The sequence below is a fragment of the Rattus rattus genome, chromosome 2 (genome assembly GCF_011064425.1).
Source record: "Rattus rattus isolate New Zealand chromosome 2, Rrattus_CSIRO_v1, whole genome shotgun sequence".
Classification (NCBI taxonomy): Eukaryota; Metazoa; Chordata; class Mammalia; order Rodentia; family Muridae; genus Rattus; species Rattus rattus.
Window position 1 is genome coordinate 30067035 of NC_046155.1, and position 228474 is coordinate 30295508.

The 228474-nt window shown below is 43.4% G+C and overlaps 4 protein-coding genes, 1 long non-coding RNA gene and 1 other non-coding gene across 6 annotated transcripts; 4 read left to right on the top strand and 2 right to left on the bottom strand.

The window, feature by feature from the left end:
- Positions 1-25756: 25756 nt before the first annotated feature.
- LOC116895022 lies at positions 25757-25918 on the top strand. Its single transcript, XR_004387208.1, has one exon. It is a non-coding gene; the product is annotated as a U1 spliceosomal RNA (small nuclear RNA).
- A 6796-nt stretch (positions 25919-32714) lies between these two features.
- On the bottom strand, positions 32715-34480 carry LOC116893770. The gene is made up of 3 exons (XR_004387005.1): positions 34438-34480; positions 34263-34311; positions 32715-32779 (listed from the first exon to the last, which is right to left on the bottom strand). It is a non-coding gene; the product is annotated as an uncharacterized LOC116893770 (long non-coding RNA).
- Positions 34481-39328: 4848 nt separating this feature from the next.
- Tpd52l3 (TPD52 like 3) lies at positions 39329-41604 on the top strand. The gene has a single exon (XM_032895471.1). The coding sequence runs from the start codon at positions 39401-39403 to the stop codon at positions 40094-40096; it is 696 nt and encodes a 231-aa protein (XP_032751362.1). The 5' UTR covers positions 39329-39400; the 3' UTR covers positions 40097-41604.
- A 15136-nt stretch (positions 41605-56740) lies between these two features.
- LOC116893771 (elongation factor 1-beta-like) lies at positions 56741-57481 on the top strand. The gene is given in 2 exon segments (XM_032895472.1): positions 56741-56809; positions 56811-57481. Coding segments are annotated over 2 exon segments (684 nt in total). The 5' UTR covers positions 56741-56755; the 3' UTR covers positions 57441-57481.
- Positions 57482-69347: 11866 nt separating this feature from the next.
- Uhrf2 (ubiquitin like with PHD and ring finger domains 2) lies at positions 69348-132760 on the top strand. The gene is made up of 16 exons (XM_032891795.1): positions 69348-70143; positions 78669-78902; positions 95688-95947; positions 110276-110494; positions 112286-112395; positions 113321-113507; positions 116188-116311; positions 116550-116657; positions 118182-118286; positions 121282-121388; positions 124773-124935; positions 125702-125842; positions 126931-127027; positions 127640-127797; positions 130733-130831; positions 131787-132760. Exons 1-16 carry the CDS (start codon positions 69991-69993, stop codon positions 131931-131933), a joined length of 2412 nt encoding a protein of 803 aa, XP_032747686.1. The 5' UTR covers positions 69348-69990; the 3' UTR covers positions 131934-132760.
- Positions 132761-138014: 5254 nt separating this feature from the next.
- Gldc (glycine decarboxylase) lies at positions 138015-217506 on the bottom strand. Its single transcript, XM_032891796.1, has 25 exons — positions 217050-217506; positions 216499-216577; positions 198065-198200; positions 190976-191140; positions 187085-187162; positions 185613-185760; positions 185093-185289; positions 183262-183358; positions 178350-178455; positions 176209-176348; positions 175634-175714; positions 171836-171933; positions 171324-171408; positions 171111-171152; positions 169264-169406; positions 161994-162069; positions 156049-156174; positions 153859-154008; positions 153475-153587; positions 152113-152254; positions 149342-149453; positions 142292-142387; positions 140235-140407; positions 139340-139420; positions 138015-138678 (listed from the first exon to the last, which is right to left on the bottom strand). Exons 1-25 carry the CDS (start codon positions 217314-217316, stop codon positions 138535-138537), a joined length of 3075 nt encoding a protein of 1024 aa, XP_032747687.1. The 5' UTR covers positions 217317-217506; the 3' UTR covers positions 138015-138534.
- Between the last annotated feature and the right edge of the window lie 10968 nt (positions 217507-228474).

The window sequence follows — 228474 nt, forward strand, 5'->3', positions numbered from 1 at the left end:
AGTATTATTTTATTTAAATATTCTGGCATTTGGTCTTACACGTGTATTATGAGCTTTGATGGCTCCCAATAAATGTGACTGGAAATAATCTGATCATTCAATTATATCAGAAATGATAATTTTATATAATATCTAAAAATTTTAGTCATGTAATTTTGTTTATTAGGTCTTGGTGTATTGGGGGGATTTTTAAAAATTCTTATTTAAAAATGTTATACAATGTATTTGATAGTATTCTTTTCCCTCTCCCAATTCCTTTCAGATTTTCCCCAGCTCCCTACATGTACTTTCTAGTCTTTTTTTTCCCCTCTCTCTAAAAAAAAAAAAAAACCATGAAAATCAAAACAGACAAACTAAAAAAGAGAAGATAGATAAGACAAAAATCATCAAAACAAAACAAAACAAAAAAACCCACACAAAACCATGGTGTCTGTCTTGTGTTGCTCAACTACTCCTGGGTTGAAGCTGTGCAGGTCTCCTTGGTGCTGGCACAGTCTCTGTGGGCTCATTTGTTTATCAGTACTGTTGTGTCTGGAAGTCAGTTTCCTTGGAGTCGTCCACTGTTGCAGTAAATAATAAAATTTAATAATGAGACACCAACTCATGCTATTACCGGCACTGCAGGGCCATATGGCATCTGCGGGGTATTTTCATCTCAATCAGCAAAAAACGTCTCAACCCGACTTGACCCGCTTTGTTTCCAATTTTCATCCCATGCTGTTGCTGGCTACTTTCTGGCCCTGGCAGCCGCTGCCCTCTCCACCTCCATTGCTAGCACCAGCAGCCGCTGTCTACCTCGAGGCTCTCTGATGCGAACTCTGTTCACAGTCCCAAGCATCTGCCCCCTGTGGTTATAGTCACAACTCTCAGTACCCCGTTAAAATCAAAACTCAATAAGCTCATAATTTATCGATCAGATTTATATCAGTAAATTCTCACTCTACAAAATGTCCACACAATAAACTCAGAGCCAATTAGCATTGATAAATACTGCCCGCCTAGAGAAGACAAATTGTCCAGTAATAATCCATCCCTTATAAGATATTCATGGCTACCAGTGGCCCTTTAAGGTCACACAGATCTGGGTTGTCCTTTGCCTCCATCTTGGTCTCTCTCTCTCCCTCTCTTCTCCCCTCTCCCCTCTCCCTCCCCCCTCTCCTCTCTCTCTCTCTCTCTCTCTCTCTCTCTCTCTCTCTCTCTCTCTCGCCTCTCAAAAACTCTGTCCCCGTCTTTCTTTTTCACTGTCCAATCACAGGCCTTGCCTTATCTTGTGCCTGCCCTCACCTGCATACAGACATCAATCCAGAACCCACTGCCTCTGGCTTTTACAATCTGCTTCCTCTTCTGAATGGATCTCTGAGTCTCGATGGAAGAGGATTTATGAAGACATCCCATTTAGGGCCGAATGCTCCAAACTCTCCCCCTGCCCCCCACACACCTTGTCCTGTTGTGGATCTCTGTTAATTCCCATCTACTATAAGAAGAGCCTTCTCTGGGGTTGGGGATTTAGCTCAGTGGTAGAGTGCTTGCCTAGGGCGCAAGGCCCTGGGTTCGGGTCCCCAGCTCCAAAAAGGAAAAAAAAAAAAAAAAAAAAAAAAAGAAGAGCCTTCTCTAATGAGGGTTAAGCGACACTCCGCTCTATGCGGACAGCCATATGTCCCGAATAATCATTTTCTTGGTCTGTTCCTGTAACAGAAAAATGGTTTTCCCCTAGGCCCATGACCTCTCTAGTCCAAGGTTCTTGGCCACTTCAGCAGTGTCAGGTACGGGCTCCATCTCCTGAATCCATTTTTGTAGAAATGGTTGGTTATTCCGGTAACGTCTCTGCCACTTTTGCACAGGTGTGTCACGCAGGCAGGGAGATCGCTGGGCGAAACTTGACAATTACTTTTCTCCTCCAGTAGACTGCAAAGTCCCTTTCAGAGCTATCAGCACTTGTCAGTAGGGGCGAAACTTTCAGTTGGGCACCAGCTCAATGTCTTATGTTCAGTGACATAGAGAAGCTGTGTCTTCAGTGGTCGGGCCTTTACCATCAGGTTGTGGAGAGTAACCAACTGCCTTAAGCAACAGTTTGTGATGTTGTGGGGAGGGGGACAGCATATGGGACCCCTTTGACCAACAGCTCACCAAGATTTAACCCAAGCCATTCTAGGCACAGGAGGTTTTATGAGGTGGCAGAAGATGTCTTGTTGTCCCCTACATTCTATGGTGACTCCATTTAAGTTCCTTTCATATGCACATATATTTTAGAAAGCTTCTGTGGTATTAGGTGTGTATCTGGATTTTTAAAAGTTCGTTAATGTGAGTTGTCTGTCTCCATTGTCTCTCCTTTCTCTGCCCTCTCATCCCCTTTTCCATGTGCTCTTCCCCTGTTATCTCTTTATAACATGACACTCTATCCCCCCCCCAAGGTCCTCCCCTCCCCACTGGTCCCTTACACGCTACCTAACTTCTGCTGTTATTTATCTTGAAACGTACGTATAAAAGACTTTATCTCCAAAACTAGGTTGGGTGACTCTTAAAGTGCAATGGCTGAGGTTAACCTCTGACCTCCTTGAGCAATGCACACCCATGTACACCACATGCACAAATATGTGCACACACCTACACAGAAGAAAAACTCATAAAAGGCTCACTGTTGCCAGCGGTGGTGACGCACACCCTTTGATCCTAGCACTCGTGAGGCAAAGGCAAGCAGATCTCCCAATTCAAGCCAGCCTGATCTACAGGCTGAGTTCCAAGACAGGGCTACACAGAGAAACCCTATGTTGAGAGGAGAAAAAAAAAAAGCAAATCTCATTATTTTTTATGCTTACTAAAAATTAATGAATAAAAAAATCTGTGTTAAAATAAAAATATGCTGTTATTTTTAAAACCTTCTAAGACATTTAGCCTTAATCTTAGATTGTTGTTGCTAAACTACGGTGTTTTTTTTTCAACTGTTTACCATGTAAATGTGAAGATAATAAACCAAGGCTAGTATTTACTTTATTTCTGCCATTCATAAAACTATCTAGCAGGCACTCCCTTTTCCTCTATGTGGTACTTGGAGGAAACTAACTTGGCAAGCTTTAAATATTTGTCAAGATACACTGGGCCCAACCCTTAACACAAAGCTAAAAACTTAGCTTGCCTGTGACTCTGCAGAACTGCTACCTTGCCACCCAAGTCAGTGCCTTGACTTCTGGAGAAATTAGGCAAGAAATTCTTGCCAAACCACAACTAGTGGAGGTCAACTTTAAAGATCTTATTTGCCACTGATCCTTTAAAAATAGTAAATCAAAAAATGTATCATGTCTTTAAGAATTACCAGAAAAGCCATGAACCCTGGTCACCTTGCCGCCTCTCTCCTTTCTAACCTTGACTGTGTACTTCTCTTATCTGTCTCCGTGGCACCAGCACCCTCTTTTACACCACATGGCTTTTCTCTGTGGCACTGAGGCAACCACATTTGCCATTTTCTCTTGAGTACTCAGCAGAAGGGAAGACTTCAGCAGACAGTCCACACTCACCTGCTTAAGTAATAGTAATAGATAAACAAAGTAAGTCTAGCCTCAGTGTACTTAGCAGCAATTCTTGGAAACAATATTTTCTGTACATAAGAATCTAGTTTAAGTGTCTATTGCAAAACCATAGCCCAGTTCCAGTTTAGAATGCTTTCCTGAAGGTCATCCTGATCTGAGGGTACACAACCAAATTTCTAATTCCCTGAGGTATTAAACTGTGCCCTTACTATTGTTATCACGACCGTCATTACCATCATCACTTCTATTATTAATTATCTTTTCCAAGAACACAAGGACAGCATTAACAGCTTGGTTATGTTCTGAGGTGAAAATGGTCCAGCTCTGGAATAAAGTGTCTCAGAGCCCTGGTTGACATTTGGGTCACTATTGCACGTGGAGGTCAGAGGTCACTGTGAGATGTCGGGTCGCTTACTGAGCCTGGGACTCATTGGTTGGGTAGGTTGACTGGCCAATGAACTCCATGGTTCACTTGTCTCTCTACCCTGAACCTCAAGGTAACAGTTAGACTATCAGGTTGGCTTTTTATGTAGCCATTGAGGATCCAAACCCAGGTCCTCATGCTTGTGACAGCATGACTGACAGGTGATTTAATGACAGGTAACCCCCTGCCCCACCTCCGGTTTTCTCTCTTTATCTTTAAGGAGCCTCTAAGCTCACACAATCTGACTAAGACCCACTGCCCTGCAATTAGACCTGGAAGATTCCTTTGAGTCTTTCAGCGAGCTTCTCCTTGAAGAAGAATCCACTTGAGGTAACTTTTAAGACACCCCCTACTCAGGCGGACAACAGAAACATCTACACATGTCAGGCAAGGGGTGACACACATGGCCCCTTGCTCACTCCATCTCTGACCTCCAGTCCATCTTCCCTCTGGAAGAGAATCTGAGTGTTTTCATATTCTTTTTTCGGATTTAATTTTTTTTATATAGATAGGTGTTCTGCCAGTATGTGTATCAATACCGTGTTCACACCTGGTGCCTGTGAAGGCCAGAAAACTGGGCTGGATTTCCTGAAATCGGAGTTACAGATGGTTGTGAGCCACTGTGTGGGTGACAGAAACAAATCCAGGGCCTCTGCAAGAGCAGCGAGTGCTCTTGGTGGTTGGGCCATTGCTCCAGCCCTCCTGGGTGTTTCTTAACCACTGTCCTTATCTTTCAGGATTGTGATATCAAGGCCCCATAGGCTATAAATATAGGACTTGAATATAAATATTTGTTCGTGTTTTCCATAGAGGAAAGAGAATGTTCCATAACGAATTCGAGTAGCTCCCAGTTTTCAACGTCTGACATTTTAACATTCAAGCTTCTTTTCCTTATGGTTTCCCATCAGTATTGAGAGTTTTTAACCTTATAGGAAGACTGTCTGCCAGCTGCAGAAAGGAGGTCTAAATGAGACCAGGGTTCTAGGTCCAGGTTCTGTGTAAACCACAGGATTTCCCTCTGACCCACGAGCACAAACAGCATCTCAAACTGTTTCTACCCACGACACTTTTATTGTGGCTGCTAATATCGTCTTCTCTCACCACCCCTTCCTTAATTCTCCAGATACCAAGTGTGCATTCTGCAATTCAATTCTGCCACAAAGCTCAGTGGTACAGAACTACCCTACCTCAGATTCTAGATACCACCCTGAGTTGGCACTGCTACTCTGCCTCAACTCTCTCCACCTCGAGTACTGAAGATGGAACCCAGGGTCTTGTATACACCAGGGAAGTGGTCCACCAACAGCTGTGCTCTCTTAAGCCCCATCCTCAGCCCTTCTGACTAACTTCAGGAGTTCCTGAAACACCCTGAGATAATTTGCTATAGTGATCTACAGAACTCAAGAAAACCCTTCTGCCTGCTATTGTCATTTTATTACAAAGGACACTACCCAGAAGCAGGAAGAAGGAAGAGAGAATGAGGGCAAGGTATGAACAGGGCTATGGGTGTAACATTCCTTCTCGGCTCTGCCCCCACAGTTACCTGGCAACAGCCAGGTATGCCTGACTCACTACAAAAGGGGTTGCTTGCCCCCTCCTCGCTTTCTTACTCTCTTGTCCTCTCTGTCCCTTCTCCCTCCATGACCTCTCTCTCTTCATGTGTTCCTAGCTGGCCTCTACTCTCTCCCTCTTCTCTTCTCTCTGTCTCTGTCTCTCTCCGTCTCTCTGTCTCTACTCCATTTTCAACTCCCCTTCCCACCTTCCCATGCCCTAAACAAACTCTATTCTACACTACACCTGTCTTATGCCTTGTACCTCAGGGGAAGGGGTGCCTTAGTAGGGGCCCACAGTGACACCCCCTTCCATCTCACCATACCACGGCTCTATGAGACATATTCCAGTTCTTTCTTTTTTTTTTTATAAAATACAACTGGTTCTTTCTTTCTTTTTTATAAAACACAACATTGGTGCTGAGACCTGCTCTCTGGGAGTATTGATTTTCATGTGTTTGCCCAACAGGAAGCTCTTTGAAGTTCCTCTTTCAGAGGTTTGCAGGCCAATGCCATTAAAGAGATATGACAGAGTCAATATTTGCTGGTGATTGACCCTACTTCAGTCGTATGGCCTCTCCTGGAGACAAGGCACATGGTGAGGTGGGAGTCTGACTTTTTGGCTAATCTAATGCTCTCTATGGGCTCTTTGAGGGACCAAATATTTTGTTAACACATAGGAGATACCCTCATCAAGAGTTTAAGGAGTTATGCAAAATAATCATAGTAGTAGCCCAGATATTTTATTTTTATGCTATAGCACCTTACCTCCTATTTCACAGTAACTCTTGATCTCAGGGTATAGATAAATTTCAGATTATTTCATCATAATATTTATAAACAATAAATAATAGCCTATTATTGCTAGGTCAGTGGCATCCACACTTGCCTAAGAGGTGAACAGCAGTTTGTCATGTGGGTCCCACCCAGGAGCAGATCATTAACTACCCTCAACCTCGATTCCCTTGCCTGGTGTGTAAATGGAAGACAGCTCATTTTAGCCTACATAGACCTTCTGTAAATCCTGGATAAGACCGTGTATGTAAAGGCACTTGGCTAACTGGGTGAAGCACTTTATAAAAATAATGTACAAGCTGGATGTAGCATTGCCCACATTCAATAAATCTCAGCACCCAGGATACAGAGACAGGCCGATCTCTGTAAGTTCGAGACTAGTCTAGTCTAGATAACAAGTGTAGAGAGCCAGAGCCATAGAGTGAGAGGTGTGTGTGTGTGTGTGTGTGTGTGTGTGTGTGTGTGTGTGTTATGCATGTGTGCAGGTGTGTGTGTGGAATAGGTATATAGAAGTATATAACATGGGAAGGACAGAGGTTCATCTTGGTTTGCAGTATTTGTTCAAGTTTGGTCAGGATTACATTAGGAAGAATCTCTTTCATTATGCTTGTTGACAACCTTTAAACTCACTTGTTTCTTCTTCCCATTTATCTCACTTCTGTTTTTAAAGTAAGACTTGCTGAAAGGTTTGAAACACCCCTTGGCTGTAAACGCCCTTCTGAAAAGCCAGTGGGCTTTGGAGGGCTGAGAAGCAGATTCTTGAATTATTAAAGTATTTAAAAGCATGATTTCATTTCAGAATACATGAACAGAGATGGGAGATTCAGTTGGCCTTTATCCACAGTTCTGGGGAACTGTGTTCCAAATTCTTAGAAATTCCTAAGTGCTATACCAGGTTAACAAGTGATGGACGGGAGGTTCCGACGGGCAGTAGGACTTGTTCATGCTGCTCCTAGATCTAGCCACTGCCTGCACAGCCCAGACCCCAAGCCGGGAAAACCCACCATCGGCATCTTGTACAGAAAGGACTTTCCTCTCAACTGAAAATCCAGCATCAGATAGGTAGAGATGGCAGAACAGAAAATACTGTATGACAAATAAACAAAAGGATGTTTAATGTAGCTGTAGTTTAATGAAGGAGCCATCCAATAACTGCTTCTGAGAGATGATTTCACAAAGAATGGCCTAATGTTCATGTATAGAGCCATATTGGGAACTAAAACATAAAACAAAGAGAAGAAATCCTAAGAAAATGAATTAGAATGGAAGAAAAAGGAGCTTCTCCCAAATGGCAAGGTGACATGGAAATCTGAGATTGTCACTTTCTTGTTCAGGGTCAAGTCGTGAAGCTCATTCCTGTCCCAGATGGAGTCACGTGGCAATGCTCTGTCCTCTGTATTCGATGCGTCTTCCGTAACCAGTGGTGGTTTGGGGCTTCCCAGGCTGATCAAGGAGATGAGAAACAGTGGGCTTGCCCTGAATTGAGGTGTACAAACGGCTCGTTACGGGAGGATGTTAGAACTCAGGGTAAAGAGGGCCCACCTGGCTGAACTCTGAAAGTCACCAACAACCAGACCCCACCTCCCCCAAAAAAATCTCATGAAATTGGATACAATTGGCAAGAAAAGAAAAGAAAAGAAAAGAAAAGAAAAGAAAGGAGATGGGAGGGGAGGGAGGAGAGGAAGGAGAGGGAGAGGAAGGGGAGGGAAAGGGGACAGGAAGGGGAAGAGCAGCGGGAAAAAAAAGAAGGAAAAGAAAAGTTTGCAGAAAAGCATAACTCACAAACACAAAACTCATAAAAGCAAACCCTTCTTGACTCCATTCTGCCATCTCTGTACTGAGACATCAGGAAGCACCAGTAACAGTAAAATCTCAGAAAATACAGAACAGAAGAGAGGGGAAAGAACCCCTTGGAAAGAAAGAAACCTTCACGAAGAACTTTCTAGCACTAAGGAAAAATTTTCTCTCCTTCCCTACATCCCTCCCCCCTGCCTTTTCTTTTTCCTTCTTAGTACCCAGGTGTTGTAGTAAAAACAAAAAATGGATTGGCGGCTACGGGTACCCGCGAGTTCTCACTCCACGCGGAGGTTCCGTGGGAGCCGCGTGCTCTGGCTGATTCTCTGACAGCGGCTCTCACACACTATCCCCTTGGCCGGTTGTGACCCCACGTGACACACACATTGCTTCTGGCGTAGCACCACGCCACGCTAGCCCCAGGCATTCTATAGCCTAGCATGGCTTCCAGAACTGAGACAGGTTGTCTCTCTGTCCGAATGGAACCTGCTCACATCCCCTGTAGCCCAGTAAAATCAAAGCTCTAGAAACTTGTAGGTTAACAATTAGATTTCTATGTTAAATTCTCAGTCTACAATACATCCACAGAATAAGGTCACTGACGACTAATAAACGTAGAAACCGCCCATCTAGACAAGATAAAATTGACCTAGACCATCTGGATCGGAATCATCCTCCTCCTCTGCCTCCATTTTCCTTTTCGCTCCTCCTCTTCCTCCTCCTCTTCCCTTCCTAGACTTTTCCCCGCCTACCCTTCCTTCTCATCCAACGATAGGCTTTGCCTTATCCTGGCCCCGCCTCGCTTCATAATGACATCACCCTATAACCGGTGCTCAATGCAAGGCCTTGAGTGTGCTAGGGAAGTGGTCTACTGCTAAAGCACACCGCATCGCTCCTGGGTTTTCTAAAACCAAGATAGTTCTAGGAGGACTAAAAAATGGAGCCATTCTTATTATGACTGTAAGAGAGGAAGCCATCAACAGAGCACAGAGAAGAGAGAACCTGAAAGAAGAGAGGGGAGTAGGAGCTTTATTATGATGTAAAGAGGCCAAAGCAGTGGTCACAGGACTGCTAGGCAAAGGGAAAGGAGTCCCAGTGGAGAGCAGAATAGAAGAAATGACCCGAAGCCATGGCACAGGCACATACAGGGGAGGAAGAACTTACAGGACCTCACAGGAGAGAGACTCATTAGGTGATACGCGGAACAAAGCAAGAGAAAGCAAGACCAGGTGAGAGAGTCACCTGGAAATAAAGTTATCTTCATTCCTGAATATCTTTAGCAAGGACTGCACGACGCACCATCGACTTTCCAATATGAAACACTATTCTCAAAAGGGATGACTCTAGGGATGTTTCTGCTTGTAGGAGATGGCAGTCTTGGTTCTTACCTGGTCATCATCCAAAGACTAAAACCCCGGAGAGCTCAACCCTGAATAGGATTTACACATCACACCTTCCACCCAAGCTCAAGGATCTTCAAGGAAGAAGGGTGGAAAGATTGCAACAACCAGAGGTAATGGATGACTTCCAGGAAAGTATTTTTGGGGATAGCAGGGCAGTTGTACATAAAAACACACAATGCTGAGAGCATACATACAACCTAACTCAGAAGCCACACAAAATACCACCATGGGAGGGGTTGAGATCCCACCACTAACAGAGGGACTACTGGCATTCGATTCTTGCTAGGATAATGAGAGACAATTTTCTTAAATGGTGTCATCCATAATTAAGTGGACCACATCCTAGGGCAGGCCCCACTCCCAAGAGTGTAGTTATGTAATACAAACTGGTCTTGGGAGTTTCAAAGAAAAAGAAAACAAAAAACAAAAAGAAGAAAACTTGAAATTCGGTGAATAGAGATGTAAGAATGGGTCTAGGAAGAATTGGGGGATGGGCACATTAGGTCAAAATACATTGTTAGAGATTCTCAAACAATTGAAAAAAAAAAAAACATGACTCTTTAAAAGGAACAAAGTGACTTGGAGAGGATTTTTAGATTTCTGGCTCGAGCAACTGGATGACCAAAAACATAGTTCTCAGAATGGGAAAGAACAAACTCATTGATGGAAGAGCTCCAGTTTGGATGAACTGTATTAGGAAGGCCTAGCATACCCACCCCTGGTGTCAGACAAGTTCCTCTGTATAGGATGCTGGAGATCAGAGGTGTCATTCACAGAGACACTGTGGATGGGCTGCTACCTAACCCATTTCTAGTGGTCGACTCACCTCGTCACTGTCCCTTTCAGACAATCATGAACTTGTGGTTTACACATGGAACAAGAACTTGGCAGTGTAATGGCTCCTTAAGAGACACTTTTAAAGCAACTGTTGATAAATGAAACAAGTCACTCAACTCAGAGCCCAGAAGCCCCTCCTAAGGTCATCATGCACCTTCCAGGGAAGAGGCTAAAAGTGACATGGGCATTAAAATATTCTTGGAACTCTGAAAGGCAGCCCTACTATTTTGCCTAGTCTACAAGAGCCAAGGCATAACATTTTAAGCATTTCTCAAGACTATGCAGCATTAGAATTTGGCTAGTTAGCAACACTAGTACCAGGGACCAGATGTGTCTGACCCCTCTAACTTTTTCACTATTTGCTTTGGGAGTATTGTTTTGCATAATAAGATAGTCTAAGAAGCTAACGATGTTTTCTTGCCCTAAAGTGTCAACCGAGTCTCTTCTTTCCCAAGAGGTCCTTCTTTTCTTCCTCCTTCCATCCTTTCTGTTCCACAGAGGTGAAGAGAGATAGGATTCAATTTTTAACCTGAGGTTGCTTTTCTTGAGAACACATTTGGTATTCTCATAACTGGGCTTCGTTGGGTAAACAGTCTCCTTGGCATGGTTGCCTTCACCGAGAGAGCCATTCTCATCCACTGATTGGGAGGGAACAAGTCCTCAGACAGCTGCTGTTTTCATCAGTGCCTCAACTATGAGGAAAGGGTAGCTCTCAAGCATTAGCTCATTACTATTGCAAAAGGAACTGACCACACCCTCCCCGTGGCTCCTCTGGTTCATTTTATGAGGGTGTAAGCAGGTTTGAAAATGAAGACAACGTCAGTGTCCAAGTCAAAGACTACTGAACATGTTTCAAATTGATCATGAAGTTGTTTTTAAAGTGTTTTCTTGTATCCCCCACTCTAGACTTTCTGAAGTCAGAGTTTCCATTCAGCAAATGATCTCTCTTTTACAGCCATTCTCCCTACTGTATGTTTTTTGTTTGTTTGTTTTGTTTTTTGTTTGTCTGTAGACCAAAACACTCACTATGTTACCTTCTCTATGTAGACCAGGTTGGCCTGGAACTCACAGCCTTTGTCTGCCTCCCAAGCTCAGGGATTACAGCCACTACACCTGGTTTAGAAATTATCTTGAAAGTGGAGGCAGAAAGAAGGGACATGATGAAGCACATTTCTTGGGTTTAAGAAATCATTTATTCTACAATTTCTGGTTGGACAGTGTAGAACACATTGTTCAGTTCAGGGACTATATACATTGTCAGACCATCCTTCCTCTTTTGCTCATCAACAGTGAGACTTGCATCTGTCATTAAGTCTCCAATCAAGTCTCCATTTCTTTCTATTATACACTGTATATATGTATTATATACTGAAATTCCATTCCACATATCACTGCTCCAAACATTCCCATGCTTTTCTCACGTTCCCCACCATAGATGTGCAAGGGCTTCTCTGTGAATATGTTATGGATTAGAGGAAAATGTCCTCCATGGCCCCATGTATCTGAATACTTGGTCCCCATCTGGTTTTGTTTTGGGAGGTTGTGGAACCTTTTGGATGTCAGACTCAGATGCCGGTGTACGAGCTGAACACTCTGCTTCTTGGCTTCTACCATGCAACTAGCCACCTCTGCTTCAACTGTGCAGCCCTGTGCCATGTAGACAAGTGTACAGTGAGCCAAAACAAAGTCTTTCTCCCTTACTTTGTTCCTGTCAGGTACTGAGTCACAGGAGCCAAGAGAATGGGACTCTAGAATCCTGACGGGGAAGAGTGTTTAGGATACATTGTTTTCTAAAGTGGTTACACCAACTTACACTCCCATGCATAATGTACACATTCTTTTTTACTTCACCTCTTACCCATCCTTTATTGTTAAAGGACAAACCTTTTGGGAGCCTCATTGGTTGGGTGTCATTCTGTCCTTGTTTTAATGAAGCACATTTTTTTGATTATGAATGAGGTAATTTAACGAGTTACTCAGCTGATTAGCTTTCCTGTGTTGTGAAATTCCTAACCACATTTTTATCTTTCTATTGAACTTTCTTAAGAGGGGGTGTGAGCTCCTGAGCAGATCTTGGATACTGACCTTTCACCAAGTGTAAGGATTGTGGAAGTTGCCTCTGAGTTTATACTTTGTATTTTCTTTTCTTTTTGGGTGGTGTGGTGGTGGCTTTTCTTTTTAGATAGTCTCAAAGTTACTATGTGGACCAAGTTGGCAACAAGTGGTAAGCTCCCTTGTTCTGTTTCATATGGGCCACTCTACCTGAATGTTTTTTTTTAATTTCTCTATTTTTATTCATGTGTATGTCCGTGTGTGCATCACACATGTGCAGGTACTCACAGAAGCCAAAAGCCTGGAGCTGGAATGACAGGAGGTGATGAGGAAGCGAACTAAGGTCCTCTGCACTGCTTACAGCTGATCCACCTCTCCAGCTCCACGCTCTGTCATCCTTTATGCTGAGGTTTAGTGAGTGTGTGTGTGTGTGTGTGTGTGTGTGTGTGTGTGTGTGTATCTCCAAATTTGCTGTCGTGATTTTTTTTCTTTCTAAGAAATCTTCCCACAACTATTACATTAAATTTAAAATTAAAGGAATGTTAATGGACAGGCAATGGTGTGGCATGCTTTTAATCCCAGCACTTTGGAGGCAGAGGCAGGCAGATCTCTGAGTTCAAGGCCAGCCTGGTCCACAGGGCGAGTTTGAGGAGAGTCAAGCTACACAAAGAAACAATGTCTGGAAAAAAGCAAAAACAAAACAGAAGAAGAAGAGGAGGAGAAGGAGGAGGAGGGGGAGGAGAAGGGGGGAGGAGGTGGAGGAGGAGGAGGAGGAGGGAGGGGGAGAAAGAAAAGTTAATGGAACTTAAAGAGAAAAAGAAGTGTTTTCCCATTCCATGCTAGTAAGACACACTTCCGTCTTGTTTCTAACCAGTTTACCCCTTTTTAAAGATGTCTTTATTTTTGTTTTACATCCATGGGCATTTTGCCTTCCTATATGCATGTATACACACCATGTACATGCAGTGTCTCTGGAAGCCAGAAGAGGCTGTCAAATCCCCAGGAACTAGTCACAGATGACTGTTAGCTGCTCTGTAGGTGCTGGGAATTGAACCTTGATCCTCTGCAAGAACTCTGGGAGCTCTTTAACCTCCGGTTCATTTTAACCTTCAGCTTACCATTTTACAAATTTGCCTTTTACATGGAAGTTTGGCTGCACCCAGAATTTGTTTTTATGACACGAATGAGGCTGATCAGTTTTCCCAACAGCATTCAAACATCCCCTCCTCCTGTGCTCAGTCGCCATACACAAGCATGGCTTTCTTTCTTGTCTCGATATTGTCCTCCATCAGTACATCTTTGGGTAGGCAGCAGTATAAACACTATAAATCTTCATATTCAATAGAGTGGGTCCCAAGCTTTGTGCCTTTTTTTTCAGTAAGTGCCTTGTCTATTCCTAATGTTTTGCATTTCCACATGAATCTTTAAATGGATCTCTCTGTTGAAATACACAATGAACATTCTCATCAGAACTGCAGGGAATCTGAAGGGGGATTGGTGGGAAGTGAAATTTGTACAGGATTGCCTTTAACCCACGAACACGGTGTGCTCCTTTATTAATTTGGGTTTCATTTCCTGTCTCTCAGTAGTTCTAGAACTTCTAGGACATTCATTGTGTTAGGTTTTTTTTTTTTTTTTTTTTTTGGTTCTTTTTTTTCGGAGCTGGGGACCGAACCCAGGGCCTTGCGCTTCCTAGGTAAGCGCTCTACCACTGAGCTAAATCCCCAGCCCCAGGTTTCTTGCAACTTAGTATTTCCTGGTGCCATCAAATTTTATTACATTGTATTTTCTTTTGGTATCTTAGAGAAGCACAGTGAGTTATGTTAATACTGTGTCCAATAGCCTTGATACACTTAAAACTTTGTTGTTAACTAATAATGTACTCGGTGACTAGTTGCTCAGTCTTTACATGTTTTTGCTTCTTCTGCTTGCCCTACCCTAGTGGCCGAGAGCAACAATGACCCCCCCCCCTTCATTCTCCATACTAGAGCAAAGCCGTCCTTGTGTCAACACCGATAGTTAAAGCCGCTGAGAAATAAATAAGGTGCTGGAGATGAAAAGAGGTCTAACCAGTGGGGCCATGACTGGACCTTGGTTTTAATCTGTATCCATGTATCAAAAATAGGGGATAAATTCTGATTTAAAATTCACTCAGGCCCATGATAAACATAAAAGCTTTTAAATTCTACAATAACTTGAGAAAGTCCTGGGATTTACTTCAAAGGACACGGATCTAATCCTTCTGGGGACCACCTGCCAGCTCCCTGCTGCTCACAGGTTAAGTCCCCAAAACTCAGCAGCCTGCATTGCCATGTTAGGGGTTAACTGTTCTAACCCCAAATGCTTTCAATCCTGAGGTCCTCACTGTTTCCCAAACTTGTCATAATATTTTTCCTGATCCTGAACTAACACTAAGTGTTCCTCTTTTCTTCTGTTTGCAAGATTTCGAAACAGTTCATTAATTCAGCTGAAAAATTTATTAAGTTCTTATGATGTGTCACAAGTTGTGGCCAGCATTAGGGACACAGAGCAGAGAGTAGATAAGTACCTCCTTTCTCAAGGCGTCAGAGAAGGGCAACTAGGATGGGGGAAGATAGTAGTGCTCTCGAGTTATCTTTCCATTTGCACGAAATTTCTTTTTTTGTATGCTACGCTGATCATTTCAACTATCTCTATTAACTATCCCCTTACTGTATTTATCAAGGTTCTCCAAAGAAAAAGAGCTTCTGGAGTTAACTTTCCTGGAGAAGGAGAGAGGAAGGGGCAAGTAGAAGGGAGGAAGAGAACAAAAAAGTGAGAGAGAGAAATAGAGAAAGAGAGAGATCACTAACTAGTGGTACAGCTAAGAAAAAATATCGTGCAAAGCCGAAACTTTCTTTTTTTTTTTATTCTTTAAATAAAAATTTAATTGAGAAAAATTTTCAGCCACTCTATTCTGACCAGGCTTTGAGTTTGGTTTGTGTTAAGCATCTAGGGCCTAACCTGAAATGCGGTTGATAGACCCAGTGAGATTCCATTGGAGAAAACGAATTTTTCCTTTGCAAATGAGCATCAGTTGCAGGTAGCTTCTTGGTTAGGGATGGGAGCCCATGTCCACCTCCCCACTGTCAGTGCTGGGAGCCCATGTCCACCTCCCCACTGTCAGTGCTGGGACCCCATGTCCACCTCCCCACTGTCAGTGCTGGGACCCCTTGTGACTTGAACCTGTGCAGTCCCTGTGTGTGCCGCCACAGTCTCTGTGAGATCATACGCTCATCAGCCCCGTAGCTCCAGGAAGATGCTGTTCCTTTGTCCTCCATCCTCTTTGGCTCTTAAAATCTTTTCACCTTCTCTGCAGAGTTCCCTGAGCCTGAGGTGAGGATTTGATGAAAACATCCCATTTTTGGACTGAATACTCCAAAATCTCTCACTGTCTGTGTATCATCAACCAGTTGTGGGTCTCTGTGTTAGTTCCCACTGGCCACAAGAAGCTTCTCTGATAATGGCTGAGTGAGACTTTGGTCTATGGGTATAATAGAATATCACTGGGAGTCATCCCGTTGGCTGTGTTCCTTTAGCAGAACAGTAGTATTTGGTTTTCTCCTAGGACCATGGCTTATTCGGCCTCAAGTTCTTGGCCACTTAAGCAGTGTCATGGATGGGCTCCACCTTATGGAATGGGCCTCAAACCTACTCAGAGAGTAGTTGGTAACTCCCACTGTGCCACCAGCCGGCAGGTCATCACTGTAATCTCAGGGTTGAAAGCTAGATTCATGGGTACCTCTCTCCTCTAACTGTGTACAGAGTACAGTACTGTGAACAAGCCAGTAGAGGCAACGCCCCTCGCTAAGCCCCAGCATGACTTCTCTGCTCTCTCTGTTCAGTGAGTTATGTAAATGTTGTCTTCAGCAAGAGCATCACCATCAGTAGTCAACAACCTTGGCAATCGCCTGAGGGGTCTGGGGTTTCCCTGGCACCCTTTTATCACACGACTCAACTAGATATAACTTATTCCCAGAACTGGAGAGTTTCACTTGTGCATAAGATGTTTAGTGGAACATTGTCTCAGCCACTGTTTGTCGACTCCATTTAAGTTTTTTTTTTTATATGTGTTTATATTGTAGGAAGTTTCTACAGTAGTAGGCTACCATATGGCCTTCAGGTAACCCTCAGTCTTACTTGTCCCTCCCTTATTCCCTCCTTTACCCTCTCCCGTCTTAGTTACTGTTGCTGTGAAGAGACACCATAACCAAGGCAACTCTTATTTTTAAAAAGCGTTTACCTGGAGACTTGCTTACAATTTCTGAGGGCTAGCTAGTCCAAGATCATCATGGCAGAAAACAGACAGGCATGGCTGATCTGCAGGATGAGAAATAGAGACTGGGCTTGGCATGGGTTTTTGAAATGTCAAAGCCCACTCCCCAGAAACACATCTCTCCCAACGAGTCTGCACCTTCTTCAACAAGGCCACACCTCCTCCAACAAGGCCACACCTCTTAATCCTTCCCAAATAGTTCCACTAACTGTAAAACCAAGCATTCAAACCTATGGGGGTCATTCTCATCTAAACCACCAAATCTTCTTTTCATTAACTTTCCCATTAAATCCTCCCACTGCAGCCCCTACCCTGTCTCTTCATAACAATATATTGGTTTTTTTTTTCCTTCCTTGAAGGATCCTCTTCTCCCTCACCCCACCAGTTCCTTAGTCAATATCTAACTCCTGCGGTAATATAAATCCTAGCATGCATATCAAAGGGTTAAGAGCCTACATCTACATATAGGAGAAAACCTGCAGTATTTGGCTTTCTAGGCCTGCCTGGGTTCACTTCACTCAGGATGATTTTTTTCCTAACTCCATCTGGTCACCTACAAATTTCATACTTTCTTTTTTTAAACATCTGAGTAATATTCCATTTTGTAAATGTCCCACATGTTCATTATCCACCAGTTACCCAACACCCACATGTCATCAGTTGGTGGAGATCTAGGCTGTTTCCAAGTTCTGGCTATTATAATAAACTAGCGAAAAAAAAATGTGGATGGACAAGTGTCGCTGAAGTGGGATGTAGAGTCCTTTGGGTATTTGCCCAAGTAGATCTAGTCCCAATTTCCCAAGGACCACCACACTGATTGCACAGGGGCTGTACAAGTCTATGCTCCCAGCACCAGTGGATGAGTGTTCCCCTTCCTCACACCCTCTCCAGCATGAGCCGTCATTCGTGTTAGTGATCTTAGCCATTCTGACAGGTGTTATGGAATCTCAGAGTCTTCTTCATTTGCATTTCCCTGATTAAGGATTTGAATATTTCTTTAAGCCTCTCTCTCTCTCTCTCTCTCTCTCTCTCTCTCTCTCTCTCTCTGTCTGTCTCTCTCTCTGTTTCATCTTTTGAGACCTCTCTGATTAATTCTGTATCCCGTTTCAAAAGTTGGGTTATTTTACAAAGCAGATTATTTCTTTTGAAAATGATAAAGTCACTACATAATAGTTTCTCCAGGGTGAGACTAATTCTCAGCTTTCCTACAAAGCAATACCAGTTTGGAAAGTTACAGGACAGAGGTGCAGATGCCAATGGCAAATGTGAACTCATCTCAGTTAAACTCGAGGGACTCAGTGTCAGAAGAGTTTACACTGCCACCTAGTGGAGTGTTCGGGGAAAAGGCATTTGTGCCCTTCAATATATTTTGACTAAGCAAACAATGTAGTTAATACAAATAGATGCCTCTGTTCTGGGGGAAAACTGGCTGGGATCTATGAAACACTTTGCTGAACAGTGGGCCACAGTGGATATACCATTGAATTAGAAGTCTAGTGTATAAGTGCTAACTTTGAGGTCCACTATGTCTAGCTACATTTTTTTTTTTTTGGTTCTTTTTTTTTCGGAGCTGGGGACCGAACCCAGGGCCTTGCGCTTCCTAGGCAAGCGCTCTACCACTGAGCTAAATCCCCAACCCCACATTTTTTAAATTTAATCTTTTTCTTTTTTTACACTCTAGATTTGATTCCCCTCCCAGTCCACCCTCCAACTGTTCCACATCCCATACCTCCTTCCTGCCTCTCTGTCTCCACGAGCATATTCCCACCTCCTCACCCCCTCCCTACTCCCTGGGGCCTCCAGTCCCTTGAGGGTTAGGTGCATCTTCTCTGACTGAACCCAGACCCTGCAGTCCTCTGCTGTATGTGTTGTGTTGGGGGCCTCATCTCAGCTGGTGTATGGTGCCTGCTTGGTGATCCAGTGTCTGAGAGATCCCAGGGGTCCAGGTTAATTGAGACTGCTGGTCCTCCTACAGGGTCACCCTCCTTCTCAGCTTCCTCCAACTTTTCCCTAATTCAACCAGAGGGGCCAGCAGCTTCTGTTCATTGGTTGGGTGCACATATCTGCATCTTTCAGCTGCTTGTTGGGCCTTTCGGAGGGCAGTCATGGTAGGTCCCTTTTAGTGAGCTCTCCACAGCCTCAGTAATGGTGTCAGGCCTTGGGCCTTCCCTTGAACTGGATCCCCCTTTGGGCCTGTCGCTGGACCTTCTTTTCCTCAGGTTCTTCTCCATTTCCATCCCTGCAGTTCTTTCAGACAGGAACAATTATGGGTCAGAGATTTGACTATGGGATAGCAACCCCACCCCCCACTTGATGCCCTGTCTTTCTCCTGGAGGTGAGTTCAATAAGTTCTCTCTCCCCACTGTAGAGCCTTTCATCTAGGGTCCCCCTGTGAGTCCCTCACCTCCCAGGTCTCTGGTACACTCTAGAGTGTTCCTCCAACCTCCTTCCTCCCAAGGTTGCTGTTTCCAATTTTTCTGCTGGCCCTCAGGGCTTCAGTCCTTTTCCCCCACCCAATACCAGATCATGTTCCCTCTCCCATGTCCTGTCCCATTTCCCTCCCAGGTCCCTCCCTCCCTCCCCTCTTGTGATTGCTTTCTTCTCCCTCCCAAGTGAGACTGAGGTGTCCTCACTTGGACCTTCAGCTTTTAAACTTTTTGAGTTCTGTGGACTGTATCTTGGGTATTCTGTACTTTTTTTGTTTGGCTTATATCCACTTATTACTGAGAACATACCATGCATGTCCTTTCAGGTCTCACTCAAGATGACATTTTCTAGTTCCATCCATTTGCCTGCAAAACTCATGATGTCCTCGATCTTTATACTTGAGTAGTATTTTATTGTGTAAATGAACCACATTTTATGTATCCGTTCTTCTGTCGTGGGACATCTGGGTTGTTTTCAGCTTTTGGCTATCACAAGCAAGGCTGTTATGAACATTGTGGATCATGTGTCCCTGTGGCATGGTGAGGCATCTTTTGGGAATATGCCCAAGAGTGGTATAGCTGGGTCTTCAGGTAGATCTATTTCCAATTTTCTGAGGAACCTCCCCAGTGATTTCCAGCAAACACTTTGCTATATAGTGGGCCACAGTGGATATACCATTGAATTAGAAGTCTAATGTATACTACACTTGATCTTAGTCAAAAGGCCGAGAAGCGAGAGGTCTGGTGTGTGAGTGCTAACTGTGAGGTCTACTCTTCCTGGCCACATGATTTTTAGATGAGTGCTGTTCTCACTCTAAGCTTGTGAACATTTGTGAAGTGAAGCAGCTTCACTACATTAGTGTGTCTGAATCAAAAGGTTTAGTGCTAACCCTAGCACCATGGGTTGTTTCCAGACTTTGAAATATTTAATTATAACAACAGCAAAATTGAGTATTACAAGTTCTGATGAAACCTTTGTTTTACTAAAATGTACGTACGAGTGTGCACATGTGTGCGAGTGCATTGCATGTGCATGTGTATGTGCCCTCATGAGTACGCAGTGTGTGTGCGTGAGTGTATGTGCGCACAGGCATGCATGTGTGCGCGTGTGTGCTTCCTGGGACACCATGTAAATGTGCTCATTTCCGTGGGAGCTGTAGAAATGAGGGAGTAGACAAACACTCCCAGGCTACAGTTCTACAATCCCAGGATTCTCTGAATTTTGGGTAATGCCAATTTGTGTTTTCCAGATTTACAGAGAGATGGCTGGCAGGCCATGCGCTGGTGGATGGGTGCTATCTTTTATTTTTCTCTTACTAAAATTCAAAAGGCTTCAGATGAACAGATGGTAACATTTACCCATTTTCTTTTACTTGTCCAGAGGTGATTGCCCATCTGGAAATTCAGTATTTCTCAAAACAGTATCAGGGGGAGGTGCTGATACTAAAGTCTGGTTCCCTAATTGGGTCTTGATTTGATCAATAAAGGAGACCGAGATCAATTGCTAGGCAGAAAGGACATGTGGAACTTCCGGGTCCCGGGAGATAAAAGAGATGCAGGGAAAGAGAAGGCGCTTTTCAGGCAGGCTTTGGAAGAAGCACGGAACAAGCACGTAAGCTCTCAGGGAAGCTAGAACCAGCGGCACCCGAGATGGAGGCTCGCTGATACAGGCTAGCTGATAAGTTTAGTGCAGGGGATTCTGTGCACAGCGATTGTGCTGTCTGACCAGTTCTAAAGTAAAGCTGTCTGAGTGTTTTTCATCCACGGAACAAAGGGATAGAGACCCTCCTGGTGGCTTAGGGAAGCTAAGCCCGAAGGGAACAAGAAGACGCTGGGAGGGGCCAGAGCAGGGTCCCAGGCGAAGGATATAAATTATCTTCATTATACGAACATTGCTCCCAAGCTAATTACATGTACGTTAAAGTTTAGGAGACATCACTCGCCAACTGCTTTACAAATGTTAGTCATGAAATAATTGGCCAGCGGCTAGAGCTAGGATTTCTATGGATCTTAGGGTACACAAAGACTTCTAGGAGGTCCCCAATTTCTAAGTTGAAAGCCTGGTTTGCGAGGCAGAGCCTTAAGGGGATCAGTTTTACGGTTTTCATGGAGGTGGTGTTGTCTCAGTAGGAAATGTCTGCCACATGCTCATCGTGTGTTTGAGGCTTAGTCCCCAGCTCCGGTACGCTATTGTCGGAAGTGTTAGCAAACCTGGGAGGTAGGGTATAGTAAGAGGAAGTGAGTTCCTGGTGCTATACCCTCGAACTACATAGCTTGACCTTGCTCCCTCCCTGGCCCTTTCCTTTCTGTAAGGTGGCAGCCTCCTGTACCACGTTCCCACATCCCTTGCCTCAGGTTCCCCCAGGTTTGCTCACTGTGTTGAAGTCTGACTTTCCTGACGCCACGAAAAGGCACCAGAGGACTACGGCCATAGGAGGACAAACCAGGAGAGACGTCTTCAGCATGAAGAGGAAGCACAGAATAGATGTGGATTTGCATAGCGTTTTCTCAAGAAGGAATAAAAACACCTAAGAAATACCTTTTGAAAAATACCTTTTAAAAGTGTTTGTTCTTCTGTGCAATTGGGGTAATGCAAATTTAAAAGACTTTGGGGGGTTTCATCTGACCCCAGTCAGAAGACCACGACAAGATATGCTGACAAGGAGGCTGAGAGGGGATCCTCACTCTCACTCATTCTTGGTTTGGCTGCAAACTGGTGTGGTGGTATGTGGCAGTCAGTGTGGAGAATTCACAAAAAGCTCAAGAGTAGACCTTCCATTGTGTCCCAACAATACCACTCCTTGGCATAAGCCTTAAGGAGTCAGCCTCCTAATACAAACAAAAATGCAAGATCATAATTGTCTTTTGTAGGGGAATAGGGTAGATACATGTATGAAGGTTTGCATATGTGTGGGATGTCCATACATATATGTATGCTTGTGGGAGCCCACAGATCACCTTGTTTTTGTTTGTTTTTGAGACAGGATCTTTCACTGGGGGATGGACAGTTATGGTAGGCTGAGTGGCCAGGGACCCCAGGAATGGCCTGCCGCTGCCTCTTCAATGAAATTTCAGGGATTTCATTCATGCCTGGGTGCTGAGACAACGCGAGTCCTCACACCTGCACACTGACCAAGTGAACGATCATCTGCCCAGGCCCACACTGTTTGTTATCTCCAAATTATTTTAATTTTCCATGTATTTATTCGCTAGGGATGGGCACGAGTGGAGGTCAGAGGTCAGCTTCCAGGAACCAACTGGCTCCTTCCCCGTATGGTTTCCAAGGATCACACGCAGGTCATTGAACTTGGTGACAAGACCCACTTACGCACATTTCCAACCTGCAAAATTACTTTTAAAAAATTTTTCATTTTAGTCTAACTGTCCAGGCCCCAATGAAAGACTCCATCTCTAAAGAAACAAAAAAAGGATTAAAAACAAGGCTCTTCAAGAACAATACCCAAGGGGCTGGGGATTTAGCTCAATGGTAGAGCGCTTACCTAGGAAGCTCAAGGCCCTGGGTTCGGTCCCCAGCTCCGAAAAAAAGAACCAAAAAAAAAAAAAGAACAATATCCAAGGTTGACTCCTGGCACACACACACACACACAACACACACACACATGCACACACACACACGCACGCACACACACAAACCTTCATACATGTATCCAACCCATTCCCTTACAAAAGACAATTATAATCTTGTGTGTGTGTTTTGTCATGTTTCTCTCCGTGTGGCTTTCCTCAAATATCTGATTGTCTTTGCTCGCCTGCCCTATGTTAAATCGAGACTCCAGGGCAGTAACCAAAGCTCTGAGCTGTGAGCTTCACCAGTAGACATTAGGAGACCCTTTTTGGCTGGGGAGCTCCAGGGTCATATGTGATGCTGTGTGACAAGAACAACTTGTCTTGTAATTTTAACTAGAAACCAAAGACATACCAATCGAAACAGGAAGACATAATTCTCCTCTATTAAATGGCAAAGATTGGTGATAATGGCTACAGTTAACGAAGACACAGACAGACAAGATGGTTGGCATGCAGCATGTGCTAGCTTCCTGGAGGTTGTATCAGCCATGCTTGTGGAAATTAAAATAGGCATGAAAATATTTAGTTTAATGCTTAATAATAAGTAAAAGATATATGGAAAACAAACTAGCTACATGACAAATGCCACATTGAACATAGATGTGATTCTATAGTGATTGAACATGCATGTAGTTTCACAGCGACTGAATGTGTATGCAGTCCCACAATGACTGAACATGCATGCAATCCCCCAGTGACTGAACATGCATGCAGTCCCCCAGTGACTGAACATGCATGCAGTCCCCCAGTGACTGAACATGCATACAGTCCCCCAGTGACTGAACATGCATGCAGTCCCCCAGTGACTGAACATGCATGCAGTCCCACAATGACTGAACATGCATGCAGTCCCACAGTGATTGAGCATGTATGCAGCCCCTCAGTGATTGAACATGCATGTAGTTCCACAGTGATTGAGCATGCATGTAGTCCCATGGTGATTGAACATGCATGTAGTCCCATGGTGATTGAACATGTATGCAGTCCCTCAGTGATTGAACATGCATGTAGTTCCACAGTGACTGAACATGTATGCAGTCCTACAGTGACTGAACATGCATGCAGTCATGCAGTGATTGAGCATGCATGTAGTCATGCAGTAACTGAACATGCATGTAATCCCGCACCACAGTGAAGGTGCTGAGCTGGACATTTGGTTTGCCTTCCCGATTCAACCTTCTCTTCTTCCTCCACTCCTCACGACCGACTCCATCACAGACACATCAAACAGGTCTCCTTGGCCCTCTGGCTTCACTCGGGTGAGGCAGATAAAAAGCACTAGCAAAAGACAGATGGTTTCTTCAATGTGTCCCTCCTTTGGGGACTTGCAGCTCAGGCACCTTGCTGGACTGTAGTTTGGAAGTTTTATTCAGCTACTGAACAGCACCTCCTTCAAGGAGAGGCTCTCCCATGCTTTCCCATGCTCAGTCAGATCTAGGGACAGTAATGGCTTCCGATTTGCTATCCCTGCTGCCACCACATTCCTTAAAGCCTACACTCTCTTCAATCATTAATTTCAAGGAAATCATCTATTTCCAACGATTCTATCTCCTGATCATGCTGCCACAAGAATCAGGTTTCTCCGCTATCTTGTAAAACATTGTGTGGGTTTCCCATAAATAGTGCATACCCTGGTGAGGAAGATTTAAATAGTTTCTTAGTGAGGAGGTTGACCTCTGCCCAAAACCCTGTGTGTGATCTCTCAGGCCTGACCACAAGCAATTACAGAACACATGGGGAAAAAAATCTGCCCTCCCACACCAGACTTGGGGCGCAGACAAGGTACAGAAATCTCAGACAGGAGTCACGGGAAGGTCAAGTCAGACTGGCTAGCATCTACCTTTTGCATCTACCTTCTTTACTCAGGCTCCTCTTTGGAGAGGCAGGGCAGCTCTGCTCACAGAGGCCTGTCCCAGTTACCTGAACACGCGTGCCTGGAGATCCCCGTCTCCACTCTAACGCAGCACCCAGCTTTTCCTGCCTGCATCTTCTTTCCCGCCTCAAGATCTTAAAAACCACCAGAACTTCTAGTTCCAGCTGGACCAGCTGAACCGCAACCCGGCACTGTTTGGTGGTGAAATGGGACCCTGGGAAATCTGAGCTTTCTCTTGGTCTGTATCTTGCTTATGCCACAGGAGGAATTTTAGGACTGCTACTTTTACTGGGCAGCTTACCTCTCTTCATTGACATTTAGCTTTTAAATAATCTGTTACAGGCGTTAGTAGGTACACACCTGTGTACAGAACAGCTTCGAATTACTGAAACACTCATGTTCGGGAAAGTTTTACCTCAGTCGGTTACAAAGATGCCCGGAGAAGGCAGAAGACTTTGAGGCAGATGCAGACTACGCCTTGACAAAAAGAGTGGGTTATTTAATAATCCACTTTACCTCACTGTGCCAGAAGAATTTGTCACAGTCTCTAGATTTTTTTCATAGTTGGTGTATGTATGTGTGTATGGTGTGCACACATGTGTGTCTAGGTGTGAACCCATGATTATGCATGCAGAAAACAGAGGAGAGCAGTTCTAGCTCTCGCCACCCTCTTCCTTAGAGACAGCCTCTCCCCCTGAATCTGGAGCTAGGCTGATAGCAGTAAGCCTGAACCATCACTGTCCCTGACAGGATCACAACTATGTCTGGATTTCAAACTCAGTTCCTCACACTTCAACAGCAAACGATCTTACTAGCTCAGCCATTGTCATCACCATCAGCATCATCACCATCATCAGATTTTATCTGTTTACCTGGAGGAGGGGTATGTGTGCATGTGTGGGTCAGAGGACAACTTGACAGAGTCTGTTCTCTCCTTCCTTCAGGGGGGCTCAGGGATCAAACTCAGGTCTTCAGACTGGGAAGCTACTGTTCTTACCTGCTGAGCCATTGGGCCACCTGCCTTGATTTTTTTTTTAAATGATGTTTGTTTCTAGCAGTGTTCACAAAAGGTATAAACATTCCTTCTTTGGCAATGTTATACTTGTAACTTTCAGGCCATGGGAAATATTTTATAATAGTTCTTGAGGTTTAAAAGTCTGTTAACCAGCGTTTCTCTAGTAAGACACTGAAGTTCTGTCCTTACCTGGCGAGAGAGGTACTGTGATCCTCACGGTGGTCTTCCCACTCTGATGCTCATCTCATTGTACTCCAAGTCTGATACGTCTGCAATTTCCCCCAACTTAGGCATTGTGACTACCTCATTTGTGGTACCAAGGACGGTATTCACACCTTCCTTCCTCTGTGTATTTTGTTGTTCACATTGGAAATTTTTGTATGTTGTACTTTGTTGCTTTTCAAAATAAGATGTTGAGCATTGCAGCACATGTCTGTCATCCCAACTCCCAGGGAAAGGGAAGATTGCCAGTCATCTCAAAAATATCAGAGGAAAAAAAACACTCGCTTTGACTTCTTAGGCAAATAGATGGAACCTGAAAATATCATCCTGAATGAGGTAAACCAATCACAAAAGAACACACATGGTATGCACTCACTGATAAGCAGATATTAGCCCAAAAGCTCAAATTACCCAAGATACAATCCACAGACCTCGTGAAGCGCAAGAAAAAGGAAGACCAAAGTGTGGATGCTTCAGACCTTCTTAGGAGGAGGAACAAAAATACTCACAGGAGGAAATACAGAGACAAAGTGTGGAGCAGAGACTGAAAGGCCATCTAGAGACTGCCCCACCTGGGGATGCAACCCACATGCAGCCACCAAACCCAGATAATATTGCAGATGCCAAGAAGTGTTTGCTGACAGGAGCCTGATACGTATGTCTGCTGAGAGGATCTGCTAGAGCCTTACAAATACAGAGGTGGATGTTCGCAGCCAACCATTGGACTGAGAACAGGGTCCCCAATGGAAGAGTTAGAGACAGGACTGAAGGAGCTGAAGGGGTTTGCAGCCCCATAGGAAGAACAACAATATCAACCAACCAGACTCCCCAGAGCTCTCAAGGACTAAACATCCCAAAAGTACACAGGGATGGACCTATGGCCCCATCCGCATATATAGCAGAGGATGGCCTTGTCAAGCATCAATGCGAGGAGAGGCCCTTGGTCCTGTCAAGGCTCGGTGCCCCAGTGTAGGGGAATGTCAGGGAGGGGAAGTGGGAAGGAGTGGATAGGTGGGTGAGGGAGCACCCTTATAGAAGCAGGGGTGGGGTTGGGGGGAGTGGGATAGAGGGTTTCTAGAGGGGAAACCAGGAAATTGGATAACATTTAAAATGTAAACTAAAATGCAATTAAGATAAAAAAAAGAAAGAAATGCATGTATGCACTGAGCAAGGCTTTGGGCACTTATGATTTAATATTTCTAAGGAAAACAAAAGCAACAAAACCCATGTGTGTACCCCATGTTACATGTGGGGGTAGTGCATAGGGAATAAAGTCCTAGACATGGAGATGCTGGTCAGGGCTCATGAACGCTTTGATAAGCGCTGCCTGACTTCTCTCTGCAGAGGTAAGAGCAGCCTGTCACCCTCTGTCATGTGAGCTCTGTCACTGATGAGGCAGAACAGCATTTTGGTTTTGCCGATCAGATGAAAAATGGCCTCCCAGTGTAGCTGCACTCTGTACTCTTGCAAGCATTGAATCATATGATTAAAAAAAGCAAGCTCTTTAAATACTAATACAAAGCATTCTCCCAGAAACCTCAGGCAAAGGAAGCGGAGGGCAAAATTAGCTCAGTGTGCTGACATTTGTGCGTAAGGAAGAGAAAACATCTTGTCCCCATATCTATTTATATCTGCACAGAATAGCCTCAGAGTAACACACTGGAAGGGAAGGCCCCGATCGCTGAGGAGCCTGGAGCTGGGAGGGAGACAAGGTTTCTGTCATGCCGGTCTGTGTCTTGTGACTGCTTTATGTATGTCCCTACAATCAGCATTTTAAAAAAGGAATAATCTTGAAAATAAAAGCACTTAAAATATTCGTAAATCATTACAAAAGAATGGATATTGGATGGCATGAGGAATGGTGATATGAACTACTGGGAGAAAATAACAGCTTATTTTTCAAAAAGCGTCCCTATAATCCCAAGCTAGCAATCACACAGTCCTAGAGAAGCACACTGTGAGGGTATACTGAGAGCTTTAATGGTTACCTCCTGGTAGCAGAATTCCGTTGTGAGCTCTCCTCACTTTCCCAACGTTCTGCTTTAAAAACATTACTTCCGAAGCCAAAAGGGAGTGCCAAATTGGAGAAGCTATCCCAAGTCACCGGGGAGGTGGCTCGGCAGGAAGGTGCTTGCTTGGGATGCCCAAGGTTCTGGGTTCAATCCTCAACACTGAACGATAGTACAGAAGAGACATGTCCTTGTGTTTCCAAACACACAGGAGAGCCCCCAGAAGAGCAGTATAGATAATCTCCACAGCAATCGTTTCAAGTAAAAGCAGCAGGGCTGGTGAGAACGCTCAGCGGGTGATGTCACTTTGCCACTATGCTTGACAACCTGCGGGTCCCACGTGGCTAAGGAGAGACTCGCATCTTAGAAGTTGTACGCGCACACACACACACACACACATACACACACATATACATACACACACATACACTCATATACACACACATATACACACATATACATACACACATATACATACACACATATACATACACACATATACACACCCATACACACACATACACACACATATACAAACACACACACATATACATACACACACACATACCCCAAGAAGAAAGACACATACACACATATAAATAATGTAATAAAAAATTTCAAAAGAAGCCACAGAGGAGTGTTTATTGCCAATTCCGCGCACACTCTCGAAATGGAAAAGCTGTGTGCTGCTATGAAGCCAGAGAAGCTGCTAGTTTGGTGTGCACGGGGGCAGGCGATGATTGGAAAGAGGCATTGGACAGTGTTCTGACTGCTAGAGATCCTTGTGCCTTGGTCTGGGAATGATGGCATGAACGTGTACACATCTCCAAGCTCCTCGTTGTCTAGGCAGGCAGGCACTTTACATGCATCTTTCTTTTCATAGTACTTCTTGAAGGAGTTTTGCCCACACGCATGCACAGAAAGGTATGGTGAGAGTCATACAAGTATCCCGAGTATCCCACTGAGATCAGGCAACGGCGAGGAGACGGCTCTGGGCTCGGATAGGACTGGGTTTGGATTCCAATCCTGTCCCTTCTTAGCGCTGTGAGGAAGCTGTTTAACCTCCCTGCCTCTGCTTCCTTATCTGTGAAAATGGAAGCAGCAACAGTCCTCCCTCACAGGAATATGGTGAAGAATGGCGTGCGCTATGCTTCCGAGTATCTGTGGGTTGCAGTAAGTGTTCAGTTCAAGTTCCTTCTGCCAAAGGAAAGCACAGAGATTCTCTTCGCTGACTCAGCACATGGAATGCTCACCTGTGGGCACCCACTTGCACACACATGTGCACATGTAGAGTACCTGGGAGTCTTCACAGATGCCTCCATTGTAGTCACTGGCCTGGTTCACCAAGAAACAGACAAAAAGGACTGTAAAAGCCAGAATTACAAAGTATATTAACATATGCATGTTTTTCTCAAGCATAGTGAGTCATGCCTGTGATCCTGGGATCTGGGAGTCTGAGGCAGGAGGATCATCTTGAGTCTGTAGTCGGCTTGGGATATATAGTGAGGTCAAGGGCTGCCTTGGTTAGACAGCGAGACTTCCATCTTTTTTAATATCCAAAAGTCATGCACATTTGGATTTTCACGAATATTTTTACAAAGTTTCTAGTGGAGTTTTCAGAAACCCAAACAGCTGAGGAATGTTTTTACACTGGGAACCAGCGTTTCACACTTAGAATCACAGATGGAAAACCCAGAAAGCACATTGGAAAACACTGGTTTACAGATGCAACCGTCTCCCCTCTGTGGGGTGACCACACCAACCAGTACAATCAGTGAACAATCTTAACTCTGTTTGCAACACTAGTCAGTCCTGGGGATTCTTATGCTTAGGCCAAAGGGAAAAAAGTAGTAATAATTTGATCGTAGATTATTAGTCAGAGACGATCTCCTGTCCTAGGCAACCAAAGCATGTCACCGGATCAATGGCTGAAAATGGCTAAAAGAGCCAGCATTCTAAAGTGAGTCTGTAAGTGACAATGTGTGAACTGTCCGGAGTGTCAGTAAAAATCCACAAGGCAGCCTCTGCAGAAGCACCCAGGGGTACATGGTACAGACTTCCAAAGACTGTGTGTGTGTGTGTGTGTGTGTGTGTGTGTGTGTGTGTGTGTGTGTGTGTGTGTCTATCTGTCTGTCTGTCTGTGTGAGTGCCTGTGTGTGTCTGTCTGTCTGTGTGAGTGTCTGTGTGTCTCTGTGTGTCTATCTGTCTGTCTGTCTGTGTGAGTGTCTGTGTGTCTGTGTGTGTCTGTCTGTCTGTCTGTGTGAGTGTCTGTGTGTCTCTGTGTGTCTATCTGTCTGTCTGTGTGAGTGTCTGTGTGTCTCTGTGTGTCTATCTGTCTGTGTGAGTGTCTGTGTGTCTCTGTGTGTCTGTCTGTGTGAGTGTCTGTGTATCTATGTGTGTGTGTCTGTGTGTTTGTGTGTCTGTCTGTCTGTGTGAGTGTCTGTGTATCTATGTGTGTGTGTCTGTGTGTTTGTGTGTCTGTCTGTCTGTGTGAGTGTCTATGTGTCTGTGTGTGTCTATCTGTCTGTCTGTGTGAGTGTCTGTGTGTCTGTGTGTGTGTCTGTGTGTCTATGTGTCTGTCTGTGTGTCTATGTGTCTGTCTGTGTGTGTGTGTGGTATATTTGTGAATGTACACACATTTATGGAGGGAGCCATGCCTGTGAGCATATGGAAGTGAGAAGAGAACATCAGCTCCCTCAGAGTTGGAGTTCTGGGTGTTTGCAGAATGCCTGGCTTGTGACATGAGTCCTGGATCCAAACCCCAGTCCTCATGATTGCCCAAAAAGCATTCACAGCTACTGAGGTGTTTTTCTAGTCCTGATAGCACAATTTGTAAGGAAAACTGTTTGAGGGAAAATTCAAAATTCTCAGAAAGAGCAAGACAAAGACCTTTCACATTGTTTACAATTTTGCATCACTAAATAGAAACAGCTTACTTCTCTGGAGTAAAGAGAGCTGGTGGCTGTACATAATAGAATCTTGTCAGTCTCATGCCAGTCGGGAACATTAATGACGAAGGGTTTCTATTGCTGTGACAAAAAACCATGACCCAAATGAAAGTTCGGGGGAGAGGGTTTTTATTTGATTTTTGCTTCCATATTGCCGTTCATTGTTGAAGGAAGTCAGGGCAGAAACCCAATCAGGGCAGGAACCAGGAGGTAGGAGCTGATGCAGAAGCCATGGAGGGGTGCTGCTCACGTGTTCACTCACCATGGCTTGCTCAGCCTGTGGGCTGGGCCCTCTCCCATCAATCATTAACTAAGAAAATGCCCTAGGGGCTTGCCTACAGTGGGATCTTATGGAGGCATTTTCTCAATTGAGGTTCTCTCCTTCGGGGTAACTCTGGATTGTGTGTCAGGTTGACATAAGACTAGCCAACACAATTAACAAGGGGATGTGTGCCCACACACACACACACACACACACACACACACACACACACACACACACACACGAAGCACTATTCTAAGTGCCTTTTCTACATTGAACAACATAATGAATTACTTACTTACTGACTCCGCTTTATAGATCTGAACCAAAGAACAGAGAGATGGAGTAACTTCCTGAAGTGGTACAGATGATAAATGGCCCAGCTCCTGCTTGAATCTGGCCTGCGGGTTCCTGTAGGCTCTCACCACCAGGCTTGTCACCCAAGACAACAACCGAAGTAACCCTGGTGCAAACAGTGCTAACATACCTCTCTGATCATCTCCAAAACCCAGCACCCCTGTCTTCACATGGGGGCATTACGTAGCTTCGAATTGACAGACGTCCTACAAAAATACCTGATGTGAATTCCTCAACACTCCATGGACAGCAAAGGTGAGAGAAGCATGAGAAGTGGTCACACAGTAGAAGAGGACACACTAAGAGTGAATCCGTTGAAGTGTGGAGGATCGGAGGGCCCAAGTGGTGAGTCTGGAGCTCGGTGAACCACAGTATCTGAACTGTTTTTTTTTTTAGCTCTGACAAATGCCCCTGGGAGATAAGGCATCAACGAAGTGAGAAGCTAAAAGGATTCTCTGCACTCTGAGCTCTCCTGTAAGCTTTAAACTTGAGCATGGCTCTTGCAGGAGAATCTATCTATACCCACTACTTAACTAAACCGGCATAATCCCTCAGTGCACTCTTACTATTAGGCAGCATTTAAAAAAATAAAACCTAATTTGGTTTTGCTGTCTGTCTCCACCTCTCCTTAGTCCTTCTTAGAGAGATGTCCTGCAGATGAACAGCCGGCATAGGATAAGCGCACAGGAAGCCAAGTACGAGATTTCCTTTCTAAGGCAATCAAACTAACGACTACACAAAGGTTGGATTTACCTTGTTGTAGGTTGACGTCAGGCAGGTGAAGGCGGGTACAGGGTAGAACGAGGCTTGTCATTGGACAAGAAGGAAGGATGGCGGGAGAAAAGTTTTAGAGAGGCTGAGGAGGCTGGAGCGAGGAGAGGGAGCCAGGAGAACATGGTAGTGAACGTTAAGATTCCTCTCTGCACGTATTACAGGTTGTTACGAATATTCTTAAGGGACGGATGCATACAGGATTTTGTGTTGTCTAGATGGGCAAATTATATCTTATCAATTAGATCAGAGGATATTGTGTGATGTGTTCTTTCATGTGGCGACATAATTGAGTTCAAGAGAGTGTATGGTGGCCGGATGCGCTGGGCCCTCCATGGAATTGGAATTGGGGTGTGTATGCCTGGCATGGCGGAAACCAGCCAAGAGAGCCGTGAGTGAGGGCAAGGCAGCCTGACAGGGTGCTGTGTTGGAACGGCTCAAGGACAGAGGGTCAGAAAATAGATGGGGGCAGCGTGAAACTGCTAAGATAAATTAGCACAAGTTCCAATGGCCCGCTGGAGCCAGAACTAGCGAGAGCGTGACCCACCCGCGTAATCATGGGAATCGTTCCGCCATTTCTTATTTTTACTGCAACACCTTGTTATTTGAAGAAAGTTTCCTGGGAGCTCCTTGTCCTGAAAGGAAGTACAAATAACAAGTGATTTGTCTAGCTCCTTTTAAAATAAAACACTTTTTTGAGATTAGCATATAATTTTATCAGTTTCCTCTTCTCTTCCCTCTCCCACCCCTCCCAAGTATTCCCTAAGCCTTGTTCATCACCTCTTTTTCCTTCATTGTTGTTGTGTGGGCATATTCTTTTTTTTTTCTCCATCTTTATTAAATTGGGTATTTCCTATTTACATTTCAATTGTTATTCCCTTTCCCGGTTTCCAGGCCAACATCCTCCTAGCCCCTCCCCCTCCCCTTCTATATGGGTGTTCCCCTCCCCACCCTCCCCCCATTACTGCCCTCCCCCCTACAATCACATTCACTGGGGGTTCAGTCTTAGCAGGACCCAGGGCTTCCCCTTCCACTGGTGCTCTTACTAGGCCATTCATTGCTACCTATGAGGATGGAGCCCAGGGTCAGTCCATGTATAGTCTTTGGGTAGTGGCTTAGTTTGTGGGCATATTCTTAAGTATAAAAATACATCCTGTTCAGTCTGTGTAATGCTTCTGGTACATATGTCTTCGGAACTGACTCTTTGGTCTTATATAACCAGTAATTGTATAGGGTTGAAGTCTCTTGAGTTTTTCCCACTTCTACTGTACCGTCCTCCTTGTCTGACACATGTATAAGGCAGCCATTTTGGTGAGACACGGATCTAGCTTCTTCTAACATTTCTAGGAGATACAACCTCACAGCAAACTTCTTGTTCCTCTGGTTCTTAAAATATCTCCACCCCCTTTTCCAAAATGATCCCAGAGCCTTGGGAGCAGGAGACGTGTGTAGATGTATCAGTTGGGACTGGGCTGTACGACTCTGCGTCTTGATTGACTGCGGTTTTCTGCAATGGTTTCCATTTGTTGAAAAGAGAAGGATAAATATTTAGAATGTAGTCAGGGATTACGTTGGCTTAGTAAAGTGGTGGTTGTAGGTTCTCCTCCAAGATCCATGACTTCACCAGCTCTGGGTAGCTGGCTAGGTTCCTAGTACAAGCCATGATTTTCCTATTGTTGAGAGGGCCTTAAGCCCAAATAAAGGGGTGTCTACTTTTTCACTGACGAGAATGCAATTGGTGTCCTTACTCTGCTTACCCTAACCAACAGAGTTTGCAAAGATAGGTATAGACAAGGCTCCATGGCACTTCCACAGTTCCTGCCCATTACATTTATAACCACACAAAGCAGAGCTGCCTCGTTTTTTTCCAGGCACTGAGGACAGCTGTAGGGGTTCATCTCCTGAGATAGCTGACTCTTCTGAAAGCCAAATGAATATGGTTTGAGATGCCAGCAGCAGGAACTTAGCTTGGTCAAGGAACACCCCAAACTAGAAAAAGCCTTCGCTATCCAGGAGACCTCGGTAGTGGGGAAAAGGTGGGAGAGCCATGGACCTTCCAGGCAGAGCAAGCAAACGTCACAGGCAAAAGCTTTGAGGCAGGAGAGTGAATGAACTTACAGTTTTGTACACATGCAGTCAGCCGTAGGCCAGAAGTACAGAATGAGTCCTGGGAAGGGATGTCTTAAATGAGCATCAGGACAAAGTTCAGGAGAGGGAGTCTAATTGTGAATAAATCACTTATGCACTAAAAACTCTAAGTGTATGCATGAGGATGTACTGTAGATGGACCCACCTCAGGGTGACACATTGCAGATGAGATGCTGACCTTTGAGGCACTCAATGTCTCAGTAAGCCTGTATCAATGATAAAGACATACATATATTGAGATTGAAGCACATCATACAATACCATACATCAAGGGAAGGGAATACCATGCAATAACACTATCAACATGGATGGATCTTAACAACAGTGGGCAAGTCGGGGAAGAATACATCGGTATGATTCAAACTGTCTCAGGTTCAAAAGCAGACACAAATAAATAACACATTTTCTATTGGTACATGGGTAATAAAATCTGATAAGGACAAAAAGAAATGGGTGATCTAAAATTTTGGTGGCAGTTAACTGAAGAGAAAGAAAGACAAGAAAAGAACTGTGACATCGGGGCTGGAGAGATGGCTCAGCGGTTAAGAGCACCGACTGCTCTTCCAGAGGTCCTGAGTTCAATTCCCAGCAACCACATGGTGGCTCACAACCATCTGTAATGGGAATCTGATGCCCTCTTCTGGTGTGTCTGAAGGCTGAAGTGGACAGAGTACTCAAATACATGAAATAAATAAATAAATCTTAAAAAAACTATTAAATCATTGAAATACACCGTTTCCTTAGGCAAACAGCAGCTAATTGCTTGGTGATGACTATCAAAGGAGTGTGCACATGGGGTGTGTATGAATACATTTCAGAAAGTTTACAGATTTTTTTTTTGAAAATGAAGGGTTTTTTTTTTTTTTCCTTTTTAAAAGAAATCTAGTTTAGGGGATTAATATCCTGAGACTGCCAACTGTCACCTCGGACACTTGTTCTGGAGGCAATGCTCCATCATGACCTATAAAACTGGCAAGACTCAGCCTCACAGAAGTTAAACAGCTCTGTGTATGTTTGCAAGGCTGGACTTCAATACCGGAGCCAGGGCTTAACCCGCATAATGTTCATTTCCTATTCTTATCTCTCCAAGTGCCCCCCCAATTGTGTGTGTGTTACCTGATTAACCTTGTCAACTTGGCATTATCTAGAATTATCTGGAAAGAGAATCTAAACGGATGCTTTGTCGAGATCAGATTGGCTTGTAGATATGTCTGTGAGGGATTGTCTTGACTGTTAGTTGATGTAGGAAGACTCAGTCCACTGTGGGCAACCCCATGCCCTAGGCAGGTGGTCCTGGATTGTATATAAATGCTAGCCCAGCAGAAACCTGCCTGTTAGCTGGCCAGCAGCACCTTCCATGCTTCCTGATCTGCTTCCTTTGTTATAAAGTAAGTTTCTTCGTCAGTGGTAATGTGTGAAGTCATTTGAGTTCTTTGAGTGCCTTCAAATTCTGCTTTAACTTACTTTAATAATGCACTGGGGCCTGGAGTTGTAGGCCAAATAAGCCCTTTCTCCCACAAAGTAACTTTTAGTCATGGCGTTTGTCACTGAAATAAATGAAACTAGAAAAGTAGATAACCTTTATGTGTGCAACTGAGTATAATGTATTGTGTATATGTGTGATGTGTGGTATATGGATATATGTATGTAGTGTGTGTGTTTGTGTGCACATTAATGTGAGTATAGGTGTGTGCATGCCAAGACACATGTGGCAGTCACAAGGCCACCTTGTAAGTCTTTGCCTTCCTCCTTTTGAATCAGGGTACCTTCGTTTTGCTCATTATTGAATGTGCCCAGTTAGGTTTCGCTGTAGGAGATCTGAGCTCAGCTTTTACATGGGTTCTGGGGATTCGAATCAGGTCTTCAAATTTGTTCAGCAAGTACTTTATCCGTTGAGCCATCTCCCTGGATGCCTAATGTTTCTGTACTTCCCTCTCAAGAACATTGAGGTTGAAGTAATGTGAAAATATTAATGATTCCTGGGACACGGTTGGAAAACACTAGCTGTCTCCGTTCGCTGTTGTTTTCTTTTTAAAGTTGGATTTCATGGTGGCTTCTCCATACAGAAATACCGATGTATTCTGTTCTTCATCCATTAGTTTTATTATCCGAGCAGATATAAACAAAAAGTCAGTTCCTGATCTGTTTTTTTTTCTTAGAATAGGAAGAAAAATAAAAGTCTCATCTACATTGTAGTAGGACCCAAACAAAGGTGTTGATGTCCCCATGACTGCAGATGGCTGCATCACTACCGTGTTTCGCCATTTTAAAAATACACATTTTGTGACATTTTAGTGTTCCTAAAATTAGAATTTCATCTTTAAAAAAAAATCAACGTACAACTTAAAATTGTTGGGTTTTCCTTCTAGAAACCTCTTTTTAAAACGAAGCTGTGTCTTGTAACTGGTTGTGCCCCAGGATTGAGGAAGTAAAATAATTATTATGCTGCTGTCATCGCACGCACGACTGTTCTGAGACAGGAGTGGCTTAAGCTGCCAGGGACTGCAGTCCAGGATGCAGTGCGTTTTTGTCTTTGTCTTTTGGTATTCCAGCAAACCTGCCACAATGATCACAACCGTTGAAAGGTTTGGAAATTCCATTAATAACCTTTATATCTTCTTGCCCCTGCAGCCTTGGATGCATGGAAGTTAGATTGCTTTGGCCCCAATTTGCTGGCTCTAACCCCTCCATGCAGAGCCTCGGGACTTTAGCATACGGGCATAATATAAATGCTGTTCACGCGTGCACGCACACAACCCCCACTCCAGTCTCCTAGTTACTTCTGGGAGTCCTCCTCACTCAGGATTAACCCTTCCATGTCCATTAACCCTTTCAGTTCTCTTCTGTAGGCAGATAAACACCCTGTACCCAGCCACTTAAAGATACCTCCTGCTGCCACTCCGGACCCTCCCCTAACAGAACCCGGGCCTCCCGGTATTCATAGCCTCTAGACAAAGTTTTTTCTTTAACTAATGGGTCACACATACGGAAAATTGCCACTAGCTCCCTTGATTGCCTCTGGCCCCCTGTATGCATTCCAATAGGGTGTCGGCAAAGCGTAGGTTAGAGAGGACAGTGAGAACCCAATAGCGATTCAACATGGCCAACCCCCTGCTCCCTTCTAAGTCGTCCTGTGATTTTCAAGATCCTAAGTAGAGAAATGTGTCATGCTTGGTTCTTTCCTGGGCAGAGGCTGACCACCTCTATCTACCTGCATCTCATAAAGCAAGTCTTCTCTGACACACAGGACAGCTTTATTCACCGCCTCCTTGTATTGGCCTGAGAGCTTCTTTTCAGCAATACTGTCTGTCCTATCCCAGTCCGTAAAGAGGAAACTCGGGTCAAAACATGTGGGCAGGCAGGATCTCTAGTTGAGGATACTGCTTTCCATTTATAGTCGAGAATGTTTATTAATAAAATGTAGAGGTTTCTACACGTGACAGGATTTTTTTTTCTTTAGAGTTTCATTTCCTTTTTACGTTTGGAGGGACTTTTTATGAACCCATCCTTCTTACTGGGTAAGTAACTTCAAAGTTTTTTCTTTAGTAAATGTAGGTCAAGAGCAGCTTCAGCACCATCACCAACAAAAGATAGGAAAACCACAGGTGCCGGAACTGATTTCTGTCGCTGTCGCTGAAACAGAATCAGAAAGCTTGCAGTTTCTTTTCTTTTTATGTCACTTCGCTGTTGGGCATTTTCAAACCTTAAAAGAATAGATTTTGGAAACAACCGATTGGGTCCCTGTAAACTACATGAAGTTTTGTTTAATGGAGCTATTTCAAAACGTAAATGTTTTCAATGCGGTTAAACGTAAGCCTAATAAGACAAACTGTTCCAGGACAGCACTGATCAATAAGGTGAGAACGCTCCAACGAGGAGTCCTCCTTTGAGACGCCATGTCTTGATATGGGGTCTGGAAAGCAAGGTTTAGAAATGGGCCAACTCGGTTTTGATCTGCAGGGGGAAAATTACTGCGTCAAATAGAATCAAAGCTAACAAAGAATTCATGTTTTTGATTGAAGAGCCAGGGAACATATATACAAGGAGATAGACAGCCAGGGAGGGGTCAGAACAATCCAAAGAAGGAATATCGAATGGCAGTTTAGAGCCAGTAATTTGAACTATCCATTCTAAAGGATCAATGTGTGATCCACGCTAGCTACTTAATCCAGGGGATTTAAAAAAAAACAAACAAACAAAAAAAAAACCTGTTAATTACCAGTTGAGAATAAGCAGAGTGTGGTCAGAGTCTGGACATATTCTTGAAACCACCGGAGTTTGAACAGGCAAAAAGGAGGGAAAGTCTATCCAGGAACAAAATGGCATTTGGGAAGGTGTTGCTTTTCATTTTCACACCTTCATACCTGCAGCCAAATCCCACACCAGCCTTCATGCTCCCAATAGGAACAATTATGATTTTTAATTTATTATTTATTTTATAATTATATAATATATAAACTATAATTTATAATTACCTCTGAGCTAATACAACAATAAGCACTACTGGGTTGTGAGAAAGGGTTATTGACTACACACTTGAAAGAGGGCTGAAGTTGCCTTAGATGCAGACACACAGACGTGAGTATAGCAAGTTCCTGAGGTGTGTGGAGGGTTGTGTTGTATTCCACAATGTAAAGCTTGCAAGGACGACTAGAATATCCAAGAAGATCACTGAGTCTAAGAGTTCACCAAGGGTACTCCCTGGGAACAGGCAGACGAACAAGGCTCTATATGACACCTGACACAGGCCCTCCCCGGGTTAACATCCTGATTGTCTGGGGCGCCAGATAATCTGGTGCGAACACTTGGCCTGGGTCATTGCTGCTAGAGGAAAAGAAGTGTCTCTCAGTAATAATCCGGACTCTGCTTGCCTCACAAGGTCCTTGTGATACAGAAACAATCTCCTGGAACACATCCATAGAGCAGTCAGAAATGGAGATAGGTGTCAATGACCGCCAGCCCTGCGGGCCGGAAGTCCCACCCCTGAGGCTTGCATCTCGCCCACATCCAACCCCTACAACCCGGAAGTGGATCCCCATCAAAAGCGTCCACTCCTCTCGACAGGACGTAGACTCATCAACCAGTGCCTGACTTTTGCTGCCCAAGATATGGACCCGTCTCACCTCGAGTCCCATCCCTCTGGCCAGAAGTCTGAGCCTGCAGGCCTAGACGTTAGCTCCACCAGCCCTAACTGCTTCTCCTCAAACCAAGGACTGGATTCTGTCTATCAAGAACTGGACCTGGACTCCCTGAACGAAGATCTTTCTTTGTCTGTTTCAGATGCCATGACAGAGACCTCTGCGTCCACAAATGAATTCCACCTAGCTTCAGAACCAGATCTGACGGAGGCTGAGCAAATGGAGCTCAGATCTGAGCTTACTAAATTGGAGGAAGAGATCTTAAGCTTGCGTGACCTGCTCGCAGCCAAAGAGAAGCGGTGTGGCGAACTCAAGAGGAAGTTAGGCTGCGTGGCCTTGGTGGGACTGAGGCAGAATCTGTCCAAGAGCTGGCATGATGTTCAGGCCTCCAACACCTACATGAAGCAGAAGACTTCAACTGCCCTGGCCTCGATGGGTTCTGCCATCTGCAGGAAGCTTGGAGACATGAAGAAGTCGTCCACGTTCAAATCTCTTGAAGAGCTGGTGGGGACAGTCAAGTCAAGAGTCGCGGGTGGCAGAGAGCTCGGCAGTGGCCTTCTTCCTTCACCAGCGAGTGGCAGCGATCCACACTCGGTTCTGGGGAGTGGATATGAAACTGTTTCAGGGCTTGATGATCAACTGTTTTCTCTCCTGAAGCCAGAGTAAGCCCTTTGTTAGCCTTGCTTAGCTGCCAAACCTGTATATATAGCCCTTCTTCCGTCATCATACTTGCCAAACAAAAACAAGCAAACAATGAACAATGGTAAAGCTATTATAATTCTGGACATAGATACAGTCCAGTTTTGATAACAAGAATACCCATTTTGCATAGATATTTGCTGCTCTTAAATGGGAAAGAAGCCCAAGTTTGAACTAGTTATTAATACTGAAGTTTGTAGAAGAAACATATCTCTATGTTAGCTTTTCTGTGGTTACTTTTAATGGACTCAGTAATGGCTCCCAGGGATCTTAGACCAGATCCTAAACTCTTTGAAAGATTAGTCGATTAGAAGGCCAACGAAATTTCTATCTGGGATTGGGAAAAGGTGGGAAGTAACCTGGCTAGATATTCTGCAAGCACCATTTTCTACAAGCACCACTTGACCTACAACCTTTATTGTAGTGCAGTGTTGGGGATGCAGTCCAATGATTCACATATCCTGTACAAAGTCTCCTGAGCTACCTCCCTGTCACCACAGCTTTTATTTTTTTAAAACAATCAAGAAAACTGACCATCTTAAAGCTGCCGGGAAAGAGAAAACATATTAGCCACTAATCGTTACTCTAAAACTATACATTTTATAAAACTTTCATTTTTTTCAAAGTGGCCAATTCAGCAAATCGACTTAGCTTTAATTCGGGAGATCACGATTTTGGACTCAAAGTGAAAACGCTAATTTACATTACCTGTACATTTTCTCTATTTGAATATTAAAGTTGTGCTTTAAAGTTTCACCCTTGAGGCGGCGTGTCTCTACCACCAGCTGCATCTCATTCTGCAGCAGTTGCCAATTAGTAACCACCTTCCGCTAAGGGACAGGAGGGATACAATGTGTCCAGATTTAAGAACTATAAGCCTCCACCCACCTCCTCTTAAACCTTTTGAAAAGAATACCAGTCCCCTGTAATGCTGACTGCTATGACTTTGAACTAGCCTTATGGAATACACATCACTCTTCTGGTTGGCTCTAAACCTGCCTGTTTTTAACCTCAACTCGGAAGGAAGAACCCAACCCCCCCAAGATCAATAGGAATCTGTAGGAACTCAGTTTGAGTTTGTTCAAGCTTTCTTATGTCCCACTTCCACAGGAACTGTGTTTTGTTTTTGTTCTATGTTTGTGTTTTGTTCCTTATTTTCGTCTTTTAAAATCCCCATCCCAGCAGCTTCCTTCTTTCCTCCCACCACACTGTCTGAAATAGGAGCTGGTATAGCCTTGAATGGCAGCCGTCCACTGTTAGCTTGGGTACATTTCAATAACCTGTCATTGCCTACAAGTGCTAGTACCCGATCCTGTGTTGCTATTTCTTGAATGTTTTTCTTACATTCCTTTTGTTCTCTATAGTGAAACTAAATACTGCTGTCAATATAGAAGATCTCGGTAAACTGTAAAGCCATTGAAAAATCCCAGCCCTCGACTGAGTCCCAAAGGCCATGTCTTGCTTGGATTAAAACAAATTATATAAGTCTTTTGCAAGTTTATTTCTTTGTTTATTATAATTATAATAGTGCTGGAGGATAAAAAACAAATCAACAACAAGAAAAAGTGAAAATTGGCCAATGGGCAGGGACCTATAGGTCAGAAAGGTTGTGAAGTCTTTTTTTTCTTTTCTTTTCTTTTCTTTTCTTTTTTTCGGAGCTGGGGACCGAACCCAGGGCCTTGTGCTTGCTAGGCAAGCGCTCTACCACTGAGCTAAATCCCCAACCCCGAGTTGTGAACAATCTTAATGATACCGTGGGCCAAACCTGAAATACATTCTCTTTTATTTAATAACTCATAAGAATGATAGGATTTTTTTCAAATAATTTTTTTTGAAATGGAGTCTCACTATATAGCAACCCATGTGATTTACCTGCCCTAGACTTCTAAGTACTGGGACTACAGACAAGTACCTGATGTTCAGGCTTCCCCTCAGCCTGATTAGCTGTGGATTCTGAGAGGGGAAGCAAGGCAGAAGCTCAGGTAGGACCTCAGGCAGAGGGTGAATGCGGTGAGGACAGAATCTCGGGAAGCAGCTTCAGTGAGACAGCTCATTTTAGTAGGGGGACAAAGGCTATTTATTAAACCCTTGTAGGATGAGTAGAGGCTTTAGGGTGAATGTGCATCATTGGCCAGGGCCAGGGTGCTTCGGATGCCTCATTTGCATAGGGAGGACCTTGGGATGCCTCATTTGCATAGGGAGGACCTCCAGGTGCTGCAGCACATGACTTTAGACTGGGAGAGGATGTTTAACTTGACTATCCAGCTTTGTGACCTTCTCTGGTGGGCAAAGGCCGGGGCGAACTGCTACTGGTTCTAGGACACACAGGCCAGAGGCAGGGGCGTAGCAATCCTACTCCTGCTGATCTCAGGACAGGATTTCTGGAGTTTGTACACGCCTCCACCCCACTCGTGCTCCAGGCCCGCTCCCCTGAGTCCCACAGCTCCCAGCCCCACGTGGAACGCTTTGCCTGAACACCTTCAAGAAATTCTCAATTCTCTGAAAACAGTGGAGCATATTTCTGATGTTGTTGGTGAGTCATTATCCTACATGTTTAAGTTAAAGTAAATCTTCAACAAATTCTTATTAAAATAATGGAAGAATATCACAAATTTAGATATCAAATCTTGGATCCAAGAGATTATTAACAACTAACTGGCTGACAGGATCCTTTTTTTTTTTAAATTTTTTGAGGCACTTTAGGTATTTGAAGACAAATGGGCTTTCTTATATGTTAGGAGCTATGCCAGGCCCTGGGGATAGAGGTTAAGTAGACATTGTCCTCCTTCTTTAGAAACACTCAGCTTCTCGAATCATTGGCTTGAGGTTGTTGGGCTCACACCCTGGTAAGTGCCTACACAGACACGTGTGCCACAGATGAAGGGAAACCTCTGGAAGGTTGTGTTCGATTCTATCTTGGAAGGTCAGTAAAGATTATATAGAGGCATCCGTGATGGCTACTGTACTTGGGACTCTGAGGCAGGGGATTAAGAACTTGAAGCCAGCCTGGACTATGCCTGGTGTCTGGAGGGAAATGAACACACCTCACAGGAGCGTAAAATCTTAAAAAGACTAGAAGTTTGCCAGACAAGTGTAAGTAGAGTATCTATGCGGTGGGCAGAACTGAGCCATGACGGAATGCACCAGTAGACGTATTCCAGGAAATACCTGTACACGGTCATCGAGGCCAGAAAGGAGGGGCTGGTGAGCAGTGAGGGTAGGGAAGCAGGCACAGAATCATCAGTACGTAGTCCTCTACAGCGGGAGCTTCAGGCAGCAGGACTTAACTCTGAAGGAAATAAGGCAGGAGCGTAGCACTTCAGTTAGAAGGGAACGGTCACAGAGAAGTACTTTGAGAAATGTTGTAGAGAAGCCAACATCCTGGAAGAGATAGATGAATACATTTGCAAGATAAAAAGAATGTCTAATTATGAAATGGAAGTGGTATATTCATTTTGCTTCTTGTTTTAAATGGATTCCAGCATATCTGAAACAGTGTGTGTGTGTGTGTGTGTGTGTGTGTGTGTGTGGTGGGGGAGGCGGTCATGGTATAAAATGCCTCTTCACAAACATGGGTTCCATTTACAAAGGTTTTTCTCCATTTCCATTTTTTCCCATCTGCTTCTACCACATGTGCTGGGTCCCCTCCGCTCTTTGTCTCATACACCTTCATAAGCCCCTCTTAGGCCTTTGGATTTTGTGGTTTAACCTAAATTGATACTTCTAAGATGCAATTTCCAACAATTTCTGGAATATATGTACACTCAAAGATTCCTATTCCTAAATTTGCTCAACCCTGAAAAGCACTGGCTGCAGGATATTAAACCAAATCCCCAGGGCTTTCTACTCTCTGACCTTGCATCACCCATACAAGCAGGAGGATTAGAAAATAGAGATTAGAAGACACCCTAAACGGCCATGGCCTCCCCCATCCTATGTTGAAACCCTAACTGACATGGTGATAATACTGTAGAGAGGTGATTAACTCTCATATCTTGTAAGTGGGATCAAGGACACATCTTTCCACTGTGAGAAAACACAATAAAAAGTCACCATCTATGGATCAAGAAACAGTTTGTCTTCTGCCTTAGTCTTGGGCTTCTTGACCTCCAAAACAATGAGAAATATAGTTCTGTAGTTTAGAAGCCAGTTTACAACGTTTTATTATCACAGCTTGAATAAACCAAGACACAAGAGTTGAATGTTTTGTCTCACAGGGTCACATGTCCCATGGCCATGGCAAAGACAGGGCTAGATGACCATGCCTTGCAAGAAGAGTGGTAAAGCTATGGAAAACCTAAAAGACAAGAAATCTAGAGCTGAACTGTTCTGTCAACGGACTGAAAATGAATTGCAGAGACTCAAAGGAAGATCTGCCATGAAAAAAATTTACCTGAAGAATGAAATTATTACTGACTCTGGAAAGAAGTGAACAAAGACCAAGGGTGGTGGGATGTTGTCAGGTAAACCAACATACACACTACGGGAATTCCACAAGAAGAAATGATGGAAAAGGAGCAGGAGAAAGAGGAAAAACGGAGGAAGAAATGCCACATTGAGGCAAAAATCCTCAACAGAATATTTGAAAAAATTCTAGAGAACATTGAAAATCATGATAAAGTTGGTGTTGTAATCCAGGGATTCAAAGATATTCAACATAAAAATTAACAAACATGAAACAGCATGTAAATAGAATCAAGTGTAAGATCACAGATCATCTCAATGCATAAAAAAAAATTAGAAGGAGAAGGAACAGAAAGGAGTGGGCAGAGAGAAGACAACAGTCAGATAATAATGAGAAGCACAAACATATGTGCCCGAGATCAACAAGCTTCAAGTAGGTGAATTCTAAGAAGTTCACCCCAAAACACATTATCCTCACACTTTTCAAAACCCCAGAGACTGTCAAAAACAGGAAGTAGGCAGCTTGTTTCGTAAAGGGGATAGAAACAAAATCATCAGAGATTTCTGTTCAACTCTGGAAGTCAGAAAGCCCCTGCTGTAAAAATACTATTAAGGGCTGATGAGACAGTTCAGTGGGTAGCAGGGCTTGCTTTCCAAGCCTGATGACCTAAGTTTGATTCCCAGAATCCACATGGTGGAAGGAAAGAACACACTCCCACAGGTTTGAACTCTGCGTGCTTGCCACAGAGACTCGTTCACTTACACACACACACACACACACACACACACACACACACACACACACACACACACGAAACAAACTGCAGACCAATATCTTTGTTGACATTGACGTAAATATCCTCAACAAATTCATGGCAGGATGAATTAAATAGTATGTTAAAGGATTGTGTACTATGATCAAGCGGGACTTATTTCTGAACTACAAGGATTTGGTTCAATATTTAAAATTTTGTCAATAATCACCTCAACTAATGCCAAAAAAAATACATGTGACAAAATTCAATGTCTTTTGTGGTTTAAGAAAACACCTCAAAAATTAGGAATAAAATCAAATTACCCAACAGAGTAAAACCATATTTGAAAAACCAACAGCAACAATGTGGAAGACTGAGCACTTTTCCTCGAATCCTGTAGCAGAGCTTGAGGGAGTTATGGACCCTCTGAAGGTAGCTTTTCACCATCACTGAGGAGTGGGGGAGGGGAGAGGGGAGGGAGGGGGAAGGGAGAAGGGAGGTAGAGAGGTAGAGGGAGAGGGGGAGAGGAAGAGGGGGGAAGGAGAGGGGAGGGGAGAGGGAGGGGGGGAGAGGGAGGGGGGAGAGGGAGGGGGAGGGAGAGAGGAAGAGGGAGGAGGAGGAGAGCTAGATATTGAGCACCATGGTCAAGTTGATGTTATATTCCAGGGATTTAGAGATGTTTAACAGAAAACTTAATAAGCAGGAAGAAGGGCCAGTAAATAGAATCAAGTATACGAACCCAAATTATCTCAATGCATCCAGGAAAAGACAAAAACAAAGAAAAAAACATTAGAAAGAGAAGCAGAGGGGGGTGGGCAGAGAGAATAGAGTGCCCTGTAGTTTGTACTTAGAATAGAGCTGCGTGATGATAACAAATACCATTTCAACAAGAGTCCAAGGTCACCAGATCCAAACTTAGGAGGCATCTGGAGTCCCGTCAGACACAAGAGCCGTAGGTGGAGGAGGTCCGAGCAGCTGCAGAGCTGGCTGGTAAGCGCTGTGACATCGACTGTTGGCTCCATTTATGTGTTTAAGGCTTCCTCCAGTTCTAGCATGCTTTTGTCCTTCTCACACAGGACTGGTGGGGACTGGAGTTTGATAACTAAGCCTACTCAGCACCATCAGAAATTCCCCTCCCTCTTAGGCCTGGGAACCCTAGAAAATAATTCTATGCAGCCCTCTCCCATCACCAGCGCCTCCTCAAAGCAGCTCAAGGAATCTCGCTATGCTGTGCCTCACACATGCTTTGAATGAACTTCTCGCTGTCATCAATCTCATTGTCTGCCACTTGATTTTCGCCAGTGTCCCCTGTCTCTTTTGGTGGTGTGTTTTGGGAGGTTGAGGTGAGGGAAGGTCTCATATGTGGCCCTGGGGCATGGCTTAAACACACAGACATCCACCCCCACCTCCCACCCCCCAGTGCTGGGACTAAAGGTACCACAGCAGACTTTTAATGGTGTCTTCACTGTGGACAGTGCCTCTCAGGATCTTTTAAGTTCTTCCCTTAGAAGTTTTAAGCAGCTGTCCCCCAGCCCTGTAATTCCCTCGGGGAGGGTGTTTGGAGCAAAAGGGAGCCTAGAAAAATCTGTAACACTTTTTCTAGTACTGCCTCAGCTCAAGGTCATCACCCTAGGGGAGGTGATACTCCATGAACTCCTACCCCATCATGTTCTTACCCCAAACCTTTCTCTATCAGTCAACATCTTGAAGAAATGTTTTTGAGAGCCCAAAATCTAGGTTCCTCTGAAGTGTGGACAAACCAAGCTTGGGTTACCGTTAACTAGAGTTGACTTTAGTCTATAGACCATACTTGTAATATGAGGGACTAGGGCCTTAATGCTGTAGATTATGGAGAAATATTTCACTTCAAAGGTCAGGGAACTATGGATGTGTTGCGGTAAAAATTAAAATACGGCGGAACTGGTTTCCTCATGTTCTCACTCTGCGCAGATCTGTCTGCCACTTTTTTAATTTTTACCACAACATGGATGACTTTGTTCTAGTCTAAAATTAAAAGACAGAAACTCCTCTCTGACGGAAGAGGTTGTGGCCAGGTTAGTGAATACAAAGAAGGAGTTTCTAAAAACTGAGCAAGAAAAAAAAATTGTCATAGCTTCTCAGAGCGCTTCCCACCCCAGTTTTAAACTCTGAGCCTTCACTCCCAGTGGCCCCCACCTTCTTTCCAGTTACTACTTTTTGGGGGGAATGAGGTGTGCCTGCATGACACAAGCTTAAGGAAGACAGAGAACTGAAGGGTCTCCCACATCTAGCATCACTGGCTGGATTACTCAAATGCATTTTTCTGTTTAAATATCCTTCATTGGGTGGCTAGGTCCTGTAGTTGAGTTGTGAATCTGCTACAGGACACAACAGGCTACACCTAGCTAGGCCAGCCACCAAGTGTGATTGGGTTGAAAAAAGTTTCTAGAATCTTGCCATTCTGACATGGGTCCAGATGATGAAGCTCTCAAGTAAAAGAGAAAGATACACCGAATATTGTTTTTGTTAGCACTGTTAGGTCTTTGGGACAAGGAAAGTTTGGATGTCCTTTTTGCTTGAGAGTTTTCTCATATTATCTTTTTATTATTCTGCAGATCAGGAAATGTGTTCCAAGCCTTTTGGGGAAAATCTAAAAGGACTCTGAGGACTCTGGTCAGCGCACCCATTGGTTTCCAATGAGTTAAAGAAAAGGTTTATCATAGTAAACTAGAAACTTAAGTGTATAAGTTTGAGTTGAAAGGAAGGTTCCTTTGTTTTGGTTTGGTTTGATTTTTCAAGACAGGTTCTTGCTGTCAGCATCAGGTGTATCCCTGGACAGCTAGAAACGTCTTTATAGCTAGCTCTCAGACCCAGCAACGAGACATGTCCTCTCTAGGCGACAGCAGAACTTCTGCGTCCATTGCTGTGGCACTAGCCACACATCCCTTTGTGCATGTGTCACATATGTCAAGGCTCAGATGAAAGACTGGTCCCTACGACCAGTAGCCCCTTCCTCCTCCTCCTCCTCTTCCTCTTCCTCTTCCTCTTCCTCCTCCTCTTCCTCCTCCTCCTGCCCCCTCCTGCCAATAAAACCTCCCATGTGAGCTGGGTGGCTGTTGTGATTTGTCCAGGATTGGGCGGCGTATGCTAACACTGGTGCAGAGACTTGGGTTTAGAAATTCGCAGGTTCACATCTCCTGCCACCACATGGAATTCCAGCCACATCGGATCACTCCCTAGACCTAGCCACCCACTTGTCAGCGTAGACCTCCCCTGGTCCCAAGGGAGGGCTGTTGAGCTCCCAGCCACCCTGTAGTGCCCTTGAGGATGGAGGCATTCACAGTTATGTGACCCCTCCCTTCTGGCCTTCACTGACCTCCTCCTTCTAGGTCTTCTACCCTTCTCTCTCTCTCTCTCTCTCCAGCCTTGGGGTGGTTTTGGTTTTTTCTTTTTTCTTTTTCTTTTTCTTATCTCTAGGCTACTCTCTAGTGAGCTGCTGAAAAACAAAATCCTAAGCTGAGCCTAGGTAAACCCTTCTCTCTTGGACTCTGAGTAACACAGCTCCGGAGCTGGTCCCGCAGCTCAGAGGCTACTCCACCACGTGACAACCTGGTGAACTGTCCTGGCTATTGCTTCTAGTTATCATATTTGTGCCCAGAACACCAGAACGGGCAAGTCCATAGCTTCTACCCTCACCCAGAAGGAATGCCTTCGCTGCCATGCCTCCCAGTCTAATTCACAGGCTAAATTTGGCCCCATTATCCACAAACCAATAGCTTTGCATGGCCGCTTAAAGGTGCTTTACAACTTGCCAGTGATCATAGACTTTCCCCCTCCCTCCATTCTCTCATGGCTTGCTCTCGGCTCCTGATTCCCAACCCCTGACTCTGCTACTGTTGCGGATGTTGCTGCTGCTGCTGCTGCCCTCGCCGCCGCGCTTTCGCCCCGCCCCATGCTCTCGCTCCCTGCCCGGCACCCTGCTCTGCCGAGCCTACATTTCCTTGCTCCTGCACCACTGCCCACCAACAAACCGCACTCTTCCCTCAGTGCTTGTGCAGGGGGTGAGCTGCCAGGCATTGGGACAGAGGCTCTGAGCTAAACGTGCAGAGAGCCCTGAGTCTCAGAGCCCCAGACTCTGGTCTCTCCTCACCTCAGGGATCTGGCAGCCGCCTCCGTCTGCCTCCTTCATCCAGGGCTACTTGTTGATTCTGAGGAACTCCTTACATCAGGGACTGACATCAGGAGAGGCTTCCCTGGGCTACCACCGGCCCCCAAGCCGCCTCTCACACCCCTTGCACCACACTGCTTAAATTTCTCTATATGTTTGTCTCTGCCCCTCCATTCTAAGTTATAACAGGTGACTCTCAGCACCGTCTTGTTTGGGGTCAGTTCTGTGACTGTCAGCTATCTTTGTTGTAAGCAGATAAGGTTTTTCTATGCAATTGCTTCAGTGCCATCTTAGCTGAATGCAGTCACATGGCTAGCTATAGCTTCAGCACCACCTTAACTGAAAGTAATCCCAGGACCATCCGCCATCTTTGTTATGGGCAGTTCCTATCTCACTGCCTTAAGACAGCCTGGTGTAACACCTCCAGATACTTTCCAAGTAAGATAATCTTTTTGTTCTATCCTGCCTTGGTAAATAACTGCCTTGGTGAATAATGATTTCAATATTAATTTAAAGATTTACAACAGTAAAAGGTTAAAGACCATTGCCTTAAAGTGTTGTTTGTTTGTTTGTTTTTTGTTTTTTGTTTTTTGTTTTTTGTTTTTTTTTTTTTTTGCTACTGCCGTTAAGTTACAATGTGCTCTCTTTATTTGCCAGGTACATTCTAGAACAAATAATGAAACAAACACAGATTGTCTAACTCAGAATATGCTTAATAGATACTAGTTCTCAAGCTTGTCAGAAGTCTGCTAAATGTAACCTTAAATGTTTAAGCTTATTGTGATAGACAGAGACTTCCAACTCTTGACAGTTAACCCTCTAAAGTCTCTGAGAAGATATGGGCACAGCAATGATATTCTACCTGGATTGTGGTATGATAAACACTGAGAAACACTGCTCCATTGTCTTGCCCACTACGAGGGCTTGGCCTTCACTGTGGACAAACTGAGGATACCCAGAGAGCTAAATGTCTCATAGCCTAAGTCAAGGTGGGTCATTTCTCCCACATTCCTACTCCACAGGAAGAGGCTTCTCATCTTCTAGGCCTGAGGGCCAGAATGACTCTGCCCAAGTTGCAATGGGGACCAGAGGGACCTAGGGACTGTATAGGTAGTGGACCATATATACCAACCTCTGTCATTGTAATTAATACATAAACCTAGATTATAATTTATTCTTCCCAGATTTCTGACTACATTGGCAGCTAAGCTAACTGTAGTTTGATAGCTAGATACAGACCTGGCTCCTTACCCCAAGGTAACCCACCACGATATTAGCTCGTAAGTCATTTGGTTAACTAGTTAAGACTGCCAGATCTCATATCAAAAAGGCAGACCCTTGCTCCCAGGCTTCTTGTTAAAGGATACACAAGTTCAGATGAACTGTAGTGTGACGAGTTGTGTTCCGCAATTTCACAGATGTAGTCTTCTGTTACTTCCTTATCTAAATTCAGTTTCCAGTGGCTAAGTGCTTCCTATTTCCTCTCCTTCCTATGTCACTGTCCTAGCATTAACCAATCAAGTTCTTATAATTTAGCCTAACCCTAATAAATCATCCCACTATACGATCCAACTTTTATAACCACAAGTTCAAATTTTAAGTTTCTTTTGGTTGCCTTTTAAATATAGACTTAAAGTGTTTCTAGTGCTGAATCTACAGTCAGATATCATACTCAAATATATATTCCCTTTGGTTGTCTTTAACTTTAGACTTAAGGTGTTTCTCATGCTAAATCTATATGATCAACTATCATAGTCACCAAGTCAAGGTTTTGAGTTTCCTTTAATTGTCTTTTAAATGTAAACATTAAATTTTCTCGCCATTCATATATATATATGTTCAGTCTCCTAGATAGAAGAAAAAAGTCTTTCTTGCTGCTTCTGCTTCACAAAAGGTTTTTGTCTTCCCTAAGCTCATCTTAAAGACTGTTCACATTGTTAACAAATGTATCTCTTTTGTAAACTTTACAAGCTACAGGAAACCCACTCAATTCTACCTCCTGTGGACCTAATAGACTCCATCCAGATAGTATCCCTGCCAATCAGTAACCTAAATCCACACTTGCTCCCTCTCACAGAGGGTGGGATTCCTCTCCTGTTCCCCGGGATTAAGACTCCCCTCACCCCAGCCACCAAGACCTAAGGGTTTCAAATGTACACCTTTTTTTCTCCCAAACATACTTGTGTGTGTGTGTGTGTGTGTGTGTTTGTTTGTTTGTTTCAGCATCTTGCCAAGTCCAGCATTTACTCAAAATCTCCATCCAGAGAAGCAACCCACAGATGCTCCAATCTGCTCTCACAGACAGACACCTCTACTTGATCTGCTCCGTCCTGTCCACGGATGGTCCCACAGAGCTAAAGATCACCACGACCCTATTCCTGCTTCACCATCACCTCTTTCTAGTTTTTCCTTTTTTAATTTAAACAAAAAAGGAGGAATGTTAGCATTCCTTCTAGGCTCCTACCTCACCATACCGTGCCTCTACCAAAACATATCCTGGCCTCTTTTCTTTTTTTTTAAAACACAGCATTGGTGCTGAGACTCTGGTTTAGAAACAACACAGGGAAACCAGGCATACTTGGTTGTTCCCGGTAACTATAGGGCAGAGCCTAGAAAGAATGCAGTATTTGCTATGTAGACGGGTGTCTTCAAACTCATAATCCTCCTCCCTTGGCCTCCTAAGGGCTACAATCACAGATGTATAATCCCTGGCAACATGGAAGTTTGATATTATCTTATTCAACACACACACACACACACACTATTAAAATGTATCTAATAAAAACACATGATTTTACTAGGCATAGTGGCTCATGTCAGTAATTTCAGCACTCAGGAGGGAGGCAGGAGGATCTTTATGAGTGAGCTACACTGCGAAACTCTCATAATGGCTGGAAAGATGGCTCAGCCATTAAAAGCACTTGCTGTTCTTGCAGAGGGTGTGAGTTCAGTCTGAGGAGTCCCCTAAGAAATAAAAACCCTGGAATGGAAAAAATTTCAGTTTCCTAGGGAGGCAGATTGGGGAAATGGGCTGTTAATCGTTGATGGTTCTGTAAGCTCTGAGCTGAGCCAGTCCCTGGAATTTCCTCAAGGCCTCACCAGATGTAGTAAAATGAACATAGCAGCCAATCGGAAACTGACCTATGCAATTTTCCTGGCATCTACCAATCAAGTTTTAGAGTACCTAACCCTCAGTAAAGTTGCCTTAGTTTTCTATAAAAGGCTTGAACACCTCTGCCTGGAGTCACCACTTCGATGAATGGTTGACCTCCGCATGCTGGTCATTTCTGCAGAATAGATGCTCTTTGCCTTTGCATGCTATTGGAGTCTATGTCTTCCTTCAGGTTTCTTCTTAGACGCTAACAGGTTCCGAGCACCCACATCAGGTGGCTCACAACTGCCCGTAACTGCAGTTCTAGGGGACCACACACCTTCTGGCATCCACAGGGACCTGCACTCACGTACACACGCCCTTAGTACACATACTAATTAAAAGCAAAATAAACCTTAAAAGGAAAAAAGTAAACACAAATTCATTTTAGTGAACTAAGACTTATTAAACTCAGATTACAAAATTCATTTTAGCACCTTTAATATTCTGTCCACATGGAAGAGACAGAGACAGACAGGGTCACGGACACAGCAGAAGGTCCAGTTGATTCTGGAAAAAGGTCACTGTTAAGTAAGCTTTAGTCACTGTTTCCACACAGGTTAACAGCGTGCCATACTTGTGATATCTTGGGGTAATCTTTTGTGCACTGTGTAAAGATTGCCTTTGGATTATTCAAGTGCTGATTTCTGGCAAAGAGTTGAGTGCAGGCTGGACTTTGGTATTGTTATTTCTTTCTGGGGAAAAAGAGAAAAGAAAGAGAGGCCACAATTTGAAAACAGCAAGAGAGGAAACATGTTTTCCCGTGTGATACTTCTGTAACATTTTTATGTCCTGAAGACATCTAAAAATTATTAAGAACAGTAATAAAGCTCAATATATTTGCTGTGTGTCAAGGAGTTCACATATACTACTGTCTTCAATCTTCAATAATGCCCCTTGAGAATAAATTAATATTCCCATTTTACAAATCATAAAATTGAAGCTGAAAGATGAAGGGCTTCATTCGCGTCTTCACAGCATATCCAAGGTAGTGAGAACATTTGAATCTAAGACCATGTGACTCAGAGCCATGCTGATGCTGTTACTATTAAACATTAGGCACTATTACCAAGGACTACCCAGGGCCATCCCTGTAGTACAATACGGCTTTCTCTATAGGACAGTCACTTACTAGATGATAACATTCTTGAACATCATTGTCAACGCAGAAACAAACCTTAAACTTAACAATGCATGTTGTACAACAGATTTTATGAAAGTAGCTTTTAGAAGCAAAGGAAGAACAATGCAGTCTTCATAAAAGACTGGTCTCACGGGGAGCTAGGTATCATAGGTGATGTTGACAAATACAGACAGAAGAGGCAGGACATACACACGAACCCTTCTGCACACATAGTCACCACTCTAGTTCCAGGCAAGAAAGACAGAAGAGGCTGGGTTCTGTGTGAACCTCACCTCTGTTCTTGTACAGAGGCTCGGTAGTGTTGGGAGACTCAGGCTTGCTGACCTGAGCAGGTTGTCACAAACTCCTCTTTTGAGGCTGAGTCTCAGGCATGGACTTGCTCAAAAAACAAACAAAAAACAAACAAACAAACAAAAAAACAAAAACAGAAAACAAAAAACAAAAAACAAAACAAAAAAAAAAACAAAACAACAACAAGGGAGAATCATTCAGGGAATCTCCTACCTCAAGTGGCGCCCTTAGTTCCTGTTTGGTTGAAAATCCAGGACTTTGATGTTGGGGTTAGACTCACATGCTGTGTATTCAGAAGCTGACCTCTGTGCCAAAGTCCAGTCTGCAGTTTGGTCTTGGGACAATGTACTATAAAGAATGCTCCCCAGTCATCCCTGATTTGTCAACGAATGGGTGAGCAGAAAAGAAAGGAATCAAGTTAGGCGTCTCAAGAGAGACCATGAGGAGCAGGAGAGAGAAGACAGGAGAGGTTGTCGTTAGATGGGATGGACCAAGAGAAGTGCACCCTGAGGAACAGAGCTAGCCCGGAGAGACTCAAACAGCAAGTAACGTGAGGCTTATGGCTGAGATGCAGATTAGAATAACTCAGAACCTGCCCAGCATAATGCGAACATTATTTTATTGTAAAAATAATACCAAGTTCCCGTGTCTCTTATTGGGAGTTATACGGGATAGAGTAGGGGCACAATCCACCCCATTAACTAACCCTTTAATTAACTTTAATTGTAAGATTCAGGAAAATGAAGAGGTGGAAAGAAGAAAGCTGATATCAGAGTTGCGTTGGGGACACAACCTAGTTTCAAGAGCTAGACCAAGTCACACACCGAGAGTCTACTGACCAAGTGAGAGCACAAAATTCCCTTGAGAAGACTCTTGATGCTTCCCAAGTAAGTACTCTGAGCTGTTCCTAAACAGACTCTGGGCACGTGGTCACTTTGTCACGCTGACTCCTTTTCCCTGCTCTCTTCCTCTTTCTTCCTTCTTGCTTCCTTCCCCACCATTCAAATTACCACAGATGATTTGCCACGGTTTGGTGGCAGCAGTGGGAGAAACTCAAGTTAAGAAAATGGATTCGGGAATTAGCCCTAAAAAGCAGACTTTCTGGTTGGGATTTCTATGGTTGGAACCCTAGAGCTCCTGCCATAGAGAACCCTAGGATTCAGGGAGCTATGTGCATGTATGAAGGTATAAGAGCTAGGTTTGGTATGGCTATTAAACCAAATGGGAAGATGGCGTTATCTCTATTACAGCTGTGCAAATTTGGTGGCAAGCCAAATTAAATAACTTTGATCCAGGACTTAATAACATTCCCATCCCCTCAGAAGTTTGAAGATTAAACACAGGATTTCACAAGTTGGCTGTTAAACTAATTTGACAACATAAACTTCGCCATTGTAGGTTGAATGAGAATGGCACTCATATGCTTATAATTTCGAATGTTTGCTCCCCCCCCCATTGGTGGAACTGTATGGGAAGGATTAGGAGGTGTGTCCTTTTTGGAGAATGTGTCACTGGGGTGGGCTTTGGGGTTTCAAAAGTCCATGTCAGATCCAAGATCCAATATCTCTCTCTGTCTCTGTCTCTGTCTCTCTGCCTCCCCCCCGACCCCCTCTCTGACTGTCTGCCTCCTGCCTGGGGATCAGGATGTCAGGATGTAAGCTCTCAGCCACATGCTTCCTCCCATGATGACCATAGACTAACCCTGTGAGTTAAATGCTTTCTTTTGTAATAGTTGACAAACACAATAACTAAGAGGATGGTCTCCTTCCTTAAACTATTTACAAGTTGAAAGATTAACTATAATTATAAGTCAATTCTGGTGTAGTGAGTTGAATATTTACTACTTGTTACTTTTTTTTATTGTTTTTACTTAGCTTGTTTTTTTTTTCTCCATCTTTATTAACTTGGGTATTTCTTATTTACATTTCAATTGTTATTCCCTTTGTTACCTTGAAAAGAATGTTCATGTTCAAATACTGGTTTGCTGATGATTACTTAAGATAAATTGAAATCACTAGCTGTGCAAGTTACAACTAGATTGCTAGGTACTTAAAATGTCTATCGCTCCAGGCAACTTTCAACACTATCTACTTGGTTTCTCCTTGGTTTTATTAACATTTATATAAACAGTGGAGAAAAGCTGTCTCCCCAAACTGATTTCTGCTTACCTACACATTTACGTTCCCTTTCCACATCTGTTTAGTTGGATAAAAGGGATGTGAAGACCATTTTTTAAGCTGAGATTGCCAAGAAAACAGAGCACAAAGCGATCTTGCTGCTAGTTCATGGGAGATTCTGTACAAGCAGTCAAGACTGAAGGGTTAATGACATTAAGCTCCCAAAGAGGAAAATCGTAAGATTGTATTCGCAGACATGCTCACAGATTTTAAAGGGAAGATGTGACCCGTCTTCACAGACTCGGGTGTTTTGAACACTTGATTCCCCAAATGGTGGCATTGTTTTGGGAAGTTGTGGAACTTTAGAGTATGGGGCCATGATTATTTCATCAAGAAGGTAGCTGAAATCCTTTCTTGGAAGTTTGCTTTTTAGGACTAGTTCCTGAAGCCACATTCTTAGCCTCAACTTCCCATTGCTGCTACCAAACAGAAACCTCGATCCGTACATCTCCTATCTCAAAGAACTCTAAACACCCTTTTTCTCCCTCAGCGCTGGCCGCGGGCTTCTAGCGCTCTTTTCCTCTGCTCTTGTTCAGATCCCGATTACAGCCGACGCCATGGGTTTCAGAGACCTGAAAACCCCCGCCGGCCTCCAGGTGCTCAACGATTACCTGGCACCTGGCGGACAAGAGCTACATTGAGGGGTACCTGCCATCACAAGCCGATGTGGCAGTATTTGAAGCAATCTCTGATCCACCACCCGCTGACCTGTGTCATGCTCTGCGTTGGTTTAATCATATCAAATCTTACGAAAAAGAAAAGGTCAGCTTGCCGGGAGTGAAGAAATCTTTGGGCAAGTATGGCCCTGCCAGTGTGGCAGATACCACAGGAAGTGGAGCAGCAGATGCTAAAGACGATGATGACATTGATCTCTTTGGATCTGATGTTGAGGAGGAAAGTGAAGACGCAAAGAGGCTACTAGAAGAACGCCTTGCTCAGTATGAATCAAAGAAAGCTAAAAAGCCTGCAGTTGTTGCGAAGTCTTCCATCTTGTTGGATGTGAAGCCTTGGGACGATGAGACAGACATGACGAAGCTTGAGGAGTGTGTCCAAAGCATTCAAGCGGATGGCTTGGTGTGGGGCTCCTCTAAATTGGTTCCAGTGGGATACGGAGTTAAAAAGCTTCAAATACAGTGTGTAGTTGAAGATGATAAGGTTGGAACAGATATGCTGGAAGAGCAGATTACTGCTTTTGAGGACTACGTACAGTCCATGGATGTGGCTGCTTTTAACAAAATCTAAATCATCCTTAAGTCTGTGCACTTAAATAAAGCTTGAAAGATTAAAAAAAAAAAGAACTCTAGAACAACCCAGCTCAGTTATTCTTGCAAATGCCCAGAGTCTGTTTAGGAACAGTTCAGAGTACTTACTTGGGAAGCATCAAGAGTCTTCTCAAGGGAATTTTGTGCTCTCACTTGGTCAGTAGACTCTCGGTGTGTGACTTGGTCTAGCTCTTGAAACTAGGTTGTGTCCCCAATGCAACTCTGATATCAGCTTTCTTCTTTCCACTTCTTCATTTTCTTTCATCTAACAAATTAAGTGATATACTGTTTTCTTCCTGCCCTTTCCCTAAAATAGCCATAAATCCATGTAGATTAAAACACTCTAGTTGCTACTCTGGTATTGACGCCTGTTATAATAATTACAGCTGTTTTGCCTATCAAAATTAAGTACTGACACTGGTCTGTGCCATTCGGGACCCTGTCATCCTGTTGATATTAGGCAGTCCAATCCCATGGCCACATGTACAAGCCTCGCTTGCAAAAAACAGGTATCCCTAGTGTTTGAAAAAAATTGATGTACCTGGCACTAGACTATTTTCCATTGCCTTAGGGATGAAAATGGCCCTCTGTTCCTTCCGAGGGAACATAGTAATGAGCTTCCAGGCAGATCCATTCTGATATTGTTATTTCCCTGATCCAGGTCCCCTTTGCTCAGTGTTGTGTCAAGATGTCTGGTAATCTTAGTTCGCAGACTCTAAGCCACTGTCACATTCGTGTGTCAATAACTAGAAACTAGAAACACATTTAAAGAACCTCTAGGTTCTAGATCACTGAGTCCTTAGTCATGAAGACCATTCTCACCAGGGAACTCTCCCTTTTCCAGTGCTGTGGTCATCCCCCAACCTGGCATCCTCAAAATCCACTTCATGTTTCTGCCTCCCATCATGCATAACTACCAGATTCATTACTTGTTTTATAGGTGAGCTATTTATTTCTCAGGCAGAGCCTGTACCGTCCCTCTCAGGCTGTACTGTACCAGTCCAGGTTATTAGCCTGGAAAGAATAAGATTTGGAGCCAAGCAGTGGTGAAACACATGCTAGTCCCAGCACTCAGGAAGCAGAGGCAGGGGGAATCTCGGAGTCAAAGGCCAGCCTGGTCTACAGAGTTTTGGGATAGCCAGCACTATGCTAAGAATTCTAGTCTCAAAAACACAAAACAACAGCAAAAGAAAAAAAAACAGATTTAGTGGGGGCAGTTTTTTAATAAGTACAGTTATCATCCTGTTGAGTGCCTGCCTTAGTTGGGGTTCACAGTCTCAAGACAAGGGGGCTCTACTCTGCATTAATGAGAGGGAGCAGAGAAAATCCAGTAGCCCAGAAACATTCGAGAACATTTCAGTTCACCATTCTTAGTTCTGTTCGTTCAGATATCCTCACCCCAGCTACAAAGGCCCTCCTCACCAAGCTGATGTTAGCTTCCGTGTGGTATATTTATTCAAGGTACAATGTATTTTATACATCACTACTATCTTCAGAATTAAATTTGGATATCATTTTCTAGCCCTTCTACTCTGGGACCTGACTGCTATTAATATTTAGTTTCCAGAGGTTATTTAAAGCAGGCAGTTAACCGTGCTCAGTGTACTGTTTTCTTTTTATAAGACTTACAAATGTCACCCATCTCATAAGCCTTATGATTAGTATTTCCCATTCACGGATCTCCTCATTCCTTGACTCTCTTTCCCAGATAACCACAGGCTAATCAGTTGTGGTCGCCCTGTGGGGTTATAAAGGGCTCACTGTCAACAGGGAACCTATTGCCTTCTGTCAAGAAGGTAACCGAAACCCCAACCAGAAAGTCTGCTTTTTAGGGCTAATTCCTGAACCCAGTTCCTTAACTGGAGTTTCTCCCACTGCTGCCACCAAACAGTGGCAAATCATCTGTGGTGATTTGAATGGTGGGGGAAGGAAGCAAGAAGGACGTAAAGGAAGGGAGCAGGGAAAAGGAGTAGGCGTGACAAAGTGACCACTAAGCTGAGCAAAGTGTACAGCTGCCCAGTGCTGTGGCCCTCCCTCTCTAGGGCACACAACTCAGCCTATGTCAGGGAAATGAAGGATAGGAAATGACGTGCTGGTTCCCTCCTGTTGTCCATCTCTCCTTCGTCATCCTTGCCTCCTATACAATGGTACTGCTGTACTTCCTTAGCCACTAGATCCAGATGAGTCAGGATCCTAGAGTTCCTGCCATGGGCATATGAGAACCCTGGGATTCAGGGAGCTATGTGCATGTATGTGCAAATTCCTGATCACTGGCAGGTAGGTGATGACATACCTGAGTGCCACAAAGGATTGATGTGTTTTGGACTGCAGGGCCTTGTGGCAGGAATGGGGCATCAAGGATTGTGGTTCTATTGCAGTCTAGGGAGCCTAGCATTCCTGCAGAGTGTGTCCCGAATGTCTTCAAACAGTTTGCCACAGCAAAAAGAAGGATAGAGGAAAGGCGTGAGGTCATGGCGACATCAGAGTCAGGGCGGTTGACAAAAGGTGAGGTTAGGTTATTGGGTGAGTTAGTTCCCGGGGGTACACATAGTCAGCAATCTTTAAAGTGACCAGGTCGGGTGACATTAAGGAGTTGATACACCGGTGTCAGGGTTTGAAGCAAAAAAGGTGAAAAGACAAGTTAGTGCTGTTTTGTGTATAAGGGGGAAATGTCAAAGACGACATAAGGACCCCGGAGGAGTGTTTGATTACCTCCCCTACTTTTCCAGTATCTAGAGGTTGGGCAATTGAGACATATTTTCTCTGGGTGCGGATAGTACTTACTGGGGACCCGGCTTGATGTTTACGGTAGAGCTTACCAAGAATTCCTGTCTCCCACCTAGGATTCCATGGGTCTTGTATGTAGAAAAAGAGTGTCTTGCGTTGTGGATAAAAGAAGCGATTGGTCTGTGATCCTAGCATATGTATCTGACAAGACCAATATGGGCAGGTCCCATATTCGTCTGGCCATTTTTTACAATGTCTTTTGTCTGGTCAAAGAGAAAACAAGCAAAAAGATCACAATACTTAGATGGGATAGTCAACATAGGGATGACAGCAATGTGGATCGGTTCCTGGCATCCGGCCATGGAGCAGTTTCCAGACCCTATTTGGAAAGACCGTTTGTTTAGTAACAGAGGGGTTCTGGACCTCCCAGACTCATGTCAGTATGAGTAGGTTGACTGGCTAGAACGGGGAGCAGAGGGGCTGCTGGCGAGCTTGGGTTTAGGTGAATAGGGGAGCAAAGGAAATAGAGGCTCCCAATTTAGCTAGAAGATCCCTTCCCAATAAGGGCACTGGCCACGTTGGCACTACCAAGAAGGAATGGGTGAGAGGTACACCCCTAAAAATGCAATAAGTGGTGGGGTTTGGTAAGGGAGGTAAGGTTGTCCCTGACAATGGGGAAACGGAAGAGAGAAGTGGGTCCCCAAAACTCCAGTAGGACTGAGTAGGTGTCCGCAGTGTCCAAGAGGAAGGAGATGGGCTGCCTACATACCATGATGACTACCTGGGGCTCCCTGCTGGTGATGGCAGCGGTCAGGTCCAGGGAACTCAAGCCTCTTAAGTCGTCCATAGCCAAGTCAAGGAGATTCCCTGTAGGGTTATCTGGACGTGATGCCCCCCTGACCTGCACAACATGAGGGCAATGGACAGTCCAATGTCCCTCTTGATGGCACCTAGAACATGGTCCCTCTGACTTGCGGGAGTTAGGGCAAGCCCTCGCCCAGTGACCTTGTTGACCACATTTATAGCAGGAGCCTGGTGGTCCCTTATCCTTAGAAGACCAGGAGTCCAGGACAGTAGCTGGGGCTGGTTGGACAACCTTTGCCAGCATATGGTATTTTGGTCTGCAAGCCTTCTCATCCTTTCCATGGTACACTTTAAAGACCAGTACCAAAACTTCTGCCTGGGGAGTTAGGGGCCCCCTCTCCAGCTTTTTAAATCTGTCTTTTATGTCGGGTAGCTCTGGGAAAAGAAATAGGTCATCAGAAATTGTTTACCTCCTGGGTTTTCAGGGTCCAGGTTAGTGTATTGCAATAAAGCTTTGTTAAGCTGTTCTAAAAATTGGGATGGGTTTTTCTGTTTGTCCTGGAGTTTTTAAAAATTCACTGTTTTTAAGACTGCCCTGCAAAGACCGGCCAGGAGGCAGGTTATGAATCTATCTCTGACTAAAACACCACCTATAGAGTTATAGTTCCATCAGGGATCTTGGTCAGGTACTGCCTCAGATCCAACTGGGTATGTTCCATTTGTTTGATGTATCTTGTCCGCATGTGTTCTCGCCTACTCCCAAACTCGCCCATGTTCCGCAGGAAGTAGATTATTAGTAGGGATCATATGTACATCGTGGAAAGTCAAGCTTTGAGATTGGGTGATGTGCTGAAACTCTTTAATAGAGGCAGGTGAGTTAGGGGTGTAGGAACCCAGTCTGATTTCTACCTGAGAAAGTTCATCCAGTGAAAAAGGAACATGTCCCCTGACAAGGTCATCTACCCCAGCAACTTGCCTTAAAGGAAGGACTGGCGCTGGGTCAGGCGTCCCTGGTGGTGAAGGACTTGGGGGAATGTCTGGGAAGGGAAGCTTATTGCTAAGCCTCTAGGCACTTCGTTAGCATGGAGAATTCTGTTTTGGACTATGTGACCATAGGTCATGTTTTCCTATGTGAGAAGCATGGCGTGTGTTCCAAGTCAGGAGCTGGGAGTCACCTAAGCCTCAGGCGTGTGCCCGCCGAGTCTCCAGGTCTCGACCTGCTCTAACTCACCAAGCTTCTTGTCATGGTTTTATGTACCACAATTTATGTCCCATAGTATATATCGAAATTCATGTTTTGAAACCTAGCTCCTGGCATGACTGTGTATGGAGATAGAGACTTTAATGAGACAAGTAAGGTTACATAAGGTTATTAGGATGCGGTCCTAATTTGATATGTCTGCTCTCTATGTTAGAAGAGGGCAAGATCTGGGGACCATGTTGTTTTGAACACAACTAATCTGTCACAGAAAGGCAGACATGTGGGTGGGTGTCTCTTAAAAAAAAGGTTTATTGTTCTCACATAAAATGAGAGGGGTAACAACTTGAAAAAAAGTAACGATCCAACATCTAGCTCTAAGTGACACCACTGATATCTGGAGAGTGACTTTGCAGACAGCAGGCAGAGTGACACAAGTGGGTGTTATAGTTAAGTCCTGGTTCTACCTCCTGATCTCTCTGCAAGTGGGCCATAAGCCTGCCCATGTACCGCAAGCCACACATTCATATCCACTGGGCAGGGAGGGACAATGGGTGGGTGCTGGCTTTGATGCTCCTTGAGAGCAACAGAGGATAGCTGGTCATAGCTTCAGTTGTGTTTAGCCAAGCCAACCATGGTGTCAGACTTTCAATGCAACGAGGTTAGAGGCAGTCCAGAAACAGAAGATCTTAGTAGAAGACATGGTCATCAGAAGGGTCGGTCCCTTGTTGCTAGTGTATGACTTGTGTGCTTTGATGTACCTTGGAGACCTGCTGAGCTGCTTGGAGCCTGGGTTTTTATGGCCCTTCAGAGACTTATCTTGTCCTTGCAGACTTTGTAGTCCCTGATAGTAATTGGTGTATAGGTACCTACTTCAGGGTGATATTGGTCACACCAGCTGCTTGCTTCTGATGTCAGTACATTCTGATGTCCAGACCATGAGTGTAGTCCCTCCATCTTGTTTCTTAGTTTTGTTCTAAGTGTTCATTACCGTGGGGTAGTGGACCATGCCAGGAAATTTGGTAAGGTCGAGTGGGTTCAGAAAATCCCACACTCTCAGACCTAAGGATGGTTGGCGTTTCACCTACTCCTGGCCCGGTTCCTGTCATGTGCCCGTGGCACCCCATGGGGAGGACCTTGACAACCAGTCACATAGGGGCAATGCCCTGAAGCCCCTCCACATGCACATGAGGCATCCCTAACATCTCAGACCAAGCCAATAGAAAGCAACTGCTTTTAGGGCCCAACCAACCCCAAAATGTATATAAGACCCTGTTTACAAGGAATAGTGCATGGGAGTTACTTCAAGGATCGTCTGTGAGTGTCTGTCAGATAAGAGCTGTAACACTTTTGGGGAAGAGAGTTCTCCCCCAAAGCTTTCACTGCTGGGAACTGCTTCAGTCTACTTCAGTCACTTCCTGACCTTGGCTCCTAGCCACTGCGCCCCACTGGCTAGCTGAGCCACCTCCCCAGCCCAGCCCTTGTGGCATCCAGATGCTTGCTCTGACTCTAGAGCAGCATCAGAGGCCACTGAAGAGACCTGACAGATCACCCAGCTCTGACTCCCTCTCTCTGCTGGGGCCAGCCTGCAGCATAGCGTCTTGGAGCAGCAGCCTTGGAAGAGCGGCTCCAGCTGGGCCAGAGCTCCACAGATCTCCACAGATAGTGTCCGGTACACAGACAGGCACATTGCAGAAGCACAGGAAGTGAACGAATGAGCTGGTCAAGATGGCTTAGCTAGTAAAGGTGCTGCAGGAATGATGCAGGCCGGAGGGCTAGAGTTGGATCCCCAGAGCCCACTCGAAATGAGGAAGGAGGGAACCACAGAGTTGTCCTCTAACCTTTATGCACACACACACACACACACACACACACACACACACACACACACCCCACAATGATAAAAGGACACGGAATTGGGCAAGGGATGTGTTGGGGGATAGTGTCTCAGGGGAGCTGGAGAAAGAAATGGAAATGTATATGATCAAAACTCACAGTATATATCAATGAAATTATCAGAATAAGATTAATTTAAAATACATAATGAGGGGCTAGAGAGATGGTTCGGTGGTTTAAATATTTGCTCTCTGGACTCAGGCTTGATTCCCTGCACCTCTGTGGTAGCGTACAACTGTCTTAATGCCAGTTCCAAGGGAGCTGACACTCTCTATTGATCTCCCAGGGCACCAGGCACTCATCTGGTGAGCGTACATGCGTGAGACCAAGATGCTCATAGACATAAATACATTAAAAACAGACATTTTTGAAAAAATAATTGTAGGTTGATGTCATGGTGCAGTAAAAGAATAAGGTGCGGACAAAGCTTTTGTAAGGAGGGAGAGAAGGAGGGGGGGAATCAAGATGGAGACTGAGAAGAGTGGCCCAGATTTGGGTTAGGGCTAGGGTTAGGTTTAGGGCTAGGGCTAGGGCTAGGGCTAGGGTTAGGGTTAGGGTTAGGGTTAGGGTTAGGGTTAGGGTTAGGGTTAGGGTTAGGGTTAGGAGTTAGGGCTAGGGTTAGGGTTAGGTTTAGGGTGGCCCTGAACTGCCAAAGTAGCTGGGATGGATTTCTGTAGGATTTCATTGGATTAGATATCAAATGGATTTCTTATCTAGGTGGGCGGTTTATATATATATCCTTATCAATCGGTTGTAAGGTTATTGTGTGGATGTATTGTAGATTGAGAATTTAACATATGAATCTAATTGTTAAACTACAAGTTTTTAGAGCTTTGATTTACCAGGCTACAGGGGATGTGAACGAAGTTCCCAGCAGGAGGAGAGACAACCTGTCTCAGTTCTGGAGGCTGTGCATTCTATAGAATGCCTGGGGCTAGCATGGCGTGTTGACGTTAGAACAGCCTGCAGAAGGCTGTGTGTGTGTCATGCATGGTTACAACCCGCCAAGGGGACAGTGTGTGAAAGTGGCTCCTGCAGATCCTCTCGGAATGAGAACACGAGGGAACCGGTAGCCGCTGATATATTTTTTTTAATTTTTACTGCAACATAAAGTAATAAAAAAGAAAGAATTTGGTGGTTGTGGTGGCACACACCTTTAATCCTAGCAGAGGCAGGCAGATCTCTGAGGCCAGCCTGGTTGGTCTACAGAGTAAGTTCCAGGGCAGGCAGGGATAAGTGTGTCTGAAAAAAAAAAAAATCTCAAAAAGATGCGACTATACCATAAAGTCTAATGTAACTAACAGTTTGCTATTGACTTATTTATAAAAAGGTGGAAATATTGAAATTATATTTTAGTAAGGTAAACACATTAAACATTTAAAATGAAAAAAGAAAGAAATGAATGCCCAGGTGTGGATGTCTTAATGATAAAGCTGGGTTGAATGAACAGACTGCTTCAAGGCTAGTCCCTGTTGCGGTAAAATTAAAAACGTCCCTCAACCCTGTTCCTCGAGTTCCCACTCTGAGCGGGATCTGCTTGTTCTAGGTTTCTCTGTTGCTTTCACACACTGTCCCCTCAGTTGTTACCACTCCTAACTCACACCATGTTCCCAAGGCTAGCCCCAAGCATTCTATAGCCTAGCACGGCTTCCTGTCACAGACTCTGTTCACATTCCCAACTACCAGGGAAATAATTACTCAGAAAACTGGGACCCAAGAAACAGATTTATGTGTTAAATGCTCAATGTGCAATACATCCACACGATTAACTTCCAACCAATTGATAAGGATATAAACCGCCCACCTAGATAAGATATAGTTTGTTCATCTAGACACACAAATCCTGTACACATCCCTCCCTTAAGAAAAGTCATAACAACCTGTAAATGTGCAGAGAGAAATCTTAACATCCGCCTCCATGTTCTCTTGGCTGCTACTTCCCCCCGCCCCGTCTCCTCTCTAAAACTTTTCTCCTGCCCATCCTTCCTTCTCTGTACCTGCCTTCACCTGCATAATGACACCAACCTACAAGTCCCTGTGCGGTTACCACCTCACATCTCTGTGTCAGGACTGGGTCTGACGCTGGAAAAGAGAACAAGACCGCACTTCCTCTATACCTCGCCATTTCCAGTGCTGGCCTGGCTAGACTTCCTGCTTCAAAGGAAACAGTGTGGGTGGAAGGGCAGGGCTCTCTTCTGTTTACTTACAGACCAAACCTATCAAAACCTTTTATTAAAATTCTGATAGAGAAAGCTGCTGAGTTGAGATGGTGGAACGCAGTATCTCACAGGGGCAAGCTCTCCGCACCACACTCACCCTCTCCCAATTTACTCTGCAGGTAAAATTCTTCCGGCCTATTTGCTGGTTTTATATAAGATGTGTATCAATTTCAACCACACTTTATTCTGCCAGTGGTGTTGGGGGAGACTCCCAGTCCTCAGGATAGACCAGGACTCCACTCTCAGACTACATCCTGAGTGCCTGGACTACGCACATTCCCTTTGCAACCCACTGCTTTTTTCCCCGTGAGTCCGTGAGTAATTGAGAATAACTGCAGCCCTCAAGGACTGCATTTTTTAAAAATTCTGTCTTTTGTGTCTGGAAAGGTGTCTCGTTGGGTCAACTCACTTTCCACCAAGCCTGATAACTGAGTTTGATCCCCAGAATCCAATCATGGAAGGAGAGAATTGACTTCTGCAAGTTGTCATCCCACCTCCACTGAGTGCTGTGACATTCACGTGTCAAAACACACACACACACACACACACACACACACACACACACACACACACACACTATGGAAGGCATTTAAAAAAATTGCCCTACCCAGTGATGATAGTGTACACCTTTAATTCCAGCACTCCGGAGGTAGAGGGAGGAGGATCTCTGAGTTTGAAGTCAGCATGGTCTACACATGAGTTCCAGGACAGCCAAGGCTACACAGAGAGACCCATCTCTAAAAACAAACTTCTTGACACTGAACATTTCTCCAGACCTCATTGTTCTAGCCAGTCCAAGAGAATACAGAAACTCCAGCATAACAGTTCCATTTTGTGACAAAGCTTTACCATTTTATGAAACCTTTGCTGATTTAAAGTCCCCTGTGTTGAACGCACACACACACACACACACACACACACACACACACACAGTACACATGGACACCCTCAGGTACAAGTGTACATGCATACCTTTTATACATACACATATGAACACGTTTGTGCAAGTGACAGGTAGAAGTATCTGTGTATTCCTATACACACGAGCAAACGCAAGCACAAGGGCACCCTCCCAAAGCCACTAATGTTTTGTCAGTCAGTACTAATTGTATAACTCATAGACTTTAAATTGAACTTTCCAAACAGAGTAAGATACTGGGTACAATCCCAGCATGACACAATGAGTTTGAGGACTGTCAGGGCCACGTGAGATTTTCAAATAAGCAAAAAAGAATGAAAAACAAAGACAATACCAACAATGAGAGCCTTTAACCAGATCAAAGTCTTACATTGAGCTCTCTTCCTAATAAATCTCTAAGAGAGCAGAAGAAACTTCCTTTGTGGTACCTCTGTACAGATCAGCCCTACAAAACAGAGATGAGATTTATACCATCAATAGGCAGAAAATAAACCCTTAAAGGATTTTCAATACATTTTTACATATACCCCCTCAGCTGATGAGGTCAACTCTGTGGGTTATAACATTCCCACTGAATATAACATCCTCTTATTCTCTTCCCTATCCGTACCACCTATTTATCCATTTGTCAAAATGTAGGCATCTCTATCAAGCCAAAAGACTGGCCCTCTTCTCAGAACCTCTGTTTCCCCTCCATCCCTTAGACCGTTATTTTCAGCTATCAGACAACGCCATCTTAGGTACATTTGGGATATATTTTAAATGCAACATAACTCAAATGGAGCTCATTCCTTTGTCTTCCCTTTTCACATTCACAAATTCTACAAGTTTCAGGAGTTCGGTTTCCCACAACACTCAAGAATATATTCTTCTCACTGTCTCTAAATTTTCCAAAATGGAAGACAGTTACTTCTTGGCTAAATTTCAGCCTCTTACCTTCCGGCGGCTTGCTTTTTCCCTAAGGCCCCCATCTACACTTTTTCTGCCATTCTAAATACTTAAACACATCAAGGCACAGTTCAAAAAGCCCAGGTTTCCCCCTGAGGCCTACAAAAGTCTTCTTTGAATGCTAATACTCACACATTGCCCTTTCTTATTTAAGTCAACCTCTCTCTGATACTGTCTTCTGATGTGTGAAAATGCATACTCCCAGTCTTTTTTTTTTTTTTTTTTTTTGGTTCTTTTTCGAGCTGGGGACCGAACTCCAGGGTCTTTGCTTCCTAGGTAGCGCTCTACCACTGAGCTAAATCCCAGCCCCTCCCAGTCTTTCTTAAGCACCCTAATCTTCATTGAATATTCCCAGTTTATCTAAATTTTCTTAATGATGCTCTAAAATACCTTACTGTGTACTACTAAGGGAACGGCAGGAAGCTAACATTCACTAAGTGTTTATGTACATTATTTTACCCGGAGGAAATTGAGGCAATCTGTTCAAGATCAGTTAAACAGGGAAAAAAATTACAATTCTTGCGCATCCCAACCCTCGAGCCCAAGATTCAAGGCGGGCTTCAGGCTGCGGCACACCATTGGCAGTACACCACGAATACTTTAACATCCTAGCTAGCATTAACTGTTTAACAAGTAGTTGGTCCCTTCCTGGGTCAGATTAGATGTTCTCAGGTGTATCTGTCCCGTCATCTACTAAATGTAATGAGGAAGCAGGCAAGGTGACTTAGAGGCTCCAGGCGAATATCTATATTCAGCAAGACAACGCAATATGTAAGCACATTTCATTTTTCCTATCGGGCCGTCTTGACTAATTTGGTTGTTACAAAGTTGCGCCTCTTCACGGGAATGATTAGTACTGGGCTCAATATCTACATTCCGGGTACTAGAGAATGTAAGATACGCGTTTGTGTCTCTTTCTCTCATAAGCTTTCCATTTTTAGATGATCCTCATATGTGGGGAGCCATATCCCTGCCCTGGGATCTTCTTTTAGATCGGAGATGTATAGTTCTGCAAACCCAGGATCCCTGCTAAAGAGCCAAAGGCGCCCTTAGCGCACAAGGCCCACTCCGTCACGTCCAGTTCCTGCTCCATGGTTGGGAAGCGTAGCTGCGAGGCCTCTGTCCTGGGGCCTCCCGGAAGCGGCTTTCCGAGGGAGGGACGCGCGGGAAGCGTGTCCATGAAGCCGACGCCCCCCGGGAGAGGTCCGGCCAGGCCGCGTGGCGGGCGCATATCCTTGGGTTAAGTCTCGGGAATATAGGGTGCGCCCCCATTTCTCGCTCACGCCAGCGCGCAGCAGGGGTGGCTATTGTTAGTGTCGTTTTGAGACCAAAGAGCCTCGGCCTTAGAGACTGCGCGGTGGCACACGAGGGCAGAGGGCGAGCGAGACCCTGCAAGCCTGCCGTGCCCCGCCCTCCTCCAAGTAACGGCTCTGGAGGCCCCGCCCTTTCCTATATTAGCGCCCTGGGCCGTGCGTGGGGCGGAGCCCCGCGTGGATCTCGCGAGATCCGGGTTGGCGCCGTGACCTCCATGTGGGAGCTGCATCTCTATAAGTAAACACTCCGCGCCGCCGAGACATGGCTTCTTCCTATTTGTGAGGCGCAGGCTGCGCTAGCACCTCGGGCGGGTTCCGGTTTCCTTCCACCTCGGAGGGAGTGGGCGGTCGAACGGTCTAGAGCGTCAGTCTTCGCCCGCGCCCGCGTTCGCCGAGCCGCCGCAGAGAACCGGATCCTTCAGAGGAGGCGGCAGGGGCCGGGCGGGGCGCGGCGGCCCGAGCGCAGGGGTAGACAAAGGGGGTCGGTCCCCTATCCCGGTGCCGCGATGTGGATCCAGGTCCGCACCATCGACGGCTCCCAGACGCGCACCATCGAGGACGTTTCTCGCAAAGCCACCATCGAGGAGCTGCGCGAGAGGGTGTGGGCGCTGTTCGACGTAAGGCCCGAGTGCCAGCGCCTGTTCTACCGGGGCAAGCAGGTGAGGCGCCCCGCGGGAAACGCGGGCTCGAGTAGCCGGCGACCCGGGACGAGCCTAGCTGTCCAGGGCTGCACTCGGGATGGGCTGCTTGCGGGGCTTGGGATGCGGGGCCCGGGCCTCCGGCCGTGGGGCCCCCACCTACAAATGCGCCTAGCGGATCGGAAGCCCCGGCGCGGTGCAGGGCGCGGTGTGTAGCGGGGCACAGCCTCCGAGGGTCCTGGGGGCCTTTCTTCCCGCCTTTAGGGGGAATCGGAGCCTGGAAAGGCAACAGGCTCCGGCAGCCATGCCGGGTCGCCGGAGGGACGATCTGGCTTTATTCGCAGCGCTGCGTCGCTATGAGGACTTGCCTCTCTTCCTTGCCCCAGGCTCTTAGATCCGGTATGGAAAATGAGGCACCTTAACCCTGTTCCCTCCCTAGAAGGATTTGAGCACACTGAAGATCCGAACGGTGGCAGAATGCGTGCCCCTTCTTCCTCGTCGTCAGTCTCAGATAGGGAATTTGTTCTGTAGAAGATTTTAGACCTTAATTTAAGGATCGATGGTTATAACCTGAGGTCGGGTTTAAGTCTGTTGAGTCTAGGGACAGATTTTTCTCCTATAGACTTTACCTCTCATCTTTGTGTGTTCCCTAAGTTCGGGCTTTCAACTCAGGTCCTTCAGCATAGTCATTCAAAAAAAGCCAGAAAGTAGTTTGGGGCCACAAGGGTGCTTCTGGGCATCTCCGTTAATTTTAACTATGGCCCTGCCTGATGAGGCTAAGGCTTTTCCTGTCCAGTAAGTCTATGACAAGACACCCAGACCCATATTGTTTTTCTTGTCTTTGTCTTTAGACCACTGAAAAAGTTGGCATCCTGTAGTCCATAGACCACAGATTGGCCCTAGTCCTGAGTTTTGAATTAAATGCAGTTCTCTCTGATTCGATGGAAGTAGCCTATAAGCCACAAAGGGTTTGGAAGGAATATTTTTGTTCCCTTCACAGATTTACAACCTCTATGACTGGCCAAATTTTCTAAGATTATTTGATGGGAAAGGAAAAAACCAGAGTTTTGTTATGTTAAAGTGTTTGGAAGACCTCTTTCTCAGAGAAAACCTATAGCACTTTCTGCTCCTGTTGTAGCCAGCTTTGTATTGATTCTAAAGTGCTTGACTAATAAAGCGCTCACTTGACTGGAAGGTTTGTTTTTAAACAGTCATATCTGTAGTCAGTACTGCGTAGCACCGTGTTGCTGTGCCTCAAGTGGCTGATAGCTTTTCCTTTGGCTATCAGTGAACGCCATGCAAATAGTAATACTGTGCACTGATTCCTAGAATACTTGGGTGACTCCAGTACAAGAGGTAGAAATGAAAGATGAAAATGTATTAGTGGACAACAGTCCAAATAACATTGCTTTAAATTCAGGATTTACAAAATAGACTTACGCTAATAATCAGAAAATGGTTCCTGGTTGAGGGGAGAGAACTCTAGTGGCCTGCTCCTCCCCCCATTGTTAGTAGTTCACTACTCTCTCCCCAACCCAATAATGAACCATTAAGGGTAAAAATAGAATTCCAGTGCCAGCCGTTGACTTGAACACCAGAAAAGGAAAATTGTTTATTTATTTATTTTTTTATGAATGATACCTAGCTGGGGCAGCAGTTATTAATCTCCTTTTGTCTCTGATGTTTTCCAGATGATGGAGATAGCAAAGCATGTCTTTAGCAGGCATAGAATTCAGGTGGTTCCACAGGGCTAGCCATTGCCTTTGAAGTGAGTTTACGTTTAATAGAAAAAAAGGTGTCTTTCTCATATGCTTTGTTATAACGTTATAAGTAATAACAGTGAAGTTTGAAAAACAGTGAAAGGAGCTCTAATTTTTCTTTCAGTGTGTATGGTTGTTTTGCACACATGTCTTCGCACCATATGCATGCCTGGTTGCTACAAAGGCTGGAAGAGGACTTTAGGGCATCAGATCTCCTGGAACTGGAGTTAGAGATGGCTGTGAGCTACTCTGTGGGTGCTGGGAATCAACCCTTGTCTTCTGGAAAAGCAACCAGTGCTCTTAACCACTGAGCCATCTCCTTAGCTAGACATGGTCTTTGATAAGATTTGCATTGTCGGATCTTACGTACCGCACACTGGACTTTGATCTTTCAGTCTCAGAATATGGAGCTCCTGAGACTTATAAAAGAATTCCAGTTTCCCTGCCTTCTCTTGTCAACAGTTTGGGGTAGCCTTAAATAAATAGATTGTAGATGTGGAATATGAACTATATTGGAAGAAAAACTAAACAATTGACACCCGCCTCCAGATTCTTTGTTTTCACATGGGGTTAAAAAAAATAAAAGTATCTTCTATTTTAAAAAAATGTGTTTATGTATCTATCACTATTATACTACTGATAAATGACAGCTTTAGTGCCTCCATCCAGTTGATCCCTGAGTTCTGTCAGTGATTTCCCCTGGCTTTTTTTGACTTCTGCCACTTCATTTGTTTCCCCCTTGGTTTTCTTTGCATCGTTGATGCAGCCCTTTCTACTTCTGGAATTTCTTATATTTTTGGTTGTGAGCCTAGCCTTTAACGGCTGAGCCATCTCTCCAGCCCTGGAATTTCTTAATGCAATAAATATTCACTAGTATATTCTGACAACATCCCAACCATTTCTCTTTCTTCACAATTGAAAATCTTGTACCTTGAATTTCTAATATGGCACCTCTCAACTATTTACTTCTATGAGACATTGATGGCCTATAGTTACATACTTTAAATCCACGGGTATTTGTAATTTTTAGATCAGGTCTTTTAAAACTTTTCCTACTTGTAGCTTCTTTGGGCCCAAGAACTTTTTATGCAACTCTGGGTATATTAGTATAGAAAATAGGTATGTCAGTCAAATGTACTGGTAATAAGCCACAATTTATTTTGAAATTATTTGGTATTCATATAAATTTATCATTTTAATACATTTATTGGCTTATAAAGTTTATTTTATGCATATGAGTGCTCTGTTTTCATGCACACCAGAAGAGGGAATCCAATTCTATTACAGATGGTTGTGAGCCACCATGCAGGGGCTGAGAATTGAACTCAGGGCCTCTGGAAGAGCAGCCAGTGCTCTTTTTTTTTTTTTCTCTTTTTCGGGGCTGGGGACCCAACCCAGGACCTTGCGCTTCCTAGGCAAGCGCTCTACCACTGAGCCAAATCCCCAACCCCCCAGCCAGTGCTCTTAACCACTGAGCCATCTTTCTAGTTCCCTAAACTTATGATTTGTTAAAGACAACAGCAAATTTTGCAAAATGATTTGTGCTTATTTTTATATAAAGATTAAATCTTGGGGGGTTGGGGATTTAGCTCAGTGGTAGAGCGCTTGCCTAGGAAGCGCAAGGCCCTGGGTTCGGTCCCCAGCTCCGAAAAAAAGAAGAAAAAAAAAAAAGATTAAATCTTGGCTGAATATTTGGTACTTCAGGAAATAGAACAAGATTCAACATTTTTTAGAATTGATCAGTAATTTTGATGTTATGATCAGTAAGGATGATGGTGCTCTGCATAAGTATGCAGTACAAAATGGCAGGTATGTTTAGGGCCTCTTTAGAAAATGTTGGGAATCCTGTGTTAATCATAAATCCATTCAATACTTTAAAATGAAACTCAGGTCAGTAAAATTCAGATAGTCTTCAAAATCAAACATTTAAAATAGCAGCGTAAAGATACTCTAATTTGATACTCATTTGCTGAAGAATGAGGGCAGGAAAATACTGAAAGTCATTTGTCTACAGTTAAGCCATTATGTTTCTAGGAAAGCAGAAAACTTGATTGGTATAATAAACATGTAACTCCTGACCTGGCTTTGAATCTGAGTGAGGGTGTTCTGGGTGACGTGTTTATTGGCAGTTGGCTGTTGTGATGCATGCAAGGTGCACATTGTGTGGGTTGTGGTTTTGGTGTCGAGGCTGCAGTGGAGTCCCTGCTGTGTAGCATGGGCTCTTGCCAGAGGCAACACAAGTGTTGTCATCACATTTTTTATTTTGAATTAACTTTTGGAAATCACACATTTAAAACTTGTCTAGTTTTTGTTCAGGGTTCCATAATCAGTTATGGGGCCCCATGTGGATTCACAATCAACAGTTTGAGAAGCTGGGTTCTAGATGACCTCATCCCTTTCTCCCTCTCCCAGAGAATAATTTGAATAGCAGATAACTTTGGATCTGTATTTTGATTAAATATGGAGGCACTTCAGTGGTCTAGGTGATTTATTTTACTATTATTAATGACTTCACAGAATGTGAGGCCTTCTGAGTAAAACTGGCTCTTTTCAGCGAATAACAGTGACTGTTGTAAAGGGATTGGAAGGTTTTCTGTGAAGTAGGAAGTGAGCGTCTAATGGGAGGGTATCAGAGCCAGCATGCAGAAAGATGACTTTCTCTAGGTCTCATGCCGTGATGCACTCAGTGTTCTGCTCTAGCTTTATGTGTTACTTTTCCTATCAAACCAAGTTCACAAAGCACCATGGAAAGCAGGATAACTGTCGTCATCCTTTATGTTTCGTAGGAATGCTCTAAGGTCTCTCTGACTTTTGCGCCTCAAGCATCAATAAAAAAAAGTAATGGCAACATCTTCAATTCATAACTGTTTATACCGCCACCCGCCAAGCCTTTAGTCTAGTCTCAGTATGTAGTCTAAGCTAACCTTAAGCTTGGGATTCCCCTGCCTCATCCTGCTTATCTGTATTTGCTATACTCCTTAATTTTATTTCTATGTCTTGTCTGCCTTTATTTTGGGAAATGGATTACTAGCTTATTTGCATATTTTATGCTATTTTACTTTTGATTTCCTACTTTAAACACTTAGAATTTTAAAGTAAGTGGCATAATGGTTATTACATTGTTTAGGCTCTTTCAGAATTAGGGTGTTTCTTTTGGCTATTGAAGAATGTCAAAATAAATGCACATCTTATTCTTTGGGTGCTTCCCTTCCTTCTTAGGGAAGGTTTAGGACAGGAAGAGTACCTTCTTGCTGTTGTAATTCTGTTCACATTTACTTGTTTGTGTACATGTGCTGTAGCGTGTTTGGAGGTGAGAGAGCTACTTTCAGGAATCAGTTCACCATGTGGATCCTAGGGATGAAACTCAGGTCCTCAGGCTTGGCAGCCAAACTGTTGCTCTCTAATCTATCTCAAAGCCCTGCCCCCTTTATTTGAAACAAGTTTTTAAAGTTTAAATATCTTTTGATCATAGTCTTCTCCTCTTCCAAGTCCATCCAGATCCTGTCCCCCTCCTTACCCACCCAACTTTAAGTTTTCTCAAAAACCTAATACAACCTAATACAAACCCTTCAGAAATCAAGAAAACAAAACACACACCACCCAAAAAAACCAAAAACACATAAAACAAATAAAAAACCCAAAAGCACATAAAAACCCTGCTGAGCCCGTCATGTTTGTTTAACCACTTCTGAACATGCGGCCTGCCCTTCAGTGCCTGTTATACCTAGTGTTAATCTCCGAGAAAACTGATTTTCCCTCTCACAGCAGTTATAATTGACAGTCTGTTGTTAACCTTTACTCTAATGGCTGGATTTTCATTCATTCATTGATTAAATAAAACAACAAAATAAAATATAGAAAAGATAAGGCAAAACTATCACATCAAAGTCAGACAAGACAGATCAACAGAGGGGTGAGTCTGAGAGGTGGCAGGAGTTAGAGACCCACTCATTCCTACACTCAGGAATCCTAAAAGAACACTAACTGGAAGCCATAATATATGCTGCAGGCTCTGTGAATGCTGCTTTGATCATGTTGACTTGTTTTCTTAGTGTCCTCCCTCAGTCTTTCTGCCCTCTTCCACAGGGTTCCCTGAGCACTTAGGGGAGGGATTTGGTGGAGACATCCCATTTAGGGCTGGGTGTTCCAAGATTTCTTACTCTGAGTAATGTCTGTCTATGGGACTATATTCGTTCCATTTGCTACAGGACAAAACTTCTCTTGTAATAATTAAACAGGTACTGATCTTTCATTATTGAAGAATATCATTTGTATATGTATACTGCATTTCCCCCCCCTATTTTAGACTAGTATTATTTGTTTTTACCTTAAGTCTCCGGGCTTTCTGGTCTTAGGTTCTTGGTCACCAAGCAGTGTTGGATATTGGTTCTGTATATGGAGTGGACTTTAAATCAAATCAGACATTGGTAGGTTACTCCCAAGAGCTTTGTGCCTCCATTGCCCTAGCATATCTTGCAGGCAGTCTATCATTACTGTTAAAGGGATTGTGGCTGGGTTGGTATTTATGTTTTTAATATGTTAATATTCCTATTTACATGAAGGTTTATTTGCTTACTGGTTTGGGGTACTGAATATGGTGTGTCTGTTCTTGATGATTGAACCCAGGACTGTCTGCAAGCTACTTTTACCCCCTCAAGCAGTGAGATCTAACTGTGGGCTTTTCTACTTGGCCTCTTTGTTCCCAGAAATAACGACTTTGAGACTTTATATTTCATGAATAAATGCCTAAGCCAAAAGCTTTGGCTTATTCCCTAACTAGCTCATACCTTAATTACCCATGTATTCTATTCTAAGGCTCACCATGTCTTTGGTTACCTCTCCTCAGTTTTTCATGCCTACCATCTCTGACTTCAGGGGCAAATCTCTAATGCCTGACTATTTCCCAGAATCCTATCTCTCTGCTAAATGTCCCACCTTCTAATCCTTCCTCAGCTCGTTGGCCATAGGCTTTTTATTGACAGATGATGCTTCCACACAATACATAAAGATTCTCTCTACAGTCAGAGAGTACCTAATTTAATTCCTCAATTTCTTTACTGGGAAGCTTGTAAAATTCCTGGTCCCTTGTTCTGTTTGACAAGCATGAATACTTATAATCTGTGGAATTGTGTTAGTTATGGTCTTGGGTCCACCTAATAGGTCTCACATTAATGAGTTCATTAAAGGACAGATGTTTTTCTTTACCCTTTCTCTGGTTCTTAAATGTGTTCCTGCATCACACAGTTGTGAATGGTGGTGGATAGAAGGTAGAACGATCAGTGCAATGCTTAAACTAATATTTCTGAAGAAATGGTAGTTTTGATCTTGAAGGAGTTGAATACTGTTATCAGTGAAATAGTCAACTGTTAATATACTTTATGAAGAAACAAAATAGATTGATTTCCTAGGGCTGCTGTAACAGTATCAAATGGTATGGCTTAAACCCACAGAAATTTGTAGCAGTTGTAAAGGTTAGAATTCAAGGTGTCATCAGTAGAACATGCTCTCTGATAGCTCAAGGGGAGCTGACTTGAGGCTTCTGTTTAGGGGAAGTGGTGTTTATTAGTTTGAAGTTGTTTTAGCTCCAGTTGCATGACTTTCTCTTCCATGTGTCTCTTTCCATTGTCCTCCTGCCCTTTCTGTCTCTGTTCACGTTTGTTTTTATCAAGACACCAATCAGACTGGACTAGAGGTTCACCTAATGAACTCATTTTAAATTTGTTACTTAATTTAAAGACCCTGTGTTTAAACTGGACCATATTCTGGGGCATTAGAGGTTAGGACTTTAGCATTTAAAGTTTAGAAGACCCAAGTTAATCCATAATGATAAGTCTTGAATTGCATCTAAAGACCCTATTTCTAGATAAATTTAGGTCCTGAGGTAACCCATTCCCTTGGTGTTAGAAATGGAATCCCTGGGTCTTATGTATCTCAGGTAGGGTCTCTACTACTGAGCTATACTCTCAGCCCTTTGAGGTGTGAGTAGTGGTGGTGGTGGTGGGCACAGTTAATTAGTCTATAACCTGGAAATGTGGATGGATTGCAAGATAGTTGATGTGCTATTTATCCTAGGTGACTTTTTGACAAAACATGCTAATATTTGTAGATGGATAGAATTAGAGAACCTTAGAAATGGAATATCATAATTGGAATAAATTTCTGATTGTTTTTCAAAATCTTGCTTTACTTTAAAAGAATTATTAATAGTGCTTCAGAAAGATAAGTGCTTGATAACCATTATTACATATGAATTGTGAAAAAGTTAATAAAAACTCCTTGCTTTTAAAATTCATCTTACACTTGTTGTGAATTTAGGTACTGTTGACTAAAATAAAATTTGTTGAAATAGCCTTGGTGTCATATACTTGGAATCCCAGCTCTTGGAAGGCTGAGACAGGATCGTGGGTTTGAGGCCAGCCTGGGCTGTATAGAGAGATTCTCAAAAGACTAGGAAACAGCAACAAAAATTAGAGGTCTGATATAGTTTAGAGGGGTTATTTTGGGGGGTGGGGTGGGTAACTACAGCATGAGATTGCAGCAGCTATGATATGGTTTTTATTTTAATAGCAGGTAGTGTTACCTTAGTTTGGAGTGGTTCTTAAAATTCATTGGGGTCCAGAGAGGATGCTGATATTAAAAGCCATAAAACATTTAGAACCATTTAAAGGTCATTAAGTTGTAATGTTTCCAATTTTAATAGTTTATCTAGGATATTTGGACAAACTAAACATGTCAAAATATATGTTTTGAGATAAGTACTTCAATATATTTCTATTCTTTTTGTAGTTGGAAAATGGATATACATTATTTGACTACGACGTTGGACTGAACGACATCATTCAGCTGCTAGTCCGTCCTGACTCCAGTCTTCCTAGCACATCTAAGCAGAGTGATGTTCAGGTTAAACCCTCTTCTAATAGTCCGCCTAAAGTAAAGAAAACAGCAAGAGGGGGATCCTCCAGTCAGCCAGCTACATCAGCTCGCACTTGTCTTATTGACCCTGGCTTTGGACTATATAAGGTATGTTGTCTTCAGACTTACTAGTTGTGAGAATACAAATGTTCTGTTTTCTGTGAGATGCTGTGAGTAAGCACTGATTTCCATTAAGTAGAGATTGCAGCTGTTCACATTCTGTCAGAAGTAGTCTTTAAGTTTTCCCTGGGGCTGGGGATAGCTTAGGTGGTGAGTGCTTTCCTTACAAATATGAGACTCTTGATTTGATCCTCAGTGCTGCCAGCAAAAAAAAAGTGTTGCGGTAGAAAAATGAAAACTCTGTCTGTTCAGTTCAAAGAATAATAAAACAAAAACATATTTGTGTAATTCTACCTAGGTGAGGAAGTGGAGTGACGCGAGCTAGCTCTTCCTAAGGGTATTGCTTGCCTTCCCCACCTCCAAGGAAACTGCTTACAGTGACTTTGTAATGCAAGTTTTTTCATACTTTGTATATTTTTGTCTAAAACGTGTTATTTTATGTATAGCTAGATCTCTTCATAATGAAGCTCTTCTTTTCCTCAACATTGATGGTTTGGTGTTTATAGTTGTATTTTATTCTTCACATTATTACATTCTACTTTATTCACATGCTATCAATCGTCTAGTGTGTATGTATTAGATGCCTGGGCAGTGTTCCACCTTTAGTTTTTAACAGTGCCGCTTAACCAGTATATACCCTGGTACACATATTCTAGAGTTTTAGGAATTTCTATTTTAATAAAAGGTACTGATTGCTCACTCAAAGTATGCTGTGAAGATTTTCTGTGGTTTCATAGGTCTGTCTGTCTGTCCCACACTGTTCTCAGTACTGTAGCTCTACAGGATTTTTTCCCTTCTCCGTGTTCCCAAAGGTAACTCCTGGTTTTTGCTTTTTGTTTTTGGCTTTATGGCTTTCTATATACTTGCAATAAAAATTGCTAGAATTATTCTGTATAAAACTACAAATGACTACTGAGATTTTAATGAGATTATCCCTAGAGATCAGTTTATAGAATTAATGCGTTTATGACTTTTAAATTCATGGACCCAGCTCTCTCCATTAGTTTATGTCTTTGACAGTTGTTTAATGAATATTTGACTTCTATCTGACAATTATATTTTTGGTGCTATTTAAATGATCATTACTGACAGGTACATGAAAGCTCAGTTGGCTTATTTATTGAATTGTATCCAGGGTTTTTCAAATTCTGTTAGTAAATGGAAGGACAGGTTTGTTTTATCCTTTCTGGTCCTTATGACTCATTTTCTTGTGGGTAAATGGATACCTAGACTTAGCATTTTCAAAATAAGAAATTGGTTGGTAAAACCAATAAAGAAAATGTGAGCAAAAATAATTTAGACTTTCTGGGGAAAATGCAAACATCCATGAGAATAGAAGTCATCAAGATGTTAGTAAGGAGCTTTACCACCAAGTGTGGGACTTGTATATGGGCAGCTGGACTGGTAAATCATTTCAGACATTTAAGGAATAGATAATTCTGATGGTACATGAATTGGCCCACAGCATAAGGAAAGAAGGAAACTTTCTTGCTCCTTAAATGAAATGAAACACTATTACTAAAACATGACCAGAAGTAATTTGGTAAAAACAAATCTTTGGTTTAAGCAAATCTTCCCCCACCCCCTCTGGAGCAAGGGACCGAACTCAGGGCCTTCTACAACTGAGCTAAATCCCCAACCCCTGGTTTAAGCAAATCTTAATACTATTTGAAACACATTATATTTAACAAGTAGAATTATGATTATGTATTAAGTGATATCTTAGCAAAATATAGATTATCAGAGGGTGGAGATAGTTAATTATTAGAAAATATTTTAATATGAATTCAGTATTGTAATAAACTGAAGAAAATTTACCCAATATAAAATGGTCATGATTGTGAGTAAATAAAATAGATGACTGTCTTAAGCCATCCTTGACGTCCTTTTCAATGATGGGGAAAAGCTAGAAGCAGCCACTCAGAAAGCCAGTACTGGGTTGGCATGGTAGTGTATTCTTATAGTCCCAGCACACGGGAGGTGGATGCAGGAAGTCCAAGGTCTTTCTGGGCTACGTGAGACAGGCTCACGGGGGTACAGAGAAAGCACAGAGAGGAAAGCTAACCAATGCTGCTCTTAATTGACATCACTCCAGAAATGCTAGATAACATAATAAAGCAGGAAAACAAAATCGGCATGATTTTGGTAAAGATGGAGAAAATAATTGTTTTAAAACATGAGCTACCAATAAGGCAGTCATTTCCAAAGCTAATATTGTAAAACAAGTAGATTTCTTCTCTATACTTTTATTAGTAAGGGAATATAGTGCTGTGTATTATCTTCTCTCTTTTTCTATCCTTCCTTCTTCCTTGTATTCTCTTTAACAAATATTTCTCTTAGGGCATACAGTATAAATTTGCTACTCCAGGTGCTGCAGTTACAAAGGCAAACAACTGAGTTGTTGAGTTTATGGGGATTTCAAAAGAACTACCTCAGTCGTATTCCAAGCACTAGTAACCAACTCGCCGCTCGTCTACACTACCCTTTCATTTCATCTCTTGTAGACACCTTAGTTTGCTTTCTTTGCTAAAAAGGTAGAACAGGTAATGTACAGAGAGGCCTATTCTGGTTGGTGGCTGTGGTCAAAGGTTGTGATGCCTTTCCTGCTAGTGGTCCCCATGCAACACAGAAAGAGACAGTTTATGTGTAGCCTTTCTCGCTCTTATAAATTAAGCATCCACAATTATTTATGATTGATGAGTCTTGCTATGTTGCCCAAGCTGTCCAGGAACTCTTGGGCTCAATTAATCCTTTTGTTTCAGCCGGAGTAGCTTAGACGTAGACATACCCTGCTTGATTAAGTTTCTGCACTCTTCACCTTTCACCTTGGTGAGGCTTGAACTCTAATACCAGCTTTGGAGGGGCAGACCATACTCAGACCACAGCAGTATGATGCTCTGAATGGTTTCATACTGTTGCTTTTAAAGTGGACTTACTTTAGAACAGGCATTAGTTATGTTTTACTGCGTGGCCCGATGCCTCACAAACAGTTTAAAGGAAGAAGATTTAGTTTAATCTATAGTTCAGCTGTTCAGTCCATGGTTATTTGGCTCTGTGCACCTTGACAGAGTGTCATTGCTGTGTGAAGACATTTCTGCATTAGTGTTAAGACAGGGACCAGAGAAAGGTGGGAAATGTGGACCTGATATATGTTAAACTATTTATCTATATCATATATATATGTATATATATATAAAATCACACACCCCACGTGATTTACTGATTTAAAATCTGCTCCAACCCCTAAAGTTTTATAGTTTAAAAGTTTTTAGTAAAATTACAAAGAATGTACAGGCAGTTCCTATATACCATACTCACAGTCTCTCCGATTGATGTCTCACAGTATGGCACATTTGTTATAACAAATGAACATTTCTTTAGGTTTATTTAATATCTTTTTTTCTCATTCCAGAACATGAATGAACACACACACACGCACACACACGCACACACACGCACACACACACACACACCCTACTACCACTGCCACCTATCAAGGATGTGGCATCACATCTCCTGTATTTATTATTTACTTACTAATTTGAGACTGTTTATTTCTGTAGCCATTGCTGACCTGAACTTGCCATGTAGCCAGGAACTCATTCATCTGCCTCTGCTTCCCAATGAGTTAGAGGCTGTGCACCACCATGTCCTGCTAGAATGCTAGAATTCCCTCTTTTTTAAAAAAAAAATTACTTTGAAAGCTGTAAGGCCTGGTCAAAAGCATTTTTTATAGTTTGTCTCCTTCAGGATTTATCTCACTTTTCTTATCAATGGACTGCATTTGTTTTTGAGACAGACTACAAAGATGAAAAATGGTGCTTTCATAGCTCATTTAGGATGGGCATTGTGAACATGCTATTAAATATAACTTGCATTTTGCACAGTAGAAGTTTAATTTTGCTAATGCTGTTGGTGAACTTTAATCACCTGGCCAAGGTACTGTTCCTCAAGTTTTCCTACTGTTAATTTTCTGTCCCCTCTTTTTCCACCCTCTGCTTTTCGAGAAGTCACTATGTATAGCCTATGTTGAAGATAGAAGTATATTTCATTCCATTTGAGGACAGAATATAAAGAAAAAACCCTAAACATGGGAGATTTGTCTTTTTTCACCAACTTATGTATTTTTATTTATAGCATTGTGTACTGATTCTTAAGATTGTTCTAGATTTGGCCAGTGGAAGCTTGGAAGGTGGTTTGTTTTTTTTTAAACATGACCCTTGTGTTTCCTTACTATACCATTATTGTGATATTTCTTTCTGTTTCTGATATTTTAAGATGTTTCAAAGTCACCTTGCTTATTTCCTGCTCCAATACTGTAACGAGTCATTCTCCATGGGTCATTGGCTTCTCTCTTTTGCTTTCCTCCTCCTCAGGGTGTATATATGAGATTTTGTGGTCATGCCTGTATATATGTGCGTTTGTACATTGAGGCCAGAAGCAGTGTTGGATATGTTTTTCATTTACTTTCGACCTTATTCAAGACAGAACCTCTCACTTAGCCTAGAGCCCAGTGATTGGACAGGCTGCTCACTGTAAACATACAAGATCTGCCAGTTGCTGCCCTACCCTAACCTAAGTACTGTAGTTACAAATGCCTGCCACCATGCCCTGCTCCTAATGAGTACTGGGGAGCTGACCCAGGTCTTCATGCTTATATGGCTGGCACTTTGCTAACTGAGCCATATCTCCAACCCCATACTGGTTTATTTGATTAGAGAATGCTATTAGAAACAACAGTCTGTGCCCTGGGTGTGTGTGTGTGTGTGTGTGTGTGTGTGTGTGTGTGTGTGTGTGTGTGTGTGTGTGTGTGTGTGTCTGCATCTGCGTCTATGTATAGACCAAAGGTTGAGGTAGGAGATTGTATCAGTCATGATCTGTCTTTCTTTTTAATTCACTGAATCAGTCTGGGATCCAATTGTCTCCATGCTATCTCACCTCTCACTTCCCTACCAGTGTTGGGGTTACACGCATTTATCATTTGCCTGGATTTTTACATAGGTTTTAGGGGGTCTCAATGTAGGTTCTCATGCTCAAGTACTTTGCCAAATAAGCCATTTTCTCAGTCCCTGTAGGTGTACTTGTTCCCGGATTATCAAAGGCCCTGAACTGAGCAAGAAAATTTTTTAAAAGAATATTTTGCATATATATAGTCACACATAGGAATTTGTGTGTGTGTGTATCTGAATATATATCACTAGTGATGTCTATATTAAACTTCCATTATTGTTTATCTTTTGAAAAACATTTTTATTATTTCTATTTTATGAGTAAGGGTGTTTACCTTGCATGTATGTGTGCCATGTGCATGCAGTGTCCCACAAAGGCCAGAAGAGGGTATCAGAAACCCTGGCACTGGAGTTAACACACCGTGTTACACCATCATATGCGTATTAGGAGCCAAAGCATGGTCCTCTGCAGGAGCAGGGGTGCTCTTAACTGCCGAACCATGTCTTCCGCTCCTTTCTCACTTGTTTTTGGACGGATGGGAGATAGAGACACTGTAGGCTTTTCTGTTCATTTGTTTTTCTGTTTGGGTTGAAACAGGTTGTAGTTGAGGCTGGCCTTGAGTCCAGATCCTCCTGCTTCCCTCCCTCCCTAATGCTGGTGTTGGAGATGTGCATCGTCACACTTGGTCAGAAGCTGCTACTGTTGAAGGCAATGAAGGAATAACTTATTTTCGATTTCTCTTTTCCAAACTATCCCAGAAGAACTTCACAGAAAACTAGTTTTTCGGCATGTTATTTTCCATGTTATGGCTGTCAACTATTTTGTTTAGAGATAGTCTTCACAATTGAATCTAGATTGGCCTTGAACTTGTTATCCTCTTGTTTTAGCACATCCAAGTTGTGGTGTTACAGGCTCGTTGTACTACCTGGCCTGGCTTTATTTAATAGTTTATATATTCTTGTTAATATATAGATGCTAGTTTTCTTAAGTTCGTTACTGCATGGTCTGGCTATTTGGTACAAAAAAGACTTCACTGTCAAAGTTGATTTCAGATTCTAGTTAAATTGTTAGTTGTGTAAACTTGCAAGAGAATTTACTCTATTTTTCAACAAGGAACATTGTATCTACTGCACTATTCACTCCCTAATTTTTAAAATTGTATTTAATTAACTTTATTTGCTGCAGAGGCTAACATGGGTTTGTTTCCATTTTCAGTTTAAAATGAAGTTACTGTTAATGAATTTTTGAAATTATACCTAAAGCTTTAAAGTGTTTGTTTCTGGATGGTTAGTTCATTCTGTAAATGTGTATTTAGTGCACATTCACTTAGGAATTAGCATTCGGGACAGAGAAGTAAACATGGCATCCTTTCCTGCCTCCTTAGAACTTGTAAGTGCTCATTTTGAAGGTAAACTCAACATATTTGTAACTGCTACTAGTTTGGTTTAGAGGGAGGCTTAGCAGATGAGAGCACTTGCTGTTTTTGCAGTGGACCGGGTTTGGTTCCTAGCATCTACGTGGTGGCTCCAATTCCAGGAGCTTGGTGTCTTCCTCTGGCCTTCATGAGAGCTGTATGTACACAGTGCACACAACAGACAGGCAAACCACTCACACACACGAAGATAAACTGGGCAAAAAGCTATTGTTTCATTTCTGAATTTCTTTCTTGTGATGAAATTTGATTAGTTAGCATGTAAAAATGTGAAAACCTGGGCTTGCTGGTCTGTACTTTTAATCCCACAGGCAGAGGGGCAGAGAGGCAGTGGCAAAGGCAGGTGGATCTCCATAAGTTCAAAGTCAGCCTGGTCTACATATGTTTTTGGATAGCAAGGGTTATATAATGAGACCCTGTCTCCAAAAACAAACAAACAATTTAGACTCTTTTCTTTATTTTGAGTTTTGGAGGAATCTATGTCATTTTCTTTTGTAAGGATTTCTTTAAAGGGGAGAAGGTGACAGTAAGTATCAGGAATGTAACCTAAGACCTTGTGGAGCTTTAGGACTTGATCTCCTACTTTGTGGCTCAGAAACACATCTTTGTTTTTTCCCTTCTTTTTGACTAAAATATTGTTTGGACAGCAAAAGAGCAGGTGACGTTTTAAACTAGTTTTAAAGCTGGCATAAAGGTGAGAGGTGTGTTATTAGCGTTTCAGCGTGCTGCATAGCATTTGAAGAGCTCGTTACTACCAATCCTGTTTGAAGAGCTGGGGACGCTTGAGCAGGAGCCATTTCATCCATTCCCATGGTTCATTGCAAATGTATCAAATCACTGAAGCTAGGTTATGAAGTAACTTTTGATACGTAAATCCATGTCTTAGTTTGGGTTTCTGCTGTGAAGAGACACCATAACCAAGGAAACTCTTATAAGGACAACACTTAATTGGGGCTGGCTTACAGGTTCAGAGGTTCAGTCCATTATCATCAAGGCAGGAACATGGCAGCATCCAGGTAGGCACGGTGCAGGAGGAGCTAAGAGTTCTACATCTTCATTCCAAAGGCAAACAAGAAAAGATTGGTTTCCAGGCAACTAGGAAAAGGGTCTTAAAGCCCACACCCACAGTGACACATCTACTTTAAGGCGACACCTCCAAATAGTGCCACTCTCTGAGCCAAACATATTCAAACCACTACAATCAGTTCATTTTAGTTTGTGAATAAGGAAACTTTCTGTGATTCAAGTATGTTTTAAGAGTTGTCATCTAGTCCAACTGAGATGTTTAAAATGCTAAGCATTTACATTTAGCTGAATATATAGCAGTTAATTTTTTGCATGTCATTTTATGTTCACTGGGGAATACAGGAAAAAGAAGTGATCAATACCCCATGTGACGGGGTTGGGGATTTAGCTCAGTGGTAGAGCGCTTGCCTAGCAAGCGCAAGGCCCTGGGTTCGGTCCTCAGCTCCGAAAAAAAAAAAAAATACCCCATGTGACATGTTGATATTTTAGTATGTCCTGTCTCCCTTGTTTTTAGTACAATAAAGCTTAATAATGACATGAAGAAAACAGCTTAGTGATGTGCTACAAAGTAAATATTTCTAAACATCACCAAATTTTCAAACAGAATAGCAAACCTCCAGGAATTCTCCATGTTCTTCTTCCTGATTTATATGCGTGTGTGTGTGTCTGTGTGTCTGTGTGTCTTTGTCTGTGTGTGTGAATGAGAGAGAGAGTGTGTGTGTGTGTCTTGTGTCTGTGTGTCTGTGTGTGTGAATGAGAGAGTGTGTGTGTCTCTTGTGTGTGTGTCTGTGTGTCTGTGTGTGTCTGTGTGTGAATGAGAGAGAGAGAGAGAGAGAGAGAGAGTGTGTGTGTGTGTGTGTGTGTGTGTGTGTGTGTGTGTGTGTTTGTATGCTTGTGTTTGAAGTGAGATAGCTTGTGTCCTTGGGAAGAACAGTGAATGCTTTTTAATTGCTGGAGTCGTTTCTCTAGCCCCTAACTCCATATTCTTTACTTGAAACTATTACCTAAACTTCTATAGTAATATTTTCTGTGGCCTATATACAATTTTTTTCATTTATTTGTATATTGACCTTACATCTTTATTGCAGCCCCCTACAGTACCCTCCCACATTCCCCCTCCCCTTTTCCTCTGAGAAGGAAGAGCTCCACCCACCCCTATCACCCCACCCTGGCACATCAAGTCACTGCAGGACTAGGAGCATCCTCTCCTATTGAGGCCAGACACAGTGGTCCAGTTAGGGAATGGGAACTGATTTAGAGACAGTTCCTGCTCCAGTTGTTGTGGGATCACATGGGAGACTAAGCTGCACATCTACCTAGGTGTAGGGACCTAAATCCAGCCCATGGTTGCTCTTTGGTTGGTGATTCAGTTTCTATTGACTGTTGTGTGGAGCCTCTCAGAGGACAGTTGTGCTAGGCTACTGGCTGCAAACATAACAGAGTATTGGTTTTTTTTTTTTTTTTCGGAGCTGGGGACCGAACCCAGGGCCTTGCGCTTGCTAGGCAAGTGCTCTACCACTGAGCTAAATCCCCAACACCGTAACAGAATATTGTTAATAGTGTCAGGGATTGGTTCTTGACCATGGGATGGGTCTCAAGTTGGGCCCGTCGTTGGTTGGCTATCTTTATACAATTTTTAACAATTTACAAACATCTAATCTGTTTATGCAACCCTAATTTAGCTGTTTCTGAGTTTTATGTAAATAGAAGCATATTGCATTTTTAAAATTTGTATTTACCATGAAATACAAAATAAAATGAGTCATATTTAGAGTTGGAGAAACCCATGTTCTGAGTTTCACTCTACATTTTAGCTATATGTGTTTTTTGTGTTGTACAGGATGGCAGTTGTGTATGTACCTGTATGTTCATGTACCTGTGTGCAGGTGCCATGGCACAAGTATGCATGTGTGGAGGCCAGAGGACAGCTTCAGGTGTTGGTCTTTTCTTTCTGTCTTGTTTGCTGTTGTATACCCATGCTGGCTGGCTCACAAGCTCCTAGGAATTCTCTTGTCTGTTTCCCCTGTTACCAGAGGAGCATTGGGATTACAGACCTGTGCTACAGTGACCAGCTTTTATATGGACTCTTGATACTCAAGTTCAGGTCCTCATGCTGGTTCACCAAGTTATCTCCCCAGTCCTTTACTATACGTCTTGAGGACAGATTTGTTTCATGTCTTTATTTATTTTTTTTTTTGGAAGAATGGGAATGATTTTGTATTATAATTATTAAAGGAAGTGATTATATAATCAAAACCTGCTAATATTTACTAAGCAGATGATGGAAAATAAGATTGCGCCATTAAATGAGTCAGCATTAGATAGATACGCTGATGCTTGGTGAAAAGAAACAGTTTTCAGTTTCTGCACATTGCATGTCTCCTGGGTTGGATTTACTCAGATGCATTGGTAGGTATGTTTTAAACCGTAAAAGTACGAGGCTGGGACAAGATAACTTTTTAAGATTATACATATGAAACGTTTGAATGCCGAATTATCCACAGAGCTGTGTTTTCCACAGAACAAAGGACATGTTTAGAAACATGTTTGATGATTGGAGCTACTTGGGAGGCAAAGACAAGAGGAAGGAGGCAAAAGGCCAGTCTAAATTTTACATCACAGGTTTCAGGCAGCCTGGACAACATAGTGAGTTGTGTTCCCCACCTTTACCCTCAAAGACAAAGAAGAAAGGAAAACAAAGAGTAAGACCTGGTGGTTCCAGTCTGTAACCTCAGGTACTCAGGGCTGAGGCTAGGAAATTGGAAGTTCAGGGCCTGGGCTGAAAGTAAAAAGTTTTAAAAATGTTTATAGTTTAGTAGTCAGTAGTTGCCTAGCGTATGTGAGATATGTGAGGCCATATATTCCAAACCTAGTATTGGAGAGCGATGGATCCAGACGTGCGTGACGAGCAATAGTCCTAGCGTGTGCTCTTTGGTACTGTCTAAGTTTTAGTTACCTTGCTTCTCATGCTTTAGATTTTCTACATTTCTAAATGTGCATGCCCTTTTTTACATGTGAAGATTATATATATGTATATGTGTACATATATATATATTTATGTACATGTATGCTTTTGCTTGCTTGTTTTCTACTTTTTTAGACAAAAACTCAATTTGTAACCCAGGCTGCCTTGCATATTTTGTACCTCAGTATTGAGAGTACTTGTTATAAAATATAAACCACACTCATGCCGAGTTTACATGTGGCTTTTGTATATTTTCTTTTAAAAGGCAGTTTATTAGTGACCCTTTTATTAACATACATGCTCACACTGGCTTTGGTTATATGAGCAAAAACTATAAGTTTTTTTGTTTGTTTGTTTGTTTTAATTAAGCCTTTTAAGTCTTTGTCTTGCAAGGTGCAAGTGAATATGTGTGCTTTTTTGATTTTCTTAATTTTTTTCGGAGCTGGGGACCGAACCCAGGGCATTGTGCTTGCTAGGCAAGTGCTCTACCACTGAACTAAATCCCCAACCCCATATGTGTGCTTTTTTTAAACCTCATGAGATTACAGTGTGCACTACTATACTTGTGCTTATAGCTATTTTGTTTTTAAATAAAAATTAAGGTCAGATTTAATTACAGGCTCATGTGACTTATCTACTGCATCACAAAATCTAGCTCCAAACCATGCTGCTTATTTTCATATACAAATTTATATATTTTTTAAATATATGAAGTATGTATATTCTTTGATATTTTGACATCTGTAAAGAAACCTTACTGGCTGGGAGAGACTAGACTGCCTTTCCTAATAACTGGTGAATTTTTTTTTTGTTTTGTTTTGTGAATTCCTAGAAATAATATGCTGTCAGAGAGCATGTCTTTACTATACAACAACAGATCAATTTCGAGTCCATACCCTAGTCACATCTCTTATTTCTGTCTCACACACTAGGACAGTATTCTGATCATCCATGGCAAGGATGTCATGTCAGACAACTAGAGAGCTCCAAGTAGCCTGAAACCCATTGTTACACATTGAAACTAACTAATCTTAGATTGCCTGTCCTGTCCTGAGAGTAAAGGCTTTTAGCCTATGATTTTCCTTAGTTTCTTCTGCCTCCTTTTGTTTGTTTGTTTGTTTGCTTTGTTTTTCTCTGTGTATCCCTGGCTGATTTGGAACTTACTCTGTAGACCAGGCTGACCTCAAGCTAAGAGATCCACCTGCCTCTCCCTCTTGAGTACTGGAATTAAAGGTGTGCATCACCACTGCCTAACTCTTTCACCTCTTGACCAAATCCATTGCTTTGCTGTGTGAATTAAATTTTTCTTTAAATAACATTAACATCTCCTTTCAGCATTTTAATTGTATAAATTAAAATTATGTGGATATGTATGATTTGAACACTTCTAATATATTATCTTCTTTTTGTCATACTGTATCTTCACATTAACTTTTTTGAAACAGGGTCTTACTATGTAACTCAGACTGGTATCAAACTCTTTTTTTTTTTTTTTTTTTTTTTTTTTTTTTTTCTTTTTTTTTTCCGGAGCTGGGGACCAACCCAGGGCCTTTGCGCTTCCTAGGCAAGCGCTCACCACTGAGCTAAATCCCCAACCCCATTTTTTTAAATCCCCAACCCCCAAACTCTTAAAATTGTTCTATCGTAGCCTTTCTTGGACTGGGATTACAAGAACATGCTACCAGATGTCCACTCTTCTGACAGATTCTTTCTGTTCTTAATTTCTCCTGAGTTACTTAGAAGAGTACCATGACAGTATCCTGTTTTTATATTAATTTTATGGTATAATATTTTTGTTATTGTTGTTGTTCTGAGCTGCCATCAAAACCCAGCCTCTACAAAAGAGTTTATCTTTTACACGAAATTTAACCTATTTAAATGTTTCCTTAGCATGTTTATGTAGCTGGACTTTTAGTACTTTGTGGGATATAAATCTTTCTCCTACCCTTATCCCACTCTTTCAAACTTCTGACACCAGATAAGAGAGAAAAAAGTATAGAGGGGATAGGAAATATCCCTGTGTGAAGTCAGCAGTCACAAAGAGGAGGAAGTCATTGATAGGATACTTCCTGCTGATGGAGGGCATTGAGTTCCTTTGAGTAAGTTTGATCTTTGCTGTTAGGATATCTAATTTCTTCTTGTTTCTTCTTTGGTCAAGACTGCTTAACAAACAGCAACCAATAACCAAAAACCTCTTAGGGCCCTAGCATTTATATTCCTTCTGAAAAGTCCCCAGTGTACGGTGTAATATCATAGAATTGCAGAAATGTATCTGCAGCTGGCAACATCACACCCCTGCTAGAGCACGAGGCAAATCATAGTCAGCTGCTGTGGATGATCTGAAGCAGCCCCACATCCCACACCTGAGATTAAAGTGAAAACATATTCTTATTTCTGTATTTTTTTAAAGAAACCAAAACTTGAAAATATATACTGCATATCTATTTATTTTACAACGTATTTAGAGTTTAAAAGCACCACCAGCCACCTTTTTATTTGCGTTATTATAAATGGTATGCTAATAAAACAATAGGCTAATAAAACTTGAGTTTTATATTTACTGTACTCCAATGACAATCCCTACTTTTATGAACTAATAAATTTTATTTAAGGTTAATCTAAATAGTAGCCCTACATGCTGGCTTCTTGCAGATTTCAGTATTTCATTTTTACTGCTTACTGATCCATACTAGAGTTTACATTTGGGTAGGATTTTTTTGTTTTGTTTTTTACTTTTTGTTTTTGAGACAGGCTGCTGTTTTCTTCCTATAGCCTAGGCTGGCTTTGAACTTGTGATTCTCTAGCCTGAATTTCCAGAGTGCTGGGATTACAGATTACACTACCCCACCCCACCCTTCAGGCTACAACCATAGATTGCATTCCCTGTTACAATACACAGGTGGAATACTAAATGAAATACTATGTTTTGGCGTTCTGTGAGTAAATAGTAACAAGTTTATTCTTATCTTTAGCAGTAAATACTTTAGTTTGTTTTACTTTTTTGCTTACAATAAATTGTCTTTAAATTTACTTTTTACTATAGTGGAAGAAATAAGCCTGCATTCATTTAATATGTAAATCAATTTATATAGTAGATAGCATGTTTGTTTATAATTGTATAAACGTATATAACGTATTATTACTTTATTATTAGTAGAAGTAGTAGTTGTTCTCTTTCTCTTTCCCTTCCTCCCATCCTTCTGTTTCCCCTCTTCTAGGTGCTTTGTTCTTATGTTGTACTAAAGCTTTTCTTTGAAGCTATATCATTCCTATGGTGGCATTCAGTTTGCATACTGCCTGTGCGGTTGAATGTTGCACCAAGATGAAAGTTAATGTTTTTGACTTATTTGTGCTTTCTCCTTATTTTGGTGATTTGAAACTTCAAAAAGAAGAAAGAAAGAAAGAAACCAAGTTAAAATAGATTTCTGAGCTTGTCACTTAAAGTCTGTGCTTACCTCTCCTGTCAGGTCTAACAGGCTTCTTAGTGTAACGGCAAACCCCACACAGTTGTTCAGGGCCAGGATGTTTCAGCTCTCTAGATTACATCCTGATTAGCCTTTGCCTACACAAGCTAGCAATGCCTTTGTTTCTTCATAGAGGAATGAATAGGCTCACTGTAATTAGGCAAACTAAGTAAAGAACATTGCATGCTATCTGGCACACGTGGGTATAAGTGGTTTAGAACATCTTCATGCTATACCATCTGTGTTCTAGTTTGATTTCTGTTGCTGTGACTAAAAACCCTCTGATCAAAGCAACTTGGAGAGGAAAGAGCTGACTTGGCTCAACTTCCAGGTCACAGTACCTCACTGAGGGAAGACGGGGCAGGAACTGAGGGGAAAGATTGCTTAGCCTCATCTCTGGCTTCTCCGTTAGCTAGCTAGCTAGCTAGCTTTCTTTCTTTCTTTCTTTCTTTCCTTCTTTTTTCTAACTTTATTTTTTTTATTTAATTTTTAAATTTTATTTACTCACTTTACATCTTGCTCACTGCCCCCTCCCAGTAACCCCCTCCCACAGTCCTTTTCCCATCCCCTCCCCTTTTCCTCTGAGCAGGTGGGTCCCCCTAGGTTTTCCCTCTGACTCTGGCACTTCAAGTCTCTGTGAGGCTAGGTGCTTCCTCTCCCACTGAGGCTAGACAGGGCAGCCAAACTAGAAGAACGTATCCGACATATAGGCAACAGCTTTTGGGATAGCCCCTCTTTTAGTTGTTTGGGACCCACATGAAGGCCAAGCTGCACATCTGCTACATATAAGCAGTACATGCCATATGGGGAGGCCTAGGTCCAGCCCATGCATGTTCTTTGGTTGGTGGTCCAGACTGAGAGCCCCAAGGGTCCAGGTTAGTTGTTTCTGTTGGTCTTCCTGTGGAGTTCCTGTCCCCTTCGGGCCCACAATCCTTCCTGCTGTTCTTCCATAAGAGTCCTCAAGCTCCATCCACTGTTTGGCTGTGGGTGTCTGCACCTGTCTGAGTCAGCTGCTGGGTGGAGCCTCGCAGAGGACAACATGCTCCTGTCTGTAGCATAACAGTATCGTTAATAGTGTTAGGAATTGGTGCTTGCCCATGGGATGGGTCTCAGGTTAGACCCGTTATCGGTCGGCTGTTCTGCCCCCTCCCCTGTGCCTGCGTTGATTGTAGACCGGATAAATTTTAGGGGAAAGCTTTGTGAGTGGGTTGCTGTCTCTATCACTACAAAGGAGTTCCTATCTGGCTATAGGAGGAGGCCTCTTCAGGTTCCATATCCTCAACGTGGTGAGTCACAGCTAAGGTCACCCCCATTGATTGTTCGGACTCTCCTTTATCCTACATCGTCCTGGAGATGCCCTGTACCTCCTCACCCCTGTCAGTTATAGATTTCCATTCATTTTCATGGCCATCTATCCATCTCTCTTGTAATACTGAATCCCCCATTCCCCTCCCTCCCCATTTCCCCTCCATCTGCCTCTTAGGGCTGTTTTAATCCCCCTTCTAAGCGAGATTCAAGCTTCCAGGCTTGAGCCTTCTTGTTTAGCTTCTTTGGGTCTGTGGGTATATCATGGGTATCCTGTACTTTTTGGCTAACATCCACTTATCAGTAAGTACACACTATGCATGTCCTTTTGGGACTGGATTATCTCACTCAGGATATTTTCAAGTTCCATCCATTTGCCTGCAAAATTCATGTTGTCTTGGTTTTTGATGGCTGAATAGTATTCCATTGTGTAGATGTATCACATTTTCTTATCTATTCTTCAGTTGAGGGACATATAAGTTGTTTCCAGTTTCTAGCTATTAGGAATAAAGCTGCTGTGAACATAGTTGACCAAGTGTTTTTTGAGATGTTGGAGTATCTTATAAATCCAGGACCTACCTACCTAGGGATAGTGTCTCCCACAGTGGGCTCCCTCCCACATTGTCATCACAAACATTCTGCAGGCCAATATGATTGAAACAATTCTTGCATTGAGTTTCCCTCTTCCTGGGTGACTCTAAAGTTGTATCAAGTTTACAACAAAAATTAGCCAACATCAGCTGTAAGCCTTATATTTATTAAGTACATTAAATGGTCTCCTTTGTCTTCAAGGGAACACTTCAAGATTGAAAAGGTGATCATGTGCAGATTTTCTTTGTAAGGGCGTGGGGGAAAAAGGTTCAAGAGATTTCTCTCTATCCCTGGGTAAAAAACAAAAACTGTCTTACTGATGTCCTCACATTTTTTAGAAGAATTTTTAGAAACTTACCTGTTGTTTAATTCTGATCTACCTATGTTCTAATCACTGTTTTCTGTTTCTAAAAGTGGCTAGGTCTGGATCATTACTGGGCTTCTGTTCTGTGTCTTAGCCTCTCTCCTTGTTTTATCTTTGTTCTCTGAAGTGGTAAATGAGTGTGTTTGCCTATTGAGTTCCTGACCCATGGCAGAGTGCTTCCCAGTGTGTGCACATTAGTTTACTGACTGTTTCAGTTGTTCTTTGTGAATAATTCCTTCATTTTCAAGTTTTATTTTCAAGTAGCATTTTTGTTAGACTGATTGTATAAATTATTCTTAGGGTTATTAAAAAATTAATAGAACAAATTGTCTCAATTATTCACAGTGTTGGTTTGTCATGGCAGCATTCTTAACATGATTCCTGCATATGTAATCATTGTTTTTATAAGTAGAGTGTAGACATGGGTGAGGAAGAATTAAAACATCTACTTCATTGAAGGAAATTGGGACGGAGTTTAATTATATTAGTAAATACCATGATTAAAATAGTACAATATAATCTAAAAGGATAATTATGATTTAATCTGTAATCATTTCAAACATGAATAGCAACAAATATTGTTTAATAATAACTCTCACACAATATGAGTTATATTAAAGTTTTTGAAGCAATAGATGAAATTAAGCTTCATTAACTAATTTTAAACTTTTTTTAGGTAAATGAATTGGTGGATGCCAGAGATGCCGGCCTTGGTGCTTGGTTTGAAGCACATATACATAGTGTTACTAGAGCTTCTGATGGACATTCACGTGGCAAAACTCCACTGAAGAATGGCAATTCTTATAAAAGGACTAATGGAAATGTAAATCATAATTCCAAAGAGAACACAAATAAATTGGACAATGTGCCCTCTACGTCTAATTCAGACTCAGTTGCTGCTGATGAAGACGTTATTTATCATATCGAGTATGATGAGTAAGTGCTCATATCATTGAGGACTTCGTGTTTTCCTGTATAGAAGCAAAGCTTTGCGTTTCAGGATTATTCTGAATAGTCTTTCTGAAGAAATCATTTAGCGGTCATGTTCGGTCTTTGTTTCTGCTTGTTTAGATATTGTTATCCAACAGTAAGGGCCCTTTACCTGTCAGTCATCTCTGACTTAGATGTGGCTTGTTCTTAATCATCCTACTATTGGCTTGTTTTAGCATGTTCAGATTTCTATTTGTCTGTTAGGTTTTGGTTATATTTAATATTTTAGGAAACATTGTAATAGCTATAAGAATAAGGCAACAAATACTGAAAACTGTTTTTAATTGAGATAATTTACATACATCTTAACCATTTGAAGAAAATAATTCATTGACTTTTAATATGTCCAAAGATTATGCATTGTCACAAAGTTTAGAACTTTTCCATCTTTCTCACCCCAAATAAGAAATCTCATATGAATTGACAGCCATGCTCCTGTCTCTGTTTCTAGATAAAGTTATGTTCTAAAATATTATGAGGGATATTGGCCTTAAGAGCCTAGATTCTAGCACTAAATTTTGTTATTAAAATTGTGGATCAAAAGTTATTGGCACACACTTAAATATTTTAAGCACACAGAAACTTTTTGCCATGTGCTGTGAGCTCAAATCTTAGAATGGGCTGTGCATTTTTATAGTACAAGATGGTTAGAACAAAACTTAGAGGGTCTGGAAGATGATTCAGGTTAGGAGAATTTACTGCTCATCCACAGGGCCTAGCTCCAGTTCCCACATAGTCACAACTGTCTATAACTATAGTTCCAAGAACACCCAGTGCCCTCTTCTGGCCTCTGTGGGAACCAGGAACGCATGTGATGCACAGACGTACATGTAGCCAAACATCCATATACATACAATCGTAATGATAACAGTAATGGTAGTAATAAAGAAAATTTTAAAGGAGAAAGCAACAACAAACAGTTGGTAGAAACTCACTTTCAGGATAACTGGAAGCAACAGTAGACACCTTTAATCGTCACTTTTCTAATCCTTGTGGTTTGGGCTAGCTTATCAATACTACTTACCTCAAATGAGTCATCAGTCTACTTTAATCATAGCTCTTGGTAATGGAACCAACAGTCAGAATGCATATTATAGTAATGGGCTTGGCCGGGACTAGTAATATTGGTGAGATGGTGTTAGTGTAGGAGGGTCTGGGGTCAGGGGTCATGATGATGGTGAGTAGTCTCTGGATTTAATGAATGCTGGGGCTGAGAGCATGAAGACAAGTTACTAGAGTGGTAGACTTAGCTTGGCTACTGCCAACACATAATGTTTTAAGTTTTTGAAAGAGTTTTATCTTAATAAACAGGCATGTGTATGGATGTTTTGCCTATAGTATGTGTGCAAACCACTTGTGTGCCTAGTGCCCACAGAGGCCAAAAGAGGGTATCCTTGGAAATGGAGTTATAGATGTTGTGAGCTGCAGTGTTGGTGCTGGGAATCAAACCCAGATTCCTAGAAGAGCAGCAAATGCTCTTAATCACTGAGTCACCCCTCCAGCATCAAGGTTTATCTTTTGATAAACTGGAAAAATAGCTAGGAAAACTGCTACCTGAGGTTTTATTCTGTCTAAGAAGTATTATAATTTGGCAAAAAGTATGATACAAGATAGCACAGATAGGAATTGAACCTGAAGCTTTAAGCACAGTGAGCCGGTGCCAATTAATCTTATAGTTTGGGAAGTCTTTGACGATGGATGATTTAGGACTAACACTACCAAAGGGTAGGCCTGTACTTTGAGTGTTAGAACACAAGACAGAACTTTCATGTTTACTTAACTGAGTTTTTTTTTTTTAATGCTGAAAATTTTCTTGATTAGAATCAATGCTAGAAACGAGTTAAACCCTGTGAACAATCTTTTCACAGGGTTTGCCTAAAATCATCGGGAAGTACAAATGTTTACATTATGAATCATAACTGTAGCAAAATTATAGTTATGAAATAGCAACAAAAGTAATTTTATGGTTGGGGTCACCACCATATGAGGAACTGTTAGGAAGGTCGAGAACTACCAGTCTAAATCAACATGTATAAGAAATCTACAATAAATTTTACATGATGGAATTAAATGCCTCACCTCTGGCAACTTAAAGATAATTATTTATATAGCTGGACTTTTTTGTGAAATAAAAGATACCAGAAACTTAGTAGAAGATGTCATAACATCTTTTACAAAGAGAAAACAATTCTTTTATAAATTCCCTTTACAACATATAAAGTATGGTATATGCTGTATAAAATAGTTGAGCTCCTGTAACAAAATCCTTGGTAACAGAAGGCTGGTAGAAACATGTAAGATGAATCATGACATAACATGGAGGGGTCATACATTTTCTTAAAGCGTTGTAGCCTGTAGAAGAATGAATTTTAAAGTAGATTAACTACCTGTTGACTTTAATACATCACCAGACAAGTCTGTCTTTGGTGGAGAATGCATTGAAACGAATTGCTGTAGTGGAGTGGCACAAATTTACTTATCCCTTCCCCACTTTCCATTTAGTCAGCCGGCTATGGGAGCACACATGAATGTCAGTACTCGGAAAGCATGGGTTTAGGGTCACCCTGAGCCACAAATCAAGTCCTTATTTTATTTTATTTTTATTTGTTTTGTTTTGTTTTGTTTTCTGAGATAGCATTTCTCTATATAATAGCCTTGCCTGTCCTGGACTCGATTTGTAGACCAGCCAGCCCTTGAATTCACAGAGATCTGCCTGCTTCTGCCTCCCGAGTGCTGATGATATTAAAGACATGTGCCACCACACTTGGCTTCAAGATCCTGCTTCTAAAATAAACAGAACATAACCAGTGAAGCAAAGGAAAATAAATAGGATCCTTCTTTGTTGCTCAGTTAAGCCCAAATTTCTGGTCCTTTTTTTCAGCCTCCAGAGTACCTAGGGGTACTGACTTGTACCACTATACAAGCTGTACTAAATCATTTTTGCTGGCTTGCAAGATTCAAGGGAGGCAATAGGAGGCAACATGGCTGTCAAGAGGATGATGACAGTAATTGTACTGGACTGGATGTTCCCTGTGGGGAATATTGTCTTCCAGCTCCAGTGTCTTAAAACAGCACCTACATGACTAGGTGTATATTCAGAGTAGAACCTAAATGCAAGACTGTCATGAAGAACAGTGGAGAACCACATCTTTAACTTGGAGAACCTGAATTATGATAAGCCCTTACTGTAAAAGCTCCATCTAGGAGGTCCTGTACAATAATACAGAAATACCCAAACTTCACATCTTTAAAGAGAAAGAATAGTTTGACTTGAGACATGGTGGTTGAATAAACCGTGGTCGGTTTTTCAGCTCTAGACTGGGATACATACAGAAGATATATTGTAAAGAAAATTAGTAAAATTACTAGTTAGACTAAATGACTTTAGTCTTCACTATAATTTTTATTTTCAGAGCACATAGGATGTTGTAAATAGGCTATTAACCATCCTATGTCTGATACTATCACTACAGTTTCTTCAGTGACTGGTGTTTTTGTTTATTACATTAAGCTTTTAATTGCGTTTTTAACTTCAAAGTGGTGCAGTGTAGATTGGTTAAGTGCAATAGCTTAATAGCCCGTGCTTATCACTTTAAAATGGAATTGCTCAAAAGTTGCTTTCATTTTAATCAATTAGTAATTACTTTTGAGGCAGTTTTCAAACTCCTGGATTTGTGATTCTCCAGACAGTTTTCAGAGTGTTAGGGTAGCAGTACCTGGATGAACGACTCCTCACTCCCCAGGAGTTGGAGATTGGGGTTTGAACTCAGGGATATAGCAAACTAGGCAACTGCTCTAAGTAAACCCCTAGACCTTTGAAAAGCTATTTTATAATAAAAATCATATCTTACATATTTTTAAACCATATGAATTCTCAGTCTGAGAAGGGAAACTCATTGGGGAACAGAATGACTTGAGAATCAGATCAAGATACATAGGCATTTTTTGCATCAATTCCTTTCTATTTACAGCAGAGATGACAGTTTTTAATCTATATGAAAAAGGTAAATGTTCCATATTTTCTTTTAAAGATAGAAAGATTTTAAAAACAAACCAAGAAATCTTGAACTAGGAGTCATTGACACTTTCTCTATCAAATTATAGATACATGCCAGATGTGGTAGCGCACGCCTTTGATCCCAGCACTTGGGAGGCAGAGGCAGGTGGATCTCTGAGTTCAAGACTCGCTTGGTCTACATAGTAAGTGCTAAGACAGCCAGGGCAATATAGAGACTCTATTTTTAAAACTCAAAGGTGTGTGTGTGTGTGTGTGTGTGTGTGTGTGTGTGTGTGTGTGTGTGTGTGTGTGTGTGTTTTAGAGAGAGAAAATGTGTTCATGTAAAAGTTAATGTTGACATGTTTTTAAGATGTTATATTTTTCTGATGTTTATATATATAATATATATATATGAGGAATATATATATTCCTCAGTGAATATAGACTCAATTGCTAAAGGCTTCTTGTGAAGAATGTGTAGCTTGTCAGTATTATAACATGGGTTAGGCCATTATTAATGATTTACGTCTTATGGCAGCTAATGTAAATAAAGTGGATATGTGGTTAACAAAGTGTCTGACACAAAAGTAGTTGTTTTTTACCTCCCCTCTAATATTACCTCTTAATTTATTAGAATCTTACTAACATGGTATTTGAAGAGAAATTTATTATCTGGAGATTTAGATTTTAATGAATTCTTTTTTCTTTTCTTTTTTTTTTTTTTTTTTTGGAGCTGGAGACCGAACCCAGGGCCTTGCGCTTGCTAGGCATGCGCTCTACCACTGAGCTAAATCCCCAACCCCTAGATTTTAATGAATTCTTAAGGTGTTTTTAAAAACACCTTAGAGGCCGTACACAATTTACCTGTGAGGAAAGTTGTCTCCCTTTCTTCACAGTAAAATCCTGAGTCCTAGGGAAACATGAGGGCTAGGAAAAGTCCTGACTAAGAGACATGCTGCCATGCTGGTTTATGTAGTACTGTGAATCAAATACAAGACTTCGTATCCTTTAGACAACAACTCTACCAACTGAACTCTGTCTTCAACCCTGAAAACAAACTCTCTTGATGGTGTATACAAAGAAAGTAAAATGGAGAAGGATTAAAAGTAATGATATGCCAAAGGAATATAAGCAATTTCAAATCATTAAGTGTTAAAGAAAAGGAAATGAACAAGTTTTTCCTTATTTCATTTTGGTAAGATTATCCCCATTTACTTTTATGGCATCCTGAATATTATTTATTCCTGTCATATATCCTTTAAATAGCCAAGATGTTAAAAAATTCAAATGGCATTTTAAAGGTCATCTAACAGGTTATTACAAAGCTGGGACAGTAATCTTGGGTAAGTAGAAGTCCTCAGAGACTGATGATACCTGTAACACTGACTAAGGGGAGAGAATTCTGAGGACAGCCATTTTTTCTCTGTTTTTAATAAGTTATATGTATGGGATAGAATATGGTCTCATGGTGTCCCCTTTGTGGGTTGGAGGGGTAGAGGGTCAGTATATCTCTAACCCTATCTGGAAGTCACTCTGCTCATTATGTATCCTGAACTGGCTTCAAACTCCTTCTCGGGAGGCATCCTATCTCTGCATGTGGTTGCTGGGACTCTAGGCTTGCAAACCTTCCATTCCTTGTTAGATAATGGCAAGTCTTTTTTTTTTTTTTTTAAATACATGTGAATGTTTATGTGTATGGGGTACCTGGGGTTGGTTCAGAGGCCAACCTTGGGTATCATCCTTAAAAACACTATGCACCTCCTTTGAGACAGGATTTCTTACTGGTTTTGAGCTCACCATTTAGGGTAGACTGGCTGGCCATTGAGCCCCAGGGATCTCCTAGTTTCTGCTTCCCTGGTGTTGGGATTACAACTGTGAACCATCATACCCAATTTTTTCGTGCGTACTGGGGCTTGAATTTATGTTCTCATGTTTGTATGGCAAACACTTTACCACCTGAACTTTTTCTCCATCCTTTGATAATGTTAAAATTTATGTACCAAACTCTAAGATAATTTCTTACATGGATACTCACATAATTTATAGCATAGTGGTAGTTACATGAACTCCTGAGGAAGCCAACTCCATTGCATAATTTTTCAAAGGTTCCATTCATGAAATTGTATGGCTCCAGAGCCAAAGAGTTTTCCAAAGGTCAGAAGGTCAGATCCTCTGCAGTTGGAGTTAGAGGTAGTTGTGACCCACCCAAAAGGGGTGCTGGAAACTGAACTTGGGTCCTCTGGAAGAAGAGAGAGTGCTCTTAACCACTGATTGATGTCTTCAGCCTGTTTTATTGAGTTAGGGTCTCATGTAGCTCAGGCTGGCCTTGAACTTGCTTTGTAGCTGAGACAGACTTAACATTCCCAATCTGTCCCCCAAGTGCTGGGGTTATAAACATGTATCACACCGAGGTTTCAAGTTCTTTATCTTTAGAATAATGTTTAATGCCTCATGTCTGTTTACCAAAATAATTGACATCAGGCATTCTTTTCTTTGTGGGACATGGTAATGGATATAAAATATATCATATGTATATATGTCATGTTGCTTTTGTGTTGAGATTTTTTCATAATATGTAAGTGGTCATATTGAAATTGGGGGTTGGATACTTGGATCCATAGAAATGTTGCAGTCAGTAGAGGGTTGGTCACTGTAGCCCGTGTGTTTTGGGAACTTAGAAGTCCACTGCTCAAGCCTCATGAGTCCTGGTATCACAGATATGGGCCTTGACTTAAGGCAAACATGCTATGGGTAAGAAGGATTGGATGAATTAGTGTTGGAGGTTAACTGTAAACATGTTAAGAGGAATTGAAGTGGTGCTTGTACTTGCTGTCACTGTTACTGTATTTGAAGCTATTCTTAGCCTGTGGTACATGTCTTTGAGTAGTCTTAGTTAGGACTACTGCAAATAGAATCTAGAGAGGCAATTGAGAATAAACCATTAATGTTTTTTGATGGAAGTAACTTTTCTATAAAGTAGCAAAATGTGGGGTGTTTTGAGAATATTGATGTGTTGTGATCTTTTTAAAAATTCAATCTTGTCAAATATAATGATTTCTAGATTTTGATAGAAAAGTTTTTCTTAAGTAATGTCTGTCATGTTGATCTTGAGTAGAGTCAGTCTTGCTGCAGTGACTAATTGTGCTATTTCTTGTTTGTGACTAATGTGTTAACCAAAGATTGCCAAGTCTATTTTTCTAGTGTTCTATGGATTACAAGGTTCTGAGACGTTAGTTGTACATGTGACATCATTATTGCTTTGAGTTGTGAGAACTTTGTTTTCAAAAAGAAGCTTTACACATATGAGTTGGGTTTGATTTTTTAAATATATATCATTTCTTTACATGAGCGTGTTTTGTAAGGTGGTCAGAAATAATTGTAGATTTTATCCAAATAAGTTGTTTAGGATGCATATTCCTGAGGTGCTCCTTCCTCATACCTGTACTAGGTAACCTTAGGAAAACACGGAAGTCTGTTCTTCAAATAGAGATCCCAAAGCCTATTAAATAATATAAGGAACAATATATATTATATTATGTAATAAACTGAGTATTTTGTTTGAGTTGCAGTCTTTAGTTTATTAGTAAGATTTTTAATTAATTGAAACTCCTGTACATGCATGTGTCTTGATACAATCCACATTCCATTTCATTCCATTCAACTTTTTTCCTACTTGCCACATTTCCCTCCTAACTTCATGTGTGTTCCCCCATCTCCCCGAAAGCTCTGAGTCCAGTGCTGCCTATATATGCATCGGTATAGAAGCATCTGCTGGAGAATAAATAGCTTCTCAGGGGTCAGGGGCTACATCCCTAAAGAAAAAATTTCTTTTCTCTCCCAGCATCCATCAGTTGCCAGTAGTCCTCCCTCATTCAGGGGTGGCACTTCATGTCCCCCTCTGTATCCACCGTTGGGCTCTTTGCCGGGTTGATCTCGTGCGAGTGTTACATGAGCATTCGCAGCTGCTCTGAGTTTAGTTGTGTGTGTGATGGGCCTGTCGTGTTCAGTCTGCATATACTGTTTGCTGTGGGTGTCTTTTACTGTAGCTCTTGCTATCATCTTTCCACCCTCTCTTCTGTGATGATCCCTGTGCCTTGGGATGAGGTTTTGGTAGGGACATCCATTTAGAACTGGGTGGTGGGACAGTCTAGCTCTTTACCACTCCCAACAGCTGTGAGTCTCTGTATTGATCACCATGTGCCAGAAGATGCTTCTCTGATGAGAGGTGAGAACACGTTTATGGGTATAAAAAGGAGAACTTGGGGTAGTTTAATTTTGTGTGTGAGATTTGCTTGTTTTAAACTTAAGCTTTTCTGATTTAATTTCTTCCTGTGAACATCTACTTGAGATGTGTTCCGTTTTCTTATAACATTGAAAAAATACCTAACAGTGGAATACCCTGCCTTTTAAAACTGTTGAGTAAACTCAGGTTACTTTGGTAAGTATTTTTAAAGTGCTATATTTTGGGCTTAGATATTTTTAACCCAGTTGTGTTTCTGTGTTTACAAAAACAGTAATTCATCATTGCTAATGTGTTTGGAAATGAGATGTAATTTCATAGAATTTGTAAACCCCCATATAAGCAGTTCTGCGTAACCTGTTTGTAAGCTCTACATTTTAGGTTTCTTAGAATGTCATAACATTTTCTGTTAGAATATGAAATGTTTTCTTTTTGCATGCAGCTTGACATTAAAGATTTTCTAAACTAGAACATGCCTACAGATGAATGGTGTCCTTATTTAAACATATTTCTTCCAGGAAGCAATGTTTTGGAAATATTGTATTTCTGCATTTGAACAATTTTATTACATTTGGGGCAATGCAACCTTTATTGGGAAAACTTAAGCTTTTGACTTAATTTAAGCCTTATTGAGAATCTAAGTCTCACCAAAGTGGGATCAAGTCCAGGGTGCTCTAGCTTGGATCTGTGGAGTAATGCCTTGACTTCCAGGTTCTGAGATCAAGTCCAGGATGCTCTAGCTTGGATCTGTGGGGTAATGCCTTGACTTCCACGTTCTGAGAAACAGTACTTAGATTCTTCTTCCTGTAGGAATAGAGACTGGACTCTGGGTACAGTAGGAAAGAAGGTGACCTTCATCCACGCTCCAGCTTCTTATGAATACTTTAAGCTTTGTTTTAGAAGTTGTTCAAGCTTCCATCTTCCAAAGAATATCTGGTATAGTCGGAAGTTTTCCTCAGTGAAATGCTGGAAGACATGGCCACCTGAACCATTCTGTAGTAACTTCAGCTGTACTTTAAGCTTCATGGGAAAGGGAGGATTATATTAGTAATTGCTTATACTTGAATAGGCTTTATCAAATTATGATATAATTAAAAGTCTAGCGACGTATGGATATTTTACTTGCTATTTTAAGAGCACTGAGGGCAAAATTTCAAGTTGAGTATATTTGTTGTTAACTCTATGGAATTTTGGCCCTACTGATAATTTGAATGTAGCTTAAGTGTGTTACCTAGGGGAACCTGTGGTTGAAGCTTATCTACTGTGATGGAGTGAGAGCTATTTTGATGTCTTTAAAGATAGAACCTACTTTTAAGTCTTTAGCTCAATTGCAGAACTGCCCTTGGTCTTTTGACTGTATATTTCAAGATAGGCTCACTTCCTTCCATACATGCTCCCACACTGTAATACTTCATATGCTAAATCCACTTACCAGAAGGAAATCAGTGGGGCCCACCTGGTTTAGGATTGTGAATCACCAGAACACAAACTAGAAATAATTTCAAACAAACAAAACCCTTCTTCTCTTATAAAGGTATGCAGCCTCAGTTGTTTTGTTTCAGTGATGCAAGATAGACTAATGTATTTGCCTCTAAAAAAATTCATATTCCATGGATTTTTAAGAAGAGACATAGCACAATCAAAATCGATTTCAAATGTAGTGGTTTCAATATATAATGGTTAATGAGAGCCCTTGGGCTGGAGAAGTGGCTAAGGTCAGAGCACTAAACTGCCCTTGCCTAGGGCATCTGCCCAGCACGCATACGGTGGCTCACAACCATGCAGGCCCGGGTTCCAGCCACACTTGCTCTGTCAGCCTCTGTTTGCACACAGTCCTTATACATACACACTGGCAAAACCACTCTACCCAGAAAATAGGGCTTTTAAAGAGCTTTAATTCTATAAAAGCAGATCTTTTACTTAATGAGCTGAGCATACTTCCAAATATTCTTTAGTGTTATAACTCATACATCCTAAAGGTCACACAGGCTGTCTCAGTGAAAACTTGTCATTTTACCAGGTGAGTGCTGTGATAAAGTATTAACAATTTCATGTAACAGTACAGGGTGACAGGACGTGTTTCTGTGATCTTGAAGAGGAACAGTGGAAGAAGCAGAAAATGGCCTTGAGTAGACATGTTACTCTATTGTCAAGTGTAATAAGAGGAACGAACTCTAAAGAGGAAAAGACTCAGTGGTAGATTGCTTGCCTAGCACACCTGTGCCTAAGGCCCTGGGTTTGGTTTTGTTTTTGTCATTTTGCATGTTCTTCTTTACCTCCTACAAAAAATTAGCTAAAAGCAGTTGCCTCTGGGAAATACTTACAAGTCAGGTGTGGTGGGCTGGAGCAGAAGACGGCTTGTTATAAGCCTTGAATTTCAGCATGAATTTTCTGCAGATAGAATGGGGAAGTTAAAAAATGTGGAGAGGCTTTTATGTTTAGATTTTTAACTTGTACTTTTGATTTTGTTAAATCTGTAAACAGGTTGGCAAGTTGAGAGAACAGCATAATTGTTTAACTTCAATCACTGTCAACTCATGGGGAGTTTAGACCTGCATGCTTAATTATCAGAGGGTTATTTTGAAGGGAGTCACAGAGTTTAAACCATTTGAGGAGTAAATGGCTTTATATGTGGCTTTAGTATCTATCCCTGGTGGGTATGCTGTACAGAGGTCCAAGAAAATTCTACCATCAGCTTCAGGAAGTTGAGTTAGCTGATAAGCACAGCATTTGAGCCAAGGTCATAACTCTTTCTGACCAAAACCAAACACAGCAAGACTTGTTGGGCTTGCTTGTCAGTTTCTGTCCAGTGAGGCACTCTGGTTAATTTCTGTACAAGACTTACCCAGACGGCTGAGTCCTATACCCCCACCTCACCTTTCAGCACAGTTGGCCATCATCATGGGTTGAGGGCCTTTGTCACCTAGTTAAGATCCTTTGCCATATCTTTATAACTGTCAACCTTCATCTTAATGCCTGCTTCCCAGAACATAAGCCCACAAGTATGTAAAATGTTTCTTTTTAGCATTTCTAAGAAAGAGCTAACATCTGATCTTAGACTGCCTTCTTTTAAAGGGTCTGTTTATATAGCTGGCTTTGGCTGATATCTGGGTATTTAGGTTTTAGGGTAATCTTTTTAGTATAACTTGGGTTGAATATCTGCTTTGGGGGGTCTGGAATTTTGGTATGTACTGTGTATGAATACCTATGTGGCCAGCCTTTCATGACTGTACACTTTAATATGCTGATAAGGTAAAATGTGTTTTGCATGTTACACTTTGGTTGGAGGAAGCATGTCTCTGTGGAACAGAACCCTCAAAGCTTGAGTTTAGTGTGTCTAGTTTCTTCTGGTCAGTCTTTTTTTTATTATTATTAATATTTTGGCTGAAGATCATAGCCATAGATAGCTGTGTTCTAATGAGTTCTGGGTGTTAATGAATTACTTGGATTATGGATGGGCTTAAGAACTCTTAACACATTAAGTATAATCACAAAACCTAATAATCTTAATAGCAATAATTTGTCAGTGTTTAGAATTCACTCATGCTTCATGTCTATGTAAAATAGAAGTCTAGTGGGGTGGCATTACCTAAATAAGTTGAAAACACTTATCTCCGGCCCTCTATCAGATCTGTGTCAGGATAAGGCTTTCCCTCCATCCTTTACTGTCTGAGCAGAGGCTAATTATTTGAAGTGTTGCCAAAGGGACTGGCACTGAGGATAAATGACTAAATGACTCTGAGGCCCCTTGCCAATAGTGGAATTTCCTTTACCCAGTTAACTGAAGTGTAGAGACTTGATTGAAATGGGTGATTACAGAGTTCACAGTGTTGGTTCTCATTGATGGTGAGTTAGTATGTTGTGAGAGTCATGGGCTTACATGGTCCTTGTTTGATTCCGAAGATCCAGGACCAGGTGCTGGAGCAGCTTCTAGTTTCAAACCAGCTTGATCCTGAACATGGTACTCGTACTTGGCTAAGGGTCAGTTTTCTTCTGGTAGTTTTTGCCTTATTAATGCTGCTGATTCCCAAGCTTATAACGAATATGTTTGTATTCCTATAGCATGAAGTTAACCTGACTGAAAGGATTTGTGAAAGTTCAATGTTGAGTCTTATTTCCAGAATTCCTTAATTGGGCCTGAAGTGCAGCCCGAGAACGTGATTTTCAGTTAGTCGTTAGTCTGTATATGTGGTGATAGCCTGGTTTGTACTCCACACTTTGAAGGGCCATAGCAGTGTGGCTCACCTCAGTTATTGAATAGTTTAGATGTGGAAACAGGTGCTAATTACTTCTTTATAACTAATAATACACAAAGGCAGTAGGTCCTAGTTTTATAGAGACCAATGTAGTGTTTGCTTGCTGTCTTTGGCTGGATGATGTCAACAAGTTGGGCCTAAAATCAGTCTTTTTCTTTTCTTGTATTGTTGTTGTTTTGGTTTTTTGTTTTGTTGTTTTTTTTTTTCTTTTCTAGACAGTTTCTATGTCTACCCTTGGCTATCTTGGAACTTCCTCTGTAAACCATGCTGTCCTTGATCTTGCCTTGATGTACCTGCCTCTGCCTTCTCAAGACGGATTAAAAATGTGCACTGACCCCATCACCTTTAAAACAAATTCTTAAGGAATTAAGACCAAGGTTCTGTTAAGTGTTTGGTTTGGTTTTTGGTCTTAAGCATTACTAGGGAGCACTACTACATTGAAGAACAATAGTTTTATCAAGAATATTTGCCTGGGGAAATGGAACCTGTTGGGACATGCTAGCTTGGTTCATAAATTAAGTAAATCATGAAACTTGAACTAGCTCTAAGGTGTGGGAGAAGCTGACATCTAGGCCTGCTAAAATGATGGTGATGATGATTAACATCGTTTTACATTTATTTTTATTTCATGTGTTTGGGCATTTTGCTTGCACCTTATACGTCTGTGCACCACGTGTGCATCTTGTGCCCACATTCTCAGAAGAGGGTGTCAGTCAGGTCCCTTGGGACTGGAGTTAGAGGCAGTTGTGAAGGGCCATGTGGGTGTTGGGACCTGAACTCTGGTCCTGGCAGCAAGTGCTTTAATAGAGCAGTAAGTGTCCTTTGCAGCTGAACCGCCTCTCCAGTCCCACGCATGCCCCTGCCCCATGTGTACACTAGGTACCTGCAGACGCCAGAAGAAGGTGTGGGATCCCATGGGACTAGAGTTACAGATGGTCATGAGCTGCCATGTGGGTACTGGACATTGAACCCAGGTCCTCCACTTCCTTTAACTGACGAGCCATCTCCCTAGCCCCTATTGAAATAATTCTTAAGTATGAAGCAAGGATTTTTGTTTTTTCCATCTTCCTCAGCTATTACTATGTTAGTTAAAATCATTACTACATATCATCAAAACCACACAGTCTCATTTAGGATATTATAACAGCAATATTTGGCAGAATAAATTGATTACATAAAGAGAAACAAACAACAAAGCCCAGGCTTTGGCTGTGGCTCAGCATTAAGAGCACTTCCCGTTTTTACAGAGACTCTGAGTCTGACTTCCAGCACCCACACTGTGAATAGTCAGAATCGCCTTCACTTCAGCTCCAGGCGATGTGGTGGCCTCAGCCCGCAGGGTACATAGTCACATGTGCTCAGACACACACTGAACAATGCGTCTGGGAAGATCACAGCTCTGTAGGATGATGTATACAGAACATGGAATGTACTTGCCTAACACTGTAAGCCATGAAAGTACCTGTGTAGGGCTGTGGGGGAGAGAGTTCATTCGTGTTCACCTGTGAGTTGCAGTACAAGTGAGAAATATACCCAGTAATAAGAGATGTTGCTACCTGTTTATGTGTATGTACGTGTGAATACAGGTGATCTAGGCTGACTCTAGTTCTCCTCCCCACACCTCTTCAGCACATCTTACCAGCATGTGCTGCCTCCACCAGTGGGAATTCTATTTTTCCTTCAGTTCTGTAAATCAGATCTGTGTATGCAGTGCATACAAATTCAGTCTTCTGTGGAAATAATCCTAAGCTCTGTTGTGTGGATTTTTCCTGTTCCTTCAGATATCCAGAGAGTGGTACACTAGAAATGAATGCTAAGGAACTTCGACCACGAGCACGGACCATTTTAAAATGGAACGAACTAAATGTCGGTGATGTGGTAATGGTTAATTACAATGTAGAAAATCCAGGCAAAAGAGGATTTTGGTATGATGCCGAAATTACCACATTGAAGACAATATCAAGGACCAAAAAGGAAGTTCGTGTGAAAGTTTTCCTGGGGTAAGGTTCTTGTCACTAACGCTATTTATCTACTCAATTAGGAGTGTGATTCTCAGATAGGAAGCACATATTCTCATTAAAGAAGATGGGGTGAGAGAGGAATTTTCATCCTAGAGGGGAATATTTTTATAAACTGAGAATTTTTATTACAACTGAATATATCTTCATCTCTAAGGTCAAAGATAATTTTTGGAGAATCTGATATAAAAGCATCTTACTAGAGAAATCTGTGCTTCGTTGAGTTCTTAGAGATGAAACAGTGACACACAAAGCTAACATTAATGTATTAAACAGTAATACACAAAGCTAACATTAATGTATGAAACAGTGACACACAAAGCTAACATATTAATGTATCACTGTAAGTGATAGCTTCACCTTTGTCCTCTAGCCTGGGACGTCTCAGGATTTTCCTCAAGTGATAGCTAGTGAGTGTTTTATCATCATCTATTATTATTATTATTATTATTATTATTATTATTATTATTATTATTATATTATTATTTTATGGTTGGTGGTCATCAACATGAGGAACTGTACTAAAGGGTTGCAGCTCTACGTGTGTTTGGTTCTCTACACCACATGGGCATCTCATAATCACTGTAACCGTAACTCCAGTTCTAGGGAATCTGCCCACTTCCGGCCTCTGTGGGCTCCTGTACACGTGTGGAGTGTTAGAATCTAATAGGGCGTCTTTAAATTAACCTCAGTTAAGTATCACCATTCCCTGGAAATACAAATGTCAAAACCCAAGACTGAGAAGCTTTTGGACAAGTGACTTATGTTCTTAGGCAAATTGCAAGGAAGGAAGAGATAGTACGAAATTTATACATTATAGACTTAATGTACAGTGGAATTTCCTATATGCTTAGGGAGTCAGACAAGCAATACAATTTAAGAAAATTAAGTTAGCTTTGAGAAGACGTGAAGAGGGGTTACTTCTAAGGTAGCATGACAGCTCTGTCTGCTGTCGTGACTGATGATAACGAAAGGTCCCTACCTCACAGCTGCTTGAGTTACAGGTACCTGTGCTGTTTCTGTATTATATTTGATAGGAAATTTTTAATAGGAAATTTATAAGAGCCAAAAGCAAATATGTAAAACTCTTAAATCCATGTGTTTCAAATGTTTTCTAAATACCAGGCAAAAGCTATGCTTCACAAAGATTAACATGGCTGCAGAAGTAGCGTAAGCGCTGTTGCTCTTGTGAAAGACCCAGGTCAGGCTGGTCACAGCCCACAGGGCAGTCCCGGCATCTGACTCCTGCACAGGCCTGTATTCAGGCGAGGACCTCGCACAGACCATATACATTCACACAGTTGATGATAGTAGCTTTTAAAGGGGGGAACAAGTTCACAGTCACATTGGGAAATGGAAGGACATGCAAATGAATATAGATTGAAGTAAATGTGCTTCATATTTGAGAAGATACCTAGTAAGAGGCCATCTTGTTTTTGTCTAGAAGTATTAGAAATATGTTTGAATCTTATTTTAATTAATAGGATGCATTTTCTAGTCTTTATGCTAAATATATAAGACAACTATTTTTTTATCAGATAATCTAAGTAATAAAGTTTCTGAATTTTTTGTTTCTGATTATTACTCTGAAGTTATATCTGACTTTGAGGATTAACTGCTACTGAAAACAGTAGACCAGAGTAATTGTAATAGCTATAAGCTCAATCAGTTTATAAGTAAGAAAAATATAGTAGATTTCTACAATGATTTATTATTTTCACCTAATTTAAATGTTCCTTATAGAAGCTAATGTTTCTTCCTCTTTTTAAGCAGGGGTTCTGAAGGAACATTAAATGACTGCCGAGTAATGTTCGTAGATGAAATCTTCAAGATTGAGAAGCCTGGAGCCCATCCTCTTTCCTTTGCGGATGGAAAGTTTTTAAGTATGAATTTTTCTCTTAGGCTTAGACTCGAGGTGCTATGCGATCAAATTTAGCTTTATTGACCATTGAAAACTTTTGGAATAGTTAGGAAATAGACTGTACAAATTCACTTTCTAGGATAAGTGAAAAGTAAGCTATTTGTAAAATAGTCTTTCAAGTGCTTCTCCATGTATGTTCTTTTTAAAAAATATATTTTTAAAAAATTATTTATATACATGTGTCCCAGTGTATAATAAGTTGATGCCAGAGGACTACATTGGGAGATCTCTTCTACCGTGTGAATCCTGGGATTTGAACTCAGGTTGTCAGACTTGGTGACAAGTGCTTTTGCCCTCTGAGCCTGAATTGGCCTCTTTTTGTTTCTGCCAACAAGTTTTCTATGTCCTTTTCCATTCCTTAACATCAATATGTGTATAATGCAATTTGGGGCAACAATATCCACTATCCCTGTGTTTATTACTATCTGCACGTGCGTGTGCGCGCGCGCACACACACACACACACACACACACACACACGTATACTCATTTCATAAATCTGGGGTGAAGCATTTGTTCTTTCTTGTCTTTCTTTTTAGGGCGTGTGTGTTTGTGTGTGTGTGTGTGTGTGTGTGTGTGTGTGTGTGTGTGCGCGCGCGTGCGCGCACCACTCTCTCCTCACACCATGTAGGTTATAGGCATTGAACATAGGTCACCAGGCTTGGCAGCAGTGCCTTTACCTACCAAGCCGTCTCTCTAGTCCTGAGACGGTTATAATAAAGCTTCACCCTAGATGATTTTGTGGCACCTGTTTATTTTTCCATTTACAAAAGTTGTATACTGCTTCAGCGGACTTTATGTAAATAGCTGGAGAGATGGCTTAGTGGTTAGGAGCACTGTCTGTGTGACTAGTAGATATAAAAAGTAACATTTCGTTGTTCTTTATAGGGAAAAATGACCCTGAATGTGACCTGTGTGGTGGAGACCCAGATAAGACATGCCACATGTGTTCTTGTCATAAGTGTGGAGAGAAGCGGGATCCCAACATGCAGCTTCTGTGTGACGAGTGCAATATGGCCTATCACATTTACTGCTTGAGCCCGCCTTTGGATAAGGTCCCGGAAGAGGAGTACTGGTATTTCACCAGGGCGTTGTCGTCCTCTGCTTTGTTTTTCTGCAAATAATCAAAATGGATCTTCAAAGAGTGGATTTTTTGTCCTTCCTTCCTTCCTTCCTTCCTTCCTTCCTTCCTTCCTTCCTTCCTTCCATCCATCCATCCATCCATCTGTCTATCCATCCACCCATCCTTCTGTCCTTCCATCTTTTCTTCCTTCCTCTTTCTCTTTTTCTTCAGATAGCTTCTTACTATGTAGCCCTGGCTGGCCTAGAACTTGTATGTAGACCAGGGTAGCCTCAAACCGATAGAAATCTGCCTGCCTCTGCCTCCCAAGTGCTGGAATTACAGGAGTCCTGGCCAAACAGGGATTTCTAAAGATACATGGTACATTAAACTATTTAAAATGCCATAGCTGGTGGCCACTTGGCACTGCTGTCTTCATTCATTTGCTGTACAACTCTGAACTGGGTTCTAAATTTATAGGTTTGGATTTTTGGTCATGCTCAAGTATGAGTCATTCAGAAGTGCAGACGTGGTTGCTAGGCCTTTGCTTTAGTGACCTTAAGTTCCCTTAAAGGACCTGCAATGACACCACTTAGTTGTTTTTCCATCTCTCTATCATACTATTTTTCCCTTATTTCCCTAAATGCTCTACATTCTATCCAGATTCAGTGGCTTTGATCTCTTTAAGTCATATTCTTGTCTCTGTTTTCAAACTCGATTCTTCTTGGAAGTATTACGCTTACCTTCACTGTAATATACATCCCTCAGTTTTTCACTTAGATATGTCTAGTCAGCCTTTATAATGGCATTCAACCCTCCAGTATGTTGTACTTCCTGTTAGGTTCTTAGTAATTGAAACCTTAATGTGCACCAGCAGTGTTTTATATGGATATTGTATCTAATTTTAGGAAGTTTTTAAGTAGTACAAGGCTCCAGGATTGAGTATGCTTGCCACAATCTAAACTTACTTGTATAGTGATAGTTAGAAACAAAGCACTTATGAACGATTAGGGGAAAGTACCTAGTCAAATTTATAATAAACTTTTAAATAATCACATTAAGGGATCTTTTAAAGTATTTTTTAAAATTATGCACATGCATGTAGGATTCCTTGGAGTTGGAGTTCTGGGCAGTGGAGGGCCTTGGGATGAGAGTACTAGGAGTCAAACTCTGGCCTTCTGACAGAGCAGTGTGTGCTTTTAGCAACTGAGCTGTTTGTGCAGGGCCACCCCCTGCCTCTGAAGTGGCTAGCTAGTCTCAAGTGAAGAACAGACAGCTCTTCTTTCCTGTAGTCTTTTTGTAGGCTCATCGAAAACGTAATGGCTGTGTTATTACAGAAACTACAGGGGTATAAGGAAGAAGGGAAGGGGCTGGTGACATAGTAAGTGGATAAAGATGTCAGGGGTAACCTGAGTTCAGTCCCTGGGACCCACACAGTAGGAGAGAACCAACTCTCTTAAGTTGTGTTCTGATCTCCCTGTGTGCCATGCATGTACACAACACACACACACACACACACACACACACACACACACACACACACACACATCCCACTTTTAAAAATTAAAACAACGAAATGGAAAAGGGCTATGACTCCTTTCTGTTTCCTCCTACACTGACTTGGATGATCACATGGCTAGTGACTGTTTCCTCTGAAGTCTCATATCTCATACTTATTTCTTGTTTTGGAGGAAATGTGTATAGTAGGAAAAAGATTTAGTATATTTGGTGACTTTTCAGACATACTGTTTTTCAAGTTGAGGGAACTAAAATATTTTTCCCCAATAGTGCAGATAACTCTCATAATTAGGAGTGACTAGTAGGCATAGATATATTCTTTTTTTTTTTTTTTTTTTTTGGGGCTGGAGATTGAACCCAGGACCTTGCACTTCCTAGGCAAGAGCTCTACCACTGAGCCAAATCCCCAACCCCTAGATATATTCTTAAATGAAAGAAAAGATACAAATTTTTTGCAGTGAATTGTATTTTTGTTGGTATGCTTACAAGTTTCCCAGTTGTTGATAAGAGAATAACCCTATTTCATCCTCTAGACAAGGTTTTAGAAAGTCTTAAATCAGCTTATGAGCAAGGACAGACAAGTACAGAAAACTAAGGCAGATCTAGAGATGCTGTCTTGTGCTTTTACTATGGTGGACTACACTTGGTGATGCTGAGACTTGAACCCAGGGCTTTGCTCATAGCTCTGCCGAAAAGCTATACCATTTACACATACACACTCACATATATCCAGTTATATTGCATTTCAGTTATTTATTGTGTGTTGATGTAATGCGGTGTAAGTATGAAGTTTAGAGAAAACTTGAGGAAGTCATTTCTCTCCTCCCACCATGTGGGTCCTGAGGACTGATCTCAGGTTAGCCTTCTTGATGGCGGGGAGACTTTACTTAGAGTTGGTAATAAGATTTAAGCATTATGTCCCTCCTACACACACTTTGGGCTTTTGAATTGAATTTCAATGTGTATAATACAAAATCTTGAAGTACTTTAGAAGGAAAACAAGAATTTTCTTTACTGTGTTTTTATCCTGTGAAATTTTTGAAAAGTTAAGATGTTAGTGACAGTTGGTACTCTGTAATCTAACCCAGTCTATCTTAATACTTGTCCTGATGTAGCCATTTTCCTATCAGTGGTCTTAGTTACCAAATAGTCTTTGTCTTTTTTTTATTCCTTTAAGGTATTGTCCTTCCTGTAAAACTGACTCCAGCGAGGTGGTAAAGGCTGGGGAGAAACTCAAGCTGAGTAAGAAGAAGGCGAAGATGCCCTCAGCCAGTACGGAGAGCCGGAGAGACTGGGGCAGGGTGAGAGCGAGCCTCCTCTCCTCTCCTTCTCCTGTTAACAGTCGATAGTAAATAGTGTTTCGGTATTGCTAGTAGTAGTATGGAAGATTAAACAATGTAATTGTTAGTATCAGTGATAATTGTGTAAATAACACTTTGATTTACTAGCTATTTCATTCACACTTTATGGGAATTGGAAATCTTGGCGGCACCATTGTACATAATTGATTTCTCAAACAGCTTCTTTGGTGACTTGCAGGGCATGGCTTGTGTTGGTCGTACAAAAGAATGTACTATTGTCCCGTCCAATCACTATGGACCTATCCCTGGTATTCCTGTGGGGTCAACTTGGAGATTCAGGGTTCAGGTATGCTTTGAGTTGGCTTAGTCGGAAGGGCATGATCCGCATAATTGAAATTCAAGTGATGTTTACTTTTGATTTTCATTATAAATGGGTCCCAACTAAGTAGCATACGCCATTCATGTGTTAGAATAAAAGATCTTCTTTGGAATGAGTATCTTTTCCCAGACATGAGCAGACAGAAGCACACCCTCAGAGGGACACATCTGTTATCTTTGCTCTCTCTTTGCTATATGGTTCTGTGCTACATGGTATTGGTAAGTTTTCTCAGGAATTTTTTTTGTTGTTATTTTTTTCTAGACAGGGTTTCTCTGTGTATAGTCCTGGTGAGTCTGGAATTCACTTTGTAGACCAGGCTGGCCTTGAACTCAGAACGGCCTGCCTCTGCCTCCCTAGTGCTTTGATTAAAGGAGTGAACCACTATCACCCAACTTCTCAGGAAAATTAATATTAGACATAATTTTAAGTTATATGGTAAATTCTTAATCTGTTGTCATTAAGCTTTGGACTTCCTTTTAAACATTTTCTCTGAGACTTTTCTTGAGTGAATTCTGAGATACTGAGCCACTTGGTGCCAGTTACTGCAGTACTAAAATTCTTTGCCTTTTCCCCCCTGGCTCTCCTGTTCTTTACGCCCCTTCTCTGGCACTGTTCCCAGAGTCTTGGAGTGGGTTATGCAGATGTCCCACTTACGATAGACATTTAACAGTCATTTATTCTCAGTACTTGGCCATTAAGAGTGTGCAGGGAAAAGCCAACAGCAGCAATAGTCTGCAGGCATAATATTTAGAAGGCAGTTTGGTGAGTACATTGTATTTATGAAGCAAATCAACAGCAGCTTCTCCTATAGGACCTTTGACCTCTCCAACCACAGGCTTTTAAGCAGTTTTATAATACCAAGAGTTACTGTTTTCTAGTGAAACCTAGGGCTTGCCTATGCTACTAGTCTTGCTAGCCGTCTTGCTCCAGGGATTCCCTGTCTACCTTCTAAAGCAGGAATTACAGGTAGGCCACTATACGTACAAAAACACTGGCCATCTCCTCAGCCCAGTCAAAAATGATCTGTATAAAGACCATTCTGTGCCCTGCATGGTGCCCATGCCTGTGACTCCAGCACTTGGAAGGCAAAGGGGAAAGAGTGACTTAAGTTCCGGTCAGCCTGATCCACATGGTGAATAGGATGCCAGTCAGGGCTGCTTGCCAGAAATAAGCAGATTAAAAGATCATTCTGTTTATGATAGGATGGATTTGAAAGGAACAAAATAAGGCAGTGCAGAAGGGTTTATCAGTGTGCAGGTCTCAAAGCAAGATCAAGGGCTAGAACTGGAGGGAAAAAACTCAGCACTTTCAGGGTTTTATTTGGGAAAATTAAACTGAGAAAGTGAACTCTAGGTAAAACGTGATTGGGCTGTAAAGTTTATTAATGCATACGAAAGTGTTTTGTGGGTCTGATTCCGTTCTCTTAATTATACTTATTTTTCACAGTTTCATGTGTACAGAATATACTTCACCTGCTCCTTTTACCTTTAGGTGAGCGAAGCCGGGGTTCACAGGCCTCATGTTGGTGGAATCCATGGTCGCAGCAATGACGGGGCTTATTCTCTTGTGCTGGCTGGAGGATTCGAAGACGAAGTTGTAAGTAATGATATGACTTTATTCTTTAGGATCATTGATCATTTGATCATTCTAACCATGCTAACGCTATGCCCAAAGTACATCACATATTACTGTCTCTTTTTTAGTCTAGTTTTGTTGAAGTGATTGGTTCTATTTAAGCTATAAGATTTAGCAGTGTCTGTTTTTTACATATGATAGTTTAGCTTATACAGTTGATAACTAATAAGAAAATATATTCTCTGGAATTTTCTTTTAAATTAAGCCTATTTTGCAGTAGGTGGTTTCACAGTAGCATTAAAAGTGATGTGGATAAAGCTGCAGTCCACAATTATATATAGTGCTTATATCAGGAAGTATGACTTTGGGTCATACTTATACTATGTGTGTTTTACAGGCAAAGTGGAGAGTGTTGTGGGATAAATTAAAGTGTATCCAGACAGCCCTGGTCTAATCATTAGCTGGGGAATCTGAGATGAAGATCCTGGTCTGTGGGATTGGTTGATGGCAGGAGTTGGTACAACCGTCTTATCTTTGTATCTTGTTAGCAGCTTGTGAGGGAGAATAGAGGCTAGAGAATGGTAGATTAGGAATGTAACTCGGGCTACATGCAGGCCCAGCATACACACATGTACCGGTTTAATACCAGCCTGGGGTTATGGAGCATTCTGTCTTGTGTACTTCTCTCTTTTCTTTCTTTCCTTGGAAGCAGAGCTGCATGTCCTTGACAGGTATAGCATCTTTGTATGGCGTCTCCTCTTAGGCAGCAGCAGCAACATAACCTTCCTCATGGAGTACAAAACACAACAAGTCAGGCCGATCTTTATTTTTTTTAAGATTTATTTATTTATTTTATGTATAAGTACACTGTAGCTGTTTTCAGACACACCAGAAGAAGGCATCAGATCTCATTACAGATGGTTGTGAGCCACCATGTGGTTGCTGGGAATTGAACTCAGGACCTCTGGAAGAGCAGTCAGTGCTCTTAACCACTGAACCATCTCTCCAGCGCACCCCCCACCCCCACCCCCACCCCAGGCCGATCATTTTTCCTCTGTGATGATAGAAAGCTTTTGTTGGCACAATGATTGAAGTCCAAATGTGTTACTGGTATGCTATAGAATTTTAATCATAATTTGGTTGTTTGCTACTTGAAAAACATTCAAAATTATTTTTCCTTTAACATTTAAAGCACTGTTTAGGTTGGACCATGCCTGTTCTTTTCAGGTTAGACCATGCCTATTCCGTTTAGCATAGCCCATGCCTGTTCTGTTCTGTCTAGGGTAGCCCATGCCTGTTCTATCAGATCTCACTACTCTTTGTTTATGGCACTGCTAGGATTATAACTTGAAAACTTGGTGATTTTGATTTTGAGTATTCTGGAGTCAATTCAGATATGGTGTAAAGGCTGTTTCTCATCAAGTAAGGGAATGTTTTAGTAGGGCATGGTGGCACGGGCCTATTATCCCAGCACTTGGGAGGTGGGGGAAGAAGGACTGGGAGGTCAAGGTTATCTTCAGCTACACAGTAAGTTTGAAACCAGCCTGAGCTGTGTCTCAAAACAAACACAAGACAGAAAAAAAAGGAAGAAAAGGAATGAGGGAGGGAAGGAAGGAAAGAAAGAAAAGAGAGAAGTACACGAGACAGACAGACAAAGGGGTAGATGCTTTGGATCATTATTGTGTATGTTTCTTAGAGTTCCTTCAAATGGAATACACACTAGAGATTAAATTTACTCCTTTTAAAAAACAGTGACCTTAAATATTTGATTATCAAATGTGAATTGAAGGTTTGAGGGCTAATAGAAACACTAATTCATTCATTCATTTATTCATTTGTTCATTCATTCATAGACAGCATTCCTCATGGTGTAGCCCAAGACGGTCCCGTACCTGAACTCTAATCTTTCTTCTTAGCCTTTGAGAGTGCTGGGGTTATAGTGTACACCACCATGCCTGCCTCATAAAAATACTTAGAACACAAGTTTAGTTAGGCTGTAATCCAAGGAACGGGAACAAGCAACCTTCAAAGAAATAAGAACTTAGTAGAAAATTTAGTGATTTCAACATTTAAAAGGAGTGCTGGGCCAGTGGGTAGAGGCACTCACTAGCAGAGGGAAACAGCTGACTCCTGAGAGTTGTCCTCTGACCTCTGTACGTGGGCTGTGGCATGTGTATGCCCTATCACCAAGTAAATTAATTAAAATATAAATAAATAAAATATAGTGTAGAAACCCAAATCATTAACCAGCTAGTATCGGTAAATTATGTCGTGGTGATTTCTTGAGTTATCTTGTTTCGAGTCAGTTAAGATTTACTAATGCCTGTGTACGTTTGTAGCAGCCCCAGAAGTGGTTCTGCTGTCTTGCAACTCCTTCGGGCTTGTTTGTCACAGTGGATAGAGGCCAGCACTGCATTTAATTCCCAGTTTATTTTCCAGATTCTTTTTAATAGTAACAATGCTTATTTTTTAACCTTAGTGTACCATAGATAAATTCAAAATACGGAATATGGAAAACTTAGTTTGCAATTAGAACTGTACAGTGAAGCTTTTAGGTAAATTTACTTTATATAAAGTATTCAATTTCCATGTCAAATTTTGAGTATCAGAAAATTCTATATTGTGTAAACAAGAGGTAAGAGTCCCATAGTGAAATGTGTATGAGAGACATAATGTCCATAAAGAGCCTGCGGGCCAGTGTGGCTGTGTCAGTTACCACGGAACTAAAAGATTCCACTCCGTGAGTCCTGGTAAAATGCTGTGGGTTACTTGGACACGTCACAGCATGAGAATAACTGCGTTTGAAGACATTGTAAACAATAACTGGAAGCACAATCTTTAGGTCAAGTGATGAGACTTGAGGTACATTGCACACACCGTTAGGTCTGCTTTATTTTGGCAAATGCTTTGAGAAACATGTCAATAACATTTTAACCTAATGCTCTGACTCTAAAGTGAGAATTGGTGAATTATACTCAGGTTTAAGTATCTTACTGTAAAAAATCTTTCCCTGTAGGACCGAGGTGATGAGTTCACATATACTGGAAGCGGTGGTAAAAATCTTGCTGGTAATAAAAGAATTGGTGCACCGTCGGCTGACCAGACGCTGACAAACATGAACAGGTGCTGATCTCAAGCCTGCAATCTGGAGGCTCCCTCAGACTTGATCCTAGCTTAGAACCTGTTATTTAAGCTCTAGGGAAGAATCTCCAACTAGGAGTTAGATGAAATTAACATTCCATTGTTTACTTTTTGTATTATTACTTGATAACTGCTGTACATTGGAAGCCTGTTGCCACTTTGAAGGAAAGGAATCTTATGATTTAAGTGGAATTGAAGATAGGGTGACATGGTTAGTGCACTCTAAGTCACAACTGAAGGGTGCGTCCCTCAGCACATTAGCTTCTGCATGACAAGTTTGCTTTAGAGCTGACTCACTAATGTGAAGTGGCCTTATGTGAACGGTAAGTGAAATAGCAGTCTCTACTCCATGCACTTTAAAAATTGTATTATAAATTAACTTCCAAATTATAAAAGTGCTCTTTCGAACTTAATTGCCCCAATACATTACAAAAGACCAACCTCACAGTGCCTTAACAGAGACATTCTTATTACCATAGAATATAAAATTAAGTTTCCAAATACATTATTTTATAAATACTTGCCGATGTAAACAATAAAGAGCTTAAACCCCAGATAGCAAAATGACTTTATAACTTGTCGTAGTGAGATCTTGTGCACTATATAAAAGTTAAGATTTTATGTCCTATAAGGAGCAGTTTAGCATTGAGTGAAAATGATTATTTTTCCCCACTGAGCCACTTTAATTTCTTATTACCATGTCAAAAAATATATACCAGTATTATTTCAAAACTTTATTACATACCCGGTTATGCAGACTCTTGTTTTCATATCTTGTATATTATTTCTGACAATAGGATTATTTTACTGAACTAGCAGAGAAGACAAGTCAGATTTCCTGGCGATACCCCATCCCCCGGGTAGAAGTACAGTCTCTTGCTATCCTTGTCCTACAAAGAAGGCAGTTTAAGAGAAATGACCTTAGAACTTAGAAATAGCCTGACCAGTTTTTTCAGTGAATATGCATCTTAAATAGCAATGGCTTTTTAAGTTATCAAGTATGAAAATTATATTTTTCTGTGATAAGACTATTTTAGTTTACTGAAATTTCTTTCCTAACTATGCACATTTAGAATAGATATATTGTATCTCTTTTACATTTTGTGTAGTCCAATAAGTAATGTTACAAACTCCTTAGAAAATAATCGGCAACAATGAAATGTTTGTGGTGAAAAGGAGGGTATGAAAATGAAGTGGACTGAAAGCCACTTCGATTTCACTTGTCTTGTAGACCCAGCCATCCAGTTGGTTATTCTAGGCACAGAGCTGTGTGTATACCTTGCAGTTTTACACCTTAAAGAACCATGTTATCTGATGACCATGAAAACCTAAGTAGAAGGCCGTCAGCTTGGTCCCACACACACTCTTTACCATGTAGTCTCTTGCCTCTCTGACAAGAGGAAGTGTGAGGCCTTCTTGCTTCTGAGCAGAGTCCATTTCTCAGCAGCTCCTCCCCTTCAGAAAGTGAAGTGCACATGAAGGTGTCTCAGCTGTCTTTTCTGTCAGTGCCCTCAGAGGCCACTGGTGCCGGAGTGACAGAGACAGTGAGAAAAAGCTGCATTGCCTGTCTTTTGGCTTGTTTCGTCCTTCAGACTCCTTTCATAGTTTTCAAAAGTCTGTGACCTCACGAAGCCAAAACTTAAGTTGACAGTGCCATTTAGTGACGGCAGTAATCATGATTAATGGCGCCCGTGAACTTGAGAGCATGTCATTCAGTGATGTGAAGGTAGTAGTTATTCCACTCTTTAAAAACATGGGTGATAAAAGATACATAGTCCTAGTTAGACGGCTATATTTTAATGTCTAAAGACTTTTATTTGATATGTATGGATGTTTTTCCTGCATCCTTTTTCAACCATGTGTGTGCCTTGTGATTGAGGAAGTCAGACAAGGACATCAGAGGGTTGTGGGCCATGATGGCTCTATTTTATCCTACCTCTTGGTGTTTTAAAATATTTCCCCTTTAGGTAAAAGGTAACTTTAACAAGCTGAATTTTGTGCACAGCTGGAAAAGTTATACCCCATTTACTTTAAGAAGGTGATTGTTTAAGAGATTCCTTGTTATAGGTCAGTCAGTCTATAAAAAAGAAATATACCCAAAAAGAGATTTTTTATCATATCTGACTTTATAAAATGGGCTATTAATGTGCATATGTATTTGTGTGTGTGTCTCTCTCTTACTGGCCTGGATGAAAGTCACCAAGTAGGCTAGGTTGGCTGATGTTCAAACCCCAGGGAGCCACATAATCCCATGTAACAGTACTAGAATTATAAGCACACATTATTACACTAGTAATTTTTAAAATACAGCATTTTTTATAAAATCTTTGAGAATTTTCTACATGCACACAATGTTTGATTGTATTCACTCCCACTCTTCCTATCAACTCCTCTCAGTTTCCCCACATCTCCTCCACTGTGTGGAGTCCACTTGTGCTGTCCCTGGAGTTTTATATGGACGTTCAAGGAATCAAACTTAGGTCTTCCTGCTTACGTGGCAGCTGTTTACTTACTGAGCCCATTCAGTTTAACTCTCATGTGTTAGTGATGTTTTCTTTTACTGAGGTGAGGAAGTTAATAGGTTTCTTAAATAATGTCCCAACTTGGGTAGACTGCTATTTTTAGAACTAGAGACTCCTCAAAAGTTCTTATACCATCTAAATATGCTCACTGACATGACTACATGCTAAGGGGTTGCTCCCGCCAGAATGTGTTCTCCTTCCAGCATAGCGGTCCTCCTTGGCCGTGTGTCATCACTAAACCATAGTGCTCTACTAAAAAATTAATTCCCTCATTCTCGTGATTTCCCTGGCATTTTGATTCACTTAAATTTATCATTTTGTAGAGGTCTTTAAAGAATATTCTCATGTCATACTTATTCCTAATATTCTTTGGACACAAGTTCTGTGTCTGAGATGTGGAAAGCCATTCGTACCTTGCTTGATGCATTTTTCTGGATTTCTTTTCTACATTATTCCAGCAATTTACCTCACTTCATCAAAAATTAACTATTAAAACAAGCAGTAGCCTTAGTTTTCCAACATCTCCCTCTTCTCGACAAACATTATTTTAAGCAAATGCCATGAATTTCTAGTTGTTTTCTACTACACATGGCACAGATGTTATTACTTTCAGAAGAACCCTACAGGCTCTTTGAGAACCAGTCCTTTGGCTTGGGGTGACATCAGAAAACTGATGTGTCTTCTCTGCTGGTGGGGGAAGCATAATCTTATGTATGGAATAATAAAGAATCATAGAGTCTTAATCTTCAGGTAAGGCATAATTTACCTTTTAATTGAGCAAAGACTTGATTATATACTTGGAGAAAGATTGCTTGGTATAAAGACTTTGTTTTGTCTTTTTTAGGGCATTGGCCCTAAACTGCGATGCTCCATTGGATGATAAAATTGGAGCAGAGTCTCGGAATTGGAGAGCTGGTAAGCCAGTCAGAGTGATACGCAGTTTTAAAGGGAGGAAGATCAGCAAATATGCACCAGAAGAAGGCAACAGATATGATGGCATTTATAAGGTGCTCTATCTGGCATGACATCTCCTTGGTCATTCTGGGGCTTTTAAGATATGATTACCACAGGGAACTACTCTGGGTGGGCTAGAGAAAGGATAGGCTAGTTCATTGGCATTTCTACTTTTTTCTACAAATGTAAAAGATACATGAACTGAACTTTTAATTTCAATATTTTGAAAAAAAAAAAAGGCTTTGAAGTTCCTAAGGCAGAGTCATATGTAATTTAGGTGCAGGTGGTTTCCCTTTTGATTGTTTTGTTTGGCATTGATAGAGCTCTAAACAGGGCTCATATACTCTAGACAATCACTCCACCCTACTCCCAAGGCTTGCTTTTTTAAGTACATAGTCTCTGTGATAAAACTATGTAACTAATGTGATCGCTCTATATCTTGGCTACTATGTATCTTTTAAGAATGCTTTTAATGTTAATAATTACAATAGAGTTTTTCAAGGCAGAATACATATAGTATTAAAAATGAATTGGTGCCCTTGGATAAAAAATAAGCAAGTCATCTACCACCATTTTTCCTGCAAAATAAAATCTGTTAATTTGTTGTTAAATTTATAATGTTATATCATTATATGAGAACTGTCTTAATAGGAAATAAGCTCATAACAATGTTCATAATCTTGATTTATTTACTGTTGTTTACAGCAAAGCAAATATCTTTTGAGGTTGCATTTCATTATGGCAGATTTATTTAAACCTTATGTTTGGTTAGTCTAAACCTTACATTTCAATGTAATACTGAAATATTTTATGATATAGGTAGTGAAATATTGGCCAGAGATTTCATCCAGCCATGGCTTCTTGGTTTGGCGTTATCTTTTAAGAAGAGATGATGTCGAACCTGCTCCTTGGACCTCAGAAGGAATCGAACGATCAAGGAGACTGTGTCTGCGATTGCAGGTTAGAGCCCCTTGGTCTGTACTGCTCATGTGGTATAAGAGTGTACAACCATCTCCATGCCTCATCTGTATACAGCATAGCAGCTGCAGCAGGCTGAGAGACAGAGTATACAAGGATGCAGAAAGAAACAGACAACGGGTGGTTTCCTGTGTACCATGCTGGGAAAAAGCTGGACTTGTCAGTGAAAAGCAAAATGTTTAGTTGTTTGGAACTTGGTTGAAGGAATTTTGGTAGGTAGAGTGGTGACTTCTAGAGGTGCTCATCTGCCATTGTCCCCATCAGTTCTTCCAGTGAAGCCAGTCGGCTTGTCCCGATGCATGTGGGGACTGAACTGTGGGCAGTGTCTGACCACTCATGCAGGGGAAAGTGTACTTCCGAGTGTTTTTCTTGTTTTTAAACTCCTAGAAATGGTTCTTTAAATGAGATTCATCATCTAGAAACTGAGCAGAAGCATAAGAGCATATCTACTGTTATGGGTTAATAGTAATGTGTTGAGGCCAGAAATACGTGGAGCTTTAAACACGAGCATTATCACGAAGTCGTGCCTTCCTCTAATGTAGCTGTCAGGGAGGGTGAAGAGGGAGTGTATCCTTGAAATCTAACTTTTAGGTAATGGAACACTAAGTTCCATTTAGTTTTCTAAAAATCTTCTATTCCATAATTTTGGGGGATAAGAAATTTGGCTCTCAGTTTTTTGTTTTGAGACTGAAGGTACAATTTTCATCATCTATTTGAATATCAGTTTCCATGTTCCATATTTGATCCTTACTCCGTGCCTTGTTTCACTTTTTCTTAAAATTTTTTAACCCACCAGCAAAACATGTGAAGATTTTCTTCCCTTAGATCTGGAACTGAAATAGTTAAATTATAAAGTGGAGCATTGTAACAGTTAAGGGTGTAAGGCTTTAAGTAGAATCTGAGGTTTCAATTATCTTTTGCCCTTTGAATTCTGAAAGTATGTTTGCTTTATGTAAATTAAGTGCAGAGGAAGCTTAAACAACCCTTCCCCTCCTTTCTAAACTTTCCTCTAGATCTAGAGTCTCACCCTGTGAAATTTAAACCAACACTATCTCTTTTCCCCCAACCAGTATCCAGCAGGCTACCCCTCAGATAAGGAAGGGAAGAAAACCAAGGGACAGTCAAAGAAGCATACGAGTGAAGGCACCAAAAGGCCAGCTTCCGATGGCAAGTAGCAACTGCAGAGCATCTTTACTAATAATACATTTTCATAAAGAGAAACAGAGAATAAATTGAGGAATTCATAAGCAATTATAGTAAAGGGATGGGGGGGTTGTCTCTTTAATAGAGTTAGAGTCATATCAGCAGCAAGTATTTTAAGTATCTGTCTTGGTTAGGGTTTACTGCTGTGAGCACACACTGTGACCAAGGCCACTCTTATAAGGACAACATTTAATTGGGGCTGGCTTACAGGTTCAGAGGTTCAGTCCATTATCATCAAGGCAGGAACATGGCAGCATCCAGGCAGACATGGTGCAGGAGGAGCTGAGAGTTCTACATCTTCATCTGAAGGCTGCTGGGAGGAGACTGGCTTCCAGAGAGCTAGGATGAGGGTCTGATAGCCCAAACCCACAGTGACACACATACTCCAACAAGGCCACACCTTCTAATAGAACTTTCCTGGTCCAAGCATATACAAACTGTCGTAGTAGCCTAGCTTGGTGGGGAGGGGAGGGGGGATGTAGGCATCTTCCTTTGGAACATTGCTAGCAGCAATGAACCTTCGTGTAGTTTCTAAGAACTGTGAAGGTCCACTGACTATTTTATAAATTAACCTAGATGAGTGTCCAAGTGATTCCAAAGTGCAGAAGACAGCAGATTCCACAGAAGCCGTAGAGGCTTTCCAGCTCACGCCTCAGCAGCAACGGCTGATCAAGGAAGACTGTCAGAACCAGAAGCTGTGGGATGAAGTGCTGGCGTCTCTTGTAGAAGGACCGGTACACAACGCTTCTCTTAAATATGATGCTCTGATACTAAACATGGAAACTGATTCTCATAAGTCCACACTTTATTTTATGTAGTTTTAAAACCTTATTTCCTTAACCTTTCAGAAATAGTAGGAGTCAATAAATTTAAACAGCTATAAGTTTATTTTAAACTTCTTAGTTGTTGATTTTAATCCTAAATTAATTAACTTATACTTAGATGCTCTTTTTAGGAAGATTTTTCAGTTGTAAAACTCAGTCAACTAAATCTAAAACTCAACAGAAAGGTTTTGTTGTATTATAGTTAAGAGATGAGATAATCTGACCGTGTAAGTTTTAAATAGTTTGTATGATTTTCAAAACTTGTATGTTCAGCTTTGAAGTAAAGTAAACTAGTCATTATATGTTTAAGTATTTGACACTTAAATACTTAAGTGGCAGAGAGATTGCTCTGTGGTTTAGAGCTTGTAGCACTCTAGCAGAAGACCAAGTTTGATTCTTCGCACCCAGTTTGGGCAGCTTACAAGCACCTGTAATTCCATCTCTGAGGGACCCCATCACGTATATCCCCAACACCTCACCCCACACACATACACAAATATGCACATAATCTTAATTTTTAAAGTTTTTTTCTCTTTTAAAATGTAGATTTTTTAAACTTTGGTTTTATAATCATTAAATGTTAGAGTAAAGCTGGGCCTGGTGGCACACGCCTTGAGTCCCACACTCCAGGAGCAGAGGCCGCTGAGTTTGAGGACAGTCTGGTCTACAACATACTGAGTTCCAGGACAGCCAGGACTACATAGAGGGACTTGTCTGATGAGGAGGATGGTGGTGGAGGAAGAGGATGTTGCTGCTGTTGATGATGATGATGGTGGCGATGATTTTGCTGTTGTTAATGTGTGGATTTCATGTTAAGCTGTGCTCACCAGATGAAAAAGCTTCAAATGGGAACTGATAGCTCATTTTATTTACTGTGTCTCCTATTTTATTGTTAACTTGATCTCTTGTGTGTAATATTTTTATTCCTTTCCTCCTAAAATAGTACGATGCACAGTTACTGGGAGTCATCTGTATATAAATTATATTTGTTCATCTCATTCTTTTTCCTTCCGCTGTTGCCTTTATTTCCTCTCATTGCAACAGCTAAAACTTCTCACATGTTTGAGTGAGTAATGTAAGGGGTATCCACCTCCCATATAATGTGTTTAGCATTTTTGGTTGCGATAGTTAAAATTACTGAATTAAGTTACTTATTGGTAACTATTATCGAATACCGTTTAGCTATATCCAAAATTACTGAAAAAATTACTATTTAAGAAAAGCATTGACTTTGGTAAACTGAGGTGAGGCTTTGATTTTTTCTTTTTTAATGGCCTAAGTGTAGTGGTTTTGTTCTATGAGGGTATTACTTGCTTATTAGACAAGTGACCCTGGATGGATGGATGGATGGATGGATGGATGGATGGATGGATGGATGGATGGATGGATGGATGGATGGATGGGGATAAAGAGCATCTGTTAGGTCAGACTCTTCACGTAGGCTACACTAAGACATATCAGTTGTTATCTATAATTTAGGTGAACAGTTAGACTTGTGGGGAAGGATACAGTTGGTTAGTGGTAGATAACTTCACTGGGTTTCAGATCGGGATGGGCATGGGATATAAAAGCCACTTGAGTGCACACGCGTGTGTGGGTGTTGATTGTCCTGCCCTTAACTAGACCTGAGTGCTACATCCAGCTATTCTGACCCGACAGTTGTGATTACTGTGAGCATGTGCCCACATGGAAGATCATGCTTAGTACTGTTTGAAACCCACCCTTTGTTTAGTTTCAGAGACATGAATAAGCCATGGGATAGTGCATGTGTTTAATCCCAGCACACAAGCAGAGGCAGGCTAACATGGGCTATGGTGAGACCTTTTCTTAAAAAGAAAGGAAGGCTGCACACAGCCAGGGTAACTGGAACCACTGTGGCTGTTGATGACACAGAGCATCCATTCGATAATGTTTGCACTGTCCATTCTAAATAAGTCTTACTTCCTGGAATTGTGACTTGGAAATTGAGGCAGAATAGTGCATAGCATCTTGGGAAGATGAACAGGTTTCTTGGGATACTGGATCTAGAGGTATTTATTACCTTATGCTTCTTTAGTTTCAAAAAACATTGTAGTTTGTAACAGGAAAAGACTGACTACTTCATTATTTCATTTGCTGCTATTTGTGGTTTCTGTTGTATTTACAGTGCTGGGCCAGTGACCTACCACTGCACTGGATCCTTCCTTGGGGTGTGTGTGTGTGTGTGCGTGTGTCTGTGTGTGTGTGTCTGTGTCTGCGTGTCTGCATGTGTCTGTGTGTGTTCATTCCTGCATACACACGTACATCAGTGTCTGCACCTCTGGCCTCTGGAGGTCAGAAAACAACTCTTGGGAGCTGGTTCTCTCTCTCTACCACATGGTTCTCTGTGGAGAGTCTCTCAAGTTGTTTGACTCCATACCAAGTTCCTTTTCTGCTGAGCCATCCCATTGCCCCCAACTCTTCCAACCCCATCTTTTTAATTAAAAAATATCTGCTCATGGTAGCCCATTCCTGTCACCCCAGTGCTCAAGAGGCAGAAGCTGCGAGTATGCAAAAACGGAGATTAGTTTGAGGCCTGATCGATGGCAGGAAAGACACTCTTTCCCCCTCTTAAGCACAGCATCCAAAATAAAGATGAGAAAACAAAATAGTTACTAGCACTAGACTGGAAATTTTTGGGAGACTAATGAAATTTCCTTGGTTTCCTTCATTTAAAGTATTTCCTTTAGGAAGTCACTACTTGATTTTCTTAGTAGAGAACATCTTACATGTGGCTAAGACAAATTTTCTGTCATCATGTAGAATTCATTAGTATATTTTGAGCTGCTAATCTTTTCTTCTTTCCTCCTCTTGGGCCCCATTTTAGAATTTTCTGAAGAAATTGGAACAATCTTTTATGTGTGTGTGCTGCCAAGAACTAGTTTACCAGCCTGTCACAACAGAATGCTTTCACAACGTCTGTAAGGTAAGTTCAGATCCACTTTCCATGCTAGGTCTGACAGCACAGTGAGTGCCCCCGTCTTAAGCATACAGTGAACCATTTTTCCCTGAAGAATAGATATGGGAACTTATCTTGTTAGAAAACTTTTTAATTACATCGTGATGTTAAGATAACCACGGTGTAAAATTGCATAATAGCAGTTCTCATGCATACAGTTGGAGGTATTCTGCTGTCCTTGGGAGGGAGGGAGGGACGGCGAGGAGGGAATAAGAAGCCACAGCGTTGCCGTTCTCTCTGTGGTAGCGAGCATGTGTTTTACTTGCTGCACCGCACACTGAAAGGTTACATGCACTAACTAAAAGGTCAGGATGCCCAGGTAAACTGAGTGTTATGCTGTGGCTGCAGCGGAAGAGGAAACTGGAGCTTTAGCTAAGCCAGAGGAAGAAGCTCGCTGTACCAAGCGTGAGTTTGTGTACTCCTCTCACTTCATCCTGTGGTTTCCTCTGAAGTAGACACATTGTCTACGTCCGTGGTCATGCCTGACCATGTCAGTGGTTCTAGATTTAGCACAAGTAAACGTGCCTCAGAGGACCCGTACGGTTAGTGATTTGATAAAATGTGTTTTAATTTGAGCAGCAGCGTCATAATGTTTTCTTTAGAGTTCTTTCAGGACTCTGACACGCACTTTACTAGATGAGGGAATCAAGGCCCAAGCTACTTCACTCATTTACCTGCAGTCTCACAGTATTCGTGAGTAAAGCTGTACCTGTACACAGTTCAGTACAGAATCAGGCCTTCGTGACTGTTCCTCTTAGACCTTTCTCTTGTAAGGAGTAGTAAGTGTCTACTTTTTATTAAGGACATGATTTGTTGAGTGATTTTCCGTATAATTGAAATTGTTTTTCTCCCTCTTTCCTGCTTTCTCCTGTCTTCCTACCTCCATCCCCTCCCCTGTGTGTTTTGTTTGTTTTTTCCTTAGGATTGCTTACAGCGCTCCTTTAAGGCCCAGGTTTTCTCCTGCCCTGCTTGCCGGCATGACCTCGGGCAGAATTACATCATGACTCTAAATGAGACCCTCCAAACCGTCCTTGACCTTTTCTTCCCTGGCTACAGCAAAGGCCGGTGATCTGCGCGCTTCTGTGTCGTTCCTGGTGGATTTTTGGACAATAACAAGTCTAAAATGAGGGGAGGGTTAAAGCAACGCTGGACCGTGTCTCTCCCACAGCCGCCCTCCCGTGTGTGTAGTAAGAGGCCCATTCTCAACTGTCTTTTAGATAGCAAAAGGTAGTTCTCAGTAACAACTAATTTCCATGAATGAAGAGTTGCAGCCTCCACTGTAGTTGATTACCCAGTTTATGATTTATTTTGCAACTACCTCAGGACAGAAAAGATTTACGGGGATTTTAAAAATCATTGACTTATTAGTTAAATGAGATTTTAGCTACACACTGCCTCCCGAGTATTAGTTGTGCCTGTTCCTTGTACTTCGCTTTTCCAGGAAAGAAGGCAGAGGGGCTTGTTGGGACGCGTGCAGCTCCTGTAATGTGCACACTCCTTTCCATGTCTAGCCCATCACAGTGCGTGCTTTGCAAGAGCAGGTCCATTTCTAACTCACTTGTGATCTCCATGGTGATTGTTTTCTGGTGTTTTATGCAAATTGACTACTAATGACTAATGAGAACAATATGAATGCATTGTTGCTGCGTTAGTGTAGTGTGGTGTGGTCTTGCAATGACAGAGGTGTCCGAAGCTCCAGTAGTAACCGTTCCTGAAAAGCCGCTCTGTCCTCCTCCTCCGGCCCGCAGTAATTCCTCCTAGTGGTCTCCATCTGCAGCTTAGGAGGGCTGTGCTGGCTTTTGAGCAGATTCAAATTGCTTCACATTGTGATCCTACATTTTATATTCACTATATTCCTTAAGAGTATACCTTAATAAATATTTTATGATCAGAAAACAATGTGTTCAGCTTTACTCGTTTACATCCTTCTGACTTCTGTGTAGTTTTGTAAATTTTGGTTTTCATTGTATCTTATTGAAACATCTTTACTCTGGTTTTGATAAGAAAACTAGATCCACTCTGACACAGTAAGGACACATTTCACCTTTGGCTTAATTATAAATGAAGGACTTGCTGGCTGCCCTGTGACGCTCTACTGCTTTTAAAAGGGCTTCGTTAATTCTTGTGTGTGTTTATGGATGTGGTCTTGCATATCTGTATGCATACTATGTGCCTGCATGCAGATACCCATAGAGACCAGAAAAGGGCATCAGATGCCCTGGGACTGAAGGAACAGGTGGTCGTGTGCCACCCAGGTGGGAGCTGGGCACTGAAGAGCAAGTGCTCGACCTGCTGAGCCTCTCTCCACCCTGTTATGTGCAGCTTTTACCTCCCAGTTTTTCTTTGCTACTTCATATTTCACAAGTGAGAGTATTTCGGAAAGTGGGACAAATACACATAGAGGTGCACACATATCTGTTGCCAATAATTTATCAAATTTAGATATTATCAAATATTGTTATGGAATATTCAGCATGAATATTGAAAGTTTGTATTATCCATTTGGTTTTGGGTTTTTTGTTTGTTTTTGTTTTATTGAGGCAACGTAGCCCTGGCCAGCCTGGGACTCAGAGATCTGTCTGCCTCTGCCTCCTTCGTACTGGGATGTGTGTGGTGGTGGTGTGTGTGTTAACATAATCCTTCCAACCATTAAGAGGCAGATATCATCAAGCCCATTCCTGTCTGTTATATGGATTCCAGTGGAAACCAGCAAATACTGGTTTACTCTTATTCCAGATATCCATAAGAATAAGAAGGCTCATCTGTGTTGTTTTCACATTCTCTTTAATTCAGAAGAATTAAAGCATTATTAAGAATTAAAGAATTACTAAGCATTCTCCAATTCCATTCACTTATTCTTGTTTGCATGCTTTGTTCAATGGTGCTGTCGAATGAACCCATGTTCTTATTTAATGCCAGATAAAGAAAGGCTCTGACGCTGAGCTCCAAGCCCACCTCTCATTTAAAGATTTATTTATTTATTATGTATGTGAGTACACTGTTGCTGTCTTCAGACACCCCAGAAGAGGGCATCAGACCCCATTACAGATGGTTGTGGGCTACCATGTGCTTGCTGGGATTTGAACTCAGGACCTCTGGAAGATCAGTCAGTTGTTCTCTTTTTTTGGGGGGGGGACTGAAAATAAGGCATCTTTGACTAGGGGAATGAATTGAAATAATGCTTTATGGATTTGTACAAATATTCTCCTTAGGAACAGTGATGTTGAGGAAAGCTGGGTTACCAGTTTATGTATCAAAACCCATCACAGCATCATATAAACATTGCTTTTATGAAAATCTTTTGCCAGGTTTTAGCATCAGTCCTGCCTCCTGCCACATTTTCTGATTTCTCGTCCTCCCCGAGTTGTGGGAGAGGCTCCAGGAGACATGTTTGTGAAGTTCTAGCTTGGCAGCATGTGGCAACAGCTGGGGCTCTTGAATAGGGACTAACGATGTATCAGGGTCCTCAGGAGGAACAGACAGAATTATGAACAGGGATCTATTACGTCTGCTTAGACAGGAGGGCTGGGTAGTCTTGACAGACTGTACACTCCAGAGGCCCAGAGCACAGTTGCTGCTGGATGCCTCTGCAGTTTTAGTCTGTCCACAGCCTAGAGGATCCTGGAGAACCACCGTCTCCCATCCACCTTGGAAGGCTGAAAGAAATGCTGGGTGGTTGTCAGCCATCACCACAGAGCAGAGTCACAAGCAAAGCACAAAGGTAGAGGTGCTTCACACGGCTGCTAATGGAGGGAGGTGTTGCCCTTACCCCTTCCTGGAAATGCCCTTCATACCTGCCAGGGACAAGCCTCCGAGTTGAGTTTCAGATCCAGTCAAGATTAACCATCATGAGGAATGGTAGAGAAAGGGTGAGATGGAGCAGTCAGTGAAGTTGAATGGAAATCACATAAACGAGTAAGGACACCAGGGAAGGGGGAAAAAAAATCACATGATCATGAATTATCCTGTACTCTAGTACTGCACACTGGGTTTCCATGACAATCCTGCCTTCCCTACCACCAACCCTGCTCTCAGGGATCACTGTTCTCTGGAATTAGTTTTCAACTTCAAGCCCCTGAGACATTCACTCCCCTGCCATGGGCATACTTAGCCTTGGCCTCAGATTTGGACTTGTGCATGGTGCCCTTCCATTTGCATTGCACCTTGGCTAGGAGTGAACTGGTGGAGGGAGGGGCAGGGAGCCATGTTTTCTTGACTTGCTTCAGGAAGGATTGAGCCTAGCAGATATAAGTGCACAGTATGAGCACCTCATTTGGAGCAGCAGTGGAATAGACCCAAGAGAGTATTCTCAGTAAGATTAGCCTTGGAGGGCTGGGGCTGCACTTAAGTTAGAGAGGGCTTGCCTTGAAGGTTCAAGGGAAGCCTGCAGCTAGATCTGCAGGACTTTCCTGCCCCACCCCACAAATTGAGACAACGCTAACAAAAATTCAGCCTCTGAAGACCCATCCATCAAAGAGCTAGTGTAGTTGGGGATTTAGCTCAGTGGTAGAGCGCTTGCTAGACCCTGGGTTCGGTCCCCAGCTCTGAAAAAAAATAAAAAATAAAAAAAAAATTTAAAGCAAAGAGCTAGTGTTCCAGAAAGTTCTCTAAAGTATGAGGGGAAAAGATAAAAAGTCTTTTACCCAGAAAGAGGCATTGATATAATCAATGACAATATGGTTTCTGGCCAGGTACAGAATTAAAAGTGTCCCTTTCTAGGTGTAAAACGACCTGACAAGCAGTTTGAAAACTGACACGTCACCCTTTGGGTGCTCTACAGAGCACAGGGCCAGATAACAGATCAGGGATGTTTCCAAGGCATATGGATTTCATAGTTTTCATTGCGAGCCAGAGTCCTTGTATCTTGTCAGATTAAGAGTTCCAGAAAGGGCCCGGAGCCCAGGGCACCAGGAGCGAGAGAGAGCCTAGTGCATAGGACACAGGCTTTCTCAAAGTCCTAGTCTAAAAATCATTCAAAGACTCGTCTACACAGCTTTGTACTTAATGCAACTCCATTGTACGGCTAAGGATAGCTCAAGGACCATACTTTAGGGTTATGTGTTTAGCCAGAATAAGCAAAACCGTTCTTAATTAGTAGCACATTCTATGCGAAGCCGGGGGCCATCTTCAAGGCTGGGTGGTTTTGTGCATAACTTAGAAAGAGCTGTTCACCGCAGACCTTGCAAGTTCCCATGCAGGATGACTCAGGATCACGCTCCTTTATTCACATGATGTTCTAATTGAACACAGCATAGGAAGCCCTTACTCTGCTGGGAATCCAGTGATCACTGAGATACGGTCTTGTTCTCAGGGCACTGAGTCTGAAGCAGAAAAACAGAAAACTGAATACTTAGCTAAACTTGATTTTTAAAAGGAAGAAACAAACATTGGGGAGATCGAAAAAATTGTCACCCATTTCTCAGGGATCCAAGAAAGATCGGTACGAGGTACTGAAATCCATTGAGGGGCGAGAGGCAGTACTCCACATGGAAAATCCCTACAGGCCAAAACCCAGAGGTGGGAGAGGATCAACAGAGCATGCGGTAAACACAGGAGAGGTGCCATAGTCCAGGACAAGCAGTTACCTATGTCACTCACATCCTGAAGGCAGAGCTGGCCAGCTGGAGAAACGACCTTAGCAAGCAGCTGCACCTTAATGAAGAAGCCCAGCACTGTAGTGGGTTCTATTCTGCACATACTGGTGCTTCCAGAGAAAGGATTACTGCCTACATTTCCTGCTCTTGCAGTTTGCTGTTGCCATGGTAACCTGGTCTCCTGTTTGACTGTTAGGCCCTGGAGCTAGGTTCAAATACCTACCAAGCACGTGACCTCCGGAATCTCTACCATATTTTGTGGCAGGCACATAGTACCTGAAAAGTGCTCAATAGCTATTAATTTAATTATTAGTGGAGGGAACAAAACAAAAAGCCAGGGACCCCGTTGGTACCACTTTTGTTAGGCTGAACCAAGTTGTTCTATGCTTTTTCTGTGTATGTGGATGGTAGTGGAGAATTTCACAAGAGCTCACAACCTGCTCAGGTAGCTATCGTGAGGTTTAGTGATTGCATAATTGTTGGGGTGCCCTGCAAGGAAGCAGGGAAAAGCCTCACAGCACCGCTTAGAACTGTCGGTAAGAAGATGGCAAGTGGTTGCTACTTTCAAGGTAACTTCTTTGTGGCAGGCGGGCCAGCTGCCCACCACAAACTCATCCTTTCCCGGTTACATTAACAAACATTTTATCTTGGGCACAGCATGCCTGAGAAGTTTCCATACCCCTTTGTAGCCAGGAGTGAGGGTCTTGCTAAAAAGCAAGCAGAGGTTGTTAGGTGGACCTGCTTGGAAAGGAACTGAAGAGAAGATGGAACCTGCCTTTGGCTTTTTGTTTTTTCCCCCTTTTCTTGACTAGCGGGCGAGCAGCCATCTTGAGGTCATAGGTGTGGACCATGCAAAAGATGTACAAGGGTGTGATTGAAGGATTGCCTGCTCCTGAAAACCTGACTGCAGTGACAAGGGAAAGAAGAAAGGGCAGATAGACAGACAGAGAGACAGACAAGTCATGCTTGTTCTGATGAAGTGGCACCAACTATGTAAAACCCTGGAATTTCAGCGACTTTGTTATTTTTGTTTGGCGTGAGGAGGAGTAAGGTTGTCTCAGTAGGAGGGCTGTGTGTGTAGGGAACAATCTCGTTGCTGTCATCCAGACAGAAGGAGCTGTGGTTGCTTGTTTCTGCACACACTGCTGACATCTGCACACGGACCAGGAACTCTGTCAATTTCCTTAGTTGTACAGCTTTGCCTGTTCCCGGGGTCTGAGGCACTGGTCCTTGTCATTAGCACATTTCCTTAGGACCTCAAACGATCCCTTCCGTGTTCATTCAAGGCTGCTGCCTCTCCCCACAAAGGACCCTCAGTCCTTGGATGGTTAAGAAACGGCTATTTGAACTTCTGTAAGTTGAGGTTAAATTACATATGGCCCGTGATGAAAAGGGCCAGAGTGGCTTTCTCTGGTAAACAGGCTATATGGACTGTCCTTGGCCAGTCAAAAGCAAGGGTGACAATCAGTGTAAATGTAGCTGTCGGACTGAGTGCTGTCACTGCCCTGCAGCTTCCTGAGTCTTGTGCGTCATGGGTGTAAAATCACATGGGAAGGCATTATTCAAACTCAGTTTTATTAGAATGCTAATAAAAGCAGATAAAAAAAATCCACACAGTGAAAGGAAGACACTTGAATGCTGTGACAGATCAGGCACATTAGTGAGGAAGAACTCTTCAGTGTATACAAAATGTAAACATTCGCCCTGGGGTTTCCCACAGAGGCCACAGTCCACAAGGACTTATTTGGAACAAAAAAGAATGTCTATTGAATTCCCAGCATAGGCTCTGACCTCTGCAGATTCTTGAATTAAAAGGTTAAGATGGCTAGCGCACCCCAAATTTTCTATTCCGTAAACTAAATGGCTCCCAATCAAGGCAATAGGAAGCTCGGCCGCCTCGCCGTACAGCAGGCAGCCGCCACTCACCATGCCAACCGTGTTTACATTACCTTGAAAGATTATAAAAATAGACAGCGTATAAAACTCGTGTGAGCCACGTGAAGGAGAAATGTCCTTGCTTGTCAAATGCCGCAGCAGGAGACGTCCAGTCAGTCCTTTGAACCTGGGGAGGAAGGACTAAGAAGAGGCCCTTTTCTGTTCAGAAAATGGAGACTCGTAGACCTCCATGGGTGGGCAGGTGCACACGAGGTGCTGATCTCCGTAGATGTCGTCGATCCGAGCAATGGTTGGCCAGAATTTGTTCTCTGGTTTCACAAAGGGCTGAAAAGGAAAAAATGGATATTTTGGGATGTTCCCAGTCCTTTGGGGGAAATTGAGATGTAGTGGTTTTCGGGTGTTCCCGCAGCCCAAGGCACCAGTGCCAAAGGCTGTACTTTTCACAATTTCAACTTCGGAGTCTCGTCCGTATGCCTCTGGGATCAGACGATGCCTTCCCAATGAAAAGGAAGTGCGCGGGGCTGGAGAGACGGCTGTGGTTAAGAGCGCTGACTGCTCTGGCAGAGGACCTGGATTTAGTTCACAGTACCCACAAGGCAGCTCACGAACCACTTGAAATTCAGGTTCCTGCTTCTGCACACAGGGTTCATACACACATAACCTCCACCCACTGCACCCCCCTCCACACAAATAATAAATAAACCTCCAGCTCCCGCCAGATGCTGGTGGAGAACACGTTGAGCCCCCCGACCAGGACTGCTGTTCAGTGTTGATCTTTGACCCTGTGGGTTCCTACGCTTGTGACTGATGCCCTCAGTGAGCTCAGATGACCCTTAAGGGCCAAGTCTTCCCCCTTGGTTCCTCATCGCAATCCACACTTCACCAGCCATTTCAGATACACTTTACATAGCGAGGCTGGATGGGAAACCTCAGGGCCAACGGGGGCTATAATAGCACGGCAGTTGGCAGAGTTCAGAGAACTTACCAGAGGAAATGCCGCCACCTCTCTGGAATATGGGCGATCCCAGCGGGAGGCTGTGACACAGGTCAAGGAGTGTGGAGACATCTGGACAGAGAAATGGTGGCAGATGGTCTGTTCAGAACACTGTGCTGCTTTCTCCCACACCTCGCCCCAGCAGCTAACCCTGAACCTGGTGACTACTGTTTCCACCGCACACATGGTAACGCCGAGAGAAGTCTCCACACCCTGACAATGCAGCTTCGCACTGTGGGGAAGATCCTCCCTTTGCTGCAGTATTTCAAGCAAGGTTCTCTCGCCTTCCAGCATCTCCACAACGAACCTTCAGGCAGGCAGTTCTGAACCTGTTACTGCATCACCTCACGCTCTGGCCTATAGCTCTGTCCACAGAGCGTTCTCAAGCCATCTCCTCATTAACGTTTACACTGAACCGGAAAAGTAGGATTCTAAAAGCAACGTGTTTTGGAGGAGATTGGGGACATGTTGGACTTTCCTCTACACGGGCCATAAGCACTGCTAAACTCCCAGGGTGAATCAAACACCAATTAAGCTGGTCTCAGATTGCTATGGCAGCACAAGGGCTGGATTTAGAGAGAGTTCATGAAGGAAGTAAACGAACGCTGTGACACAGAGTGGTAAGAACTCTCCAACTGGGGAGCCTCCTCTCCCCACTCCCTCCTTCACAATCAGATGGGTACAGGTGGCATCCACAGCTCCTACAACCAAGGGCCACCCAAGTGACCACTCCACCCAAGTAACAGCACTGCCATTCAAGAAGACAGCAGCCTCTATGATTCTCATAACTCTCTCATTCTGGGCAAGAGTCTAATCACTGCAGAGGGCTCAGGGAGGGTCAGCGCACTCCCCAGACACCACTTTCAACTCCGAGGATGCTGTGTACCTTCAGGGGGTTGACCCGAGGGTCGATGCGGCCCTCCTCTATGTCCGCGATTTCCTGCCGGATGCTGATCATGGCATCACAGAATCTGTCCAGCTCGGCCTTGTCTTCTGACTCAGTGGGCTCAATCATGAGGGTCCCTGCCACAGGCCAGGACATGGTAGGAGCATGGAATCCTGCAAAGGGAGACCAGAGAAGTATAAGTCAAAAGTACACAAATTTATTATAATTAATAACATGGCTTTTACAAGCACCATAAGGTATAGATGTGTATTAGCAGGTAAGCATGACAAAATTAGTTTAGAGTGGACTTTCCATTTCGCCTCGTGTTTTAGAATCTTTCTAGACTGAAGTTGACCCTCAGCTTCAGACCATATGCTTGGCATCCCTGAGGCCTCAGACTCATGAGTGCAACAACAGCCAAAAACAACGGTGACAACCACCACCAGAAAACAAACAAAAAACCCCAAAACTCTCTGTGATGGTGCTGTAACGACAAGAAACAGCCAATCAGAAATTCAAGAGAAAGCAAGCAAACCTCAGCGTCCTCGTGCCGTGTGAAGAACCTAGGGCGGGTCAGCATGTGTGAAGCCTTTGCCTGAACACAGTGTGCGTTAAGAAACAAAGACGTGGTCAAAAGAGGTTTTTCTGGGCAGAGGCAAGCAGAGCTTCGCCTCCTTCATTCTTAGCGGGATCTGAGCTGCTTTGGGTTTGCAGTGTGAGCTCCAACCCAGGCCCCATTCATGCTCATGTAGATTTCCACCGGACTCTGCCCATCCCATCTCTGAGACCATGTTAAGACTTAGCACAATCTCCCAGATTGACGGCCCTTCCAGCTAACGCTGCTGCAGAGACCAGAGGTTCCCGACGTCGGGCAGACCTCACCATTGGCCTTAATGGACTAGTTTCCCAACATTATTTTAATAAAAATGTTCAAGTCCATGGGTAATTTGAAAGCACTGTAGCAAGGTGCTACAGATCTGCCAAAGATTCTTCAATGACGCCATCCATGCTATTCTTTAATTTGTGTATTTAGCACATGTATGTGTGTTTGGGTATTGGGAGCCTTTGAGGAGTTAGCGCTCATTCCACGTGGGTCTCAGGGGTAGAGCTCAGGCCACCAAACTTGGCAGCACTTACCACTGAGCCATATTGCTGGCCCCAACTTATTTTTTATGTAATTCATAGAATGCTGTAACTATCAGAATGCTTTATTTTGTAAGTAGTTTAGAATGCCCACCAGTAACAAGAACTCAATATTCTTGTACTTCGTCATAAACCTCAGAGTGAAATACACGGGTTTCAGCTAAACCATTTAATGGGCTTTAACAAAAGCATTCATCTGTGTCAGATGTTAGCCCCAGCAAGGAGTTGTTTTGGTCTTTAAAGCACAAACCGATTTCATTACGAATTAGAGTGTGTCCTCAATTCCTTGTGTGAGCAAATTCTATTCATATTCTGCTTTAGTGGCTCCGACATCTGGACCCGTCTACATCTGGAACCATCCATGTCTAGAAACAGATTCCTGGGTCTTGACCCTATCTCAGGAAGGGAGGCACCCAGATGTGGTTGGTTGCAGCTACCATGGGTGCTGCATGCTGGGAATAGAACCCAGGTCCTCTGCAAGGGCAGAGAGTGCTTTTAACCACTGAGCGCCCCCCAGCTTCTTAATTACTTGTTTTAAGAAGAAATGTATATCAGACATTTCTAAAGTCTTACTGACACATCTTAATAGGAGGCCCACACACGACTCCCTGTGAACGGGTGACCTATTGTGCAGAATTACACACAATAAATGGAGAATGTCAGAAAACCTGGTTACTAGTGAATTAACAACCAGTTCCTCACTGCCCCTTCTTGGAATCCCCGTCAGCTGACAGCAACGTCCCTCCCTCCCTCCCTTGTGGCTCACCTCCTGGCCAGGGGCTGAGTAATAGCCACTTGTGACCAGGGCGTGCAGTTCCTGGATCTGTTGTCTAGTCATGCACCGAGTGCACGTGCCTCTAGGAAATGGTCCACAGCCTATAGGTTCCGTTGTGCGAATATCAAAAGCCGCTTACCGTAATCCTGGAGCCTCTTGGCGACATCCACAGCCTCGACGTTGGCAGACTTTTTGAAGGGTCGTGTGTCCAAAATGAATTCATGAGCCACGAACCCTGTTCAAGAACACAGTGTCCGCTGAAGACGGGTACTGGTTTACTGTTTCACTCAAGTGCACAGTAATCAACTCAGCTCTTTACACCGGACCATGGGGACCAAGGGGCTGAGTGAACTCGATACGGTTAGAGTTGGCAGGAAAGACTTCATTTACCCTATCATACACTCTATGACATCTTAGACCTGTACATCTTACAGCCCGGCAGTGGATGAAGGGAAGGGTGTGTGTTTGGGGGCGAGGTGGGGAGAAGGGGGAGTGTTACTAAAACAATCAGCAGGAGATCTGTGAAATTTCTATTCTAAAGACCTAAAATCTCCTTGAAACAGTTAAATACAACCCCGATCTTCTTTTTTTTTTTTTTCTTTTTTCTTTTTTTTGGAGCTGGGGACCGAACCCAGGGTCTTGTGCTTGTTAGGCAAGCGCTCTACCACTGAGCTAAATCCCCAACCCCAACCCCAATCTTTTTATACAAATTGTTTCTAAAAGATTCACTGGTGAGTTCAGCATCCTCAACTTTCAAGGTTAAATAGCTTCATCCCGGGCATCTGTGAGTACATATCAATAAACACGTATTCACAGGACACATGCAGAATTTAATATGATGCTTCAAAGGGTGGCCAAGGTTTTTAATATCAGGCTGCAGACCAAGAATTAGAAATAAGCGCTGTCAGTGGGATGAAGTGGTACCCTCCAGTGATCCTAGCACCAAGCAGAGGCCGGAGAATTACAGATCAAGACTTTGTCTCAAAACAAAATCCAAAAAAGGAAGAATAGAAACAACAGGAAGAAAAGAAAGAGGGGGGCAGGAGGGAACTGTCAAATAACCACAGAATCGGTGAGACTGGAATGCGTGTGGGTCAGTTCACTTAGACCTAGTTCATAAGCCGACTGCCTTCCTAGATCCATCAGGAGCTACCATCAAGAATAAACTAGTGGTGGGGCTAGAGAGGTGGCTAAGCCGTTGAGAACACTTCCTATTCTTCCAGAGGACCTGTGTCTGGTGCACAGCACTCTTGCCCTGCAACACACAGCCACCTGTGACTCCAGGGGACCTGTGACCCTCTTCTGGCCTCCGAATGAGGCCTTTCTCATTTCTAACAATGAGAAATGAGACTCTAGAAAGGTCTATGTCTAGGTGAGTGATCTCAGAAAAACGTGTCCAATGGAATAACCCTTCTAAGATTTGAGGAGCAAATTAAAAAAAAAAAAAAAATCACAAAAATCCTTATGACCTTATCAGCTTCGACTTTTAGGAAACTTAGAGTCCAGCGTCAGCCTCTGCCCTTTCTCCTCTGAGCTTTGGGCTGCTACCCTGGGCTACAACCCCAGCAGGAAGATGACTAGTGATGTTTACTGTTCTGCAGGGCATGCGGCTAGCCTGAGGCTGGAAATGTATGTCAGCAGGAGAGGAGTCATTTGTTGGCAGGCGTAGAGGACAGTCCTGCAAGCAGGGGATCAGTGGCAGCGGACTGAAGTTCATCTAACCAGGTCACCCCAACGCTGCTAAACCCAAGACTCCATCTGCACGGGCACCGCCACAGACGAGTGGTTTGGGAAAAGGTTCACTCCCAAATATGAGGCTCAGATGTTATTTTCTAAGTGCGCACGCTCATCCTAAAGGGCCCCCCTTGCTCTAAGAGCCCTCTAAGGGATAGCATTTAAATTTGGCGGCCATGAGAGGCCAGAGCCCAAGAAGCTCTTCTCTGTCTACAGCTTTTGGGAGAGAGGTGTACAAACCCGCTCTGCCTGTGGCAAACTGGGGCCATCTAAGACAACAGCTGTTTCCTCCAGCCCTAACCAGGACTGCAGCTAAGAGTGACACCACGTCAGAGGAGCCTGAAACAGCAGGAAGGGGCGGGAGGAGTCGCTGGTCACGGAGGGGTGTGGAACAGCGGTGTCTTCTCAACACAGCAGTGCCACCGTGAACAGCTCTCAGCAGCTGTGGATGTCTGCCTAAAAGGTGAGGAGGTGGGACAAGAGAAAAACAAAATGAAGGCCTGGCACTTCAACAGCACGATGAAAATAGGCTCTTAGGGAGTGGCAGTATCAGGACTTGTGGCCTTGTTGGAGTAGGTGTGGCCTTGCTGGAGGAGTGTGTCACTGGGGGTGGGCTTTGAGGTTTCAGATGCTCAAGCCAGGCCCCACGTCTCTCCCTTCCTGCTGCCTGCAGATCAGGATGTAGAACTCTCTGCTCCTTCTCCAGCACCGTGTCTGCCAGCTCGCTGCCATATTTCCCACCATGACTATAATGGACTAAACCTCCGAAACCATAAGCCAGTTCCAATTAAACGTTGTCCTGACTAAGAGTCGCCTTGGTCGTGGTGTCCCTTCATAGAAATAGAAACCCTAACTAAGACGATGGGATTCTCCACGCTCCCCTGGAGAGCACAGACTGGAGACACGTCTGCAACATTCTCACAGAGACTGCCTCAGAACGCTAGAAGTGAGCGACTTGCGTAAAGCTTGGGCAGGCCAGCAAAGGGCCCTCTGGCTCTGTGGTAGCCTGAGACAAAAAGAGAAGACTCCCAGCATTTTCCTGGGCATGAGGTCTGGCTCTCTGTGCCCTAGGTCAGCATGGACCAGCCAGCCTATGGGGCCACTGCTCACTTTCAGAGGAAGGGCCCCACCTGCAAAGGCCTTCGGGAACAGGAGTTTAACCCAACACTGGCCTTGTCCAAGATGAGAGGCAGATAGAAACGTTAACAAAACCATGCTGCCAGAGTCTAAATCCAGGAGCCGCCCAAAAGGTGAGGGACCTGATAAGTTACAAAATCCCTTCTCTTACAAAGCTACCATCCTTTCTGGGTACAGCAAGAAGCCATGCATAATCCCAGCACTGAGGAACGTTAAGACAGGTCAATCACAAATTAAAGTCAGCTTCAGCTAAGCAGTGAGATGCTACTTCAAAAGAAAAAAAAAGAACCTCCCCCAGGAACATCTACAAGAGAGACTGACCAAGACCACCAACAGAATAGTTATTTTAATTAAAGTCATTCCTTTTATCTTCATTGCAACAGAATAAAATATTTCTCCAGCTTCTCCAACTGCCTCTCGCCTGCTGTACCCTCATTTGCTTTAAAAGCCCACTAGCCTAGACAGCTTAGTTACTATTCAAATCTCAGAGGAGCAGCTCACACTGGGAAGCCTGGAGTTCATTAAAATGATTGCCTCACAGGCATCTGAAATTCCGACGTCTGATTTAGTGCTGGTAAACATGGTTAAGATGAGCACTGGTTCTCTAATAGTGCGACCGGGCACGTTAGAGTCCACCGTGATTATTAAAAACATTCCTATTTTGAGTCCCCAAAGAACAACAGTGCCGGGCTCCCAGGCCCCAGAATATGAGACTTGAAATTGTGTAATGTATGTGTTTAGCATGAGTCAATGTTTGGTTTGACTAACTCTGGGATTGGGTAATAAAGTGTGCAATCAGCAATCTATTTCAGTCCAGGACGAGAACTGCTACTTGCAATTTAATTTGGGGGGAAAATGTCAGAAACCAATGGAAATTCCATCCATCTTTCTGTCCTCTTCAGTCCCACAGAATGGAGTTGGGCTCTATGCCCAAAGCCACGACTTAAATGCTAAGTGCATGGTGACATCTGACCTTCTCACATGGGTGCCAACCAGCCCCATTCAATTGAAGTCACATTATTTCCTGCTTTTAAAACCTAAACTTTGCAATCAGCAAACACGTTAAAAAATCGCTGAATTATGCAGCTTAAATGAGCAGATTTTATGAGAAGGTATGTTAATTCTCGGTATTGTTGCCCAAAGTAAAACACAATATACGACGACGTTAAAGGCTGCGACAGCTCGAGTTAGAGCACGTGCCTAGCAAGAGTGGAGCCCTAGATTAAAAAACAATTACTGCCACCAATCACTAACTAACGAGAGCAAAGAAACACTTAAGGATTATAAATTAAAACAAAATGTCTTCCAGTCATGAAACTGGCAAGTGCTTGTTTTTTAAACTTTTGTTGTTTTTTTGGCCTGTTCTTCTCATATGCCTTGGTGTGACGGGCACTCTCAGTGCCAATACCATAAAATAACGGACCCAGTGTCTTTGAGAAAATAATTGAAGGAACATGTATGTACAAAAAGCTCAAAGCCTCCATACCCTCTTTTATAAGTTATCTAAAGAAATAGAAATCTTTCTTAAAAAAGAAAACAAAAAACAAAAAAACCAAAACCACAGTACTGGAGGGGTTTTTCTTATAGCAAAGACATAAAGCAAATAACTGAGAATTTAACTATCGCCTCCCAGGGCACCCGCACTATTTACTCACATGGGACAAAGCTCACGGAAACAGGATAGGCAGTATTTGTGGCACTGTGGGGAAAATGCTTGCTGTAGAGCCTCTTAAAAAGACATTAGATGACAGTGCATGCATATGAGAGAGAGAGAGAGAGAGAGAGAGAGAGAGAGAGAGAGAGAGAGAGAGAGAGAAAGAGAGAGAGAGAGAGGAGCATCCAAGTAGCCACTTGAAATAAAAGACACTGGGTGATGGGGCGGGGTGGTGTGTAACCAGGAGAAGAGAGGCCTGCTGGTCAGCCAACCTCACTGATAGCTGAAATGGTGACCGTCAGGTTCAGTGAGAGACCCGGTCTAAAAAAACAAAATAAGGGGGCTGGAGAGATGGCTCAGCGGTTAGGAGCACTGACTGCTCTTCCAGAGGTCCTGAGTTCAATTCCCAGCAACCACATGGTGGCTCACAACCATCTGTAATGGGATCTGATTCCCTCTTCTGGTGTCTGAAGACAGCTGCAGTGTACTCGCATACATAAAATAAAAAAATAAATAGATCTTTAAAAAAAATAGAAAAAAAATTAAAGAAAAATTAAAATTTAAAGTTAATTAATTAAATTAATTAAAATTAAAGAGCTATTAAAGAAGGCATTCCTGGGCTGGAGAGGTGGGTCACTGGTTAAGTAGACTGGCTGCTCTCCTAAAGGCTCTGAATTCAATTCCCAGCACCCACATGGTGGCTTGCGACCACTTATAGTGAGATTGCTGCCCTCTTCTGGCCTGCAGGTGTACACACGGAGAGAGTACTGCTCATATGCATAAAATAATAAATGAATCTTAAAAAATAAAAGGCATTCCTATGTCAACCTCTGGCTTCGGCCTGCACCCATTAATAAGGGAGAGCATGCCCTTCCTTACATACCCTCCCACACAGATGCAAAAAAATCCTTCAAACTGCATCTGTGATGTTAGCTTAATTATCCCGGAGAAATAAGAAAGGGAATACATTAAAATATTCAGTGTTAGCTTTATCTGGCTGACGGGTGCAAGCACCATTTAGATTTTCCCTCTTGTGTTTTTTTTTTTTTTTTTAATTTCCCCAAACTTCTGAATCAAACAATATACTTCATTTATGTAACCAGACAACATAAATATTCAAGCCCCTCATTAAAGCAAATGCACATGAAGCTAGGTCTCACAGTACGGGAGCTACATCTGAATCCATTAGGAACTGCAGAAGCACTCTGCTGGCCTGGCTTGGAGACCGACTCCTCACAACCCACTCTGCTCTCTGGAGAGCATCCTCCCCAGGGCTCTCGGTTATTCACTTCTTTATTTCCAAGCTCGCAAAGTATTCCTTTGTATCCACACTTATAAGATCAGAAGAGCCTTTAAAGTAAGGACTATAAACAATGCAGATGCAGGGTCTGCCTGGGCTGGAGGAACCAAGAGGGGGCCACTGGCCGTCCTTCCTACTGCCAGCATCTGCTGGGGGCTTCACTCATTCCTCAGTGTCCTATCCTTGTTTCTCCTTCCACAACTGGAGCAGTCAGGCATCTAAGTGTCTACCTGGTTCCTTTTATTTGTATGCACATTTATATACTGTGTGTGTGTGTGTGTGTGTGTGTGTGTGTGTGTGTGTGTGTGTCTATGTGACACACACATCTATGCAGGTGCCTTCAGAGAACAGAAGAGGGCACGGGATCACCTGGAACAGGTGGTTGTAAGCTGCCTATGTAGGTGCTGGGAACCTATCTCAGGTCCTCGGGAACAGCACTAACTGCCAAGCCATCTTTCCAGCCCCTCCCTGTTTCTGACTTCCATCACGTCCCATCACTTCTGGGATGACTTTGTTCTCCTACCCATTAGTATCTCCTAAACATTTACCTAGCACACTGCACTAAGGAGTCACTCTGTCCAGCTGGCTGTACTTCCAAGAACCCATCCATTTCACCGCCTTGACAATTCTCCGCCTTTTCATGACCCTAATCTTGTTACTCCTCAAGCTGGGAAACCTTTACTGGATGCAACTGGCTCAGGAGTTAAGGCTAGGCTCTTCCAAGACCTTCAAGGTACCAAGCTGTCCTTTCGACCTCATCTCATTGGCCCTCTCACTTCCTATCCCACTTCAAGCAACCCTTCAGGCAGCTCCTGCTTACCAGGCCGCTCATAAGAAATAAGTGCTTCCTTTGTCAGACTACCCCATCCTGACTCTGCCTGCTCTAAGTGGTCCACTCTTTCAGACAACTCTACAACATCCTGTGCAGGATCGGCTCGTGGTGTTTATGTGAAAATCTCTCTCTCTCTCTGTAGTGTGTGTGTGTGTGTGTGTGTGTGTAGGCTATGTAGACAAGGGTGGGGTAGCTCTGTACATCATAGTGAGTAAGTTGGTCATGCTTCCAAGAATTCTACACTTTCCTTTGCATATTCTAAGAAATCGAAGCATCCCTCCCACCTTCAAAATCACACCTACATCTAGCATGGTTTCAATATAGGAGCCCCTTGCAGAGAGAGAGAGACAGAGAGACAGAGAGAGAGAGAGAGACAGAGACAGAGAGAGACAGAGACAGAGATAGACAGAGAGACAGAGAGGTAGAGAGACAGAGAGAGAGACAGAGAGAGAGAGAGACAGAGAGAGAGACAGAGACAGACAGACAGAGAGACAGAGAGATAGAGAGACAGAGAGAGATAGTTGGCACTTGCCTCTTGCACCTCTGAAGAGGACTCTGTAGTGTCTCTCTAACCGTTTGGCCATGTAGTTGGCATTTAGAATGGCGATTTCTGTGGCCTCTTTGAGACCCTTTCCCCCCATCATCTGCAACAAAGAGAAAAAGAGCCATTTGAGTGGGTGAGGTAAAAGCCAAGATACTAACAGATGCTCCCCCATCCCAGATCAGTTTGTTCAAATGAGTTCACCAGCTCAGCATCACTGAGATTAAAAACAAATGGAAAATTCCAGAAAGGAGATCTGTTGGTCTCCTCCATGCTTAAAATTTTTTTTTTTTAATCGCTAATTTTCTTGATTTTCTTTTTGGTGGTGATGGGGGTCGGGATCATAGCAGCGAAGCCTGAAGCAGGGCACAGTTGACTGCCCGCTTCTGCTCTCCAGTGAGAAATGAGAACTGTTCTTAGAAATGCCGGAATGTTTGTTTTTTCATTGACTGTTAATCTGAGATGTAACGAGAATTTAGAGTCTGATGAGAGCTTGGCCAAAGTCCAGGAGATTAATTTTGTGTAGTTTGTCTTTCCGTATTCGTGTCCATGTGTACCAACTGCCAGCTTCAATCTTTTCTTACTCTGGTGGTGAGTCCTTGCCATCGTATGGGGTAAACGACAGGATGAGTGAAGGGTTTAGAAATCAAGATTACACCAATGTTCATGGCTGAGGGACATCACTGTCCAAGTACAGGACTGAATAAAACACTGGTACAAAGTTCAAAGTGAAAAGAGAACAATGTGGCAGGGGTGGGGGTGTGGGTGTGGGTCAGAGTAGCCTTCCGGAAGTCAAAGCTAAACTTTACCATAACCTTGAAATCGAGCAAAAGAGGGGAGGTTGGGTCTGTAGAGGGGGAGGGGGAAGCGCCAAGTGAGAGGACTGACAACAGCTTACAGTGGGAGGGAGTCATGATAGCACCGGGGATTAGGATCTCACGTCCTGAGTCTTTGCTTTGACATGGATGTGGCCCAGTCAACTTCCTACATGTCAGAGTCACCAAGCATCATTCTCTAAATGCTGATGGCTCTAAGCACAAGGCCACATCAGTTGGGTTTTATTCTCTGCTGGTGAGACCAGGCAGTGAAGGTAGGAAGCAAGGAGGGTTCTGGGGCATCAGGAAGAGGATAATTCCTTGGTGAGTCTCCACAGTGCAGTACAGAGGGTAAGGAGAAGTAATAACCTGAAATAAGATAAGGCTCAAATAAACACTACTTATCTAGCTTGAAAACTCATACTCTGTTTGGTGTTCTGGGCATATGGCCAAAACAGCCTTAGGGGCTTTACTTTCTATATGTAAGAAGCCATCTCCAGCCCAAATATGTTTATACAAATAGTCCAATTTAATAGGATCCATGGATCAAAGGGACCGGGGGATTTGGTTGTTTGCAAAGAAGACAAGTTTCATTCTTGTTGGGTTTGTTTCTCTAATTTGCAAACGACTTGCACAACACTTCAAAGACGGCGTCAAGGCTCCGGGGTACAGAACTGTTGCCTTTGCTTCCAATAAACTTTTCATTAAAAATCATAAATGAAGCATGCTTTGAGATGCATGCTGGGAAAGCCAAGACTTGGGAGACAGAAGGAGCTGGATTTGGAGCTCAAAGACTCCTGTCTCAAAAACAAAAACAAAGTAAAAAGGGAAAACAACAAAAATAAAACAAAGAATTATAGGGACTGGAGAAATGGCTTAGTGGTTAAGAACACTGGCTGCTCTTCCAAAAGACCCATTCCAGGACCTGTACAGTGACGAATTGGAATCAGTATAATTCCAATCCCAGGCAATCTGATACCTCCAACAGGCACTGTATAGACACAGTACACAGACCCACACGCAGACAAAACACCCACACACATACAATAAACAAAGTCTCAGAATATTATGTAAAAAGGAATCACAAATACCAAGCAGTCACATGACCACCTATGCCTCTAGTCCCACTCTTGGGAGGCTAATCCGAGAGAACCACAAGCTTGTACCAGACTGGATAAAGAGACTGTGTCTCAGAAATAAGCTTTAAAAAAGAATCATAAATGTCATCGCACTCAGACAGCGCCAGCCCCACAGTTACCCAGCACGACTTGTATAGCTGAGTCCGGGTTTTTGTCTCACCCGAGGCCACCCTCCCTTTACCAAGGGCCACTGGTTTTGAAAACGCTGTTCTAATTAGCAACCTAGCAAGAGTGCCTGTTCGCAGATTTGACATTCTAGGAGGTGGGCAGGCCAGTCTGAACAAGAGCTGCATAAAATCGATTCTGGTTTGAATGTTTCTGTGGAGAAGGACAAAGGGGGATAAGCCTGTTCTCTGACAAAGCTCCGTTACCCCTAAAATCACAGTCCCCCGAGTCCTGAGTCGGGGGGCTTCTGAAACCATCCCAATTCCCAACCCATCCTACTCATCCTCCAAGCCTCCTAGAAATGCACCCCATCCTGTCCCCCCAAGATCTCAGCAGAGTGTCCCAATGGCCATGTGCAGCGCTCCTCGCTTGCGTGGAGCTGACTGTACTCAACAGGAAACCAGATGACGCAGCCAGAACACTCGCATGACTCACGGCGCTTAACGGTGTCTGGAAAAATGCAAAGCCATCGTGAGACTCCAAAGGAGCAGATGAAACAGTTCTGGGCGGCCTTCTAGAAGGTTTCCTCCACCCAGCACTGGCCATGACCCCAGCCATCAGCACCTCAAGTCAGAGTTCATTTTTAGCCCCTCTGAGAAAGCGAGTCCCACCCCTCCACAGTAACGCTCGTTCTTAGGCTCACCTTAATATAAGCCCATGAGATGGGCAGGATGGAGCTGGAGCCCCATGGGGCCGCACTGACAGTCCCCACAGGCCAGGTGTCCTCATTTGGTTTTAGGCAAACAATGGGATGGCTGGGCAGAAAAGGCACAAGATGCTTCTTCCTGTATTGGTTTTAAAGCGCACATTGAAATGATGTGGAAGAGACACAATTAAACCAAGTGGCCACCTTCTCTAGGAGCTCTGTTCTTCGTGGGGGACCACTGATGGGGGTAGGGACCTGACACGGGTAGGGGGCAAATAACAAGAAAGCAACTCAGGTGGGATCTCTTCATTCCTTTCCTTCCTCCCTTCCTCCTTCTTTCCTTCTACCTAATATCTTCCAAGAACTTTCGTAGAAAACTTGGCAGAGGCAGCCCCATACAGATCCCTCATAGGGGGGATCCACACCCTTTCAAGCTGTCTGCTGACTACGGAAGGCTGCTGATGACATGGGGTGCCCCTGCCCTCCACTTGGGGGCTAACACACGAACACTGCCTCACTACGCACCCTCTGAACCACCTGGGACGCTCATTAGCTATGCATAATGTGTATCAAAAGGAAAAGACAACCAGACTCCCAGCAAGCCTAAACGTTGCCCTTCCCAGACCACCACCAGAAGCTCTAGATAAGTCCGTTACTATAGTGACAAAACTGTCAACAACTAAAAGATATCCCACCAGGACACAGTGATATCATGCACTTATCTCTAGTAATAAAGTGTTTCCTCCTCATCCGTCATGGAGCTAATGAAGAAGATTAAAGCCTTCATCCAATTCACTCTCAATAGTTTCATGAGCGATCTTTGGTTTTGGTTTTGTTGTTTTAACAGGGTTTCTCTGTGTAACAGCCCTGGCTGTTCTGGACTCAGATTTCTAGACCAGGCTGGCCTTGAAATCACAAAGATCTGCCTGCCTCTGCCTCCCCAGTGTTGATTTAAGGCAAGTGTGGCCACGCTCAGCAAGTATAAGCTATTTTTTTTTTAAAAGGAAAAGAGAACAAATAAATTAAATAAATAAATAACTCTCGGAAACATGAGGTCAAATCCATGATACTGACAGGGACTAACATTCTAGTTCTGACCCCTATACTTTAGAACAGCTCCCTGCTCGTTACAGTTAACATGCAGGCTCTGGAGCCCGGAGCGGCTGAGTAGACACCATGGTTACTAAGTAAATGACGTTTTCCTTTGGACCCGCTCTAAACCACCCCAGTTGTGCATCTAGCTGCTGGAAGTGCACTAGACATGAAGGTATTCATGATCCTTGAAGACTCTGGTGGGAGGAACAAGTTTTGGGTCATCCTGCTTCCTAAACAATCCCGAAGCCAGCACCCACAACTCACACTCCGATGGGCCCCATGCCAGGACCACCTCCTCCATGGGGAATGCAGAAGGTCTTGTGAAGATTTAGGTGAGAGACGTCAGACCCAAAGTCTCCAGGACGGCAGATCCCCACCTACTCAAAGGGAGAGAGCGAAAGTCAACCTTGTCCTGGCCCTGGGGTCCTGATGAAGGTAAACTCCAGGTAAATTGGTTTGTGCAGGGTCTGTGGGAGATCAACATCTACCAGTGCCAGCCCAGAACTTGGTTCTAAGCTCCACCATCTAGGATGTCCCCAAAGGTATGGTATTCCTGACTATATAAGCTGCTTTGTTCGAACATAATATTAACCTTTAAAAATTAAAAAAAAAAAAATCTATATCTCAATGGGCACTAAGCATCCGCACCTGGGCATTCATGTTTGCCCCGTCGAGGTAGACCTGTCCTCCATGTTGGTGAATCAGGGCGCACACATCACTGATGTTCTCTTCAAACACACCATTGGTCGATGGATACGTGATCATGATGGCGGCCAGGTTCTCCTTGTGCTTATCCACCTGTGGAGAGAGGGAAGCTGTGAGAGGAAGAGATCTGATCCTTTCTCAGCAGACTTTGCTTTTCTTTCCTAGGATGAGGGAAGGTGAAGTCTTGGTATCTGAATTCTTGACGATGTCTGTCTACACCACCAGTCGATCCTTCATAAATCACCCAAAAGCGGCAGCAAAGTCCATTAGGAAACAGACACCAGGCTTTGGATGTGCCTCAGCTGACGGGGGGCGAGCCTCGCACGCAGAGCCCTAGGCTTGCTCCCTGTACCAAATAAGAGCGGTACACTCTGGTTACGTGAGACTGTACAAAACTAAGCCAGAAACAAGAGGCTGCTCAGGGGATTTTTGGATAGTTTAGGTCCAGTTCTATAAAATGGTTCTGTTTTGGTTCAAGTCACCTCAAAAAATTATCCCAGACTGTTTTTAGAGTGTGTGTGTGGTGGGGTGGGGGTGGGGGTGTCTCTGTTCATGGCTAACCTTCCAGCTAGCCTTTTACTCATTTTTTTTTGGTGTACTCTGTTCCTGTTTGGAGACAGGGTTGTTTATTTTGTTTGGGTGGTTGGTTTGGTCTCATCTCATCTCTGCCTCTCTCCTCTGCCTCCTCCTCCTCCTCCTCCTCCTCCTCCTCCTCCTCCTCCTCCTCCTCCTCCTCCTCCTCCTCCTCCTCCTCCTCCTCCTCCTCCTCCTCCTCCTCCTCCTCCTCCTCTTCTTCTTCCTTCTTCTCTTCTCTCTCTTCTTCTTCTTCTCTCTCTCTCTCTCTCTCTCTCTCTCTCTCTCTGCCTTCCACCCCAGGGCAAAGAATTCACTCTGTAGTCTGGACTAGCCTGGAAATCAGAGATCCGCCTGCCTCTGCCTCTGCCTCTGCCTCTGCCTCTGCCTCTGCCTCTGCCTCTGCCTCTGCCTCTGCCTCTGCCTCTGCCTCTGCCTCTGCCTCCTGAGTGCTGGGAACTTCAGGCATCTGCCATCCATGCCGGGCCGTAGCTCAGGCTGACTCCCAGCTTTCTATGTAGCCAGGGATGGCTTTGAACTTCTGACCTAATTATTGTCGTTACAAGTGTATGCCACTGTGCCTACTTCTCCCACCCAAGAAAGCAAGTGTATTGGGGTAATTCTACTTGTTTTTTCTTGTCAAGCGAGAGCAGGGGTAATAAGAGAGGAAATACAAGTCATATTCCATATATCCAATGTTGGTCAAGCTCAATACCTACTAGTGACCGAGAATATTTCCAGACAATAAAGAGCCAACGGAAAGGAAATGGAGAATGGAGAAGACAAACAGGACTGTGTATTTTCAGCATCCTTTGGAGGGCTTTTGCGTAGGTTCTCGGTGCCCGTGCCTAATAACCCTGACAGAATCGCACCGCTATTCCACCAATTTCCCTTCTACTTAAGATGCAGCCTCCAGTCCACTGGTGGAAAACAGATACGGTTGCTAAGCAACCTTTTCCTGGAGGTTGAGAGATTGGGAGTGGGGGTTGGTATTGGAGGAAAACAGGGCTGAATGTTGCCTGGAATCCAGTACAGCTTGGCTGGAACAGTTACAAAATCCTCATGTGTACTTTAATTCTCGGTACAACTGTAACCGTCTGACCGCGAATGGAAATATATGAGGACTGACAGGGAAGCAGGCCCTGCAGTCTTCATACCATGATATCACAATAAATGCTTCACTCGTTGTATTTCAAGTGGAAGAATCGGGGCTGAGGGGTCTGTGAAAAGACCCTTCTCTCTGTGGGGTAGGGAGGGGGATAGTAGACGTGGCCAGTTTTAATTGGGGACCAAAAAATAAAACTGTCTTTTATTTTTCTCTTTCCCTTTAATGATTGTTAAGGTTTCTGAATTTTGTTTTCTTTCCCTGCAGACCCATTTAGAGAAGGAATCATGGTCTTTCATTACATCTAAGAGAAGACAAAGTTGACACCATGCATCTATTTCACACCCCTCCATCTTCACCTCAGCTCTCCTCAACCCCCTCCCCAACTGCAACATCACCATCCCTGTCCCTTCCCAGCACAGAGCCCTCCAGTCTATGAAGGGGAGGGTGAGTACCATGGCCTTGAGGTGAGCAACATCGATGTTCCCATATCTGTCCACCTCCACAGGCTGGATCTTCATGCCGGCCATGTAGGCACTTGCTGGATTCGTTCCATGTGCTGACTTAGGAATGAGACAAACCTGACACACACAAGGAAAGAAGGCAGAAACAGAGAAAGAGAGAAAATAAAATCTCCAGGACATTTCGAATCATGACACACGTTAGACACCACATGTTTTTGCTAAAACTGACCACTGATGGCTTGACATCAGCCATCATTGGTGCTGTTGCTAGGAAAACAATGTCCTGAAGGGAAATTTCCATTTAAACCCCCCAAATACTTTACTAAAGACATCAGAACACCTTCCCCTGACCCAGAGCACTAAAGACAGGCCTGTGCCTTTTCTAACCTCATCTTAGACACAGCGTAAGGAAAGCACCGTCTAACAACATGAGATCGGAAGTTCTCTAGGACCCCAATCCCACAGCGTCTGTGCTGCTCTTGTGAACCAGGACAATGACAATGACAGATACACCGCAGGGCCTCCCTAGGCCGACACTGGGTCCTTATTCTTCTGTGAATGATGAGTGTGATGATCAAAAATTCTGCAAGGAAAATGGTCAGCACCTGCCCTGTGCTCCCATGCACCGCTCACTAGTAATACAAACACTTGGAGAAGCGAGGCCCAGTATCCACAGTGCAATAGGTGACTGACTAAATGGGACACGGCTTCACTGGAAAAAAATCAAGGGACAGTGTCTCAAGACTGCAGACAACACTGTAACCAATGGAGCTGTTGGATTTGGTTTTGGATTTCAGTCAGGTCCTTGACTCCTCTTCCACTGAGCTGCATCCCCGATTCCTTTATTGAAGCTGCAAAGCCCAGGTTTCCACTGATTCCCCCACATCAGGACATGACTACAGTAAACTAGCAATTTGCAGATCTCGGGGAGAAACGTCATAAGAGAGAACAGGACAGAAGTTTCCCATCAGAACTCGGACATCCTCCTACCCTGAAAAATCACAGAATCAATATGGCACCTCCTCAGGGGAAGGGTTATAAAAATGGGCTTCCTGAGGAAAAATGCAGCTTCTAGATGATTCCTTCAAACAGAGGTGGACTTAAGAAAAACATGACCAAGCATCTCCTGAGAAGCTACATCCAGTAGTGGTTGGAAACAGATGCAGAGGCCCACCGCCATCGGAGCAGAGCACACAGAGTCTTGTGGAGAGTGGGAGGATAAGATTGATTAAGCCAGAGTGGGTCAGAGACATCACAAGAAGACCCACAGTGTCAAATAACCTATGTCTGTGGGGGTGTGTAAGGGCTGGATCAAGGTCCCCTGCACATTTGTAGTGCATGTGCAGCCTGGTCTTTCAGGTGGGTCCCTTAACAGTTGACGCAGGCTGTGTCTGACCGTTGCCTGTCATTGGATCCCCTTCCTCTAGCGGGACTGCCTGGTCAGGCCTCGGTGCGACTTGATGTGCCAGGGCAGGCAGGTACCCAAGGGGGGCTTCCCTTTCTCTGAAGTAAAGGGGAGGGAGTAATGGGAGGAGGGATCTATAAGAGAGGAGAGAAGGAACACGGTGGGGGCCACAACTGAGATGTAAAACAAATAAATAAATTAATGAGAAAAAAACCACATGTATGCAAACACACACAAGGCAACATACAAGCACACACAGATACACACACACACACACACACACACACACAGAGACATCCATATATAGACAATCACATTCACACAGAATGGAGGACAAGGCTGGGTGGGTCAACAGTGAAGAGTGTGTACCACTCTCAAAGAGGGCTTGAACTCCTTCCCTTCCTAGCTCCAGGGGTCTGATATGGAAACTCTGTGGGCAGCTGCATTCACACATACAAACACCATCCCATCCAGAACTTTAAGCACAGGGCAAATGGAATTACCTGACCCTCTCCTGCTAACTGATTAAGTCCTTTTAAAAATGACTAGCATACTGTGTGTGCTGACTTTCCCTTAATTGTTTTTCTTGTTTAAATACTTGTTTATGTGCTCTGTCAAACTTTTTTTCTTTATTTATCAGGACCAAGTCCAGAGGCACTATCCTTTCTCACAAGTTATTTTTATTCTACATCTTACGATGAAAGCAACCCTTTAGGACAGACTATTGATGAAGAGTAGGAAAAGAGACTGTCAGAAAAGTGAATACAAACCATTCTGAATGGGCCAAAATTAAGAATTTATACAAAAGAGGTTGTCAAAAACGAGCTGAAAATGCCGGCCGTGCTGTGATCAGCTGAGGAACAGTCTTGGGCGTTTCCTGTCCAAGGCCATGGAACATGGGTGTTAGCGTCTACAGCAAAGGAGACAGAGAGGTCTACAGGTGGAGGGATTATTCTGGATTTGGATTTTCAGCTGGACTCCATGGACTCCCAGGAATTTTGTGGGATAGCAAGAAGATGACCTGCGCCCAGGAGGAAGGTGGTCTGTGGAGATGAGGGAGCTGAGGAGAGGCAAACGGTTCTCTCTAGCTCCACCAGAGGAAGGCATCTGAGGCACCATGAAGACAGTTTCCGGTTCTGCCCTGTAGCTGTAAGGCAGACCCTGAGTGCAGTCACGAGACAGTGCGTTTACAGTTGTTTGTTAAAGCAGCTGTGGGAAATCAATCCCACCTTGGAAAGTGGAGAGAGGCGCTGTAGACACTTGAGTCTCAGGAGATTGAAGAACTTTGAGCTACTTTCGCCCTGAAGTTAACTTCCCCTCGATTTAAGATCACAGTGTTCTGTTGGACACAGAAGTATCAGGACTCAGATCTGGTGTATTGGATTCTCTCAGGGAATCCAGCCATGGTGAACTCATTCATCTCCTTTAGGGGGATGCTCTGTCCTGACTTCCAGGAAGCCTGTTTGGGAGCACAGATTTCATCCTCAAAGAATTGCTGACTGTATGACGGATAAAAATTTACATATTTTCCTGGGATTAAAACCCAGCAAAAGTTATGACTGCCTCAGGCATTCGGGAAGGGAAATGACTCTCAAAAATTAGTTTTAAAAAAAGTGTTCAGATGTGCTGATGTAAGAGCCCCGTGTCCGTCTTTCTATAGGAAACTCAGCGTCTCTCCAGAACACTCGAGTTGAGATTTGACCAGCAGAGTGAAAGACAGATTGTAAAGTGCTTTGTGTCTGACACATGGTAATTGCTAAATGTTTGTTAAATAATTCACATTTTTTCAAATTAAACTGATGAATCATACACTTGGACCTTCTGCTTCAGGAACCTCTGAAACTTACTCAAAGCAGTTGTGAGAGCAGAGAGCCATGAGGAACCCGGGCAGCTCTGTAGCTCATAACTTCTCCCAGTCATCTTCAGATGAGAAGGGTATGTTCAACTGAGCCCCGTTAGAGCCTGTGTGGGAGCAGCTGCCTTAGACATCACTAATGTGGAAAATCTTCCCTGGCTATTTGAATAAGTCATCCTCTTCTCAAAATAGGGCTAAAATTAAAGCTGTTTGTCTAGAAGGCAGCAAGTTTTTCCAGACTGGCGGGTTCTGTCCATGTTTCTGAGGGCTTCCCTGTCTTTCTTTTCTACTGTCCAGAAGTGCAGAATCCTGCACCTCCATATGGAATGGCCTCTCACCCCCTGTGACAGCAGTGTGCACAGTGGTGCGGGGGAAGATATCATACCGGGGAAGGGGAGTGCAAGAGGAGGACTAGAATGCTCAGAGAGGAAGCAAGAGCCACCAACAGCCAAGCACCAAGGCTAGTGTTCACTCAATTCAGAAGATCTCTCATCTGGAGTGTCTGTCTGGCTTGGTCCTCGACTCCTGTATCAAAGCAACTATTTCTTGGTGTCAGAATAAGGAGATAGGTAAATACTGAGGCTTGGGAAGGACCAGAGAGTGGAAAAAACCTGAGTTCTGGCTGGCCCATTATCACTGCTTAGTCCTGGGCCTGCCACAGGCTAATGTGGTTTTGGTGCAGTGGTTGGTTCTCAACCTGTGGATTGTGAGCTCTTTAGCAATCTTCTATGTTCACAAATAATTATGTTATGATTTATAACAGCAGCGGAACTTCAATTATGAGGTAGCAACATAAATAATGTAAATAATGCTATGGTTGGGGTCCCTACAACGTAAGGAGTTGAACTGTATTAAATGGTCACAGATTTAGGAGGGTTGAGATCTATTGGTCTGATGGCTTGTCTGCCAATCAATGGCTGTGCAGTGCGAATGGCCTCACAGCAAGACCTGCCCCTAGGTCCAGGTTCTCAACTGAACAACAGTGGAGAGGCAAGGACAAGGAACTTCAAGGCTTGCAGGTTATTTTAGACCCTGAAGGAACCAGGAGTGGGTCATGTAGTGTTCCCTCACTGGACAGCTTAGCTCCATAGTTCCCTTTCTGATTCTATTCAAGAACACTCACAGATCTAAACTACCCTTTCCTCATAAAGCTAAGAGATGAAGGTCACCGAAACCAGGTGAATAAACCCACACTAGCATGTCTGCTCAGTCTACTGTATCATCAGATCTCTCTGCTGCCATACTCTGTCTGCATACCCAGGGCTCAGCAGTTTCTGAGTTCATAAATGGCATATTCCAAAGATTGTTAAAAGTCAACTCACGTGACAGTTATGATGGAACACATTTGTGAACCTAGCACTTAGGGTATTGAGGCAAAGCAATTACAAGTTCAAGGCCACCCTGAACTGTGTACTGAGACCCTACCTCAACTAGCATACAAACATATCCAACATCAAAACAGTGGGGCATGTGCTCGGAAAGTCAACCTCAACACCTGGAAGGTGGAGGCAGGAGGTCGAGTAAGGAGTTCAAGGCACTCTTAGCTGAACACGGAGTATGAGGCCAGCCTGGGCTACGTGTCTGTAATAGTAACAGTATCATCTCCAATAACAGAAAAAAGGAAGTAGAGAAAGAGGAAGAGGAGGAAGAAGAGAAAGAATATTTATTATTCCATTCCCTGTGGGAAGACACACTATTAGAATCAGATGGATAGGCAACAGAGGGAGACAACATTCCTTCCTCACGCACTTTTCAAGGGAGATGTAGAAGTTTTAAAATTCTTCATTGTAAAACTCAAGACCAGAACAAAACAAAAAAAAAAACAAAAAAAAAAAAAAAAAAAAACAAAAAAAAAAAAACCAGCGCCTGTAAGCTTAGAAAGGACATGAGCTTGGCTGCCACTCACTGACATCACCCTCTTAGGTAAGAACCTTCTGGAGCTCTCCTGGAACAGTCATGGCCTCTTTGTCCTGCTCCTGATACCTACCCTATAATGCCCCTAAGAATCCCAGCTCCATAGCTCAGTACAAACCCTAGCACGGACCTGGCCTCCAAAGTGAAGGCACCAGGAACAGAGGCCTCCTTGGCTTTAAGGAGAATCTTTGGAAAGATCACAACACATCTTTCTGGGACAGCAGTGGTACCCAGTAGTGCCAGCTGGCCCCCAGAGGAGTCACTTTTGCAAACTGGACTCCCATGCCCAAAGCAGAGCATGTAGCAGAAACATATCTGCCCCCCATCCTCATAGTTGCGTAGTGCTAAGGGCAATCCCATGGGGGAACATATCTACTCGGTGGAATCTTCTGAGGATACATAGTCTGATGAGCCCAGACTATGCTTAGGCTCAAAATTGCTAAGTCTTAGGCCCAGGGCTGGGGTTGAGCCAATTTGGAGGGCAGCCGTAGCAACAATCAGGCTCCTGCCTCCCTCTCCCTAGAGAGCACTTGCACGGCCAGCTGACTGGCTCCATATGCTGGGTTTGCACAATAGCCTTTTTATCTCTGAATGTTGTCCCTCCTGAGGATAATGTGGGATGCCTTGGAGCCAAAGACCATGATAGTTTCCCAGTCCACTTCCAAAAAGGCTGCAAAGGCAGATCCCACAGAACAAAAGTAACCCTGAGCTCTGAGCCTGCAACCTCCCCAGAGGGAGCAAGTGCCACCTGCCCATGCTCACCGTTCTGTGCCTCTCTCCTTTCTGGTCTAAGTACGCTCGGATGGTGGCCAGGCCAGCATACTCCCCCTGCGCTCCACTGTAAAGACAAGAAGAGAAGAGTCAGGGTTGTGGTCTCCAGGCTTTCCCGTGTTCAGTCAGGATTTGCCCGACACTAACCACACATTCAGCAGCCATGGTCCAAGTTCCTACCATACGGCATCCGTAGAGGAAGAGAGCTAACAGCATGGCACTAACCAAAAGTGGGCCATGCTTATCAGCTCAGGACCAGCAAATCAACCTGGTTTTACTCGGGGGAATTTGACTGGTTCAGAAAAATGTGAGAATATAAGGAACCCACTATCCAGCTTCTACAAGGGGGGAATTTGAAATTATAAGAAGACATAAGGATCAGTTCCTGGTGAGTCTCATTCCTAAACACATCCTGCACTCAACAACCCCCTGTATGCTGAGCTAAGCGATTGTGAAACAAACATCAGGCTCAAACCAAGGAAAGAAATCATAAAAGTGTAATCGCAGCATAATGATCGCACCTGGAATAATAACCTAGTTTTAATACCTTCCAATACTGAGTCATACAGAGGCCACACTATCTCCACAGAAACTTCCCATTCTTATCGCTCACTGTTTCTGTCCCACGATATCGTGGTTGCTAGAAGCCCAGCACTATCTTGCAGGCACCACTTCAAGAGCATTCTTAATGACTCATGTTCCTGTGAGCAAAGCGGAGCCCAACTGCAAATCGGTCAGAGTCCTGGTGCTCCATGAAGCAAGGAAGGGGAAGTGAATAACAGGTCTCTCTGCCTCCTTCACAGAGCCTTGTCTCCTCTGTTCTACACTCCCAAGATAACATCCGTCATTTTACAGCTGAGGCCAAAAGTGCCAGCACACTTAATGCCTTTTATTTCAAGAACAAGGAAATGAACGCTGTACGTTGAAAATCACTATGACCACTCATTATACATATGGTCCCCTACTTCTCTGTCACCTATGAAATGGGGAATAAAAAACCAGACAGCTATTCTGAGTGTGTGGAAATCCACACAAAGACCACATCATCCCAATCCTACCCATCCACAAACAACTCCGAGAGCTGCCCCCACAAAGCCAACTCTGTCAGGGTGACCCCAGTTCAGGCCTAGGGCATGCACTGCCATCTTTCAGCCTCCCAGGCCTCCCTGAACCATGTCAAGCTGATTTTCATCCCGAGGCTTCTCACACAAGGTCCTTGTGCTGAGACAGTGTCTTCAGATCCTAATAAGACTAACTTATCGTCAATAAGTAGGCACCAAAGAGACCAGCTATTCCTGAAAGCAAGGTTCTTGTCGACTTCATTCTTAATTTTATCTTCTATACCAGGAGCACTGATAAAAAGGATGTACAATGACCACTAACTGGTGAATGAATGACCTTCTTCCTCCAGCAAACCGTTATTGCAGAGGCTGGAGAGAGAGTTCAGCAGCCAAGGGCATTTTGGCTTTTCCCAGAGGATGGTTCAGTTCCCGGCACCTGTGCTGAGCTGCTCAGAACTACCTGAAACACCAGTCTTGAGAATCTGACATGCTCTTCTGACTTCCTTAGGTGGGTGTGTACACAAACACACACACACACACACACAAATACACACACACACACCACCACCACCACCATCATCATCATCATCATCATTTTAACAAACCTTATTGCATTTTACCTTACATGGTCATGTAATCCAAGATTAGGCCGTGCATCTACTGTGCATGGAAGGTTACTATGATGCTCATGCTATGTGACTGCCTTATTTCAACAAAGCTGGACTTGGTGTTCTGTGCATTTCCCCACAAGGGACCTAAAGAGTTCTACGCTTCGGCCCAGGCAATTCACACACAAGTCCTCTTTCCCCCTGTAGTAAGGGACTTTTAAAAATGTGCAGTGACACTCCTATTCCTGAAGATAAATGTCCTAGGGTTTCCACTGCCTTGAAGAGACACCACGGCCAAGGCAACTCTTACAAAGGACAATGTTTAATTGGGGCTGCCATACAGGTTCAGAGGTTTAGTCTATTATCATCAAGGTGGGACCATGACAGCATCTAGGCAGGCATGGTGCAGGAAGAGGGTATTAAAGCCCACATCCATAGTGACACATCTACTCCAACAAGGCCACACCTGCTAATAGTGCCACTCCCTGGGCCAAGCACATGCAAACCACCACAATAATTAACAGCTATCTAATTGGACTTCAGCCTGCCCAAAAGAAGCAAACCATACCTGACTGGAAACCTAAGTCAACCACACAGGGACGGTAAAGTCATGGATCTTGGAGAACTTACTAAAGCCACTTTACCCAAACCAAGCATAATTCCTAACTACACTCTAACCACTGATCCTTATACCCCAGATACATGTAGCCCTCGCCCTCCTCGAAGACCAAATACACTTCTCTTTGTGGCAGATGGAGGCCACTGAGAAAACCATAACTTGTCAAAACACAGAGAGCAAGTGAAGGTGCCTGGCCCCGTGAAGACATCTACAATACAACTCCTGACCCAACACTGGGGAACACTGAAGAAGATAGGGCAGAAAGACCTTAAGAGCCAGAGGAAACAGGAAAACTGCTGTGAGACTGTCTCTGAAAAATGACTGGAAAGCCACATCCATGAGACCTCAATGGTGTGGCTATCTAAACATGAGATGGACAAAGGCAACCTCAATAGGATGCTAACAGGGAAGGGGGAGTCTCATGAGGCCCCACCCCTTGGCAGAGAGCGGGTAAACAACCTTCCCTGGGGATGAGCCCCCTTGTTAGTTACCCAACATAAAGGGGACAGCCATAAAGTCATATACACACGAGCAACACTAACGGACTCATCAGATTTGTGTGTGTGTGTGTGAGTGTGTGTGTGTGTGTGTGTGGGGGGGGGGAGGGAGGGGAGGGAGAGAGAGAGAGAGAGAGAGAGGCCATGAATTTGAAAGGAGAGCAAGAGGTTATGGAAGGAGTTAGAGGGAGGTAAGGTGTGAAGATGACGTAGATATCTTACATTTGCCCCTCTTGTTCTCACACCATCCACTCACCTTGCCTTGTGGCAGGTGTGGATGAGCATTGAGAGACTGGGCATGGTGGGATGGGCCAGTGGGTTAAAGGGGAGCTTGCTGCCAAGCGTGATGACCTGAGTTTGATCCCCAGAGACTCAACCTGCCTGGGTTGTTTTCTTTCAACCCACAAATGATGTGGCACACGTATACTCTCTCTCTCTCTCTCTCTCTCTCTCTCTCTCTCTCTCTCTCTCTCTCTCTCTCTCACACACACACACACACACACAGATGAACGAATGAATAAGTTGTTTTTTCTTTTCCTTGTTGTCTTTGAAGAGAAGAAATTGTTTGGACCGAGAACCAGTAGGCCAAGAGGACAGCACTACAGGAAAGATGGAAAGGCTGACTTGTTTTTGCCTTAGATGCTCTTAATATCGGCTGATTTCTTCTGAATACTGCAAATACGTTTGAATGCCACGTGAAGCTGACTTCAGAGAAATCATTAAGGAAGGTTATTGGTGCCACCTGTTGGCAGAAAAGGATTACGGAAAAATGCTTATCTGTACAAACCAGCTGGGGACCTGCGGGAAAGTATCTGCTTTAGGGGAACTCAGGGCAGTGGCTTTAACAGCTATTTGGAATGAAAGGGTGACGGTGGGGAGCTGTACAGCAGCCTACAGGAGCTGATGCTAAGGGAGAGCGGGCCTCGGACCCACGGGTGCTGGGTGAGCAGTGGTGTGAGGCTGCCCTCCCATCACTCAGAGGAAGGAGCAAGAGGGGGAACTCAGGGACAATTTCATCTAAAACTAGCACTTATTCAAAGAATCCCCAAGAAATTCAGCATGCTTTCAGAGGAAACCAGAATAACCGGTCGAGAACCATTAAGCTGGCCAGAGGCTGTAGCTGAAGAGACCCCAGAGTTCTATGGCAAACTCCACCTCCCCATCTGGGTGCACGGACGCTGGTGTCCACGCCCAGCTAGACAGTATGAATTGAGAAAAAAAAAAACAACTAAATTACAAAAAAAACAACAAATTGTACACCGAGACAGGGAGGTAGTTCATACAGCCAAAGTTTCCTTTCCTCAGAGTAGAGCAAACATTTAAGGGCAAAATTCAATGATTTTTTTGTTTTGTTTTAATGAGCACCCTCCTGCCAGGAATTGTGGATGAAAAGCCTGAGGTTTGGATGGACCTGCCTCAGACTCAGCTTAGATTTATCTAGGTTTGTGCATTCAATCCTTCCTCGTGCCTAAAGAGGAACATAATGTCTAATTTCACAGACACCAGCGAAATGTGGCGGAGAGCGCTTTGGAATACTTAGGGACAGGCTTCACCTTATGAGGAATATTTCCACATAACACACACACACAGAGAGAGAGAGAGCAACATAGAACTAGGAGTGGAGTACATGCTGTCCCCAGATCTCCCACTGAAGACGCATTGCCCAGACTGAGGCTGGTTTTGAACTCCTGATCCCCCTACCTCTATCTCCCAATGCTGGGACCATGGCAGTGCACCACCATGACCAACTCCAGATTTTGTATTTGTAAAAGTCAAAAGGTATTATAGGTTGAGGAGTAAACTTCATACCCAGAATACTTGAGGCCCTCAATCAAACCCCAAAATGACAACAAGACAGGCATGGACAACAAGACAGCTTTAATCTCAGAACTCAGGAGGCAGAGGCAGGTAGATCTTTGTGAGTATGAAGCCAGCTTGGTCTACATATTGAGTCTCCAGGCCAGCCAGGACTACATAAGGAGTAATTGTCTCAATTAATTAATTAACTAGAGAATTCAACATTTTCCAGAAAGAAAAGATGATATTAAGGACTGTAGTGGTTAAAAAGCTGAAGATGGTTTGGGGGCTCAGGCCTATAATCTCAGAAACAGGGATATTGAGTTGGGAGAATTGCTATGAATTTGAGGCCAAAATAAGCTACAGAATAAGATCTTGGCGGGGTTGGAGATTTAGCTCAGCGGTAGAGCGCTTGCCTAGCTTGAGCTCAAGGTCCTGGGGTTCGGTCCCAGCTCAAAAAAAAAAAAAAAAAAAAAAAAAAAGATCTTGGCTTGATTTAAAAAGAGACAAACAGCAAGAGAGTGTGAGGACTCTGCTTCCCACATCGACGTGGAGCCCTAGGCTGCTGCCACACCTCCTCAGGCTTGCTCAACAAGCTCTTTGATTCACTGAGTCATCTCCTTTGTGCATCTGAACTTTGATTTGTCAAAAGCAATTGTCTTAGTTAGGGTTACTATGGCTGTGATGAAACACCATGGCTGAAAACAAATTGGGAAGAAAAGAGTTTGTTTGGTTTACACATCACTGTTCATCACTGGAGGAAATCAGGATAAGACCTCAAAAAAGGGCAGGAATCTGGAGGCTATGGAGGGGTGCTGCTTACTGGCTTGCTCACCCATCGCTTGCTCAGCCTGCTTTCGTATAGAACCCAGGACCACCAAGCCCTGAGATGGTCCTGAGATGGCCCTCTCTGTAAAGTCTGACTCCCCACACCCTCTCCCCAACCCCATCCCACCCCCAATCAAATCGCTAATTAAGAAAATACCCTACTCTTGCCTTCAGCCCAGTCTCAAGGAAGCCTTTTTTCTGTTGATGACTGTACCATGGATCAAGTTGACATAAAACTAGCCAGCCCAGCAATTTCCTCAACTTTAGAAGCCAAACACGCTAACAGTAATTTCATTTTATCCTCCAGTCTATGTGTCCCTGGACCATAAACTTGTTTCTGACTGCCTTAAACACTGTATCATGATTCTGAACCAATTTTCTAGAGTGTATTTAGTATATGCTATGGGGTGGGTTTAAGAATGACAGAGAGAGGGCTGGAGAGATGGCTCAGTGGATAAGATCACTGACTGCTCTTCCAGAGGTCCTGAGTTCAAATCCCAGCAACCACATGGTGGCTCACAACCATCTGTAATGAGATCTGATGCCCTCTTCTGGTGTGTTGGAAGACAGCTGCAGTATATTAATATATAATAAATAAATAAATCATAAAGAAAGAATGACAGAGAGTTTTGGAAACAAGTTGAAGCAAGTCATGCTGAGCTCGGTGGGAAAGGCAAAGGCAATTACATATTTTTAGGATTTTTTCTTATCCAGTCTATAAATGTCTTCTGGGTTGATTTTAAGCAAATAAAACAAACAGAAACAGGATAAAACCCACTACATAGTCTTGGCTGGTCTAGAATTGACTATGTAGAGCCATGCTGGTATCAAATTCACAGAGATCCATCTATATCTGCTGCTAAATACTATGATTATAGATGCATGTCACCATGCCCAGCAGGGATAAACTTCTTGACATTTTGCATTTAGGATCTAAATATCCCAGGGAAACAGAAAGATCAACGATGACTTTTTTTTTTTATAGATTTTTTTTTTTAAGATTTATTCATGTATTATATATAAATACACTGTAGCTGTCTTCAGACACACCAGAAGAGGGCATCGGATCTCTTTACAGATGGTTGTGAGCCACCATGTGGTTGCTGGGAATTGAACTCAGGACCTCTGGAAGAGCAGTCGGTGCTCTTAACCGCTGAGCCATCTCTCCAGCCCGATGACCTTCTTAATATTAAGCAAGGTTGATGTGTCAAATGTTATGGTTATTACCCCCACTCATAGCTTCTTAATTGAAGCACCACAGTTCACTTTCAGAGCATGGGGTGTAACGGGAAGCTGGACCTGAGACATTTGTAATTTTGCATGGTTTGGAACATTCCCCCTTTGAACTCAGACACCATGTTATCTCTAAGGAGGCTCAAGGAACAGTGGAGGTGGGGGTGGGGATGAGGGTGTCATATGATGGAAAACCAAGGTCCTATTCAACATTCCCCTATTTTTCTTCCAGCAAATGATTACCAAATGTAAATGAGGCCACTTTGCATGTCTGGCCATACCCCTCCAATAGAGTCTAAATGCCCAGTCAACACATAATGATACATGGTAATAAATGATAAAATAGAATACACTGATGGGGCTGGAGAGATGGCTCCATGGTTAAGAGCACTGAGTGCTTAACATGGTGTCTGTTCTTCTCGAGTACCTGGGTTCAATTCCCAGCAACCACAAGGCAGCTCACAACTGTCTGTAACTCCATTTCCAAGGGATCTGACACTCTCACACCAATGCATGTAAAATAAAATTAATTTAAAAAAAATAGAATACACTAAGAGAATGCTGTACTTCTGGATGGGTGTTGTATGGCTGCCAAGCAGAGGGAACAGAACCTCTTACCTGTTTGGCTGAAATGAGACTCGGTCATAGCCCGTGAGCTCACACAGATCCTTCTCGAGCTCTTGGAAAAGCTGCTGGTATCCCTGGGCTTGGTCCAGTGGCACAAAGGGGTGGATGTTGGCAAATTCTCTCCAGGTGATGGGCTAAAGAGCAGGAAGAGGAAAATAAGCATGGGTACAGTGTAAGGGAAACAATGATTTTAATGCTGAGGATGGCAATATACCAACCCCAAGAATGCTACCAAGGGGCCAGGTCTTCTCAAGGCATTCAGAATACACACTTGGTTTCTCTGCACAACCCAAGGATATAAGAACAGTTACTGTCTACATTGTACAAGTGGGGCACAAAAGCCATGAGAAAACTGCCACAGAAACACTATTCTACCTATCCAGGAGCAAAAATGTTGCAGAATAGACTGATATCCATGAAGCAGTGAGTCTAGGCAAACTCTTACATGTATATATATATGCACACATATTATTATTACATGTGTATGTATGCACACATATTATTATTACATGTGCATATATGCACACATATTATTACATGTATATGTATGCACACATATTACTCTTTTCACTGAGCAGAACAAGCCATGAACAGAAATGTAAATAGGAGAGACCCTCCCTAACCCAGTCCAAATGACTTGTATCGTCAGGAGAATCCCAAGAAATAAAGGGAATGAATGAACTCTATTGTAATGACCTGGGTCTATCACAACACCAAGTCGATCAAATTCCGGTTACCATAAAGAATGAATTCAAACCTTAAATCTCACCCTCTGACACTGTGAATGGATTTCCAGAAAGAGGTATATTTTCATTTGTCTGTCTGGTTTTTGAGATGTGAACTCAAGGTCCTGCCTTGATTTTCAATGCTGGGATTACAGGCATGTGCCTGTCAATTTTTCTTTGCTGTTGCAACAAAGAACAACAAACCAGAGCCTATGGATGCCAGGCAGGTATTTGACCACTGAGGCAACCTCCAGCACGTGCTTAATGTTCTTAAATCTACCTGAGACTAACTGCAAACTAATAAAACTTAAGAGGTTTTTAAAAGTCCAGATTTAAAAAAAAAAAACTTAATTAAAGAATAATTTCTAAGAGTTGGTAAGATGACTCAGTGATGAAGTCGCTCTTCATGAAGCCTTATGACCTGGCTTTGACCCCCGAAACCCATACATAGGAGAGAGTCACTGTACTGTGCCGTAGTAAAAATAATCACTTGACACAGCTGGGCACGGTGGACATGCTGGTAGACCCAGCTGCTTGGGACACTGAGCGAGGAAGACTGCTTGTATCATTGGCCTTAAAAATATCCTGAGATAAAGCTTTGTCAATAAGAGTAATACGTTTTGTCCATTAATTGGGTTGTTTTGGTTTGGTTTTAGAGGCAGAGTTTGTCTGTATAGCCTTGGCTGTCCTGAAATTCTCTTTTTAGACCAAGTTAGCCCTAAACTTAAGAGATCTGCCTGCCTCTGCCTCCAGGGTGTGCTGGGATTAAAGGCATTTGCCACCATACCTGGCAGGCTCTGTGATTAACAACATGTATGTATTCAAATGTATTCAATCATTATATATATATGAATATAAATGAATGAATTAATATATATTCATATTTATTTGTGTGTATGAGAAAGAGCGAGAACACCACCACACCCAGCTTTATCTATAAATTTAACTGATCAAGTTTCGAGAAACATCAGGGTCTCTGCCACGATTGCAGAATGACAAAATAAAGGATCATTAGGGCCCAGAGTCACAGTCTAGGTAGGCTTTTGTCATCCACTTCTGCATTTGCTGGAAATCCGCCCATAAATGCCCACGTCGCAGACACGAGCTACTTACCGTGAGTTCAGACGAGCTATTGAGCTTCATGGTGCAGGATCCCTTGAAGAAGCACATCCAGGGAACAGCCCATTAGTGACTTTCTGTGCCCCACCTGTGACCGCCCCACCTCCCCACAAGATCCTGCTCCTCCCCTCTTGCACTGTATTAGGTATGACCCACAGGAGAATCGGGATCAGGCTAGAAGTGAGAAGAGAGGCCACAAACGGCTACCAGTGGAATCATGCTGTGAACGAGGGAGATGTCCTTGTTTTCCAGTTTCTTCATATATCGGACAAGATTGGTTTCTGAGTGGTAGCTGTGAACGCAAATCACAAGGGCGGTGCCATTAAATTAGAGTCACACCGGTCCTGACACAAAAGAAGGAGTCCCAGCCCTGGAGACTCATTAACTCATGGGGTGGGGGGAGTCTAAGGGCTCTCACTCAGAGCACCCCTAGCAATGCGAGGCCACCGAGAAGAGGACACAGGTTTCCGAGATGAACTATGTCTGTAAATTCTCCTTCCTTGCACAGCACCAGCAGTGCAGGCGACCAGGAGACAAGGTATGCCTGGTATGCCTGGCTCACGTCAGGGAAGCGCTCTTTCCGGCATGACAAGATTAGTGAGCCTGGCTGAGTGGCCATAACCCAGGACCTATCATGGTCAGCATCAGAAACAACATCCGCCCCGGGGCTCCCTGGTTCACAGAACACAAAACACAGAATTGGCTGAAGCCACACAAACCTGTTGAACACCTGATGGGTGAGGAACGGGCTGGTTCTCTTGAATGAAGACCCTAGAAGACCCCTCCATTCCTCTCCCATGCCTTCAGCAACCAATTCCTGAGAGGGAGGGGAGAGAGAGGGAGGGAGGGGAGGGGGGGAGGAAGAGAGAGAGAGAGATAGAGAGAGGGGGGGAACATTGAGGCTGAAGGACAGGAACAAGGCTGGAAGCCTCCACACACCCAACAAAATGGACATTCATGTAAAGACCAAAGTTATTGAACACCCTGATGAAAATATAGGGACGGATATGTAGGACCTGTTATTTAGCGTGGTTTTTGTTCTTTGTTATTATCTGAGACAGGGCCTCATGATGTGTCCTGGCTGGCCTGCAACTTGCAGTGTAGATAGGATTTCCTCAGACTCAGAGGTCCACCTGCGTCTGCTTCCTAAGTGCTGCGATTAAAGGCGTGCATTAACAACGGTGTATGAGCAGCACAAAAGAAAAAACGATGACCTGTGTCAGAGCACGGAGGTCTCTGTGCTCACAGACACGCGCTAGAGCAGCAGTTCTCGGCCTTCCTAACGCTGCCACCCTTCAGTACAGCATCTCATGTTGTGCTGACTGCCAACCAGGAAAGTATTTGGTTGTTACCTCATGGTAACTGTAATTGTGCTACTGTTCTGAATCATAGCGTAAATACTGGAATGCACAACCACAAAGGGGTCGTAAGCCACAGGTTGAGAACCCCTGCATTAGAGGCGCCAGGAATGTTAAGCCCAAAGGGTTGTTCCTTCAAGGGAAGAAATGCAAAACCCGTTTTCCACTAGGAAGGCTGGAGCAGGCGTACTTTCTAGCCTGGTGACTTTTGTGCTCTGTCTTCAGTATTTTTGTGGTTAGGGGTTTTTCCAGCACCAGATCATAAATTTGTTTTTCTCAATCAATCATAAATAAATCAGTTTTTCTCAGTCAGACCATAGAACTTTATGAACATTACAGAGAGTTCTGACATAGTCTTGTCTGATCTGTATTTAGCTTACTGTGTCCCTCAGAGAGAGAGATATATGCTTTGTTTTGAGTGCAGGATTGAGTTAACCAACACTAGAATAGCTTTTACCAAACGGTGCTGTGCTTAAATATGCCTAAAACAGTGGTTCTCAACCTGCAGGTCAGAACCCCTGGGGTCAAAGGACTCTTTCCCAGGGGTCACCTAATACCATCAGAAAAGGTGCATATTTACAGTAAGATTCATAACAGTAGCAAAATTACAGTTATGAAGTAGCAACAAAAATAATTTTATGCTGGGTGGGATCACCATATCACAAACTGTATTAAAGGGTCGCAGCATTAAGAGGATTGAGAACCACTGGTCTAAAATAAATCACTCTGGGTCAGTTTGAACCAACACTGGCTACTGAGTTGCATTGAGCCAAACTGTCTCCTTGCTTCCCTGGGTTCATCTCTCCGCTGCCGAGAAGCTTGCAGAAACCCTTGCAGTCTTGCAACACATTAAAAATCAAAAACATTTGAGGGGCCGACTAAGGATGATGTAAAGTTGGTACAGTGCTTCTGAAACTCGTGTGAGTTTTACCCAGAGACCAGCACAGACTGGATGTGTGACGTACACCTACAATCCTAGTGCTAGGGAGGTAGAGGCAAGAAGATGAACAATTCCATCTGTACAGGGCTGGAGAGGTGGCTCAGTGGTTAAGAGCGCTGGTTGCTCTCTCAGAGGACCTAAGTTCAGTTCCCAGCGCCAATGTTGTGGCCTACGACCTTGTGTAAATGCAGTTCCAAGACATTGGACACCCTCTTCTGACCACGAATCTTCATATGTTAAAACACTTACTCATGTAAAATAAAAATAAATAAATATAAAAAAGTTGTTAAACTCTTGGCTACACTAGATCTTGACTTAAAACAAACAAGCAAACAAACAAAAAAACCCAAAAACAAATTAAAATAAACAAACAAATAAATAAGAACATTTGAGTTATGTATGTAACTCAGGAGCAGATCCGCTGCCTGGCCTGAGTTAAATACACCACCAAAAAGACAACAAAAAACAAACAAACAACCGAGATTTGTAAACTACAGGGTGTAGCTCATTAGTCAAGTCCTTACTTGCTGGGTGTGTGTGTGTGTGTGTGTGTGTGTGTGTGTGTGTGTGTGTGTGTGTGTGTGTGTTTCACTAGCACAACAAAATAAGTAAGCGAAAATAAAAACATCTGTTCTGTTCATCAGTGATATTATCAGGAGAGCCAAGAAGCTGTTCTAATAATGGGGAAAGTGTGTACAGATCATACAGATTTTATATCTAGAACATCTAATCTAATACATGCCCTGTTCCTCATCCCTCCCTATGTCAATAGCATGGTGTGCTGGTTTGCCTTTGTGAACTTGACCCAAGCTAAAGTCACCTGGGAAGAGGGAATCTTTGCCTAGGAACTTCCTCCATCGGATTGGCCCATGGGCAAATCTGTGGGGCACTTTCTTGATTGAGGACTGATGCAGGAGGATGGCATATGCTGCTGCCACCCTGGGCTCGTGGGCGAGAAACAAGCCGATAAGCAGTGTCCCTCTATGCTTTCCACCTGAGTTCCTGCCCTGCCTTCCCTCAGTGATATACTATAACTTTCCTGCTTTTGGTTGCTTTGGTCATAGTGTTTTTATCATAGCAGCAGAAAACAAATGGAAAGACACAGCTACCTCGAGTCATGTCAATGACTGCAGAAACATCCCTCAAATGTATATAGACCAATAATCTTGAGGAAACTCACTTTGGTGTTCTACAGGAAAGGAGTTTACCTGGTCCTATTTACTTAATAAATTTCAACGTTGGGGAACCACTGGGAAGCTTCATGGTAGTTTATAACTAGTCTCTGGAGTCGAATAATGCTCTTAATAAGTCTGGACAACCAAAGACCATCACTCAGTACTCTGGAGAGTTCTTTCAACTTCTACTGTTAAAGCTTTCTTTCACTAACTCAGTAAACAAATATTCACTGAATATTCTCAATGTGACAAGCATGTGCTCTGGTTAGACCCTGCCATGGGTCTAGAGAGCCATCTCTTTCACTTCTGTCCCACGGCATGGTAAGCCCGTGCCTTGCTCATCCCTCATGGTTGGCTATTGTGGGAACCCATTCAGTCACACAGAACAGCTTCAGTGTCTCAGGAATCTGTCTTCCTGGCCTTTATGACTGTTTCCACCAGGGTAGAATATATATCTGAACCTACCCTTCTCCTCTCACACCATCTTGATGTATCACAGCTCACGCTCACGCTTCTATCTTAAGGTAGGTAACTGACCCGAGCCCTGGTATGAAAGAATCTGACCCGCTCTGCCCCTGGTTTCCTCGCAGACCACGCTGGGACTTGTTTGGCTCCTTACTGGACGGTATTTAGTAGAGGCAGGAACCATGCTCAGTTCGTCATCATAACCTCAGGCTATACACTATCTGACACATATTACATCCTTGAGAATTACTCGTTAAATGAATGAGTGTCACATCCAGAATTGACAGAAACCAAGATGCAATGTCACAAATCTTTGCATTAAAGTCAGGGTGCAGCACCACTAATAATTCACCTAGCCTGGATGTCCCGACCTGGGTAGGGTCTGTTCGCAGTGACTTTTAGTTTTCAGCAGTCACAGGAACAAGGGACAGATAGACAGTGCCATAAATTGAACAGCAGGATGGCCATTGCCACACTCGAGCGCTTTCTAACTCATATTCAGGCCCACAAAAGGCAGAGCGGAGCCATTCTCGACACCGCACCTAATAATCATGACGAATGGAACATGTCTTTACTTACTGTGGATGACTCACAGCCAAAGATCCACAGTAAATCATCCAGATCTTTCTCAGTGACTGTTTCATCCAAAGAAATGCCAAGCTACAGAAACAAAAACCAAACGGAAGCCATCAGCTCCAAACCCCAGATCACAGGAGGAAAACTGTCCAAGACGCCAAAAGGGAGAACGTTCTGATCCTAGAACACCAGGAACTGTGAGGGGCAAGTTGACCTTTAAGGGAAAGGGACTAGACCAGTCTCAAACCTGACAAGCTTTAATTAAATTTGGCAAGACAACTGCGGACGCTAACAGTCCAGAGACTTCAGGATGCTCCCACAGGCACTAAACGTGGTTAGCATCTTCATCCCCCAAATCTCCTTTGTTATCTGACTTAGACGCTAAGGCATGAACAGTCCCCACATACAAAATCAATCGGGAAACGCTGAGCACAATTTATGCTTCTTCGAAAAGATCACAGTAGAACAGGCTAGAAATTCGAAACTGTTTACAAAATAAATAGACTCTGAATCCCAATGTTTCTTAAACAAAATGGAAGGCTCTTCGGGAGAGGACTCATGGAGACACAAAGACTCACTGTGCCGTCATCGAAGAGTCGAAAGTTGATTTGCCTCTGAGCTGCTCTGTCCAACACCTCCTTCAGTGAGCAGCCGCACTGAACCTTCAAAGTGTCAAAGAACAGGTCGTGCTGGAGTTGGTGTCCCGCTCGCTTGAGACCTAGGCAAGACGGGGAACACAACCATCTCAGACAGAGCGCTGCACAATAGCCCCTAGCATCACAGACATCAAGAGGTGACCGCTGCATGTTTACCGACCAACGATTAATGCTATGCTATAGAAAAATCACGAAATACATAGCAACAAGAGAGGAAAAGAAATTACCAGAAAACCAAACGGAAATCATTACTACCTATGTTTTCATGTACAAATTAGAAATGGGTGCAGTCTCATTGTGTGTCTTTATCTATGTCTGTCTCTGTGTGTGTGTGTGTGTGTGTGTGTGTGTGTGTGTGTATGTGTGTGTGTGTGTATGTGTGTGTGTGTATCTGTGTGCGTGATTAAAAAGGACATTATGCCTAGAACCCTATAAATTGAGAGGATGAGGCAGGAGGATTATACCAAATTTCACGTAGGTCTGGAACTTATCATGGCTGTAGTCTTGTCTGTCCTGGAGCTTACCATGTAGACCAGGCTAGCCTTAACTTATGACCATCTTTCTGCCTCAATTTACCTTAACTATGATTACAGACGTGAGCCACTATACAAGGTCTCATCTTTGCTTGCCTACAGATCAATTCTCACATAATTATTTTTTCAATAGCTGAATGGATAGACGAGACACAGTGTGATTATGTGCTGTTGCGCATTTAATCTGCTTCCAATAATAGTCCAAGGCTGGACCATCTATTGTAAATGAGGTTTCAATGGACAACCCTCTCACGTTTATCAGGTTATTTCCTTTAGATATGTGCCTAAATAGTAGTGTAGCTAGATGATGTTTAGGCACAATTAAGCTGGGTTTTGTTTTAACAGCTAGAAGTTGTTAGTCAACTGCACTCCTCTGTGTGTACAATGTATGTGCATGTGGAGGTCAGAGGTCAGCACTGAGCACCTTCTTCAATCCCTTTCATATTTCTTTCTTTGTTTGTTTGTCTGTTTATTGATTCGGGGCCAACCCAAATCTGGAGCACACCAACTCCACTAAACTAGCTGGCTTGCAAACCAGGGACTGTTAGTCAATACCTCCCCACCCCTGGGATTATAGCTAGGTCTGAAATCTGAGCCACACCCCGGCTTTTTAAGTGGGATCTGAGGATCTATATTCAAGGCCCTGTGTTTGTGAGGTCATCTTCCCTGAGTCAATTTAAATTTTTTTTTGATACAATGTTTAGCTGTCATCCATAAAAAGCTACCACGATAGGGTATGGCCATTTGACAATCCTTGCCAAAGTAAAAGGTCAAGGGCCTAGAGCCTCAGCACTAGACATGCAAAGGGCTCTGGGATTTAGCCCCCAAAACCACACAAATAGCAAAAACCAAAAGTAATAAGACAGCGTGTGTGGTGGTACATGTTTATAATCTCACTGCTGGGCAAGCAAGGGCAGGGGATCAGGAGTTCAAGGATCTCTTCAGCCACACAGTTTGAGGTTACCTTTGTCAAGAAAACAACAAAAATAAATGAGTGAATAAAATAGTTCCTGGATTAATAATGAGGTTAAGATTGTGTGGGTCCACTGGTCATTATTGGTATACTTATTTATTTCTGAATTGTAGAATGACTTTTGATCATTTTCTCATAAACATGTCCATCCTCCTTTTGCATTTGGGGTGAGAAAGATCAAGAGCTTCATCTATTACAAATATCAACGCTCACTGAATGGGGTGACACATGGCTTTGGTCCCAGTCCAAAGCCTGTTTGTTTTACATGGTGAGTTGCAGGTCAGCCAGGGCTGCAGAGTGAGACCATGTCAGAAAGAGAGAGAGAGAGACAAACAGAGACAGACAGAGATAGAGAGAGAGAGAGGAGAGGAGAGGAGAGGAGAAGAAAAGAAAAAGAAAAAACGAGCAGTCTGTTTGTCATGCTATCGTAGATACTGAAAATACTGTCCTGTTTCTTATTTGACCAATAGTTTGTATTCAGTGTTGTGTACACCCAAAGACTTCACATCCTTAGACACATGATCCATCTTATTATGTTGGGAACATAAACCACTCACCTTCAGACAAAATCAAAGTAGCATTATGAACTCTTTTGGCGATGTGCTGAAGCCCATGGGATCCATGGTAAATGGCGAACATGGCGGCCATGTTGGCTAAAAGGGCCTGAAACAAGACAGAACAATTACAGACTCAACCATGTGTTAGAAAACAGGTAGGGGTGGAGGAGGGAGCTACAGATTTAAGGTGCCCAAGCTGAAGAAAAATGAACCCAAAATGATTTAATTTCCTGCATTCTCTGTAACAACCACTTACATATCCTGAGGGAGGACAGCACTTAAGTCTCTATACCAACCCTCACAAAGGGGGTCTCACTGGTAAAGGGATCGTGTCAGTCATAAGAGAAGGCTAGCAGCACCAGCAAGCAATAGCTACTGTTGGAAGACAGTAGAGCAATAAAGACCTCGATGGGGAAAAAAATGAGATCTGAGATTTTATACACAAACATTTCTTGAAGAACCAAAACAGCAAGCAATGTTCACTCAAAAACTCAGACATACAATTCTGAGGCTAAAGCACAAGGGACCAAACTGCAGTGATTGACAGATCAGTGAGGCTGGAGAGATGGCTCAGTGGGTAAGGTACTTACCCAGGAGTGTGCTGGGGGCCTGTGTTCAGGACCCACGTCAGGCCAGAAATGGAAATGCAACGTCTGGGGTTGTCCCCTGACTGCCACACAAGCGCCATGACATTTGCGTGCCCATACTCAGATACAGTAGAGCAGTGCTTCTCAACCTAACACTGTGACCCTTTAATGCAGCTCCTCATGTGACCTTAACCATAAAATTATCTCATTGTTACTTCATATCTGTAATTTTTCTACCATTATGAATGGTAATGTAACTCTCTGATATATAGGATATCTGATGTGACCCCAAAGGGGTCACGACCCACAGGTTAAGAACCAGTTCACTAAATAAATAAGTAGATAAATAAATAAATGTAATTTTAAAGTATTCACTTTATATGTGAATTACATGTGTGTACCTGTGTGTGTGTATGTGCACTACATGCATGCAAGAACCCATGGAGGTCAGGAAAAGAATCGAATCCCTATCCCTTACATCTGAAATTGTAGACAGTTGTGAGACATCTCACAGATGCTAAGAACTGAACCCAGGTCCTCTGCAAGATCCATAAGAGATCTTAACACAAAGTCATCTTCCCAGACTCTGTAATTTATTTATTCATTTATTTGTTTTGTTTGAGACAGGATCTCTAGGCGGGCCTAGCTGACCTTGAAGTTACTATGTAGACCAAGCTGCCCACAAAAGTCACAGAGATCTGCCGACCTGTGTCTCCTGAGTGCCACCACAGCTGGCAGACTACGCAATTTTTTTTTTTAAAGATTTATTTATTTATTATATTTAAGTACAATGCCGCTGACTTCAGACACACCAGAAGAGGGCATCAGATCCCATTACAGATGGTTGTGAGCCACCATGTGGTTGCTAGGAATTGAACTCAGGACTCTGGAAGAGCAGTGAGTGCTCTCGACCGCTGAGCCATCTCTCCAGCCCCCGCAATTTTTAAATATTAAATATATTTACATATATACATGTGTGTGTGTTGACCTATAATACATTCCTGTTTGTTTATTTATTTGTGTGTGTGTATGAGAGAGAGAGAGAGAAACAGAGAGACAGAGACGGAGAGTCAGAGACAGAGACAGCACACACAGAAGGAAGATGGAACTCTTGGGAGTCAACTGTCTCCTCCTACTCTGTGGGCTGTGTGGATGGAACTTGGTCATGAGGCCTGAGTCTGCAGACCTCTACCCACTGAACCATCTCGTTCGTACTTTCTATTATTGTTAACAGGGTCTCGCTGTTTGCCTCAGGCTTGCCTTAAATTCAAATCCCCCTGCCTCGGTCTCTCTACTGCCGAGATTTCGGTCCTGTGGTTCCACACCTGCCTTTCAGGGAGATCTTTAAACCTTTCTTCTCCATTTTGTTTCTAAAAAGCTTTGTGTATGCAAGCACATTCTGATCAGCCTGGACAGTTATTGTTCTGGATCCAGTCCTCTGGCCTGACCTTGCCTATTCTTCGCCTACACCAGCAGACACCTTTGGGGGGAGAGGGGGGGTCGAGTAACTCTTTTACAGGGATTGTGTAAGACCATCACAAAACACAAATATCTATATCACAATTCATAGCAGTAGCAAAATTGCAGTTATGAAGTAGCAATGAGAATAACTTATGGTTGGGGGTCACCACGATATAAGAAACTGTATTAAAGGACCGCAGTTTTGGGAAGGTTGAGAACCACCAGCCTTCTGCATCTCATATAGCACACATATCATTTTATATAGTGGAAATAAATCTCCATTACTTTTCTTTGGGAGAACTGGTCTTATGAGTCCCAGGGAGACCTTGAAATCATGATCATCCTGTCTCTACCTCCCAAGTGCTAGAGGCTGGAGGGATGAGAAATTTAGAGAGTGTCTGTGACGGTTTGCACATGCTTGGCCCAAGCAGTGGCACTATTTGGAGGTGTAGCCTTGTTGCAGTAGATGTGTCACCATGGGCGTGGGCTTTAACATCCTCACCCTAGCTGCCTAGAAATCAACATTCTGCTAGCAGCCTTCAGATGAAGATGTAGAGCTCTCACCTCCTCCTGCACCCTGCCTACCTGGATGCTGCCATGCTTCCTCTCTTGATGATATTGGACCCAAATCTCTGAACCTGTAAGCCAGTACCAATTAAATGTTGTCCTTATAAGAGCTGCCTTGGTCATGGGGTCTGCAGTCAAACCCTAACTAAGACAGTAGCCTCAGTTATATAGTGGCTTTGAGGGTCCCCTGGGATACAATGAGGCCCTGTTTCAAGCAAAAAAGGAAGGGGGGGGCACAAAACATCGTGATAATTTTGATATCAGTTAGGCCACAAGTTCATAGGAAGAGTTTGAAATGTAATCCATTCACAGACTTTCAGAGAGTAAAAGAAAGAAGCAGCCATGCTCTACCAATGATGCGAATCTAAGAAGTTCATGGTGGCCGACAGGCAGGACCAAGAAGAACAAGCAACAGTTGACAGACGCAGCATCAGACAATACCCAAAGACAGGGCAGAGGAAAGAGCCCAGGAAAGGGCAACTGAATCCTGGCAGAAGGGCAACTGCCTGCTTTGCAAAGACAAAGGCTCTGGAGGGCTATGAGCTGAGGGCCGCTTACAGAACGCGCGAGGAAGGAACACTGAATAAAGAACCAGACAATCGGCAGAATGAAAAGATAACAACCAGGGAAGACAGAGTGCTACACCCCCAGGGCAAACATGATCTTCTTTCAGCTTTTCTCAGGAACACCGTTTTCATAACTGCTGTAAAATATGCAGAAAGAAACACTGGAACGAGCTATACATAAGCTAGGTAGAGGAAGAAAAAGCAGCCGCATAACTCCGGTCATGTACACAGCCCAGGCGTACTTGGAAATGATTTTCAAACGGTGAAGCAAAAGGGCCAGCAGAATGGCTCGCAGGCAGGAGAAGAGCTTGCAGGCCTGACGAGCTGAGTTTGATATCTCGATTCATCAGTGGAAGGAGAGAACTGACCCATGCAAACTGTCCTCTGACCTGCACACGTGTGTCATGACACACATGCACCTACTCTCTCTCTCTCTCTCTCTCTCTCTCTCTCTCTCTCTCATACACAATGTGTTCATGTACATACCTATATTACAAAATTAAAAAATAAACAAGCAAACAGAATAGTTGTACATACCTATATTAAAAGCAAACAAACAGAATAGGTGCTAGAGAGACAGCTCTGTAACCAAGAGCACTGGCTACTCTTACAGAGAATCAGAGACCCTCTTGCCCTTTCTTCTTGGAATCAAATTCCTGCCATGCCTGGCTTTGCCTGTGGTTTGATGGTGTGTATGTATGTGTGTGTGTGTGTGTGTGTGTATGTGTATGTGTGTGTATGTGTGTGTGTGTGTGTGTGTGTGTGTGTGTGTGTGTGTGTGTGTGTGTGTGTGTGTGTGTGTGTGTGTGTGTGTGTGTGTGTGTGTGTGTGTGTGTGTGTGTGTGTGTGTGTGTGTGTGTGTGTGTGTGTGTGTGTGTGTGTGTGTGTGTGTGTGTGTGTGTGTGTACTACCCATGCCGAGCCTTGGCTAAGTTTCTAGAACCCGACTCAAATCCCAAATTAACTCAAGGAGTTCAGAAGCCCCAGAACTGCTACCTACATTTCCATCAATTTCGGAAACATTTTCAGTGATTCCCCCCAAAACGTTTCATGTTTATCAGAAGATGCCATCCTGAAACTTCCCCTCTGGCCCCGTCAGTCACCTCTGTCCCCCTGGCTTACTTCTTGGAGATCTTCCATTTTAGCTCAAAGAAATGGTGCCACATGTCTACCCATATGGACTGCCCATGGCTAAGAATAGAGAGACCACGGTGCCCATTCTTCATAATAAACACGCTCAAAGCACGTGGAGATTAAAGAGCATCCTTTTATCCTTTCGTCGAAATTAAGCAGTTCAAGACGGCAAAGGTTGATTTTAGGCAAAATAAACACCAATAATGTATTTTCTTAAGATTTACCTTTGTGTGTGTGTGTGTGTGTGTGTGTGTGTGTGTGTGTGTGTCTATGTGAATGGGTATACTCAGAGGACAGAAGAGAGCCCAACTCGGATCCTCAGGAGAAGCAGCACGTACTCTGAGCCATCTCTCTGGCCCCAATGTTGTACTTTTTTATTGTTTTGTTACTCATGCCAAAATGGATGCCTAGGCAATGTTAGTGACATAGAAACGCAATGCCATGCTATACCACGTGACAGATACAAAACCAGGCTTCTGTCAGGAAGATCCTTCCATCTGTAGTGTACATGCTCGCCAGTAGGTGGCAACTGAATAAGGACGTGAGAGGGGGAATGAGCTCCTCATGGCACTCCGCAAGCATTAGCTATGATACTTACCTGAGCAGTGCAGATGTTGCTGGTGGCTTTGTCTCTCCGGATGTGTTGTTCTCTGGTCTGAAGAGCGAGGCGATACACTTCTTTCCCTGTGGCATCCCTGGATCAAGACAACAACACATCCAGTCAGCACCGACGATCAAAGCACCAAGGATTAGAACAGCAGTTCTCACCAGGTTATCGGACCTGTGGGTCACAAACCCTTTGAAGTAAATGACCCTTTCACGGGGGTCGAATATCAGATATCCTGCATACTTATATTTATATTATGACTCATAATGGTAGAGAAATTACAGTGATGAAGTAACAACAGGAATAATTCTATGGTTGGGGGTCGCCCCACGAGAAACTGTATTAAAGGGTCGTGGCGTTGGGAAGGTGGAGAACTGCTGCCTTAGATGCTTTCCCAGCTGAAGTGAACGCAGTGGGCTTGCGTGGGTAAAGTTCATAAAAACCAACTTCCAAGTGGCCCTCTTCGACTAGCACTATAGGTTGTTGATTTGGACTTAGGCACTGAGATATAGACGATAAAGCCGGTAATAGTGAAAGGAGATTTCCCAGAAATCACTCTGCCTCACAGGATGATGGGGACCAAAGATTATATGTCACCCTGGTCTTCGTGGCTGACGAAGTGGAAGGGTGATGACCTGAGAAAATAGCTTCTTCACTGGAGGTTGGAAGGGACTGGATGGAAACTGAAAGGAATGCTAACAGTCTCACTACTCACCTCAGAAAAATTCCCCTCACTAATGTAAATACATACATATTTACATATTATATAACTATAAATATATTTATATATTACATAACTATAAATATAGTTACATATTACATATATATTTACATATTATATAACTATAAATATATTTACATATTACATATATATTTATAGGTACATATATACAGATACATATACAGATATATAAACTGCGTATACATTTATATATATTTATCATAATCTGTCTATATCTATGTGTACATACATGCATATATATGTGTGTATATATATACATATTTATCTTAGTCCCCCAAAACTATACACATGCACACACACACACACACATACACACACACACACAGTATAGATACACATATAGTGTTACACAGCCATTGAGACTAAAAGCCATGTGGCAGGAACCTCCAGAACCCTACTGGGTTATACTAAATCTGTGCTTTTATTGCAAAAGTGAGTTCTTCCATCCAAAAAATGATAATTAAGAAAGACACTGGGGGCTGGGGATTTAGCCCAGTGGTAGAGCGCTTACCAAGGAAGCGAAAGGCCCTGGGTCCGGTCCCCAGCTCCAAAAAAAAGAAAAAAAAAAAAAAAAAAAAAAAAAGAAAGAAAGACACTGGTAGGCACGATGCACTTAAAATATGCAGGTCTTTCCAAACGTCTATCAAGCTACTGCCTGTACATGGCAACTCCACTAATACCTTACAACGGATGCACACGCCTCACCTTTCCATGTTGTCTGAATAACGGTGCACAGTACACAGCCCAGATGGATCCCCTCTTCTTAGTTTGTGCTATACTTGTTTTTAATCTACTTGACATGGATCAATTAAATGTAGAGAGATATCAGAGAAAAAGAACGGGTGTGGGGGGGCTTGGCTGTTGAGCACTTGCCCTTCTGGAGGACCTGAATCCATTTCCTGGCACCCACGCTGGGCAGCAACTGCCTACAGCTTCAGCTTCAGAGGACCCAACACCCTCTTCTCGTGTCCTGGGGTTCCTAGGCACATGACATACAGTCACATGCACACACACACTCTTTATGGAGGAGAGAAAAGGAACAGGGAGGTTATGATCACAGTAAGGGGCATGAAGCTTTACCTTGTCACCCCCACCATCCTTCCAGGCATCATCCTCACCAGGCTTTCTCTGACAGCAAAAAAGGCTGCGTGTGGTCCCCCATAGCCAAGTGGTACTCCAAATCTCTGGGAGTTGCCCAGGGCAATGTCTACTCCAAACTCTCCAGGTGGCCTCAAAATACACAGAGCTAAAAGGTCAGTAGCACAGCAGGTCAGGCTCTGGGGGAGGAAATGGAGAAGAGGTCAAGGTTATCACCTTATCCTGAGTAGAGAGTACACAGGAGTTATGGCTACTGCAGACAGACTGGCTGGGACAGTGGATTTCTGTGTCCCCTTTGCTTACGCAGTCATGCACAGGATATTTACTGAGTGTGTACTGAGGATCAGGGATTGGCGAGTGACGTTAATGAAGAGGAAGGAGTGGGAGAAGAGGATGTCACCATTCCACGTGACAATTGTAAAGAGATTAAAGCATACCAACAGACAGACAGATATGGAAACCGGAACATGGCTTTCTAAGCCTCAACAAGGGGCTTACCTACCCCAGTCTGATGGGCTCTTTCTACAAGCTCCGTGAAGTCCTCCACCTTCCCCTCAGTGTCTGGGTACTGGAACAGCACCCCACTGACATCTTTGCCACTGAAATCCATTTCGTGTGGTAACTTCAGCTCGACAATCACCCCCCTATATCTGAAAGGACAAGGGAAAATTGGTCCTCTTTATTATGGTGCACGAGTGCATGCATGCCTGTGTACATGTGTGTGCACGCATGTGCGTGTGCATGTGATGTTCATTAGTGCAGATACTCATGTGCCAAGGTACGTGCATAGAGGTTAGAGGATGACTTTGGAGATGGGGGCTCTCTTTCCACCATGGGCTGTGGTGATAAAACTCATGCTGTCAGGCTGATATGCTGACCCAGAAAATGTACTCAGCAGCAGCTTGTCCCCAGGGAGACTGTATTTATTCATTTTCTATTCTTTCCCTGGGTGTCCTTCCAGCCTCACTCCCAGCCCCACCCCATCTCATACCTGGCTCGTTACAGTGCCCCACGCCAACTCACATGTGTGCTTCACCCTTCTGTCCCTTTCCTCTGTCCTCCCCACTCCCCTCTCCTCAACTCTATATGAGAATCTACTCCTGGCAGGAGAATCACCTCTTAGAGCTAAAGATCCAACCCCTCTAACAGAGCCATCTCTGTGACATCCCGGCTCAGCTATGATAAATGAAACACATCCAGATGACAGCAAAAACGTCCTTAGATCCTTAAAACCCTCTAACTACAACTCCAACCCCTTCTGAGGGGCAGCGTAGGACAGAAGACCGTCCCACACGGCAGAAAGCGGATGCAGTAATGGCTGGGCCGGGGATGTTTCCGTTGCTTACAGGCCTAATTGCTGCAAAGGCACATAGGACTCATCAAACTGGTCCTTAGGTGGTGTTGGTTTCCTTAGCAACTACATCTGCACAAAGCACACACAAAACCATGGCCATGACAGGCATCTGTGAGCTCTGCTTTTCCAACTGTCCAAAACATGGCTGAAGTCACTCCAGTTCATCTTTTGTCTATATATCTGTTTACTCTTAGGTCCTCTGACTCGTTTCCTTCATGGTAGTAGGGGATTGAATCCAGGGCCTCAACCCAGGCAAGTGTCCTACCACTGAGCCAAAGCCCTAGTCTCTACTTTGGGACAGATTCATACAATGTGGTTCATTCTGGCCACAGACTTGAAATCCTCCTACGTCAGGCTGATTTTAATATTTTAAATGTTACCAAAAGATGACAGAACAGCACGGGAACTTACAATAGCGAAAGGCAAACGAACTCACCGTGTGTTTGTCCCTCAGTACTGATGAGGGAGTAGCAGGAGCATCCATGAGGAAAGATGGGGGTGGGGACTCAAAATTCAGTATAAAGCAGGGTCACTTCCAGTCAGACTGGAAGTGGGAAGGAGGCAAGGTACAAAGAATATGATATTACCCGTGGGCTCAAAACACAAATTAAATCAATTACTTGGCTCGAGTCTGGACGACAGCTATCGTCTGTGGGTGGCAACGAGGATCAACGAAAAATCTCTTCCTCTTGTTGTGTCTGTTGAAAAGAAAAGGCACACTGAGACCTGAAGATTTCAGAAGGAGCTCCCGAATATGGAAGAGGTTGTTTTCCCCTTCTTAGGTATTCCAGCATGGTCTCCAACTCTACTGAACTTCCGATCCTCCTGCCTCTCCTCCACGGTTCGGAGGTAACAGGTGTGAGCCATCATGGCGAGTGTAGGTAGTGCTGGTTACCAACCTGGTCAAGTTCTCTACCAACTGAGTCACTTCTCCAGCACCAGAATCAGAGTTTCTAAAGCAGCGAGGGAAACTCTAAGTATACGGTAAAGAGAACTGAGCGATCAGTTCCTGACGGCAATCCAGCGAAATTCAACCCTGTTCCAACATAACTTAACAATTCAGGTCGTGTGTGTGTGTGTGTGTGTGTGTGTGTGTGTGTGTGTGTGTGTGTGTGTGTGTGTACAGATATTAGGTATAAGGGGAAATTCAAACCACTACACAAAAAAGTCTTGTAAAGTAATATATCTTGTTGTCACAAGAGGTGTTTTAGCTTAGCGTCTCAGGTGGGCACAAACAAGACAGGCCCTGCCTCAAGTTAGTGGGGGACCAGACCTTCTAGCCTCTACATGTGCATCATGGCATCATGGCACACACAGACAGATCACTCACATACAAAAATAAAAAAGAACGGAAGAAAGAGGATCACGTCGAGATGATTTAAGCCAATGTTCCCACCCAGCACCAGGGGGAAGGACCGAGGCTGAGATGCGCACAGGAAGACCAGTAGCTGAGTGGGCTCCGCGCTGGGAGATTCGTCTCCTTCTGTGGTTTCAGGAAACAAGACTGATGTGAATAAAGAAAACTTCAGGTACCAAGTGTGCATCTGAACAAAAAACAGGCACGGAGTGCATGCACTTGTGCATCACGCTACACATCTGCTATCCCAGTAAACACACAATGGTTTCTTTGGAGGCTTGCAATAGGAAAATTTACTCTGAATTATATCCGACCCAGTTTGAAAGATGGCTTTTCACTAAATACAGGTGTTGCTTTTATAATTACATATAATTTATTTTATTTTTGTTTGTTGGTTTTGTTGCTGTTTTGAGATAGGATCTTGGTCTAGGCTGTCCTTGAACTCACAGCAAGCCTCCTGCTGTAGCTTCTTAAGTGCTAGCTTTATACTGTATACAACTACATTTGCCATAGATTTGAATTTAATAAGGAATAATTCAAGTTGGAAAAATTAAAATAATAATTACCTAGTGTGTACTACTTCCAACAGTTTGAATGGAAACAAAAGGGAGAAAAGTGTTAATAGGGACTCAGTGAGCTGAGGTGAGAGCCAGCCCCAGTTACAGTGACTTTTAAAGGGGAAAAGCACGCACACACACACACACACACACACACACACACACACACAAGTGCACAAAACAACCAACCCCCCAAAGTCCTATTCTAGAAAGCTAAGTAGGAATGAGGTGTTCAGAATATACTGAGAAATAGGAGGGAAAAGCAGGCAGAGAGGTGTATCTGAAATGACAGCACCAAGAGGTGGGGCAGGAAGAGCTGAGTTCAAGTCCTCATGAACTCAGAAAATCCAAGGCCTGAGAAATCAATTCAGTGTCAGAGGGTACCTATGGCCCTGGGATTATGTACTGCTCAAGAAGTGGGGAGCTGGGGATAGGGGAAAAGGAACGAAAACAAGGCAAACACTAAACAGAAAATTCTTCCCAAGAAGGAGTCGCTGATGGAGCCCATTACGATGTCAGCTCCCCCCACACACCCTACTCTTCCTAGAACCCAGGTACCAAGGACAAGGCCATGCCCATAAGAAGCTTATTCCTCAAATCATGTGAAGGAAGGTAGTTAGTGAAATGTGTGTAAAAGCTGTTGAGTGAGCTCTTACATTGGCTAGAAGCGCCCCTGGGTCTCTGCCCTTTGCTTCTTCCTGAGTGCAGATGTCAATGTTATGGCTAGAAGCCTAACAGTCATCTCTTGGCATGAGGATATAATGTAACCTAAAGGTGGCAGGCAAAGACGGACTCCTGTCCAATAAGTCATCTTCAGACTTATGACACAATGTTTTTCTGTCAACAACAATGTTTTTCTGTTAAACAATTAGAGGCTTGAAACTGATTGCAACATGTATATGAGTCCACGCACATACATATGGTGTGTGTGTGTGTGTGTGTGTGTGTGTGTGTGTGTGTGTGAGAGAGAGAGAGAGAGAGAGAGAGAGAGAGAGTGAGAGAGAGAGTGTTTACCCATGTGTATAGCAAGAAAGTATGTAAGAACAGGGTTTTGCAGAATTTTCCAACTCATGACTCATTTTTGTCAGATAAATCTTCCCACAAAAGAAAGTGTGTTGACTAGTCTTATGTCACCTTGACACACAAACACGAGCTATCTGAAAGGAGAGAACCTCAATTGAGATCTGCCTGGAGGAAAGCCTATAGGACATTTTTTAAATTAATGGTTGCTGGGGAAGGTCCCAACCCTTTGTACATGGTGCCATCCCAGGGTTGGTGGTCCAGGGTTTATAAGAAAGCAGGCTAAGCGAGCTATGGTTAATGAGACGGTAAATAGCACAGCATCCCTCCACAGCTTCTGCATCAGCTCCTGCCTCCTGTCCTGTCTGAGGTCCTGTCCTGACTTGCTTCAATGATCAACAACAATATGGAAATATAAGCCAATAAACTCTTTTCTCCCCAACTTGGTTTCTTGGTCATGGTGTTCTGTTACAGCAATAGAAACCGTAAGACAAAAGATATATATATATATATATCACATCCAAATCAAACATCAAACATTTGCTGAGGATAGAGCATAAAGACATTTATTTTGAAACAACCCTTTGAACAAAAGCAAATTTGCTTATTGATTTATTCGAATGCCTGGCCCAGCTGCTGAGGAAAATTTGCATTTTAATGAGATAGCCTTTATTTTTACTTAAAGAATTAAATCTTGGCTGAATGTTTGATTGGAGAAGATGAAAAGCATCCTCAGATTCCTCAAGTTGATGGCCACTGTTGATTTACCTGTCACTACTAAGATACTCTTTGATACAAATATAGTACAATATGGCGGAAATACGTCTAGAGCCACTCAGGAATTGTTTGAGATTGTCTTTACCCCAAGCCAAAATCCACGTAACATTTTTAAATGGAATTCATCAGCAAATCAAACAGCAAATTTTTGAAAGTGAGCATTCTAGTATAGCGCAAAGCAAAGACAGGCTAATTTGACACGGACATCCTGAGGAATTATGTGGGGAAACTACTAAGTATTTGTTTCCATAATGAAAACATTCATGTATGAGAACAGAAAGAAGACTGACTATGCACAGGAAACCGCAGTTTACTTGGACATGGTGGCTCATGCCCATAGTCCTAGCACTTGGGACTTAGCAGGTAGAGGCAGGGGATCAGGAGTTCAAGGTCACCCTCAACCCTATAGCCAGAACAAAAGCCCACTCCTGTAACTCACAGCGTGCAATACTTCTGAACACGAACTGTTTCAGGCAGTGTTTGTTGGTGTGTGTAACAGGAAGAAGGCACATGAGGTACAGAGTGTGTACCTGTGTCATGTGCCTGAGAGACCAAAGCTGTAATGAAGTCAAATGACACAAGGTCTGCCAGAAACACTTGGAGTCGTTAGTGTTCTGTTTTAAATTAATTTTTGGTTGCTATACCTTCAGAAGATCATTTTTACTGTTGCCAAAATTTTCTTTCGGCGAACTCTACATTCAGCTATAAAATCCAGCATGGGGTTTCCACCCAGAGTTCGGGATGCCGGCACTGGGGGGCGACTCTCTTTTGGAGGGAGGAGCCCACGCAGAACCTCTCACCTGTGGCACAGTTGCATCGCCTCTGCGGCCGCCGTCGCCTCATCCAGCAGGGAGGCATTGGCCATGTCCAAGCCTGTGATGTCAGACACCATGGTCTGGTAGTTGAGTAAACTCTCCAACCTCCCCTGAGACACCTCGGGCTGATACGGAGTGTACTGAGTGACCCTGGGAGGGAAACAGAAGACTGTGTCCAAACCAAGCCGCTCCTGACCAGAAAAGCTCATGAAATTCCTTTGTCTTCAAATTCAGTGCCTAAATCCCTTGAGAATCACGTAACACATGGATAAGACCCTGAGATGACCAATTTGACCCAACTTAAACCTGCTCAGGAGACCAGTGAAATACACTTCTGAGTGCATCTGAGTGTGGAAGTTTCCAGAAAGGTTTAACTGAGGTAGAAGACCCAGCCAGAGGCTCACCCTGAGGTGGACAGCACCATGCAGCAGGTTGGAGGTCTACTGGATAGACAAAGAAGGTGAGTCCCTACATGACCTCCTGCGGATCCCTCACCTTCCCCCCGATGATATTGATGATGATATTGATGTTGACGTGGGTGGTGAACCTGGGCAGGTGACAGCCCAGCAGGAGAAGGTGTTTGCACCAAGCCTGACAACCTGAGTTTAACTCCTGAGACACAAATGGTAGATGAGAACTGCCTTAACAGGTTGTCCTCTGACCTCTATGTGCACACTGTGCAGGGCCCTGCAAAGCACAACCCCCCCAGTAAGTAAAGTAAATAGATAAGTAAATAAAATCTTAGCCAAAATAAATCTCTCACCTCTAAGTTACTGAGTATTTGGTCACAGCACTAAAAAGCCAGTTAATACATCTTGTCTTTGGCTTTTAATAGGGAAGAACAGAATTATCATAGTAAAAATTACTATTCTTTGGCCACAACCCATATTTATTCTTTCCCCCTCCGCATTTTTTAGATTTACTCATTTCATTTTACACACCAATGAATATTTCGCCTGCCTGTTCGCATGGGCATAACATGAGTGTCTAGTGCCCGCGGAGGTCAGATATGGAAATCAAATCTCTTGAAACTGAAGTTAGAGATCCTTGTGAACTACCAAGTGGGTGCTGGTAACCAAATCCATGTCCTCTGAAAGAATGAGCGCTCTTAACCACTGAGCCCCTGCCGTTTTATCATTACTCTTTTAAACACATAATCGTAGTTTGTAGCTCAGGCTACCTGTCATCTACTCAGTAGATCAGGCTGGCCTTGAACTGACTGCCTCTCCTTACCTTCTCAAGGTCTAAGATTATATGCATACACCACCTTGCCCAGCTGTCTAGATTATGTTACATTCCTATTTTAATTGTCTTACTGTACATATGTATTTTGTATGAGCATCGCACATGCATGTGGGGGGGCAGGCAAAGGTTGATGCTGAGATCGTCTTCAATTTTTCTCCAGCTTACCTTTTTTTAAAAATTAACTGGGGTTGGGGATTTAGCTCAGTGGTAGAGCACTTGCCTAGCAAGCGCAAGGCCCTGGGTTCGGTCCCCAGCTCCGAAAAAAAGAATTAAAAAAAAAAAAAATTCATTTACTTTTGTTTCTCATATTCACTGACGCATTGCCTACATGTGTGTCAGTGTGAGGGTGTCGGATTCCCTGGAACTGATCTTACAGTTAGGAGCTGCCCTGTGGGTGCTGGGAATCGAACCTGAGCCCCCTGTAAAAGCAGCCAGTGCTTCTCAACTTCTGAGCTACCTCTGCAGCCCCTCCAGCTTGTCTTTCAAGACAGGAACTCTCACTGAAACTGGAGCTCATAGAGACGGCTAGGATCCGTGAGCTCCACAACCCACCTCTTCCTGGGCACAAAGATTGCAGGTGAGTGCCGCGGCTTGAGCCTTACATGGGATCTGAACTCAGGTCCTCGGCAAGCATTTGACAGAGCCTATCAATGGAAATCCCCAGGGCATCTGTCTGTGTTTTATGCCTGCCTGCTGCCATGTTCCCTGATGAAGGGCACAGACTTACCTTCTAGAACAGTAAGCCTCCAAATAAACCCTTCTCTAAGCTGCCCTCTCATGGTATCTTATCACAGCAATAATAAAAATTAACTAGGACACCAAGCCAAAAGAGTTAAGTGATATAAACGACTTTAATTTTTATACCCTTTTTTTTTCTCTCTCTCCTGCTCTGGCAATCATATGTGGGCTTTGAAATCATTGCTATGTCGAGAGCTTTATTTAAAATGATTTCTCTTTGAGGACCATCTCAGCACACAGTACTACATCAGCACATTGAAACAAGTTCCGGAGTTTTGTTTTTTTTTTTTTACCGGTGTGACTGTGTGTGCAGTGGAACCCATTGTTGCAGCGGTTAGTTCCCTGCATAGCCTAGATTAGCGATTGTAAAGGCAAATCCTAAGCCAGTGGGGAACTGGAAGGAAGGACGATGCAACACAATACACAGTGCAGGCGAGCGAATGGGACGTTGAGAGAAGCGAGGTCCTACGAACCCACAAACAATGAGCACTGGTGACCTCCAGTTGGACAGGGCCATCACTCACAGCCTGCTGTTAGGAAGACAGGCGTGACACTGTCCCAGCCATATGCTCAGACAGACTGCCCAACCGGACACTCGCAGTGTGTTCAGGGACACCACTGAGATTTAGTTAGGCAGACAGACACGATTTCTTTCTTTCTGTTTGGTTCTTGTCTTCAGAGAGGGTCTCACTATAGTCCTGGCTGGCCTACAACTGTCTATTGTGGACCAGGAGAGCTTTAATCGCATAGGTTAAATTCCCAGAGCTGAGCCTAAAGGCACTCTCCACCACATTCAGCTACACCTAGGAGAGACAGTTGTTACCTGGAGCAGATGAGACGGGATACATTTCCGAGGTTAGGCGCTGGTCACCTGAGCCTACACATACAAAGTTGAGCATTTTAAAGAAACAGCCACCAAAGTGTTCTTTTTCATTCAAAGCTCGGGCAGTGCTACCTTAACAGCTGTTGTTCTTGAACAGCAGTGAGCAATGGCTGCTATTTCCATAGCGAATTCCAGGCCAGCTAGGGCTAAATAATGAGCTGCTGTAAAAATAAAAAAAAATAGATATGGTGGCACACGCTGTGACCACGGCATTCGGGAGGCTGAGGCAGAAGGATTAAAAGTTGGAGGCTGCCTGGACTAGACAACAAGAACCGTGTCTCAAAAATAAGGGGAAGGGGAGGAGGGAAAGGAGGAATGGAGGAGGGTGAGGGAGAGAGGGAGGAGGGTGAGGGAAGGAGGGAGGAGGGAGAGTGTGAGTCCTGGTGGCTCATTTCAGAATCTCTAGGGATGATCACAAACCTCTGCAACTCCATATTCAGGGCACCCCCGCCACCACCTCCCACTCACTGGGCTCTTCCACAAGGCTACATAATACACCCCCTACAGACACATAATTAGAAATAGCAAAAATAGCCTCGTTTTTTTAAATCTTGAGGCAGAGGCGGGGGGTTGAAGTGGTGCTGTTCTTGTATTGGATCTGCTTTTGGATCCCAGCAGCCGTATCGAGTGGCTCACGACCACCTGTAACTGCCATTCCAGAGATCTAATGCCCTGTGCGGCCCACATGCATACACCAGTCACACACACACACACACGCACACACACACACACACACACAAAACATCAGAACCTTAAATTTCGCATTAATTTAAAAAGAACAAGGAAAAAAAGAGACCAGGAATGGTGGCGTGCACAACTTTGGGGAAAAGAAAGTTCGAAGTCACCCTGTGCTACGTGCGAGTTTGAGGTTAGCCTAGACCACTTGAGACCCTGTTTAGAAAAAGCCTAAAATGAAGTCACATAATTTAAATCCAGATGGGATCATCAATCTTCCAATGGCATCCGTACCTGCCCAGCCTTTCTTTGTTGCCTTACTAATATGGCAATTCTTTTTTTTTTTTTTTTTTTTGGGGATTTGGCTCAGTGGTAGAGCGCTTGCCTAGGAAGCGCAAGGTCCTGGGTTCGGTCCCCAGCCCCGAAAAAAAGAGAAAAAAAAAAAACATGAAATTGCCAAATATTTGAGGTGCAAATGTACAAAAAAAGATTTATAATGAGTACACTGTAGCTGTCTTCAGACACACCAGAAGAGGGCATCAGATCTCATTACAGATGGTTGTGAGCCACCATGTGATTGCTGGGATTTGAACTCAGGACCTCTGGCAGAGCAGTCAGTGCTGCTAACCACTGAGCCATCTCTCCAGCCCCAAATGTGCATTTCTTGACTCCCCGTTCAAATCTGATGAGGCTGGCAAAAGGGCTCACTGGGTAGGAGCACTTGCCATCAAGCCTAAAGTTCGATCCCCAGAGCCTACGTGGGTGGCCTCTGTGCCATAGCACATTCATACCCATAAACACACGTGCACACAAGTAAAATGAACAAAACCTAAAGATCACTATGGCTTCCTTTTATGCCTGGGAAAAAGCATTAAATTTCCTGACCACAGTTGCTCAGTCTGAGACTGCAGTGAGCAGGTGACCTCTGCCAGAGGGGTTTACTTATTCCGTCTTTTGCATGACCAGCCTTCCTGTCCTTAGCCCCCTTAATAATCCAAGACTGAGGTACTGTAACCACTACTGCTCTAAACAGTTACAGGTGTTTTATTTTTTTTTTTTAACACTGTAGAAACATAGCAGGCATAACTGCTCTTCTTAGCAATGGCCTGAAAGGAAGTACAGAATAACCCTATTTCATGGTTCAAAACTGCTACCAAGTCATGGTGACGCTCATTTAATCCCCACACTCGGGAGGCAGGGGTGGATGGATCTCTGAGAGGGTCAGGCCAGCTTGGTCTACAAAGCAAATTCCAGGACAGCAAGAGTGATAGTGGAAGCCTAACTCAAAAGTCGTCTGGAGAGAGGGCTCTGCACCTAGGAGCACAGCTGCTTTTTCAGAGGACCAGAATCTATTCCCCACATCCATCTGGTGTCCACAACCATCTGGAATTCCGGTTCCAGAGGGACTTTATGCCCTCTTGTGGCTTCTCTGGGTACTAGACATGTATGTGGAGCAAGGAGGCACATACATGCAAACACCCATACACATACAATCAAAACATTTTTTAAAAGTATTTTAAAAAGGTTTTCAAAGTTGCCATGAAAGGGCTGCTGTCATACATACAGGAGTTTGCCTCAGTCTGGGGTGGGGGTGGAGTGTTTAAAACCATTTGTCTGAGGAGCTGCAGAGGTTTCTTAGTGGCGTGAACATGTTGAGTTTAATATCAGGTACCAAGAGGAATTAAAAGAGGGGAAGACGGTGGTATCTGTGACCCATGGCTGCGTCTTGGTTGACATTAATGCAAATGCTTTCTTTTTCTAGGTTTTTAATATATGTATTTTAAAAGTACCTATATGCCTTTAGGTACTGATGGTTCTGAAGTCGGTTACTTGTAATATATTCGACGACAATGGCATTTATTCCTAAAGAACCAGTTTCCTCTATCACTTTGGTAATGATTTTCCTTTGGAATCGGGGGAAAAGTAGGGGGCTTGCAGAACGGCTCATAAAACTCATAAAAAGCTTGCTTTAATCTTACTGCCAAGATTACAAACACCGGAAAGCCACAAGGCAAACGCAAGCGTTGATATTAGTCATTGACGCTCTCAGCAATTGACGCTTTGGGACAGTGGGCCCCATGAGACAAGTTCTAGATCCAGTGTACAGTTTCTTTTCGGAGCCCAAATGTTTGTATTCTTTCGAGTCTATGTGACCCATTTATTTTCACCTCACGTCACCGGAATTTGTTGGCTCCATTGCTATGGAAACCATTCAGAAGTATAATGTGAAGTGTACCACCCACGTGTTCACAGCCCTCTCTATCAGCAGGAGCAGGGCGCAGGATCGCTCTGCGGGTCTGGCCAGCTTTTGGATATTAATGCAAAGCAACAATATTTAAAAGGCACCCAAAGCCGGACCCGGATGCTGAAAAGCAAAACACAGAGTATTGTCTCCCTCTCAAAACACTGGCTGCCCCCAAATTAATTAGCATACTAGATCACGGCCAGAGAGAAATATGGCAGACACTGTGTATGGTCAGTAAGAGCAAAGGCCACAGGCCAGACTCAGGCAGAGAATGCTGGAGCCCATTCATGGGCATCGACAGGCTTTTTTTTCTTTAAGGGGGAAGAGAGAAAGGCTATTTGCTTTTGAAATCAACCTTAGAGTTCACCATGCAAACTTTTACCAGAGCCACAGTGGAAAACAAGCCCTCAGCTAATCAAACGCATCGGCAAGCACATTCATACACTGAAATACTGAAAGACTTTCTCTGCTGATGGGTCTGCTTTCCTGTTCTCTTATTAAAAAGGAAGTAGCTGTGGAAATCTCCACACAGGGGTGGAGAGCGAACATGGAGATACCAACAGATCTGGTCCCCGTGAAGATGGGACAAGACCAGAAGGATGGCCCAGCGGGGAAAACAGCTTTCCAGACAGGCCTGACAACCTGAGTTCCCCAGACCCCATGGCAGAAGAGAACTGACTCCTGAAGGCTGTCCTCTGACACATAGAAGCGCTTCCCCCAAGGAGCAGGAAAGAACTATCTGATTGGCAAGGGGCGATGGGAGCAAGAAGCTGGTCATGCACAGCACAGGCCTGCCCACAACACACATGTTCACTTCCTCAGTAAAATGGCAGCAATAAAGCTGATGTTCCAGTCTTCACTCTGCTGACACCGTGACTTCGTTTCTATCAGCTTCGGACCAAGAAACGTGGGGATAAGTGGGATATGAATATGGACACTTAAAAACCCTGGCAAACGGCAAAAGTCTGGGACGCAATATGACGAGGTTCGGACACAGCCTGAAATGCCCCAGGGCCTCACCAAAGAGGAATAAAACCTTGTCCAAAACAGTATAGAGATTCAGATTGATTCAGGAAGAGATCACCAGATCTGGACTTTATGCAAATAGAAGGGGAAGGATCTATTTCAACATCCTGCAAGGAATTTCCCAACCAGAAGCCATGTGGGTTCCTGGAGTCGAGGGCGGCGGGGGGGCGGGGGGCAGGGGGCAGGGGGGGCGGTGTGTGAGCCATGGGATACAGGGATCGCATATTTAGTATACCTGTTCTCGGGCACAGAGATACATTACCATCCAGAATTCTCCAGTAAGTTCCGCAGAATGGTCTGGGGCACCGAGCAGTTATAGTAGCCCATGCCAATATAGGATCTCCAGATCTGGTTTTTGCTTGCAATGGCATGCAGAGTTTCGAGGATCTCATTCTCACCTGATTGTGGGGGAAAAGAGACAGGTTACTGGAGAAAACGCCCCCGCGGCAGGGAGCTCCACTTACAGTTTAAAAGCCTCCTGTTGTTTGAGTGTTTGTATCGGAACAGATATAAAGAAAAATAAAGTTATCCATCCAGCAATCATTAAACAATACTGCATATGGAAACCTGGTAGGAGGACCCACGGATTCCTCAATATTAATCTCTCATTATTTTTCCATCCGTGTAGTATGCGCACACGGGTGTATGTAGGTGCACATGCTTATGTGTGTGAACAGAAGCCAGCGGTTGATACTTTCCTTGATCACTCTCCAGCTTACTTGAGACAGGGTCTCTTACTGACCCCGGGACTCATTAATTCAGCTATACTGCCTGGGCAGCAAGTCCCAGAGATCTGCGTGTCTCAGCCACTGGGACATGCTCGGTCATGCTTAGCTTTCATGTGGGTGCTAGGGATCAAACACAGGTCCTCAAACACAGGTCCTCATGCTTCTGTGACAGGCACTTTACCCACCGAGTCATTCCCGGAACCTGACTCTTAACTCTTCTTCATTCAGTGAACTCTCTCCTCTCTCTCTCTCTCTCTCTCTCTCTCTCTCTCTCTCTCTCTCTCTCTCTCTCTCCGTGTGTGCGTGGGCGTGCGTGCGCGTGTCTGTCTGTGTGTGTGTACCCTCAGAAGTAGCTCATTGACCTTCTGGGAGCTGCAGGCAGTTGTGAGCTGCCCCATTGTGAGTGCTAGGAATGAAACTTTAGGTCCTCTGCGAGAGCAGTAAGTGCTCCTAAGTACTGGGTCACTTCTCTTGCTTCTCTCTTTCAGTTGTCTTATAGTCTCTAGAGATAGGCAAGGCCATAGACTTATGTAATACATAGCTTACATTTTGTTTATAATTGTTCTACTGGTTATTTTCTTGTCATTTGAAGAGCTATTAAAACAAAACAAAACAAAAAAGCTGGTATCCAAGAATATAAAGTAACAATCATAACAAAAGACTCACTTAAACTCTCAACTAGTGTTCCCATAAAGGAACCTAGTTAGTAAGGAATTAGAAAATTCTTGAATGAGGGAAATCCAATCACCTTCCAAATAATCTTAGGAACAGAGTGATTCAAAAGCCCAGTAGGAGGGGAGATTAATTAGCGGTGCCTGGCAGGCAAGCCAAGCTTCAATTAAGGTCCGTGCGAGATGGACAGGTCCCTGCTCCACATTGTGCCATCCAGACAAAGGCCCAGCTCTCAAATGAGAACAGCCCGAAAGGATTTGCTGGTCAAGCCAAGAGCTCAGCTCCTAGATGCTATAGAGTACTTTCTAGAGGAAGAATATGACTCTGTATTATATACACTCTGTATTATATATATATATATATATATGTATATATATATATATATATATATATACACACACAATTCTGTATATAGAAGATTGTTCTATATAAGGTTGGAGAGTCAACAGAGAAGATTGTGGTCAGCAGTTAGCACTAGAGTCCAGGAGGGATATGGGTAAGAGGAATACTGTCAAGTGGATTTTGTCTCCTAAAACAATGCATTGCGATTAGAAGCCTTGGTATCTTTGAATGTGACATTGCTTGGATGTTGAGACTCACAGATAGATATGAATACTGAAATTAAAACTCGATAATTTCCACTTAATAGCCTGGTTTTATAAGAACATAGGAATTTGGGCACATTTGACATTTACTCCAAGAGAATGCCATGTCATGTGTAGACCACAGTGATGTATCTACACGCCAGCAATGACCAGAAGGGATAGAAGAGACTCTTCCTCAGAGCTCCAAGATGCAACCAACCTGTCAGCACCTTGAATTCGAACTCAGCCTAAGAGAACAAACTCCTTCTGCTTGAGCCATCCAGATTGCAGTAGGACACTTGAGCAACCTTACAACTCAGCCTAAGAGAACAAACTCCTTCTGCTTGAGCCATCCAGATTGCAGTAGGACACTTGAGCAACCTTAGCTGACCAAGACAGACATCTGCTCAGAAATTTTCTAGAAGCTATAGGACAATTGTCCCTTCCAGACACTGAAACCACAGCCATGGACCAGGGTGGTTTCCAGGTCTTACTTTGCCAGACCAAAACAAAACAAACAGACATCCATACAATATTAAGACTCTACCACCCAAAGAAAGCAGCCCAGATGGTTGAAAAGGAGCTTATCTATTGGCACTATCTATAGTTGCTACTATGTTTCTGAATGTATTAAGAAACAAAAGCCAGGCGGAGTAGCACACAACCCGAGAGGCTAAGGGAAGAGGATCAGAGTTTTGAAGCTAACCCAGGTTGCACAGTGAGACTCTGTATCAAAAGAAAATAAAACCAAAACCAAGAAAAATCCAACGGACGCAGAGGTGCAATACTTTGCCACACCGCTTCATAGTGACTTGGGACAAATGTCACAGACAATTATTCAGGCCAAAGATCTGTCCTGTCTTTAGCATAAGAGTATATAACTTTAACTCCAACACCCTGGAGGCAGAGGCAGGAGGATCTCTGAGTTTGAGGCCAGCCTGGTCTAGGTAGTAAGTTCCAGGACAACCAAGGCTACATAGAAGACCCTGTCTCAAGCCAAATAAACGAGAAGGGCCTGAGCACTGCCCATTCATCCTCACAGCCCAATGTTGAGGATACAGGAGCTTCCTGAATTCATGTTCCACGAATAGCTGACCGGGGATAACCAATTCAATTCTGACTGGCTCCATGTCTGGCAAAAACAATATAAAGCCAATTGACTTGGTTAGAAACCACAACCATAAGGCTGACAAGTGGGCAAAAGTGCTTCTCACACAGTCCGAAGACCTGAGTTTGATCCCCTAGAACCCACGGTGGAAGGAGGGAACGGATCTATGAAAGGCGTCCTGCGACCATTACCACTTTCATAGCCATAGCATTCGTGCACTGCACTCACACACAAGAAAGACGCTGACCAAGTGATGCCTCCCTCCCAGTTTCCCCTGATGAGTTAGGTTTTGACACATTCAGCAAAGACCTGGGCAAAGCCCCCCATTTCAGTTTTCTCAGGAAAGTCTCGAAAGAACTGCAACAAATAAATGGTTTCAAAATGTGACCAACATGGTTTCAATCTCAGGAAACCTAGGTTTCACATTTACTCAGACTGCTAACAGGATTATTCAGTGCAGGCGACTCCTTACCACAAGGAGCAGGGCTGCTCTGAGGACATGTGAGCTTCAGATAGGAAAATGGCTACTGTGCCAAGATTGGCAATTAAGGACCTACATTTCCCATTTAGTCAAATTATCTGAAAAATGCACTCGTGTGTGTGTGTGTGTGTGTGTGTGTGTGTGTGTGTGTGTGTGTGTGTCTGCTATAGCACATGAATGGAAGTTGAGGACACTGTTATGGACTCAGTTCTCTCTCTTTACTTGGGTTCTTGGGAGCAAACCCAGGGCACAAGGGTGCTTACTAGGCCATCTTGCTGTCCCCAAAACTGTGTTTTAAAACTCAGATTCAGAGAGTCACAAGCAGGTCAGGACAGTGACAGGAGTTTTGGGGCTCAGTATAGAATCCAAGAAGACAGCTAAACTACAATCATCAACTCACCGACCTCTTCCTGGAAGGAGCTCCACTCTGTGTAGCTGATGTTAAGATACTTTGTGGGGTCTCCTTTTTTCCCACCCTTCATTTCCACACCCCAATTTCACTCCCTATCTAGGAGAGAAAGCATAGAGGGGAGGTAGAGATCCTTAAATCTAATTTCTTTCTTGTTTCTTCTTTACTTACAGCTGATCTTTGCTACTATGTGAGTTCTTCTTTTTCCCACTCTTTATCCCCTTCCCTCATTCCAGCCCCTATCACTACATAGGAAAGGAGAGAGAGAGAGAGAGAGAGAGAGAGAGAGAGAGAGAGAGAGAGAGAGAGACAGAGAAAGCTTTGAATCTTCTTTCTTTCTTTCTTTCTTTCTTTCTTTCTTTCTTTCTTTCTTTCTTTCTGTTTCTTGTTTGAGCACTACTAGTAACAAACTGCAAACAATCTCCAGGAATAACAGTAACCACCAACCTCACCTCTCAGGGCCCTTGCATTTATATATCCTGTGAAAAGTTCCCAGAACTCCAAACTTCACACGACTGCAGAGATTACCTGCAGCTGGCTAAACCACGCCTCTGCTGGAGCATGAGGCAAATCATGGTCAGCTACTGCAGACAGTTCGAAGCAGCCTCATGCCCCCACACCTGGGATTAAAATGAAAGCCCATTCTTATAATAGGCTTGTTTTTAAAGAAGCCAAAATTCTAAAATTTGTCACTATGGCTGTGCTGTTTGGATTTTACTATCAGACCAGCAGTCATTTTCTCTTTTTACCTTCATTTTCTATTGTCATAAGGGTTTCATTTTTCTAGTCCTATGGTGAGAGCCCTGGCTGTGTGTGCTCATTCCCAATGATATAAAAGACAACTTTAATTCTAGATCTGCAATGGAGGACCCTCCCGGGGAGCAGTAAGACAGATGGGTCAGTTTCTCCAAGGAATCCCTGGAAGAAGACAACACTCCCATTCTCTAGTAAGCAGCTCGCTCAAGGACAGACAAGATCAGTTAAGAAACGAAATCCAGTCAGTAACAGTCTTGCAGGGGTAAGAGGTAGGGCTGTCTTTTCGACTGACAAATGGAACATAGGATGTAAGATGGTCCCTGACACTTGAAAAAGAGCAGAAAACCGCACATGAAGAAGCTCATAATGTTTGGTTTTTAATAGGCAATTGAGCATAAATGAGGAACAAAGAAAGTTGTTATACTCGGAAGCAGGAAAATTCTTTTCAGCTGGGTGTTGGTGGTGCACGACGCCTTGAATCCCAGCAATCGGGAGGCAGGGGCAGGCAGGTCTCTGTAAATTCAAGGGCAGCCTGGTGTACAGAGCCAGTTCTGGGCCAGCCAGAGCTGTATAACGAGATCATCTCAAAACAAACAAACAAAAAACTCGTGTGACATTCAAGTGGGAAAGCAGGGCACTACCATGGGAGATCCTGACATTTCTGGAGACTCTGGATTCTTAACTAGAATTGTACAAGAAAACAAAACCTTTGACATACTTCTAGGTGGGATGGGGACATTTAACTCTAGTCGTTAGAGTGTAGTTCCCATCTCTTCCTTCTGCATCCTCCCAGCTATCCACAGAAAAAGCCAAAGTTATGATGTTCATTCTGCTCCAATCTAGCTAGGACCAATACGAATTCTTCCCCATGGTCTTCATGCTCTCTCTCACTGTCTGTTGAATGAGCTTTGCCCTGCACATCACTTGTACCCTGCCGAGTGTGAAGAGCCAGTCACAGTGTGGCTTATGATTACTAGCTCTCAGAAGACCAAGGCAGGAGGTTCTTAAGTTTGAGACCAACCAAGGCTACAGGGCAAGACCCTATCTCAAAAGGCAAATGGTTGACATACTCAGTCATACAGCAAGGCTGGGTTCTATCCCCAGCACAGGGTACTGGTAACTGACACAATCTTGAATCCTCTGGTAAGGGAGTATTAATGAGGCTCTTCGCTTATTTAATTTGACTGTGCGTCTTCAAGCTCCTGCTGCCTTGACTTCCTCGCAACGATGGGATGCGACCTAGAATTGTGAGGCAAATAAATCCCTCTCCCTTTAAGTCATTTTGTCAGAGTTATTTATCACAGCATCTGGAAACAAAACTAAGACAGCAAGTTCCTGGTCATGCTTCCTGAAGTGTGAATGCTGTGAGGGGCCGTTCCCGCTCTCTCAGCCGCTGCCGCTTGCTTATCACACCTGAACCCCCCAACTAGAAGCCAGGTCATTGCTATGATAAAAATCTAAGCCCTCAGGCCGCCTCGCCCACACATGAGAAAAGCTGTTCCCCAAATGCAGAGCTCGGTGTGTACAGTTTCAGATGTCTTCTCGCTGCTTATGTCTCGTGTCCATTCAGAAAAAGTCGCTTGGGTTTATGTGCAGAAGGGGCAACCCAATCCCAGAGTTAGCTGCCATCTTGACATGTCCACATAGCAATGGAAGGAAGGGAGAGAAAAGGGGAGAGTTCATAGGCTCATAGCCAGCAATGTATATGCTGAGTCTAGGTCACCTGAAATGGAACTGGGCAGAACCAGGCCTCAAAGTCTATAATCTGGACCATAATGAAATCCAAGTAAAATTCCCGTCAGAACAACACAGGGCCCAGGTGTCACTTCTCATCTGCCTTGGAAAGTACAATTAAATAACTAGGGAAGAAATGAAGACAGAACCAGGAAGGAGAATCCATGAAACACCATGCGGGGGCCAGGCACAGTGCTTCATACCCTTAATGCTAACACTTGGGAGACTGAGACAGAAGGATTACCATGAGTTCAAGGATAATTTGGGATACATAGTTGAGTCATAGGCCATCCTGAGTGAGCTGCACAGTGAGAGTCTGTTCTCAAAAAACCGGAAAGAACCAATTGGAGACAAGCTGTTATTTTTTTTTTTTAAGATGCCTTCAGCCCTGCAGGACCGCTGGACACCGCACTCCCAGTTGTGTACTTCTAACCGTGCGGCCTCTTAGGCAATCTTTCTCACATCTGAGCAGCAAGTTCTTTCCTTGTGGAACAAACACCTGCTTCTGACCTGTTTATTCCCTGGCTTCAGAGCATTACATAATGACCTGGTCCTCACGGACAGAGAGCAGAGTTCAGTGCCCTCTGGGCTCTGCTTCTCCTCAGTCTCCAGGTAGGGAGGGGACTGCAGCTCATCTTCTTGGAATCCATTGAGCACACCTCCTTCCTCCTTATGTAACTCCACAGGACAAAGGCTTTCTAAGAGCAGCTCCCTTGCCTAAAACATCCAGAACCTTGTACCAAATAAATCTTCTCATTTCACTATGGAACTCTGACCTGGAAACCTTGCTGTGTAGACCAGGCTGGCCTCAACTTCAGAGATATACGCCTGTGTCTGCCTTCAGGTGCTGGGATGACAGGTGTGCCGACACACCTGGTTCAAACAAATGTTTTAAGGACAGCGTAGGTCTTAAACACCTGGCACGTGGCCGTGGCTTTTGAGATTTCTCAGATGAATGCATCTGTACAAGAAATGCCCTGGAATGGACAGGCAGGCTATGTGAGTCAAGATACATAGATTGCACCAAAGCTCACACTAACTTAACTTGCATACATGCTCTCCCTCTGTAACCCATGATGAAATCCTCTATTTTGGTCTTAATTATATAGGAAGATGCATTTGGGATTCACTGTAACCCCCTAATCTGAAGATAATATTCCTGTGATTCAATACAGTGTTCATACACACTACTCATATAATGCTCTTTCTTTCTTTCTTTCTTTCTTTCTTTCTTTCTTTCTTTCTTTCTTTCTTTCTTTTTTTGGTATGAGGGATTAAACATCCTTGTATATGCTAAGCAAGCATTCTATGCGGGGCTATATACAACCTAAATGTTTATGGTTTATATGTTTAAAGAATGAATACAAGATGGATGTGGTACTGCATGCCTATCTATAATTCTAGCACTCAGGCTGAGACAGGAAGATTGCCCTGCCCTGCTTTCAAGGCCAACCTGAAGGAGCCAGTCTCTAGGAAACAAAATGGCTCAGCCAGCAATTGCTTGCTGCCCAGTCTGCTTGAGTTCAATCCCTGGGATCCCCAAAAAGAAAGAACTACCTAGCCTCCATACACATTCTCAGATACAGCATAAAGGAAACAGATAAATGTCATAGCAATGAAAAATAAGCATGCACTTGCTCACACATACATAGACCATCTCTGAAATGATTTATAGAGAGCTGAGGTCAGAGGAAGAGCTGAGTCTCGCTTTCCCCTGAAAATCTTGTGCATCTGAGTTCTGGACAATGCACTTATATTAATTATGATAGCAATTCAGCGACGGCATCATTCCGGGGCTGCAGTTGGGAAGTGGATGGGTGTGGCGCTTTCTGACTGACACTGCCTCCCAGCAGCCCAGCCAGCAGCACCCGCACAGAGCAGACAGTAAGCAATGTCACGGCCTCCCCCGATTTGTCACCCTCCTTACACTTGGCAAGACACTAAGAGAGTCTCGAGGAAGTCACCGGGATGGAAAACCAACACGCTCACATTTGAGTTTGCCCAGCCAATGTCACCAGTTGGAGAAAGGTCTTTCTTTGCCAGAGGCTGAAGGGAAATGCTGGGGACAGATTGCAAGGGTGGAAATTGTCTTGGCAGATTTTTCTTGCCAGCATGCATATCCCTGGCTTCAGAACTGTGTGGGAACCATGGGGTGGGGGTAGGCGGGCTGAGGAGGATGGCAGGTGTCAACCATGATCAGTGTTTTATGAGAGATAGTTTATGTTACGATTTTCTGAGTAAAAGCCAGAATAAAGATTCAAATTCTGCCTAAAAAACTTAGCCTTTTTTTCATATCACCTAGTAATTTACAACACTTTTATTTTTAAATCTTACCCATATCCTCTTAGTGTCTGTCCATTCACCAGTCCAGGTACCTAATTGGTGTCAAATTTCCTCCCTGGGAAGTGGAGGATTTTATATCAACTTCTGTTCAATCATAGACTTTTTTTCATTAAAGGAAACCGAACCAGACCAGACCAGACCAGATTCTCTGTCCACTGTGGAATGGAAAGTCTGATGGAAGACCCTTAGCTATTGGCAATGAAACCCTGTCTTAGTCCCATTTCTTGCTACACTGGTAAGAAAAAAGATACCCTGATCTTAAATGCAGCTTTAGGGAGATGAGTAAATCTGGCCCACAATTCTGGCCGCAGTCACTGCAGGGAAGTCAAGACGCAGGGGTTTGGAGCAGCCAATCTCCTTACATCAACAGACAAGAACAGTGCAATGCAATGACTGAAGTATGCCAGCGCTCCCCTCTTCAGTGTACAGGGCTCCCTGCCCAGGTGCCAATCATCGATAGACCTTTCAACTTCCAGTTAACATAATCAAGATGATCTCTGCCCCACGTCATCCTATCCCTTCCCTTCAGACAGTTCTTTCCCTGGTGACTCTAGGCAGTGTCAAGTTGACAATTAAAATGAAAATCAGGGGGTTGGGGATTTAGCTCAGTGGTAGAGCGCTTGTCTAGCAAGCGCAAGGCCCTGGGTTCGGTCCCCAGCTCCGGAAAAAAAAGAAAAAAAAGAAAAAAAAAAAATGAAAATCAGTTACTATGGCCACATTGGCCAGGACAATAGGAGCAAAACGAAGATCTGACTACCCTTTACCCTATCCCAGCTTCCTTCCTTCCCTTCTCCAGATCTGGTCAGACCAGATTCCAGTTAGCAAGCCACCCTAACTTCCAAATCACCACAGCCACCTAAAGGAGTTGAGGCATGTCTCTTCTGTGTTCTGATGGCTCCTTCCTTCATGGGACAGAGTCCTTCCTCTGCAGCAGACCCTGCTCAACTGAAAGACACACAGCTTCAAGATCAACAGAGCAGCAGCCACAGTGGTAGAGAGAAGCCTGAGGGATATCGTAATTGTTATTTTGTTCTTTCAAACCCAAATCTGTCCTTTCTTGGGGAGGCCTCATCCTGGCCTCTCTGAACATAGAGAAACACTGCGATTCATAATATTTATCCAGAACACCAGGTGACCTACGTCTTCGTACTCAGGCCAGATGGTTAGGTTGAAATGAAAGTCGGCAGAGTTTGTTTTCTCTTTTCTGCCCAGGACATGCTGCTATGCCCTGCAGAGCATGAGCACAAGGGGAAGTATATGCTCCAAGAGCTTAACTCAAACAATTTACCCTGCCTACGGGAACGACAAGTGGCCGCTTTTTATAGATCAAAGGAACGGTCTGTGGAGAGATCTGTGCTTTAATTTATAATCTCACCAAGTAATGAATTGTATGTAATCTCTTTGCAGACAGGAACACGGTGGGTTAAGAAGAGTTATGTTGGACTGGAGAGACGGCTCAGTGGTTAAGAGCACTGACTGCTCTTCCAGAGGTCCTGAGTTCAAATCCCAGCAACCACATGGTGCCTCACAACCAGGTAGTTCCACACGACTAATAACTTAACCTAGCACAGAATCCATAGTAGATCACTACAAAAATCGTTTCCCTAAACGGTTCAGCTCTATTCCTATAAGCGAAAGCTTAGGGGAAACATTTATAAATGGAAAGTCGACACTATCGGGAAAGTTCCACCAGTGCCTACAATAACTTTGGATTCAGGGATTTCATCTTTCCAGAGTTTAATAATCAGCATTGAGAATCCAGACTTTAAACTCTCTCCGTTTGTACTATAAAAATATCCTGGGAATAATAAGCAAGACAGAAGGAGTGAGCAGAGAAAATGAGATTTATGGGGCTGGAATGACGGATGGCTCAGTAGCTTTTGTGAACACCCGCTTCTCTTGCAAAGGAGCAGTTTTCAATTCTCCTCATCCACACTCGGGTTCTAGGAAATCTTCTGGCCTCCAGGGGCACCCCCAAGCACACACACACATACAGTAAACTAACAATGAACGCTTTGTTTTGGCTTTGAGGCAGGATCTCACAGTGCAACTCTGGCTGTCCTGGAACTCGCTGTGTAGACCAGGCTGGCCTCAACTCATTATCTGCCTCTGCCTACCAAGTACTGGGACTAAAGGCGTGAGCCACCATATCTGTCATAATTTATAAATAAGTCATAGAAAGAGGTCTAAGTCGTTACCCACAACACAACAGACATAAAGCAAGGGACACAGCTCCTGGGCGGACGGTTTAGCAGAGACATCAGAAGTCAGAAGACACGCAGAGCAGCGAGCGTATAACCTTGTGATCTTACTTGCCCCCGTGCCTCTGCCTTGAGAATGGTGCGCTGCCCGAGTCCTTGCTCCCTGTTCCATGAAGTTGGTCGTTGAACCTCTAGGTGCAAGGTGGATGAGTCTTTCCATCTCCTTCCAAACCCAGCGGCCTGAGCTGACCGGCCTGAGCTGACCTTGAAGTCTCTGGCACTCGAAGGTTCCAATCCTCAACCTCGGCTGAACTTAGTGACTTAGTGACTACATGTCTCACTCTTGCTTCTAGACCGTAAATGATACCTGACAGAATCAATGTCATTCAACCTCATCAGGCTCTCTCTGAGGGACGACCTCCACTTTTACCACCTAGATACGTGACGGGCTGACTCTTCAAATTTCACTTTTGCCCAATTCAGCCTTATTCTTCCTGCTTACCATGCAAAGAGAATACCGGGCAAGCAGCTCCCAAACTCCTACCACCCTAGGGGCCACTCTTGATCCTGCGGACATTTTTCCTTCTTGGACCCAAGAGAAGTCCAAAAGTCAACATAGGGACCACAGCACTTGAGGAAAGTTTTCTTCTTGACCCTGGTGACTGCACCTGACTGTTCCCCTCCACATGCTCATCCTTCCCACATTCTGCCTCTGTCTGTCCACTGTGGAAATCCCTCATTCCCACGAAGTCACTGCGGAACTCTGGAGCCCCCTCCGCTCTTTGACGCTTTTCGACCCTTTCCTTTCCCAGACTTGCACAGTCATCTCAGAGTCCCTGGGTTCAGTCTTCCTACCTCTGCTCCACTCAGGCAGGGTCAGAGCTGCAACCGTCTGAGGGCGCCTGTCATCCCTGTTCCCATCCTGTGCATTTAGCATGGTCTTGATGCCTGCTTCAGGAAGAACCGAACTATCTCACATTTAACATAGCTTTTTGGCTCTGACTCCTCCAGAGTGACATCTCATACCTTGCTTTCCTTACTCCCTGACAACGAAATAGTCTGTTTACAGTTTGTCCATCACTCCTCAAACAGCCACGTGTTTTCACACTTTCACCTCTGCCGATGCGGTAATCTGTTTCCCTCCTATTTGCAGAATATTCAGTATTTCCTGTCAGGGACCTTGTTTTTATTACCATTCGACTCTAGTGTATCCAGTGCCTCCGTAGCGCCTTCCACCTTCCAACACCCCTCTTCATAGTCCCAGGGGCACCTGCATTCTCATACACCCCAGCCCCCTTTTGGCATTTCTGTCAACAGTGTGGTAGCGTAGTTCCATATATCAAAGCCCAAAGAAACTTAAACAAGCCTCTCGAACGGGAGGATGGGAAGCTGACAGAGGAAACTATGAGGGCGGGCCTGGAAACTGCAAACTCAGACAAACTACTGCTAACAAAGGCCATTCAAAACCTAACAAGCTAAATAGTCCAGGGAATTTCATGTAGGGACAAAGGGTCCTTCCCACTTTAGTGGTCTCCAAGGGTAACACTGTATTTACAGCGCTGCATAAGTGATTATGATAGCACTGAATATTTTGATGCTATTTAAAAATTCAGCATAAGTTAACATCATGTAGGGAGTATGTAGACATTGGGGAAGATGCAGAAGTCTTGTTTTAGTTTTTTTTTTTTTTTCTATCTAATACAATGATCAACACAGGTCATTGCACAGTTCCAAACTCCTAGAACGTACATCATTATCCACTACTGCATAAGAAATTATGCTACTTCCTGAATTAGCTAGGACCCATGAGTAAACATGAATTAATATTCATCAGCCAGACAAGATGGTGCACATCAGGTCCAGCACGCAGGAAGCCGAAGTGAGACAACCACAGAGAGGATGCCTAAGGTGAAGGGGAGGAAGGAAGGAAAAAGTGGTCCATTAACAGGAACAAACCGACCAATCTGGTGGGAGATGGGGCCAGAAATACACAGGAAATGTGTGGATACTACACGGAAACCTTTACCAAAAGCTGGATCCACAGACATCTTTAAACTACTTTTAAAAAACGTACGTGTGTTAATATTTTTGCCTGCACAAGTCTGGGTACCACATGCATGCCTAGGAGAGCCTGAAGCCAGAGGACATCAGACAAGATGGGAACTGGAGGGACAGGTGGTTCTAAGTTGCCAAAAGGATGCTGAGAACCAAACTCCATTTCTTTCCAAAACCCCAAGTGCCCTTATCCACTAGTCTCTTTACACCCTTCTTGGCAAGTAAACATCTAAGAAAGAAGAAATCTTAGATCTAATCGAACCTCATAGCAGCCTGTGGGGACTGTAGCTTATTTTTGTTTTAGAGAAACTGTTGAGTTTGGCAAAAATTTCTAACTGGCAGTAATTAGCCTATAGTTTTTCCAAAACAATCCACTTCAAACAAACAAACAAACAGACTGTCCTGGCTGGTTTTGTGTGTCGACTTGACACAAGCTGGAGTTATCACAGAAGAGGAGCCTCAGTTGCGGAAATGCTTCCATGACATCTTCCTGTAAGGCATTTTCTCAACTAGTTAGTGATCAAGGGCGGAGGGCCCAGCCCATTGTGGTTGATGCCATCCCTGGGCTGGTGGTCTTGAGTTCTATAAGAGAGCAAGCTGAGCAAGCCAGGGGAAGCAAGCCAGTAAGAAACATCCCTCCATGGCCTCTGCATCAGCTCCTGCTTCCTGACCTGCTTGAGTTCCAGTCCTGACTTCCTTTGGTAATGAATTGCAATGTGGAAGTGTAAGCTGAATAAACCCTTTCCTCCCCAACTTTCTTCTTGGCCATGATGGTTTGTGCAGGAATAGAGAACCCTAACCCTCACAAACAAACAAAATTTAGGAATGTTAGATGCAAAATATGATTTTTCTTTATTTTTATGTATAATTTTGTTTGTTTGCCTTTTGCTTTTGGTTTTTTGTTTGCTTGTTTGTTTTGTTTTGTTTTTTGTTTTTTGTTTTGAGGCAGAATTTCTCTGTGTAGCTTTGGCTGTGCTGGAACTAGTTCTCTGTAGACCAGGCTGGCCTTGAACTAAGATAAGAGATCTGCCTGTCTCTGCCTCCCAAGGTCTGGGATTAAAGGTGTGTTTTTAAAGACTGTTTGTACTCAGTGTGCACGTCAGAGAACAACTGGGTGGTTCATTTTCTCCTCCCATCTTTTAAGCTCTGGGGATTGATCAGACTTGGTCGCAAGTACCCTTATACTCTCAGCCATCTCATCAGCCAGTAAAACTTAAAAAAATTAGATCTATCTTTATTGATGCTAGATGGCTTCTTAAGAAGGGGGTGGGGCTGGGAGAGATGGCTCAGACACTGCCAGCGCCCTAGTCAAGGAGCTCACAACCACTAACTCTAGTCCCAGGGAACCTAACGCCACTCTGTACTCCAAGGGTACCTGCGCTCAAATATACTCCTGTCTCCGCTACTCACACACAATTATTTAAAAGTAAATTTTTTTGATATTTCTGTCAACAGAGTGGTCAGCATGGTTTGATATGCCAGAGCCTAAGAAACCTTGAAATATTTTAATGCTAAAAATGAACTTTGTAAAAAGACTGGGATTTATGGACTTCCAGAGGCTGGAGGTTCAAGTCCTAGCATTTCAAAGACCACTTCTAGCTCAGGATCAGAGGGAGCCATAGCCATGCCCACTCACCAATAGCCCCCTGTTGGAACCATCCCTGAAGCCTCCTCCCCACCTCCACTCTAAAGATTTTTCTATTTTCCAAAACTCAAGTCTAATTCTTGCTCCTGCAAGCTCAGAATAAATAACCTTGACTTCGCCATTCGGTGAGTCCGCAATCCCAGTTATAAATGAGGCAGATTTATCTCAGTTGGGAAGGATTAGGAGGAGTCAGAAATACCTGAGCCTCGGGGCTGAGAGCCCTCCAGGTAGGACTGACTTGGGGAAGGATAGCTGCTTCATTCTGAGTTCCCAGATCAGCTAGAGACTACACAACCCTCAGGGTGATAAAGTTATCGCTTGCATCTGCACTGTACAATGTCCCTCCCACGTCACTGCCCTCCACTAAACATTTATTTAAAAATTCATTCTGCTGACACACCTTAGAACATTCAGTTCTCTGGAGCCTCATCCGAACTCTCAATCTGACAGCTCAGCGCCTCAGCTCCAGTTGAATAGTTTGAGCATTGGGAGGGTTGCTCTCCTCTCTCCCAAAGCACGGCCCAGGAAGAGCAGTGTGAGGGTGTGTGTAAACTTTAATCTCTGCGGCATTTGGTTGGTTAGTTTGGGCAAGTTTAATCTGGCTCCTTTGAGATGCCGAGACTGGAAAGGTCTACACAGCAAAACCGAGCAGCGCAACTCATCACTTCGGCTTCTGGAGTAATTTTTAATTAACTATAACACTAATAGAAGAAATAAAATAATTAAAAGGCAGCTTGTATCGTTCGAAGGAAACCAAGGCTCCCACTAAAATATAGTTTTTCACTGATTTATTATTTTGGTGCAAGGTTGTGGCTGAGGAGGGAAACTCATCTGAGTAGAATTAAGCTGACAGGATTTTGAGTGAGAGGTGTTGCTTGCTTCCCTGAGTAATGACTCAGTGACTAATTTATAAAAGTATTTTTCAGGAGATGGGGAGGGCAGCATTAGGAATGTGAATAAATATTATTTTCACTTTCTGAAGGAGAGAAAGTCTCTCTCTCCAGACGGAAGGAACCCTTCTACTCCGTCCTTTGCTGGCCCCTGTCTGCAGCAGCATCCTCCAGGGTTGTCAGTAAGGGGTTGTTTCTCACCCATGCAAGCACTGGGCCTCCACACCCACTGTCCTTCCTTCATCCTGGTGTGGGCCCGAGAGCTCCACACTAACAGCCTCAGCGTGGGGTCTCATTCATACCGGGGCAGTTTGCACAGGACAAAAGTGGCTGCTCCAGTACGACTGGCTTGTGCACCTTAGAAGAGTTGGGGCGGGAGTTCTCCGCCTTGCCTGGGATATCACAAAACCAGCAATCTGATGACCAGAGAGGGCGGGCGATGGAGCCAGCTGGCCTGCCCAAAGGCCATTCCCTAAGACACTGGCAAGTTAATGAGCCTCTGTGTATCACGGTTTCTTCCTTTTAAAGGGAGTGATGGCTGTGAAATGGTAGTGTGGTACAATGGTAGGCGGGCTATAGTCCCAGGTATCTGGGAAAGGAAGATAAGGGAAGCACTTGAGTCCATGAATGTGAGAAGCCTGGGCAACACAATTGAGACCCTGGTCTCTAAAACAAAGGGCAGAGGAGGAGAGAGACAGACTCGGTTCATGGACTGCAATGAGGATTGAATAAATAGTACACAGGAAGCACTTTTCAAAAGTACCCAGAGGAGGCACTATATACACGTGTTTAACATTATATCATTGTGCATAAGTATAACCCAAGTATCTACTCATTGCTTACAATGAGGGTGGTAAAGACAGCAGCCTGCTCTTATAGCCACCACAGCAAACAAATCTTTGCTACAGAAGAGAATCAGTACTCACGGGAAGATAAGTTTGGGTAAGGCTGCTCCACTCCTAAATGCTCCTGCTGGAGGCAACAAGAAACCAGCCTGCTTTCCTCACAGAGACCATTACTAGCTATGACACAGCAGTGTAAAACATCCAAGTCTTGCAAACGCAACATCCCTAACCCTCACTTCACCCTTGCTCTTTACCCCAATAAGCAAGCTTTACAGGAAAGGGGAGGTAGGAAGGGAGAATTTTGACTGCAGAATATTTTCTCCGAGGGACTTCAAAGTCTTGGGAACCTGTTCCAAGGGACGGGGTGAAATAAATCTCTTGATAGAAAAATCTGAACTAAACAATAACGTAGCAAGTCATTTTTAATCCCAGCACACGTAGGAGGGAGACAGAGGCAGGTGGGTCTCTGCCTTTGAAGAAAGCCTGGTCTACATAGTTCCAGGCAAGCTACAGGGACAGGGAGTGCCTATTTCAAGGGAGGGGGAGGGTGGGGGGGAGGACAACACTGATTAGTGTTGTACCAGGGGCTATCTAGACGTTCTGTTTTTGACAGTCTCAGGAGGGCAATTATTTGCACAAACACTCGACAATGGCTTCCTTGACAAACACACAACTAGGGTTGAATGTGCACTCCTTTAATCCCAGCTGGTCTCCAAAGTCTGACTAGCCAGGGCAACATAGTGAGACCCTATCTTTAAAAAAAAAAAGATGAGAGAGAGAGAGAGAGAGAGAGAGAGAGAGAGAGAGAGAGAGAGAGAGAAGAGAATATCACACACACAAATTATTCTCAAAAATAGTTTTTCCACATTATAGTGTACACATCATAGAAACTTTACCCAATGAATAAGGACCAGAAAATTACAAGTTCGAGGCTGCCCAACCTACATGAAAGTCCTTATTTGAAAAAAAACAAGTAAGCCAACCTCCCTGTTTTTCTCACATTTGATGGCTCAGAACTTTAGTGTCCTGAAATCGAGATAGGTACACCTGATGGCCACCTCTTTAAGTCTCATGTGGATTTCTTTGTGAGCAAGCTCCTTACCGTCAGAATTGACAGCAAGAGGGCAGCAGCCCCAGGGAGAACGTGAGATACAGTGTTCCCCAGCTGCAGGCTCAGGTCACCTTTTAAGACAGAATCAGGTTTGCATCTAGAATTCCTTCTCACAGAAACCAAACCAAACAAGCAGCATCAGGCAAGCAAGCAAACAAACAAAACAAAACAACCGTCCCAGAGAAATATCTCTTATGATCTGAGTAAGCAGGCGAGGAGCTTGGTGGGTTTTTTGATTTTCTTAAGAGTTCTTCAGCTCTGACCGCGCCCTTAACGTTTAGATTCTTCCCTGACTCCTAGAAGTCAAAACACCCAAAGACAGTATTTGGACCATTAAAACCATTTTTACGAAGTGGGGGTGAAGAGATGGCCCAAAGTTCAGAACCTGTGTTGCTCTTGAAGAGGTCCCAGGTTTGCCTCTCAGAACCGGCATCTTGCCGCATACCTGTGGGGAACTCCAGTTCTGGAGGATCCAGCAGCCCACGTGGTGCGCAAATATAAATGCAAGCAAATCTTAAAAAATAAAATAATTAAAAAGGGAAGCCTATAAATAGCCTGAGATTTCTTAACCAAGCATAAATCGGTTTTGTGTGCTCTTCGAAAAAAAGGAAAAAAGAAAAAGAAAAAGAAAAAAACCCGCTCGGTCTTGCAAAGCACTGCTGTCTTTGGGTGGGTGAGTATGAGAGGGCAAAACGGATGTGACACAGAACTATTTGAAACTCTGATGACTACGTGGAGAAGTCTATGTCCCCTCCCAAACAAATCTCTAACTACTCCAGCTGCATGACCTCAGGTGATTCCTTTTTCCTTTCTGAGTCTCACCTGATCTCTTTAGATAACAACCCTCCCAGCTCAAAGGAACAAAAAGCCCTTCCGGTGGGCGTGCAGGAGGTGGAGAGTCCTAATCCTACACGTGTCTTTCAGCAAGGCCTTCTTTGGGAAGCTAGTAGGTGCCTCGCCTGAACCCCAAGGATAAAATCCACGAAAGGGGCTACAGATTCTTCTCAGGAAAGAAAAATCCCAGCGTTTTAGGGCCTGTCAAATACTGAGCAATCCAATCTCCAAACTGGACCATTAGAGATTAGAGAAGGCAGAGCAAGCAGCGAGCCCCAGGGAGTCCTCCGGGCCACTTACATACAGGGTCTTCCAGTTTCAAGGGTCTCTTCAAGCGGATGCTGGCGGGGACGGTTTTCTCGATGAGTTCATCAATGCTCTAAAATTTAAAAACGCAAGCTGGTGAACACGACAGGCAGAGAGCAAAATGCCTGAGTTCAGAGAGCCACCTCAATCTTTCATCTTCAAAGGCTGGTAGGAACTTCTAGTTAGGGGTTCATTTTAAAGTGAAACTTCAGGAAACAGAAATTTTTTGGAGGAAAAAGAAAATGAGTCGGATGGTAAATCCGCTACTCAGCGTCCGGGAGCTGCAACTGGAGCTGACCGTATTAATGTACTCTAAGTAGGGAGTCTTCCTCCTTTTCCGGCAAAATTAGGGTTCGTCTGGAGTTGGGGATATTTTTTAAAATGCGCTTTTGAAGAGCGGGAACAGCAGAAAAGTTAAGAGAGGAGGAGGCACCAAGAGCGAGCTCGCTTCCAAGCTGGGGCCCCGGACGCAGGAGGAGGGCAAGGTAGGAGCCCGGAGGCCCGGCGGGCAGAGCCCGGGCAGGGTGGAGGGTGGAGGGCCTTACCGCCAGCCCCAGCGCCTGCAGCATCTCCCTCCGGTCTTTGTCTCCCGGGCCGATGTGTCTCCGAGCGAAGTCATCGTGTCTGGGCAGGAGGCGCTCCAGGAGGCGCGAGGCCCCAGCCGCGCCGCGGTCCCCGCCACCGCCGCCACTGCCGCGGCTGCTGTCCCGGCTCCGCGGCGCCCAACTCAAGCCGGTGCCCCGAGCCAGACGGTGGCCGCCCCCGGCTCCGGGGCCCAAGCGCAGCCCCCATGCCCTGGCACACAGCTGCATGGACGCCGTCACCTCCTTTCCAGTCCACGAGGGTCAGCGGCGCTCTCCGGCCCTCCTCTGGCCCCAATGCCCCGCGAGTGGCCGCTGCAGTCCGTGGGTTCCCTCCCTGACCACTGTGGGCCGGACCGGAGGACGGGGACTTGCGGGCAATGAATGGGTGCAGCGAACTGCACTAACTCCGGCAAAGTTCCTCCTCCTTCGGAGGCACCTGCTCCGCACACTTTAAGCGTCGCCCGAAGGCGGGCGGGAGGATGGGGCCAGGAAGCCTTTAGCCAATGGGAATGGATTGCGGGGCGGGGGCGAGGCAGGGCCCTCCCTTTCTCTCTCCTCCTCTGTCCCCACCTCCTCCCACTTCTTTCCCCTCTTCAGCAGCAGGATGGAGTCCCTGCCTGATTGCTGGAAATCTTAAGTCCCCAGTCATTGGGACACAGAAACAGTGTGGGCAGCCCTAAAATTAGTGAGGTTCTTGGACCAATACACTGAGACAGAAGATGGGTCTCATACTGAAGGAGGACTCCAATAGTTAGTTGGCATCTCTCTCCTCATTGACTTTAGGGTCACATCTCACTAGAACCATTATGCGAAAACGAAGGTTCTTTCGTAGGTATGAAGTCTGGGCAAAGAGCACAATCCCTAAAATATCTTACGCTTTAATCTTTTTTTATAAAGACCTTTTATTTTTGTTTATTTGTGTTTATTTGTGTGTTTTGTTTATCTGTATGTATGTATGTATGTATGTTTGTGCATCACACGCATGCCTAGTGCTTACAGATGCTAGAAGTGGACATCAGATTCCCTACAAATGGAGTTACAGGCTGTTGTGAGCTATTGTGTGAGTGCTGACAATTCAACGGTAAGAGAAGCAAGTGCTCTTGACCACTGAGCCATCCTCCTGACCCCACTTTTATTGAATTATGATCTGATGGAGATCAAACCTCCAGCCTCCAGCTAGCACTGAACTATACCCCAGCACCTCAGCACCTGTCTTCCTTTCTCTCCCTCCCTCCTTTGTCTGTCTCCTTCCTCCCCTCTGCAACGGTTTGATATGCACTCATTCCTGAAATTTAATTTTCGTTTACTTGGAATGCATGAGTACGCTGTTGGTATATTGGATGTATTTTGATTTCCTAAGTAAACCTAAACAAATACTGTAACGGAAGCAAAAGCATCTTCAGAAAGCTGACTCTTAAGAACTGGCCTATCCGACTTTCATACACATCCTTAACGATGACCTTAGAGTTAGAGGGAAAGAGAAACTGGGTATTGGGAAAGACACAAACAGTGTTGTCTGAACTATCAGGGGATGACTAATGTATCTGTTGCAGGCAGGTTTTTATTAGACCAAATAGTTGCTAAATTAGGCCCTTGCAGGGGAAAGACTTTTCAGGGAGGACTAACTACTGTCATGAGTTTGTAGGTTAAAATGACAGGTCAAAAAAAGAAAAAGACTTCAATGCTCTGAAAGAATCTTGTCCTTTCTGTTGCTACAGGAAGAGTATATTTAACAAATCATTCAGACCCAGTGTTGGATTGCCAAATTTCTACATAAGTTAACTTCATAACTTTATTTGGTCTTCTGTCTAAATATCAGAATGAGAACATTTTAGTAGTTTGGAATATACATGATTATTCTGAACAGCAAATTCTACTGAGGTAAGCTGCATTCAGTAACACTTAGTAGTAATCACTGTACTTGGGAGTTAAAGGCAGGAGGATCAGGAGTTCAAGGTCAATCTTGCATACACTGGCGATTTGGAGACAGACGAGGTTTACGTGGCTTTATCTCATCCCCACCATGTAATACACCCCCACCCCCAAGTCTCCCTTGCTTGCTAAACCAGCTCCTCCTTTATTAACAGACTGGCCATGCCTTCCTTGCAGGTCCTATAATTTCACCATAAAGATGTTAATCATGCAAGGATCTGTCAACATCTCTTAGCTGCTAGACCCATAGCCCAAGTCAGGTCTTAGCATATACTCCAGAAAGGTGAATAAGACATTTGATGCCAGACAAGAAGCTTCTACAGGGAACAAATCCCAACACGTTGTGCATATGCTTTATCATGACAAAATTTCTGCTTGATATCAAATTCCTGACCAAGTGAAAATTCAGGTTATGTGGAAATTGCAGGTGTTTGTAGCACCAGAGATTACACGTATTCAGTTATGAAATGGTTAGTATTCATTATCAACTTGACAGAACCTAGAATCACTTGGAGAAGGGACCTCTGGGCATGACTGTGGCGATGGAGTATCTTAAATGGAAAGATCCTTCAACTGTGAGTGGCACTATTTCCGGGGCTAGCATCCTAAACTGTATAAAATGGAGCAAGTGAACCGAGCAGAAGCATGCATGTATTTCCCTGCTCTCTTCTGACTGTAGACATAATGTAACCAATTGCTTCCAGTTCTTGATGCCTTAACTTTCCCACCAGGATACATTGTAACGCTTCTATCAGAGTGCTTCCTCACAGCTACCAGAAAAGAAACAAAGTCAGTACATAGCCTCAGCCAGGAGTGGCGCTCAGTCTGCTAAGTTAGCTGATGAAACCCAGCACAATCGTCTCTTCTGTAAATTGGGCTAATATAGCTGATCATTGTTGGATGCAGCTGAGAAGGGAGGAGTTTAAGGTTTGATGAGAAATGGACAAAAGTGTAGAACTTCCCATGTACCACACAGTCTTCCTTTCACCGAAACATCGGGAAGCCATTGGTAAAAGGAGTGCTAGTGGGTTTGGAAGCCCTGTCCTCTGCCAGTGTGGCCACTCATGAAATAGGTTCCTATGTTACAGTGTGTGGTGGTTTGAATACGCTTGGCCCATAGGGAGTGGTACTGTTAGGAGGTTTGGCCTTATCAGAAGAAGTGTGTCACTGTGTCACTGTGAGCATGGGCTTTGGAGGTCTCCTCCTGTGCTCAGGCTCTACCCATTGAGGAAGAGAGCTTCCTCCTAGCTGCTTCCTGAAGATGCCAGTCTTTCCTGGTTGCCTTTGAATCAAGATGCAGAACTCTCAGCTCCTTCTCCAGCACCGAGTTTGGCTGCATGCTGCCATGCTCCCTGTTATGATGATAATGGGCTGAACCTCTGAAATTGCCAGCCCCAATTAAATGTTTGCCTTTATAAGAGTTGCCTTGGTCATAGTGTCTCTTCATAGCAAGGGAAACCCTAAGTAAGACCCAGTAGTAATAGTGCAAACCCAGAATGGTAGAACCCAGTGGCAGCACTGGCCAACAGAAAAGAGACCCGGATGTTCTAAAGGGTATATAGACTACTAACATGTTACTTGAGCTGATAAACTAAAACTTGAAAAGTCACTAAAACAAAGAGACCTTATTTGAACTATGACCCAATTGACGGGTGCCTCTTAGATGTAGAGATCTTGAAAAAAGATCCTGCTACAGATATACTGAATGCCTCTCTCCTGTTCTACACCAACCAACCTGTGGCTACTTACCATGGAAACGATAATATCTAGGCTCTGAGTGGATTACTATTACCTGGTTCTATGATGATCCTGAGCCCTGCAGATCTATAAAAACAGACCACAGTCCACAGTGAGCTATGAAAGACACTCACCAATGGAGACTGGGGCTTACAGTTTCAATTCCAGGGTATTAGGAGCATGAGATCATCCTTACTATTACAATTACACTCAGCCTTACAATAAGAAAAGGTTAGACGTGCTTTAAAAGAATCAGTTAATAATTAATTTTTATGAAATGACAGCAGCAGAGAACACAGCAGAGGTGAATTGCCTACTCTGTGATTTCGCTGAGTACTTATGGGTCCCAAAATATGGACTGCTTTGGGAATTGGCTTGTCAACCTTGCACAGAAGCTACGGTAGCCTCTGTATCTATCAAACTGTAGTATATTCCACCATGTAAACAATATATATATATAGTGTTTATATATATGTATATAATTAGGGGCTGGAGATATGATTTAGCAGCAAAAACACAGGCTGCTCTTCTAGAGGTCCCAGGTTTGATTTCCAGCACCCACAATCATCTACGACTCCAGTTACAGGATATCTGGTGGTCTATTCCGGTCTCTGAGCCACCAGCCACATGGCACACAGACATACACGCAGGCAAAATATCCATACACAGAAAAAATAAACTTAAAATATTTAGTGTGGTAGTTACATATCTTTACGACATGAAGGAAATTGGGGTTTCCCTTGGGGTTTTTAGTCTCATCAATAAAAGAACTTAAGAATGGACTCAAATGAAAGCAGCAAGGCAGTTTAGAGTTTAAAAGAAGAACCTCGGGTCAGGCAAGCATGACTTAAGGGGAGTACACCTTCCCAGAGGTGGTCCTTTTGCCAAAGTGAACCAACCGGAATGTTAGGCCTCCGCCTGGACCAGAGATTCCAGTCTGGCTAGAAAGAGTTCTCTTTAACTTGCACAGCCCACCCCCACCCCCATCCCCACCCCAAGACACAACCCTAAAATCATTTTAGGAAACCAGGTAAGAGGTCAGAGCCCCCAAATATTTTTGGAATTGTTGGCCTCTGGCAAAAATAAGAGCACAAAGAGGCCCCAGGATATTTCTAACTTAAGCTTAGAAAACAACAACAAGAAAACCTGGTTACTGTTTCTTTGGAGTCTGGACTGAGTCACCCGTTTCTACCATCTGTTGCATTATTTAGTCCTGGTTCAGGAGGCTAAGGCAGAGGAATCTCTGTCAGTTCCAGGCAGCCTGGTCTCCACAGTGAGTTCCAAGCCAACTATCTCTCTCTCTCTCTCTCTCTCTCTCTCTCTCTCTCTCTCTCTCTCTCTCTCTCTCTCTCTCTCTCTCCGTCTCTCTCTCTCTCTCTGTGTGTGTGTGTGTGTGTGTGTGTGTGTGTGTGTGTGTGTGTGTATGTATGCACATGCTCACATGTCACAACACATTTGTGGAGGTCAGAGGGCAACCTTATGGAGACAGTTCTCTCCTACCTTCTTGGCATGAAACTTGAACTGTCAGAAATGCACAGAAAGTGCCTTTACTGGATCAGCCATCTTGCTGACCTGCAAAACAAAACAAAACAAAGGAAAACAAAACAAAACACACAGGGATTGGAGATTTAGCTCAGTGGTAGAACATTTGCCTAGCAAGCGCAAGACCCTGGGTTCGGTCCCCAGCTCCAGAAAAAAAAAAAAAAAAAAAGAAAACAAAACAAACACACACACACACACACACACACACACACACACACACACACACACACATTCCAGAGAAAAATACCGCAAGTACAATTTCTACAAATACAAGGTCAATCCAGGTAAACTCAGTCAAGATCCATTTAACCAAAATAAAAGCTTTAGGAGCTACAAATGTATAAGAATGAATTAATGGTACCTTTGGTGAATTGCTGGTCTGATTTGAAGGGAGCACGGTCTTGGGGTGGGGGCAGGGGTCTCCCACACTTACAAGGCTTAACTCCCAGGAACCGCCCCATATTGCAGGTCAATGATGTGAGAACCATCTCTCTGCTACCCAGAAATGATGGAAGAGAACCATGATGAGGCATTCATGGACGTCTCCATTTTCCTCTCTTCTCTTCTCTTCCTTTTCCCTCTTCTCTCATTCCCTCTTTCCTTCTCATCTCCTCTCCCTGACTCTTCCCCTTCTCTTCGCTTTTCTGTCTTCTTTTAATTTTCTTCTATTCTATTCTTTTTTTCTTCTCTTCTCCCTCTCTCTTTCTTTCTCCCTCCCCCTCTTCTTCCTTCTTCTTCTTTTTTTTTTTTTTTTTTTTGTCGTCTTTTTGATATCGGGTGTCATGTAACCCAGGCTAGCCTCAAGTTCCCTATGTAACCGAGACGGGCCTTGAACTCCTAATCCTCCTGCCAACCCCAGTCACATTCCAGAATCTCAGTTTTGCATCCCACACCCAGTTTGCCTAGAACCTCCATCACAACAATAGCCTGCTCTCCAAAAGAAAGTACTTTGCTAGGATTCTGTTCATGCTGAGGGATGGAATTCCTTTCCTTCCCCTTTTCTCCAGGCATAATAGAATAAAGGCACATACTCAGCAGGGTAAATATAAAATCAATGGAAACTCTGTAGTCAGGGAGAGAGTAGGAGGTAGAACTGAAAAGTTGTATCAGTTCAGAAATATGGAGAGAGGTCACAGCCCAAGACTCAGGGCTGTGAAGATGCAGACATGTGACCAGAACATTACAGAACACTCACTGTCCCCTCAAAATTACACGTTCAGTAAGGCTCCAATAATGGCAGCCATTGGATATACTGTACAGATTCTCTGAAGGAATCTGCAGGAAACCATTCAGAATATAAAAAAAAAAAAAAAAAAAAACCAAGGTCACTGTAAGAAATGGAAGCACTTGTCTTTTTTTTTTTTTTTTTTTTTTTTTTTTTTCAGAGCTGGGGACCGAACCCAGGGCCTTGCACTTGCTAGGCAAGCGCCTACCACTGAACTAAATCCCCAACCCCGCACTTGTCATTTTTTACCCATAGAAAACTAAACACAGAGCTGGAGAGATGGCTCAGTGGTTAAGAACACTGACTGCCCTTCCAGAGGTCCTGAGTTCAAATCCCAGCAACCACAGGGTGGCTCACAACCATCAGTAATGAGATCTGATGCCCTCTTCTGGTGTATCTGAAGACAGCTACAATGTACTTAGATATAATAAATAAATCTTTTTTAAAAAAAAAAAATCATGCAATTAAATAAGAGCTTAGTAACTTAAGGCTATCTTCATTTCAAATTTTTGGCTCTGCATTTTTTTTTTTTGCTTATTTACTTATTTTTAAAAAATTATTTTGGGGTTGGGGATTTAGCTCAGTGGTAGAGCGCTTGCCTAGGGAAGCGCAAGGCCCTGGGTTCGGGTCCCCAGCTCGAAAAAAAAAAAAATTATTTTGGGGCTGGAGAGATGGCTCAGTGGTTAAGAGCACCCGACTGCTCTTCCAGAGGTCATGAGTTCAATTCCCAGCAACCACATGGTGGCTCACAACCATCTGTAAAAAGATCCGATGCCCTCTTCTAGTATATCTGTAGACAGCTACAGTGTACTTATATATAATAAATAAATAAATCTTAAATAAAAAATTAAAAAAATTATTTTGTTCTGTTTTGTTTTGTTTTTGAGCCAGAGTTTCTATGTCATTCTGCCTGTCCTGGAACTCACTATGTAGACAGGCTGGTCTTAAATTCACAAGAGATCTTCCTGGCTCTGTCTCTCAAATGCTAGGATTAAAGGCATGTGCCATCATGCCTGGCCTTAACACCATCATTTTAGAAGTGTTCTTCTAGGAGGTACAATGGTTCTGTTGAACTGGACATTTGCAGTTCTTTGTGTCACTGGATCAATAAACATAGAAGCAGGTTATTTGTACCAGCTGGACAATACATGCTGATTATAAATGGGAAGTGGATTTAGTCCTCTACCTTAGGAGCAGGAGTACATCAAGCTGGCCCCAGGTGCACACCTTTAATCCAGCACTCAGAGGCAGAGGCAGGCAGATCTCTGAGGTCAGCCTGATCTACAGAGTGAGTGATACAGCCCCTCGTGGAGGAGAGAGCATGCTAGCAGAAGTATGAGGTGGCTGGGGACATTGTGTCTGCAGTTAGCAATTGGAAAATTGGGCTAGAATATAAGACTTCCAATCTTACCCACCCCCTCCAGTGAGGCTCCTCCTTCTATGGGTATGGACTGCCATCAACTGGAGACCAAGCGTTCAAATACTTGAACCTGGGGAGGACATTCAGTCCACAGTAGCAGTGCTCCATCTGCAGAGCCAGCAGGAAATTGACTGCTTTGGCCAGAGATACGGCTCAATGACTAAGGTGCCAACCTGCAAGCCTAAGTTTGATTCCCGGGACCCACGTGGGTAGTGTGCTGTAGTACATGTGCACACACACCCACACATGCGCAAAAAAAATCCTACACATGCATACCAATAGGAAAAAAAGAAAATTGATTCTTTTTGTATTATTTTTCCCTTTTGTATTTGTTGTTGTTGTTGTTGTTGTTGTTGAATCTGCATTGGTTTTAGTTAATTAATTAAACATTCTTGCTAGCTGAATTGTGTCAACTCAGGATATGGTTTTTGTACTTAAAAGCTCATTCTGAGAAAATCTTGGGGACTATATTGGAATCTAAAACATCCAGTGTAGTCGTTGGCCAGCTAATAGATTTTTTTTTTTTTATTGGTTTAACCCCATACACATTCCAGAAACCTTCTCTGGTGGATTCCCTACACCAAGAGAATGTTGCCAAAGAGGAGACACAACAAATGGTGGGATAGTGTGGATCACTGTCTTCCAGTGCACTGAGGAACCCCCAGGAACTATGGTTACCGTTATCAGTGCAAGATTGAGCCCATCAACATAATATCACAGATGACGGAGGGGCTCCTGAGGGCTCACTCTTCCCTGCAGATCCATTGGCAGGTAACACTTACTGAGGAGGGGGAGACATTTTCTTCAGTGGTATAGCTAGTCCATGTTCCCACACCCATGCCCATTCAAGCAATCCTATGTGAATTCAGTGGATCTTTAAATAGTAAAATGAAGGGTTAACAAGATGTCTCAGTGGGTAAAGACCCTTACCATCAAAGCCTTGTGATGAGTTCAATTCCCGGAACTAACACAAAAGTGGATGGAAACTGATCCCACAGCTGACCTGACCCCTCCATGTGTTAGCTGTGACATGTGTGTCACCCCTCAACACACACACACACACACACACACACACACACACACACACACACACACACACACAGGTACGCAGGCAGGCACACACAAATACTAATAAATACAAAATAAATAATAAAAAGTGGAAGGGATCAAGAGAAAGTAATAGAAGTGGATATTGTCAAATACATTGTATCCAAATACTAAAATGTGCTATGTATAATTGATACATGCTAATAAAAGAATAACATTGAGTTACAAATAAATTTTCATTTCCCTTCCTTTTCTATCAACGTGTTAGGCTTCAGGTTGCCAAATATTTGAACAGACTACTGTTTCTATTTGCTTTCACAACACTTTCCTAACTTGGTTGACTCAACATGATGCAATTAGAACAGACCTTTTTGGTCATTTGCTGAGCTCGAATCTTGTCATAAGTGCCAAGGATACACAATGGCAAAGGCCGTATCATTCCAAAGATCTGAAGCTGAGTAATGTCAGGTGTAGGATCATGGAGGCTGGGAAACCAGAGTAGGACACTCGGGTGTTTTTCTTATCTCTGAACCCCAATTCATTATTACCTAACATGGAAGGGCAGCTGCAATGATGACTTGGTGGCTAGCCATTTTAGTATTAAACAAGATATAGAAACCTTCCCAAACTCGTCTTGTAATACCCAGATTAGGAGCTGATTGTTGTAATTTTGCTCTGGGTGCCAATACTAGGGCATGAGCCATCTTGATGACCCTTTCCACTTATCCAGCTAAGCAAATTAAGTAAGGACACATCAGCCTGAACTCAGCTTGTTTTGTTCCCTCCACAGAGCGAAGGAGTAACAAACAACGAGTCCCAACTCCATGGAAGAATTGAAGCAAAGACAAAAACAACTCCAGATTGTTAATTACGGGGATTCCCTGCCTCCAACAAGCTCTGTTGCCTGCCTGAGCTCTGGAAATGTCACTGACATAAAGGTTCCAGGCTGAGCTGTGAGTAGAAAAGGCACATTCAGTCTGGACCCCCCTTTTGGCATGAAGAGGCATGTTTTTATTTTTAAGATTTATTTATTTATTTTATGTATATGAGTAAACTGTTGCTATCTTCAGACACACCAGAAGAGGGCATCAGATCCCATTACAGATGGTTGTGATCCACCATGTGGTTGTTGGGAATTGAACTCAGGACCTCTGGAAGTGCAGTCCATACTCTTAACTGCTGACCCATCTCTCCAGCCCTGAGACATGTTTTAAAATGGTCTTTTGAGCAGGATGTGATGAATGCCAAGGACCAGCCTCACCTTGGGGAGAGTTTCTGAGGAAAGGGTATCTGGGAGCTGTGGAAACAAATTACTTGAGGTCAAATTGTGGGTTACAAGCTGACGGCCTGTGTTCTGCTTCAGATAGCTTTCTGTAGATAAATAGCTCTTGGCTCTGTAGTCTGCTCTAGACAGCTCTCTCTGCTTGAGACAATTCTAAATGCTCTCTCAATAACTCATAGGTTTTGTGACCATGACCAGAGTCAGAAAAGTTGCTATAAAAAAAAAATTCTCAGCTCTTCTGACCAAGTCAGAAATCCTGTGAGAAAAATTCTAAAAGTAACTCTTGGGATTTCTGATCAAAATCAGAAAGCCAGAAAAAAATTCTAAGAGGGCTGTTTTCGCTCTTCAGGTGGCCTTCTCTGGATAGCTGCTAGAAAGCATTATAAAAGAGTTGCGTCAGCTCTAAAGTATTTCTTGAGATTTCTGACCAAATCCTATTAGAAAAATATTCTAAAAGAGCTATGAAAAATTCTAAAAGACTATATCCGCATTCTATGGATTTTCTGACAAAAATCAGAAATTCTGTTAGAAAAAAAAAGTTCTTGAAGAGTTGTTTTTGCTTTCCAGAGATCTCCAGACAGCTCAGCTCTCGATAGAAGAACTGAGCTGAAGTTCTAAAGAACTATCACTTTCTGCTAGCTCATCTCATGCAGACCGAAAGCCCAGGTTTTTATTCACACATCTATTCAGTTATTTTCCAGGTTCCTTCTTGACCATCCCACAAATCAACATTCCATGACCTTAGCCCCCTGACTCTTAGGAAGAAACAGCAAGCACAAGCACAGACAATAAGCTAGCTGGGTGGGACCACGACCTGGAATTGCCATTCCGACCACGCCTGGATCTATTTAACAGTGTCCTTCTCCCAAAAGACCTCTCTGTGCTCTAATACCTGTGTTTAAATCTATATTAAAACCTTTTTGCTGATGACTCGATTCAGGCAAATGTAAAACAAGAGTTATAAAACAGGGCTTGGGTTAAGAAACTGAGGGATCCTAGATTTAAGCTGTCACCTATTAGGTGCGTCTTGGCTGGTGTGGTCAGAGCCACATTTCCCAACTACATCTGCAGTCATGGAAGCTCTTCATTTTCAGCCTGGATATTTAGAACCAGGTCGAAGAGAAGGGTGTTGAGATAGCCTTAAAATAAGAGCAAGAGGCAGATACAAAGCCAGGCATGTCTGTATCTCTAGTCTTTAGGA

Excerpts from the sequence above, each read along its gene's own strand:
- Gldc (XM_032891796.1), bottom strand. The coding sequence starts at position 217,316 with ATGCAGCTGTGTGCCAGGGCATGGGGGCTGCGCTTGGGCCCCGGAGCC. Across the intron at positions 183,359-185,092 it reads AGGATGGTGGGGGTGACAAG|GGATGCCACAGGGAAAGAAG; the intron begins GTAAAGCTTCAT and ends GTCTTGATCCAG. Across the intron at positions 171,934-175,633 it reads TTGGCTGTGAGTCATCCACA|GAATTGGTTGCTGAAGGCAT; the intron begins GTAAGTAAAGAC and ends CCTCCCTCTCAG.
- Tpd52l3 (XM_032895471.1), top strand. The coding sequence starts at position 39,401 with ATGGACCCGTCTCACCTCGAGTCCCATCCCTCTGGCCAGAAGTCTGAG.
- Uhrf2 (XM_032891795.1), top strand. The coding sequence starts at position 69,991 with ATGTGGATCCAGGTCCGCACCATCGACGGCTCCCAGACGCGCACCATC. Across the intron at positions 70,144-78,668 it reads TGTTCTACCGGGGCAAGCAG|TTGGAAAATGGATATACATT; the intron begins GTGAGGCGCCCC and ends TTCTTTTTGTAG. Across the intron at positions 118,287-121,281 it reads GAGGATTCGAAGACGAAGTT|GACCGAGGTGATGAGTTCAC; the intron begins GTAAGTAATGAT and ends CTTTCCCTGTAG.